This window comes from Sebastes umbrosus, chromosome 8 (genome assembly GCF_015220745.1).
Source record: "Sebastes umbrosus isolate fSebUmb1 chromosome 8, fSebUmb1.pri, whole genome shotgun sequence".
Lineage (NCBI taxonomy): Eukaryota > Metazoa > Chordata > Actinopteri > Perciformes > Sebastidae > Sebastes > Sebastes umbrosus.
Window position 1 is genome coordinate 28361113 of NC_051276.1, and position 216786 is coordinate 28577898.

Here is a 216786-nt window from a genome sequence, read left to right on the forward strand (position 1 = left end):
TCTTTTCATCATTTTGTACCTGCCCTGGCTACTTACTGGAAGTATTTATCCATCACACTTTAGAGGTAATCAGAACCATCCAATGTTTTATACCTATGCAATATCCCACAACAGATAAACTCCAAAGAAGCCCTTATGACGATTCTGCTGGCTGCATGTAAAAAAGCCATAACTCTTGAATGGCTAAAGGACTGGACTGGACTAGTTAATGAAATATATACAATGGAAAAATGTACATATTCCCTCAGAGTACACCAAGATAAATTTACCGATATATGGTCAAGCATTTGTAATTGTGTTCTGGATATCCCCTGGCCAATAAATAAATAAATAAATCCCTTTACAAAACACTACAACCTATAAACCTGTTACAGTTGTAAAGTTGAAGAAGTTGACTTGCTCACCAACACTGGAGTCACCGGCACATGAGGAACTCTTCAGCAACAACAGGAAGGTGAACACCCAGATGGATACCATGCTAAACCCTGAATAAGAACAAGAACAATGTTTTTTATAATTATCGGTGAATTAAAAACATCAAGTGCTGTACATTTGAAAAAAACAAAACAAGAACTCACCTCTCATGGCTCAGCAAAAGCCTTGATGTGTGTGTATAGGTGTGCTATATGTGTGTGTATAGGTGTGCTATACTCCAGTTTAATTTATAGTTTGGAGAACTCTGTGCATGTCATCTGGTTATGCAAAATACAAATTGGGAGGTGCCAAATACTAGTGTTTCAGACATTCAAGGTAGTCTAGCAGCCTCAGAAGCAATAAAAAGCTTACTGCAATACATTAAGTCAAACCTCTTACCTTAAATACCCATAAAGACACAGGAACAATTTTTTTTATAATTATCGGTGAATTAAAAACATCTGCTGTATATTTGAAATAAAAAAAAAAAAAAATGTATAAAAGGAAGAACTCACCTCTCATGGCTTGAATTCTAGTTTGGGATTCAGAGTTGGTCTGTTTGAATCAGGAGAACTCTCTGCATGATATAGCCTTAACACCCCACATGGCATCTGCTTATATAACATAAACATTGGGAGGTGCCAAATTTTGAATCACCTGTCAGTTCATGCAATTTTACTAGTGTTTCCGATAGTCAAAGTAGTCTTGCAGCCTCAGAAACACCAACACGCAGACTGCAGTACAGTGGCATTTAGATCAAAGGTCTCACCTAATATCTTTGGTGATCTCCTGACTAGTCTTCTAGTGCCACTAAGAGGTTGATATTTGTAGTTCTGAGTGAAATGCCTCGACAGCTATTGAATGGATTAGGGCTGCCCTCTTTCAGTTTATTAGTTGACTAATCTGTTGTTTTGGTCTTAGTCAACTAAGATTACTTTAGTGGATTCGTCTTTTTTAATGTTTTTGAATGACCTATTTCCAAGAAACTTATGAGCACATCTTTGGTAAACACTTTGGTGCTTTTGAGTGATTCTTTTTCACGAATCTGTCGTTTAAATAAACTAATCGATTAGTCGACAAAATCGTATGAGTGTTAGTCGACTAAGAATGTCTTTGGATGAGGACAGCCCTAGAATGGATTGCCATGGCAATTGTTGCAGACATCCTCAGGATGAATTGTAATAACGTTGGTGATCTCGTAATTTTTAATTCCATCAGTTGAATATGTCTACTAAAAAAAACAAGCTTATAAAAGGAAGAACTCACCTCTCATGGCTTGAATTCTAGTTTGGGATTCAGAGGTGGTCTGTTTGAATCAGGAGAACTCTCTGCATGATATAGCCTTAACACCCCACATGTTATCTGCTTATATAACATAAACATTGGGAGGTGCCAAATTTTTAATCACCTTTCAGTTATCGCAATTTTACTAGTTCGATATTCAAAGTAGTCTTGCAGCCTCAGAAACACCAACATGCAGACTGCAATACAGCTGCATTTAGATCAAAGTTCATGGCCAAAGGACAGTCCTCGGGTACAGGAGGGATCCTGGGAGAGGAGCCCAGGAGCCAGATTCAAATGTTACGTAGACCTGGATACCACTCAATTCAAATATATTAAAATGTAACTCCTAATTGATGAAATTAGCATTCAGATTCACCCTTAGCATGAATTTCTTGTTGCATAAATTTCTTTTGGAATTTCCATTTCAGTGCTCTTTCATGACAGGTTTTTTCCTACAGGATTGAAAACGTACAGTAATGAAAACTGCTGCATAAGTCAACAATGAGCCTTCAGCTTCAGTATCTGATGAATTTAGACAGACAGTTGATGCCCTGGGAATGAGAACGGGCCGGCTGTCCACATAGACCAATGAGTTATGGTTGTCTTTGAATGGGAACATGAATAGATCTATAGAGGTCTAATTGGTTGATTTTTCAAAACAAAGCCAAAAAACTGTTCAGGAATTAATACCTATATATATGAATGTAATGTCACCAATAAACTCGCATGGTAGTGCATGCTTATAAATAGAAAAAATATATAAAATAAGGTTTATTTCTTGAAAGAGTACATTCTCTACAATATCCAAAAGGTAATATATCCCTCAGATTTGCCACTGTGGGAAATGAATGGTTTTATTTTCAAATCATAACAAATCCTTTCAAAATATTGGTGTATTATTATAACAGTGTACCTCCTGTTTATACAATTTATTAACCCCTTTCCTTACTTTGATTGATCAAGCATTTATTGATCCAAATCTGATTTCTTTTGTAATTCTTTGATAACATAAAAAGATGAAGCACATCCAATTCTAATAATCTTCTAATAATTTTGAAATTTAGCTGTCACTGAATAATTTGAAGGTAAAATTAATTATGTATTTAAACGAATCTTGTAGACAGAAATTTAATTTAAATTAATTAATTATTATTCATTACAAAATAATCAGTTTCAACCAGGAACACTTGCACGGTGTGGTATTAAACTAATATTAGGATATATAAAAACAAAACTGTGAGGTAACACAGTTTTCCATCCTTTTACCAATGCAAATTGAAAATGTTTCAAGCATTCAAAGTATCCACATCTTTTGCCCAGTTTGGGTTCAGGGACAGTTTTCGAGGCCCTAAGTTAAATGTTACTTTGAAGGGCCAAATGCTGATAGTTAATCAGACTATGTATTTCCATTATTTGTCTGTTTGGGTGACATAAAAGCAATTTCTGATTTTGCAGGATGGTTAGTCTAGTCTAGAACTTTCTTTTGGGGAAAGGGTTGCCCAACGTAGCCACAGTTAACAAAAGTTGCATTGAGTTTGGTTCCTGCCCAACTTGGACTTCATGAGATCAATGTTCCTTTATTGTTGGTTGGTTGAAACAAAAAGACTCTTTGTCTCGATAAATTACTAAACTAAGTGGGTAAAATGGGTCACACAGGTCTCCGGTTGAACTAATTAATACCTTTTTTGTTTGGTTTTAAGTGCCATTTAGGCCCATTCAAGTATAATATTGACTAAATTATTAGGAGCTTTAAGACGACCCTGTCACATTATATATTCCCGAGTCACAATCTACCATGTTGCCCTCATATGATCCATGATTCTCAACTGTTATGTTAAGTCAAATCAAACGAAGTTAACTGACACCGTGTGAACCTTTACAGCACAGTGCTGCAAATTTCTGGGCTCCAAGGCAAAGTATATGTTTTTGAGCTGTCCTCTTTTATTCCGTAGAAGGCCTCAGAACTTCCTTGTGTACAGACTTTATTTTTACCCCAGAGTCTAGCAGGTAAATCCAGCCATGACCATGGTTCAAAGTTTATTCCTGACATTGCGAACAGTTGAGAAATATTTTTTAAGTGATATGAGTAAAAGCTCCAGAAAAGCTACTAAAAGGACTTTGTGGGGAGATTGTTCACTCATTTCTTGTTTTCACAATGTTCTTGCTGCACTTTGTTTGAAACGACATGTTTTTTTTAAATTTGTATGCGTTTTGATTATGCATTTTATTGATATTGCTTACAATGTTCACTACACAAAAGCTAACAAACAAAATATCCCAAATAACCCTTTTAAAAATGGAACAAACCTCAGTAAGAGCAAAAGTGTCAGGCCCTCTGCCTCATCCTAGCCAGCAGGCCCTCTCTCTCTCTCTGTCTGTGTGTGTGTGTGTGCGTGTGTGTGTGTGTGTGTGCTGGGCTTGATTGCAGGAGTGGACTCAGGTGTGCAGGGGTTGTGCTGCAGCTGCAAACCATCATCAATCTACTCTTCTACAAATACTGGTCTTCAATTTCACCACGCTGCCAGATCATAGACTCTGTTCCCACAGTCAGTCTAGTTCAAGCCGCTTCTCTGAATATCTCTCGTCTGTTTTTTGTATGATTATCTCATACCTGTTTTCCTCTGCCTACAGCAGCACTCGGCCCAATTCCTGCCTCCATTCCACTCCTGCCTAGCACACCTCTCTGGATCTCTGGACACAGCTCTGGATCTCGGGACTCAGCACACAGTCTCCTTCCCCCCTCCTCTGCCAGCAAACTCACCTGCCTTGCTCTACCCAGTTCTCGCCATCACAAAATTAAGTATTGTAAATAAATTATTTCTTTGCATCCATTACCTGCCTCAGTGTTCTGCATTTGGGTTCACTAAATTAGCCACGCCTAACAAAAAGAGGAGGGATCCCTCTTCCAGGACGGAAAAAGATGTGTGTGTGTGTACAGAAAAATTACAGTTTGACTGTGAACTGAGGCGGGCTGAAGTCTGGCCGGGGGTTACCTTTGGAGGGGGTTGTGAACTTTAAGCAGCTCACTTCAGCTCTATTCAAGTGTAAGCCATTGACAGTGTGACAGTGAACCAGCATGCACAATACCACGACCCTGTAACTGAAGCAGCTACATGAAATTCAGCCATTAATAACTGTATTGTTTATATCTGTGCTTCTCCAACTGTGACATGTCAAAAATGAACGAGGCCTAGAAACACATGCTGAAAATATTGTTTTTGCTGCCATCTAGCAGCTGAAATGTTCATCTTTTTAGTGAACAAGTGCAGCGTTCACACTGATAGACATGGAACAGTTTTAAAAATGTAATCTACAGAGGTCAGTGTAACCATACTTTTCTGCCATTAAAGACATCAGTGTTTCAGTAAATCATACAGTAAAAATTGATCAGTATAGCTTCGGTAACTTCCCAAAATATATATTTAAGTTAGATGTGTCTTTACGAAAATGTACGGACAGTAGTAAATTCTATACTCCTCATATATAGTTATTTTTGCATCCTACTGTTTGAATGAATTCACCTTAAACACATGAATGGTTACTGATGTAGCTTGATTTAATGAATGGTTTTATCTGTTATTCCTTACTGTACCAGAAGTACATACTGTACAATACAGTGTGTTCAGCATGGGTGTCCCCATGACACAGCAGTTTTTGGGTTCACGCATGCTTTACCCAGTGCATGTTACGGACAAGTTGTAACCACTGAATTGACACATGAAACAGAGAAGTAACCCTCTGTAGTGCGGGATCCCTTTTTCTCACACATACAAGGTGATACACCACTCCCTGCATCCTGTGTGTGAGAACTCAAACAGACATTTAGCCATTTAGTATTGATTGTAGGTTTTTCTTAATTCAAATTATGTAGAAACTCATGCAACAACTGCACAGAAATGCAACAGGACTTAGAGTCTGCAGCCATGCTAGCAGCTGTGTGAGGCTGTACTTACTGTAGGCACAAGACTGCTATGAGCTAAATGTTGATGTCAGCATGCTGATGTGCTCACAATGACAATGCTAACATGCTGAAGCAAAGCAGGTGTATAATGTTCACCATCTTAGTTTGGCGTGTTAGCATTAACATAACATTTAACATAACATTTGATAATTAGCACAAATATAATGGAAATCTGTCTGATCCAATACTTGTTGAGACATTTCAGAAAAAATGCAAATGTCACTATAGTCAGTAGGATTAATCCTCGAGGGATCATGAATGTTTGTACAAAAATTAATAGTAATCCATCTAATAGTTGAAAATATTTCAGTTTTCACCAAAGTGGTGGATCGACCGACATTGCCACCCCCAGAGCCACGGCGCTAGCATAGCTAAAAACTGTATATGAATTTAAAAATAATGAAAACCTGTAATTACTGTGTATTACGGAATACTATTTTGTGCCGTTGTTACATATAGATTGATATATGTTGTGACACAAACTCAGATCGAATGTTTAAGTGCATTTACAGGCTTCCATTGATATATTTTGATAAAATAATTTGCAGTACAGAGTCGGACTGGATTAATCTGGCCAATTAACTTTTATTTTTAAATTGCAAGATTTTCTTCCGTACAGATTATAAAGATTCATGTCATTATTTCTTATAATTCATGAACTATTTCTTACTTTTTATTTTTTGGCAATTTAACATACAGTGAATTCACTTTCTTCTTAGAACAGGTAATTTATACAGTAATGTTACGTATTTATTGGTCTTCAAGATATAGTGATATAATACATTCACTCTGAAAAGAAGGGGAAAAACACAAAGGAAAAACAGAGCTAAATTAAAATACATTTCTGAGGTCCAGAGGAATTTTCTTGCTACGGAAACTTTGTTACAATGTTACAATTTACTTTCATGAACTGAAAACACACTGAAAAAAGGTTAAAGTTGTAAGATGAAAAGACGGATAATTCCCAGACCGGAAAACGCCGTGGTAGCGACCTGTCAATCACAAGGTAGCCACGTCCTAAAGCATACCCTGCTTTATTGTCTATTTGACTCTAAATGGGACCATAATTTACTAAATGAACATCATGCTGTATTAAATAAGACTTGAAACTAGCGATTGAGACCATAAACTCATGTTTACAATGTTTACTGAGGTAATAAATCAAGTGAGAAGTAGAGTTATTACTCATAGACTTCTATACAACCACACTTCTTTTTGCAACCAGAGGAGTCGCCCCCTGCTGGCTATTGGAAAGAATGCAAGTTGAAGGCACTTCAGGATTGGCTTCACTTCTCAGACCCCAGGGATTGCCCACTGATTGCAATTAATGAAATATTCTTTAAAGCTCAGTGGACGGTTCCCTTGGTTTTTCCTCCTCTTCATTTTGTGGAACATGGAAGTCCACGTATGGACACCACTTGGTGTTGAGGCACACCAGTTTCTTCAAAGTGGAAGTTTTGACGATATTGAAGCCCGTCTCTCCCCCAAAGGTGCTGGGCTTCCAGTACTCAGGGGAGCAGATGGGGTTTCCCAGCAGGCCCTTCAGGGAGAAGGGAGCACCCATCTCCACCATACTCTCACCAAACAGTCTGTCGGGGCGTGTTTTCTCCAGCAGGATGCCGGGGTAGAACTCCAAAGCATCTATGTCACCATAGAGCTCCTCTAAACCTCTGGCCATTTCTTTGTCATCTATTTAGAAAAGAGAGAACAGCTGTTGATTAACTTACCCTTACTATTATTTTATCATGTTACACCATAGACTGTATGTGTTACACACCGATTTTTTATTATTGGGGTTTTCCTTTACCCACTTCAAAAACATAGTTTGCTAGACTATTCTAAGTCATCTCAAGGATACCTATTGTTTTATGTTTTGATCCATCACAGCTCTAGTGATGACAATATCTGTCAGTCAGCCACTTTGGTCAAGAGTGTCAATAACTACTGAACGGATTGCCATGAAATCTGGTTCAGACATTCATGGTGCCCAGAGGATGAAGCCCTCTAACTTTGGTGATCCCCTGACCTTTCTTCTAGTGCCATTATGAGGTTGATATTTGTAGTTCTGAGTGAAATGTCTTGACAGCTATTGAGGGCTTCCCCCTCTTAGTCGATTAGTAGACTAATCTGTCGTTTCAGTCTTAGTCAACTAAGATTCCTTTAGTGGATTCGTCTAATTTTGTAATGCTTTTTCACGCTGAATGACTTATTTCCAAGAAACTTATGAGCACATCTTTGGTAAACACAAGGTTTAAAGTGGTGCTTTTGTGTGATTCTTTATCACAGATCTGTCGATTAAATAAACTAATCAATTAGTCGACAAAATCGTATGAGAGTTATTCGACTAAGAATTTCTTTGGACGAGGACAGCCCTAGAATGGATTTCCATGGCATTTGGTGCTGACATCCATGTCCCCCTCAGGATGAATTGTAATAACGTTGGTGATCTCTTAATTTTTCATCCCATTAGTTGAATATGTCTACTACATTATGACTAAATACCTGCAAAATTAATGACACTCCCATCAGCCTCTGCCATACTTTGTTTTTAGTACTAATTATCAAAAGTTAGCATGCTAACAAGCTTAACTAAGATGGTAAACATGGTAAACATTATACAGTACATGCTAAACATCAACATGTTAACACACATTGTGAGCATGTGTGCATGTTAGCATTTAGCTCAAACACCCCTGTGTCAAAGTACTTTGCAGAGCCCCTAGCTTGTATTTGAAATAAAAGGAAATAGTTGCTACCTCGGACTGCAAACCACTCTAGTTTGCAGTTTGTAGCAAGTGTCTGAGTAAAAGGACATTTATTCCACTTTGTTTAGCGTGCTGTTACTGTGACCTGCACAGAAAATGGATGTAACGATGAACCAATATGAGAAAAATTCTAAGAAGCAACTTGCTTTTTTTAAGTTCTGGGGAAAAAAATCAGTGCATTAAATTGTTTGACGTGATAACAAAAAGTGATTCTCAGGTCTCCAACGCTGATCATCAGATACAAAATGATATTACAGTTTACTTAATTGTGTATGTTATATCAGTTCAATGCTTTTTTTCCACTGATGTGAAGAAATTCAGTTCAATGCAAAGAAAGTGGAATTTGTGATAGCTGTACCCATATTCTTAAGAAAAAGCAAAATATTGACTTAATCTCTGCAATGAATATGTTATTTTTTCCTGAATTAATTTGGCATTCAACTGTGGTAAAGACATCAAATTGAAGTCAAAAATATATATGCTGTATTACCCTATATACAAATGAAATAGATTAAAATAAAAGTTTCGGAACCAAGTTCTAGATACAACATTATTCCTGCTTACCAGTAAATTCATCAAAAGAGGTGTACGGCTTTAGGTTAAACTTCTTCCTGTATTCATTAAAGGGCTGCACACGTGTTGCTCGAGACTCTTTGATGACCATTTCTGCCACTTTGAGCACTACCACATGAGAGTTGCGACCTCCACCGATCTGAAACACAAACAAAGAGGTTACTGCAATAATGAACTGTTAATAATAAAAATACCTTGAGCCAGATAACAAAACTTGTTGCTTGGCAGTCAACAACACTCAGTGATCAACACTGCATCTTAATTCTCAGCAAACAGAAATAAAGCGTTGCATGCATGTGATGGTGGTGGAAGATAGCTGAGAATATTATCTCTCTCTTGCTTTAAGGAAGTGATTGTGAGGGGAAGTCAGCTTTAATGTGGATGAATTAAGAAACAATGGTTTAGTGCTTTGCATCAGTGTTAAAGATGTCTGCTGCGACAAGTTTCACAATCAATGTGGTCTGCATGAAAGATCCTTAATCTGTTGTTTGATCTTTTGTATATTCCTGAGCAGAAAGTCCTGTGTGTGAGCAGACAAGTCATGCAAAAGTGTTTCCTTGTATAAGTATGCTGTGTCTTTACTTAGAGGTTTATGGTATGTACTCACTAAATGTCTGTAATCTTTAGGATGAGCTACTCTGAAATGTCATCATTTAGCGAGTGAGTGGTATTATACTTGTTCTAGGATACTTCTTTTAATTCACATTAGGAGTCAATTTTTGATTTTTCTAATTTTTTTTTCTAACTCTTTGGGACTTAAACAGTTATTTAAATGAAACCATCTCAGTAGTTTAGAGTTGAAATCTCTCTTTGAACTTGTAAATATCTGAAGTAATAAGGGGCCCAAACTGCTTCTTTTGTAAGGGCTCAAAAGCAAAGAATTTGAAAAGTAACTAATAACTATAGCTGAGGGATAAATGCAGTGGAGTAAAAAGCACAATATTTGCCTCTGAAATGTAGTGAAGTAGAAGTATAAAGTAACATTAAATGTAAATACACAAGTAAAGTACAAGTACCTCAAAAGTGCACTTAATTACAGTACTTGAGTAAATGTACTTAGCTACTTTCCACCACTGTGAACTTCATATCTAAAAATAAAACTGCATCAAAACAGTAGCTGCATTTGTAGACTGGATTCATGTACACAGTCAGCATGTTGATCCTTATCTACCTGTCCTGCAGGCTGACGAGAGAACGCATCCACCATTTTCTCCACCCCGTAGTGCAGGAGGAGGGAGGTGTTGTGAATAAATTGGGAGTACGGAATTTCATCTCCATCGATGAGGAAGCTGTCAGGCATCAGCGGGTGCCAGTGGTAGAGGTGGCTGAACTCCAGAGCGATGCGGTTGCTGTACTGGAAACGTGCGTTGAAGAGCAGACTGGGATCAAACTTCAGGTCCAGCAGGTAACCGCTCAGATGCTGCACGTACTCTTCTATTATGATATTAATGATCTCTCCTGAGGGACAAAAAATAACAATGTCACACACTGAACCAAACTTTATCAAAATAAAAAACATCGAAAGAAACTTGAAGATGGAAAATTGAACTGTTAATTTGTTCAAACAATTAGAGCTGAAACGATTAGTCGATTAATCAATTAGTTGATTGATAGAAAATTGATGGCCAACTATGTTGATAATTGACTAAGCGTGCAAGTCATTTTGCAAGCAAAAATACCAAAAATGATATAGTTGCAGGTTCTCAAATGGGAGAATTTGCTGCTTTTCTTGGTCTTAAATTATAGTAATTGGAATATTATTGGGAGATGGACTGTTGGTCGGACAAACAAGACATGGATGAAGTCACTTTTGGCATTTTTCTAATGTTTTAAACACCAAAATATGAAATGATTAATTGAGAAAATAATCAGCAGATTAATCAATAACGAAAAAATAATTAGATGTAACCCTAAAAAGCATAAACTACTTATTTACTATGTGGATTCTACTGAAAAAAAATCAGTCAGTTCTGCACTGAAGAAAACATCCATTTTTAAACTTGACTTCTTTACAAACCTATTAATGGTCAAAACCAATAAGTTATTTATTATTTGAATAATTTCATATATATTTGTTCCCATCATTACGTCACAGAGAAAGAAGATTTGCAGATACTGACAGAAATTTAAGACTAAAACTGTAAACGTATGCTCCTGAGGTCCTCACCAATGATGATGAGTCTGGCGGTCTGGAAGAGCTGCTCATCGTCCCAGGTGGGATGTTCTGCCTTCAGGATGTCACAGACTCTGTTATGCTCCCTCAACCATATGGTGGCGTACATGGTGAGGCCCGGCAGGAGGCCAAATACCTCCTGACCGATGGCCAGACACTTCTCTGGAGGGAAGTTTTCAGGATAAACCATGTGCACAGGGACTTCAGCTACAGTAGGAGGGTACATCTCACCATTTACTATCTGTGAACAAACAATAACAGTAATCCTAAGAGAAGAATTTTGAAGATTTGATTCTGAGCTATTTAAACTTTTGAATATCCATTTCTTTACTATTTCTCAATAAATATGAATATTTTCCATAATCAGCATTGTTGTGCACAGGTCATGGCAGTGAATATCATGCTGGTTGTAAAAGTAGGCCAACTACAGAACAGACCTCCTCAAGCAGAGTGTCATTTAGCTAAAGATCGTTTGAGGAAGTTCCCTCTCAAAGCCTGATCACAAGCATGTCAAAGGCACGATAGCGTGCCGTCAAAATGAGCGATAGGATTGTCTCTCTTTAATCACTATTTCACTATCACTGATATCTGGAAATTAACATTCTCAGAAGTTAGCGTGACACAGGATGTAAAAGTTGGATAAGGCTGTCTGACATCCTTTATACATACACGGTACAGCTCTTGGTGGTTTGTAAAATACCATAATGCCAAATCTTTAGAAACTATCACAATAACTGATATTTCAAAGATTAATGGAGCTAATAACTTAGTAGGAGAGATAAGTACAATTTGGTACTTTTGGAAGCAAGTGTCTATATAACTTGAAAATCTTAATAGTTTGACATTTTGGGAAATATGCTAATTAGCTTTCTTGTAGAGACTTAGATGAGAAGATTGATACCACTCTCAGTCAGGCAAGCTGTTTCCTCCGTTTCCTGTCTTTATGCTGAGCTAAGATAACCGGCTCCTGGCTCTTGCTACATATATACAGTACAGACATGTGAGTGGTATTAATCTTCTTATCTTACTATCGCCAAAAAAGCCAATAAATAAATAAATCAAATTTAATATTTCTTATAATTTCAAAGCTATTTCTTTATCACCTGATATTTCAGCTTTCCATCTTTCAGAAGCCGAAGTTGAAGCTGTCGCATGAGGTTGTCTCCATAGATATTGCTCGCATCTACCTGGTGAGGGAAAAATACATAAATTGGTCAATAAAACCAAAAGTCATTCACAACCAAGAATGAATTCTTAAAAGGTAACAGGTATGTATTGTTTAATTGTTTAATAATAGTCAGTATGCGTCTCACCCCGTGTCCTAAAGCCTTGGTGAAAGCACCATTAACTTCATGGTTTGTCTTGAAGAACTGGTGGGTGAAGTGTTGGGCCATGAAGGCAAACATCAGATTGGTTCCCTGAGGGTCTGGCCTAAATGTCTCTCTCTTAAAAAACCTCTCAGCCAGCACTTTGGGATCAGGAAGATCAGGTTTACCTGTCGAGAAACAAACATTTAACGACTTCCTTCGGGAGCACAGTCATCGGTGTACTGTTGTGCAGGTCTTACCTTTAGCTCCCATCGGCAGAGGGCAGTCTTCAGGTACAGGAGGAAGGAGACGGGTGTAGTAGGAGATGTTGTAGTAGGACTCCCAGCTGAGGTAGCCATACTTGGTATTGTAGGTCGGAGGGCTTGGAATAAGGTCGCTTCTCGCTTTGGGAGAAGGTGACAATATGTTGTTGACTACAAAATTCTCTTTTGTATATTTTTTCTCTGTTTGCTGGCTCATTGGAATGAATGAACCATGTTTAGACACCTAATTTATTTCCAAATCTATATATGGATTTAAGGGATAAGGCTGGTGATATACTATATATCCCATGAAAAGACCAAAACCAACAATGCATTGATCCTACTAGCATACTACTAGCTGCAAAGCCTGATATAGCTTATTTTGCTGTTCTATAGAGCTCCATTGTTGCCCAAAATCCAATAAAACACATCAATTAGCCACACTTTGGGTACTGTAGTTTATTTTTACTCAGCCCAAATACACTGTCCTGTAGCTGTACTACATACTAGCACAGCAAATGTGTATTAATCCGCAGCTGAAAATAGTCCCTAACAAATGCACTGTTTACTCCTGTTTGAGTGATGTCTGCTAAATCTACAATGTCCAGCTAATTAAGCAAATGATTTAGCTTGTTTTTAATGAAGCTATTTGTGATATGTTGTTAAAGATAAACATCTTCAGTAGGCACCAATGGTTTGACAGACAGGGTAGGAAAGTACTGAGAGATGAACACGTGTACTTTTCATGGGATTAGTTTACAATAAGTAAAGTATAGAATAACACTAGACTTCACCTTGAACTCTGCTCTCAGTTGCTTGCAAAGAATACAAAACCCCAAAGTGAGAGCATGCAGCTTTGGGAATATTAAGCAAAGGAAATCGTAATGCTCATTTTAGTGTAGATATTCAGTTGCTTTTTTTTTGGGTTCAAATAATCTTTTGTAGTCACAAATCTGGTCTTGCAGGCTCTCAAAGTATGTTCTGTATCAAGGGAAACCACTCTAGATGCCCTTTTGATTTTCAGATTAATCACTGTTCAAGTTACTTTTGTTTTGACTCAACAGTTTTTTTGTCTATACACACCAACAGTTTTGTGTCTATAGATGAGGCAACTCAGCAATGTATTTATCCAAATGTGTCTCCACCTTTAAATACATCAAGGCTGATAAAACCAAAACCCCTGCCAATATCGTGTATCCAAATATATACATATGGTGACCATAAATAACTGAGAAGAACTGAAGCAAAAGGTGGGAAAATATTTTCTGCGGTGGTCTGTGTGATTCGGCTTATTGAGAGACATGTTTGGGGGTTGCAGTTTTTTTATCTTGAACCTTTTGGCCTACCTGTCAGCACTAATCTCATGAATGTGTCTCGTAGGAAGGAGCTGTTGACGAGGTCCCAGATCCAGTGGAAGTGGGTGAGGATGTAGTGAACCGACGTAGGGCTCGGCTTCAGCATGAGACGAACTCTGCTCCAGAGCTCCGCTGCACACAAAGATCAAGAATAAATACTCTTTGTATCACATAAAACATCTTTGATAAGTGGTTGTGACTTTGTGTTGTCAGGTTGTGAAACAATCCTTTGGCTGGTGTTTATCCTCCTCCAAAATGACACCTGATATATGTTTTTAGTTCTGTAGTTTACACAGTGGTAAAGGGTTAGGATTAGGTTAGGTCCAATAGACTGTTTGACCTCTGACCTTCTGAAGAAGAGCTGCAGGGCATCTAGAGCATAATGTATTTATTAACTTATAAACATTTACAACTGTAGACTAAAAATGTATTTATGTTTTTTAACTATACATTTTTTAAATAAAATAGAAGGAGCATTATGCACAAGGTTAGGGTTTGCATGCTGTTTAGATTTAGGGTTAATTTGCTCCAATGTCACATTAAAGTAGCACTTGAGCTAACAGGTGCTTGGGAGGTTGATCACACTTTCACTTGGAGGGCACTCGGGCTGTGACTTTTAAATTAACCTCACGTCGACACGCAGATTTATATCCAAAATGCATATCTTTCTATACTTACGAACAGTGCAATTGACTCCGTAGAAGCCGGTGCGAGTGCAGTCACAATCGTAGCGATCTGCACCAAATCTCACACACACTCCTGAGTTCTGACAAGGGTAGTAACAACAGGGATTCACTGCAAACGAGGAAAAACATCATTTTACTTTCTATGAATGAATAAGTGGTCAGTGCTGAACTAAATGATAGATAGTACAGATGGTGTAATAACTCAGAACGACACTGAAGCCAAAGACAAACACAGACAACCTGAAAGTGTTGAATTTATTCACATATAATTGTGTGGGTTAAACAACCTTAAACTTGTATTAACTCACATTACTGCTACCCTAAAAATGTAACCAGCAGTGGCCTAAGGGTTAGAGAAGTCTACTGCTACACCCTCCCTTATTACCACCACCAACAGAGAATACGGTCTCTTCACAGGAACTGCTAACTAAATTAGGACTTCACAGCTTCTGGGTAAAAAAAGCAGCTGCTGTAAATTGCTGCTACGTACCACCGAAACCCAACCACCTCCCCCATATCTTTAACACTCTCTGCCATTGTAACATGGCTTCCTGTCCTCCCTTCACACTTGCAGAAGTTCAACGAGATAATAAGAAACTGCAGCTTTTTCTTCCTCATAAGCTGTGCATGAGAGGACAGATAAGTATGCCCACCCTACATGACCAATGAATACGTTTAGGTTTCCAAAATGAGCATGTTTGGATGCATGCATGTTAATTAAAATAGTACTAATTTATTGATGTTATGTACAGATACAGATACAGATACAGAGAGCTTTATTTATCCCCGAAGGGCAATTAAGTTTCTGCAGTCTACCGAGACATATACACACATTCATACTGCACAATCATCAATGACAGAGGGAACACAGTAGGTGGCATATGGGGAGGTGCAGATCAATAAAAGTACAAAATTAAAAATATTCGCAATAAAAACAATAAATACAAGAATAAAAACAAGACGAGATAAAAGAATAAAGGAATAAATAAATAATTAGAATAGAATAAAGTGCCAAGAATACTTGCACATTGCAAATGTAGGTATACATCTTTACCAGGGAGGCCCAGGAAGCAGATGCATATTTATTATTTATTGCACTATATAACTTTTACTTGTGATACTTTAAGTATATTTTGCTGCTAATGCTTACATTCACTTACAGTAAGTAAAATTATGAATGCTGGACTGTTCTGGATTGCTACATTTACTTAAATGAAAGATCAAAATCCTTCCTCCACCATTGCTGCTAAAGTCTTATGATACGTGTCCACAGGAGCGTTTGTGGACGAGCGAGATCGCCTCATTTCCCAGCATTAGATGCTTGATTGGCTGCCACTAGATACGAGGCACCTGATTGGACGACGGCTTTCCCATGTGGGCTGCTGCTCCCAGCTTTCAAACCAGAACCAACATGGTGGCTTGTTTGGAAACTTTTTTCTCTTATATTACGAAAATAGTTCACCGAAATGTGTTTCTGAAAGAATTTTATGAGAGAAATAAGCCATGCAGTTGCTGAATCTATCATCATTTTGGATCAACTACGGTTATTTTAAAAGTTTCTCAGGAATTTCCAGAGAAACGCGAGTCGTGCGAGTCACCCCTGATTTGCATAAATTAGCCTACTTTATGCAAATTTATTTTTCTACCTGCCAACCTGTCTGTAGCTCATGTGTCTTCACTTCTTCAATAAATTACTGAACTGTTCTTGTTGATCTGTATTGTCTGCATTTTGCTCTTTTCCCTACTAACCCACCCGCCTGACACCAAAAAATGTATCAGCAGTCAACAGAAGCACAGCAGAGTGAAGGTCACAATTCAGGCCATCAGAAATTGTGACCTCACTGGGCCTGGAAATTTCACAAATACTGTATATATCGCATCTATCCGTTTTAAAACTGAAAAACGTTAATAGCACTGACCACTTATACTGACTTACATCCATGCATCAGCGCATGCACGGTCACAGAATACGGTGCAACACCAGCAAATATTTACAATATCTCAGTTTTGTACTAAAAGCTTAATAAGAATGAAATAAAAAAAAGTGTCATCATGAAATACAGTGTTATTATAATTACTATAACCTCAAACCAAATTCTCAAATGATCAGTGTAAACCATGAAGACATGTTATGATAGGGGAAAAAACTGCTTACCAACACTTGAGTCACCAGCACACAATGAGCTCTCCAGCAGCAACAGGTTGATGAACCAGATGGAGAAGATGTTAAACTCTGTAAAATTAAAAACAGGTGAATATTATCTGGGTGTAAAAACATCAAATTCAGTCTGCAAGTATTTAAATTGATTTAATTTAATAATTTGAGGACTCACCTTTCATGATTCCCACACGTAGATCGTTCTCCGAGGGCTCAAAATAAAATTAGAGTTGTTTAAAAATTGTGGTTCACAGTGTTATTCTGTTTCTAGAAGGTAATTTGAGAGACATGGGTTAGCTACTCTCTGCATACAACTCATAGACCTGATAATATGGTCAAACTGGCCTTATATCATCAGCTATGAAACTGGGCGGTGACTGTTTCCTCTACTTCCTCTATTTAGTCTGCATGCAACTGGCACCAAATAATAACGATTTGATCATTTTAACCAGAACTGGTGGTTAAATTGTTCTCAGGATTATATCTAGTGTGTAAAAAGTTCTGTCTTCAAATGATGAACATTATTCATCAATATTGGTTTTAATAATTGTCATTGCAGTGAAAGGAAACAAGAAAGGATGCTTAAGGAAGATTTCAAAGTGCTCTATCTCCACCTGCTGGCAAATTAATATAACATCCAAGGCTTTACTTGTTAGAATAAGCCCATTCAATTTCAACTTTAGTTAATTAAAAGCAAGGGCGTTTTACAAAACTGACCATCAAATATTTCCTTACTAAATATCCCAGTGCCCCTAAATGGTCTCGTGCACTTGACACCCTCATCACAATTTCTGTGTGAGCGCAAGATAATAAATACAATGGATTTTTGGAGTGTCGTCCTGTAAAACTGATCAATGCGTTCTTGGTTTTGAAGACATACAAATCTATTTGCGTCTACTAACTTTTAGTGTGTGAAAGATTGAATATTTGTTGACCTAACAGTATAATTCGATGTAGAAAAAGCAGCACCGATCTAAACACACACAGATGTCAAAAAGAAAATAATCTGATATAGTATTATTTATCACGGTATACTATTCCATGAACAGATATTGAGAATACAATAAGCACCACAAGGTCCATTTAGTAGCTGTTCTGGAGCTTTTGATAATATCAAACAATCTTCTTCTGTTGATGAAGTTTTTCCTAATTGTCATGGTATTATTATTGTAGATGTTCAAGTTTTGATTTTACTGAGCAGTTCAAGGACTTGCTGTCCAAGCTAACTTAACTTAGTTTAGATTGAGAGTTCATTCTTGACCATGGAAACAGTAACTGTTTAAAACACTCGAAGAAGTTGTCACGAATGAACTTGTAAAATCTAAAAAGTACAAATTTTACTCCAGTTCCTTGAATGTTTTTGTATTCGATTGAGGGAGGAGCAATCACTTTCTCTCACTCTTTCACATTACCCAGGCCGATTTATCCTGCTGGTACAGGGAACAAAACCCCAACCTTTCACCAGTGGCGGAAAGTAACATAAAGCATATTTACTCAGATTAGGGCAGTCCTCGACTGCAATTTTGTCAACTAATCCGAGTTGATCATCAGATCTGTGAAACTGAGTTTCTCCACAAAGAATCACACAGAAGCACCACTTTAAATCTTGTGTTTACCAGAGATGTGCTCATAAGTTTCTTGGAAATAAGTCATTCGGCAAGAAAAAAGCATAAAAAATTGCCAATAGACTAAAGAAATCTTAGTCGGCTAAGACCGAAATTTGATTAGTCGACTATTCGACTAAGAGGGGGCAGCCCTACTTGCGTTTGAGTATGATTTGTTGAGAGGATAGCCATGTCATCAGCATAATCAAGATCTTCTAGCTGGGTGAAGAGGACTGAGGTGTTTTTTTTGCATGGTCCAGTCGATAGCAATCATGAAGAGAGTGGGGGAAATGATACATCGCTGGCGTACAACAGATTCCACTTGGACAACGAGGTTGCCATTTACGATGACACTACACTCAAATTGCTGGTAACACATCCTTATCAGTGCAGTCATTTTTGGACAAACTCCATAGGATTGCACGATCTTCCACAGGGTGTCACAATGTAAACTGTCAAAAGCTTTCTGGAAGTCGATGAAGGTCCTCTTTGTTAAATGCACACCTGCTGTGGCCGGCAGTCCATCACAGGAATTATAACACAGAGACGCTGACACATGGAGGACGTCGTCTTCTTTTAAAAATTAACCAAACAATGCGAGTTGAGGTGCCAGGTTCTGATCTTTGATACCTTCCCATGGAGACATTATCTGAGCCAAACCTATGTGAGATTTTTGCCTGTTGAAGTAATTTCCTGCATACTGTAGCAATTTTAGGACTAGCTTGTCCACATGGAGATGAGTCAAATCTTGACCAAAAACATGTTCAGCTAATTCTTTTAAACTTTGCATACCTCACCTCAGCTCTCTCTGAAGACACACCTTACATTACTGAATATGTTTTTTTCCAACAAATTTAGAAAAATAATTCACTTTGTTCACATAGGCTTTCAAAAAACTTCTTCTAGGAATACAGCTCTAATGAAAAGCATACAAATGTCATTCCTGATTAAACGTCAGCAGCTGATCTGTGGTGCTGAAATAAAAGACACAATAGCAGTGAAAACGTCTCCTTTCCACATGCTGTCATCTTGGAGGAGTATGTGTCGTTGTCCACATACAAACTGCATGAGCTCAGCTTCTTGTCACTTTGAGGACGCATTGTATTGTCTGCCAAGTTAGGTCAGTATGTGTTATGTGTATGTGGTCAGTATGTGTTATAGGGTGTGTTTGTGTGCAGCCCCGAGGCTTTAGGACAAAGACACAATCCAGCTGGTCCTATATGCTCCCAAAACTATACTGGACATCTTGTCATTTTTCTCCAAAAGACTCTGTCTAAAACCCATCCATCTTAGAAACTGCATCATAATTGTTATATTTTCACTCTGAATACATTTAGAAACATGACTATCAGTCTGCGGTGATTTATTTCCTTTTCAGCGCTTTGCATTTTTCCTGGTGTTTAGTGTTGAAGTTTCACAGTGGAAAACCTAGTGGACTGACTGTAGAGCATCCATGCATCACTCTTCAACGGACGTTCAGTGTACCAACCAACCTCGGCAGCTTCAAACTGTATTTGAATTATATTCTGTTTCCTAGACATGATTGATATGAAAAAGAATGAGAGGCATCAGGAACTAATTATCAAATCATCATTTCCCGCCTTACAAGTGCCTGAAAAGAACTCGTATCTGCGCGGGGCTCGTCGACGTGCTGCTGGTTGCCATGGTGCCGTTGGCTCGGGCTGCAGACCGAGGCTCACTGCTTCCTATAGCACTCCTGGTAATTGAGATCAGATGCTCCTCTGAGTGGAACCTGGACTGGGAGTAACCTGGAAGCATTTATTTTATGGAGAAGATGTTTAGTTAAGCCGTGCTCCCGCTCTAAATGAGCCTCGGTCCGGCTCTGGTGATGAATACGATTGGTGAAAGCACTGAAGGCTGGTTCCTGACTTCTTGCTTCCCCCCGGATCGGGTTGCAGATTAGCAGACTTCCTGTCCAGTGGTGGAACAAGCCGACCCAACTGACGAGGAGTACGATAGGCGTACAGGCGAGGGCATCATGGGTTATCTCAGATGGGGTTTCTGACAGAGCCACACAGCGGTGGGTCCTTAAACAGCCAACCAGGTTTCATTTGTTAAACTGGTTAGAAGAAGCAGCTGATTGTAGAGGAGGACAGACCTCCTCTGGAGTCAGCTGGTGGTCCACTTATAGGCAGCGGTGGAAAGTAGTCGAGCATTTACTCAACTGTACTTAAAGCTATACACTAGTCAATATTCTGTACATAAACAATGCATTAATAGGGCTGCTCCTAACAATTATTTTTATATCAACTAATCTAACAATTATTTTTTTGACTAGTCGATTAATTTAAGAATTAATTTATTGATAATTCCTTTAGAATTATCAATAAATTAATTCTTAAATTAATCGACTAGTCAAAAAAATAATTGTTAGATTAGTTATTTATTAAATTCCTGATTAAAATAACTTATTTAAATTTACCCAAAATAAATATGAATTTAAGAGATCAATATTTCTATATTTTATTCAATCATCTCTTAAAAACAAACAAATGCAACAAGATATTAAACCCAATTTTTCAGATGCCTGATTAGAAAAATACTGGACCTCAAATTCAAAAAGATTGCTGTGACACAGATTAATTTAATCACTGTTTGTCAGTGCAACCCTTTCCCTGAGCTGGAGAATCAATACTTTTAGTGAAGTACGTAAAATGGTGTAATATGCAGTTAAGATAATCACTGGCAAATGTATTTTGCATAAGTGTGAGGCAAGGGAAACAACTGAAACGACAATTTACAGACTGTTGTAATGTTCGTTAAAGCCAATTTGTCACTCATGCAAGGCCACTAAAGTAAACAGAAATATAAAACGGCTGAATAACAACGTTAGATCACATGACATGGTGTAACATTATGTTACCAAACAGTAGCAGTGCAGAAATTAACATGGGAGCGATGAAGAAACATTTAGAAAATCTATTATAAGTGACTACTATAAACACGTTCCGTGTGTTGATAATTCTAATATATCATGCTTCGGTCGGGACAAAAAGTAGACATAGGATATGGTGCTGTCTTGCTTGACAAATCACTCCAGGATGCTTTTGCTTTCGGCAGTGTTCGTGCATCACAGTTGTATTGCTGTGATAAGCCATTTCCAAATTGCAGAGTTTACAGAGCACCGCATTATTGGGTCTCTGCCTAAAATACTTCCACACTATAGAGGGCTGTGGGTGAGGTTTTTTAGCTGCAGCTTGTTCTCTGGGGGAGTGCATGCTTTCGGGCGCAGCCTTGTGACGCATGTTATGCAAATTGACGTATTTTTGTAAACAACGACGTTGATGACATCGACACATCACCCCAGCCATAATATGTAATGTGAAAGGTGTCTCTCATAGTGACAAACCCACAGACAATTATCTTCTGACTCTACAGTCCCCCTAAGCTGTATGGAGCATGCACATTTAGATCACTGTTTTGCTGTCTGGCATAAAAAACTTCTCTTATCTGCGTGCAGCAGCTTATCATCAGGATGGCTTACTAACAGCACATGTGGTAAAAAAAATATCTCCTTCTTAAAATACCTCCTTAACAGTTAAGAGTCAGTGGTGGAAGAAGTACTCAGACCTTTTGCTTAAGTAAAAGTAGAAATACCACAGTGTAGAAATACTCTGTTACAAGTTAAAGTCCTGCATTCAAAACTTTACTTAAGTAAAAGTACAAAAGTATTAGCATTAAAATATACTTTAAGTATACCAAAAGTAAAAGTACTCATTACGCAGAATGGCCCATTTCAGAGTAATGTATATTATATTATTGGATTATAATTACTGATAAATTAATGGCAAACTGGTAGAGGTGGAGCTACTTTTACCTACTTTATGTACTGCTGGGTGGCTTAATCCATACAAATACATCATAATTAGTTGATTACATTATGTATTAATAATCTGATTTAGGGCTGGGCGATATGGCCAAAATCTTCTATCAAAATATGGGTTATTTTTCATATCTCGATAACGATATATATCACGATAAAGCATGTTTTCTGGTAATTCAATAAAAAATACTTTAGTGCAAAATGAACATAACAGTTTAAAGTGAATTTATAGAGAATGAATAAATAAATACAGGCCTGGTCGATATCTTATCTAAACAAAGGGGACACCAAATGTAATGAATCAAAAACAGCTGATAAATGCATTTTACATGACTGGTGGCAGACCTTAAGGCCCATAATAATTTAAAGCTGTAAAAAGTTCAATATTTGCCTCCAAAATGTAGTGGAGTAGAAGTATAAAGTAATAAAATGGAAATAATCGAGTAAAGTACAAGTCACTGGATCCACATATTGTACTGTGAGCCTGGTTCAGGTGTTCACAGACCTTTATACTAGGCTACATGCTACAAATCTGATCTGAGCTCTGTGGGAGGAGCGGGACTTGGACTCTTTCCATCAGCTGTCAGAGAGCTGGCACAGTTAACCATAGAAAAACACAGAGTCCCCTCACTGTAATGTAGTCACTCTACACACACACCACATCTTAAGTGTTCACGGTTTCAAGCGCGTAGGGTCCGGCCCGCAAAAGTTAAGAGTGCATGACACACAAACAGTCGTAGCTGAGTATCCATCCACGTGTCATTTGATCAGAAACTACCATACGTCTTATGCCACCATGTTCGCTCTCTGCTTTATCACACACACTCCTGCTGAATGACCAGGGTTACTCTTATCAAAACAAACAGTGAGAGAGTCCTGGTTGTACTCCAGGTTATAGATCCTTTCCAGCACTCTTTGCTAAAACACCCCTGTGTTTCCTGTCCCACCTTCCACACTTCCTCCTGGCCGATCAAGAGCGCGAGCGTGCCCGGCACCAGCCACCTCTACTTGACACAGCTCGACTCCGCCGCTCTACACCCGGAGCTGCTAGGATCAACAGGGCGGCAGGATATTGCAGTCGGCATCAAACTAAACACGCGGTGCGTCCTGCACAAGTAATCTCCACGTTTGAGCCTATTTGAAGTGACAGTTTAAACACTTGAACTCAGAGTTGGCCTGTGAGGAGGTTGGGTGGTGCCGTGTGTGGTGTGTGTACTGACCTAAAGGGTTTTCCGTGATTAGGAGCCCCGTTCACCTCTGATTGCTCCGGGTCACTGCAGGTGAGTGCAAGTGGTCGGAAGGAGGTAATTTTCCTTCTGGAGCTGGTTACCTGATTGGGTAAGTAGCTGATCTTTGACATGGACCCGAGTCCTCAAACGTATCTAGAGCTGAGGTAAAGTGCTGGATCCTGATCAGAGGCAAGACCGGGGCTAAATGAAATCACACAATGTGTTCATGAAATTGAACCTTGTGTCTATAATTGTCATATTGTTGCTGTGGAATTATTGTGCCTACAGGAACCTGATTGAACAATATTATAATTACATACTAACTTTCTACATCTCCTTCTGTCATTGCTTATTTAGTTTCACAACTAATTGCCAATGAAAAAAATAAACTTCTCTCTCAACTCCCCTCACACAGATACATGTGCTTGCCATCTCCTACAAACAAATAATGTGCTGCTCAAAGAGATTCTCGTCTAGGAGGTTGAGGGGTCAAATTTGCTTTATTAAAGGAAGTTAAAGGTCAGATTCAGCAACAGATCAGAGATCCTGAAGCTGGGAGAGGTTCAGCATCTTACTATGGATAGTACAACTTTTTTCATTTACAAGATTGACAAAATCAAAGACTTTAAGCCCTGAACTCCACACCCCCAAGACAGGCTTTTCTGTTTGAATTGAAGTCAAAACTGAGATTTCTGTTCTCGCTCCGGGCAGTAGCACCGGTTTACACAATGCAATCAGCTGGTTGTGTGAGTAAACAATGCTCTCAGTCCGCTCTGCGTGACTCTCCATTACAAAGACTGTAGAAAGTAACAGAAGAACCACGAGAAAAGTTGCAAAACAAAACTTGAGCCATTGCCGCTCAGTCACTGAAACAAAAACACACACAAACAAGAAAATAAAGTGACAAATAGACGAAAACGCACAACAAGAGCTGCTACAACAGGCTGCCACCTAACACGGCACCATCTTGCTCTAATAGAAGACATTATACAACTGTTTTCAGAGGCTGAGTAGTGAGTAGCCCTCCTCACGTCATGACGAGTAAACTGAACTCCATGTGTAAAATCAGTGGACTGCCCCTTTAAAGCTTTCAGAAATAGAAACATGAGCTCGAGACCAAGATGGCAAGTAGAAACGAATTAAAAAAACAAACAGCAGAGAGACACAGAGACTAGCGGGTGAACATAGTGAAGCATTTAAATGATTAAAAAGCCAAATATTTCCCTCAGGATTTGGTAAACCAATGAAAGAGAGTGAATATTTGACTTATATTCATCAGGTGACCAGAGACACGACTCCAAATGAATGATAATGTTGCTCTGTGGTGACTTGATGTGTAAATAAGCTATTTGCTTACAAGTTTGCCAATCAACTTACAAGGTTGTTTCCAGTGTCACCAAGTGACCAAAAAAATGCACTTTCATCCCAACTGTTTGGCCCACTTATAGGCTATTACTTACTTTTTATTTTTTTTATTTTGTTTATGTCATGTTTTTTAAACCGATGGCAAAGGAAGCTTTTAAGTGTATGCATGTCTGTGAAGCCAAAGATAAGTTTCCACGAGTGGACAATAAAGATGTCTAATCTAACACATAACACAGTGACTTATCTACATAGGGGAAATAGTACAGATGTGTGGAAACAGGCTATTATGTGAACACATGTGCAAACAAAAACATCAACAAGCATGACTACGCCCCTGTCACTCAACTCGCATGTTTTCATGACAAAAGTCATGTATTTGGAGACCAGCAACCTGTCAATCACAAGGTAGCCACGCCCTAAAGCATACCCTGCTTTAATGTTTTAAATGGGATTATAATTTACTAAATGAACATCATGCTGTATTGAAGAAGACTTGAAACTAGCGATTGAGACCATAAACTCATGTTTAAAATGTTTACCTCGGTAATAAATCAAGTGAGAAGTAGGCTCATTTTCTCATAGACTTCTATACAATCAGACTTCTTTTTACAACCAGAGGAGTCGCCCCCTGCTGGCTATTAGAAAGAATGCAAGTTTAAGGCACTTCAGCATTGGCGATTGTCCACTAGCAAAAACACATAAAAGTCCAACTCACAGTTTGGTGTCAGTCTTGAAGAAACAGTTCGTGGTCCGAAGCCAGGCAGCAGTGGAGGTGAAATTGTGCAGTGTGTTCCAATCCACGTACTTCCGGAAGTACACTTCAATGTAGTGCACTGTGTGCATTCTGTACTTACCTGAGTAGTGCGTAAATTTCAACGGGGTAGGGTCGTCTCAAATCAAATACTCTAAGACGCACTTACTGGAAATGACGATCGCAACATTTGACCGCGGCTCGCTACCCGCCAAAATATCTTCTTCTTCTTCGAGGTTTTACCCGTCCACTACCGCCAAAATATCTGTCTGCTTTGTTGATCAAGAATAGGCTACACAGAAAATGAAAGCAAAGTAGAAATTATGTTTCCAACGTCGTCGCCTACGCCTACGATGTGTCCTCCTGTTGGCTGAAAATGCACCGGTATGTTTACGTATTGTTTTATTCTGTTATCTACGTAGCCCATAGACGTCTATAAGGCACGTTGTTCAGCACCGCAAAAAGCTCCTTCATCATCTGCCACCATTTTCACGTTTAAATAGTTATCGTGGTCCCACCCTTTCCACTACGTAGCCAAGATGGCGACAATTGAGTGTGAAAAGTGTCCAGCGTTCCACACTCAATGATTTGACCGTTTTGAGTACAACATCCCCGGTACTTCGAGTGCACTGCATTTTGCCATACTTCACAGTCTGAACACACTTATGCACTCAAAATAGTAGGTGTAAGTATGTAAGTACGTGGATTGGAACACACTGGTAGTCAGAACGCACACCAACTAATATTCAGGCTAATTAACCGAGATTAAATACAGAAAAGTGAGTGTTTGAGTCATAACCTGCTGCTAGAACTTTCCTCCATTTATGAACTTGACCTTTTTCCTTCGCTCTGCATGTCTATAGTTCTTTCTTACCTGGTGTTGAGTCTCTCCTGTGTATTTTCTTTGTCCCGCCCACTTCCTGTCCTACGACCAATCAGCGCAGGTGACACTGACTGACACCTGCAGTGACCAATCAATCAATTTCAATTCAATACAATTTGCTTTATTGGCATGACTGTCAGGTGAACAATATTGCCAAAGCGTCAATTCAATAATAAATAAAAAGAAAAAAAAGAACAAAATAAAAATAAAAACATATATATATATATATACAATTCATTAAGCAAATTACAATATATAGATATTTAAAAAGAACATGCATGTAAATGGAAGAAAACAATAAAGAAGTAATTAATGTTTGTTGTGTCAATAAAACAAACAAACAAATAAAAAACAATTAATAACAATATATTGCAATATCAAAGGATAAATGTAAAAAAAAAAGAAAAAAAAGAAACATGAAGTAGAGGAGTAAACAAAAGGCAGAGTGTGAGTTACATCTATTATGTGTTGTTGTTGTTGTTGTTGTTGTCTCTTAGGCTGTGACATGCACTGACATATCCTGCAGCTTCTATGGCGACGACACTATTTTCTCCAAGTATATTTTGTTTTATTTTGGTAGAGAGGGAATCAAAATCTTGGAGTTTACATTTAATTTTTGTAAAGAATTTTTTTCCTAATTTCTTCATATGTGCTACATTGTAGCAGGAAATCACCACAGATGGCACTAACTGATACCTACAGTAACCAATCAAACGTAATAGCTGAAACTAAATCAATCTGTGTTTTTATTATTTCCTTTACCACTGTTTGCCTTCAATATTGTTTAGAACTGTTTATTTTAACCACTTATTCAACTATTTACATCCTATCTTGTTTATGACAAAATTATCTTAGTCTCTCAGTTTTTTCCCCCAGGCAATCACTTTTCATTAGATAATTCATACGACACCTTCTCTCACAAAAATATATCTTATACTGTATATGTTCTTAATGTAAATGTTCTTAATATGCCTGTATATGTTATTAATATGCCTTGTACAAAGTATTTCATTTTATAATTGTAATATAACGTATTATTTTTAATGGAGCTTCCCAGCAAAAAGCATTTCACACGATTGTACTTGTTTAACCGGTGTGACAATAAACATCTTGAATCCTGAAATTACTTTCAGTTTAATTGCCTTACTGAATTATTTTCATCCAACTTTATTAGGAAATAACTTGTTTTAACACCTTACTTTATTTGCAAATTCAGTTTCAGCACAAACCAATATCAGTGTGGGTTTTGGGGATTATCGTGAGACATCTGTATTTCTGGATGTTGTGTCTTTTTGGTGTGGTAAAACAAGATGCAATATAGAAGATACACTTAATTTCACAGTGCTCACTGGCCACTTGAGGGGTTTGTACTTTCACCCAGCAGAGGAAAAACATCAGCTCTCTTTCTTCCCCTCCGTTAGTGGAATTGATCAGCTGCTTCCTGGCTGTAAATAAAGAGGCATACTGTAATCCACTTGATAAATATCAAGCAGAATACGGCAATCAGCTGAAAGCAATTTGCGTGTCTGTGCTCAAGCCAGCGGCTCGTGATTTTCTCTCCTGTCATCTATCATAGACCACACGCTCGGGCCAAAATACACAATACCCCCAAATTGCTGTCATATGGAGTGCAAGCCCTGAAAAAAGCCCTTCATTTTTCCTTGTCTGTACTTCAAATAAACTTGTATTTGTTAAATAACTGGAGAGTGGGGTTTTTTTTCTCTCCAATGCAACTTCTTAGAGGAGTGGGATGGTGTAATGTGCCATTTCCTTTGTTTGTTGAAAGCTTGGCTGCAGGACTGTAATCTAGATGGGTTTGATCTCAGAGTAGATGCAGCCTGTTGAATGTTGGACGCTGCTGGATGGGGAGTCTTCAAACGTCAAACTGATTCTGCAACAAGCTCCCATAGGCAAACATCCACTGGCTGTCTCAGTGTTCTTGTATTATTCATGTGCATCTTCACATGCTCAGCAGTTACTCCCTCTGAAAAATCTTTATTTTTCATGCACACATCACAAAGAAGGTTTAACATAAACATTTGGTGGACACATCTATCCAAAGTGCCTTTCCGCAGTGTTTCCCAACCTTTTTTTTGTCTGACATACCCCTACAGCCCTGTCAGATGAGCTCAAATACCCCATTCATCTGTACCATCCATCATCTTACAAATGTGTTCTTATAATAGATTATAAACCAGATGCTATTTAACACTATTTATTATGCAAAAGTGTTTTCACAATATTTTTTTCATAAAACTAAATTGTAATTGTATGTTGCCTCTGTCATGTTTGCATGCGTACGACTACTACCACTTTTGTTTCAACATTTATCACTTTAATGTTGCTAAATTTAAAATTCAGAGCATATCTATGATTGAGGGATCGCCTCCACACGGCTCTCAACATGGCGACGGCTGAACAGTGCAAACAACAGCAACAGTGTTAACCATATACTGTATATAAAGATGGACGACATGATAGCCTCTAAAAGTGAAGCCAAAACATCTTTATCGCCCCCTGGTGGCTGGCTGCAGTATAGGTCATAAATCCCGCCTCCACCATGTTAGCAGATGGGACATGTGCCAAACTAAAAAGACAAAGTACATGTAAAATACATTTTTGTTTCCGTCATTTTAGGTAGTTCTTAACATGCTGATGTATGTTCAAGTGTTCATTTTTCTGATAAGTTTGGTTTTAATTAGTTATTTGATGTTATAAATAGGGGGTGAGACATGATGTCATGATTGACAGCTGCTCTGAGTAAAGCAGTCGCAGCCGGAGGCTCAGGAATTGTACGAGAGAGGAGATGTAACTTTAACTCTCCATAACTGCCACTAATAGAACATGTTTTAATTTGATCATCATGTATTTCTAGAAACATTTATGTTTAATTGTTGTGTCTTTCTAGCCAAACAGCTACAGTGGTGCTAATGTAGCAGCTAGGTGGCTCGCGCTACCAAGCTGCAGCCATACTCAGCTCATGATTGGCTCACGCGGGTGTGTGGGCGGGACCTCGATTCCTGCAGCTCCAGCCCCTGATCACTACTGTGCAAACTCTGGCTCCAAATGACGTCAAAATCTCTAGATGGCAGCTCCCGTATCCGGGATATTTTGGCTTCACTTTTGTACAGTGGGAGGAAGTGGAGACGCGTCGTCCATCTATACTGTATATACAGTCTATGGTGCTGACAGAGCTAACATTGTTAACCTGAGGGGGAAACGGAGGGTTCATGTGTTACAGCTGACTCATGTTGATGAGCAGCTATTCGTAAATTTGGTAATATAGAATTTTAGTTGGGATTTCCATGACCGCCTGGCTACTCCTGGTAGGGAATCAGTTGGGAATTCAGGTTTACAAATGAGGTAAACCACAGTTGCAGCAATGAATATTTTCAAGCCGTGTTCTCACACAGACTGGCCTCAGATCCGACTCTTATCTCCAACATCTAACAATATTCACACGGACTTCAGTGGCAGAAGTTCTACAGAAACAAGATAAGCCCTTGGTGTTGCGTTTGGGGCTCGCTCCACCCTTCTCTAAACATTTTCTTTCAGCCAACATGCAAAGCAGGGCATCAGTCATCCCTGTGCATGAGACCAGCCTTCCCTGTTATGTGGTTTTGTGCCAGCTTTGCGTAACATGCAACCACTGAAAGAAAGAGCTATGAATCATGCGCATTGTATTTTGTCTGCACCTCGTCCAAAAGAATTGGTTGGAGAAAATTATTAATGACAGGGAATCAACCTGAAGAAAAGACATTGTTGTTCATGTTTAAACTCTTATAATGTATGTATTTTTTTTATCTATACACAAGGACAATACAGATATGGATGTAATATAGAGCATCAAGCTGAAGCTAATTTGAAGCCTGTTTAGGCTTTTAAAATGGGGTTAAACAACTAAACAAATGGATAAAAGCAACAGAATAAGACAGACTGTGTGTATATGCATGTGTTTATGTGTATGCATGCATTGACATATAAGAGATTATGTGAGTATTTAGACATACTGTGCATGTATGAGACCAGTGGATCATTCAATGTTCACGTCTTTGATGAAGTTATTGTTTCATTTGTTTTTGTGTGTAGCTGTGACTGCTCACCATTTTGGACATTGCATTATTGACAGAAAGAAAAATTATGTTTGATTTACTGTAATGCATCCAATTTTACTGCATAAAATATATGGAGGATAAAAAAGCATAAATTGGACTAATAGTCAGTTACTGTACAGACATAATGAATGGTCTTGAGAAGAATCATGAATCATATCACGATAACAAAGTCATCAACAAAGTCTTAAAATCCCTGAAAACTTAGTTCCAAATCGTACACATCTCAATAAGCATCAAGCAATGTTAAAGTTCCGGGTTAAAAAACATTACTATGTATTGTTTATTAAGAGTTTAACACTAAAAAACTCTGCTAATCTCACGGTCATCAGTTTGTCAGGGCCTTTACTCATGAGAAAACAGAGTCAGATATTTCAACATAAAAGCTTAATTATTGTGGGATTTCAAGACAAAGGGGTAATTGCCACCACAGCAGCTCTTGGCTGTTGTACTGAAAATGCTGCAGCATAGTAGTGATGATTTATCAACAAACCCAATTGAGAGCATATTTTGAGTAATAGAGTCTTTGTGCACAACCTGACAGACATGCTCACAACTCATTTTTTGCAAGTCCAAGTCAAGTATGAAGTCTCTTCTGGTTGTAACGAGCGTTCTGTCATCTGCTGCATGCTATCCGGTCTGCTTAGAACAATAGCTATATCTAAGGAATTCAAAGCATGTACTGAATCATCACTCCTTTATCCACTAGCATTGATTAGTTGTTTGGTACATGATCACTTCAAACAGGCTATTGTAATGCAATATGAAAAAAAACACCATGAAAGCTTTCCTCTAGAGTAAATAACTGTATAAAAATGGATATAGACTAACGTTACTCAGGGTAATTAGGCATGCAATAATATCCGTAGCCTATTTTACCTATTTTAACAGTTAAGAGTACAACTGTATTGTATAATTACACAGCGTCTCCAACTAATGGCAGTTTATGATCTACTGGGCATGTCCTCTCGTAGCCTCTCAAACCAAGAGATGCTCACAAGTAATTTTTTGCAAGTCCAAGTCAAGTCTCAAGTCACTTTATGTGTGATTTAAGTCCCCATCTCTGCAACCTGATGCTCAAAGACTAATACAATAAGTGCAACAGTGAGGTTACCTGTTTTTTTATTGATTAATTTCTGTATATTTATTAAGATGTCAATCTTGCACAGATTATTGGCTACTGCCCATGAGAAGTAATAACTTTAAACTGTTGAAACTGCTTCAGAAATAGGAGTCAAACCCCAGTGACAAGAGGAGGAGATTGTTGCTTCTGGCAAAAAAGAAATCCTCAGATTATTTAGCTGTCAGATGACGTCTTTTGGCTGCTCAACTTCACAGGATATTCCAAGTCAACGCACTGAAAATTACTTACAGCAGTAGCTTATATTACACTGTATTACCTCCAAGAATTGTATGATTTTAGGCTTTTAGCTCTGAGTGAAGGCCAGTGTGTTACACAAGCATTGTTATTCAGTTATGACCAAAAGGGCCCCACCTTTAATGCTGGTTGTTTCCCAACGTTCAGTAAATAAAGATTTTGCCCTCATCTGAACCCCTCTGCACCGCCACAGCGAGCGGACGACGACACACGTCATACTTTGTTGACATACCAGCCATCAAGCTGTCCACTGGGGCTCATTGGATGAGTCTAATAGCTTTAGCATGCGGCACAGTTTGTTTTTATTGTGCTGGTCGCTTATTGTTTGTGTGGAAAGGGCAGGGGCTGCAGGGCAGAGCAGTCACACACACACACACACACACACACACACACACATACACACGTACAGTACATGTGATATCCACACATCCACAGAGCTGTAGGATACAGGATGCAACAGGTGACCCATCATCACATATTACCATTGTCAGGAGGTCGTTGTGCATTTCACGTTGCCAGATCTTCAAGGAGGAAACTCTGTAAGGGTGAGGTACAGGAAACAGTTAAAACGCCTGTCACATGATGCACAGTTGTTATAGATAACCTTTACAAAAGGTGATGTTCAGTTTCCATGCAGCATCTCATCAATGTTTTATTTATTAAATGAATAAGTTGACTTTCATTATCTCCACTCAAAGTCCACCTTACTTGCTTGTTCTGGAGCTTTTGATCACAACGAATGTAACCAAGTACATTTAAACTGTACTTAAGTACTATATTTCCATTTTATGCTACTAAATATTGCACTTTTTTGCGGTTTAACAACAATACAATTTCAGGTAAAATGCTTCAGAAGGTGAAAATGTATTTGCTACTTGTCTTTTTTGGTCCAAAACAGCTTCTTTCTTAATTTACATCTACCTCAATCATGTTCATACCTCAAAAATCTCCACCTTGTAGGTGTTAATGGAAGTCAACACTAGTCCAAAAAACTCACCAAACTGGTCAAAAACCTTCACTCTTGCACATCATCACTAAAGAGTGATGATAATGGAGGTGAAATAACACTTTAAGTCCTCCTTCATCTTGACCAGCCCACTTCCAGTTGACCTGCTCCATCTGGTAATTACAGTTAATGCACAGAGCTGCGTTACACTGACAATACAACCAGTCTGAGACAATGTGATGCTTTTTGAGTGATCAATAAGAATTAAAGTGTCATTGATTTCATGGAAACCTTTACTTTAAGTCTTTTTATTCTCTCTCTGTAGATGGGGAGTTTACTGATTATCATGACATAAACGTAAAGCTTGTGGCTTCAGTGTATTAGACCTTCAACACAAAAGACAAGAGTGAAATCTCTAAAACGTCAACTTATCAAGAAGACAGATTGCCTTGTTCTCTTTCAGTTCACTTTAACACACAAAGAATTCACAGCTTGTCTGATAATTATCTTGTATATGTGAGTTAGTTATTTGGTTAAATGGACACCAAAAATACAATTTCAGTGGTGAAACATTTGTTAGTTAAGAACATAATGTATCCTCTTTCAGGCTCTATAAAACAAATCTGTCACAACCAGAAGAGCCCAACCTGAAGAAGAATGATTTTTACTAATATACGGCCCTTAATCACCATATAATGACCAATAAAACATAAAAGGGACTTCATCTTCAATATAGCAATCACACAATAAACAATGCTGTCTCTCTTTGTGTATGTGCAGTATGGATAAGTTATTAAAGGGGTGTTGAAATGAAACTTAAGATTAAATTTCAAGTTATTTCATCCATTATGCATCCTTTTTTTAACCCCTTCAATCGCTAAAATCCCTTCAACATTCAAAATTAAATGCTTTATTGCCATTTTGGCGTAAACACAAAACTTCAGGAAATAAATAACTACAATGACACAAAAGTAGGAGACGTCTTCTGTGAAGAATATTTGCATATTCATAGATCCTGGTAATGCAGTAGAATCATTCTAAGAGTTCTTGACAAGCCAATCAAACTTTTTTGTGGAAATACTATATTAGACACACATTTTTACTCCATGCAGAGTATTTTTAAATATATAAATTAAAAAATAATTAAATAATAATCATAATAAAATAATATTTAAATATCTTAAAACATTTCTGGAGGAGATAAAAATATATGACTTTGTTACTGTCAATACATGAGCCAAAAATCTCTTTATCTGTGTAAATGAATGACTCATTTATTGTATTTTGGATGTGAACCACCTCCAGTGGAGCTGCTCAGTGGTCAGCACATCAGACTGTACTAGAGCCACTAATAACCCTCTCAGAGTGCATGTGATTGCTGTTTTAAGACAGACTTTTCCCTTAATTGATCTGAATTTATAATCATCCCTACCGAACAGAAAAGACAAAGAAAAGAGGATAAGACTGCATCCTTTAAAAAAAATAAAAAAAAGATAATTAGCACTATGAAGCTGGCATCATTATCATCTTTAACACCTCTCTTACCCTCCATCACTCTGCAATCAGCGGTGAGACAGTGAAGTGATTTCAATCAATTAACTCTGGCCTCCAATCTGCAACAGAAAAAAAAAAAAAAAAAAAAAAGAAGATAATTAGAGGGTGTTTCCAGACAGATTTTCACCTTTATCTTTTTTTTTATTTTTTTTTTTTTATGAATTCATGCCCTAAATATTCTCATGAGCCCAAAGAAAGGAGGGTAAACTGGTCCAATGTGCTGGTCCAATGGGCAGCATCACATCCTGTCTGACTGTGGCTGAGAGAAGGAACCAAACACAACAGCAGCAGCAGCACTGGGAGTCTGAGGAGCACACTGGTGCAACTGGGGGCTTTTTTCTTTTAAGTTAATTGATCTGAATTCAAAATCATCCACACCAAACAGAAAAGACAAGGAAAAGAGGATAAGACTGCATCCTTTAAAAAAAAAATTGAGCAGTATATAGCTGGCATCATTATCATCTTTAACACCTCTCTTACCCTCCATCACTCTGCAATCAGCTGATGAGACAGTGAAGTGATTTCAATCAATTAACTCTGGCCTCCAATCTGCAAAAAAAAAAAAAAGAAGATAATTAGAGGGTGTTTCCAGACAGATTTTCACCTTTATCTTTTTTTTTATGAATTCATGCCCTAAATATTCTCATGAGCCCACAGAAAGGAGGGTAAACTGGTCCAATGTGCTGGTCCAATGGGCAGCATCACATCCTGTCTGACTGTGGGTGTAAACTTTAGAGTCGAGGCTGAGAGAAGGAACCACATACAGCAGCAGCACTGGGAGTCTGAGGAGCACACTGGTGCAACTGGGGGATTTTTCTGAAGTTAATGAAGTTGGATTATTTTTTTTTGTGTGTTGTTGAAGACAAGAGAAAGAAAGACTTTAAAGAAACAATGTCTGATGGAATTATTTGGATATTTTTCCTGCTGTGATGTTGTGCAGAAACTTTTCCTGGACCATGTTTTCTCTGCTTCTGGGAGGTTTTCCATGTATGAAGTTTATGTTTTTTCTGCTTCCCCATATAGGCCTCCAATATTTATACCCCTAGCTGGTAATTAACATAATCTTGCATTCCTGTTAATTTCGACGAAAATGAAGGACATTGCCACCCCAAACGCACATTTTTTGGCACTTTCATGAATGCAGCTGTAATCACCCAGAGGGAGCCTCAAGTACTTAAATGGGTCCATCACGAGAAACGAGACAATCAAGCTCCTTTTATGCCTCGAGATCAGCTGCAGTTTCTGCACATTGTCTGTTATGAATAGACCGATCTCCAATTGAGCCTCTTCACTTTGGAGATTTTTTCGATTTTCGATTATACAGCTATTGAAAATTAGGATGCGCCTCTTTTTTTTCCTCTCTCTCCCTCTCTCTTAGCTTTGGTGGCTCGGTTTGCCTTTTTTCTTGATTGCCACATGAAATTGACACTCTGGTTGCCACTTATCAAGCAGCAGCATTTCAATCCAGCGCTAATTGCAGATATATAGTGCCATCCTTTTCTTTTCACTGCGGTTTGATTGCATGGGGAGAAAACAGCACAAGAGGAATGATCGATCATATATAGGTGTTTTTTTTTTTCCTTTTTCTAATTGCATCAAAATTGTCTTTTGTTGCCAGGGTTTAAATGCAGGAGAAACTTGTTATTCGTTGTTTTGGACCGGATATAGTGTGGGTTGTTGGTGCAGAGATGCGTAATGTGCAGAGAAAGCTCCATCTTCTCTCCAAATAGGCAACTTCAAGACACGACAAAATGGTGAGTCATAAAAACATCTGGATCAGTTTGCTTTTGTGCAACCTTTTGATTTCTTTGTGTTTCAATCTGTGAAAGGTTATTTTTGATTCCTCTTCTTCTTCCTGAACTGTGTGCATGTGAGGTTAACCTCTGCAGGACTCTGGATTTGGCTCAGGTTCAGCTTTAGTCTGGCTCCAAAAGGCTGTATGCATGTATGAAGAGGGATGTCGTGGAGAGCAAAAGCCACTAAAACTGAGTTTATCCACTTTAAATTTGCAGATTAGAGTTTAAAGAATGCAACATTTTTAAGATGAGACACATTTTTTTGTGTTATTAAATGTAAATTAAACGCAAAAAGTTGAATTATCATAGCACATGCGTGGAAGTTAATAGTAAAATGTAGCCTATAAATATAAAGAATACAAACAGGATAAAAATAAAGCTGGTATGGAAGTAAAATAAAATGTTTTTTATTACACTGTAAACAATTGCTGTTAATTCACAGCAGGATTTCAACAGCATTAACCTGTTATTGCTAAAAACAGTGCTTTACTGTTAATACCAAAGAAAACCTGTTAAATTATGCTCATAGGCTGATTTTTTAACTGAACTATAATGCATTCTTAAAAAACAGCACTTTACTGCTGATCAACTTTCTAAAGCATCATCAGTAACAGTTTCATGCAGTATTTGTTTAATTCTGGGACCTGATCTGCACATGTGAGGCTTGTACATTGTACATGATTGTAAAATCAGTGAATTAGCTTTATTGTTCTTCACTCACATGTTGTTCTGGTTTGCATTCTGTGCTTGTAGCCAGCTATAGACATACATTTTTGGGAAAAGTGTCAACAAGTCTATTATAGCCTTTTTCCTAACAAGTGCCTTTAATTGTATTTAGTGTGACTATTCCTATGTCTGTAACCTGCTAAGTCTATTAATATATAGGCAAAACATAATGCTTATTAAAATGTATGTAAAAAAATACAACCTAAATAGTGCATTAAAACAAATCAGTAAGATAATGTAAAAGAAAGGTGAAAAACAGCTATATAATGTATCTATAAACAGTAAATTAACTGTAAAATACTGTGAAATTCATAAAAAAACCAGTTCAAACAGTATTTTTCATTAACAGTACAAAGCTGTAAATTTCAGCGACAGTATAATAACGTTATAAAATGTAAATTAAACCCAAAAAGTTGAATTTTCATAGCAAGTGCGTGGAAGTTACTAGAGATAATACGCACAGGATAAAAAATAAAGCTTGTATGGAAGTAAAATACAATTATTTTTGTTAGATATTAGTGTTTTTTTTTCACTGGATCTTCATGTTTGGTCTGAAATATCTCACGGATAATATTTTGGAGTGTAATAATAATAATAATGATAATAATAATAAATCAGCAAGAGACGATGAAATATACTTTATCTTATAAATCTTATATTATATATTATATTATTTATTTTTATATATATTTCTTTGACTCAGTCTAAGTCGGAGGTGAAGAAGGAGACCGGTGAGTCCAGTCCTCCGGAGGCCGCCTGCCTCTGCTCTCCTCCGGCGGCCAAGAACCAGAACCAGTGCGCGAGCTGCGGCATGGACATCCACGACCGGTACCTGCTGAAGGTCAGACATGAATGAGAGGATACATATTTACATATTTACACTCTCTGAAAGAAATAAAACATTAAACATTTAAGTCTCTTAATTTGGTTTATTAGCTTTTCTTTTATTCTTTATTTTTGTCTTTATTTTTAGATTGATCTGAACAAAATACGCACAAAAATAGGCGCACAATAGGCAAATGTGGTGATCATTGTACTCAAGCAGTACAATGCTATTTTTCTCCTAAGGCTTCTTTCTTCCTTTTATTACATCTACTCTACCTATTTTACAAGTGCACATTACCTCTGTTTACATTACATCTATTTTTATATTTTATACTTCTAGTGTAACACTTCTGTTTATATTTATTTATTTATTACATCTACTTTACCTGTTTTATTCGCTTTATAACTGTGTGTGTGTTTTACCTGTTATATGTTTTACCTGCCTCGTTTAGTCTCGTCAAGTATTTGTTTTAAAACACTGATCAGAAGTTGCAACTGTGAATCTCGTTGTATTTAATACAATGACAATAAAGCTTTCTATTCTATTCTATTGTAGATTGATCTGAACAAAATACGCACAAAATAGGTGCAAAATAGGCAAATGTGGTGATCATTTTACTAAAGCATTATAATGATAATTTTCTCCTCAGGCTTCTTTCTTCCTTTTGTTTTTAGAAATAATCTCTAAACTAACAGAGCTGCACATAAAATTAGTTTTAATTTAAAAATAAGAGATATGAGTCTCAGTTTATCGATCACACACTCACTCAGATGTGCATCATTAGTCTGTACATTAAGTGTGATTGTGTTTTATTTGTCCTCTCCTGCAGGTCAACAACCTGAATTGGCACTTGGGCTGTTTGGAGTGTTCCGTCTGCAGAGCGTCTCTGCGCCAACACAACAGCTGCTACGTTAAAAACAAAGAGATCTACTGCAAACTGGATTATTTCAGGTAGAAACTTCTGTTTGGTTCTGAGCTGATTATTTTTTATAAAGCCAACATTTTCTGAAAATTACAATATTTCAGGTTTTTATTTTTAGATTATCAGTGAAGTTAATTTCATCAAATAAAAGCCTAAATGAATGTGAAACGATTTACTTTAATGTGTATTACCATTTAATTCAGTTATGGAGTCATTTAAAAAAATTATATAATTTTAAAATAAATGTTTATTTTTCTAATAGGCCTGAACTAATAATTAACATCTTTTTAATATTGGATTCAATTTAAATTGGTCGATTAATGAAATTAAATTGAGGTTATTCAAACTTTTTTTTTTTTTTTTAAATGTTTATTTACTTTGAATTTATTTCGATTCTTTTTTTCCTGATTGCTTTGTTTCGAAGTGTCGATGTAGTTTATCATGAAAAATAAATTGCCTGTGTATATATGATACTGTATATGGTTAATTCGTGTTAAATTAATTTAACTGCAGATGTCTTGAATAGCATTTGTTGAATATTTGAAAAACAAAGAAAATAACGAATATTATCCTCTAAACAGACAAAAAAAAAAAAAAATCAGAGCGTTTTATTCCTGTTCCCAAAATACTGATATATTATATTTTCTTTTCCTTTTTTTAAAATCTCCCATTGAATCCCCAAATTCTTGTAATCGACCCCCAATGAACAAATGATTTTGATACTTGAAGAGCATCCTTCCTGTTGTTTTTCATAGTAATAAAAAGCCATGCAGACAGATCAAATTTGCATATAAATAACATCATTAAGCATTTCTGGAAACCATAATTGTTTCTATACATGCAGGATTTGATTTCAATGCTTCATACCTCGATCCTGATAAAAGTGTTTTCACAAAATATTTCAGACTTTATCTTCAGAGCTAATTTATAAAACACTTGACCTTTACACCTGGATGGAAAAATAAGGAGTTTCTAGTGAAATTATTATTATTTTATCCAGCTGATAAATTATTGGACATAATTTGGTTTATTTTTCTGGATGTTTTTACAGCTAATCAACTGTTGAACTCAAATATAACTGGATTTGGCTTCGTGACTTTCTCAGTGAAAACATGTTCTGCATAATGAGCCATGATGGGCTTTTGGTCTACAATATCTTATATAATATATCACAGCAAACCACGAACAAAACCGTGTTTTTAAAACCAATCCTCAGACTGTAAAATGACAGATTAATGAACACAACCCTCCAGATTACCAACCGGGCACAGTTGACTATACTGCACTAAACCCCCCACTGCATGTCAATGAGATTTCGTAATTTGATTGATTGCAAATTGGCTTGGTTATTAACTGCATTACTTGCTGATTTTGTGGCCCTGTCTTATAGAGGGAAATGTAGTTATACGTTTAGTTTATATTGGGCTCACATGGTGCATAATCCTTAATAAAGTTGTCTTTAATCAAATTACCACAAACTAGCTGCAGAAACCTCATTCTTTAAGAAGTTGCATGAACCATATTAAGCCTTCCCCCACCCTAAAATAGAGGTTATATGTTCTGCTGTTGCTGCTTTATTAGTTTTACTGTATCTAAATGTACTGTATGTAGTCTCAGTGTGCTGTATAGCTGTAATATGAAGGGGAAAATAAACAAATATTGAATAGGGTTTGGTTGGCAGATACTCAATAGGTCATCTTAATGAGCTCTGTGACTTACAGCCGACCTTCACCTGCCCTTTTCCTGCTTCCTCACAGTAGGTTTGGCACTAAGTGTGCCCAGTGTGGCCGGCAGGTGTACGCCAGTGACTGGGTGCGGCGGGCTCGGGGCAGCGTGTACCACCTGGCCTGCTTCGCCTGCTTCTCCTGCAAGAGGCAGCTGTCCACCGGGGAGGAGTTCGGCCTGGTGGAGGGCAGGGTGCTCTGCCGCAGCCACTACGACATCATGCTGGACAACCTCCGCAGGGCTGCAGAAAACGGTAACAGACGTTATCAAACATGTAGGATCCAGTTTGGATTACCAGCAGAGAGTAAACAGATGAAACAAAATAGTCTGGCAACTCATGAGCTCTAAAGTTTCCTCTCATATATCTTTTTTTTCCACTTTGGATGACAACATGTATCCAGCTCTTTGTTGCAGCCACATTACTCTCTTATTGAGGGAAATATTTAAATACTAAAAACCTTTTTTGTCATTATATCAAATGTAAACTTCTAGATTGCCTTGTGACTTATTTCCAACATGAAATACCAATATTTGATCTTTGTTAAAGGCAAGGTTGGTGAAGATTTTAGAAACATTTTTGTTATATTTGTTGAAATTCTCTTTACATTCCAATCAATAAATCAAATGATCTGACAAAAACTAAATAAAATCCAGTATCTGTGGCTGTCGCAGGACTGTAATAAGCCCGTCTAATCATTTAATTCGGCCCAGCCCGACAGCTGTGAGCACTAACAATAGTATGTGCGTTGTTTACGTTCATAATGATAATTTGGGGGAGTGGCTTTGGAGGAAGGCCTGAAGGGACGGACTGTCAGTGTTTTTGGAGGACTTTTGGAGCTAGTGCTGCTACTTTCATTGCAAAAGAGTTGGCAACACAGGGCTCTGTTTTTTAGTTGGATTATTTTTAAAAATCTAGTGTACTCTTGCTCGTTTCTAAAGATCACAACCCTGCCTTTAACGTCTTGAATTCAAGATACAGATCTGAGGGTCTGAACTGAGGTTGTTCACCCATGAGATTAAATGATGGACCTGCTGCAACATCTGTAACTGAATGTTTTGAGGATTTTAAACAAGTTAAGGAGAAAATAAACTAGAGGACGAGAGGAATATTTCACCCTCAGTTCATCATGTTACAGCTTAAAAAAGCATAAGTCTGTAATGTTGCATAATGATCCTAAAATTCATAATAACCTTATTGTTCATACTGATAATAATAACGGCTCTAGTGGACTCTGCTCTCAGTGAGGAGAACTTGGTGCTATAAATACTTTGGACTGTGCGGTTGTTGGGAGGAAAACATTTTAATTGTGTTACATGGGTCGTTTGGACAAATGTTGTTTTGTGTAATTTCATAATACACTGACTGAAATGTAATTTTTGGGTGAAGTGACAGACGTGTTGTTGTGATCGTGCTTTCTCTTAAAGGCACAGGACTGACTCTGGAGGGAGCGTTGCCCTCGGATCAGGACTGCCAACCAAAACCAGCCAAGAGGGCGCGGACGTCCTTCACTGCTGAGCAACTGCAGGTGTGTGTTTGCAGTCAGTGTGTGCGTTCCAATACACATACTACCATAGTATTTAGTATGCCAGAAAAAGCTTTAGTATGTTCAAATATCCTACTATATCCAGTCGCATTTTGCAGTATGCAAGCCAGCATGCTTTTCTGGCTATTCTGACCCACAGTCCTCTGCACAGCGGATATATGAGCAAGAAGGTCAAAGCTCAAGGTGCAATGTCATGACAAAGTAGTATGTCCCAACTGTAGGCATTCTGCATGCCACAGTATGTACTTTGTAAGGGCAGTTGCCGTATGTACTAAAAGTAAAAAGAAAAAGTATGCGATTTAGAACGCACCCGTAGTATTGCCTGTCGTCTGCATATATGTGTATGTGTGTGTGTGTTCATGACTGTGTGTCCTCGCAGGTGATGCAGTCTCAGTTCGCTCAGGACAACAACCCCGACGCTCAGACTCTACAGAAACTGGCAGAAATGACGGGACTGAGCAGACGAGTCATACAGGTAATAAAACCTAAGATTAGAAACAGTATGACGATATTTTTTAAAGTTATATTAGACCGAGTGAGTCCCTCTTGGGGGTTGAAAGACTTTTAAGGGGTCGTGAGATATTTAATGGGGAAAGAAAGAATAAAAATAATGTACTTATTTTGGACTTTACATCATCAGGCCTCTGAAAAATAAAAAAAACACAGGACTTTCACCCAGGAGACCAGCGTTCGTGTCCCGTGTGAAACCGCAAGTCAAAGTTGAATTATTTGTCACGTAACTTCCGTTCTTTAGTTACGCCACTAAACCTAACCAAGTAGTTTTGTTTCTTAAACCTAAACAAGTCGATATATTCCTAAACCTAACTAAGTAGTTTTATTTTGAAAAGACTGGAGCACAAATTAACAAGTGTGTCATGTGTAGCTAGACATTCGTAGGAAAACGCACAAAAAATATGTTGTTGAAAGTCGCGCCAAGTGTCACGAAAAAAGGGAATTTTATATCTATGTACACGAATCAAATAGATTAAATTTCGCGACTATTTCACGAACTGACGTGAGACTGTGTTGCGATGCTACACATTAGCTCTAGAATATGCAGCTCACATAAAGGTTTTTTGAAGGCTGATGAAGATGCCAGCATTTAATTTAATAAACAGAAGTCCACATTCTTTGAATTTGATTCAAAGTGAGACAAGTTTAATTTTAGGTGTTTCACTCCACACCATAAATCTGCTGATCAAAATCCTGCAACACCACACTGGAATGACTCCTCTGGCACAGACAAACCATCAAATAAACAAATGGGGTCTGCTGAGAGGAAGAACACTCAAACCCTTACTGGCTGCATGTTCTCATCATCTGTATTATTTCACCAGGTTTGGTTTCAGAACTGTCGCGCTCGACACAAAAAGCAGCCGCCTCAGCTCGGCTTCTGTCAGAGCGCTCCGATGTCCCGGATGCCTCCGTCGCTGCCAGACGACATCCACTATTCACCGTTCAGCAGCCCCGACCGACCACATCTACTGGCCCTGCACGGATACCTGGACAGTGAGTTTAAAAGTCTCAGTGCCACTTTGTTGGGTTTGTGTTATTGTTGAACAGAAGAAGAAAAGTTTTAAAATGACATTCACTGCTTTAAATGCTTTGATTACAGTATATTTAATCATCTATTTCCCAACATTTTAACTTCATATTCAGCTGTTCTTTGTAGATACTTGTATACTACTACTTTATACTTCTATTGCACAACATTTCAGATAGATATATTGTCCTTTTTTAACTCCACTACATTTATCTGACAGCTGTAGTTACTAGTTGTTTTGCAGATTAAGATTTTACATTAAAAAACATGAGCTGTTTATAAAATATGATGCACTATTATACATTAAACTACCCAACAGTATATAGAATAGTTCAAATCAGCTCCATGTCGACCAACTACAGCAGTAAAATACTACTTACACATTAACACATCAGTGATAAAATCCAATAACATAAGTATTTCATAGTGCAGTGTTGCTACTTTTTACTAAAGTAAAGGATCTGGATACTTCCTCAACCAGCTGACAATAATGTGTAGTGAGATGCAGGGTGATTCGGGCCTAATGTCCACACTCAGACTCTCAGACTTTGAGGCACGTTCCCGCAAAGTCCGTGAGGGTTTAGGGCCGTCCCACTGTCAAATCACCAAGTCCTCGAGGGCTCTCTCGCTGACATTTTGAGCCCTTTATGAACACTTTCCGTAAATCCACATTCCTGGAGACTTTGCCTGAGGGAATTACCCACAATTCATAGTTTTGTGACGTTGAACACGGGGTTACCAGGGGGAGGCCCAGAGGAAAAAAAAAAAAGGTAAACAAAGAGGACGACACATGGGCGTTCAGCCTGGCAGATTACATTTACACAGATTTAAAATGGTACATAAAAAAATCAACCATTTCTTCTAATTTTGCTAAATTATGCTGATGAGTAAATTGCTTATTTGACATGAAGGCTACGTCTCGTCTCATTAGGCCAGAGCCTGGAAGACGTTCAAATCAGGCAGTTAAAAAACGTAAAATAAAAACCCACAATTGGCATCGTCAAGGTAACGTGCACCGCAAAGTGCTGTCCCATGCTTATTTATACCGTTTCAAGCCCTCGCAGCCTCTCACACTCAACCATTTACCAGGTGACGTCAGGTTCAGGGTTTAAGGCTTAGGGGGGGACATTGGGATTGGACCTTATTCTTGAGGTTCATGATGAAAAGGTTATAGTGCAATAAACAATATACAATTAGAGTATAAATACGGATTAGAAGAAATATGAAGGATTAAAATTCATGAATAAAAAAATACAAATGTTTGCAAATAAATATCCACATTTTGGTTTGGTGTACATGTAGATCAGCACTTTTCAGTACAAAAAAAGTAAAATACACATACGACATATTCTACAGTTTGCCACAGCTGGAAGGCAAAATATACAATAACATTTTGTTTGCACTCGAGTGAAAATATGTAAATGTGCAGGGCCGTGCAAAGGATTTTCCTCGGTTTCTCTTCCTGACGTTTCTTCCTTTTCTTTTCCATTAAAGGATATTTTGGGGGGGAGTTTTTTATTATCTGAATCGACGGTTTAAGGGTGGAGGGTGTCGTATGTGTCATAACCCTTTGAGGCAAATGTTTGATTTGTGATTTTGGGGCTATATAAATAAAAATGGCTTGACTTGAAAGGATTTACAAAGGACAATATGATAAAGTGCTGAAGTTTGAAACTCTGTATTGTAGTTTTAGTTTTATATTGTATAAAATACTGTCTCTGTCTCTATGGCTACACTTTGTATCTCTCATCAGCAGCATTTCCTTGAACTGCATTAACATGCTCACGTTGCTCCACAATCTCATGTTGTCTCTCTCTCGTCTTCTTCGTGCAGCTCATCCCTTCTCCGTCCTCGCCGCCCCGGGCCACTTGACCCACCCGTCCATCTCTTTACCACAGCTTCCCATCAGCCGCTGACCTCCTGCGTCTCCTTTTTCTGCGTCGTCACCACCCCGATGTTGATGTGAAAAAAATCCTTTGGGATGTACTGTCAGTAAATCTGCTCTGTTTGGGAGCCTAATCCCCGCCGGGCATGCAGGACTTCGGCGATCTGTTTTCAATCAGTTGGATTCTTCTTTGCTGTGAGACCGCTGAGTTAAACTCGTCTTTTAAAGACGGCAGACTGTGGAGAAACGTCCCGTCTCCACGCCAACGTGGGAGTTGTTTTATTTTGTTTTGATGCAGAGACGAAGACCACTTTTATTTTATTTTTCCTCTTTTTATGATGGGACACAAAACATTGCATCAGGTCAGGATTGTTTTCCTTTTGTTTACCCACTCATACAAGGTATTTTAATTCTATTGCTGCAATATGAAAACAGGGAGTGTTGTAGCAGTGTTACAGGAAAACCTCAGCATTTTGTTTTTTGTATTGGTGATGAGCACATTTGCAGCTTTACTGTTTGTTGTTGTTGTATTGTTGTCGGAAGACTCTTATTTATTCAGAACAAAACTTCACTTTTAAAAAAAAAAAGCACTTTTAAATGTGTCTTGAAATGAAATAATTCAGTGATTGTACATTGTAAATACTGCCACAGTTTAATAAAAATGTATCAGAGCTGTTATGGAAATGTTTGAGGATCAGGTGGATTTACTCGTGCAGAGAGAGCAAGAGTGTGTGTGTGTGTGTGTGTGTGCGTGTGTGTGTGTGTGTGTATGTGTGTGTGTGGCTGAAAATGTCAAACAGAAATGTGAATGCAGCTCGACATTATCTCAGGGAACTATTTTTACACTAAGAGCCACAAAAATCAGCCTGTCAGAGGCCAAGTACCTGCAGTAACCTATTATTAAGAGCAATATCCTGCAACAAACCTGCACATCATCTTCAATTTACATGCTGTACTTAACAGGAAATATAATCAATCCGACTGTGAAAGCGTGGCCATTGATCGGGCAGCCTGTTGGCTTTTATGAGGCCTTTTTAACACAGATTATCTACAGTTGTTATATTGATTGACAGCACTTAAGGAGCTGCGATGTGAAGAATGAATGGGATACTTTGAGTTAAAGGATATCATTAGATCTGGATTTTCCAAACTGGATCAATGTGCCCTTTTATTTAACCACTAAAGTAAATTCATGAGTGTGCCACGCCTATGCACTTCTAGTTTCACAATGCCGAGAGCAACCGGCAGCCCGGCATTGGATTTTTGAGGCTGGACGAGATATTGATATTTGAGAGTTTAAGAAAATCTGATGATGATGTATCGGCCGGTATAGATTTTTTACATAAACACATAACATATACAAAGGATCCTTTAAATTTGTTTTCTTTTAAAGTCCAGATGAAATGAAAAATGCCTTTTTAAAAGGAACAGTGTGTAACATTTCAGGGCTCTATTAGCAGAGATGTAAGATTATATTCATAACTATGTTTTCATTAGTGTATAATAACCTGAAACTAAGAATTGTTGTGTTTTCGTTAGCTTAGAATGAGTCCTTCATATTTACATAGGGAGCGGGTCCTCTTCACGGAGTCCACCATGTTGCTCCGCCGTGTTTCTACAGTAGCTCAGAACGGACAAACCAAACACTGGCTCTAGAGAGTGCCTTTCACGTTACCTGAAGGCCACCGTAGTTTTCCGAGACACTTGTGAAACTGCGGTAACGTGAGCCACAGTGTGCGAAACCGTGGTACCGCCAGCCAGCGTCTGACTTCCATTACTCCTAAAGTAGTGTTATTATGGTAAGGATGGCCTCTGAGCGAGGCGAACGGCGTTACTACAGTTTTGCACTCGGTGGCTCACGTTACCACAGTCTTCGAAAGGAAGGAGTGAGCGACGGAGGTACTCGGTTGGTTGCAATCTGCAACCACACCACTAGATGCTGCCAAATCCTACACACTGTACCTTTAAACAAACAATGTAGATTATCTTGTACTACAACACACATTTTAAAATCTACCCTTTGAAGAAAAACTTTAAGATTAAACACCTCGGTGCCCACCAGCCGTGGGATATTGTTATAAACCAAACGGCTGGTGAAAATAATCAGATTTAACGTGGAGTGGTTCTCCAGAAAAAAATGGCTAACTGCTAGCTTGTCAGAGAAGACACTTTTTTTGTTTGCAACAGGCTTTCAGGATCTCAAGCATCATTCTGAGAGGATTACTAAAAAAGAAAGCAGCAGGACAACACGGTAAAACTGGACAAACATAACGTTAGCAACCCAAACTGACAGCTCATACAAACAGAGGGTTGAGCAGTAGCTATAACAGAAGGTTGAGGAAAACAGGTGTGTGTTCAGTCGGATTATCACCTTTGTTAAACTGTATGGGCAGCCTGGTCGCACTAAATGGCGTATGAATGACAGTCATTTTGCGTGCAATAATAACGCCGTTCTTGCTTTTGGTGTGTCATTTGTAAGCCAATCTGTACTGACTGTAATGTAAATGCATGTAAATATGCTTAGAGCTAATTACGTAGAATAAAAAGTGAAACAAACACAGTACTTTCAACCAGGAGACCGGCGTTCGAGGCGCTGATGAGTTATTTTGAAGTTGCGTTAATGACGTGTTTACCATACTTCTGTTATGTTGTTTCCGTATGTATTCACGTATTATTTTAAGCCCAACCATGACGTTTTCCTAAGCCTAACTAAGTGGTTGTGTTGCCTAAACTTAACTGCGGACGTTACCATTGTTTTGTTGTGTGGTGTAAAAATGACATGCGAAAAGGCTTTCTCGTGACACGCAGAATGCCCTCGTAATGTCGTGCTATTTATATGCCTTCCCATGAAATCAGGTTGGTGTGAGATAACCCCACATGTCAAAGTCTAAAACTGTGTAATTTTCTGGTTTTGAATCTGTGCTAAGTACTTGTTGCCTCACCATTTCGAGAGAGACACACACCGGGCGAGAGTGGCGGTGCATGGGTCCAACAACACAGGGCATTCATCCAGGAGACAGCTGTAGATGTCCCATGTGTTAAGTTTCACTTTCACTTTACAATAAGCTGTTCGTGTCCCGTGTCCACAACGTCAAGTCACATTATTTTAATAGTAAAATCTTAGTTAGGTTAAAGAAAAAACAACATGGTTGGGGTTTAAATTTACTAAGTGGTTTTGTTGTCTAAACCTAAGCAAGTGTTTTTGTTTAATACACAACATTAAGAACGTGTTTACTGCGACTGAAAAGTGACGCTGAGGGGTCTGACAAAGCCTCAGTGTGTGACGAGTTGGGATGAGAATGCATTGGTTATATTGCTTTGGCCGTTGCTGTCGCCGAGATTATGGCTGTAGCTTTGGTTGTTATGATTATGGCTGTGACACATTAGTTTATAACGGGTGTAACACTAACTACATGCAGGGTTTGTGTGCCTAGTTGGGCTGGATGAATGTTGTATTGAAGTTACTGTACTCTCCCTACATAAAGAACTATTTCTTTAAAGGATTTAGGGGGTATGTTCCCTGATTGTTGCTGCTGTATTTAGTCAAATGTCTGATTAGTTTTGAACACATTTTCTCTGAGGATTTAAAATAAGTGAACACACACACATCTAATCGGAGTGAAAATACAGAAAGAGTGCGATCACATCTGTATTAATTCAGTTTCAACTGACAACGGTGTTTCTCCAGTTGCTTGTGGAGGAGCAGGAATGTCAGAAACACGACAGTCTGACCCAGCGGTGCCTTCACACCGACAGCAGAACTACAACAGATAAAACCACACACACAATGGTTCCCTTATACCACCCAGAGATTTAATTAAAGATGCCCAAACTGGACCAGGTGTATGTCTGTGTCTTTGTATGGGAATGTACTGTATATCTGTGTATGAGGAATAGAAGGAGAGCACCACTTGTAACATAAAAGAAGACTGATGGAGTACTCTCATTCTTTCCTAAACTTTACCTTTAAACAAAACTTTTTTCCCCCAATCAATCACTTTTAATCAATTCAATCCAGGAGGAAACCTGTTCAGGAAAACGATGCTCCTCCTTGAGAAATCTGAGAACAAAAGCTGTCTATATGCTGAGCAGAGATGATTATCAGGCTGACACAGTTTGGGCCACCTGCCAGCACTACACTGTAAAAACGCACATTTCTTCCCCATTAAAGTCCCTCTCAGATACGAGCGCTCGAGGCAGCATTTAGGCATGTCTTCTCTCCATGCACAAGCATCCCCGAGCGTTTAAGCCGCCCCGTTTTGTCATCATGTCATGCGTCCGCCTCGGTGATTGGCAGCTTCAAGTGGTTGCAGATGAAAGCGGGCCCCCCATGCTAATGAATAGGCCCCTGATTGCAGAGCTGCTCGCTCTCTGAATTACAGCGTCGCCCACCTAATGAGCAGATACACTGCAGTGCCCCTCGTCTCTGCGTATTCACATTTCTCTCCTTCACGCTGATGAGCTCTCCCCTGCACAACAGTCAACAAAACCTCTGTGGAAGATTGCAACATGAGCCATCTTCATCAGCGCCCTCCTCCTCCTCCTCCTCAAGTTTATTTCAGACGCTGCCATATGCTTCTAGTTTTTTTTTTTTTTCTCCCCCCTGCTTCACTTGAGGATATTATTTGACTGAGCTGATGATGGCATGCAAAGTATCTGAATGGCTGATGAGCATGATAATGTCTCAGTTTCAACTCTTGAATAAAAGAATTTGGATAATACATTTTAATAATATCTCATGAGATTAATCATGATATCCTACTTTATCACTAAACTGACTATGTAGAGGTAAATATAAGCACAGAAAGGTTACTGTATGACTATTTTAAGAGTAAAATAATCAGCAGGAAACACAAATTATCAGTTATCTTGTCTATGTAGATCATACACAACTTTGCATTTCACCATCTCCTGATGAAATGATGCACTTTAGGGACTCTACAAAAATTATCGGAGTTGGGCTGAGCTGTGTGTTTCACTTTAAAAAACAAAACCAAAGCCCTTCCAAAATCTACCAGCGACATGCAGCCAATAAATTGACAGTAGAAGGCTAGAAATGAGAAGACTGCTTTTGTTCACCTCACTCTGAATCAAAGAACCATTGTTTCAAATATTACTATGAATTGAAGAATAAACTCAAGACATTTAAAGGGATAGTTCGAGTGTTTTGATGTGGGTTGTATGAGGTACTTATCCAAAGTCAGTACAGTCAGCAACAGTAGATGACAGTTTGGAGAAGCAGACAGGAGTTACCACACAGAAGAAAAGCATTGTACTGCTGTGGACGAGGCCGGCAGCAAAACATATTTTTGCCCCCCTAAAAGAGAGGCTCACCTGAAAAATGCTTTATCTAGAATATTTTCATCATTTCATCTTGCCGTCAGACAGCCCTTTTCAACGAGGAACTGAGGCCGTTGCATCCATCTATGCTCTCGCCAAAGCAACCAGACTGCACTAAAAAAAACTGTAATTTTACCTCGCAGAACAGCGGGGGGTTGCTTGTCTACCGCTGCCTTGATCGGTTAGTTTGTTTATGCTACTGTGTTATTTTGGTGAATCCGAACTAACCAAAGTCACAAAATAACACAAACAAACAAACAGATCGAGGCAGCGGTAGACCAGCAACTCCTGTGTTCTGTGAGGTAAAATTACTGTTTTCTTCCAATGAGGTCTGGTTGCTTTGGGCGAGAGCACAGATAACGGTTCCAGTTCCCCGTCGGAAACACTGACTGTATAGCAGTCTCACGGGTAAATATTCTAAATATAATTAAAGTGGTATTGATTTTTTTAGGTGTCTTAAATACGTTTTTCTGCCGGCCCCATCCACAGCAGTAAATTACTTTGCTTCCATGCGATAACTCTTGTCTTGGCTTTTCCAAAACTACTCTCCTGGGGGCGTGCTGACCGTCATATCCTGTAGGTAATACACTGACTATGGATAAGCAACTCATACAACCCCTCTTCAAAATACCCAAACTAGCCCTTTAAGGCAATGTTTACTTTAGTTTTTAGTTGTAAACTTGACTTTTGCATCAGAGAGTGGTAACTTTTGTCGTCTTTTCTCTTGTTTTCCGGTTTGTTCTCAACTAAATAAATGTGGCATCCAACTTCGAAATGCATCACTTTGTTGTTTCTCTCCAACAACAGCTGCTTATTTCTGGAAGCACTTAAAGCATCATATAATTGTAATGTCATCCATCAGCTGTTTGGTGACACGAGAGACAAAACCAGCAATTTGAGCTCCTCTCAGACTAAATGGTGACTGACCACCAGAACTGGACTATCTGAGGCTTCGGAGCAGGACCACGTCAACAAACAACAGTGGGAGGGTTGACACTACATGAGTGAACATATTTAGGTGAAACGTCCTTTCTTTAGGCAAACTGGACCACAATGAATTTACTTTGTGGTTCAGGGTGTTTTGTTTAAATGTGGATATTGCACAGGCCTACCATTTAACTCAGGCTATAAAAGCTCCTCACAACATGAATTCAGTATCACGTTTCCAAACAAAGCCAAAACAAAATGAATTTATTCATCTCCGGACTGCGGGTCGGTACATATAGTGTGCTATAGAAAGTCTGAGATATAAACAAAGGAACGTTCTTTCATGTGTAAACTATGACTCTTACAGTAGCACACGAGAGCAGGACGAGAGCAGGACGAGAGCTGACGAAAAGCAAGGAAATTGCTGAAACATATGATTCACTTCACCCAGGCTGACGGCCAACCGTGCACCATGCAAAAATAAACACGGGACTCCACAGCAGGTTCCCAGAATGTGTTTATTTTGGGGGAGACGACAACGGCGTTTGAAATATCGCAGCACTTCAGTTTGATTTATAAGAAGCTGGAGCAGGATCTAAATCACTCTCCTGAGGCAGGCTGGAGGAAGAAATGCCTGTTTTGCTGCATGTTGGGAACAGATGGTGGCGCTACAGCACACTGGAAGGACTGATTCATACTATTAGGCTTACATAATGTACATAATCTATAAGATAAAGGAAGAAACCCTCTGAAAAGAGCTGCTTTTCAATGTTATTTAGCTTAAGAACAAATATGAACAGTGGTGGAATAAGTATCTTTTAAAAGTAGAATTACTACAAGTAGTATTATTTAAATTTTTTTATTAAGTAAATTTTACTATTGGTATTGAAATATACTTAAAGTGGCAGTAGGCAGTATATTTTTGGCATCATAATGGCAAAAATTCCATAATAACCTTTCAGCATATTGTAATTCAAGTGATCTGAGAGATAACTAGACTTCTGCTCCTCCTCATGGCTCTTTTTTCAGGCTTTAGAAAATGTAGCCCGTGACGGGAGACTCTGACCAATCACAGGTCATTTCATTGAGAGAGCGTTCCTATTGGCTGTGCTCCGGTCATGTGACCGAAACTTGGCGTTCCTTCACCATATTTCACAATGGCTGAACTTTCTCATTTTACAGCTAAACCGTACACTACAAGATGTTTCTGAAAACATTTGAGGAGAGAAATAGGCATTACAGTAACAGAATATTGATTCATATTTGATCAGCGGTGCCTAGTTTGACCGTTTGGTCGGAGTTTGCGAGTGATTGACTGCCGGCTCTCATAGATGGCAGATTGACAGCAGACCTCAGATCAGCTCTTACTGCTTGTTTTCCGCCGTTCTGTGAAATCTTGCAGATGCCGTTAGGATCAGCGGAGGACACCGGAGGACACAGAGGCACATGCTTTTTTTCAGGTTACCTGTTTCATGTACTATGGTCATGATATAGCAACCGTTTTATAAAAATACTTTTTATTTATGAACCTACTGTACAGCATCACTGCACAGGTGGATTTATTTCTCTGTCAGCCCTCTTTATTCTGTAATCTAGTTATCTGTAAATCTTTCTATACAGTCTATAGTATAATGTCATGGTGCAAACACAGATTTGTTTTTATAACTTGAATTTTGAAACTAAGAGTTGTTAACAGCATGCAACGACTCATCTGTACATATTGTGTAGTAAGTTTTATTACCCACAAGGTGGCGGTGCATCCATGCTGCATCCTAATATGGTGGATTAGTTGACAATTATGTGGCAATAATCTCTCACAGAAACACACTTGAGAAGCATAACGTCCATGAGTTCTGTGTTTTCTGCATGTATGTATTTGATTGAAAGAGCTGTTTGCATCGCTACAAACACCTACACAATGTTATGCAATCTAGCACAACAGCAGGAGCTTTTAGAAGACAGGAAATGTACATTGTTCCTTTGTTTGGACTTGATTCAACCTCATTGTTGACAACAGCTGAGCTGAGTTAAGGTATTCATGTTATTGTGTCAGAAGCCGGACACGTGATAACTTCTATATTCAGATTACAATCTGCACAAAAGAAACTTTTTTTACACTGAACAGTCCAAGAATGTAATCAACCAGCTTTCAACCCTGAAACTACATCTCCTCCTTTATTTGCTGTTAAAGTCTCGGTTTGATGGTGTGGATTATCTCAACATTGTGTGCGTAGAGGGCCGGGGTAGGGTGGGTGTTGGTTGGGTGGAGCGACAGTCATGTGAGGCACTAAACCAGGTCAGTGTCACTGTGTGATCTGATCCTACACAGAGGGAATAAGGCTCACCACCAGAGGAATTTCACAATACAGTAACGGAGGATTAAATACTGTATAACAGCCAGAGAGGGCTGAGAGATAGTTGACACTGTTCAAATGTCCTAAAAGGTGTGTTTCCGTCTGTGTGGTGTGAATATAAACCAGGTTTCCAGTTCAGCCGGACCTACGCCCTACGCATTTCTCAGGGGTCTTCGCTTTCTTTTCATTCAGTCCATCCATTGTTCCCTCTTCCTCCCGCTAGGCTGTCCTCAGGTGAAGCCGGTGTCTCACATCGCTCTGAGAGCATTGTGTCAACACTCAATGGGATCAGTGTGGAGACAGCAGGGTGCCTGTTTCCAGCCTTGCTAGCAACACCAGCTAGTCCTCTCAGTTTCACCCGTCAGCTCAGATGAAGACATGAGGAAGTCCATGTCACTGTATGAGGCCAAATATAGCTCCAACAGTTTGTGTGCACAATAGGAGAGCAGATAATAGGCTACTGTTTTACAGCATAAAAATGGTGACTCAAGGTCAAACCACTGCTTTTTTTCTAGCTAACTATCCATTTTTCATGATTATTTTGATTTTCATTATTTTAATAGCTCCAATATTCACAGTACTTTTATTTTAATCACTGTTCAAGCATCTTCATCATGTATATTTAGTCAAACTTAAAATGAGCAAGCTTTAAATGCACTGAAAAGCACCTCAGTACAACAAATGACTACAGAGAGATGCAAAATGACTACAGACAGATGCAAAATGACTACGAGGGATGCAAAATGACTACAGAGAGATGCAGAATGACTACAGACAGATGCAAAATGACTACGAGAGATGCAAAATGACTATTAGGGATGTAAGATGGGTACAAAGGATGTAAAATGACTACAGACAGATACAAAATGACTACAGTGAGATGCAAAATAACTACAGAGAGATGCAAAATGACTAGGGATGTAAAATGATTACAGACAGATGCAAAATGACTATGAGGGATGTAAGATGACTACGAGGGATACAAAATGACTACAGACAGATGCAAAATGACTACAGAGAGATGCAAATGACTACAGAGATATGTAAAATGTCTACGAGGGATGCAAAATGACTAGAGAGAGATGCAAAATGACTACAGAGATATGCAAAATGACTACGAGGGATGCAAAATGACTACAGACGGATGCAAAAATGACTGCGAGGGATGAAACATGACTATAGAAAGATGCAAAATAACTGACAGATGCAAAATGACTACGAGGGACGAAAAATGACTACGAGAGATGCAAAATGACTACGAGGGAGGTAAAATGACTATGAGGGATGCAAAATGACTACAGAGAGATGCAAAATGACTACGAGGGATGCAAAATTACTATAACGAGATGCAAAATGACTATGACGGATGCAAAATGACTACGAGGGATGTAAAATGACTATAGAGGGATGCAAAATGACTACAAGGGATGTAAGTCACAATGTTTTTAGTTGTAAACAGAGTGGATTGTAAATATATTACAATCTATAAGAGGGGTATTTTTATTATATTCTTTATTTTCTTTCTTAAAGTTAAATGTGAATTAGGATTTAAAAGATATATTTAGTTTTACTGTTACAGGAAATAAATCAAGTGTCTTAACTTCCAGACACTGTTGCTGTTTGTAAACCTGCAGACAATTAACTGCATTTAAAAATTTGACACCAACTTGTTTACTTTATGAGCACCACAGTTATTTTTTTTTAACTCCTCTATAAAAAGGTGTCAAGTGTCATCCTCCTCCCTGCTGCTGAGGGATTGGACACACCAGCGGTGGCTCCACCCCAACAAAGAGAGTCGTGTCTCTGCAGACAAACTCACCTGTTAAATCTGGTCCAGCAACAAACAACGTTCACCATCAGCCACCATCAGGGTCGAAACCTGACCGAGCAGCACGACAGAAGACCTACTGCAGAACTGAGCTCAATGTGAGTACCATGATGTCCTTTCTCCTGTTTTTACTCATCAAATAACAACTTAATGTCTCTGAATGAGCAACAAAAGTTTTCAACTTCACACAGGAGGAAGCAGATAAAGTTCACAGGTATTAAGACAGATGGAGCGATGCTGTGAAATCCAGCAGATCTTCTATATTGTTCTGTGTACTTTTTAAATAACCTACTAACAAGAACGGAAACATATTGTTTAATATTTAGCACTTGTAGTTAAACTTTAACCATCAGATGGATGGATTACTGAACAAGCCTACCGAGCCTCTGTCTGACATGACTGTTAACATTTCCTGTTGGAAAGTTAATCAAACGCTCGCAAAGAGACACAAAACAACTACCGAGAGATGCAAAATCACTACAGACAGACACAACATGACCACAAAGAGATGCAAAAGATGCAAAATTACTACAGAGATGCAAAACAACTCCAGAGAGAAGCAAAATAACTACAGAGAGAAACAAAATGACTACAGAGGGATGCAAAATGACTACAGACAGAAACAAAACAACTACAGAGATGCAAAATTACTACGAAAGATGCAAAACGACTACATAGAGAGATGCAAAACGACTGCTAGAGATGCAATTTGACCATAGAGATGCGAAACGACTACCGAGAGATGCAAAATGACTACAGACAGATGCAAAATGACAAGAAGAGATGCAAAATGACTACAGACAGATGCAAAAAGACAACAAGAGATGCAAAATGACTACAGACAGATGCACAATGACTACAGAGAGATGCAAAATGACTACAGAGAGATGCAAAATGACTGAGAGATGCAAAATGACTAGAGATGCAAAAGATGCAAAATGACTACAGAGAAATGCAAAATGACTATGAGAGACCGATGCAAAATGACTACAAAGGGACGCAAAATAACTACAAACAGATACAAAAGATGCAAAATAACTACGAGAAATGAAAAATGACTACAGACAGATGCAAAATGACGCAAAACTATAGACAGAAAAAAACAAAACAAAGAGATGCAAAACAATTCAGTGTTTCGTCTCTTTTTCTAGCACTTTGATGTTGTTTTAAAGGTTGACTGCTGTTTCCAAGGTCAAGAATGAAAACTTCATTAATCAATCAAATGCATAATTAAAGGTCTGTGATTTTGTCCTGCTCATCAACACAAAAGTTGTACTTCTGGTCTTTTTCTGTAATGTAGATAAGCAGACATGTAGCTTCATATGATTGAACTTTCATCTTAATCTTCTGTAGTGGACACCATGGCCTCCACCTTCTCCGTGCGCAGCTACTCGGTGCGTCAGCCTTCCTTCTCCAGCATGTCTGTGAGGGACAGCGGACGCAGCATCCGCACCAAGCCTCCCATCTCCGTCAGCACGCTGTCCCGCTCTGTCTCCATGGGCAACGGCCTCAACATGCTGGGCTCCAGCTACTCCTTCAACGGCCTCGGTGCCGCCGCCAGCGAGAAGGAGACCATGCAGTGCCTCAACGACCGGCTGGCCAACTACCTGGATAAGGTGCGCTCGCTGGAGAGGTCCAACGCTGAGCTGGAGGTGAAGATCAAGCAGCTCATGTTGGAGAAGGCGCCAAAAGGGCACGACATTGAGGGGATGATGGCTCAGGCACACGCCATCGGGCAGGAGGTCAGTGTTTGTAGACTCGTTGTAGACTTTCTAGAGAAATTCTTTCAGGGTGTTTTTAGTAAGAGCATGAATGACTCTATAGTACATAAACCAGCACACTAACATTATAAATAGTCCTTGATGCCAGATCTTCATTAACTTCTCACCATGTTCCCTGCTCAGGTGAGAAAGAAGACGCTGGAGAACGCCCGCATCATGCTGGAGATTGATAACGCCAAGCTGGCGGCCGATGACTTCAGGGTCAAGTGAGTGTCACACAGAGGTTCCTTTCTTTTACTTGCCTGCGAGTGTTCACATGAGAGCGTCAGACTGCGAAGCAATGTGAATAAATGACCTTTATGTCAGGCTGCGAAATAAGAGCTGCATTCCCACGGTGCTCAGGCACCCGCAAGAGACGGAGATTGCCATCGGTGAGCGCAGGATGTGATAGATTGATGCAGGTCAGAGAGACATCGTCAGTTTCTGAAGTCCAGAGTTGGCAAAGTGAAGCTGAAGGAAAGCTGGTGGAGTCTGCCACTGCTGGTGTTTTTCACAATGTGTCGTTGGTATGTTCTGTGGCCTGATGTGAAGGAGTGATACATCAATTGGCAGTGATTTATGGTATTTGCAGCACAGTGCATGTGTACCTTACATGCAGATCTTTGCATGGTATTTTTCACACGTGTGCTGCCTCCACTCTGGGATTATATCATGAGTGGTTTCATGCATCCTGTGCTGGTTTGCACGTGTTGCATCACTTCCATTTTGGGCCTCTCATGTCTTATGGTGGACAGTTATTAAGTACAATGTCAAGGAATTTACTTGAGTATTTCCATTTTACTTTCTACATCTACTCCACTACATTTCAGGGAAAATATCTTAATGCATCAATATTTATGATCAAATCAAGTTTTATAGTCAAAATGTACAAATCACAACTTTACCTCAAAGGTCTTTACAATCTGTTCAGCATACAGGTATGACAAACTCTCTCTTTAGACCCTCAATAATCCAATAATATAATAGCTACAGTATAATATAATATATTTTTACTTATATATTTTAAGTGTATTTTGCTGATAATACTCAGCACTTTTTCCACCGTTGATTCTCATTAAATTTGAGCTGCAAAGATAAACATCTGACTTTTGAGAGATAAATCCCTGGAGATCTTTTTAAAAATTATCCAGATGGGCATTTAATAAAACTTTCTGTCGTTTTTTAAAAGGTATCTCCAATGTTCATCAAAAACTCTTTTGCAAATTTGGATCGAAAAATAGTCGGGTCTGTCACACATGTAACATGTGAGTCTATTTTTTAAATAATACAAAATAAAAAAGATTTAAAAAGATGGCAGCAGGAAGTGACATACTGTATATGACATATTTATTTTTCTGTATGACGATATAAAAGGATGAAAAATAATATTCATTATCGAAGTTTGACAAAATAATACTTACCATCTTTTTTCTGAGCATCTCACAACCTTCATCTGCTGATTGAAGCCTTTGACAATTCATTCACAGATGAAGGCTATAAGATGTGATTTAAAGGACTGAAAAAAAGAGTTGAGATTATTTTTCCATACTACAGTTCCCAAGAATGAACTTTCACACATGACATTATAAACTACCTTCTCATTTTAGGAGAGAGAGATAACTTGTTGCTCTGTGCACTCAACCGTAGATCAAAAACATTTTGGGTGCTTTTGGAAAAAGGGGAAAAAACAGGATAGACCTTGACTTTGACCAGTTGGCAACAAGGAAGGAAAAAAGCATTTATTATATAATGGCTAAATCATTAAGAAAGCCAACATGATTTGAGCTGACAAAGATCTACAGTGGTCGAATCATGTTGACTTTTTTAATGATTTAGCCACTATAATAAAAGGCTTTTTTCCTTCCTTGTTGCCAATTGGTCAAAGTTTTTGGAGTGCCTGGATTGCCTGTTTATTTTACTTTTTCATTTTGCTGATGTGTCATACGAATTGAGGAGGAGATTTTACTTCCTGCAGCCATCTTTGTTTGGATCAAGATGAATCGCAACTTGGAAAAAGGGTTAGAAATCGTATAAATGCTGCAGCAGATGGAATAGTTTTTATCCATATGTACAGAAGACTTTTTGAGGATGCTTAAATTCTGGATTAAATGACCTGTTGGGGTTTTATAAAATCTGCAGGAATTTATTTTTATAACTGGGACTCAAATGTAATGAAAGTACACGAGAGGCACAAACTGGGACGAGTGTTGCACATGTCTGCTGATGACCTCCTCTCCTCCTCTTTGAACCCTCCGCTGTGTTTCTCCTGCAGATGGGAGGCGGAGGCCACCTTGTGCCAGTCGGTGGAGAGAGACTGTCAGGCTCTGAAGAGGGCAAAGTCCGACCACGACCAGATGATCGCCACCCTGCGAGGAGACCTGGACAGCCTGAAGGAGGAGCTCTACTTCCTCAAGAAGAATCACGACGAGGTGAGATCGCTGCCAAGCCGGAGGTCACGTCAGACATGATCGACGAGTGTTTACTCATCAAGATAATCACTTTACAAGTTGTCAAGTGTTTAAACGCAGGATGTCTTTGAAGCACGGTGGGTTCTCTGAGCTGCATGAAAACCAGTTTCCTGCATCTCAATATGATTGATATCATCCAACAACCACAGAGTTGTAATACGTTCCAGTTCAGCAACACAGTAGCAGAAGGTTTACAGTATTCAGTATCTGAAACATGATCATGTTAAGTGTACTGACACGCCCTTTTGCTTTGTAGTCATGGTGCTTCAACATAGAGGACATAACACCCGTGTACACAACACACAGGATTATTTGAGCCCATCCAGCAGAAGGGATTATGTGTGTTTAAACACTAAGGTGTGGTATCCAGGATGTGGACTGAAGACAAGAGTTTCTTTATTTGAATATTTACAGAGAGGGTCACAAAATTTAAGAAGAACAAAGAAGGAGTTAATCAGGAACAATTAAATGTCACTGTAGGATGGAAGCCGCATCACAAACTGGTTGTAAATAATTGCTAAAAACAACAACGCACAGAAATATTGTTCTATATTCTCCACTACATTATTATTATTTTGCATACTAAGATTTTACTTTCAAAACATGAACAGTTTATAAAATATGATGCTTTTTTAGATGCTTATTGAGTAATTTCAGTCCTTAACTGAGTACTTTTTATTTTCATAATTCTAGTGCAGCAAACTTCCTTATTATTTCTTATTTCATGCTACATAAATTCATTTCTAGATTATTTTTCAAAACAAGTTGGTTTACATTAAACAAAAATATCCTTACTATCTTTCACTTGTTTTAATAAAATTATGTCTGCAAGATTCAATTACATATTTAATACATAAACTAAAAACACCATCAAATCCTCTTTGTTTTTTGCATAATGAGTACTTTCACTTTTGATTCTTAAAAAACATTTTGCTGGTAATATTTCAGTTATTTTACTTAAGTAGGATTTTGAATGCAGGACCTATAGGTATTTTTTATAGTGTGTTATTACTACTTTTACTAGAATTAAAGGCTTTGAATTCTTCTTCCACCACTGGATAGTAGATAAGTTAGACACTACAGCTTTAGAGCTGTCCAGGAAGTGAGGTAGAAACTAAGATGTTGCATCATTTAATACTGTCTTGCCTTTCCCCTCTCTAAATGATCACAGGAGATGAGTTCGATGAAGTCTCGTCTGGCCAACGAGCAGGTGAGCGTGGAGGTGGACGCGGTTCACGGTCCTGATCTGGGAGCCATCATGGCTGAGCTGAGGGTCCAGTATGAGGGCATCAGTCGCAAGAACAAGGAGGACGCCGAAACCTGGTACCTCAGGAAGGTCCGTCACTGCATGAATCTGCTCTTATTGCTCTGGTATTTATACTTTTTTTTTGTGGCATTGTACACTACATACTGAAGTATTATTTTGATGTGTGTGTCTCCAGTTGGAATCGGTGCAGTCGGAGGTCAAAGAAAGCAACGACGCTTTGCGTTGTTCCCAAAACGAGCTCAGTGAGAGACGACGTTTCCTGCAGGCTCTGGAGGTCGAACTCGACAGTCTTCGGAAGCAGGTAGTGTTGTCTGAACATGTGATCCCTGTACACAATCACCTCTTTCTCCAGGAATAACACCAGTGGGTGAAGTGAAGCTAATGCGGAAGTGCCTTAAACTTGCATTCTTTCTAACAGCCAGCAGGGGGCTACTCCTCTGGTTGCAAAAAGAAGTCTGATTGTATAGAAGTCTATGAGAAAATGAGCCTACTTCTCACTTGATTTATTACCTCAGTAAACATTGTAAACATGAGTTTATGGTCTCAATTGCTAGTTTCAAGTCTTCTTCAATACAGCATGATGTTCATTTAGTAAATTATGGTCCCATTTAGAGTCAAATAGACCATAAAGCAGGGTATGCTTTAGGGCGTGGCTACCTTGTGATATACAGGTCGCTACCACGGCGTTGTCCGGTCTGGGAGTTGTCTGTGTTTCGTCTTAGAGCTTTAACCCTTTCAAACAATGTGTTGAATGTTAATTGTAACATTTTGGTCGCCAAAAAATGTCTTATTCAGCATTCGATTGTACTTAGCTCCACATTCTCGTGTCACTTCTGGTTGCAAAAAAAACAAGATGACGACGGCCAAAATGCCAAAATTGAGGCTTAAAAAACAGCAGTCCACAAACCAATGGGTGACGCCACAGTGACTACATCCGCTTCTTATACACTTAACCTCTCAGTCAATTATCAAATAGTCTGAACAAAGAGTCTTTTACTTGCAGAGATGAATCATGTTAACGACCATTCCTCTACTTCTTAGGAGCTTGGCCCCGTCCCCGTTAAGACATGTTATCTATAGATAGCAGCTGCTTTCTCCTTGTCAACAAAGAGCTTTTAGCGGCACAATGCACACAGCAATTTCATTCTGCTCCAATAATCAATCAGTGTGACAAGACGTCGAGTCAAACGAGCCGATGTTTTGTCTGTTTCTCCGCTACATGTGAACACAGGTCAAACTGGCATATAGAGCCGTTCAGTGGAGGCAAATACAGCTCATGGATGTTTGCCTAATAGTGAGCAAACAGTATTGAATGAGGAGATATTACGGCGCCGACAGTCTCAAGTATCTGTGGTTGAGCGGTGAGGGGGCGTCAATGGATGAGCTCAACGGGTAAACATACAAAGCAATCCTGGGCGGTAAAAATGTACATTGTATGACAGTGATGACACTTTTATGGACCTTATACAGGGACATTATTTATAGTACACTATGCTCTATGTGAACAGTCTGAGTTAAAGGTGCCCTGTTGAATTTTGTAAACAAAAGTAATGCTTTTATTCAGCATTACTCATCAAAACACACTATGTGTTTGTGTGTATTTCTTCCATATACAACATTTGCAAAGCCAATTTTTAAAGTATTTTAAATGCAGCACTGTTTACATGTTTATTAGCTTGCATTCTTCTTATTCCCTGTCTTTGCTTGGTGTGATACAAGACAAACAAAACATAAAAAAACAGCTGCATAGCGCTACTAGAGGTCTAAAACTCCACAGGGAACCTTTAACCTTTCATCCACATCATGCCCTTAAAAATATTTTTATAATAACAATGCATTGGTTCACTTCAGCTCTATGGAGTGTTTTAGCATCTTTGAGCTCATTTGTTTTGGTTTTACAGCCCACAAACTTACTGTTTTGGTCCAGCGCTGTCGTCTGTGTCGTTTCCAGCTGCGGCAGGTAGCTGCTTTCAGCAACAATGGTCCGATAAGCCCGCTGTATGCTTCCTGTAAAACAGCAGACAGACACAGTTAGCGACTAGCTGGTGAACTTATTGGAGCATTTAGCCAAGTATTTTTCTCAGGAGTTGGAGGAGACACATAAAGCGGACAAAAAAATCTGTTAATGCAGCTTTAAAAATTAAAAAAAATATGATTGTAAAATTAATTGTGATTGCTCTGTAATTAACTTAAAGGAAATGTTTCCAGTCTTTATGCTAAGTCAAGCTAAAAAGCTAATAAGTGTTTTTTCCAAAATGTCACACCTTCCCTTTAAGAAATGGCTGAGTTGTTTTGTAACCTCACACACATCAACTGCCCATATTGTTAGTGCTGTTTCTCAACATGAAGACGTCAGTTCTTGATAACATACACTGCATTTGCTAAAGTCAACTTGAAAGTGGAATAAAGTTATCAATATAGCATCACCTACAAATAGAAAAGGTATTTTTAAAAAGAAAACCAGCAGATTAAATGTTAAACGTTTTTGTTGAAGATTTCCATGTATGTGTTTAAGTTATTATCTCATAAATGTTGTGATTTATTGATGTTAAACTGCTCCAGGATGCACCTTTTAATACGTACGAAGGGCTGTGACATTTCTGAATTAATAAAATATCTGCTTTACTGTATGAAACTGTACAGTACGACTTGTTATCTACCGTCACTGATCATTACCTGGATGTTCTGTTGACAGGTGGCAGTGTTGGAAGGAAACCTGGGAGAAACGGGGCACAAGTACTCCGTGGAGATGGAGCGTCTTCAGGCCACGCTGACCCATCTGGAGGACGAGCTGTCTCAGCTGCGTCTGGACATGCAACGCAACAAGACCGACTACGAACAGCTGCTGCGCATCAAACAGAACCTGGAGATGGAGATCGCCACTTACAGGAGGCTGTTGGAGGGAGAGGAAATGTAAGTCAGAGCCGACACACAACATACAGTCATATAACCACATCTTTTTAAACAAGAGTTTCTGTTTAAATGTATTTGTACGTTTTTCTTTGAGTAGTGCCAATATACCACCAAAGATAGTATTTTACACATCTTGATACCTGTTGGTAGTTATTCATAGATAATTAATCTAAAATGGCATTACGTATTAACTAGTGTTGCTTTTACACATGAGTACATGTAGTTATCCTGAACATGCATGTATTGTACGCCCCAAATTATTAGTATAGTTTGACATTTTGGGATTTACAGTACACTTATTCACTTTCTTGCGGAAAGTTGGATAAAAAGATCGACACCACTGTCCACATAGAGAGTGGTATCAATCTTAAATGTCAAATGTTTAGTGGTTTTGTTTCCTGAATGTAAAGAAGTTGCAGTTTGCGTTCATAACGTTTCGTTCAGTTTTACATGTGCTGGTTTTAAGTTTTGCTCTCACTTTTATAATGTAGTAGGTGCAGCAGGCCCCTACTGACCCACATCTATGAGGCGTTAACGACTGATAACACACATTTAAAGAGCTGATAACAGTTGAATCGGGCGCATATTGAGTGAACATGGTATCTGCTTGCTCTCTTGGATGACGTTATATTCTTTTGTCCTGCAGGGTGAAAGTAACACCTCCGCCTCCTAAAAGTAAGTTCAGATTATTTTATTTGTTGAAGGCCATTAAGGACCAAAAGCTATTTGCTACCATAGATATATAGATGTTTTATATCTATGTTTGCTACAAGGATTCTTCTTCACACTTTTTTCTACATGGTCCTGTGTAGGGCTGCAACTAACGATTATTTTCATTGTTGTTTGGTCTATAAATTGTCATAAAATGGTGAAAAATGTGGATCAGTGTTTCCTAAAGTCCAAGATGACATCCTCATACATCTTGTTTTGTACACAACTCAAAGATATTCAGTTTACTGTCATAGAAGAGTAAGGACACCAGAAAATATTCACATTTAAGAAGCTGGAATCAGAGAATTTAGCCTATTTTTTTTTTTTTATTACTCAAACCGATTAATCGATTATTGAAAAACACTTAATTTAATATTTGACAACTAATTGATTAATCGTTGCAGCTCTAGACCTGTGGTAAATCTTGCAGGTTACTTGTAGAAAACCACTTGTTAGTTGGTCAGCATTTGTTTGTTGTAGTAAATACAAAACAGATGTACGGAGCGACCACACTCAAGGATAAAATTCATGTACGCAAAAGGGAGTCTGCAAAACTTAGGAAGGGATCTGATGCTCCTGCAGCAACAGTTTCCTACTTACTCTTTCTGCAAGAGTCTCGTAAAGCTGATCTTGTTCCCATCTTATAATCCTACAGTAGACAACGTGCAGGAGCGCCCGATCCTTACCTGCGTTTTTCAGACCCTCCCTTTAGCCCACATGACATTTTGGCTTTGGGTGTGGTTGCACCTTTGGGTGTGGATCTAATAAGAGATAAAAAAAAACAACAGCGCCAAACAAATGATGATTCACACACAGTGGAAGTTGGACTAACATTCGATCTCTTCTCTTTTTTTATCCCTTTTGTATTTTTTGGCATAAAGTTGGTGCACACCAGCCTGCTGTGTGCAGGTTACTGACATTAGGTTACATATGAGGGTATTGATGGCCGAAGTTATTCAAATATTACATTTCGGTGCAGCCTCATAACCTCAATATGGCAAACTAATACTCATGCAGACACTGTATTGTTATTAGACAACCGTTATTTATCAGTGATCAGAAAGATTAAAGTATTATGGTTTATTTCTGTGTCACAGAAGAACCCGATGTAAGGACCAGGAAGATTGTAAAAGTCGTCACCCAGACTATGATCAACGGCAAGGTGGTGGATGAGTCCAGCGAGGTGGAGCAGATCGAGGAGCGCAAAAAATGAGCCAAAGTGTGTGAAGAGGAGAATCAGTGATGTCTCTTAAACCCAAAGTGCCCGCTGGCTCTGGTTTAAGTCTCACCGCCAAGACCTTGATGTTTTATGTCTTCCTTATTTTGTGTTTTAATGCCTTCAGCTTGCCAAAAAAAAAAATACTAAATGGATTGAAAATAAAAAAATTTAACTAAAATATAACATGATATAATTCTGTACATATGATATCACTAAAATGGAAGAAGAAACTCTTAAATCGCGATATAATGAGAAAAGTTTGAATAGTCTGTTTGATTATAACTGTCCAAAGATTTATCTGTATATGATCTGTAGATTGAGTTTGCTCAGTTGTCATCAAAATGTGAAACATCCAGAAAAAGCTCGTAGGTTGATATTTTTTGGTCAAGCTGCTGTTTTTAAGGTCAAGAATGAGCTTTCACACTTATTTAAATTGAAAGGAATAGTTTGTCTTTTTTGGGGGAATACGCTCCTTCACTTTCTTGCAGAGAGTTTAGGCCTTCGCACACCAAATCTGTATTTTTTTGTTTGAAATTGTCGCACATTTAAAAATAAATACGACCTCACGTTGTTACAATCACGTTAACACAACGACACTGAAACTTTCATCCGTCATTAAAGTTTTCGGAACAGGTTCGATTTTTTTTTTAAAACTATATTTTTATCGGGGTTTTCCCAATTCTAACAAACATTACATATTGACAAAATACAGTATACCATCAAATGATTATGCAAGTAAAACAAGTTTGATATTTGGCGTTTTTTCCGCATCTATTAACAGCCGGAGAGAGGGTTGTTTGACCACTCAGAGCCACCGTCTGTGCAAATGTCATCATCCAAAATGTCATCTGACGTCTCCCAGCACAAAGCACTTTATGAGATGTGTAATTTAAAGATAGATTGTGGTAGGAGATTGCAGAACAGTTGGAATCTGGGATGGTTGCAAAACAAAAGATGTAGGAAAGATTAGACAGTAGTGATTGTGCTCTAGGCAGCTAAACCACAGCTTCTTGCTAATGTCATTCATTCATTAGCCCTGTTAGAGACTAGCGCTATCCATTACACACACGTAATTAATTAAGTTTTTTCTTGTATTGCTAATTTTCGCAACGAAGAGTATAATAAAAAGCATCGGACTCAATGTGCAAGGTTTCTGTGTGTAACATTTTTTTATCGGATGATTTAAAAAAACGTACGAAAAATATGGATTTCTTGGTGTGCAAAGACTTTTAGATGAGAAGATTAATACCACTCATGTCTGTATGGTAAATATGAAGCTTTAGCTTGTAGTCGCTTATCTTAGCTTGGCTTAGCATAAAGACTGGCTAGCCTGGCTCTGTCCACATACCAGCACCTCTAAAGCTCACTAGTTAACATGTTATATCTGCTTTATTACACGGCTTTGTTGAATACTTGATTCTGATTGGTCAATTACTGCGTTCTATGGTCTGTTATTTCTTTATAACAGACCGTTGCTATGTATAACAGACCGTTGCTATGGGCGCAGTTCTGATCTCGGACTCTGGCGGACCGTTTTTGTGTCAAATTATTGATTTCCTAAGTAAGTAGCCGTGTAATAAGCGGGATAATGTACAGCTAGCGGGTCATTGTTGTGAAATAAACCCCTTCAGGGCGATGCATACCCAGACATGAAGTGTAAAAAATCCTTTATACTAATATAAGCTAAACTAACCAGCTGCTGTAGCTTCATATTTAGTGCATAAACATGAGTCTTCTTATCTAACTCTCGGCATGAAAGCAAATAACAGCATCTTCCTAAATGTCAAACTATTTCCTTTAATACTGATTGACGCTTCTAGAAAATGTCTTGATCTTGCAACAGCATCTACTATACATGCATGATAGTTTCACTGTAAAATAGTAATGGGATTATTGTAATGTGCTGTAGTTTTATTATAGAAATAAATCAACCAAAGCGGCTGTACAGTGTCAATAAAACAGTGTTTAAACGTAAGTGTCCTTGTTCATTTCTAGAGCTCAAAACAGAAACTCTGACTGATACTGGAGGAACATAATAGGACGGAGAAACAAAGAAACACATGATTCTGCACCAAGAGGGCAGAAACTACAAAACCTACATACAGTAGTTTCAAGTGACCGGCCTTTGTGTATGCGAGTGTTGTGTTTCAGTGTGTTTCTCTCTGAGTTTTTGTGCACATGAACATACAGCTCAGAGGAATTTAAGTAATGTTGAAACATAAAGTCACTAAATGCTTAAAAATGCATTTCAGATGTTGACAAAGTGAAATAAAACAACCATAAAGGGCCTGTTTACTTTTACCCCTTACTGTTAGTAAAAGCTATTATGCTGTCACTCTGGAGACCAAGTTGTCATGGCAACACGGAGACAATGAGCCCACAGTTAAACAACAAAAGTTAAAGCTCATGTTAAAGGTTTATATTCTCTACTTGAGATTTGGGCAAAAGATTTTTAGGCATCAGCTTTAAGGATTCTGGTGATTTATTTTTTATTTTTGAAAGGACTGTGGATTTTGTGCGTTATGACAGATCAGCTAATGGCCAGCATGGAGAGCAGGAATTATTACTGCTGGAAAAAACGTCTTTCAATGTACATATTGCTTTGAGACAGAATTGAAAACATGTGATCTATCGTTTAAAGCATTCAGCCAGAAATCTAAGAGTTCAATCAGTACATTAAGAGTCTGAATATATACCGTACAAATCAGATATATTCCCAAAATCAAACCTGTGCTGCCCAAAGATTAGGGATGACAGTAAGGCTGATCTATTCAATCAAATTCTATGTTTATATATTATATACATTATATACTGGAATTTGAATTCCTGTTTAAGTTTTGACCAATTTGTTGCTGCATTAAAAAGGTTTACACCTGAATTGTAATTCATGTTAATTTTGAAGATTTTTTACCAAGTTGCTGGTGTACGATTTATTATTTTAATAATAAATATTAACTCAGTAAATTTATATTGATGTATTTATTTGTTTTACAAAGTTAGGAAAGCAATGTTTAAGTCAAGCCTGATGTTGCCTTACACATAAAGAATGATCCCAGTCATGTCCACACAGTGATGCATACAGCTTCTTAATTAAACACTGGTATCAGATCGGTACCCAAAGCCCAGGTATCGCTATCGGGACTGAAAAAGTCAGATCGGCGTATCCCTACCAAAGACTGAGCAACTCATTCACTCCTTCATTTCCTTGTCTTGGCTACTAGAATTAATTATTTACTTATTAACCTCAATGAGTACATCTGTCCTGGCTGAATTACTTCTCTCTTGGTTGATTATTACTGTTGTTTTAATTTGTTTTATGGTACTTTAAACAGTTGTATTATGGGTTGTAGTTTCGTGTTGCTTTTATCCAGGGTATTATTTTATAGGTATTTATTTTCCGTGTTTTTATGGATGATTAAATTGAACCTTGACCCTCCATGGTTTGGCTCTGGTCTATAGTGCTGATCTTGTTTTTTAAACTCCTTATTTTGTACCGAGGCCCTTCAGGTCTGGCAACCAAATGTCATTAAAAAGGAACATATTCAAGTTTTCACTGTTATAGCTCAAGCTGAGTCTCTACCACATTATAAAAACCTACCTGTGTAATTTAGTAATGTTTCATGTTCTTTTTATTTAAATGTCTGTATTTCTCTTCCCTGAAAATACTGTAACTCTGGTTTTGAACGGTGCTATAGAAATAAAGCTATCATACGTACATGGAAAGAGAGAGAACATTCAGCTTACATTAGCACTCATTTACTGTAGTTTCATGTCAGTGCGAATATACGATAGTTTTTCACTCAAGTGTGAAAAGTTTTACTATGACGCAGTAAAAAAACAAACACATTCCCAGAGTCAGAGGTCACCGATAACGTCTGCAGCCTCGTCATCAACAGTGACGGATACTATTTGTCACCTTGATGAGAAACTTGTAAAAAAACAAATATAGATGTTTCTCACAGACGTTTGAGTCTATATTAACTTATTAACTGTCCCATGAGGTCAGACAAGATTTACAGCCACACAGAGGAGACAACAGTTGTTTTGTGAAAACCAGAATGAAGAAATGTGACACACCCAAACCTCTTCTTTCTTTCACTAAAGATCATTTTTCAATTAGAATATAACCAAACTTTTTGTCAAATCTGATGAAGAATTACCTCTCGTGGAACAATTAAGTGACTCTGTGTTTGTGTTAGGGTCTGATTTGATCATATTATCCCTTGTTTATGATAACATTGACAGAGACAGACTGAACTGCACACAGTGTCTGCACTTTAAACTAATCTAGGGAGGATTAGTTCTACGACGAAAACACGGACAACGGGACCATAATTTACAAAATTAACATCATGCTGTATTGAAGAAAACTTGAAACTAGAGATTGAGACCATAAAGTCATGTTTACAATGTTTACTGAGGTAATAAATCAAGTGAGAAGTAGGCTCATTTTCTCATAGACTTCTATACAATCAGAATACTTTTTGCAACCAGAGGAGTCGCCCCCTGCTGGCAAAAGAATGCAAGTTTAAGGCACTTCTACATTGACTTCACATCTCACAACTTGAGGTAGCCCTCTGGCACACAGTCATCCCTCGACAAAGGGAATCTTTTTTATTCTTGGAGAGGCAGACTAAGCTTATAGATCATATGTTCAGATGAAGCAGCGTTAGGGTCTGTGTTACTTCTTTCTAACTAGAAGCTAGAAGTCATTGTGTGCTCAGTTTCTAACTGATATCCTACCCCCTCACTATTGAAGTAGGTTGGTTCATGCCAGAAGAGAGAAAGAGATATATGCAATGTTGTTATGTAAAAGATTTTGTTAATTAATTTCATGTTTTATTGTACATGATATGACAATTTGAGGATTCCCTTGTTTGCAATGCAAAAAGCAAAAAGTTATTTTAGGTAGACGATGGACAGAAGTTGGAGTGGTTATTTAAGGTTGAAGTATTTAGGACTGCTACTTATTATTTCTAAAGCCTGGAGTACAACAGAAGCCAATCTCAACTTTTTATGCAAGATATGTTTCGCTTTGTTCTGTTTATATCTGTCTGGCCCTCTTGGCTTAACTGATAAGTGTGTGTACACATATATAGGCTACTTATGTTATATCATGGATACATTGTTTGTGTTTTAGTGTCTTTTGGCTGTACATGTTTTATCATTGTTTATGAAATTTGAAAAGGAAAAGTGTCTTATAAGCCCATAATCTGAAGCATGACACCAAAATAAAGGAATTAATCATCAAAAATCAATCATATATACAATTCTGGTACAATAGCAAGTGAAAGTATTAACCATGTTACACCAACGATACAGCGACCAAACAATTCACCCTCATACTGTATGATCATCCAGCGCACCGGCTGGAAACTATGTCTGCAAAAATGTCAAAGATAATATGCATATATAATAACATCTACGAGGAAAAGGTGAGCTCTTACCTTTTAGTCTGAAGACTATCAGTAGTCGCTTTTCCACTATCACACCAAATGCACGCAAGTTTGTGCCAAGGCCAATTTTGTTTCCCTGCCACATGCTGGCAGTGTAGGCCACATGGTGGGCGACTTAACCCGGAAGTAAACATGTGTCACCTGTTCTCTGACTAATTACCTAATTACAAGAGCACATGGGAGAAGTTTGCCTTCAGGGTTTTAGGGTTACACTTGTAGTCATGTTCTGACAAATTGAGGTCTGGATTAACCCACTAACTGAGTCAAAACTGAGCTGTAGGCCCCTTAACTAGGCAGACTACTTTAAATGGTCTGTTGCACTTATAGACTGTGCATGTTGAATTTGAACAGGTCATCATTGTTCAAATATTAAAATGTTTCCCTTGTCTGAACAAATGTTCAAATTTCTAATAAAAGTGGCAGTCCTATTGTGTATGTATGTCAATGTAATTTGCTTGATTTATCTAGAAACTGTACTAATGTATCTTAAAACAATGTATACTGAAATTATCAAGGCATTAAAACTAGATTTTAACTAAAGGCCTTTCAACAGGATGGGGTCTCTAGAGCAGATAATAATGGTCACAGTGTTGCCTGTAAATTACTGCAAAAATACAGTAACAGCCTCACAGTGCAGATCAACTAACATCCTCTGAAAGCCTGGTGAATATCGCCTCCCTGTGGTGAAAAGTATGCAATGCCCCCTGCAGAAATAAAGCTAATACACTCATGAGGATTCAGATGCTCTCTATGTCTCTAAACCTTTGTTAAATTCTAAATAATTTATCTAATGTATTTTGTCAATTTATGTGGGGAAATGGTGACATTATCTTATATACAAAGACATTATATCAAATAAAATCAGACTTTATATTCTAATGTATTTGAAGATATTTCCCTTCAAATGTTCAAAACATTAGTTAATAAAACAGATTGTGACACATGCATAGTATTTTTTTTTACTCATTCCTCCTACTCTGCCTCCTTCTTTAGACCTTAAAATAGACATGACAAAAAGGTTTGTTACCTGTTATCTGTTGATAATATCAGGTCAATTTACTACATTTACAAGATGAAATCTGCTACGAAAAATGTACATATATTTACATATTATTCTGTCAAACAAATCTCAAAGTCTATAAAGAAACTTTATCACAACAAACATTATTCAGTTTCAAGCTGATTAAATCTATCAAAATTCTCAAGCTTTTTAAGCCCTCAAGCACCTGTCTTTCTTTATTTTTCACTTTTTTCATTTTCACTCTGTATGTTCTTACTGTTTTTCCCAAGACAACGTTTACAGTGCATTTGCAATATATAAGATTCATAAACATTTCCATTCATGCATGAGCAAATAGATTTTAAAGAAAGGAAAAGCAAAAATACATACATATATACTGTATATACAGTATATATAATGTATATTATATACTATATAATACTATACTATACTATTATTACAATAACATCATTAAATCTTCTGGTGGTTTACTTACTGCCAATAATAATAAACATTCTGTGTTTTTAATTATTATAAATGTATTATTATTATTATTATTTGCATTCATATTATTATAATAATAATAATAATATGAATATATTTATTATTTTAAAGTCCAAAACAAGCAGAGATGCTTTACCTAATAAAACAAAAGGACAGTTAAATACCACCTGTATAGTTCATGCAGTGAATCATCTTCAATAAATGATCTTTGGCTCATCAGCTCCTGATTGATTCTTCTTCTGTAAAAAAACACCAAAATAAACCTCAGTCATTATGTAAGTTTGATGTTTACATACACAGTCTGATTATTCACGTTTTATTTGTTCAATTTGTGATGTTGGAAGTTTTAGTTTCATCAAAAGAGTTGAAGGAAGTAGAAAACAAGCTAACTAGCTATCTAATGCTACATACCGTTAGAGCTCTGCTAACTTTAGCTAAACGAAGCTAACTTTGATTTGTTGTGATAGAAGCACTTTTTTAAGGGATATAGTTAAAGTTACCTGTTTAGGGTGATCTGTTTCATGTTTTCATTAAGATAGTGATGATTATGAATTCATATGTTCCTGAAAATCTGCTTATTTTTGTTTTAATATCTGTTTTTATGTTGTTTACAGGTCTGAAGACGACAGCTGTTTTCCTACTCAAAGCTTCTCTGCTAACAGATTTAAAGCTCTGGACTATGTCTTTGAGGTGAGGGTTTGTGGCTTGTTAATCTGACCTCAGAATATTATTATTATTAAACCTATATGAAAAGATAACTAGTCAATATGATTAAGTTAAGTAATGAATTGGTATTATGATTAAGTTATATTATAAGTAATGAATTGGTATTCTGGATTAATAACAAATGTATAGTTTGATAAGGATAATTATATCAGTAATTAATTTATATTATTACTATTATTATATATTTATAAACATAATGATAGCCCTACATCAACTTAAATATATATACAAATAAAATAGTGTTAGTGGAGAAAATATTAAATTAATATATACAATACAAATAAAGTAAATAAATAAATACACACACATTGATAATAAATAAATATTATTATTAAACCCTATATAAAAAGATAGATAACAACTAGTCAATATGATTAAGTTAAATATGTAAGTAATGAATTGGTATTCTGGATTGATAATATAGTTTGATAAGGATAATTATATCAGTAATTAATTTATATTTCTGTGTGACAGAGATAAAAGATAATAATTATAGTTGTATAGTAGTTATATGCTTTTCATTGTATGTAAATACTACTTCTTTCTGGCTGTCCACTTGTTGGTATGATCATTCTCTTTTTCTTTATTTTTTTTTGTATTCCACATGTTCGAAATAAAATTTTGAAATGAAAAAATGAAATGAAACCTTAAAGCTATGTTGTCCTGCCTCCCTCTTCTGTCTTTTATTTCAGACCACCACCAGTCTGAAAGTAATGATGAACTTACTGGCGCTGCCAGCACCTTACTTCACTGGGACCAGTGAGCTGTACCCGCACAGTGGTAGGCTGCCTGAAGTCACCTACAGGACACCCTGGATCAGAGGTATAGAGGTGGTCTAACCAAGGTCATATAACCACTATGTTGACTGGGTTTGGCATGTTCTTATGCGTTATGAAGAGGGTTTTATTTTTAATTTCTATTTTAACTACATCTTCTTTTTACCTTGTTTTAGGAAAGGTGATCTCCACCTGCAAACTCTTCGTCAGTGGTTCTGTACTCGATGACCTGGGAGGAAAAAGCCAACCAGATAATTCACCAGAAAGGTTCAAACAGTCTCACTGTGCATCATTTTGTGCATCATTATCTTTTATTGTTTTGAGTCATAATTTAAATATTTATATTCCAGATTTAAAATGACACTGAGTAAAGGGAGAGGGGACGTGGAGATGATACCCAGCTCTAATCCCGACTCACTGTCGGATCTAGACCAGGATGAGCATGTTTGCCTTTTAAAAGAGTCACAGATCAATAATCCATGTCAGGAATCATTTGTCAAGTGGACAACTGACCAGATGAAACGTGGAAATAATAAAAAAGGTAACACAATGTTAATATCAGCCCTTAAAGAATATCTGTGAACGTCTTTCTCACTAAAAATATGTTTACATCTGTCAAAGATCTCCTCCTGCCAGAAGAGCTCATGGATGTAGATTACCTGCCATACTTTAAGAGACATTTACCTACGCTCAGAGCCAAGCTGTCCAGGCTGAGGACGCTTCCTGTGGCCGACCCTCTGCTGAGCTCAACGGGAGTTACCATCTCTGAGGACGCCATATTCAGGTGTGTATGTGTGTTCAGTAGTTATGTGATCAAAGTGGTTGTTTTATCCTAAAATCTGTCCATGAAGGACAAGAAAGTTACTTTACTGTCATTTATTGTCCCATTCTTTTCTTGGTTTAATGTGTTAAAGTTTAAACCTGTTGGACTATAAACCTTTCAGCAGCGGCGGAAGAAGTACTCACATCTTTTACTTAAGTATAAATATCACAGTGTAGAAATACTCTGTTACAAGTAAATGTCCTGCATTCAAAATGTAAAAGTACAAAAGTATTAGCATTAAAATATACTTAAAGTACCAAAAGTAAAAGTACTCGTTATGCAGAATGACCCAGAAGCAGTGGTGGAATGTAACTAAGTATATTTACTCAAGTACTTTACTTAAGTACACTTTTGAGGTACTTGTACTTATCTTGAGTATTTCCATTTTATGCTACTTTCTATTTCTACATATAATAATTATAATTCAATAATATAATATATATGATTATTAAATGGGCCATTCTGCATAATGAGTTACTAGTTTTGGTACTTTAAGTATATTTTGTTGCTAATACTTTTACTTAAGTAAGATGTTGAACGCAGGACTTTTACTTGTAAGAGTGTTTTTACACTGTAGTATTGAAACTTTTACTCAAGAAAAAGATCTGAATACTTCTTCCACCCCTGCCCAGAAGAGTTCATTGTACACCAAGTCTCATCTTATCTTAATCTATAATAATGCATAATAATTTATATATTGATTATATTTTGTTTTATTAACCTGAATCTGCAAAGTAACAATTAAATAAATGTAGTGGAGTTAAAAAGTACAATATTTCCCTCTGAAATGTAGTGGAGTTGCAGTATAAAGTACCACAAAATGGAAATACAAGTCAAGTACCTCAAAATTGTGCTTTTCAGGCACTGTGCGTCTTATGAAAAACCTCCTGACGTGAACACCGGGGACATTCAGACAAACATTCACGAGGAGTTTGGTAAAGAGTCGCTGATGAAAGAAGAGGTAACTAAAAAGAAAAAAGCAGAAAGATTTGCTTCTTAAGTATGAAATTACTTTAAAAAGGATACTTTTTTCCCGTGTAGTCTCTGCTGCTGCCAGTTGTAGTGGACACACTGAGTCTGAGCCTAGAAAACTTCACCGCCTTTTCAAACATTTGTGGTCAAACGATTGTTGCTCCTGAGCAGCTGGATGAGCAACTTTCAGTCCTGGATGTGCTTCATGAAGGTAATTAACAATATATAAGTTAAATAAAAATGCACAGAAATGTAAACTGATACACTGGAGTCACATTTCTCTCAGCTTCCCTTCTAGATGTATCGGCATCGGTGGACGTTTCCCAGTATGAAGTACCAGAGGAGACCGGCAGTAAATGCAACATGACAGGAGGCCTGATGGAGCTGGCAGGTAAAAGTTACAGAGAGAAAACACAAAGAGGAACTGGTTAGTGTATCATGTTCGGACAGAAATTGTTTCTACAGCGGCTGGTTTAATAAAATGTACCACTTTATACCCTCCAGCTGTGGTGGAACAAGTATTCAAATCATTCACTTAAGTAAAAGTAGCAATACCACACTATTAAAATACTCCATTAAAAGTAAAAGTCCTGCTTTCAACATTTTATTTAAGTAAAAGTATTAAAGTATTAGCTGCAAACTGTACTTAAATGATCAAAAGTACAGTAAAAGTACTCCCTCCTGTCAGTGTTATATTATTGAATCATAATTAATGATTCATAAATATGTACATAAAGTTTGTAGTTGGTCGAAGTGGAGCTAATTTTATGTTTTACAAGGAATACAGTTACGTATATATACACAAATAATATATACAATTATAAGCAATATCAGTGTAATATGAGTGTTTTAAATTATAGTGTAAATAGAAAACATTAGTTATAGTGGGAATGAGGGTGGTGGTGTTATGATAATGTACAAAACCAGCATAAGAGGAAGTTCCATGTCCTGTGCTTAAACTTAATCTTCCTCTGAGGTCGTGAGATGCTTCCAACTGAGATGGAGCTTGACGTGACTTTGACCCTGAGTCCCAAGACAAGTCGAACCCAAATCTGTCTGTCCACATGTGAACTTCAGGAGGAAGAGGTGTCAGTGCTCTGCAGACGGTGAGCGATGACACCATGTGGTCAAACTGCTCGTACATCCTGATGAGGTTTAGTTTATTTTCACTGAGATGAAGTGCTAAATATGAAGTTAATGAAGAACATTAACTTAAAATGCTCTTAAATACGGCCTTAGTACAAATCAAATACTCCTTTAACACATTCAGGATAAAACCTTATATTTGGAGTGGATATAACTGAAAGTAAAGTCCTTGTGTGATATAATATAAGTGTTAATATCATGTAGAAAAGCTCTTGTAACATTAATGATTGTCATGTAGATCTTTGGTGTCAGCGAGAGCTCAGAGTGAGATGGAGACGGCACTTTGGAAGGCGGAGAAGCATCCAACCTTTGTGGTGGGCTTTCTGTTGGCAGGTAAAGGTTTAGTTTTGTAGTTAAAGTGAAATACAGCGACAGTCATGGGAACGTTTCCACCTGATACCAAGTAAGAAGGTGATAAAACTAATATTTTAATAAACATCAATCACTACATTTATTACAACTCATATGAAATGTCACATAAATATCAAACATTCACCAATAAGACACATGAATATCAGATGAGTCATTGTTCAGGATAATCCTTGGTAGTTTGCTTTACCTTTTTATCAAAAGAAAATAGTGCTCTATTTATTAACAGTATCAGCAAACCTTTTTAAGCACTTTATTGTGAAATTTGTTGGTGACATATATGAATCAAGTCTTTTTTTGTCATATTTAGAGAAGCATAATCTGCTTAGACAATTGTTTAAATCACACAAATATCCCGCTGTATATGTGTTTTGAATTTATTTACTGTATCTACATTGATTGATCAAGACTTCCAGTCTGTCTTTGAGCTCACCTGTTTCACTGCAGGCAGATTCCCGTAACTCACTACAGTGGGCGTGGAAATAAAGTCAGTTAATCAATATATAGGCCACCGTTGGTTTCTTCCCATGGAGCCGACATGAAAACTGTTTTGGTTCAGTAAATGTCTGCTGTCAGTCAGCCTGGTGAAGGCAGGTTAGCGAGCTATGCTACAAATAAATCTACAAAGAATGTTGTTAAAAATCTAATCTGCTGTATTTTCTCACAGAGCCTCAAATGTATGAAGCAGCTGTCGACTTCCAGCCGCTGTCCGAAGCCTGGAAAGTCATAAAGTCAGGGAATCAAAGCTTCATCTGTGCTGGTGACACACTGCAGTCCCAGATGGAGACGGGAGCCCCGCAGGTGTATTTGTGCAGCAGCCGTGAGTTCACAGAGAGCATTAGGCCGGAGTTCCCCTCCACCACAGAGGAAAAGATGGAAGACTTCAAAAAACTGTCACCTGAACATGTGGAGAGTGAGTAGGCTGCTCTTTTCTTTTGTTTTGTCAGAAGATACAAGTGAATGTGGGAGTTTGTTAGAGGGTGAATACTGTGTTGCACTCTTTTTAAAGTATGCCAAAAAATATACAGATTACAGATTCATAAATGTGAATATTTGCTTTTTTTTTTTTTTCCTAGGACAGTAAACTGAATCTATTTGAGTTTTGGACTGCTGGTCAGACAAAAAAAAGCAACTTTAATATGTAAATAATATGGCTTTGGTTAATTGTGATGGACATTTTGCACTATTTTCTTACTATTTTATAGACTCAGCAATTAGTTGATTGTTTTAGGGGATTAAAGTTTGAGATTGTTGCAGCAGATTTCTGACATCATCTCATCTCATCTTGTCTCAGTCACATCCGTCCTGATGAATCCCACAAACAAAACTCAGTTAACTCACCTGAAGAAAGGTAAAACTGCTACTTTTCATGCTGAAGCTGCTGCAGACGACACCCGCCTTCGAAAAGAAACTGTTGCTGATGCGTCACAGAGTTCCTTCCTGATGCAAACTGTCAACACAAACAATAAGGATGTAAAACCTGCTGCTACCACCAACACCAAAGATGAAGTTTCAGACAAGAGACTTTTAGAAGTTGCAGCCATGTTTTGTGCTCGTAAGAACGACATCAACACATTTAGAAGCGACTGTATGACAGAGCAGAGCGCTGTGTCCTCCAGAGATGACCACAGAGGTGTGCTGGTTGCGAGACGTCCACCAGAGAAGGACCTGGACCCGTTGTCCACCTTCATGATATTGAGATCCCAGCAGAGGGCTGCAACACCTCAGAGCTCAACTCCAGGTACACTGTGATACTCATTTGGTTGAACTGACTGAATAGATGATGCATTTATTAAGTGTTCCTCTTATAAAGATGGTTTTCATTATCTCCTTTATGTTCTTGCAGCTGTACTTTTATACATTTTTTCCCCCAATAAATGTTTTTTGCATGTATGCATGCCACAAAAAGTATGAATTATAAGCTAGTGATAGATATGTTGCCTAGGTTTAATATTTTAAAAGAATAAATATTACCTGGACATTTTGATATCAAAATCACATATTAGTGAAATTGATGATCTTCAGCCTTCAGGGAGATTTTCATCAATATTTGCTTTTTTAGGTGAAATCGATTTTTTTTTTTCTTTTAAGGTAAAGTAGAAACATGAACAGAGTACCATTATTGAAGTTACTTTATGTAGGATTTAATTTAGTTTTTAAACTTTGGCTCCATCTAGTGGTCAGATGTATATAGAACTCTCCACATAGTAACTTAAATATATTATTTATGTATTTTTGTGTTGAATTTTCTATTGTTATTACTGTACAGAATGATTAATGATTAATAACACATTTTTCAGACTTTTAATTTTAAATTGAATTAACCAATTAGTCAATCAATTAAGTTGAAATTAATAAAACTATTTTTGTAATTAATTTAGTAATTTTTAAGTTAAAATCTCTGGTTCTAGCTTAATAAATGTTAATATTTTCAGTTTTTTATTCTACAGTAAAACTGAATATATTTGGGTTTTGGACTGTTGGTCAGACAAAACTAGACATTTTAAGACTTCACTGTGGGCTCTGGGAACTACTATGATTAATAGATAAATGGAGGAAATAAACTGTAGATTATTTGATAATGTAAATAGTCGCTAGTTGGATCACAAAACTACTATTGTCCCTTTTACGAGACTTAATTTGGACTTATAAAAATAAAATTCAATGGTCAGCAAGGTAGCTCCCAAATTAAACATTTTTAGTGTTCAAGTTCAAGATACGTAATCTCATCTCGTCCTCTTTTTATCAGCACCAAACATGGACCAACAAAAATCCCCATCGGAGCATCACCAGCCTCCTCCAGAGCAGATGCAAAGATCAGATCAGAGGCCGACGTATATGAGTGGTGCTGTGTTAGGAAACGCTTCCAGAGAGCAGAAAGCAGCTGGTCAGGTGATGGGTCATCCTGTCCGTCAGTCCATCCCTCAGGACAGACAGGACAGCAGAGTAGTACACGTCCAAGCTACCGGTACGATATCAAATACTATACCAAACATTTTTTTTGTTGGAGAAGAGCATGGAGAAGATGGTTCAGAAAGTGTTTGAAGTTTGTAATTTAAACCCCCGTGCTCTCTGTCGCTCCCTCACAGACAGCCAGCAGCGTGCTCACTGTGAGCTGCTGGCCTTCGCTCAGCCTTGTTTGAGCTCTGCCAGACAGCTGGGGCTCAACTTCCCGGTATGGGGAGACTTCAGCTGCCTGGCCCCGGACCAAACGCACTTCCTCCTCAAACAGCAGGAAAAGGCGCTCTGCAGGACACACGCTCAGAGCGCAGAGCTGGTCAGAGGTACAAAATGTCATTTCATAATTTAGAAAACCATTTATACAACCTTATTTTTGGCTTGTGACTGTATAGTGTAGTACTGAGATATTAATTCACAAAACCTATGTTAGAAAAGGTGTTAAACCCCTCTGCTGGCCTTGTGTGTACAGATCAGGAACTGCTTTTCAACCAGGCGGCTCTGATTCATGTGCTGGTGACATTCAAGGAGCTGCTGCTGAAGTGTGACCTCAGTACTGCATATGGTCAGTACAATTGACTATAAAACTTGGTTTTAAGGGTCTTTAAAGTCTATTTCTATAGTTAAGATTTGAATATTCACTACTAAATACAGAACAAACATCCTTGGTTGTCATTTATTTCCGTTTAATACTAAAAATGTACTCTTAAAACTCTTAAATTTGCTTCTTCAACAGGATGCGTGGGTGAGGTTTTATTAGATTTGATTGACAACCTAACACCTGTCATTAGTTTTGATTTAAATGTTGCTGAACTCTTGAAAATGTTGTGGTTGTGACCATGTAGGAGCCCATCGCTCAGAATACGATTTCAGGGCCTTTGACTTTAGAGAATTTTCATATTTGTCATCCATCTATGTTCAAACAATTTCCCAACCCTGACTGTAACATAGTATATATGATATTGTGCACTAAAGAGTACCTAAAGAAGGCAGCTGAGGCGTGTGCAGAGCCGAGTCTGGAGCAGCTGGTGAAGAGGCTGCAGATCATCCTCTACCTCAGTCACACGAACCAGGAGTCCAACCTCAAACTGCTTGAGCTGCAGCGGCTGCTGGCTGCGTGGCTACACGACAGGACAGGACAGAACACAGTGGAGAAAGTCAGTTTTACCCAGCATCCATCATGTTTCAGCGTTTGTTTGTGAAACACTTGCTATGATCCTGGTTGATTTGTCTCTCTGTAGATTCTGGTCATAATATCAGTCGACTCTGACGACATCAGATCTTTAATGATCAACAGTTTGAGCCAAATGACTGGTGAGCAACCCTTGATCTCTTTCACATGTCAGCTACAACAACAACAGCACTACTAATTAACTAAATACCACTGTGGAAACAAACACTTGTGATTCCGGGATACAAACTCACCAATCACAAGCCAAAACAAAAGTTAGTAATACATCAGCATTCGTTGTAACAATAATACAGTTGAGTATGTTTGTTTTGTGTCGTCTCAGGTGCTGCAGTAACGGCAGTTTGTCCTGAGGAGGACAAGAAAAAACTGAACGGTGCCAGTGTGGTCAGCAGGTAAAATTGTATAGTTGTTTATCAGTATTTTTATATTCATTGCATCATTTACACACATATTTCAGCTTTCTCATAAAAAACATCCAGAATTTGTGGCGGTAATTTCACATCTTAGCTCTAAGGGTGCTCCCTTTTTCACGATTTTTGGGGCCGATCGCTGGAAGCATTAATCATGCGATTAAATATTTTAATCAGTTGACAGTCCTACTTAGCACTTATTAAATACAGTATATACAGCAAATGCTTGTTTAAAGTACTCTTTAGTTTGAGTTTTATGAACATTAAGTAAAAACCAACTCATTCCTCGTATCACTCCACACTGTATGAGTAAGTAACAAGTGTTTTGGTGTGTAATGGATTGTTTTGATGTGTTAAAGGAAATATTTTTAGCTGCTATGTTATGCTGAACAAAGTGTTGTTTTCTCACTCCCATCCTGTTCCACCAGCATAAATGACAGTGTGTGTGTGGTGGTGTACGAGCAGCACGTAGGGCCCGACTTCCCCTGGAGCTGTTTCTCTCTGGTGGTGGAGTACGACCATCCAGGCCAGTCACCGTGGGCCACAGTCTGCAGAGAGAGGAGCATCAGTCACCTCACCTTCAACACAATCATCTCTGACACTGGTCAGCTGCCACCACATACATATTATTCACACTTTATTGTACAGTAATGTGTAATATCTTTTCTCTAAAATGAGTGTGTTTTTCCCCAAAAGAGAAACAAAAAGCCGTGTGGTGTCTGGAGGACAATGTGCCATATGTGTTGTTTGTCACAGAGGGGCTTCTCAACTGTCCACTGCTGCTACAGACACTGGAGTCAGGGTAACTGTTCCCATTCATCCAGTCAACTCTAATTAAATCATATCCAGCTAGTAAGAATGACAAATACCTGCATTTCCATTACACTGACATATGTAGACACCCATACGGGGCAATATTACCAAAAATCAATATTATGATAATTTTACAATAAATCAAATGTTTCAGTAATATGTTTTACTAACATCAGGACTCCATGGCATCCATGGCACTTTTACTCAGTCTTGTCTCAGTCTCAGACAAAAAGGACTCAGGATTTTATTCAACACTGGTGAAGACCTCCTGCTTCAAATGCAGCCAATAACTTGACGTTTGATTTTTTATTTGAAATTTTGGCTACCTAAACCACAAAAGAGTTCATCTGCAAAACAGTGTCCAAAAGAAAATAGGTGTTTTTATGGGAATATGGATCTTTCAGATCAATTAGAGGAGTGCCTCTGGTTTGCATGTTCTACATTTTATCGTAAATGTGTTGTGCAGTGTGGGACTGGCACTGGTCTGGTCTTGTCTCGGTCTCGATATACTCTGGTCTTGGCTACAACACTTCCTGTATCATCCAGCTCTGATATGTTTAGATGGTCACAGAAAACTGGTTTGTTTTGTTTTCATTTAGATATTAAAAAAGTAAAATGTTTATCATTCATTTACAGTCTCTCACTCACTTCTTACAGTTATAAGCCTATTTTTGTTTGATTCATCTCGGCCATTTCTGCCTAGTTATCGGCGGTTATTAAGGCTGAAACTAACAATTGTTTTGTGTATTGTAAAGTGAAAAAATTCCCATGTGATGTCTTCAAGTATTGTGTTTTGTCTGACCTACAGTCTGAATCTGGAATTGGTTCAATTGTTCAATTATATAAAATTAAAAATTAAAAAATCCTCACATTTGAGAGGCTGTAACCAGAGTATAAATCATTTATCAACCAAGCAAAAATAAAACAGTTAAAGTAATCACATAATCAATTAATTGTTCCAGATTTACTGGTTATACTAGTGTATCACTCTTAAACTAAGTCTTACCTCACGTCCACACATTTCAAGAATAAATCTCTCCAAAACTATTTTTACAGTCAGGCTTTTAAAAACGGTGTTTCTACCATACTGGCCAGTGATGATAAGCTATCACTTAAACACCATATGGTGAAAGCTGTCTGCATGTGTGTTATGTTAAAGGTTTAATATAACTGTGCTGGAGAGGAGCCACTGTCCGTCCCTGCAGATGCTCGGGGGGACCCATCACTACGCTGTGATCACAGTGGATGAAAGCACCGCAATCATCATTCAGGTACCAGAGACAGATACCTGCTGCATCCTTCAGCACACACACACATACACACACACACACACACGCACACACACACACACACACACACTCACACCCACTCACACCCACTCACACTCACAGAAATCCAGTATGATGCTGAATTTCTTCCATGTTTTTATCTCCCTCTACTGAGCTTCTTGGGTATTGCATGGAAATGTTGAAAAACAAAATTTCCGTCTTGACAGCAACGACTAATACTTAATTCAGTTTCTGCAACTGTGTGTGTGTGTGTGTGTGTGTGTGTGTGTAGGAGGAGGATGAACTGTGTCAGGAGCGAGCCAGTGAGGGACTAGTGATGAGGCTGACCGCTCTCTCTTTGCAATACAACAGCTGTTGGCTCATCCTGCACTGCAGAGACAGCCAGGGAGGAGGGTCAGTGTCTGCACACACACATACACATACGTAAATGCAGTACGCACACATACACACACATTTTCTACACAGACTCACCGTCACTGCTTCTGTCTGTCTGCGTGATGGCAGATTTTCCAACGAAGCCTTCAGCAACATGGTGTTGGTTTATTCGTCCCTGGTGCTGTTCGGCATGAAGACTGAGGATCTAGACGTCAAGGTAGAACACAAACAGGATTTATTTTTCTGCCTTCAACTGTTCTTGTTTTTTTCAACTACTGTCTACAGTATGTATCCTTGCTGTCAAACAATCACAAAGCCAGAAAATAGTGCTGGTAAAAGTTCCCCATATCGTTTAGTTATTCTATTTAGTCATTAAAATGTACACTTGACTCGCTCTCACCCAGTGGTTCCCAAACTTTTCCACATCAACGACCCCTGAACTAAATTAAACCGTAGACCTCCATTTGATAAGATTTTGTCTCAGGGTCCCCCATCTGATAGGAATTTTTGCTTTTAGATGTTTTATTACAGAAAGTGTAAGAAATCATACATTTTGTCATTGTGTTTCTTATGGATGGAATTATAGTGAAAATAAATGATTCACCCTTTTTGCCGGAGACCCCCTGGAATCCCCTCAATGCCCCCTTTGGGTACCCCGAACCCACTTTGAAAACCACTGCTCTGACCACTACATTTCAACAAATAGAATAAGTAGGGATACAAACACATGTATGGTGAAAAAAGAGAGAGAGCTACCTGAAACGAAAAAAAACAAAACAATTTAATAGCCTATCCTGTAATCATGTGACGGAGGCCTGTGCTGTGTAAATTCTATTTAATATACACAAGTAACCCAAATTCGCCAAAAAGCAAGTTGTTTGCATCCCTGATTAGTTGTGAATTTTAATTAGTGGTGGTGGGCAAAATAATAACTTAGTGTTCTATTGTGTTTGTCAGGTGCTGCTTGTGTTTGAGGTGACTGAAATAGCCAAATGGATCAGCCAGATCTGCTTCCACAGCCTGATGGCCAGTGAGAAGGACCCTCTCAACTACCTGCACAGAGACTGGCTGACTGTGATTCCCTCAGAGGTGATTTATCCATTGCAAGTTACATAGAGTGGTTTCATTAACTACTTCAACCCAACTCATGGAGGGTAAAGTACCTGAGGAGAGGCAACTTATAATTTATAGTTCTTATATCACATAACAAATAGGTCTTGCATTTTATTTTATTATTTTTTTACCGCCCACCTGAAGTTTTTCTAACATGAGTTTGTGTGCTACTGTCGTTTTCTTTCCCTCCAGGAGGAAAAGTGTCTGCTGCAGTTTCCGAGTATTAACCCTCTGGTTAGTCTGCTAATGCTGAAGAGAGCACCATCCGTTCGGTGGCTCCTCGGGGCCTCTCTGTCTCAGCTGATGGAGCTGCTCCCTGAGGTGCCACATAAAGTCCTCAAGGTGATCCGAGATATATCGCTACGCTTAAATAGACCACGCGTACACTGTATGTTGCTTTTTCATCCTCTGTAATAATATATCCATGTCAGTTGCTGTTAATATGGGGACTGAAAGCACACCAGAGGTTGAGACACTGCGGTTTATGGGATCAAGACATTTCTAAATTATGAGAGATTCATTTTTTACAGCCGCTAATCTTCTGTTAATACTGTCAGTCTGATTATCAGGCCAGATTCCTGTTACTTTGTCGTGACTTTGAAATTTCTACCCATGAAACATCCACTCTAGTTCAATGAAAGTCAAGTTTTGGATACAATTATTACATTCAACATGAATATGTTTGTGATTTATGATATTTTTTGGTTACTTGACTAAGAATTATGGCTGCAACTAAGATTAGTTTCATCATCGATTAATCTGCCAACAATTTCCTCAATTAATCGTTTAGTCTCTGAGATGTCAAAGTAGTGTAAAAACGCCCAACACAACCCGATCTGTCAAACCAACAGAGGAAAACCCAAAGATATCTCATTTACTATTATATATGACAAACAAAAGCAGCTAATTTTCACATCTGAGAAGCTAGAATCAGCAAAAGTTTGCAATTTTTGCTTGAAAAATGATAAACGATTAACAGATTATCGAAATAGTCAATAGTCACATAGCCAATTATTTTTCTTTTGATCAACTAATTGATTGGACGACTAATCATTGCAGCTCTACTAAGAATGCATTACTGTTGTTCCTAATTATTATCCTATTAGCGTGTCAAAATCGTTATACTTTACCATAAACTTAATTTCTACAGGACAGTTCATACATTAAATAAAATCAATACAAATAAGTGACTCAATAATAAGGATAATTGAATCTTTTCAGTGACATTTTAGCACTAAATAGTTCCCTCTTTTCTTCCTGGTTTCAGCTGTTCAGTGACACCACCTCCCTGTACACACTGACCACAGACCGGCCAGAGTCTCAGACAATCATCACTGAGACACACCAACAAACCAGCCCACCAATCAGCCCCTGGACCACCACTGCTGACCCCGAGCACATGAACTCTGACCCGCAGCCAGAACCCCCCGTCAACCACCATCCAGAACTATTCTGTAGTGACCTCAACACCTGCTTCCTGTTCCCAGCTGATCGCAGCTTCAGTGAACCAAACCCAGACTCAACGGTGCAAGAGGGCAACACAGATTTCAGACTCGACCTGAGTTCTTCCTTTGGCAGCCCAGATGTTCTCCTCCAGAGGAGCTGGACCAGCAGTGATCCATGGAGAGAGGAGGACAGAGGCAAAGAGGAGGTGACGTTTTCTGGCTGGAGACGCAGCGCCGGAGCTGTGGGGAGAGTTGTTGGAAGAGTAAACGATGAGTGGACACAGAAGGCTCCAACAAACCTCAACGTCAACACTCGTGGGGTCCAACTCGACAGTCCTTTGAAGCTGGACTCCGCATTCAGTTACAGCCCCGTCCTGCAGCAGCCAGCCAGCAGTCAGATGTCCACGTACTCGACAATCTACAGTGACCTCCAGCATCCGGGTGAACACTGCATTTCTTACAGTCTGAGCCCTCCTACAGAGGTCACGCTGTGGGGTCGAGGTCAAAGCAGCAACGACTGCCTCGCCAGTAGTCGAGAAACAACGCAGATTTCAGCTAACTACGGCTCCAATTGCTGGATAGGACAAGAGAGGAAGAGGACCGGCGAGGCTGCAGGTTTGGTTGGAACAGGTGAGTGATAGTCGCTATAGGTGTGTTTCTATCCACCTGTTTTTCAATGCGACAGTTCAATGGAAACAGACTTAGGGAATAAATCACAACGTATATGAAACATGTGACTTAAGGCGCTTTCACAAGCCAACATTTAGTCCCTTTTAATCGAACTCTGGTGCGGTTCGTTCGGGCAGTTGTGAACGCAGTAATCGTGCTCTTGGCAGATCAAAACAACCGGTCTGAGACTGTTTGCGAGAGGTGGTCTTAGACCGTTATCAAGCGAACCGAAACGCAGGCTGCCTGTGCGGGCATTTGTTGAGATAGACACACAGGTTAACGACAGGTTAACATGAGTGGGAGAGGCCTGACTTTGACTTCTGCAGAAGTCTGAAGTTTGCTTGACATCTGGGCCGAAGATAACATACAGACTACCGGTATGCTAAATAAAGTCCACAAAAATAGTGATGTTTATAAAGTAATTGGAGATAAACTGGTGGAGAAGGGATTCATGCTCACAGTAGATCAGTGCTGAGTCAAAGTGAAAACACTTCAAAAGCAATATATCAAAGTCTGTGATTCCCTGCATAGAAGTTGCAGCTCTTGAGTCAAAAAAAATGAATTTGCTCCTTTGTAAACGCCCCTCAGCAAATTATTATTTTTTATTTAGTTTCACTCTGATTCAGACTGGCCAAACGGACTACGGCTTGTGAAAGCGTCCTTAAACATCCACTGAAGCTTTTCGCTCCGCAGACGAAACATCAGATCCTCAAATTAATAAATGAAACGGAACATAAATGCCATATTTCCATCACGTTGCCTACATTGTTTTCCACCCTTTGAGGTTTGACGGGTGCCATTAAAACATTACACAGGAAGTGGGTGAAAAACAAGATGACTTAATTAAAAAGAGCACCAGACTGGAGAATTATTGTTCTAATATTCACAAAACGGTAGTGGATGGAAATGCACATTAATTTTTTCTGGAAGACTTAGTTGAAATTTGTGTTACATTTGATGGATGTTTTTTTTTTTTAAGCTTCAGTTTTATTTAACAGATTGAGCTATTTCCTTGTGTTTGTTTTGCAGTGTTGACACCACTGAAGAGGGGAAGGTTAAGCTACGAGAAGGTGCCCGGCAGAAGTGACGGACAGACGAGGCTGAAATTATTTTAGGCATGAGTGCTTTGTTCCTGTGTTTGTAAAGGCATGAAAGTTTTGTTGGATTCAAGTTATTAATTGCATTTCGCTTTCAAGTTTTTATTCAGGTGAAATGACGTTATATGTTTTGGTTTGTTTGCAAAACAGTTTCAGTTGCAAGCTAAGTTTCCCATTTTTGGGGGGATAAAATGTCTATATTTTTGGCATATGTTCTATATTTAACAAGCAACAGTGCTCTTGGTTCCTTCTTTCCAGCAGGAACAGAAATTAAACTGCAGTAAAGCGCAGCAGTTGCTGACAAAATAATTAGAATTAATTATTTTTAGTCTAATAGTTAATTAATATGAAATTTATTTTGCTAATATTTTGTTTTGTAAAGAAAATATAGTGTGATAGTATTTTTTATGACTTGTTTTAAGATTGTTATCCTGGTATTTCACAGCACAAATGGTATTTATTCGTGATTTATTTAATCAAACTTGCAACACTTGTTTATTATTTTACGTATTATTTAAATGTTCTGTACTGTTAGGCATTCAGAACTGGATTCTGGTGTATAAACAGATAATGAATGTCAATATAACACAGTTGTAATTTTATAAAATATGTCCTCATAGGTGGAATTGTAATTGTTGAAAATACTGCATATTAATAAATAGTTAAAATGCCGTATATCTGCTTACAACTACATTATACAGTTATAAACAAATTATTATATGTTTATATACTGCTTGTGAGTAATAAATAAGGACGGTGTTACCAATTTTGTTTTACAAAATAAGATTAAACAACAAGATTACATTTGTTTTGGTTTTCCTCCACACTGAGCATGCTCAGTAGTGAAAAACAAATTGTGATTTATGGTTGGAGGAGTGGGATCGAGGGTCTTTCCCAGCTAAACTGATAAAGCCTCTCATTTTAGCAGCTCCAATGGTGGGGCTATTTCTTTTTTTTTTTCATTTAGTGAAGCAATCCCCTTATCATCGTCTCTCAGCATGTGGAGAGAGTGCTTATCTTCACGAGCCAGCAGAGTGAAGCCAGCTCCCTCAGGAACGATCCCCAGACAAAGACGACCCCGAGGGACATCGACTCCGAGCCTCCCTGCCTCTGGACAGCCATATCCAGCACTGGCTAGCCACCATCAATAACCCGCCAGGTTTTTCTTTTTTTTTTAAAAAACATCTCTCTTTCTCTGTCTCTCTGGCCTCTGCCTTCTAACAAGCAGTGGACAAACAAAGAGACATACTAAATGGTTTGTTTTTTTAATGGCACAGGAACAAAAGCTGTGGGGCAGGATGGTCAAAGGAGTCCCCATATGAAGGCTCGGTAAATAGCAGCAGTAATGGTGCAGTAATTGCCCCGGACTATACTTAAAGCCCTGGACTGAATGGGACAGGGGGACGATGTTGTGGGAATTAACAGGCTGGTTAAACCAAAGCCATCCTTTAGATTTGGATCCTACTCCGACTACAGCTGTAAAGGTCACACAGCTGTTATCTTCAATCACAGGCAGCAGTTAACCGTCACCTGTGTGTTTCCTCTCCTCTGTAAATAAAAACCCACACGGCCCCAGCGGAGGGAAAGGGGGGGGGTCTAAGGTGCAAATGTGTTTGCTTAAACCTGAACTGATTTAAGATAGGTCAAATGACATATCCCTGAAGGAAATCAATATCAGCAGAAGCAGCACAGAATATCCAACATAGCAGCATGTTAATAACATGAGATAATGAAGAAACAAGCCACCGTGCATCATCATTGGAGACAAACACAGCAATTATCATCAATATTGGCCCAATAAGTAGTATTAAAGTGTCCAGTTTATCCCCCCTATATACAAAACGTAGACAGATCCATGCAGAACTTTAGCTCAAATAGACATTACTGTTATGAAGTCAGGGTTTGTTGACCTACTGTAAGTCTTTACAATTAAATCTGCTGGTAGATTGTGTGTTAATTGACTAAATTAATTAACGAGCATTTTCACTGCGGTTTGCAAGCAACTTTTGAGCGATCATTATTGAGAGACTAAAACCACATTTATTTAGTTCATTTAACAAGGTGCCAACTTTAAATTTTTTTAAGAAACAACATTGATACTTGAAGGGAAAACCATGTATGTTTTCACTCTTTTGATCCACTATATCATCTCGGAAGCAAACGTAGTTCACATCAGTCACGCTTGGTCAGCAGTGAATCACATGAAGGTTGTCGACCGACTAATCGATTATTCAACTAACTGTTGTCGCTCTTCTCTAAAGCTGCGGCACCAATTCTGTGTCCAAGAATTGTCTACACATATCAGTCTAATAAACACATTTTGAGAAATTAAAAATACAGCAGTAACTTCTGTTATTAATGCTCCTTTCTGCCAGACCTGACCTCATGACGCTGGCTTTATGAGTCACCTCATTTTGTTTCTCACAGTGCACTTACATATTAAAATACTACACTTAAAGGAACAGTGTGTTGCATTTCTGTGGTTCTATTAGCAGGAATGGAATATAATATTCATAACTATGTTTTTCATTAGTGTATAATCACATTAAACTAAGAATCGTGTTTCCGTTAGCTTAGAATGAGCCCTTCATATCTACATAGGGAGCGGGTCCTCTTCATGGAGTCCGTCATGTTTCTATAGTAGCCAAGAACGGACAAACCAAATACTGGCTCGAGAGGGAGCCTTTCACGCTTTTACGTTACCTTAAGGCCACCGTAGTTCTCCGACACGCTAGTGAAGCTGCGGTAACGTGAGCCGCAGAGTGCAAAACCGTGGTACTGCCAGCCGTCTGATTTCCGTTGCTCCTAAAGTAGTGTTATTATGGTGAGGATGGTCTCTGAGGGAGGTAAACAGTGTTACCACTAGGGGTGTAAGAAAATATCGATACATATGATTATCGCGATATTATGTGTTGTGATATTATATTCATTCTCCAAAACAATGTATCTATTTTGAATTAACCTCTTAAAAATTCAACGGCCCGTATGGACCTGGCCGCTATTCCATCTTTCAGATTTTGTTGGGGTCTCAGTTTTACTGGTACAATACTGGCATCATATGAAACTAGAAAGGAAGGAAGGAAACCATTGGTACCAACCATGTCATACTAGCTTGTCATGAAGGAGGCTAAATATTTTTGCTTATTCTAAAATGGCTCATTTCTGGTGTGTTCTTTATACGATGACAGTTTTACTAAAATTCGTTGTTTTTTTTAAATTGCAACATATCGCCTTGCTTACAGTATCACAGTATATCGCAATATATTGAATTGTTACCCCTGTATCATGATACATATCGTATCGCCAGATTATTGCCAATACACAGCTCTAGTTACCACGGTTTTGCACTCTGCGGCTCATGTTACCGCAGTCTTGGAAAGGGAGGAGTGAGCGGAGGGGAACTCAGTTGGTTGCAATCTGCAACCACACCACTAGATGCCACCACATCCTACACACTGTCCCTTTAATTCAACGTAATTTATTCCACAAGTGGCATCATAGCTTATCATTCTGCTCCAACCAGCATGACAGATAAATTACAACAAATCAGGTATAATCTTCACCTGGCCTTGTAGGTGTGGTGAAAGGTAACTGACATAGCGGCTAGAGTGAGTGTGTCTGCAGACCGTCAGCCTGCAGTGGAGGCTGGATGGAGCCAGAGAGCGGCGGTGGCGCCTGGCCTGCAGGTGCAGCCTCTTGGACGTGCAGCAGGGCCCATGAATGGCCGATTCAGAAAACGGCCCCCATCGGGCCTGTTCTCCAGGCCCGGGGCTAATCCCAGCCCCTAATCGGATTATGTAAATTCCTACTCCACACAGAGACTTTTATGGAAGGCTGCGTCTTTGAAACAACACTTGAAGGGTGTAAAAGGAACAGTGACAATTGGTTAAACTAGACTTGTTTTTTTTATCTGAACGGAGGTTGAAAGTGGGAGGCAGAGTAGGGGGGAGAGAGAGAGAGGAGTGGTTGGAGAGAGGTGAGTCAGGACGCTGTAATTTATGTGTGGCCCCTTGGAATGGCTCAACAAGATTACCATAGTCATAACAAAACCCATATTGTTCAACTGTCAATCTGGATATGGTATTTTTACCTTTTGTGGCCCAATCAGGCTGAATTCAATAGCAGAGCAGGCAGCGATATCAAGGTCTTTTCCACGGTAGCGGGGACGGTGGGCTGTCCATGCCTAATGTCAGAGAAACAGAAAGGAACAAGTGTCCACAGCAGTAAGAGAAGGATCAGAGAGATGAACGTCTCAGTTTCACTTCAATGGGAATGTATTTGTCACCTTTAGTGCCAACCTTCAAGGATTAAATGAGCAATGAATCATAAAAGCAGCAACGAATAGTCACTTAAAAGGCTGTTGAGGGGAAAAAAAAGACCCAGAATCCCTTCAAATGTTGCGCAGAAACACCTATGAAAATCATTTAAAGTGATGATTTGTGGACAATGTAATGATACAGCCACCTCCATTGGTTCTAAATGATAGAAGAGGAGGGGGTGTGTTTTGACAATCACTCCTCAGTTAACACCAACCTCACACACACACACACACACACACACACAATACCACAGAGGCTCCACGACAGCACACGTCACACAATAGGGTTCACCCTGCTATAAAATGTGGGATGCGAGCATGCGGCAGTCTTACCCCATCCCTCCCTCCCTCATACTCTCTCTCTTTCTCTTTCTCTCTTAGTCTCTCCTTCCCTCTCGCTCACAAGGATCTCTCAGCGAGCATGAGAAGACACAACTGAGTGGACATTCACACCGGACTGCTGGACACTCCTGGATGACCTGCAAAGGACAACTCTGCGACTGAGATTTCTGCACATTTCTACACACATACAGGTGAGACATTTGTGGTATATTGAAGCATTTCTTTCTTTTCCCCTTCAGGCCATGTGTTTCCACTCGGGTCAAGTAGATAATTAATCAACAAGGGTGTAATACAAGGAGATGTTGTGCATTTATACCAGATTGGAAGATCAAATTATCTGTTTATAATGATAATTTATAATGATAATTTTGTAGCACAGCCTTTATTTAACCAGAATGTTTCTTAAAAACACATTTGGTAACACGTTTCCCCCTATTTGTCATTTAATAGCACTATGTAAACATTTAATGAATGACATATAATGCACTATAATGTAGTTGTAACTTACATTTTTAAGTAGTTATTAATGTACATTATTTGTCAGCAGTTATAACCTCTCATATTAAAACATGTGTTTTACTATATTGCCATTCTTTATCTGTTAATACACCTGTGGGTGCCCACAAGAGGAGTTTAAAATGTTGACAAATATCTGCGACATTATAGTGTGTTATTAACCATCTATTAAACGTGTACATAGTGCTTGTGAATGCTAAATACTGCAGTGTAGGTTAATGCATTTGCAAAATCTATATTTAAAGTGAAAGCCGGGTACGAGCCAAACAACCTTTTGAATATGACGGAATATCAATTTATAACAAAATTAGGAAAATTATCAGGGTTGTATTTTGCGGAAAGAAGCAGCACATGACAAAATGTATATCTGGTAAATGTTTCTTGTAGGATTTTAGAAATAACTCCTATCAATACCTGTAAATTTTGTGCAAAAAACTACAGTAAGGTGGCCAGTTTCCGTCCTGACGTACAATAACATTACTTTCTCCTTCCAGTCAGTCACCTCAGAACTAGGATTATTTCTATTATTAATTAATCTACAGATTATTTTAGTTGTCTTTTGTATATAAAATGTAAAAAAAAAAGAAATAGTGAAAAATGAGCTTTATAATTTCCCACAGCCAAATGTGACATCCAAAACCCAAAAGATACTCAGTTTACTGTCGTGTATGACAAAGACAAGGATAAAATCTTCCCGTTTGTCATTTTTGCTATAAAAATGATTAAAACGATTATTCAATTATCAAAATAGTTGCTGGATCGTTTTCTGTCAATCGACTAATCAATAAATCGACTAATCGTTGCAGCTCTACTCAGCACCATGACCAGAAAGGTGTTCACCAACACAAGGGAGCGCTGGCGCCAGCACAACGTCAACACCGCCTTCGCCGAGCTTCGCAAGCTCATCCCCACCCATCCTCCAGAGAAGAAGCTGAGCAAGAACGAGATCCTGCGTCTGGCCATGCGCTACATCAACTTCCTGGTGCAGCTGCTGGAGAGCCAGACCGGCCAGCCGGCCAGCCACTCCCCCACCGCTCTGCTCACCTTCCTCAGAGGAAACATGGAGCAACTGATCTCCCCTCCACACCCCTGGGCCCTGACCAGCGACACAGAAGTCCCGTCACCTGGATCCAGCTGCGACAGCTCCGAGGCCTGGTAGAACGACAAAACACACAACAAAAAGAAACTCCTGAGTGGACCCTTTCTCTGGGTTTAAAAAACTGATCTTGTCCTTCCTCAAGACTCATTTTTGTCTCTGCATTTGTCACCCGTGTGTGACTCGTGTTTCAATGCAGACGATGCAATATTGTGTGATATTTGTGGACTCCAAACATGGCTGAAAATGTGGGCACAGCCTCCACGCTGATCAGTGTTGAAATATGGGGTGAAAATTAATTTGTATTCTGCATGGATGTGTAAAAACCTGGATGTACAATATTCCCTTCATGTCTTCGTGTTAATATTCCTTGTTGCCGGCCGGCCTGGAACTAATTTAGTTTTGCAATGACAGGGTGTTTTGCCGATGAGGAAAATGGAGGGGATTAAGGAATTTCTCATTTCAAGCAATAGATTCAGCATTTGAATAGATAATGGCTCAGCCAATTCTCCAGACTGCAATCGTCTCAAAATAGCCAAGGGCACTTTTTTTTTTTTTTCTTTTTTTTATAAATCGACATGCTTTTTTTTCTTGAGAAGACTAAATCTGACCTTTATTTTCATTTAGCAAGGTTATGCGACTTCAGAAGAATCTGTTCTGTGAAAGACTTCTGCTGTTTTTCACTCAACAGTGTTCAGTATTTGTTGATTGTGATTCTTAGGATTGGGCAAATTGAAGAATTTCGGCAAAACTGACAATCCTCTTTCAGTAATTACATGCGTCATCACACAAATATCTTCTCTAATTTAAATGTGTTTTCATTTGAGTTTTTGTAAAATACGCATGTCATATAGCCAAAGATTATGAATTGATTGTGTTAATTATCTTCTGATACCTCTTTTGTAATTTATTTTGGTGTGCTTGTGAATATACAGTATGTTATTTATTTATTTGAACTATTTATTTAATAAATGATTTGTTAATAAAACACTTTCTGAATCTTTTTAATGAAAGAGGTGACTCAAATCATTCGTAATTTTTACAGCAGGAAACACTGAATTACTGAGTAGACTCCAAATTATTTACTAAATCTAAAAAGCCTGTTTTGAACTGTACTGAAAAAATGACACAAGTGTACTCAAAACAATCAGTATGCATACTAAAACAACGGATTTTTTAGTGTTGAAGGACACGATTGTCCAACAATGCAATGCACAATGGAAATGGAAAAAAGACAGCACCAGGAACATCTAATAAAACAAAAAGAAAAACTTAAATCCTTGGAAAAACGTTGACATGCATCAGCACCAATACTGTATCATTTCCTGCTAGTATAAAACGGTTTAGTACGTTGATTTTTTGTACACTAACTGCAGAAATGTACTATACTGAGAATTAGTATATACTGTATACAATTAGTAGGTAGTGTGGAATTGGGACACACTATTAGAAATTATTTCACACTGTGAGAACGACAACTGATGTGAAGTTAAGAGTAGAGCTGCTGCCTCTTTGTTCGTGCTCAATAAGCCCACAAACATTTGTCCACAAGTCCTGTGATGGCCGTGTGGACACAAAGCTGACCTCTGCTCTCTGTCCACTGACCAGTAGTCTGTTAGAAGAGCACCGAAAGTGACAGCTTAACTTGTGACCCCGGGGATCGGAGGTCATTCTGCAGTCAAACGCTGTCCAGTTGACCAACGTGCAGATGGAGTTTTCTTAAGGAAGACGTCACTTTGTTGTTACACGCGGTATTAGACGGCACTGCAGTCATAACTGTTAAGTGTAAAGGCAGGAATTACTTGAAAAGAAACAAGAGAAATGACAGAAAACACAAATTCATTCCCGTTAGATTTGAATCGTCCACGTAAACTCTAAAATCCAAATTTACGAAATGTTACTGTGCAATTAGATAAATGCTTTTTATGGGAAACGCAATCAAACTATTAAAAAAAATAATAGATGAAAATTAACTACAGTTCACATTAGGGCTAAAATGTATGATTATTATTATTATTATTATTATTATTAATCTATCATTTTATCAATTAAGCAATTAATTGGTCTATCAATATTAATCGATTAATTAATTAGTCTGTAAATCAGAAAATAGTGAAAAATCCCCATTATAATTTTTCTTCAAATGACTTGTTTTGTCGGACCAACAGTCCAAAACAAAATGATATTCAGTTTATAATAATATAAAACAGAGAAAAGCAGCTACTACCAGAAAATATTTGTAATTTTTGCTCATTAAATTACATAAGCGCCAAATCGATTATCAAAATAGTTTTCTGTCAATCGACAAACTGATTAACGGACTACGTGTTTCAGCTCTAGTTCCAATATCAGCAGATTTGTTTGCACCCGTCCCGTTGCTTGTCATTTAAACCCGAGGTCAGACATTTACATGTCTAATCGCCTATTGTGACTGTTGAAAATGTGCCCCGTTTTCAGGCAAAAAGGCTGCAACTAACTGAGCTGAAGAGTAAACAGTGAGTTGGTTTCGGGCGCTTTCACTGCGGCTGTTAAACTCTGGCTAATGGTGTGTAAACGGAGCAGAGGGCAGCTGGACATACTGACTGGAGGCCTGTGGGAACTGACAGGTGACTCTTTGTAATCCTGCAAACATAAATCATATTGAACTGGGAGAGTGGAAACAACTGTACAGCGGCAGAGCTGTCTCTCCAAAAACATGAATTTGAGAGCTATTTACCTCTTGTGCAATTTCACAGTGAATTGAGCAATTTCATGGTGAACTGAAATAAAAATACTGTGGTTATTAATAGCTGGACTTCCTGGTAATAGGAGATGCAATATTGTATGTTGCATGTTTTGGTGTATTTCACACTCCCTAATGTTCAATTATTCAGTCATTATTTGAAACTGGATAGGAAGGCATGTGACAGCTTTTGCATCCATGTTGTCAGGCTGTGAAATGCGTTTTGCTGATGCACCTTATTTACAGAAATCGCCCAATCACAGTAGGAGCATTACTCTGACCTTAACTTTCTAGCAGGATTATGAAACCCTGCATTGAAAATAATAACAAATCTGTACGCTTCTCATTCCCTCCACCAAGTATATTTGCCTGATTGACTATTCTCTCCCAAGTATGTGGGTAATCGTCTATTGAGAGCACATTTCCTTATCAGCGTCTAGCACACTGTCTGAATCTGTTATCACAATGGGCCAGATCAGTGCAGGCAGCCCCTCGCTCTCCCGGCTGAGGCGCCCATGAAAAAGAATTTCTGGAGTTGGGTGCCAACCGATAGGCCCTGAGCTCTTTATCCCCTTAAAGCCAATTCACACTCTGCATGTTTAAATATCTCAGCTCAACCCCTGCCCTCCCACTCCCGTCATGCACTTGCACCCCCTCCTTCTTCCCTTTTCCTCTCGCTCTCTCTCTCTCTCTCTTCTCACCCCTCCGCGGCTGCAAGTCCAAGCGTTGACTGCCGCCGCGGCTGCCGACCTGCAGCCCGGATGGGTGGGTGGGATGCAGGTGCAGGCTGGTTGGAGGGTGAGAGAGAGAGGAGGGGAGTCATCCATTGTTGGGCTGGACAGCACCCTCTCTTCTCTGGAGCACCCACTGATGGGGGAGCCCACTGACAATCACGCATCCTAATCTGATTATGCAAATATCTACTTCAAAAAGCAATACGCTGTAACCCTTACCCTGTGGTGGAAAGACAGAGCGAGGAAGGAGGACAGAAGGAGAGGAAGCAGCAGGAATGTAGAGATGGAAGCGTAGGTTGTATTTAATTTTCTCTGGAATTCAACATTTACTCAATAATTATGCAATTGTATGCAACACCCTGATACTCCTATCATTAGTCTCTCTCGCACGTCCTCTGTACCACCAGGGGAGGTCTGAGGACGAAATGGTATACACTTACACACTCTGAATGGCCACTGACTCCCTCAACAGGGCATTGAATTCAATATTCAAATGCTTATTGTTTTTCCAGACGCTCCTGAATCCACCATTAAAAGGAATCTACAATGTTAATGAGGGGGCCAAAGTACCCAGAGTTAAGAATTAGACGCCCAAACAGTCGCAGGTGACATTTCCCAAGAACAGCACAGCCTCAACGCCACTGATTCCTAAAGGCAAGGTCGACAACCCCCACCTCCCGAATATTCACACCGAGCTGACCCCTGTGGCCTCAGCCGGTTTCTGCAATCAGCTGCCTCATTCTCCTGCTAGATGCATCTCTAAAACAAGAGTCACATCAACATGCTAACATGCTTACAATGACACTGTTAACATGCTGATGTTTAGCACGTATAATATTTATGTTTGAAATGTTAGCATGCTAATATTTTCTAATTAGCACGACACAAAGTAAAGCTGAGGCTGATGGGAATGCCATTAGTTCTTCAGGTATTTGGTCACAAACCAGTGATTCTCAGACTTTCCCCCTTTGGAGCAAGAAACATTTTCCAATGATGGTTGTACGCTATATTTTATTCAGTTGGTAGTCCTAGTATGTTAAATAGGTTTGTAGGATGAGGTTTAAACTTTATCAAACCACTTTTTTTACTGATGTGAATGGGATATAATGTTTTTAAATTTCTTCTTAATTTGTTGAGTTTCATAAAGTCAGCTGCCAGAGTTTTCAGACATAAAATATGCACTGGTCTCTCCTCATCCCACCACCTTCATTATTATTTATATTTATATCAATGTAATTTATAGGAAAGGAGGTTAGACGCGCTTCAACCGTTTCACAAGGAAAAGTAGGCCTGCTGAAGCATTATTCTTCTAATAAAGTTGATTGCCTTACATTATATCAGTGTGCTCCAGTGTACTTTGGACCTGGTCTCTGAAGTCTCTCCTGTTACTTTTGAAATGTGCCTTTAAAGCATTCCCCCTCACACAAAAAACGACACATCTTTGGTCACACTTGCACGCCTACACTTGCAGGGAAATTCTTGCACAGGCACCCGCAAGCACACACAACATCCTCTCGGATTACTCCAGTGTGTCCAAGCACACTTGGCTGAAGTCATTATCCGGCTGTGTTATTTCACTCGATCTCCCCACAGAAACAACTAGAATCTGGGATTCTGAAGTCTGTTTTTACTCTCTGTTTTTGGATTTCCAGTACAGGTTAGAGACCACTTTGTTTGTTTAATACTGACTGTTAACTTTACAGTCATTACTTTTTGCCTGTAACCACTTGCTATACGAGGGCGGATCTGTTATATAATATGCCATGCAGCACAAAGAAGGGCGATGAGTCAGAATTCAGCTTTGTTTAGTTAATGATTATGTTTCTACTGTATGAACAGGTTCTAAAAAGGATCTGGCCACAGCAAGCTTTCGTCCGGACAAACAGGCACCATGAAGCCGGGGCAGCGTCTCTCCGTTTGTGTCCTGCTGGTACTTTGTGTGACATGGAGCGTAAATGGAGGGAACATTTTGGTGTGGTACACTGACGGCAGCCACTGGATTAACATGAAGCCTGTGCTGGAGACGCTGATCGACAGGGGACACCGGGTAACGGTTCTGGTCCCGAGCACGTCGTTGTACATGAAAACCAGTGAGCCTTCTCGCTTTGGCTACGAACCCTTCAACGTCTCTGTCTCAATGGAGACCATGGAGGAGTTCCAAAAAGACTTCTTTCATTTCTCCATGTATGAGATGGATCACATGAGCTACTTGCAGATTTACATCAAATTTATGGATATAATGAAAACCAACCAGCAGCATGGTTTGAAATATTTGGACGGCGTGCTGAAATCGGAATCCATCATGAAGAAGCTGAAAGAGGGATATTATGAACTTCTCCTGGCTGACCCCGTCTTCCCCGGCAGTGACTTAGTAGCAGAGATTTTGGGCATCCCCCTGGTCTTCTCCCTGCGCTTCTCCCTAGCCAGTCATTGGGAGAGATATTGTGGTCAGCTACCCGCTCCTCCTTCCTTTGTCCCCGGCGCTATGAGCAAACTGACTGACAAAATGGACTTCTCTGAGAGACTGTGGAACCTCCTCTTCTACGCACTGCAGGATGTTGTGCTGAATCACATTTTTTGGAAAGACCTCGATAAATATTACACTGAAGTCAAAGGTGAGCAACAACTGTGTTTAACAACACATTCTAAGGATCACATAAAGTCCAATGGTGATTGGATTAATTGCAATACTTTTACATCCAGTCACTTTTGTCAACACTTTAATGACTCCGAGGTTGCGGATGTGAGTGGATGGAGACAGAGTGGAGTTGTCGATGGTGAGGCAGAAGTTGAGAGTGGTTTTGGTGAGAGATTTGGGACCTATGATGATCATGTCTGATTTAACACAGTTAAGTTTGAGGAAGTTGATTTGCATCCATGATTTAATTTCAGTGAGGCAGTTGGTCAGAGCGGAGTGTGTAGCAGTGGTGATGGATTTTGTGGAAATGTAGAGATGGATGTCATCGGCATAGCAGTGGAGGTGGAGGCCACAACGGCGTATGATGTTACCAAGGGGTAGCAGGTAGGGGATGAACAGGAGAGGACCAAGCACCGAACCCTGCGGGACACCTTGGGATAGAGTAGGGGAGGAGGTGCAGTTGTCAATGTTGATGAACTGTTGTCTGTTTGTGAGATATGACCTTAGCCAGGAGAGGGCAGTACCGGTGATGATGAAGGAGGATTCATGGCGGGAGAGAAAAACGGTGCGGTCGATGGTGCATATTTAAGAAAATAAGATTAATGAAAAAAGCATCCACACTCAAATCTCTGCAAAAATCTCTTTTTATATTTTTTTCTCTATAAGTAAATAAAACATGAAAAAAGGCTATCTGAAGTATTGGTGATACATATCACCCATTACTTTTGCATTGTGACAGGAACACCCACCAGTGCCTGCGAGATGATGGGTAAAGCAGATATCTGGTTGATGCGAACCTATTGGGATTTTGATTTCCCTCGTCCTTTCCTCCCTAACTTCAAATTTGTTGGTGGGATCCACTGCCGTCCTGCTAAACCTTTACCAGAGGTAGGGCTGTCTCCACTATCACAGGCCTGTTAATCTCTTATTACACCAAATCCACAGTATTACTGACTGAAACAATAAAGCCATTAAAATGTTGAAGAAATAAAAGAAAATGCTGGTTGGTTTGCATTGAGATAATGTTACTCTTCTTGCAGGATATGGAGGAGTTTGTGCAGAGTTCTGGAGACGCTGGCATTGTGGTCTTCAGTTTGGGATCATTGATCAAGAACATCACTACAGAGAAGGGGAATATGATAGCCGCAGCCCTCGCTCAGATCCCACAAAAGGTCAGAGGACAACTTGTATGTGTTAAAGGTTCATTTCTCTGGGCAGATAATATGGCTGGCATCATTTAAAATTTGCAATCAGGGAAACTTTGTTCATCAACTTTGACTGCATTTGAGCACCAAGCATCACCAATACAAACGAGTCTGGAAAATGGCATGGGCAGCGATCAACTCAAGGTCCGCTGAACTTAATCCAATCCCCGCTCTTCCTTCTCCGATGTTGACAAGTGTATCTCTGTTATAGACCATACATGCTCCAGAAACGGACGGATGGACAACCCAAATTCATAATGAAAATTATAGTGATTGAGTGAATGTAGTCAAGATCATGGGAACTGCTGGCCGGTGCATCTTCATGCACTAGCATGACTGTAAATGACAGCATAATGCAGTAAAGACTCTCACACTGAGCTGAAATGAAACAAGTGTTTAGGTAAATTAAATAATTTGTTTCTTTCTTTCAGGGGGGCGGGAATGGTAGGGGAAACACTGGATCCTGTAAGGGCAGCCCACTCTACATAATATTAATGCATGTGTATAGGTCCTGCTTGTGCGTGTGTAATGCTACGCAACTAACAAAACACAGGCAACATAATGAAAACTGTGATGGATTACCCATCTGAAGCAAGTTTAATGTCTCAAATTGATTTTCATACCACGCTGGCATTCAATGAAACCAACGAGTTAATCAGTTTATGATGAGGTATGAGGTCAGCAGCAGCAGCATGTGATTTGAAATAAATGGTAATAAAGTTAGAGTGACATGACATTTTTTTCAGGTTGAATCAAGATAGTAGTAGGATAGGCGTAAGGCAAGGAGAAACAATTAAAAGTGTAAAGAATATACAGTATACCATTTAAAAAGATTGGATGGGAAGGGTCGAGATGGGATTTTCAAAATAAATTATGCTACCAAATCACATTGGATAGATTACCTTAAACCACATTAATCACCAAAGATAGACCATTTTCCTATTAAAAACGTTTGTTATAAAATACAACTACTTTTTTTAACTGACTTTATTTTATCATGTATTATTTAATTATTTATACTTCTATGCAGTATACAGTATTATGAAACAGAATTAGCACTGTTTTATTCTTAATTTAATTTAATTTAAGTGTTTTTACTGTTGTTTATAGGTGTTGTGGAGGTACAGTGGAGAAAAACCAGCGACTCTGGGTGCCAATACCAGAATATACGAATGGATCCCTCAGAATGACCTACTTGGTAAGTCAAGCTTTTATAAAAGCAGGCCTTCGACAGCGATCTTCATGACTTTTACTTGTAAATGAAACATTTTTTTTCACTATTTAGTTTGACAGTACAAAATCCTAAAGGGACATACAGTAGGAGGGAAAATACAGTAAGAATGTTTTGGTGAAGTTTTCATACTCAAAACCTGATTAGCTTTGGTAAGTTGTATGTAGTAACTGGGACACATCTTATGCCTGACTTAATCTCTATAAACAAATATCTGCATATGAATGCAAAATCTGTAAGCAACGGGACAAGATTTTGGTATCGGAAGTGTTCTGGTTTCTGTTTGTAGTCCGAGTGGTATTGACCAATCACGTTTGAGGGGGTTTTGGTTGAATGCAGGTTAACAGTTTATGGGGAGGGTAAAAGAGGCGGAACGCATTGGCCGAAACTCAATCTCGGAACCTACCTGCTATCGTTTGACAACGATTTAGCTTTCTATTAGCTTACCATTAGCTTGTAAACTGGCTGCTTATGAAACAATCCAGTCATAGACATCATCTCTCAACAACATTCTCACGTCTCAAGTTGCTAATGGGACTGTAAACCATGGATGTATTAAAAGAACTGCATCCAGCATTGGAGGCGGGACCCCGGTCATTCCTATGAGAGTTGCTCATTGGCGCATGAAGCCAAATGGCTCGACTTCTGTCTGGAAAAGTACCCAGATCTTGGCGGAGTAGCGTCCGCTCGGTCACATGACTTGGTCACGGGGTCCTAACGTCACGCCGTCGTCACGGCTTGCGCTCCAGCCTCGGTCTGGGTCTCACTCACATGAACGGAGAAAGGGAAATAACTCTGGATCCGGCTATTAGTGCGTTTTACAACTTTAAAAACTTAGTTTTTTTAAATAAGGGCTATTAGAGTGTTCATACTGTGGAGTTGATTCACCTCAAAAAAAATTTGCCTCTGAGTTACAGACATCTCTTTCCCAATGTAAGTCTATGGGAAAAAGTATTTTTGGGTCCAATGCATCACGTGACTGACCAGAAGTTGCAGTACCGCCGTTTAGCCACTACGAAAGTCAGGATCGACGACCGGCGCACTTCCTGGGGGCTTGCTGTAAACACAGTGACCAATGCACTGAAAAGGAAGTCTTAGCACGGATATCCCCTGGCTATACCGGAACCCCCAAAATATTGGCTGTCGCCCCCAGAGGCCGAATTGTCGTCAGACCGATAGCCGATGGGTTCTGAGATTGTGCCTGACTTGGACCAACAATGATGAAGTGTCTAAAAGGTGTACTAAAAGCACAAATCTATGAGATAGGGGCTTGTGTGTATGATTATCACTTTCTGCAGCATTTCCAAAGTCTCTATAGGATCTGATCCAGCCAGCTTCCACTCACAAGCCTTTGCCAATGTTCAGTATATACGTTTATAGTGGTCACATTATACAGAAGTGAAAAGACGTCTGTCTTGATTGGAGAAAGTAAAGTATGTTTCATGATTTTTGGTACCCTATCAGGTCACCCAAAGACCAGAGCTTTCATCACCCATGGTGGCACAAATGGGATTTATGAGGCCATCTACCACGGTGTTCCAATGGTGGGCATCCCCATGTTCGGTGACCAGCCAGACAACATGGTCCATATTACGGCTAAGGGCGCTGCAATTACTCTACACTTGAACTTCATGAAGACTGAAGACCTTAGAGACGCAGTCAATACTGTCATCAATGACAAATCGTAAGTTCTTTTACCTATTTGCACTTGTCTGTTTTAGGGTATTAACATTTATAATAGAGAGGGAAGATTGAGGACATGCCATAAAGGAGCCATGGTGTAATGCAGTATGACAGAGTTCAATGGCCACAATAGAGTTTCAAGGTCACAGAGAAATGACAAAACCACTAGATGGTCTTTTCCCCTCATACATTGGCATTTCTGTTGGATATTTAGGTTTTAAAAAACATGAAAAATCCAACCCTTTTATCCCCACTCTTGGTAAGGCAAATAAACTAAAGTATAAAAATAAAAAATACACAGCAGCACATTGATCCACATTTTCACCCTTGTATGTCCACATTCATAGGTACAAGGAGAAAACCATGTGGCTGTCCAGTATCCATCACGACAGACCAATGAGTCCTCGGGATGAGGCTGTATTCTGGATCGAGTTCACCATGAGAAACAAAGGGGCCAAGCACCTGAGGGTCCAGGCCCATGAGCTCACCTGGTACCAGTATCACAGCCTAGATGTCCTGGCCTTCCTCCTCACCATCGTTCTGCTCCTAGTACTCCTCTTCATCAAGACCTGCAGTTTCTGCTTCCGGAGGTGCTGTGGCAGAAAGGGAAAGACGAAGAGAAAAGCTGAGTAACTGACTGAAATGTAGCTGGTAAAAACTGATGAAAAAACAACCTGGTTGTCTTGCTGGTCTAAATCATGTAATGTAAACACAATGCCCTGGATAAAACATTTAAAAGATAAAAAAAGAAAATCTGATTCCAGTGTCCAGTATTCTTGTGAAACTCCAAACAATATTTCATGTGTTGTATTATTTGTTTATTTTTTACCATAAACTCAGGTTTGGTCAGCCTAGCCTAAAAGACTGAAGTAAAAACATTGTTAGCCTCTACATGGAGAAATATCATCATATAAAGTATCATCATCCAAAACATGCACTCATTCTTCCATTTTGCTCCTTTTTGTATCACCAGTAATTACACCAGTTGCAGACAGGTGTGCTCTAATTTGCATAACTGCACCTGAGGCCAATTGGACATTAATTGCTGAATGTTCATTGGCTGGTTTAGGTTTATAAAAAAAAAAAATGACTGAAATGTAGCTGGTAAAAACTGATGAAAAATTACTTACTTACAGTGTCCAGTATTCTTGTGAAACTCCAAAGGATTTTGTTGTACTATTTGTTTCACTTGTTTTGTCACAATAAACTCAGGTTCAGTCAGGCTAGCCTGAAAAACTGAAGTCAAAACATTGTTAACGTTGATGTACACAAATACCATGTATCAGCCATCTAATATATGTGAACAGTTTTTTTAAAAAAAAAAAAAATCACACACAAGGGATTTTTTTCTTCTAATAAGTTACTATTAATCTTTAAAACCATGTGACTTTTGTGCTACTTAAAATTTCTGTGATCATACATTACCAGTTTTAATTGTGGATTCTAACGAAACTTCCACAAATTAGTTGGAGTTTAGTGTTCAATGTGAGGAAGATTTTAAAAAAGCTGATCACTATTTCACAATCCAAGGAGTAGACCCCAGGACAGCTCGTATCTGAGGGATGTCTGGGGACGGCCGACACGAACCCATCCAGGCTGAGAGCATCGTGGACATGCATCTTGTGAAGACAAGACAAAAAAATATATAATTTTAAGGAGAGAATCAAGTTATGGAATAATCTCTCGCTCTGTCTTTTCCTACCTGAAACACCTGACATCCAGGGGCTCCCATCACTCCGTCACAGCAACTGTAGCAGGTCTCCACTCCACCTGATAACAGTTTACAAATGTACACAATGATCTAATGGTGTACGTTGTATGCTGTAGTAAACACTTTGAATCGTTTAGGATGTTTTTAAAGCATAAAACGATGGTATATACTCATCTTTTTTCGTAACTCCTTACCCATAGTGGTTATTACACTCCTCCAAAAGGATGTTTGCCCATTTGGTTCACAGAGTACGTAGCTCCACATCGACAGCAAATCCTCTTGATGGCTTAAACCAACAAAACAGAAGAGAACATCAGAGTGAAATGTGCTGAGAAAAGAAACCCTCATTGCAGCAGCACAGATTGAGTGTGTCCTCTAGTGATAAAATGTGAGAATAGCATAAAGTTGTCTTTTCTGGAAATATGTTTTCACTTCTGGTCTGGATTGTCTTTCTTATTGTCAGTAAAAATAACAGCACAACCAGCATTATGTTTCTGTTAGCTGTGGAGAGATGAAGTGAAATAACACAAGTAGAATCTGAGGATTTTAAGTCTGTTTTTACTTTCAGATTGTGGATTTCTGGTACAGGTTAAAACCGTTAACTTTACAGCCATTACCTTTTACCTCTAACCACTTTCTTGGGGTGTGTCCGTTATATAATATGCCATGCAGCACAAAGGGCTACGAGCCAGAGTTCAGCTTTATTTAGTTAATGATTATTTTTCTAGGAGCAGGTTTTAAAAAGGATCTGGCCACAGCAAGCTTTCACCCTAACAAACAGGCACCATGAAGCCGGGGCAGCATCTCTCTGTTTGTGTCCTGCTGGTACTTTGTGTGACATGGAGCGTAAACGGAGGGAACATTTTGGTGTGGTACACTGAAGGCAGCCACTGGATTAACATGAAGCCTGTGCTGGATACGCTGATCGACAGGGGACACCGGGTAACGGTTCTGGTCCCGAGCACATCGATGTTCATGAAAACCAGTGAGCCTTCTCGCTTTGGCTATGAACCCTTCAACGTCTCTGTCTCAATGGAGAACATGGAGGAGTTTTTTGAGGAGTTCCTTCACTTCTCCATGTATGAGATGGATCACATGAGCTATTTGCAGATTTACATCAGATACATAGATCTGATGAAAGTCGACCTGCAGTATTCTTTGAAATATTTGGACGGCGTGCTGAAATCAGAATCCATCATGAAGAAGCTGAAGGCAGGAAAATATGACCTTCTCCTGGCTGACCCCATCTACCCCGGCAGTGACTTAGTAGCAGAGATTTTGGGCATCCCGCTGGTCTTCTCCCTGCGCTTCTCCCTAGCCCATAACTGGGAGAGACATTGTGGTCAGCTACCCGCTCCTCCTTCCTTTGTCCCCGGGGCTATGAGCAAACTGACTGACCAGATGGACTTCTCTGAGAGGGTGTGGAACTTCCTCTTCTACGCACTGCAGGACGTCGTGATTGATCACGTTTCTTGGAAAGGACTCGATAAATATTACTCTGAAGTCAAAGGTGAGCAACTCTGACACAAGAACTACAGTGTAACACATTTGTATGGACCACATAAAGTCCAATGATGATTGAATAGCTCTGGATTCATTGCAATGATTTTATATCCAATCACTTTTGTCAACAGTTTGATATTTTAAGTAAATATAATTTGAAAATTAGCCAGTGTGGGTGATACTTTTCAATGGATAGCTGTCACCCATTACTTTTGCATTGTGACAGGAACACCCACCAGTGCCTGCGAGATGATGGGTAGAGCAGATATCTGGTTGATGCGAACCTATTGGGATTTTGATTTCCCTCGTCCTTTCCTTCCCAACTTCAAATTTGTTGGTGGGATCCACTGCAGACCTGCTAAACCTTTACCAGAGGTAGGGCTGTCTCCACTATCACAGGCCTGTTAATCTCTTATTATACCACATCCACAGTATTCCTGACTTAAATAACGAAGCCATTAAAATGCCGAGGAGAGAAAAGAAAATGCTGGTTGGTTTGCATTGAGATAATGTTACTCTTCTTGCAGGATATGGAGGAATTTGTGCAGAGTTCTGGAGACGACGGTATTGTGGTCTTCACTTTGGGATCATTCATCAAGAATATTACTACAGAGAGGGGAAACATGATAGCCTCAGCCCTCGCTCAGATCCCACAAAAGGTCAGGGGACAATCTCTATGTGCCAACTGGAATTCACTTGAAGGCAACAAAATGTTAACTTTGAAGAATTACCCAATTTGAAGCATGATTTATATTGAAAATTGATTTTCATACAACGCTGGCATTCAGTGAAACCTCGCCGCAGGGTTGAAAGTTAATTAGATTAAATAGGAGGTCAACAGTAACGCGTGATTTGCAGTTAATGGTAATAAAGTTACAACGACATGTCATTTTTTTCTGGTGGAATCAGGATATTGGGGCAGGATGTAAGGCAAGAAAAACAGGGGCGATTCCAGGATTTTTTAAATGAGGTGGCACGGCGGGGACCAAGAACCCGTCAAGGGGGGGCCAATCGGAAATCAGAATATTCTATCAGAATTTCAGCGTTGAAAATTGTCTTGGAAAACTTTGGGCATGATTTTCAGGCTCTTGAGCAGTGCCCTGGGCCCTAATACGGGTGGTATTGGGCGTTGCCCAGCAACAACGACCGTGTATGAATTGAGGAAGTGGATCAGCTGATTGATCGCGGAGGCAAAGACGTTAATAGCGGATACACTGTCATGCCTATCCATTTTGAAAAAGCAATGGCCAATGGGGAAACTCCAACTTGACTGACCAATGGTGTAACTTCATCACTCACTTAGTGACAGACTTTTACGTTTAGAGGGCTGGCTTAGATTTTATTGGAAGGGTGGCAATGGAATTTTCAAAAATAAATTATGGTAACAAATCACACTGGATAGATTACCTAAAATCACTAAGTTAACCACTAAAGATCAACCATTTTCCAAATAAAAGTACTGTAGTTTTAATAAAATACAACAGTTTTCCTTTATTGTTTTAGCATGTATTATTAAAGGGACTGTATGTAACTTTTTACACGTGTAAATAATTTTTTAAACAGTGTTTTATACTGTTTACAGGTGCTGTGGAGATACAGTGGAGAAAAACCAGCGACTCTGGGTGCCAACACCAGAATATACGACTGGATCCCTCAGAACGACCTACTGGGTAAGTAAAGCTGTTATAAACAGGCCTTCGACAGTAATCCTCATGACTTTTACTTTTAAAGGGACTATTTGTAACTTTGTACGCGCATAAATGTAGCGGGTCGTCACACATGCGCGCTCACATATGCGCGTTCGCGTGTGGCCGCTGCCTCTCCAACTCTGCCTGCCTGCCTTCGCTCAGAGAGCGCGCGCGTTCTCAGCTCGCTCCACCTCTAGACGTGAACGCGCGCTCACTCCTCACTGCAGAAGAGTTAGTTTAGCTCTGAGAATATCTAGTGAATGCACAGTGGATGTTTGCGCAGAAAAAAAATGCTGCAGCTCCTCCAGACCAACAGAGGTTTCCCGTGTCTTGTGAAGTGACGGAGCTCATTAGCTAGTAACGTTACCCTCTCGTTACCGACCGGGTGCCGGTGTCTCCTCTGCTTTTTCCGGCTGCGGGAGGAGAGAGCAGGGAGACACGCTGCAGAGCCCCGCTGCTTCAGCCTGCACTTAGGCAGGAAAAGCCAACACTAGGATCAGATCTAAATCATGTTCATGGAGAGACCTTCGTCTGGTCAGCTAACATTACTGCCAAGCAGCTGAAATATAGAGTGATATTGTGGTTTTAGCTGACTTGTGTCGCCTCACTGTTTTTAGTGATGCTCGTTCAGGTATATTGAGAGCGAGTAAGCGCGAGCCCGACGCTGACTTTCGTTGATTTCACGGCCACAGGTGTCGCTGTTAAGAAGCATTTCTGAAAGTTACAAATAGACCCTTTAAATAAAATAGGGTATCCCCCGCATTGTGTTTTTTTTCTTTCATTATTTAGTTTGACAGTACAAAATCCTAAACAGACATAGGAGAGAAAACACATTAAATATATGCTTGAACAGCCTGTCTTGACTGGAGAAAGTAATTTATGTTTTATAATTTTTGGTACCCTATCAGGTCACCCCAAGACCAGAGCTTTCATCACCCATGGTGGCACAAATGGGATCTATGAGGCCATCTACCACGGTGTTCCCATGGTGGGCCTCCCCATGTTCGCTGATCAGCCAGACAACATGGTCCATATGAAAGCTAAGGGCGCTGCAATTATCGCGGACTTGAACTTCATGAAGACTGAAGACCTCAGAGACGCATTCAATACTGTCATCAATGACAAATCGTAAGTTACTTTACATTATTGCAGCTACCACACATGGACCTGATGTCCGTGGCAACCAAGCAAATGGTTTTATGAGAGCTAACCGTCCCCTGGGAAGATTGGATAGAGGAGGCGCAGATTTGGTGCCCAAAGTTCAACCAGGTTGAAATTTGGGCGCAGCTCCCAAGCCACGGGACATGGGTTTCAGAGGGCAGTGGTGCCATTGTCACGTTCTGTCTGAAAGTGCCTTTAAGGTGGTTCCGGCATGTGATCAGGATTCCTCCTGGGAGCCTTCCTTTGGAGGGTTTCCAGGCAAATCCACCTGGTAGGAGACCCCGGGGTAGACCCAGAATAGGCAGGAGAGATTATACTGTATATCTGTCTTGGGAATGCCTCTGGTTTTCCCAGGAGGAGCTGGAAAACGTTGCTGGGGTGAGGTACGTCTGGGCTACATTACCTAGTCTGCTGCCAACACAACTCAGCCCCGTATAAGCATCAGAAATTGGATGGTTAGATGGATGAAAATTTTGTTCTTGCCATTTTACCTTTTTGAAGAGCTCACACTAATAATACAGAAGCAAGATTGACAACAGGCCATAAAAGAGCCATGGCCTGATGTAGTATGTAATACGACAGAGTTTGAAGGTCACTAAGAAATTACAAAACCACTGGATGGTCTTTTCCCCTCATATATTGGCTTTCCTGTTGGAGATTTTAGTTTTAAAATACATGAAACTAAAAAAAAATCAACCCCTTTTCAACCACAAATTAATTCACATTTTCACCCCTGTATGTTCACATTCGTAGGTACAAAGAGAACGTCATGTGGCTGTCTAGTATCCACCATGACAGACCAATGAGTCCCCTGGATGAGGCGGTATTCTGGATCGAGTACACCATGAGAAACAAAGGGGCCAAGCACCTGAGGGTCCAAGCCCATGAGCTCACCTGGTACCAGTATCACAGCCTGGATGTCCTGGCCTTCCTCCTCGCCATCGTTCTGCTCCTAGTACTCCTCTTCATCAAGACCTGCAGTTTCTGCTTCCGAAGGTGCTGTGGCAGCAAGGGAAAGAAAAAGAGAAAGGCTGAGTAACTGACTGAAATGTAGCTGGTAAAAACTGATGAAAAAACAACCTGGTTGTCTTGCTGGTCTAAATCATGTAATGTAAACACAATGCCCTGGATAAAACATTTAAAAGATAAAAAAAGAAAATCTGATTCCAGTGTCCAGTATTCTTGTGAAACTCCAAACAATATTTCATGTGTTGTATTATTTGTTTATTTTTTACCATAAACTCAGGTTTGGTCAGCCTAGCCTAAAAGACTGAAGTAAAAACATTGTTAGCCTCTACATGGAGAAATATCATCATATAAAGTATCATCATCCAAAACATGCACTCATTCTTCCATTTTGCTCCTTTTTGTATCACCAGTAATTACACCAGTTGCAGACAGGTGTGCTCTAATTTGCATAACTGCACCTGAGGCCAATTGGACATTAATTGCTGAATGTTCATTGGCTGGTTTAGGTTTATAAAAAAAAAAAAACACACACACACAGATTTCATTATGTGCCTTTATTTGGATAATATGGATGATAACCCACCCCTTCAGGTTTTCACAAATATTTAAACAGGCATGGACACATGGGCTTTAAATCAAAATTTAACATGCAGGAAATATTGTATTAACATAAATTAAGTAATCACACAAAAAAAATAAACAGCCCTCCCATGTCATCAGAACACAAATAGATATTATTTTATATTATTTGCATAACAGCATCTGTTTTTTTTATGTATGACCAGTGTGGGGGTTATCATGTTTTATTTCCATCATTTTTTCAGTTTTCCGTCTTCTTTAACTTTCCACAACATAAGCTCCATGCAGGCAGCGGCGTCTTCTGCAGTGTCATGGCCGCAAACTGGGAGAAACATCAACACGGTGTAAACAAATGTTCACATTGACAAAACATGCATTAGCTATAAATTAATTACACAGTTGTAAATACATACGATTTGGTTTTTACACTCAAAGTTTGTAGTCTGATTATGATCCATTTCTTTATTTGAATTTAGATTTTGTTTCAGATGTATGGTATATGGACATTCAACTAAAACAGACAGTAGTATGGTGGCTGTAGTTATCCATGATGACCCACCACTCTCTTGGATGATCCTCCTGAGGTATTCAGCAGTGAGGTTGTTAAGGGTCAGCTTGTGAGGGGGGCCCAGACGGTGGGGGAAGACCACTGATGTGTCTACCACCGTCCCATGGAGCAACTACAGCAGAGAGGAAGATAACTGAAGCTCTTATTACTGGGGGTAGCCTCTTTGGAAAAGTGAAAATTACACAGGAATCATAGAGAATACTGTAGGTACAGGTGGAAAAACAAAAACTCGGCCAATGGCATGGCATACCAGCAGGCTTGGGGCCCAAAAATGTGACGCTTTCTATTCACACTTTTGATCCACTTAAAAGATGGTTACTCAAAGTCAAACCAGTTGTGCAATGGTTGAGAGAAATACCTGATGAAAAAGTACCTTAGACTTTTAGACCTTTGACCAAAGTGGGTCATATAATGTTGAATGCTATCTAGCATTTGTTAACCCCTTACGTCCATTATATACCTGTTCAACTCATGGCCACACTTCTTCTTGGTCAATGCAGTTATGCATCTGGCATACTGTATGTTGTCATGATTAATGAGACTCTTCCTCTGACATATCATATACTATTGTCATTTTTATAGCTTAGTTTTCTTAAGTTGCTTTAAAAAAATTTAATTGCCCAACTCCTCTAACAGCTGAGAAAAGCTGGTACTTTGCAACCTTCTATGACCCAGAGTTGTTGCTGTGTTTGGAATTGTCACATTAATTCAGAGTTTGTACTGTCTCATGAGGTATTTACATTAGTATGTCAACACCCTGTACATTCAGGTCATCAATAATCCATATTATAAAAAGCCCACCTCAACAAAAATACACATACAAATTAAAAACATGGCATCAAAATGAATAAATGAAAGCATGAACTATGCACAGGGATACTCCTGAAATAATATAAAAAAAAGGTTCTTTGCAGGGAGATCGTTTAGAGCTTGGCTGGTGGCCATGCTGATGTGACTGGCCGCAGGTTAGCCAGGATTGCTATAAGTAGATCTTGTGAAAGAATCTATGCAAACAAGAAGGCCAATAATGTTGCAAAGAAGCTTGTAGTATTCACCTTGAGGGCACAAAGGTCTGTTTCCAGTTCGTGTCCAATCAGAATGGTGTCGGCGCTGATGAATCTCAATAAGGTCTCCTGCACCTCTCTGAGGGAGGTGCGGTTACCTTTCAAATCCTCCTCACTGATGCCGGAAAACCTTGACAAGTATCACACACACAGGCTACTGATAGAGCAGTTGTATGGTGTTAAAACAGTCTCATAAGTATTCACAAACACATGTCAAGTTATGTAACTTGTAAAACACAATGCACAAATAAATGCAGAGTGATTTGTATCTGTAAATCTGTATCTGTGCTTCTGTACAATGTAAAGCACTTTGAATTGCCTTGTTGCTGAAATGTGCAGCAGCAGTTGACATCCAAAAATGTTGCATTATCGCCACCTACTGGAGAGCGCTGGTTCTTCCCTGCACTTGTGATTTTTTTTTCTGACACACACATGCCGGTAAAACAGTCTCAGAAGGATCCACAGGAACCCCACAAATAGATTTCCATTTTAAAATGCTAAGTTAGCTATTCGCAAATGAATATAAAGTTTGTGAATGTTATTAAGCCATGCAAATGTGGAGGTTTTAGTAAAAATATGACTGTATTTTTTAAAACTGTTGTGTTTATCTACAAATGATAATATACAAGTTGTAAATCAGGGGCACAAATACAGATAGATTTACAGGTACAAATCACTCTACAGTTATTTGTGCATTGTGTTTTACGAGACGCGAGTCACATGACATTTTGGATTTTGTGTGTAACGGCAACGGTAAAATAGTCTCAAAAATAAATATACTTATATCACAAATATATTTCCAAAATGCTAGGTTGATATACAAATGATGATACACGAGTTTACAGATACAAAAATAAATTTACAGATCCAAATCACTCTGCATTTATTTGTGGATTGTGTTTTACAAGTTACATAACTTGACATTTGTTTGTGAATACTTATGAGACTGTTTTGACACCATACAGTTGGCCGATTAAAAATGCAGTGATAAATACAGTAGTTGTACCATTTCCATCATCGTATCACCCTGCATTAGTAATGATCATTGGACATTCTATCTGTTGTGTGGTAATGTAAATTTCCAATGCCTTTCAGCTAATGGGCAAGACCATTTGCTTTAACTGTGTATTCCTATATTTGCTCTCTAAATTCTTATTTAAGACAATACAAGTGCTTTAATATCCAATTTGTTGGTTCTTGCCAGTTTCCATATCAGATTTGGGTCGTTACCAGAGGGGGGATAAATTGTAAAGTAGGTGTACACAACATGTTTGGGTTCTGTAGAAAACACAGCCAAGTAGCTAATGACATTACCTGGTGTTATAGTCAGTGGCCTCATTATCAGGTCTGACGAAGGTGTCGTAGATGACTTGCAGACTAGAGTTGACCACCGTCACTCTGGACAGCTCCAGACCATGAATGGTGTAACACTAAGAGGAAAAAAATAAAATAAATTAACAAGACAAAACAGTACTGCATTTAGCATAACAATATATGCTCAAATCATAACATTAATCATAATAACTATGACTTGCCCAAAACTACATGTGATTATCATAAAGTAGGCATATCTGTCAAGAGGAGACTCGTGGGTACCCATAGAACCCATTTTCATTCACATATCTTGGACGTCAGAGGTCAAGGGACCCCTTTGAAAATGGCAATGCCAGTTTTTCCCTGCCAAAATTTAGCCTAAGTTTGGAGCGTTATTTAGCCTCCTTTGTGAAAAGCTAGTATGACATGGTTGGTGCCAATGGATTCCTTCGGTTTTGTAGTCTAGTTTCATATGATGCCAGTATCTTCACTCTAGCTTTAAAACTGAGCCCGCTACAACCTAAAAATTGCAGGTTGCTTTAACTTTGACAGCCCTAGTGTATATACACAGTATATTGGGGAAAGCTGAAGAGATATACAGTAATCCTTTCGGAGCAAATAAAGACGATCTGGTGTTGAAGAATTTTTCATTCTGTCAATTAACCAAAGTTACAGTATATTGTCTTTTTTGAAAAACATTAGTTTTACTTTTGTGAATTTCTGTGGTCGTACTATTCTAATGAAATTTCTACAAATGAATTGGGGTTTAGTGCTCAACATTAGGAAGATTTATAAAAAGCTGATCACCATTTCACAATCCAAGGAGTAGACCCCAGGACAGCTCGTATCTGAGGAATGTCTGGGGGCGGTCGACACAAACCCATCCAGGCTGAGGGAATCATGGACATGCAACTGGTGAAGATGAGGCAAAAAAAATAACGGAAAAATCAAACATTTACCCACCAATTCATTTGAGGGGGTTTTAGAAGAGAATAAAGTTTTGGAATAATCTCTCACTCCGTCTTTTCCTACCTTAAACACCTGACATCCAGGTGCTCCCATGACTCCCTCACAGCAACTGTAGCGGGTCTCCACTCCACCTGGCACTGTTAACGGTTTAAAAATGCACACAATCATCTGATACTGTAAACTGTATGGTACACACTTTGAAACATTTGAGATGTTTTTAAAGCATAAAACTATGGTTTATACTCTCACCTCTTTTCGTAAGTCCTTTCCCATAGTGGTAATTACACTCCTCCTTACGGATGTGTTTGCCCATTTGGTTCACAGAGTACGTTGCTCCACATCGACAGCAGATCCTCTTAAGGGCTTGAACCAACAAAACAGAAGAAGCACATCAGAGTGAAATGTGCAGAGAAAAGAAACCCTCATTGCAGCAGCACAGGTTGAGTGTGCCCTCTAGTTATATAATATGAGAAAAGCATCAAATTGTCCTTTCAGGGAGTATGATGTTTTCACTTACGGTCTGCACTGCCTTTCTTATTGTCAACAAAAAGAACCGCACAACCAGGTTTCTCTGGGTGCTGGACAGGATAGTTGATCTCAGCCAGACTTTCCTCAGTCAAAATATAGTCCTTCAAACTCTCATAAAATGCCATATCATCTGCTGGAAAAAGGAATTCACTGAGAAGCTGTCAAAATATTTGAATGAAATGACAAATGCATTCAAAAGGAAACCAATTCTCACCTTTAAACTTCTTCAGGTTAAGTGAAATGTTGCCTTTGGATCTTTGGCTGATGACTTCATTTTCATCTTCACCAGAAAAACATATAAATGGCTTAAATATAACTCAATTTTATCTTGCATCACATTTCATGAAGAGCAGTTTTTTAGAAATTCTCACCTTTAGCAGCAACAGCGCTTTGGTTCTTCAGCCTCTTCAGTGCATTCACTACAACAGTCTGATATTTGAGTTTGTTCACACTGCGATTAAACACAGACTTCTCTTCAGCAACTGCCTATCAACATAACAGGGACAGAAATTAATATCCACGCTGTAGTTTGTCAGTGAGGATGACATTAAAGGGATAGTTCGGATTTTTTGAAGTGGGGGTGAGGTACTTATCAGTAGTCAGAGTATTACCTACAGTAGATGGCGGTCGGCACGCCCCCCACAGGTTCTTACAGCTTAAGGCCAGTTAGATTTAAGACTTAAAGACCTTTTTAATGCCACTCGGAATGAAATTTAAGACCAAATTTATAAGCAAAATTTAAGGGGAAAAAAAAACATCAATTACTAAGAACAGAATTTGGAATTGCCTGGCGTCTGTTGCCGTTTTGTGTTTCTTAGGCTGAGTGTCTATATAGCGTTCTGTGCTGGCTGAGGACACAGCGCCTTACTGAAAAGTTCTGAGATTTTCAGCTAGAAGCGATCAGAGGGGCTACACAAAAAAGTCGGAGCGCTCTCATAAGACACTGGCCTCAATCTGCATGTGGGATTCGACTGTCTTGATTCTCATTGTGCCGAGTTTGAAATACTTCTTACGCAAAATACACCGTGCCTCGTATACATTGCCTGGTACCGGTTTCAGCCACGCCACAAAATCTTGGTTGAATAGCCAAGTGTCAATGAATTTGCTCTTCCCCATGTCATCACTAGCTAGCAGACAGTGTATCTGCTCGGAGCATCCCGGCCGCAAACAAAACATGAGTGTTAAAAAATGTGATAGGGTAGCACATCCCCGATTTCCAAATCAAAGCGGACAAAATATTAGCATTTCACTTGTTTAACTGGCCAACGTCACATCAGTGTTTCAGCACGGAGCCTTCTTCAGAGCGTTCTGAAGAAGGCTCCGTGCCAAAACAGACAAGCCAGAGTGGTTTTTTCCCCTATACCAGAATGATAATGTGTGGAGCCAGACCTTTCTTTAGTGTTGACACAGCGCTGTGAAGGTAGATCTAGGTAGGAGACTACACTGACTATGGATAAGTACCTCATACAACCTCACTACAAAAAAAAAAACTATCCCTTTAAGTGGCACAAGCTCACCTTTTCAAAGGCATCATTAACATCGGCTGTTGTCTTGAGGAACTCCTCTGTGAACATGTTGACATAACGCTGTCGGATGTCATGGGTCACTTTGTTTTTGGCGGCCTCAGACTGCTGCTTCAATTTACGTTTAGTAGGCACTGGCTAAAAGAATAGATAACTTATTAATATTTAACAGATGAAATGTTTGGTGAAAAGTTTAGTTCAAGTCTTTGAAAATGGCCCAAACAAAGGCTGCATTTTACTTCTCACCTTAACAGGAGTATGGACAGCAGCTTGAGGAGTAGTGGAAGAAGCAGCTGGACTCGAATGCGCCGATGCAAAGGCAGAGGTCAGCGAAGGTTTACGTGCCGGCGCAGGAATGAGCACAGGTGCTGTTGTGCGGTATCTTTGCACAGGGGTAACTGCAATTGGATGGTACATTTGTCTCACAGCGACAGAGCTCGTGTGCACTTGACTGATTGGGGTTAGCACTGAAGTAACTTGGCTGGAACTGGAAGTGACAGGCAGAGGGAACATGCCCTCTGGGAGGATATAGTGCAAGTTGTTGTCCGCTCCGATCACAGCAGTTCTCAAAGATATGTAGTTCAAGCAAACTGTGGAATAAAATAAAAACACACATGCAGACGTAATGCATTCAGGCAAAGCTACTAAAACACACCACAAGAAGAAAGTGTACTTAAAATTTTTGCATACGAAAACAGGAAAGAAATGATGCTTGATCGATCGATTTATCTATCTAAAAACAGAGCAGGTCTCAAAATGTTTTACTGGTAAAATGGCAATGTCTTACATACAGACATGACAGCAAAAATTAATAGCATTTAAATTCAAAACATTTGGGAATTAGACAATGAAGTGTATCAATTTTCCTACATTTTATTTACTTTAATATATTGGGACACTATTTGATATTGACATTTTAATTTTTAATGATAATCTTTCTAAAATAATTAACCTATTAAATCCCATCCTACAGATGCTTACCATTTTGCGCAGGAGCAGGCTGCAGGTTTTCAGGGGTCTGAGTTGAAGGAAAAGGTGCACTCTGGGTCTCTGGCTTCCTCTGACAGGTGGCGGAAACAAAAGCCTGACCACCTTTAACTGAAGCAGTCAGCATGGAGGCTCTCTGCTGTACCTGCTGGATCTTGGAGGTGATGGAGGGCTGGGAGGCAGATACTGACACCGCAGGCCCACGTAGGGGAACCAGCACCTGGGTCTTAGGTCTGCTCTTAGCCGCAGGCTGCTGAACAGAGCAGGTAAATCAAAAAAATAATCTCAAAGTACAAAAAATAATCTCACGGCAATAATGGCCATTCTGAAATACTTATCTAATATTTATATCTATATATATATATTGTACCATATTATCAAATGGATTTAGTTTTACTACATGAGTGCATATTAGAGCTGCAACATTTAGTCGACTAATCGATCGACAGAAAAATAATCACTATTTTGATAATCAATTCATCGTTAAAGTAATTTTTAATTAAAAAATGGCAACCAAAAAAAATGCTCTTTTCAGCCTCTCAAATATCGAGAGTTTCTGCTTTTCTCTATTTTATACCATATTAAACTGAATATCTTTGGGTTTTGGACTGACAAAACATTACATTTTAAGACCTCACCGTGGACTGTGAGAAACTGTGATGGACATTTTTCACTATTTTCTGACAATTTATACCGAACGATTAATCGATTAATCTAGAAAATAATCTGCACTGAAAAAATAAAATTGCTGTGTACAGTATTTTTGAAGTAATATCGTTAGATTCTTACAGTATTTGATACTATTAAAAAGTTATTTTTAATAGGAGTTTTAATTCATATTGTCTTTTGTTTGTTTATTTCTACCTTTTCCTGTTCAGGAGTGCCTCCCCAACATTATCCCTATCATGCGTATGTACCATGTACCTCTGTATGTTTGACTTCATGAGCAACCCTCTTCTTTACTGGCAATGCTTTGGGTTTGACGTTTAACTTCGGCAACTCCACATCCACAGATCCAACCTAAAAATGACAAGGTGAGGGAAAAGATCTTTTTCTTCATCTTTGATCTGGAGTGTCTACAGCATACTTACATACACATCAGGCTGCTCTTCATTTTGCTTATCCTCGTTGTTTGCCTCCATGAAGATCCTGTAGCATTCCTCCATTGGGTCACTGTCCGACAGATCCGCAACTGAATAGTTGACCTCATCTTCATCACTGGAGCTGGAACTAATGATTATAACCTCCTCATTGTCTTCGGTCACGAAAAGCTGTCCAGCTGATGCGGATGATGGTTCAGCTCTGTTTGCCAAACTGGATGCTGACAAGTCGTGCCGAGCCGGACCTTGGCCGCTGTCTGAAGCTGGTTTTGCTGGCTCAAGGTAGCTTTCAGGTGCAGCAGCTTTACCCTGAATCTGTCCTGGCATTTTACTTGGTGTTTTCCCGCTGTGTGGCAGCACTGATGGTACACATTTTGTGGAAGACCACGAATTACTAACCCTGTTCTGCTCTGCTGTCTGGGCTTGCTTGGTTTGTTGTCTGCTTGGCGAGTCTGACTTAGCAACTGGAGCTTTATAAAAAAGTGAATTCTGTGGTAGAAAATGATGTGGCTGCAGTGGATTCATTTTCTTAACACTATGGGGCAGCTCACGCTGAGTCAATTCAATCTGAAACGTGTTCTCTTCCTTTTCCACTTTCACATTGTTCCAGTTGAGATCTCGCTGGTCTGTGGTGGCAGGAGGATTTGCAGGTTCAAGATTTTTCTCCACTACTGTTTCAGCAGCCCGTAAGTGAGTAATTTTCTGACTTTCACTTTGTAGGTCTTCTAAAAAGCCAGTTGACTCCACTACACTCCCATCAACCGGTATATTTTCACATTCTTTGTGTTCAGAAAGATTATTTTCAGCACTGCTACTAACTCTATTTTCTTTTATCATTGACGCAGGTGGAGGGGTTATCTTGCACTCATCAGCGTTTAGAAGTAAAATAGACACTGTTTTGACCTCCTCCAATTCCTCCACTTTATCCTGGAGGGATTTGCCAGCAACAGAATCAACTGGTTTCTGAGCTCTCACTCTCTTTTTGTCAGGCGAGGGAGGAATGTCAATAATAAGGACATCGTCTTCATTAGAGTCATCAAGTGGCTCTGGAGATGGCGATCGAGAAAGCAGAGACACACACGCGACAGGCTTATTTTGGTCACAATGTACAGTGTTTCTTTCTCTTTTCAAACCTTGTCCGCTTTTCACTTTTTGCTCTTTACTTGATGAGCTGTAAGACCGCATGCCAGCAGAGAAGTTGGACAGAGGGTCATACTCCAAATCGGTTCTTGGCTTTGAGTTGTCAACCACGTACTTCCTTGCCCAGGAGTATGTTTTAGTAAAATCTGTGCATGAAGACAGCCCATAAGGACTTCCGTCTACATTTCTACCTGACTTAGATACAGAGAAATTAGTCGCAGTGTTTATGCTGTCTCCCTGTGCAGTCTGGTAGTTTGACAGTCGTCTTTGCTCCTGCTCCACCTCGTGCCTTACAGTTTCAATCTCCTTGTTAATCCGCTCCAGCTCCTGGAGGGAGTCATCTTTGGTCTCATCATTCACTGGATAGCCATTTTGCACTCCTGTACAAAAGGAATATGAAATAGGGACTTATTAGCATTGGTGATATGGTGGAAAATAATACCGGGTGAGATTGGTTTAAATATAAATAAGATGTTGGGAGTCCTGGTGACCTGTAACTGCATCTTTACACTACCATAATTTGTGTTCTTATAACAAAAGCTTCAAGCATCTGAATTTAAAAAAAAACAGCCAAGATGACAATAGACCCACAAGCAGGTTTGGAAATTAACCTTTTTCCTCACCTGCCACTGTGGCAGGTCACTGAATATTTCTACTGGCCACTATTTTTTTTTTTGTCTGCCACTTCTGAAATCTAGGTAGGACTCTATAAAATTGTAAATACTGAGTCAGTGGTACCAGACCGTAAAATTTTGGAATAAAACATGTAACCCTAATCCTTGACTACATTTAATTTAGGCTTTAGAATTGCTTTTTTAAAAATATTATATCTCAATATAAGGAAAACCTGTCTGCCATGATGGCAGGTGACCTGACATTTTTACCTGCCAAAGCCAACATTTACCCTGTATTTGGCAGGAGGCAGGTGCTAATTTCATTCCCTGTCCACAAGTGTGCTACATTTTAAAATTACATCACTTATTATAAAATTACAGGGAAAATAAATGTGATACCATTTATAGCAGTTAGTTTTGGGTACATTTCTAACCCTTATTTGAAAAGAAACCAAAAAAAACATGCAAGGAAGTCAAGAATTTTAGTACAAAAGTGAGTTGCTTCATCTTTAAGCTAACGATATATAGACAGATAGACAGATAGACAGACAGATAGATAGATAGATAGATAGATAGATAGATTAGTAAAAAGGCAGTAAAAAAGTTAGTAGTGCGAAGTACAAAAAGAAATATACCAGATATAAAAATACAAGGAGATGAAGAAAACTGTTAAAACTGAATAAAGTGCAGGGTAACATCTGTGATATATGACTATTAAAAAAATGAATATAGTGCAGAAGAGACTGTTAAAAAGTGAATACAGTGCAGAAGAGACTGTTAAAAATGAATATAGTGCAGAAGAGACTGTTAAAAAGTAATATAGTGCAGAAGAGACTGTTAAAAAGTGAATATAGTGCAGAAAAGACTTAAAAAGTGAATATAGTGCAGAAGAGACTGTTAAAAAGTGAATATAGTGCAGAAGAGACTGTTAAAAAGTGAATATAGTGCAGAAGAGACTGTTAAAAAGTGAATATAGTGCAGAAGAGACTGTTAAAAAGTGAATATAGTGCAGAAGAGACTGTTAAAAAGTGAATATAGTGCAGAAAAGACTGTTAAAAAGTGAATATAGTGCAGAAGAGACTGTTAAAAAGTGAATATAGTGCAGAAAAGACTGTTAAAAAGTGAATATAATGCAGAAGAGACTGTTAAAAAGTGAATATAGTGCAGAAAAGACTGTGAAAAAGTGAATATAGTGCAGAAGAGACTGTTAAAAAGTGAATATAGTGCAGAAAAGACTGTTAAAAAGTGAATATAGTGCAGAAGAGACTGTTAAAAAGTGAATATAGTGCAGAAAAGACTGTTAAAAAGTGAATATAGTGCAGAAGAGACTGTTAAAAAGTGAGTATAGTGCACTGTGTGCATTATTATCTGTCTATATTAAATTATTTGACCCACTTTACTCTTAAATGTTGTTGTAAATCTAATTGAAAACTTTTAACAGGCAAAAAACGACAAAGCTAACGCACAACTGAAATTGTTGCTAGATAACGTTAGCTAAATCTAGCTACCTGAAAACACTGACCTGCAACTATCGTAGATTTAGACGAGGCACCAGACATATCCGTCACTTCTGTGGCATGTTTGTACAAACAGTGCGGCCGCTCACAATGTCCACGTTGGGAAATAGGACAATTTATATCAGCAAAAAGACCAAACGAGGGAAACATTATCACGATACGCAAAAAACAGTTTGGTTTGATTAACCGTCGAGCAACAGGTGTAAACTCCAACTGAAGTTCACCCAACGTCCGCCTCCTTTATATAAGCTCTGTCGTAGATCGCGAGATGACCGTTAGAATTGAAAAAATAACAATAATAATAATACAAATTAAAACAAATTTTGGTCATTGTTTTTTTGTTGATATTTTTTGAATATTTGTATTTTCAGGAAATAAAATAATTTAAATTGAATCCCCGCATTAAAAAAAAAAAATAAATAAATAAATACAAATTCGTGCAAGCTCCAACTGACATTCCCGTCACGTCCGCCCCGCTTATATAAGCTCTGTCATAGATCGCGAGACGACCGTTAGCAATTGAAAAAATACCAATAATTATACAAAATTAATATTTTTTTTGGTTAATGATTATTTATATTTTTGGGAAATAAAATAATTTAAATTTAATCCCCGCATTAAAAAAAAAAAAAAAATTCGTACAAGCTCCAACTGAAATTCCCGTCACGTCTGCCTCCTTTATATAAGCTCTGTTGTAGCTCGCGAGACGACCGTTAGAATTGAAAAAATACCAATGATAATATTACAAATTCATATTTTTTGTTTTGGTCAATGAATATTTATATTTTCAGGAAATAAAACTTGTTAAATGTAATCCCCGCATTAAAAAATAATTAAATAATTAAATAAAAAATAAAGCCATGACAGTTGACTGCAGTTCATTGTTTCGCCGGTATCCCTCCGCGTCGGCAGATGGCGCTGCTGCCTAAAACAGGACTAGGACCTACAACTAAAAAGTAGTTCCACTGTTTTGGTACACTTTCCCTTCCGCAACAACAGTGGTCTCATCTGGGATATTAAAGTCTCCAAAACACATACAATCTGCGTTGTTTGAAATGGATAACAGTGAGGATGAGATGGAAGAGGATGAAACCGAGTGGAAGAACAGTTTCGCGGATGTAGTCCCACTTAGCCCCACTACTGCTGCCTCTGGTAAAGTATGAAGACTGGGAGTCTGAGGCTAACTATACAGTTTATTTTGGCTCTCATCTGGCTTTTTGACAAACAGAGTGACACACTGCTCTGTCTGACACCTATCTATACGTGTCAGATGGTTAATTATTGTATGTTTAATCTCTTGTTTCAGGTCCAAGCCTCAATAAGACATCAGGACCAACAACACCTGCACACAGAGTCATTCTGCATTTTGACCTGGACTGCTTCTATGCTCAGGTGGAGATGATCAGAAACCCTGCACTGAGAGAGGTCCCTTTAGGTAAAGTGATAAAATATCCTCTGTGGCGGAAGAATACAAGTTTAAATAACACTTTTGTGGTTCCATAATAAGATAAGATAAGATATTCATTTATTAGTTCTGCAGTGGGGAAATGTGCAGTGTACAGCAGCAAAGGGGATAGTGCAAAAAACAAGATGCATCAGCTAACACAGTAAAAAAGAGCTAAACAAAGTGTAACAAAATATGAACCATTTAAATAGAAGGAAGTATAAAAATAGGAGCAGTATATACAGTATTGACAATAAACAGACTATTAACAAAATTGCACAACTGGAAAATAATATTGCACAGTGAGAATTAAATGAAATTCCACCTGAAAATATCAAGTTATTGTCAGTTTTTTGGTGTGTAAGTGGTCTACTGGGAGCAGTGCGGGTTGTGGAGTCTGACAGCTGCAGGAAGGAAGGACCTGTGATAGCGCTCCTTCACACACTTTGGGTGGAGCAGCCTGTCGCTGAAGGAGCTCTACAGTGCTGAGATTGTGTCCTGCATGGGGTGGGAGTCATTCGCCATCATGGATGACAGCTTAGCCATCATCCTCCTCTCTCCCACCTAATCTCTAATGTCTCTCATATCATCAGGTATTCAGCAGAAAAACATCATAGTCACCTGTAACTATGTGGCAAGAGATCTGGGTGTCACCAAGCTGATGTCTGTGACCGATGCAAAGGAGAAATGTCCTCAGCTGGTGCTGGTTAAAGGAGAAGACTTGACACACTATAGAGAAATGTCCTATAAACTGACAGGTAGGCAGGATGCTCAGCGAATAAAGCTGTATTCTAATAAAAAAATATATATAGTCGAAAAGGATTTAGTATTTAGAGTAAAATCCACCCAAAACACACTCAATAAACAGATTCATCTCTCATCTGTGGGTCAATTTTCTGTTAGGTAGTAGCAGATAATAACTGAGCTATCTTAAAACATCTACACAAAATATCAGGTTTTTGGTGTCAGTCAGTTTAATTGTAAAAATCTCACACTCCTGCTGTGCTACCACTGTTACTACTGCCTTTGCTTTCCTCATTTACACATACATAGCCCACAGATTACCGCATCACGCTGTTCTCTGATGGTTGTTAAAAGCTATTTTGGGAAATTAAGTGGATGTTTCCTTTAGCTTACATCGTGTGTATTTTGTATTTATTTGCTCCTCTCCCTTTACCTTTACTTGTCCTCCATCCAGAGCTGCTGATGTCCTACTGTCCGCTGGTAGAGAGGCTTGGATTTGATGAAAACTTCATGGACGTCACAAAGATGGTAGAAAGAAGGCTAGCAGAGACACCGGAGTCTAACAACTTTTCATTTAAAGGACACATCTACAACCATTTAAGTGAGTCACATTTTGTGGTGTGTAGCTGTACATCTATGTACATACTGTACATCTGGCTCATGGAAACCAGGAAATGAGTTGTGAAACAAGCCAAGAAGCTAAAACATGTAAAAGAATATTTGCATTGCACTCTCAGTTTCCCACCACATGCAACGTTTACTTTTGGATTCCATTGAAGAGATTGCATTTTCTGTTTTTCTCTTCCTGTTCAGCTGCAGATGTTGAAGCCAGTGATCATCCACGGTTGGCTTTAGGTTCACACATTGCAGCGGAACTGAGAGAAGCCATCCACAGCAAACTGGGTCTGACTGGCTGCGCTGGCATCGCCACGAACAAGCTACTGGCCAAACTGGTGTCAGGCACCTTTAAACCCAATCAGCAAACCACCCTGCTGTCGGAGAACGTCGGCGACATCATGGGCTCCCTGAGCGGCCTCCGCAAAATACCGGGTATACACAATCAGCTTATGTGTAACTTTCGTGTGCTTAAATATTTTTCAATTCAAAGCTCTTTGATATGTTTTTTGCCCCCACTTGTATAATGTAATATATTTGTGTTCCCATCATGTATTCTTAGGGGTGGGTCACCAAACTGCTAAGAGACTTCAGGCCCTGGGATTGGTCAGCGTGAAAGACCTTCAGCTCTTCCCGTTGAATGAGTTGGTGAGAGAGTTTGGAGGTCCCAGCGCTCAGCGCTTAAAGAATCTGTCCCTCGGTGTTGATGACTCACCTGTCACCCCTACTGGAGCCCCTCAGGTAGGCGAGGATGTCCCAGAAATGACGTGTATCTTCTTAGCTCGAAGTAATTATCGACTCAGTGGTACAAGTCTGCACACTCATGAACATTGCAGACCTTATTGTTATTTTGAGTCGTCAGAGTTCTTAATTATAGGCCCCTTTTGATGTGAAAATGTTATATTTTACAATATGTTTTCCTTAATTCATGTTGCAGTCTCTCAGTGACGAAGACTCCTTCAAGAAAATGTCATCAACTAAAGACGTTTTGGAAAAGATTCAAGAGCTCCTGAGCAGTCTGTTGGAGAGGTGAGACACTCATCATCGTGGTCTTTTATGCTCGAGGCACTGAATCTAACCTTTTCATCATCTGTTTGAAAACCAGGATGCACAAAGACGGCAGGCAGCCTCAGACCTTCCGGCTGACCATCCGGAGATACTCTGCGACCAACAAGTGGTTCAGTCGGGAGAGCCGGCAGTGTCCGATCCCCAACCACATCGGACAGAAGATCACCTCTGGTGAGCTCCTGCACCAGGAAGGACACTGTGACATCCCACCTACAAGAGCTCAGGATGGCATATGTACACTGTAGACACTTTATCAGGGTTTCCACTCAGCATGAAAATACTTGAAAGTGTATTTAGCCCTTAACATTAACGGCCATTAATGTACAGGTTAAAGTGCCATAAGTTCAAAGCCTCTGTGATATCTACTAAAGTCAAACTTGAACTCACAAACCATGACAATTTTGAGTCCTTAAATTCTGTCCAAGACATTTTAGAGCTGCTCTGCTTGTCATCTCCATGTCCTGCTGTCATTAAAGCACTGTTTTCTGTATTGTTTCTACAGGCAGCAGTGATGACGCTGTGGTCCAGCTGGTCTCGTTGGCCATGAAGCTCTTCCACAAGATGGTGGACAGCGGCGCCGCCTTCCACCTCACCCTCATTAACGTTTGCTTCAGTAACCTACAGACCAGAGGAGCCGCCGTCAGCGGAAAGGGCTCCATAACATCTTTCTTCACACAGAGCACGTCTCCCAGAAATACACAGATCTTCTCATCACAAAGCCAGGTAGCACAGGGAAGTAATGCAGTATATAATCAGGCTCATTCAGTCAGACCAGTCGGCATGATGATGTTCAGTAGTCTCATTAAGCCACTTGTAGCAACCGACTTTTTTAAGACACGTAAAAGCTTCAAAATTCAGGAGCGAGATATTCACTGACATATTTTATGTCGTAGAACAAAATGTTAAAATCTCTTCAGCTTGTGTTAACCACAGACCTTATTTCAGGCATCTAACTAAAAACCCATTGACTTCCAGACGAGGGAACCGGAAGTGTTAAAATGCTAAGTCATTTCAGGGTTTCAGGACTAATTCCTGCACCGCTATATTTGGTTTACTTTTATATATGATGAAGAGAAGCAGCAGATCCTCACATTTGAGGAGCTAAAACCTGTCAGAGAGTGCTTATCTGGATCCAGGTCACATTGATTTAATTATATCAACAGGAATTATTATTATATTATTGGGAAATGTGGACCCTAAGGTTTTCTCTTCTTAGAAATAGTGTGGTAGTACTTTTAATTTCCTGAACTAATTTGTTCTCCTCCTCTTTTATTCTCCAACAGGATGCTTCCTCTCAGAGTGGGGATAGTCACTGCGTAGATCATCAGGTCAACACACACAGCGTGATTACTCAACAGACCCCTCCTCAAAAGACCACAAAAAGCCCTCGTAGCTCTGAGGCAGCGTTATGTGGGTCTAAAGGAAAACAGAGGCCTGTTGTTGCCGTAGAAGACCCTCCGCTTCAGGGAGTATCCTGCAGCACAGCGAGGTCAGACCCCGAAGAAGCAAATATCACAGTGACACATCGGTTGCCCCCGAATGTTGACCCAGATGTGTTCAAGCTTCTCCCTGAGGAAATCCAGAAGGAGCTGTTATCTCCTGCTTACACAAACTCTCTCCCCGGCCTTCCAGCAAGCTCATCTGCAGTGGTTGACATCCCCCACGTAACACAAGACAAGCCTCCACTGTCATTTACTGACTTACCAAATACTAAAGACATAAACGAGACTATAGAGAAATTGGATCCAAATAACAGGCCGACCACCGTGAATCACCAGAGGCCAAGTTCGTTTCCAGGAGAAGACGTCATGGAAGAAGGGACACCGTCATTCCCTCGGTCTTCTGACTGTAACTTCCCGGGAAATGTGGACCCTAAGGTGTTTTCTGAGCTTCCGCCGGACCTTCAGAGGGAGCTGATGTCAGGATGGAAGCAGCAGAAACCGGTCCTGAAGACGCCGTCGTCCAGGAAACCAGGGAGAAGCTCGACGACCAAAGACGGAAAGGCTGCAGGAAAAGGCAGCCAGGCAAACAATCTGTTAAAGTATTTCAAACCCAGTTAGAGAGGGACTTCTGTTAAAGGTAATTCATGACAGGACAAACTCTTTTTGTATGTTATTTATCTTAAAGAAAATCTTTTCAGTTGTTCTCAGGTGATATATGTAAAGGGGGTGAACAAAATAAAAGAAACACAAGAAACAATTTGGAGATGTTTTTTGGTGACACTACTATCAATCAAAATTAAAAAAGGCAGCTACACAGATATGGAGGATCACAGGTATCATAAAAATGATTTCTGATGCATCACTCACAAATACAGTACAATAATGTAGAGTAACGTTGGGGTAAAAGTCTAAAACATTATGCCAAAAATAAGAAAATTGCTTTGGAAAAAAGATGAAAAGTGGTTACAGTTAGATCCACACCAGCATCAACTAAAAACAATTAATTAATTAATCAATGATTTAGAAAGTTTGAACAAAAAAGACAACATTTTTCTGCAAGTTTCAACTATATATCAGCAGTGGCTGAATGCTTTAGAAGAAACTAATAAGTGAGTCTCTAAAGTCAAGAATTAATGTTTACTCTCCGCTACTGGCAAAGAAAAGTTTGAACTTGACCGAGTTGGTATTTATTTCAAGTATTTTGTAAGGTGTTTCTCTTTTTTTGTCCACCCCTGTATGTCAGTGTTAATATGCAGATTATTTGCTGTTCTGGAAATAAGAATATATTGTTTATAAAACTTAATTTTGATGTCAAAGCATCTACAAACTTGCTTGATTTTTCTGTGTGAAATCTCCTTTTACATGAAGCGACCTTCTTATGTTACTCATAAATATGGATAAAAGTAAATTCCAAACTCTTAAAGGGACCTTTATTAAATCTTTAACTTGGGGGTTTTATTGTTTAAATATTGTTCTGTTTAGAGAGAAGCAGGATTACTTTGCTTAGCCTCTAGAAGTGGGGCCTCGCTCCTTGGTTGGACGATTTCCACTGAAATCCACAGAGGCTCACATTATTTGCTCACATCCAGTTTTTCAAAGAGCTTTTTTTCTTCCCCTCTCATGTGAAATACCAGAAAACACAAGGTCTGTAAGCACAGCCCCGCTTGGTTCTCGCTCCTCCCTGGATCACATGTAAGCAGAAGGGGGGAAAGGTTTAGGATGGGCCATCGCATCATGATAGTGATTATTTTATTCAATCAGGACGAGTTGAGCGACGTATGAATGGGTGTTGGCACTTCCTGCAGATAGACTGGTAAGGTATGTGACTTTTTTTGTCATTTTAAGGGAGCTGTGAAACTGTTTGTGTCAGTTAGTATTTGAGGAAATATGGTTTGATAGTGTTTTGTCAGATAAACAGAGACTGCTGTAGGTCAGAGGGTTGATTATTCAGCCTCTCCTCACACATACAGTATAATACAACACCATTAATGATGCACATGGGAAATAACTAGATTTCATGGTAGTATCCTATGTTCTGTCACTGTTGTGGTGCTGGAATTTCCTTAATGCCCTCAAATACCCTACATTTTTTAATATACTGAAGAAGATAACTGTTATTCTTGAGGATTGTTTGTCTCCTGCGTCACCAAATCTAATTTTCAATGCTGCCTTTATACTGGCCTGTAAGTGTAACCGAAGCATTGCATTGACTTGAGTGGCGTCATTCAGTGTTGAGCTGTCTGTTCAAACAGGCCCGTGTTTTTCACTCAGCAAAGGCTGAGAAAACTGGCGAGACATTTGACTGCTCATGTGGAAGCCAGCTCAAGTCATGTGGCTCGCCCCTCTCTGATCAGAGCCTAATGAGCGAGGGAGTTATGACGTCCTGATAAGCTTGTGTGATGGTCCTGCACCCTCACAGTGAAAACTGCAGCTTAGGTGGAACTATTTCACGTTTTCTTTTCTAGTTTACTCACCCTCAAGGTTTATCTAAACTCCTATATGGTTCATGTGAGTTGAACTCTGTGGCAGGTTGAGCACTCAGCTGCACTATGGCTGACTGGGACTATGACTATCTGATCAAGCTGCTGGCACTCGGGGACTCGGGCGTGGGAAAGACCACCTTCCTCTACAGGTACACCGACAGCAAGTTCAACCGCAAGTTCACAACCACAGTGGGCATCGACTTCAGGGAAAAGAGAGTGGTGAGTCATGCTCGGTGTGTAATGTGTTAATAGGTGCACACTTGCACAAGGAGGATTCTTGACTTAAATAAATTATTATGTAACTAGTTCAGAGGCTTGTTGTGTGGTTTGGTTCAGATGTACACAGGGAAAGGTGCTGATGGGACGACTGAGAGGAACTTCAAAGTCCACCTTCAGCTTTGGGACACAGCGGGTCAAGAGAGGTAAATCTAACCTTGATGTTCACAATATAGTTTCTAGGGCTGTCGATTGATTAAAATATTTAATTGTGATTAATCGCGTGATTGTCCATAGTTAATCGCCATTAATCTCAAATAAATTACACATTTTTATCTGTTCAACATGTACGTTAAAGGGAGATTTGTCAAGTATTTAATACTCATCAATATGGGATATGGGCAAATATGTGTGCTTTATGCAAATGTATGTATATATTTATTACTGAAAATCAGTTAACAACACAAAACAATGACAACTATTGTCCAGAAACCCTCACATGTACTGCATTTAGCATAAAAAAAGTTGCTCAAATCATAACATGGCAAACTGCAGCCCAACAGGCAACAACAGCTGTCAGTGTGTCAGTGTGCTGACTTGACTATGACTTGCCCCAAACTGCATGTGATTATCATAAAGTGGGCATGTCTGTAAAGGGGAGACTTGTGGCTACCCATAGAACCCATTTTCGTTCACATATCTTGAGGTCAGAGGTCAAGGAACCCTTTTGAAAATGGCCATGCCAGTTTTTCCTCACCAAAATTTAGAGTAAATTTTGAAGATTGTCAAATTCATGACCACAAATCTCAACCTCAGTGGGATTCCCCCTCCAACAGTTGCTGAGATATTTCCGTCCTGACCAAATGGTGGCTCAAATCTTCACATGGGAGCTTTGTACTGTGAAACAAATCTGCTTTCAGGTTCCGCAGCCTCACCACAGCTTTCTTCAGAGACGCCATGGGCTTCTTGCTGATGTTCGACTTGACCAATCAGCAAAGTTTCCTCAACGTGAGGAACTGGATGAGTATGTGTCACCTCAGCAGCAGCACTGCTCTGCTTCAGATCAACGCTCTTTTAGATTAATGTGTGGCCACTGAGAGTGAGATGCAAAGTTGAGAGAGAGAGAGAGAGAGAGAGAGAGAGAGAGAGAGTTGCGGAAACTTGAGTTTAAAGTTTGCTCATGCATGTAAATTTGCATTTCATGGGTTTAAATGACTTCCTCTGTGTTGGTTCAGGTCAGCTGCAGGCCAACGCATACTGTGATAGTCCAGACATCGTGCTGGTGGGCACCAAGGCAGACATGCGGGATATCAGGGATGTTCACGCCAGACAGGCCAGAGATCTGGCAGACAGATACGGGTGAGGCATTACATATAGCAGCACTATTGTTTAATTTAGTTAAAGCACATGTTAAGGGCAGTGTGTGAGTGAGACTGTGTGAAGGGGGCCAGTTTACACACAACACCTGATGCCTCACATTCAAAAGAACAATATAGTTATGTCCTCATAAGGGAGGATTTAAGGCTCAAGTCATTACATATTTTATTTACACATTTATTATTATGAATGGTTGGGTTGCGTCAGGAAGGGCATCCGGGGTGAAGCCTATGACAAATCAAATATGTGGATCATAAAATCAGATCTCAGATGATCAGCTGTGGCGACACCTAACGGGAGCGGCCGAAAGACGAACAAACATTTGCACATTTATTATCTTGTAGGTCGAACAGACTGAAACATTGAATATAACTATATCAGCAGTAAGCGAGGGGGCGTGCAGAAGTTTTCACATTTTTATTCATTTATATTCACACAGAACAGTTTGAGTTACTGATGAAAACAGACTTTGACTTTGTTTCTTGACTGAATCAGAATTCAAAATTGTCCAGTTTTACATCAGTATTGTTTACAAATATTATTATAATAAAATCCTTTAACTGTTATTAAATTAAGTAGTAACTAGCATCCTCGTACTAAAACCCTGTCAATCAATATGAGTGTAGAGCTGCAATATTAGCTTAATATTACTCTCATTTATTAAAGTGTATTTTTATTTGTATACCTTGATGACCAAGTAAGTACTAAATAGAGTAGGTTTGCTGAGATGCTGCAATGCCTCCTTCACCAGTACACCACAGGATGGAGCTAGTGAACTGCTTACAACCTTCCTCCACAGTGGTTTCCAAACTGTGGGTTAGGGCCCCACCAAGGAGTCACAAGATAAATGCTGGGGGTCATGAGATTAAAGTGAAGAGAAGAAAATACATATCTGCTTCACAAACTTGTGTTTACCTTTTTAGAGCATTGCTATTTTCAATTTTCCCTGCCAAATACTGAATAGTTTCGCCTCTTCAGGCCTCTAAAATTAAAAAAAATAACTTTTAGTTTGAACTACTCAGGACTAATACATACACAATATATTCACTAAATGTCAGCAAACTCCTCTCTCTGTTCTCGTCAGCATCCCCTACTTTGAGACGAGTGCCATGACGGGCGTCGATGTGGACCAGGCGGTGACCACCCTGCTGGACCTGGTGATGAAGAGGATGGACCAGAGCTCTTCCGGGGGCCCCAGTTCTGAACCCAACGGCAGCCCCGTCGTCAGCCACGAAGAGGAGGAGGCTCCTTCCAGGAGGAGGTGTGCCTGTTGATGTTACCACCAGCAGCCACTCATTTCTTTTTTTTACATTTGCATCTAAATGACACTGCATTTTTAAAACGCTGCTGTTTTCTGGAGCTTGACCAGAGTGCCTGCTAGGTGAGAAGATCATTTGAGATCTTAAAATCAGCTACTGCTGTCTGAAATGTTATTTATTCACAGCTTGTGCATTGTGAGAAAGCGTAGATACAGGAGAACAAGACCTTACAAATTGTATATAGTACAGTAAGTGAATAGGTATTGTAAAAAAAATGTTTTAAAAACACCAAGTGGTTCTGATTCAGCGAAAAAAGAGTCAATTATCGTCTTCAAATGGGTCATATCAGAGAAAAATACTGTTTTTATTTGACACATTGAGGCATTGATGGAAGGAATATGCAGGCACATAACGTATATTTATCATGGAGTATAATCAAAAAACACTTAAGACATGGTTACATTTCTTATATGAATGATCGTTAGAACAACCAAGATAGCAAAGTCACTTACATGATTTATGACTTTTATACGACATGTACATAAGCGGCCAAGCTTTTTTATGCTTTATGGAACAAAGTTGCCATGCAGATCGAACACAAGTACAAGAATGTTAAAGGGTTGTTGGAACAAATCCTGTATTGTGCTGCGTTTGGAATAAAGACGTTTTATGTTTAGGTTATGTGTATGTCACTGTCTTGTCATTTTAAATGTAACGCACAAAACTATACTGTTATTCTGACTGGAAATACAATCCTCACAGACGTTGTTAGCATCATTATTGTTTACACACATTCTACACATTGATTTTGATTTAAATTAAGAGAAAATGTCCTGCATTCATGTCAGTGGATTTTTCCAAACAAATCGAGGACATTCATGGAGTCACAAATAAACTCTACCACATTACTTTGGCTGAAAAGCAAAAAAAGTCTAAAATGATTTTTGTGCCACAAAAAGTGATATTCAACATCAAATTCAACATCAAAAAAAGGGATACTCCATTTCTTATACAATAATACTTGCTGTTAGTTGTCATACATCCTCCAAAATCCCAAATCCATCTGTGTCAAGCTAACATTTCTCTCTCTTTGGTGTACAAAACATTCCTAATGACGGGGACTACAGAAACTATCCTTAAATGTACACATCTATGGCATCAATTAAATGGCCTAAAAGTCAAACTTCTTCATCAGATATGTGTTGTCATGGTGGTGACTGCACTGTGATTTGGAGACAGCACACAAAAATCTGAAATGATCATCTTGTCTAAAGGAGACGGACAAAAAAGAAACGCTTTGTGTGGGACGGGATGTCGAGCAAACGCCTACCACGCTAAATCTGAATGAGCACAAAACCACACACTACTATCTGGTTATGTGTGAATGAGTGCATCGCTCTGTGTATTAAACCTCGGCCTGAGCCATTGAGTTTGTAACGAGGAGCCCATGTCGCAGAGTCATGAGACGGGTCATGTGGCCAGCTTTCAAGTCTGCGGGGTGGACTGTTATCGAGAACCCAAGATTATCTACAGTTACAAAAAATAAAGCTTAAGTTGATCTGTAGAGGTTTGGTCCCATGTGGAATATATTAGGGTTCTTTTAGCCATCAAACGTCTCTCGTACAAAGAAAAGGTGATATTCTTAAGGAATACACCATCAGGAATACAAACAATAGCAAAGAAGTCAATTTTTACCCTCAAAACAATCTTCAAAAAGGTTGTATAAAACTAGCCTAAAAGATTTGTTAGTGCTTCACATGCAATGTCATTTAAATGGATCATGCTCTTTATACGAGATGCACATAACATTCATTCATTTCTGTTTGATGTCACAAATATTGGAATTGATATGATGAATAAATAACTTTCCCCCGTCAACAAAACCTCTATAATAAATAGTGAATTCTCTTCTTTAGTAATCTTTATAATTGAAATAGTGGTAAACCTCAAGATAAGTTGTTGGTATTGAAGAAACTGTCCAAAATGTTGTCCTGATGTTTTTCGCCACGCTAGCGCCATGATTTATGTCACAAAATAGTCCGGTACCTTTTTGTCGAACTTTACATTTTTCCCGGTAAGTATTGTAAACGTGTCTCTCCCTTTTTCACTGATCCAACAGTTGTGTTTTCTGGAGCTGGTTGCAGCTGTTCGTAAATGCAAACTCAGTTTGTTTACTAAATTAAAACAGGTTTCACTACACCAACGAGTTCTTAAATAAATATTAGTCGTTACTAAAATATTTACACTGACTAAACTGCAGGTGAAACTGTTGCAGCACAGCTAACTGAACCAACTGACAAAGCTAATTTCATCTGAACTGTGTAATAATGTAAACGTCAGAGATTTTAAATTGCGCTTCACAAAAATACCCCAAATTACAAAATGATATGCAAGTAACATTAGACTAACATCAGCTAGGTTAGCTAGCATAATTGGATATTTGCCAATCATGCTAAACTGCATGAATACTAGCTTCAGAAAACATTTACATGTATGCATATGAAACAAAGTCACACCTACATTTAAAAAGGATTGGCAGTTATTTGCCCCCCTAAAACCTTAACTTTATTCATGTTAATAAAGTCTTTACTAGCTAAGATATTCAAAGATCGATACCACAGTTATCTTAGCTTAGTATAAAGACTGGAAATTGAGTAAACAGAGCCTGACCAGAAACTCTAAAGCTCTCTAATTAACATGTTATGTCTTGTTTGTTTAATTTATACCAAAAAAAATTTAAAAAGCAACAATTTGTGGTTTTACGGGGGGGTTACTATTTCTTGGCCCGGAGCAATGACTTCCTGAGGTCTCCTCGTCACCACGAGGATGCAACTTGATTTTTAAACTTGCTAGTGTTTAATTAGAACTTAAAAAGTACTTTACACACAAACTTAGGAATGAATTTATGAATAACCGGTGTAACCAGTTTGTGACTCATGTATGTACATTCGACTCATAGATCTAAGCATGTGATTATCCGAAAAATAAATACCCAGGAGTTTGTTTAACCAAACTTAACGCTACATCGAGGTATAGATTTAAAAATCCTCCAAGACTCTCAAGAAATGTCCTTGCTCAAATTTTCAAACAAAATAACATGTCAATATTTTTCCTGTGTTTTGGGATACAGGTTAAAAATCTTTTCTTTTCTTTTCTTTTTTAATCGTGCACCAGACTAAATATTTTTTAATCCAGATGTTTAAAAGAGTCTGAGGATTCTGGAAAGTGTTGTTAAACAACATTTTGGGTATTTTTGTTTTTGGAAAATCAAAGTTCTGTGACTGGAATGTAGTCGCTAGCGTGGCTATAGACTTGTAGTCTTGTTGGAAGATATTTCTAAATGTCTTATAGTCTCAGAACCTAATGTAGGCCGACACCACTTTCTAAAATTCTGTATTTTAATGACAACACACTTTCGTCTGTCTATGAATTTATGGCTTGTTGTTGGAATGTCGATTATTATTCCAAAAATTTGAACAATCTCAACAAAATTTGAAGTGGACAGTCACACTGTCTACAGAGAATAAAAGACATACAAGTATATATACGGTATATATATATATATATATATAGAGTACAGTCTTGTAAACGAATACCATCTTCCAGAGCATTGCAGATTGTCTGACACCTCATTGGGGGGAAAAAAGGCCTGAAAACAGGAACTGCACCTCTCTTGAGGCATTTAATCTGATTACAAAAAAACACTGATCTAACTCCTTCCCTGAGATTAGGCAGTGATTTCAGTGTACAGAATCAGTATACTGTTGTAAAAGGCGATTAATCAATCAGAACTGGAAGATTTGACCTTGTGTTGAATCCCCTCTGCGAAATCCAGGTAAAATAGTTCAGTTCGAGCTGTTCAGCCACAGCCAGCAGCCATGCAAAGGAGAGTAATGGAAGCAACTGAGCAGCGTAAAAAGTCCTAACTGTGTAGTGCTGAGGACAACAATATATACCGAATAAATGAGTAACAACGCTGTGATAAGTCTGTGACATCTTCGAGTGATATACAGCGTGACGTGAGTGTGGGTTTGTCGAATGAGGGTGTCGTAAATTGCCTTAACACTTATCATGCATCGTGGGTCACAACAGAAGTTAGAGCTGAGCGGATGTATCTGGGTCTCTGGAGTCAACCATCCATCGTATGTCTACGAGCAGTGCGTCAGGCTGAGTCTGATCACGCCTTCCCTGTGCAGCTTGTAGAGCAGCTTGAACTCGCTGGGCAGCTGGTGGGTCTCCTGCCACTTGGTGGTGAATTTGGTCCCTTTCTTGTCGTAGTAGTGGTAAGGCAGATCGTTGCCCGTGTTGGGGTCCCAGCCGAAGGGCCAGAATCCGTAGAGGTGGATCTCGTCGCACATGGCGGAGGCCAGCGTGTACATTAGGATCCCGGTGCTGAGACGTTTGGGGGAGAGGTTTTTAGTCTTCCAGTATCTGTGAAGGAAAAATTAAATTAAATACCTCTAGGAGCAGAATACAAAGAGTAATCCTTCATCACCATAATTCAACTTCCCTTATGACTGTATGCAGTGGTGGAATAGTACATTTACTCAAATATTGTACTTCGAGGTAGACCTACATGTACATTACTGGAGTATTTCCATTTTTATGCAACTTTATACGTCTACTCTACAACATCTCAGAGGAAAATATTGTACTGTTTACTCCACTACAGCTTTAGCTTTACTTTTCAGGTTACAATCAGAAACAATCCAAATTTGGTGAGTTTGAATTTGAATGTTGACTGAAGGATGAAACGTTACTTTATGTGTTGATAAAATTCTCCTACTTCTTGAGCTAAATAAACTATTTAAAAAGCCTCTTGGATCAGCTGGAAAATGCATCATCACAAAGCTGAAAACAGGGCTGTTTTTCTGACACCATGAAAAGTTGACTTTTCAGAGACATGTGGTTCTCACAGGACAGCGACGCTACAAACATGTGATGATCTTATAGAAAATGATGATTTCACTTTCACTTTTACAATGTACTAGGCATAGTAGGCCCCTATTGACCCACATCTATGGGGCTTATAGCGACTGATAACGCCTACTTTATGGCGTGATATCAGTCAAATCGGGTGCAGCTAAATAATTAAAGTACATTTAAATTCACCATGTGTAAGTTTTTAATTGTCACCTAATCACACAAAGCTGTGGTCCTGATCATACTGAACTAACAATCAGATCAACTGTCTTACTTGTTGACATCGTGCATTATGTTTCCCGGCCAGGCCAGTTCGACCTTCAGCTGTCCCTTGTGCTCCACAAAGAAGTCCACCAGGGTCCTGGTCACTGTGGCTGAGGTATGAAGGAAGAAGGCAGGGATCCACAGGATGGCTCCCTCCAGCTTCTTCAGGTTCAGGAAGAAGTTGTTCCTGTCTTGGATGGTCAGCAGGTTGTTGTAGTACCTCTCCAGGATGCTGGGGTTAAAGGTGGTCAGGTTGGTCTTCTTGCCCACGTCCTTGGAGTAGACCTCCGTGGGGGCGAAGTTGCAGCGGAAGACGAAGTCGGCCTGGTCGATCTCCGGGCCGCAGTGGCTTCCTGTCAGGATGCCGCTGTTGCCCACCACGGCGCACATGCTGTAATGCTTGTTGTGGATGGGAGAGGTGTCCGGGAGCAGCGACTTCAAGTTATTGCTGATGGAGAAGACGTACTTGTGGCTTGAGTAGTCGAAGTGCATCAGCTGGCCGACGCGCACCCTGTTCTTCGTGAGGGAGAAGTTGGTGGGAATGTCGATGTAGCTGAAGATATCTTTCCTGAAAAGAGAAAAAAACTTTAACACTGTGACAAGTAGTAGTGGAAGAAGTACTTAGATCTTTTATTCAAGTAAAAGTAGCAATACCACAATGTAGAAATACTCCCACCATTGGGCACTATATATATATTTGCCTATATTATCATTACTCATGCATTAATGTAAAAGCGGGATCTTACTTTTGTAGTTGGTTGAGGTGGAGCTAATCTTTAACTATTTTGCATAAGACTGCAACTAATGATTTTAATTATGGATTAATCTGCTGATTATTTTCTCCATTAATCAATTGATTGTTTGGTTTGTAACAAATCTGAAAATAGTGAGAAATGCGTCACATTTACCCAAAGCGACACCTTCACAATCCTTTGTTTTGTCCAACCAACATCAAACCACAAAATGATTTTAAAAAACCCAAATCAAATTATTAAAAGGGAAAACAGCAATTTCTCACCTTTCATAAATTGGGACAATGAAATAGTAAAACTCTGCATGAAAAATAACTGAAACAATCAAAATAGTTGTCAATTCATTTTCATTTGATTTTCTATTGATGATTTATAAGCTTTTTGTATGTTTTGGATGCATAATTCTCATTTTGTAATGTAACTAAAGCTGTCAAATAGTTGTAGTGAAGTAAAAAGTACAATATTTCCCTCTGAAATGTAGCGGAGTAGAAGTAGAAAGTGGCATGAAAAGAAAGGACTCAAAGTACAAGTACCTCAAATTTCAGTACTTGAGTTAGTGTACTTAGTGTTACTTTCCATCACTGCTAGAAACCCAACTTTTTAACAGTTTAACAGTATCCAAGAGGAGACTGTTTGTCCTCTTGTGTCTTTAAAATATTTCCTTTAACAGTGTAAACCCTGCCTGCTGTTTATCCTGCAGGACGACAGATACTAGAGTAGAAGAAGAAGAGTGGATAAATAGTATATAATTAAAATCTCTCACCTCTGCTGATAAAAAGCCGTCTTGTTGAACTTCCATTTGGACGGTTTTCCTTGGAGCTCCTCGTTCAGGGCGTTCGTTAAGGGGATGAAGGACGGGTCCAGAAAATTCAAGGCAAACTGAGACCTGTGAACAAGAATCAGAGGAAATATATTTCTAATTATGCCATGTGTGTACTGCTCTCTCATTTGGTTTTGTTTGGCCTTGTCTTAAAGGGGATTCAATTTATTCAGATGGTTTTCTGAGGTATTTAAACAAGTGTTCCGCACAGATCTGTTCTGGTTATTCTGAGAAGACAAGGAGTTTTTCATAAACTCACCAATAAGCATGGATGTGTGACATTGACACTTATCATCAGATTCTGATTCTCCATGTTTAGAAAAATAGTTAAATTAAATGCTTTTTAGCCTTTGAAATGCAACAGCCATTTCATTGTGAAACATAGAAAAGTGTTTAGTGGAACCCTGTACACATTTTAATATATCTGAACCAATTAATTCATCTCTCATTTATTTAATCTGATCTTTTTGGGTTGCCAGGTTGTGGAAAATTCCTTCGACCAGTTGGGCGGCTTGCACGACTTCTATCTTCTGGAAAATGTCTGCAATGGATCTGCACCAGAATCCATTTATTGACTATTTACTGACATTTAAAACTGCAGATGAGAAGGATTAAAAACCCCTCTCTTAATGACACATGGGTGATGGATTACCAACATTTAGAACTGCATCATTAGCAAATACAAATGATTAACGCCAGCCAATTAGTAGATGATTTATTAACAACTAATAAAGCATATAGTTAAAGCTTATAAACCTTTTGTTCTCTATTTATATGGATTTTTCAGATGGGGAATTCATGTTTTAGCTGGATGAGGTGGAGCTAATGTTCACTACTTATACATTTATAGTAGTTCAGTCTTTGAATGTATCATATTTATAAACTGACAGCGGTGAAAAAATTATTCTGATCTTTTATATATATGTAGAATAGATAATAGAGTAGAATGTAAAATGCAATATGTTACAGATTACTAGTTACACTGTTAAAAATGTAATAAGTAATCTTAATTAATTTAATTAAGTAATTTAAATTAATACATTTGATTACTTTTCTAATAAATACTTTAAACTTGGCAATAAATCTGAAAAGTCCTAAAAACATTAACCTAAACCAGGCAGTGTAGTACTCAACACTGATTACTGTCAACATTTTATTAAACAGAGCAACAGAATGAATGTTATAATGTACATATATGCTTTTAACCGAATATAATATATTCGGATGTAATCACCAACATTTTGATTAGTAACTGTAATTTAGTTACATGTTTCTTTTTCTAAATAACTGTAACTGATTACATTTATTTTGTAATTTAATTACTGTTAAATGTAACTAGTTGCGCCCCAACACTGACATTATACTGCATCTATAGATGACAGATAAATGTAGAGGACTGAAAAGTACAATATTTCCCTCCGAAACACAGCCTAGTGGAGTAGAAGTATAAAGAAACATGGAATGTAAATACTCAAGTAAGTAAGTATCTCAAAATTGTAAATAAGTACAGTACTTGAGTAGCTAAATGTACTTTCCACCACTGTAAGCAGATCATGTTTTAGCCTGTATGTGTAAAAACAAAAAGTATAACTGTAGTGGTGTAAAAAGTACAATATTTCCCTCTGAAATAAGATAAGATAAGATAAGATAAGATATTCCTTTATTAGTCCCGCAGTATGGAAATTTGCAGTGTACAGCAGCAAAGGGGATAGTGCAAAAAACAAGAAGCATCAGCTAACACAGTGTAAACAAAGTGTAACAAAATATGAACCATTTAAATAGAAGGAAGCATAAAAATAGGAGCAGTATATACAGTATTGACAATAAACAGACTATTAAAAAATTGCACAGGTGGAAATGATATTGCACAGTGAGAATGTAGTGATGATTGAAGTACCTCAAATTGTACTTAAGCACAGTACTTGAGTACTACATGTACTTTTGAGTCACATAGATTGGATGTGATGCTGCTGATAATGCAAACGTTTACAGTGCAACTACCTCACTGTACTGTATGTTACGTCACAACACGCATCGCCCATGGCAACAACATCAGCACCACGGACAGCTCTCTGTCTGTTTGATTGACAGGAAGCATCATTTAGCCCAAATTGAAGAGAGAGAGTGATCACATCCAGGTTGAATGGTGCATACACAAGGCCTGACTCCTCTCTCTCTGTGTTTATATTTACAGCAACAATAATCATCTTCATCATCTAAACTACATCATCATCACTCACCTAAATCCTGCGTGGAACATGATCCTCGGGCCTCCCATGTAGTACTTGGAGGAGGTGAAGAGGCTGTCTCTTCGCAAGGATACATAGCTGATGAGCGACAGGATGAGCACGGCGACGCACAGGATAACCAAACCCAGGGCCTTGGCGATGCGGACCATCTTGGGAGCGTTTTCATTCCCTGTATGTAGCTGCTGCTGCTGCTGCTGCTGCTGCTGCGAGGCGTTGGCCTATGATGTTGTCATGGCCGGCTCTGCTCTCTCTCTGCCTGTCTGCAGCATACAGACACACTGGAGGCTCATGGGCTCATATGATGGGAGAAAATGGACGGCTGGTGGTGCTAGTCGGATGCATGGTGAAGATGATGTCGCTCTCATTCCTCCTGACTGTTTCCCTCCTCTTCTTCTTCCTCCTCTTCCTCTGCTGCTGCTGCTGCTCCACACTCTGCTGTGACTCTCCTCCTCCAGGCGGCCGGTTTAATCATGGAGATGGAGCAGAAGAAATGCGTGTCAACACATCCAGCTCGATAAAAGACAACCAGCACCACCAGTAGCATCACCTCCTCCTCCTCCTCCTCCTCCTCCTCCTCTTCCTCCACCCCCTCCCACACACACACACACACACTGAACCAGCAGGCTCCTCTGCAGCATAAAGGAAAGCTTGTCCAATAATAAACTGAATGGGATAGAAATAGAGAGATGGGGGGGAGGAACAAATCACACAGTTACATCCTTTAATGTGCCCTTTAATCTCAAATCTGATCTTTTTACTCAAGTAAATTTCCCACACTTGTAATTTACTTGAGTATTTCCATGTGATACTTTATACTCCACTACATTTCAGAGGCAAATATTGCACTTTTTTACTCCACTATATTTATTTGATAACTTTAGTTACTTCGCAGAATCATTCATTTTCATTCATTTCTAAATTAATTTCGAACATTCAGAATACCAAAAAAAAATAAAAGAAAAAATAAAGAAAAAGAGAAGAAAGTTTAATCAATCATATGTTGAAGGATTGCTTTTACCAACTGTCCTTGCTTGAAGAGAGAACAGGACAATGGTTTTTATAGTTTTAAAGTTGGGGAAATAAAAGTATATAGCTACAAGCAGGAGAAAGACAATAATTTCCAGGTTAAGATTTGGTCACACAAGACTAAACAGTAGCCTACATTATCTAAAATATGAAAACATAATACAAAACAGAGGTGTCAGATATATATAATAAGAAAACGTTGATAAGAGAGATTATATTGAAGTCTGATTTATGTGATAATTTCATGAGAATCATTCATTTAATTTCAAAATTATTTTGAACATGTAGAATACAAAAAAAATAAAATAAAAAATAAATAAAAAGAGAATGATCACACCAACAAGTGGACAGTCAGAAACAAGTAGTATTTACATACAATGAAAAGCATAAAAAAAGAAATTGTCAAACACTTGATGCCTTGATTTACATATTCAAAAAGGAGTGAGAAGTATACATTTATTTAATTCCACCCCTTCTCCATAAGTCATTCATTAATAATTAACCAGCTTCCTTATTGAGCCATACATGTACTCTTTTGTCTAACTATAATTATTATTATTTATAATTATTCTAACTATAATTATTACCTTTAATCTGTGTCATACAGAAATATAAATTAATTACTGATATAATTATCCTTATCAAAATATAATTTTTTTATCACTCCAGAATATCAATTCATTACTTATACAGTAATATAACATAATCACAATACCAATTCATTACTTACATATTTAACTTAATCATATTGAATATTTGTTATATTTTGTTATATGCGAATATTATTATTTATAATATACAATTTATAATATACAATATGCACATGCAATACAACATCTTATAAGACCCAATGATTCCCGGGGAGGAACAGTATATAAAGTTTAAAATAATTAATAATAGGTCCAACTTTACCAGCTGCAACATTAAAGTAATACATGTGTGAATGCATTAATAAGTATAATTCAATAATATAATATATATATATATTATTCTGAAATGGGCTATTCTGCATGGTGAGTACTTTTACTTTTTGTACTGTAAGTAAATTTTGTAGCCAATACTTTTGGACTTTTACTTAAGTAAAATCTTAAATGCAGGTCTTTTACTTAAGTACTTCTACTCTGTGGTATTGCTACTTTTACTAAAGTAGAAGATCTGAGTACTTCTGTCACCACTGATTTCACCACTTTTTACTCCACTACATTTATTTGATAACTTAAGTTATTGGTTACTTTGCAGAATCAGCTTAAACAACAAATATAATAAAAAAAAGAAAAAAGAAAAAAGGATAAGACTTTATCAATAGCTGCAACATTTAAGTAAAGTAAGTAAATAAATTATGTTATTCTGAAATGGGTCATTGTGCACGGTGAGTACTTTTACTTTTGATGCTGATACTTTTGTACTTTTACTTAAATTACATTTTTAATGCTTGTAACAAAGTATTATAATAATATAAAACATGTTATTATTAATATTATATAAGTCAGTGTTTCAGGCTAGTCTCGGTGGGTAACCAATGACACTACTCTTCTTGACCTGTGTTTATCGCTGCTTTGACATTATAATAATAATTATTATCTTTATTTAGAGCACTTTTCAAAACCCCATTACAAAGTGCTTCATGATGGGAGCAAAAAAAAATCAGACATAAAAAAATTAAAACATTATTTAAAAGAAATAAAGGACAGTTCAAAGAAATAAAAACTCAAATAAAATCAGGAAAGGCTCTCCGATAAAGGTATGTTTTAAGAAGGGATTTAAAAGAGTTTACTGACTCAGTTGACCTGATTTCCTCGGGCAGATCGTTCCAGAGCCTCAGGTCCCTGACTGCAAACGCTCAAGTACGTACTGGTGCATATGGAGGGTGAACAATATGATAACTTTAGGCAACGCCCCAGTTCACCACTAGTGTACAATTAAAAATACAAGTGAATTGAAACAGGAAAAAAACAAATGAATAAAAAGCTTTTTTTTTTTATTTGGAAGGATTATTTCTGACCCTTCCAACATATTCCACATTATATCCAAATACAACACATTATGTATCATTCACAAAACATAAAGATTTTTCCGTCATTTTTTACATGTTATATACATTTTTTTAAACATTTTTTAGCTTATTTTGGTAAACATGAACAACATCCATTCATAATCACATATGTCAACATTTCCATGCATATACATATACATACACACACTAAATTGTCCTATATGTCACATTAGGATGGTGTACTAACATACGCTTGCAGAATACTGTATATATGGATGGTATTATTGAGTATAAAAACGGGTTTAAAAAAAGATGGAGGATGTGCTAGTGTGTTAGCTGGTATTCAACCGTGAGTGTATCTCATGACTGACACAAGTTCTCCGTTGTGCTTCACGGGTTTTCCTGGAATGTGCCGAGCTCGGACACAAACAATCACAAAGAGAACATCTTAGGAAAAAAGACATTCAGACGCGTTACCATCAAGCTGCCGAGATATTGCAATTTTCCATTTTGCATTTATACGATATGTATTATTTTTAAACATTAAAAGAAACGGACAGTAAACTGAATCAACACAGGCACTTAATGATTGAAACCTGTCACTTGTCGTACCTAAGGTGGTACGACAAGTGAAATGCAGGTTTGCTCAGAAACATGGGGACCACCTTAAAATCAGTTACAATTCAGATGACAAATACACATCCGTCGCTACTGCACAATGAGGACTCGTCACTTTTTGCGGTTGAGAAAGGCAGATGGGAAGAAGGCTCCTTCGCCGTCGCTTCCTGGCGAGCCGCAGGGGCTGTTTTCTCCACAGCTCATATCCTCACAGGAGTCCTCGCTACAAGACAAGAGGAGGCCATTAATAAATACTCAGTGATTAAAGGGAGAGCTGAATCTATTATCTGATTAATAAATGAGTGAACGGTTGTATAATGTCTGTCTGTAGTTCTGGAGGTGTTTTATGATCCCTGAGAAAATAACCCTCGTGTTTTCTCTGCCTTGGCTTGGAGACACATTATCAAAAACAGAAAGCCTTTGTTACAAACAGGAAGTGTGGAATTTAAAAGATTTGGCTATTGACAGGGAGGCTCTAATGAAAAGATTATATTGAGCTGCATTAAAAGCAGCATTTTTGGAGCTTGACTCAGGGTCAGGGTTTGGGCCCAAAGCCAAAGATGACATCCTCAAATGTCTTGTTTTGTCCACAACTCAAAAATATTCAGTTTACTGTCATAGAGGAGTAAAGAAACCAGAAAATATTCACATTTAAGAAGCTAGAACAAAACAACAAAAAACTACTCAAACAGATGAATCGATAATCAAAATATTTGGCGATTAATGTAATAGTTGACAACTATTCGATATATCATTGCAGTTATAGTCAGGGTGTCTCAGCCTCTGCCGTTTCAATTTGACCATTAAAAAAAAGAAAGTCTATCTCTTGGGGAGTCCCACAACTTTATGGAAGTGCTGGAATGCCCCTTTAATCTGCAACAATTCTGATAATTAATTAACTGTTATTTTAATAGTCATATATCAAGCCAAAACATCAAACATTGACTGGTTCCAGCTTCTGTGACGTGAGAATTGCTGTTTTTTTGGTGTTTTGTATCATTAACTGAATCTGACGTCAACTTGGGTTCTGGGAAACTGTGATGGACAGTCTGCACTGTTTTCTGACATTTTATAGACAAAAATTTGATCGAAAGAATATTAGATTTATCAATGAAGAAAGTAATTGCTAGTTGCAGCCATAGGCTGTATAAAATATGGACATAGTCTCCGTGATGTCGACCATAGGTTTGTGAAGAGCCGTTGTAAAGCTCAAAGACGATTTTAACAGCCTAACTCATGGCTAATCATAAAATGGGAAAAGAGGTGGATCGCCGGTGGAGCTGAGGCGACCTTGTTGAGGCAGCAGAGCAGACAGACCTGTTTTTTGTAAACATGTTTATTTCTGCTGTAAAGTTGGGCATTTTAACATGAGGCTCTATATGGATTGACTCCCTCTTGGACTCTCAAGTGGCCATTCAAAGAACTGCAGTTTTTGGCACTTCAGCATTGGCTTAATTTCTCAGCACCGGAGGTTGCCGCTTGGTTGCAGCCCTAGTTCAGAGTGATATCAATTAAGGTAATAAGGCAACAGTGATATATTACACTGTGGCAAATAAGGCTTTTGGGTTGGCAAGACTGTCTTCTCCAGTACCCATTTCACCATTTATGGGTCCAGTTCAACTTTAAAAGGAAACTTAATTTTTTTAATTACTGTTAGCAGCTGTGATTGTTCTGAGTCATGAATTTGAGGACTTCAAAATTTGTCCGTTGGCATTCAGGAATGACCTTTTCGTCAATATCTCACCATCACAGCACAGTTTATTCAGTCAGAAGAAGGGCAGTATGAAGGAAATAGAAAAAAATGGACTATTAACCTCTCACTCTCGTCCCAGCTCCCCTCAGGAATGGTTGGCAGGCCGGGCACACTGAAGTGATTGGCCTGAAGGTTCTGGGCCGTTCTCCTGGAGACGATCCAAACAAGCTTTTTGTTGTCTGGTTTGTTACATTCACTTGAGCAGTATTCAGTCATGCATTTGGCCACAAGTTCCTTCCAGTGGAGGAGCTCGCTGTCGCTGATCTGTGAAGAAGACAAACAGGAAACATCTGAGAGGCTGCAGACAGAAATAGTCTTAAAATATGCTGTCATCAACAAGTGGTTTTCCACATACTATATGTGCACGTGGTCAGGCAGTGACATTGAAATGTCACATTGTACAATTTCAACACAAGTATTTATAATACAAAGCAGAGAGATGTGAGAAATGATGGAATCTGAGTAAAGATTTTAGCATATTAGCCACATAAGAGACTTGAATGCTGCTCAATATGTGTTAAAACATAAGGTGATGCTAAAATAGTGACACAAAAAATTAATTATGGAATCTCTCATAGTTTCATAGCGGGAGAAAAAGTCCAGAGAAACAAAGAATTAAAAGTCATCAGATACTATAAAGAGCCTCGTGGAAGCACTATAAAAAATTTAATGGTCACAATTTTGATAATAAATTAATTGTTTAAGTCATTTTTTAAACAAATTTAAAGAAAAAAAAACCTCCAAGTTCAAGTTTGTCTTACATGTTTTTTATTATATTATTTAATTTTCTATTCTTGTAGGGCAGTAAACTGTATATATTTCGGTTTTAGATTATCTGTCGGACAAAACGAGCCATTTGGAGACATTACCATGGTCTCTAACAACTTGTGATGGCCATTTTTCAGTATGTGCAGACATTTCATAGAGCAAACAATATTGATTAATTGAGAAACTAATCACTTGTTGCAGCCCTACTATTTGTATACCTTTAGGTGTCTTTGGAATTGCTGTACAATCTTCAACAAGGTGACGGACTGGAGGGCCTCAAACTCCTGAGCAATGAGGGACAGTGCCAGCACTGATGGCTGTGGAGGAGAAAAATAGCATATTAATAAGACTCAAAGTGTGAACGCTGCTATGCTGTGAAATTGCTCGCCTGAGAACAATCCTTACTTTTGCTTTAGAGAAAACAAGCCGGCATAAGCAGGCTTTTAGCTGGGCTTCCAGTCTCCCAATGCTTGGGATCTCCTCCCTTAAAATATAGAGGGAATCCTAATGTGATCCGCCAGAACAAAAGCTCATAAAGCAGAATCTATTTGACCAACTCCATGCAAACTGGAGCAATGCATCAGCATTAAAATGTTTACCTTCCAGCAGACAGGAATGTGAAGGCGGGGTAGTAGAGGTGTAGAAAGGTAAAAGCCGTCACAGCCTCGGGCTCCACACTGAGCTTCTCTGAGATAATCTTCTCCATACGACACAGGTCTGACACAGTGAACTTGCTTTGGCTTATGCGAATGAGTTCATGGGTGGGTGAGACATTGTTCTCTTCCTCGACCATTTTCGCCGCGATGTGAAGACAGCAGACTCCGATACAGGGCAAGTGTTTGGGCTGGACCTGACACCATGACACAACAGTGATAAATGTGAGTCAACATCCCATGATTCAAGGTCAAACAAGGTCACGCCGTGTTTTCTTCTTACTGGTGATAGGAATGTGATATGCAAACTTGAACCAACACTTAAATACTTAAATTCCTACCTTCATGATGGCGAGGAATCTATCAAGCAAATTGACAGCTTGAACAAATGTTTGAGTGCTGTAGCCAAAGAAACTGGTCAGGCCCCACAGTTCTTCCACTCGGGTGTCTCTGCATTTCGCAGATACTCCACTGTGATTCTGAAAATAAACCACTATACATTAGATAGACATCGCTGGGAACAGAATATATTTTTAGCAATCCCATAAGCCTGCACAGACAGCCAAAAATGTCAAAAGTGGGTCAGTGGGTTACCTCTGTGGAAGCTGACTCCATCAGCCTTAAGCCAGTCTCTCTGGGAAGAAAGTTGTACTCTTTTGAACGACATGACTTCAGCTCTTTCAGGAGCAAGCTGTCAATGGCTTGAAGATCCCTCATCCTGTAAAACAACATATTCAACGGTTCTGCATTGCAGTGCAAGAGAAAGTCTACAACAACTGTTTCCCTATTTAGAGTGAGGAGAGGAGGGCATATAAATGTTGTCTCCTAAACCACACCTACTGGGTTTCAGGTGTCAGTGGAAGATCCCCCCACCACCGCCCAAAAACTACTAATTCCTGATCTTATAGACAGTTGTTACAATATTATAAACTAATGCATGGAAATAATGTGTGCAGAATATGCAGAGGCATACTTATTAACACTCACAAAGTTAATATTGACATTAGTTTGAGCGCAATGTAAACATCTGCTGCAGAACAGAAACTAGGTCAACCATAATAACTGGGTCACTGTTACACATCTCAGAAGAGGCTGAATTAATACATTGTTTGGCTCTTGAAATAATAATAAGTTCGTGTACACAACAACACCCATAAATGCACAAAACAGCTGAAGGCGTCACAAACCTATAGTAACATCAATATTAGCTAAATTAGCTACCGTTAGCTTGCTAGCATTAAATCAACAAACCGTCGTCTTTACCTTTTTTCTGCCCAGAAACCTCCGACGTGCAGGATACTAACAGCGCTGCAACTTAACCACACTTCTCAGTTCTTCATGTTTCCATTTTGATAACGAAAATAGGCGGAAAATATAAAAAAAACAAGACCCTTTAGAGTCCAGCTGAAAAGAGAAGAGAGGGTCCGCCCTGAATAAACAAACAACCGTTGACCTGCTCGTAAACTACAATGACCATCATGCACCGCTGCAAAACGCCTTTTTACGTTGCGTGCTTGCGTCATAACAAATAGTGATGGGAATTTCGTCTCTTTTTAGTGAGCCAGATCATTTGGCTCAGCTCACCAAGAAGAGCCGGCTCTTTCGGCTCCAAAACGGTTCTTCATTTTACCACTTCTGCCTTTTATAATTCAGCCAAATTTAGCGCTGTTTTGACCTATGATTAGTATGTGTGCACATATATAACTTAAATTATTCAATATAACTATACTAAACCTTATCATTTCCAGAATACCATAATTTTACATTTACTTCGTTTACGACTGTCACTCATCTTGTCTGCTATTCGCGCACCGCACTCCTGTCTCTCTTTCTCTCCTCCTCTTCCTCCTGCTCTGTACCTGTAGACTGTCAGCGCACCGCCCCTCCCTGCTTGATGGTATTATGATCCTTGTCTGTCATCACCTGATTGGTCGCACAGACGTCATTAACACAACATTCAGTCACAGTCACTGCATGGAATGCCTGTGGCGCGGAGAAGATCGTCCTATCATTCTGCCTTGAATTAATAAAGAAAAAAAAAAAAAAAAAAAAACGTCTCTCGGACAGGAGCCGACTCGTATCGTTCACTTAAAAGAGCCGGCTCTTTGAACCGGCTCGTTCGTGTCCGACACATCTCTATTTACATTGCGTGCTTGCGTCATAAACAAACTGTAAAAGCGGATGTTGACGGATTATTTAAAAGAGTAAGCGCTAACGTTACTTTTTGCTATAATTTCAATATCACATTTGCTTAACAAAATATCCGACTAATTTAGCAAGTCAAACAATGTTAACTAGGTTAACTATCAGCGCCAAGATACACTAAAATGAGTGATAGCATCGCTAGCTAGGAGTTAGCCTCGGATGATGTTTCCATGGTGATGGAACGTTGCGTTCAACGACTGTTTACGTTAGTTTACTGGCTGTTGATGTTCGCTTCGAGGAGGTGAAACCAACGTTAACTTAGCTGTTTAACTAATTAAGTTAACTACACTGATTGCTTGATTAGTAATGAACAGAGATGTCATCGGGGTTTCAGCCCTCCGATCCTCAGATTATTCGGCTTTCTGACAATAATGGCGCTCACAAAACTAACAGGAGCAGGAACAACAGGTAAGTTACAGTTAGTTAGTTAAGGCAGGGTGAATCTCTGTTAGCTAACTTGTTAAGCAGACTCCATTACTGTTATTGAATTGTTCAGTTCTTAAAGTCACTTGTTCAACTTTCTTCACAGAGACACATGACGCCTCTCATCGGCTGAGATTTAACAGCCTGACACTGGATGAATTGAGGTATCTTAAAGTCTTCATGCAATACCAAAATGCCTTCTAGCAATCAGCTCATTTGCTCATCTGATATTTCAGCTCAACTCCCAATTTAGAGCCACTGCTTTAGCTCAATACTTATTTAGATTTGATTTAAAAATGGATCTACAAAACAGGCAATCCAAGGGACAACATAACATAGTCGAAAGTTATAAGAAGACACAAAACAAGTAAGATAAGATAAGATAAGATAAGATAAGATAAGATAAGATAAATATTCCTTTATTAGTCCCACAGTGGGGACATTTGCAGTGTACAGCAGCAAAGGGGATAGTGCAAAAAACAAGCTGCATCAGCTAACACAGTAAAAAAAAAAGAGCTAAACAAAGTGTAACAAAATATGAACCATTTAAATATAATGAAGTATAAAAATAGGAGCAGTATATACAGTATTGACAATAAAAAGACTATTAACAAAATTGCACAAGTGGAAATGATATTGCACAGTGAGAATTAAATGAAATTCCACCTGAAAATATCAGGTAACGGTCAGTTTTTGGTGTGTAAGTGGTCTACTGGGAGCAGTGCTGGTGGTGGAGTCTGACAGCTGTAGGAAGGAAGGACTTGCAATAGCGCTCCTTCACACACTTTGGGTGGAGCAGCCTGTCGCTGAAGGAGCTCTCCAGTAATGAGATGGTGTCCTGCATGGGGTGGGAGTCATTCTCCATCATGGATGACAGCTTAGCCGTCATCCTCCTCTCTCCCACCACCTCCACTGTGTGGAGGGGGCATCCCAGGAATGAGCTATACCAAAATGCCTTGTAACAATCAGCTCATTTGCTCATGTGATATTTCAGCTCAACTCCCAATTTAGAGCCACTGTTTTAGCTCAATACTTATTAAGATTTGATTAAAAAATTGATCCACAAAACAGGCAATCCAAGGGACAACATAACACAGTCCCGAATTATAAAAAAGACAGACAAAACATGTAGTATATAATAAACAATAGTATCACAATAAAAACCAAATTGACATGAGTCCAATCTAACCAACACCAACTGTATAATAATAACACAAAAACAAAGTGATGGGTCAAATAAAATGTCATTAATAACCCGTCACCTTACTCCATTAATACTGTAAGCCCTGACCTGACCTCTAAAAGTCCCGCTTGTTTTTGTCTACTTGACATTTAAAGGAAAGCTGTTCCACAGTGCTATGTCTCTATGAATTATACTCTCCATCCCTCCTAATTTCTTCTCTTTTTTTTAATACAGTGAGGAGCTTGATAGGCGCACCAAGGAAACACAGAGGCTTCAGGAAGAGGTGGAAAATGCAACTAAAATAACCTTGGAGAGGTTTGGCTGCACATATGGCAACCGCAGCTCACCTGGACAAAGCTGCCACAACCACAGATTTAATGTCTGTGAGTACGAGCAGCGTCACGCAACATTTTGTTTGTGTCAATGCAGCCAGACAGATTAAATAAGTATTTCACTTTTCACAACACCCACATTATGACATAATGACTGAAATCCATCCCAAGTGGAAAAACTGAAGGTTAATCTAAAATATGAATCACAGACTTGATATACAGATGGGTAGGGGAAAAACACTGGAAAGCAAAGTATTTTAAAAATAATTCAACATAAGCAAAAGTCCAACATGTATCTGCTGCACAAAGGCATGTTTCACCAACCCTTAACTTTGACAACATATACAGTGTGTATTTTAAACTTCCTTTGCTCTTTTGGCAGATGACTCACCTGAAGATTCCAGTGTTCTTTCAACCCATCGGCAGGCAGTGACTCAGCCCCCGGTCTGTGATCTGGATAGTTTAAACCAAGAGGATATCAGCTCTCCTGGAAAGGAGGTTTTGGAAAATACAATAGATGACTGTCTTCAACAGCTGTCTGACTTGCAGCTCAACAAGGTTCATAATTTTATTTCAGCCATGAATCATGTTAGTTTGATGCTGTCTGAATTACATAATTGGTAATGCTTTCTCTATGTAATGTATTATTTAATCTTCTCAAACACAGAAACATGATCAACCTGAACAAGAGACATCCAGTTTAGACAGAGCCATCGTGAACTTGCAGGCTAAGTTGTATAAAATCCAGAAGGAGAAGGACGGCCTGTCTGACCTCAGGTGAAGACACTGATGAAATTGTACTTCTGTAAATAAGTGTTTTAAATCACTTTGACCCACAGATCTTTTTATTTGTAGATTGAAGGATTCAAGGACACACGTTGGTCAGATGGAAAAGATGCTGTTCATGTTGGAGGAGCTCCAAAACATCAAAAGGGCTGAGGACCAGAAGCTGCTCGAGACGGAGGATGAGGCGTTGGCACTTAACAGGAAAGTAGAGACGTTGGAACGAAATGTAAAGGAGATGTACTCACGATTATCTCAGAGTAGAGACAACGCCATCACCAGTTCTAACGTCGCCACGTCGTCAGACACCCGGCACCGGCTGCTAAGCTGACCGAAGATTTTAAGAAGACGGACGAGCTACAAGAGAGATCTTTTTTGGTAAGTACTAGAAGTCAGTTACGGAACATGTTCAGTGTGACTTTCACTTTTCATCCTCATGTATTTTTCATCTGTTTTATAGCAGTCAGTGAAACATCTGGGGAGTGAGGAAAGCAGTGGCGTAAATAAGCAAAAAGAAAGGTAATTTAATAGAGAGCTGCAGCGATAAGTCATTTATTCAATCAGCAGAAAATAAATCAAAAACTATTTTGATTATAGAATCATTTCAGTCACTTTTCAAACAAAAAAGCCAAATATTCTCAGGTTCCCGCTTCTTAAATGTGAGGATTTGCTTCTTTTCTTTGTTATATATGATAGAAATACAAGCATCGTTGGGTTAAATTCTATCAGTCAGTGTAGTTTTAGTTTGGAAAATAGTCATTGAAAATCCAGAATGCCCCCCTGGAGCTGCAGCTGCTCATCTGCTCCACATCAAATCATGGTGTGTTTTTTTTTTGACTCCATCCCTTCCAACTATTGTATGCTTGTTATCTGCCACGCTCCATTGTATATCGTAAGTATAGTACGTCTACCATAGCAGTGTTTACTCTTCACATTACTCTGTCCTAGAATGGAAGACTTGATTGCAAGTCTTGGCCAGGAGATGGTGCTGTTGACTGATAAACTCAGTTCATCAAAAAACAACAGTGTCAGCCTAAGTGTCAAGTTGGAGCTGCTAAAGTAAGTGTTCTTCCCAAAATCATTTCATGCCAGTTTTATCAGAGTGTTCGCAGTCTAAGGCCTCTTTACTAAATATATATATATAATTTCTATGCCCAGGAAACTTGCAGAGAGACAGACATCACTGCACCAGTGTCAGGTCAATGAACTTGAGTCAACCCTCTGCAGCCATAAAGATAAGGTAAGGAAGAGTGTACAAAAATATTATGAGCAGTATAACGTAAGCAATGAGATACTGAGGCTGCTAAACGTTAATATTAACCAGCCATATTTATCCACCTCACTAGATGTGTAAATTAGTAAGACCACCGTGAAGATTAGACAAATACAATGTGGAGAAGCAACACTGATGGAACTTCTCCTATACTAGAATGACAACTAAAATAACATTTGAATTGTGACATTGTAGGTTTGTAGTCTGGAGCAGCAGCTCATTCAGACTCAGTCCCAGCTGGTGGACGCCCAGAGAGAGAGAGAGCGATCTTTACAACATGCAGAGGAGTTTCTGTCCCAGCTTGGCCAACTTAAGGTGCTGCAACAATGCCATGATTGTGAAAACCAGCATTTTGTCTGTTGTTATCATACCCAAAGTCCTCATATAAAAATGCATGTTTACATTAAAGAACACCCTTTAAAGTGGAAACTGAAGTGTCAGTTTGACTTTACATCATGTAGTTCAGATGTTACTTACAACGTAAAGAAGTGGAGGCGTGTAATCTGCTAGTAAAACAGCTTAAGAGACTGGTGGGAAGAGTCAAAGAGGATTGGGAGGCTCAGGTGGAGGCTCTGGTTAGGGGATGGGCATTACTGGTCGAGGTTTTCCTGACTGAGGCTACACCGTCTGTCCTAATAATGTCCACTATACAGTTATTCTCGATAGGGGACATCTGTATCATATGGCAACAATTTTTACCCAATACATTTTAGCCCTATTTGATCCTATTTGGCTTTTTTTAATTTACAACAGTAGAAATCAAGGTCGTAGATGTAGTCATGTTAAGGTTTGGTTCATCCTTACTGTGAGGCCATACGTACATGTACAAGCCAATGAAGCAGTGTATGTGTACTATGATTAGTCAATAGGGTAATGTCTTTTAAAAAGCCACAGTGGTTAGTTAGTTAACTAGTGAGTTGGTTTGGGCAGTTAGAGGCTATCAATGAATGAATATTACCCATTCCGTTGCAGTTATTGATGCTGCACAAATTGGTCACGAATGGTCCTTTGGTTATAGATTAAGTCGGCAGTTTATATTCCCCAACATTGATTTGCACCTTGCTGGGCAATGTCAAACTTCTTTCACCTCTCATAATGACCAAAAGGCAGAAAATATAGTACCTTGTTGGCACCGTAGGAAAAGAGGGATCCACACAAAAACCCATTGGAATCCGCGAGTAGCTCTAGTCACCTGTTGATCACTCAATCCATGTAGAGTTCAAGTGGTTCATGCCCGTGTTCCAAAGTCCAAGGCAGTTATACATTCATTTTAGTTGTATTTTACCATGTGGCTTAGAACCAGGTGTACATGCTCAGAAGGGTTGGCTTAAACGTAGAGCATGCTTGGTCAGTCAACCATCCAACAATAACACAAGATGAAATGTCAAGCCAGTTTCTCTCCCATCATTGAGATCATATTTCTTCACACTGTCAAAAGATTATTATTTTTTTGTCGTTTTAAATACAATCAGCCCACTGGGCCTCCTGTTTTATCCTCTAGAGGTGCGGTAAGCAGCAGCGGTGTGAGATCCAGGAGGAGGTAAAGGCCCTGAGAGGACAGCTGGAATCGGCCAGGGAGGAGACAACCTGCCTGCAGGCCCTGCTGGAGCAGAGGACCCAGGAGGGGAGGAAATCCCAGGAACTCCTGGAGGAGAAAAACAAGGAACTCCGGCTCAGGCAGCAAGAAGCCCAGCAAGTAATGTTCTAGTGGAGATCATGCATTATGTGGTTTATAATATAACTAATTAGATTATATATAAACCATGATCCAGTAACTATGTGTCCATTTTGATAGGTCATTGAACCTAGCTGATTTTTCTAGCATCTTGCCAGGTTGGATAAGACCAAAAGCTGCTGCCAGACTCTGCATGCAGAAGGAGAGACACTGAGGCTGAAGCTGCATGACAGAGAGAGGATGATAGAGAGCAACATCCAGATGCACAGCCGCACCATCGACGACCTTCACCAGGAGAACAGCCTCCTCAGCAACCAGCTAAACCAGCACAAGCTGGAGTTTCAGCAGCTCAGGGTCAGAAATGTGGCCAAAAACTTTATTGAAGTAGGATTTGAAGTAAAACTTTTCCTTATCAAGCCTTCAATTGATTTTTTTATTCTTATTGACTTTCATACCACTAACCTCCCGCTCTTTATGCTGATTAGGCAGAGTTAGACCGGCACAAGTCAGACCTGGCTGCGGCGGAGCACGAGAGGCGGCAGCTGCAGGCCTCTGTGGCTGAACAAAGTCAGCGTGTCCAGGAGGAAACTCTGGAGAAACAGCAGCTCACCATCCAGCTGGAGGTCCAGCGCATGCAGTTTCTCACCCTCACTAGTGAGTTGAATGTGCATCACCACACAGGAGATCAATATCCATCATATAAACAAAACTGTGGTCATGAAAACAAGCTAAACTGCACTTTCCTCACTATAATAATGAATGAATGAATAAATAGTTATCCTACATTTATTAATAATAACATTCACAATAATCACTCAAAATCAGCAGGGGGAGGCGCGTAGAAACAGCTGTTTATACCGAGTGGGGGGGTCACGAACACCACCCTGATTATTCTGGGGAGTCGCGACTTGAAAAAGACAGTAGAGAATAAAATGAACTACTTTTCCAGCATGTGGAGATCACAATATTCTTTGGTAGTCCTGGATAATACAATACCCATGTGTTTATTAATTACCACACTATATAGTATTCTATGTGGACTTTTACCAAATAGCATGTTACCTCTGGACAGCATACTAGTGCATCCAGGCCTTTCATTCAACAGGAATTACACAGTGCTCTTCCTAGAAAGAGTTCAGCTCTCACAGCTTTCTGCCAAATCAAATGATCTTCTTGTCCCGCTGTGCTGAAAAAAAAAAACAAAGAACCACATTTGGTATGTTTTCATTGTCAACCAAGCCCTTCCATTGTTGTGTGTGTTAAAGTGTGTTTCTCTCTGTGGACATGATGCATGTGTTTATGCGGGCACGATTTCAGAGGAGCACAAGGAGCTGCAGCAGCTCCACAGCTGCAAGAACGAGGAGCACGAGGGTGCGGTGCTGAAGCTTCAGAGTCGGCTGAGAAACGCCCATGACGAGCTGGACCAGGTCGGGAGCACCCTGAGGACCCTGGAGGGAGCTGACGGACACGGTTAGATCCATGAGATAATTTAGACTGAGCCTTAATTAAAAGATCTCATGTTCAAAGAAACATTCTCTGATTTACATCCAGTCTGGGATCAAGTGGACAGATAAGAGTGATTTATTTGGATCGTAGTTAAGTCTAGGAATGCAGACAACTCAAAAAAATATTACTAAATTATAAATTATAAAATTGCAAATATTAATATATCCTCTGTTGTATTTCAGTCTGAGAGATATAATCTGATATGTGTAACCATGAACATATGTCCGTGATATGTTCAAAGCCTGTCCAAGATTAATGCTCTGTGATTTACAAATCACATATATTATGTACATGATGTTCTTTCTCTCTATATCACCTCCTCGCCCCTTTTCTGACTCTTTGTCGCTTTGTCTTGTGGGATTGTTTCCACCTCAGGCCTCCAAGTAGCCATGGACATGCAGGAGGAGATCACTGCCAGGAGAGAGCAGGTCGACTCCCTGCAGGGCAAAATACAACATTTAGAGGAGATTATGGACAAACTGCAGCAGGTAAAAAAAACAACTAATGTACCAGCGTTTCTGTAGATCATCCGGCTTCTCTCCAATGAAGTTGAATTGAGATCTTCAGATATGAACCGTTCATGTTACTCAATTACGGCGAGCAGAGACCCCTCAACAGCAACTTAATTTGAGCAAGTTCAGATGCTTCTGAAGCAGAGTGGCTATTAGACGTAAATCAAGTCTATGAGGACGTTTTGAAGAGTTTTAGTTTTATTCTTTGACACCAAATTTCTGTACTGGGACAACTTTGCCCATTCCCACAAAAAAGCATTTTCACGTCAACACCATTTGTTCCTTGTTTCTGTCGACTCTCCCAATCCTATCCAGGAGAAGCGCTACCAGAGCCTCGAGAACGAGCGTCAGCTCCAGCAGCTTACCTTCGTCAGGGAGGAGAAGAGACAACTTGGTAATGAGCTGGAGGCCGTTCACTCCAAAGATAAACAGCTGAGGGAGCGGATCGGCCAGCTGGAGGCAATCCTTCACAAGGTGGAGCTCATTTACTTTTTATTCTAATCATTATATCGCCACCAAATGTTATCTGGTGTTAAGAGAAGCCTGGATAAAATGATGACAGACTGAAATACGTTTCAAGTCAAAACAGTACACACACATTTTTATGATATTTCTTAACAATGAAGTGTTGGCCTTGAGGTTAAAGTGCCGACCATGTACAGCATCTTCTGTGCTTTGTGTCTGTTTTTTTCATTCTGAGAATAACAATTATTATCTCCCTCTGGAACAAAACAAAAATGTCCTGTTTTATTTCTGTGTCCATCACATTGTTATTGTGTTATGTTCTCTTTATCTTCCCAAAGATGTCAGAGAGTTTTGCAGACTGTCAAGATTTCATCCAGCTGCAGGAGCAGGACTTTTTCCGTCTGAAACTCCAACACGCCCTGGATTTGAAGGTAGAGCTGATTACAGACAAAGCGTCTATCTGTAAGAAGGAATAGGGCTAAAGCTGAGCAAAAATTCTTGAGTTGTAACGAATGTAATCTTTTCTGTAGGAGCTCCAAGGTCCGAATTTGCGCACAGCTCTTAATGCACCTCCACCTGACCTCCTGAACTCCCCGTCCCCATCTGCACTCACCGCTCCACCCTCCTCCCAGCACGCCTCCAACACCCAGATCACAACGGTACAGCCAGGCTCTCCTTATATCTCGCCTAACTCCTACGGTTCCAGCCCATCAAGTGCATGTGGGAATCATTGTTTATTTGGCTGAACAGACACAAGCTCAGCACATCTGCTCGGCCTTTAAATCAAAAACATACACGGCATTACATTCCTGTGGCAAGGAGAGAAACCTGACTGTAAATCACCTCAACAAAGCAGTTTGGTTTGTCTTAAAGGGTAGCTAAACCTTTTTTGTGTCAAGGACCCCTAAATTGAGACACATTAGGTCACAGACCCCCATTTGATAAGATTTTGTTTCATCGACCTCAATCTGAAAAGATTTTGGTTGTTAGATATGACTACAGAATTCTATAGTATCCGCGGAGGAAGTGAAACTATGACTCTTACTCACATAGGGCTCACTTCTATGTAAGGGATAATGTACAGCGAGCCGGTCATTGTTGTGAAATAAACCCTGAAGCGAAGCGGAGGGGTCTTGCATCGCCCTGAAGGGGTTAATTTCACAACCATGACCCACTAGCTTTACATTATCCCGCTTATTACACGGCTACTTACTTAAGAAATCAATAATTTGACACAAAACCGGTCTGAATCTGACATCAGATTGACCAATCAGAATCGAGTATTCAACGAAGCAGTGTAATAAAGTGAATTAAATAGTGAAAATTAACTATTCCCCATTTTTCTGGGGACCCTCTGTAACTCCTTTAAGGACCCCTGGTTGAGAACCACTGGTCTAAGACAGACCAAAAAATATGAAATTGCCAAAACTCAAATTTATGATCCATAGACAATTAATTGGTTAAGACATTATTGATGACACTGAGAGCACCCAGGAGATCGTTCTGAGTATATGGGAACATTTTCTGTTTCACAACTGAGAACGCTACAATAGAATAAAGCTCATTTAGGTATAAAAAAGAAAACAAACCTTATGTAGCTTGAGTTCACAAGTATTGGTTGAACTTTACTAGGCCATATTCTTAATTTAGGTGGTGTTCCACTGTCATAGTGTGTTTTTTACTGACTTATGATTAAAAGATCTTGTTGCTAATTGTCACAGATATTTGTGAGATCTTGTATTCCCTCGTCTCTCGGTTCAAACTAAAGCTAATCAGACCAGCTATTTACTGTATACTAGTGAGACCACCACAGCAGTAGTGCATTGACATTGTCTTTCTCTCCCCTCTCCTCCAGCAGGAGAGCCCCGCCTGGGAGCGCAGGTTTCTCGTCAAAGAGCTGAGAGGAGTGATTTCGGAGAACCGCAGACCACACACAGATAACAGGAGGAGGTCCGCACCGGAGAGAGTGCAAGGAACCACATTGTACGTCGGTCTCCATTCCCACACACTGCAAGGATTAGCTTCGTTCTTAGGCTAGCTTAGGTCACATCTGAAAATCATGTGATGCTGCTAAGTGAGCAGGAAGTCGTTTGGAGTGGAGGATGAGGAGGAGGAGGAGGAGGGGGGCTCCATACATGAGTGGTTTCATTAACCACACTGTGTTTCACTGCTTTTACTGTACTATATCATGAAAAGATAAAGACAGGCTGTTGACCTTGTTTAGTTAAAAAAAACTCTTAAGATATCTGTTATGGACTCATGGAATGTGATATGTGTTTAATGCCTCACTGTATATTTTAATATCCCCCCTGCACCCACAGCAGCACTGACAAGGCAGAAGAAGTAAAAGCTGACTCCAGATTGAGAAGAAAAACCTGCGGCAGGTAGGGAGCGCGCCCAAACCTAACCAACTCTTTTGTTGTTTGAATGTTTTGAGCGTGATTTAGTAGTCTCAAGACTACGAGAGGCTCACACCACCTTCCCACTTGACCTTTTACCCCTCATGCAACATGCAACGGTGCCGCAAAGTGCCACAGGAGGCTGTGTAATGTGATGTCATCATGTGTGTGTCTGTTTCTGCATACATTGTGTACAGCGAGCCACATTTCCCGAAGGCAGCCGAGCTCAACGGAAAAATAAACAACGACAAATCCTTCAATGAGAGTGAGTTTTCTCAACTACTACTAAAAAAAATTTCCAAAATATGTCAGTTTCTCGTTACTCCTTTCATGAAAAATAATCTGCAACTATTTTAATAATTGATTAATCGTTCAAGTCATTTTTGCTAAACAAATCTGGCAGCTATTCTCGTGAGGATTTCCTGCTTTTCTGTGTTTTATGTCATTAGAAATTAATTTTATGTGATTGGGATGTTTAGTTGCGCAAAAGAAGCAATTTGAATATGTCACCTTGGCATTTTTTACTATTTTATCAATAATGAAAATAATTAGATAGGTCGAGTAAATACAACAAATTGTGGATTTTTGTCAACATCAATATTCAATTCTCTAACATATAAATTATGATTTTTCTAGACCGTGTTCTCTCGAGTCCAGCGACTGCAGCGAGGTACATTTCCTCCCCACATCTTTTCTCACTGGGCCGCAGGTCACCCGTCCACACTCTCTTGACCTCTGACCCCAACAGCTGACAGTGACACAACAGACCTGAGGCTGACTCCTCTTATCAGTAAGTCGTTAATGTTGTGCATCATGTATACACACACACCGAGTCATTGAGCACCGCAAGAGATGTCATAGCACACGAGTCTGATGCGTCAGGATGTGATGAGGAAACAAAATCCAGTTCAGCAATAGTAAACTTCCCTGTTATACGTACTCTTCAGCAGCTCACAGATTTCTCATAAAATTGTGTAAACGTTGATCTTAATTTCTGTAATTCCAATAACGTCACATTTTTTTTGTCTCTCAGAAAGCTCATTTTTTATTTTGAAGGCTCCCCAGATGAAGAATGAAATCACCAATCATGTGTATTTTTGTAATTTATTGTTTAAATAAAGTTTAAAAAAATTTGTTTGAATTGTTATTTCATACCAGGAATTGTGCCAAATTTTTAAAAAGTGTGTCATATATTTTCATATTTGGCGGTACACACAGTATAACAAGCTTGATACATGTATGGAGGAACAGTTAATGATGCAGCATCTATATAGGCTGTCCAAGTTAATTTTAGGCACCCATTAAACATAAAACCTCTGCTCACACACAGTGCTTAATTGTCCATGTTTCTTTGTCTAGCGAAACAAACACTTTTCAGACACACTTCTCCTTTTGCTGCTTCTCTAGAGGCTGGTTTTAAAGAACATTTCCTGTATACAAATGCTGCAAAACCCTTACACAGTTCTTTTGAAATCCCTCCTCTAAATGTATAGTCTCGCCTTTTAGCCTTGGCAGTGGTATTCCATTGTGAGATTACATAACTTGTCACATCTAAGGTTTCATACACCTGTTTCAGCTCCTCATTCTGTCAGCAACCCAACTGTCTCACATATAGTCCTCGTCTTATCATGTGTTTGGATCTGGCAAAAGCTCCTAACTGTACGTGTTCTTGGATTTTTCTAATCAGCAGCCATCAAAAGTGATATTTTACCACTCTTTGTGGGTTTAAGATTTTGTGAACTTTACTCTCTTTGTACATTATTTGGCTAAGAGGCTTTTGAAACCATCCTGTTTATGTGTGGCTGTGACAGGATTCTCTTCTTGACCTGATTAATCGTTGGCGTCCTCCACTTGAATGGGGAAAGTTGATGATGAAGAGTCTTGAAGGCCCAGTATTGCAGATTCAGTAACATCGGTCTCTTCGTCCTGCAAACATAAGTCCCCTTGTATCATGGTTCTTGTGTAAGGTCTGACAAACCGTAACATTTATGTTATTTTTTCAGTGTCTTTAGTGTCTCAAACTTACCAGAGAGGCAAACCATCTGCTGAAAAGATAGGCGGCTACTTTCCTATCCTTGTTGGTTGATTCACTTTGACCGTCCGGCCCTTTCTGGTAACATTTCCATTCATGTGTAGTACATAATGGTTGCTGCTGCTTGAAAATGATTGAGAAGTAATAAATTATTACAGACATTCTGTTGTTTATTTTCCAATCCTTGGATCGAAGTAATTTAGATTTTATTAATGCTACTTGCATGTTATCGGTAGAAGTTCTGCCTTTTGCTCTGTTCACTTCTTCTTTACTTGGCTCTGCACAGTTTTCTTCATCAGCCTCCCCCGCATGGTCTCCTGTAGGCGTAGGAAGTGCAGAGGAGCTGTTTACGCTCATGTCTGGGTCCAAAACGGATACCACCTTATCAAATAACTGCAGAGAAATAAAAACACCATGTAAATATGTTTTAAAACAGGATATAATTGTTAATACTGGCTTCATTGTTCTTGCACAATACAGCGTTGGTAGTCCAGATGGCTGTCATCTCCACTCACCTCTGGGGTCATGTGATCCTTATAATGTGGGAACATAGCCAGAGGATGCTGCTTGAGCTTCTCCTCCACAGCAGCCACGTATTCTCTACGAATCTGCTTTTGGATATTCTGCTTTGAAAAGCAAGCGTGTTCTTTAGAGATGGACTTTCTAGGATTTGGAGTGGAGTCATGGTTGTTTGGAGTGTCTTGAAAAATAACCGGTGAGACACCTCTGTGGTCCCTGGATAAGACTGACGTGCAACTGCTGAAGTCATCGAGGTTCACGTTTACAAAACGACAACAACTGCCGACGGAGGAAATCTTGTTTGCTGAAGCTTTAAGATACTTTGTCTGCAACCTCTCCTTGTACCTGAGGATTAACAAAAAAATAACTTTACTAATCTCATAAAGCTGTTTCAGATACTTAAATATCAGTTGAAACAATGTGGATACAACACAAGTCAAGGATAAGGATACTTTATAAGTAAACCTTTCAAAACACTTAAGGTCACCTTACGAGCAGAGTAAAAAAACTGATAACAATGTAACAATAAATAATAAAATTAACAAAACAAAGTTACAGTGTATAAAATCAGTATGTTCAGAGGATTCATGGGACCAGGTGGCACAGTGAGGTGAATGGAAGAAGAAGACCTGAGAGTGCGGATGGGTGTGTTGATATGCAGGAGTTCAGAGAGGTACTGGGGGGGGGGCGAGGTTATGGATGGCCTTAAAGGTGAGGAGAAGAATCTTGAATTCAGTTGCGATATTTAACCGGGAGCCAATGAAGATGCTGAAGGACAGGAGTGATGTGATTAACGGAGGGGGTTCTGTTGATGATGCGAGCGGCAGAGTTCTGGACCAGTTGAAGTTTATGGATGGTTTTGAGAGGGAGACCAAAGAGAAGGGAGTTGCAGTAATCAATGCGGGATGTATATTAATCCGCTTCACCAACAGGAAGAAAAAGTATGCGCTCCTCAGGCAAGGAAGGAAACTAAAGGGGTCTAATGTGTACATCAATGAACACCTCACCAAGAAGAACGCGGACATCGCTAGACGAGCACGCATATTAAGAAAACAAAACAAGATCCAGGCGACTTGGACTACGAATTGCAAAGTATTCATTAAGTTGAATGGATCGACGCCAGAGGCAGCAAAAGTTCTCCTTATAAGAGACAGCAATGAACTGGACAAGTTTGATGAATAAATGACCTGCTGCTGGGACTATCATGGAGGTAGGATTATTCCATGCAGGTTACTATCTCTACTGCATTCTAACATCTTGGAGATAACCACACAGACAATGACTAACAAACGCTCTCATTCCATATTATTTTCTGTGATTCATTTCAAACCACTAAATGCCACCACAGTTTATACAAACCTAAAAAATGTAAGAACATATTTCAAATTATGATTTTCAGCATGTTAACATCTCCTACAAAGGGCCTTATTATGGCTCATTTGAATATCTGCAGTGTCAGAAATAAGGTACATGAACTGAACAATCTCACTCAGAATAACACCATCCACATCTTGGCTGTGTCTGAGACCCACTTGGATGTAACTATCCAGAATGCTGAGGTATCTATTGATGGCTATAACATCTTCAGGAGGGACAGAAATATACATGGAGGTGGAGTAGCGATATATATAAAAAACAATTTTCCTGCAACACTGTGTGCTGAGCTCATGCCAAATAACTTAGAATCCTTATGGGTTAGAGTACATCTTCCTCACCTAAAACCAATCTTGATAGGCTGTTGCTACAGGCCTCCAGGAACTGATACTCATTATCTAAATGACTTATGTGAACTAATTGACAGGGCTGCAGATGTGAATGGTGAAATTTTCATATTAGGGGACATGAATATTGACTGGCTTGCAAGTCAATGCCCGATGAAAAAGAAGATGGTGTCACTAGTCAGTGCTTGTAATCTATCACAGATGATTTCTCAACTGACCAGAGTCTTTACTAACAGTGCTGGTCATACATCTGCCACTTGCATCGACCATATTTACACAAATGCTCCTGAGCGCTGCACTAAACCAGTCTCTCTACCTGTAGGGTTCAGTGACCATAACATTATAGCTATTACCAGGAGAACCAAAATTCCTAAATGTGGTGTCAAAATTATTAATAAGAGAATGTATAAGAAATTCATCTCAGAACGTTTTTTGGAGGATGTCAGGAATGTAAACTGGGCCGATGTGTATGCTACACAGGAGCCTGAGGCTTCTTTACATATTTTTATGAACATCTTTATGAGGATTGTCGACAACCATGCTCCCATGAAGAAGTATACTGCCAAATCCAGACCAGCTCCAAGGTTGAATGAGTCTTTAAAAGACCTTATGAAACAGAGAGACAAAGCCAAATCCACATTAGCAAAGTCAGGATCTGTGGAAGACAGACTAAAATATTGTCAATTGAGAAACCGAGTGACAAAACAGAATAAAAGCATGAAAAAGGAATATTATAAAAATAAAATAAATGCAGTGAAACTAGATGGTAAAGAACTCTGGAGAACCTTAAATGAAATAATGGGGAGAAATAAAACTGGGAGCCCTTCTTTTGTTCAGTCGGATGGCAAGTTTTTGACTAAACCATTTGACATAGCCAATTATTTTAATGATTACTTTGTGAGTAAGGTCGATGCACTAAGGAAGAATATGAGCAGCATGGATTCCAATACTCTCAAACTTATAAGTAACAATATAATGATTAACAAAAGTTGTTCATTTCAGTTTAACAGTGTGGATGAGAGTGAAGTAAGGAAGTTGTTAAAAGCCCTTCCTGATTATGGCTCCATAGGCACTGATATGCTCAGCCGATTACATTTCTGGTCCCATATGTCACATATTAAATAAATGTCTAATGGAAGGTATATATCCTAGTATTTGGAAAGAAGGTAAAATAATTCCCTTACCTAAAGATGGCAGATTAACATTTACTGGGCAGAACAGCAGACCCATCAGTATTCTCCCTGTACTAAGCAAACTGATGGAGAGAATAGTCCATTCACAAATACAAGATTACTTTGACTGTAATGGCCTGTACACTAGATTTCAACATGCTTACAGACATTACTACTCCACTTGTTCTGCACTAACGCAAATGACAGACGACTGGCTAAAAGAGATAGATAATTCTAGGATAACAGGTGCAGTGTTACTGGATTTCAGCGCGGCATTTGATGTCATAGATCATGACCTTTTAATTAATTAACTACAACGTTATGGATTTAGATCAAGTGCAATCACATTTATGAAGAATTATCTTTTATGCAGAACACAAAGGGTGTATTACAATGGCAGCATGTCTAACAGTAAAGGGCTTAACTGTGGCCTGCCGCAGGGCAGCTGTCTTGGACCTCTCCTGTACTCCATCTTCACAAATGACTTGCCATCTGTATTGCATAAAGCCAGTATACAAATGTACGCCGATGATTCCACACTGTATTACGCAGCAAATACAAGCGGCGAACTAGACCAAGTTCTATCTTCAGACCTAAACTTGGTCTACGATTGGATAAAACAAAATAAGTTGGTACTAAATATCTCAAAAACCAAATCCATTATTTTTGGATCTAGTCATAAGCTGTCATCTATGCCCACAATGAATCTCTACTTGGACAGTGAACCTATACAGCAGGTGGATAAGGTCACATTACTGGGACTAACTATAGTTAGTCCCAGTAATGTTATGTAATGTATGCAACTGTCATGGGTCGAGCACATAGAAACAATTGTCAGGAAAATGGGAAATGGTATCTCCATGGCAAAAAAATGCCTTCCGTATGTTCCAGCACACGTTCTGGGACAAGTAGTTAAATCTTTAAGTTTAAGCCACCTGGACTATTGTTCACCTGTATGGTCTTCTGCACCGAAAAGCATACTGCGGAAACTACAAATTGCCCAAAACAGAGCTGCAAGACTTGTGTTACACTGCCCCATGAGAACGAACACAGACAGCATGCATCATAAACTGTCATGGTTACCAGTAGAGAAAAGACTTGCCTTAAGCACAGCGACATTCTTTAGTAACAGCATTTATTCTACTAAACCCGAGATTTTATACAGTCAAATTACCAGATGCAGGGACGTTCACAGTCATTTCACTAGAACAGCAGGTGATGGCCAAATCATGTTACCTCACCCAAAATCTAATGCCTTAAAAAAGACGGTCATTTACCGCGCCATCACTCACTGGAATAGCTGCCCTCTTCACATCCGTCAATCCTCTAACAAATCCACATTCAAATACCATCTACGAATACATTACTTAAACAGCTGATCGATAGTCCAGTGTTGGTCATGTATGGTTTTCTTTGTTCCTTTTTCCCTGATGATGGGCCTTGAGGCTAAACAAAAACAAAAAAAAAAAAAAAAAATTGTGGAAAATTTGTGTATGAATTTGAAATTTGAAATTTATATATGTTTGAAAATTTGAGTGTTATTAGTGTAACACAAATGTGATGTTGTATATAGTATGTATGTGATAAATTAATGTACATGATTTCGGACCCCAGGAAGACTAGCTGGTGCCATTGGTATCAGCTAATGGGGATCCTTTTTAAATAAATAAATAAATGTATCCAGGGTGTGAACGAGAATAGCGGTACTGTTGGGTGTGAGCACGGGTCAGCGACCTTTACTATCAAAAGAGCCATTTAAGGCAAAAAAGAAAAAAGAAACATTTGAGCATTGTGATTAAGGTAACACAGCCTATAGTCTAAGTATATAGTATATACAGTAAGTCTAATGCAGTGAGGGCCAAAGAGCAAATGTACTACGGAGTATTAGGATCACATTGAGGGGAAAAAAATTGAAGATTTCCAGAATAAAGTCATAATATTACGAGAAAAAAGTAGTAATATTAAGAGAATAAAGTCATAACTTAACGAGAAAAAAAGTCGTAATACAATAAGAAAAAAGTCATAACTTTATGGGAATAAAGTCGTAACATTACGAGAATAAAGTCATAACTTTACAAGAAAAAGTCGTAATATTACGAGAAAAATGTCGTAATTTTATGAGAATAAAGTCATGATCAACAAGAAAAAAGGTCGTAATATTACGAGAATAAAGTCATAACTTTACGAGAAAAAGTCGTAATATTACAAGAATAAAGTCATAATTTTACAAGAAAAAAAGTCGTAATATAACGAGAATAAAGTCATAACTTTACGAGAAAAAAAGTTGATATATCATGAAAATAAAGTCATAACTTAACGAGAAAAAAAGAAAATAACACGTAAAATTACTACTTTCTAATATTATGACTTTATTCTCGAAATCTCAGATTTATTTTTTTTCCTCAGTGTGGCCTTAATACTCCGTCGTACTGTCATACCATAGACGTACAACAATGATAAATAAAAATGAAAATGTAAACAAAAAAACTGTTATTCATTTCCACTAATTTCTTTTAAAAATCCACAGGGAGCCTCTGGAGAGGAGCTAAAAAGCTGCATGTGGCTCCAGAGCTGCAGGTTGCAGACACCTGGGTGTGAGGGACGGGCGAAGGCGATTAATGTTATGTAGATGGAAATATGCAGACCAAGTGACATTATTGATGTGAGTTTGGAATGATAGTGTACTGTCGAGCATGACCCCCAGACAGTGTAATAAGGTCATAGTTGCTGCTGAGCACCACAGCTATAGTTTCTGTATGAATAGCGGGTTTCCATCAGTTCCCGTTTCCCTTCCTTTTTCACTTTAAATTTGAGCATAAGCAGATTTTTTTCTGTACTGGAGCATTTTTCCACATTGGAGCAGGAAATGCGTCTCTATTTCAACTGCATGCACGTTGCTCTCCGAGTTGTCTTTTTATATCCTCCTTTATGTTTTGCCAGTTGGACACTCAGCCTGCACTTGACTGGAGATCAGTCACTGTGTCATATCTCTGACGAAAAAAGGAGAAGATAAGACAATTTATATTCTCTCTACAGAGGGCCTGATAATAATTCAGGCTACTTTGATGTTGTTTCATAACTGGGTTTATTCTGGTGGGATCCCATAGCTGGATAGAACATTATAAAAACTGGATTCTTCAAATATATCCTTCTGTATTTGTACAGAGAAGCCTACTGTTGTTCTTAGTGATATTATATTTTGCAGCATCACAGTGCAGTTTGAAAAAGTAGTCCCTTTAACCTGTTTCCAGGTAAAAGGGACTACTTTTTGAGGCTACTTTCCAAATCACACACTTTTTCTTTTTACTTTTAGTACAGCTGCCCTTACAAAGTACGTACTGCTGCATGCAGTATGCATACAATTAGGATATATTACTTTGTCAAAACACTGTGCCTTGAACTTTGACCTCTCCCTCATATATCTGCAGCACAGAGGATTGTGGGTCAGAATAGCCAGTAAAGCATGCTAGCTTGCATACTGCAAAATGCGACCGGATGTAGTAGGACATCCTGGTATTTTTGGCATTCTGTATTAGACATACTATGATATTGGGACATACTAAATAGTATGGTATTATGGGTATTGGTACGCACATCAAGTTCTCTGCTAGTTGTTGAACTTTCACAAAGGTAGTAGTAGTTGCAGGTCTACTGTGTTTGCTGCAAACCATATCCAAGTTTTGTTAAATTTGATTGTTTTGATCATTAATACAGACTTTTTACAGAATATCTGAGATGCTTATGTTCACGACATTTGTAAAATAGTGGCTGAAAGCACAAAATCGTCTTTTCATGCTAACAGTGTATTTTTGTTATCCTAGCCTCTTTGACTCTCTGCTTAGCGACAGGCTGATAACGAGTACCTCAAAGGTATTTAATCTTAAATAAATAGACAGAAATTCATCATCCTGCTGCCCGTTGCCATGAACATACACGGGTCTAAATGAAGCAGCTCAGTGCCTATTTTAAATAGCAGTCTGTCAATGCCTGCAGTGATATTTGCCTTTCTGCCTCTCCCCTTTCCTCCTCCTCCTCTGAATTCTAAGTATTTCTCACCTCCCCTCATCTCCGTCTATTTCTCCGTCCTCTCACTGGTTCAGTTCAGGTGAGCAAACGTATAAATGATGAAAGTAATAATCCATCACATTTACATAAACACAGTAAATCATCAAGTGAAAGACACCGAGATACTTAAGCATCTTTATTACTGCTGGTATGCCAGACAGTGTCCACATCTACAAGTCTACAAATACTTTAATTCTAAGCACAATCTTGAGGTACTTTTATGCTTTTTACTTTACTTTATAGTTCTACTACTGTATTTCAGAGAGAATCTGTGTACTTTACTCTACTATATTAATCTGACAGGTGTAGTTGGTGACTTTTTTCAGATCTTTTTTTTCTGTTTTTTTTTTTCAGACTTATTTCAGATCATTTTTTTCAGACTTTTTTTCGGACATTTTTCAGATCTTTTTTTTCGGAATTTTTTCAGACTTTTTTTTCAGACATTTTTTCAGATCTTTTTTTTCAGACTTTTTTTTCGGACATTTTTTCAGATCTTTTTTTTCAGACTTTTTTTTCGGACATTTTTTCAGATCTTTTTTTCAGACTTTTTTTTCCGACATTTTTCCGATATTTATTTTCAGACTTTTTTTCCAGACTTTTTTTCAGACTTTTTTTGTCCAACTTTTTTTTGTTCAGATATTTGTTTTCAGACTTTTTTTTCGGACATTTTTTCAAAAAGTCTTTCGGACATTTTTTCAGATCTTTTTTTTGAGACTTTTTTTTTGGACATTTTTTCAGATCTTTTTTTTGAGACTTTTTTTCAGATCTTTTTTTTGAGACTTTTTTTCCGACTTTTTTTTCCGACTTTTTTTTCCGACTTTTTTTTCCGACATTTTTCCGCTATTTTTTTTCAGACTTTTTTTTCAGACTTTTTTTCAGACTTTTTTTGTCCAACTTTTTTTTGTTCAGATATTTTTTTTCAGACTTTTTTTTCGGACATTTTTTCAGATGTTTTTTTTCAGACTTTTTTTTCGGACATTTTTTCAGATATTTTTTTCAGACTTTTTTTTCAGACATTTTTCCGATATTTTTGTTCAGACTTTTTTTTCAGACTTTTTTTCAGACTTTTTTTCACTTTTTTTTCAGACTTTTTTTTGTTCAGATATTTGTTTTCAGACTTTTTTTTCGGACATTTTTTCAGACTTTTTTTTCGGACATTTTTCAGATATTTTTTTTCAGACCTTTTTTCCCACATTTTTCAGATATTTTTTTGTCCGACTTTTTTTTCAGACATTTTTTCAGACTTTTTTTGTCCGACTTTTTTTTGTTCAGATATTTTTTTTCAGACTTTTTTTTCGTACATTTTGTCAGATCTTTTTTTTCAGACTTTTTTCATATTTTTTTTCAGACTTTTTTTTTCGGACATTTTTCAGATATTTTTTTTCAGACTTTTTTTTCAGACTTTTTTTTGTTCAGATATTTGTTTTCAGACTTTTTTTTCGGACATTTTTTCAGATCTTTTTTTTGAGACTTTTTTTCAGATTTTTTTTTTCGACATTTTTCCGCTATTTTTTTTCAGACTTTTTTTTCGGACATTTTTTCAGATCTTTTTTTTCAGACTTTTTTTCAGACTTTTTTTTTCGGACATTTTTCAGATCTTTTTTTTCAGACTTTTTTTTCCAACATTTTTCCGATATTTTTTTTTCAGACTTTTTTTTCAGACTTTTTTTCAGACTTTTTTTGTCCAACTTTTTTTTGTTCAGATATTTTTTTTCAGACTTTTCTTTCGGACATTTTTTCAGATATTTTTTTTCAGACTTTATTTTGTTCAGATATTTTTTTTCAGATATTTTTTCGGACATTTTTCAGAAATTGTTTTCAGATTTTTTTTGGACATTTTTTTCAGACTTTTTTTTCAGATATTTTTTTTCAGACTTTTTTTTCAGACTTCTTTTCAGACTTTTTTTCAGACTTTTTTTTCAGACTTTTTTTTGTTCAGATATTTGTTTTCAGACTTTTTTTTCGGACATTTTTTCAGGTCTTTTTTTTAGACTTTTTTTCAGATTTTTTTTTCCGACATTTTTCCGACATTTTTCCGCTATTTTTTTTCAGACTTTTTTTTCAGACTTTTTTTGTCCAACTTTTTTTTGTTCAGATATTTTTTTTCGGACATTTTTTCAGATGTTTTTTTTCAGACTTTTTTTTCGGACATTTTTCAGATATTTTTTTTCAGACTTTTTTTCCCACATTTTTCAGATATTTTTTTTCAGACTTTTTTTTCAGACTTTTTTTCAGACTTTTCTTTCAGACTTTTTTTTGTTCAGATATTTGTTTTCAGACTTTTTTTTCGGACATTTTTTCAGATCTTTTTTTTGAGACTTTTTTTCAGATTTTTTTTTTCGACATTTTTCCGCTATTTTTTTTCAGACTTTTTTTTCGGACATTTTTTCAGATCTTTTTTTTCAGACTTTTTTTCAGACTTTTTTTTTCGGACATTTTTCAGATCTTTTTTTTCAGACTTTTTTTTCCAACATTTTTCCGATATTTTTTTTCAGACTTTTTTTTCAGACTTTTTTTCAGACTTTTTTTGTCCAACTTTTTTTTGTTCAGATATTTTCTTTCAGACTTTTCTTTCGGACATTTTTTCAGATATTTTTTTTCAGACTTTATTTTGTCCAGATATTTTTTTTCAGATATTTTTTCGGACGTTTTTCAGAAATTGTTTTCAGATTTTTTTTGGACATTTTTTTCAGACTTTTTTTTCAGATATTTTTTTTCAGACTTTTTTTTCAGACTTTTTTTCAGACTTTTTTTCAGACTATTTTTTCAGACTTTTTTTTGTTCAGATATTTGTTTTCAGACTTTTTTTCGGACATTTTTTCAGATCTTTTTTTTTAGACTTTTTTTCAGATTTTTTTTTCCGACATTTTTCCGACATTTTTCCGCTATTTTTTTTCAGACTTTTTTTTCAGACTTTTTTTGTCCAACTTTTTTTTGCTCAGATATTTTTTTTCAGACTTTTTTTTTCGGACATTTTTTCAGATGTTTTTTTTCAGACTTTTTTTTCGGACATTTTTCAGATATTTTTTTTCAGACTTTTTTTCCCACATTTTTCAGATATTTTTTTTCAGACTTTTTTTTGGACATTTTTTCAGATCTTTTTTTTCAGACTTTTTTTCAGACTTTTTTTTTCGGACATTTTTCAGATCTTTTTTTTCAGACTTTTTTTTCCAACATTTTTCCGATATTTTTTTTCAGACTTTTTTTCAGACTTTTTTTCAGACTTTTTTTGTCCAACTTTTTTTGTTCAGATATTTTTTTTCAGACTTTTTTTTCGGACATTTTTCAGATATTTTTTTTCAGACTTTTTTTTTGGACATTTTTTCAGATCTTTTTTTTCAGACTTTTTTTCAGACTTTTTTTTTCGGACATTTTTCAGATCTTTTTTTTCAGACTTTTTTTTCCAACATTTTTCCGATATTTTTTTTCAGACTTTTTTTCAGACTTTTTTTCAGACTTTTTTTGTCCAACTTTTTTTTGTTCAGATATTTTTTTTCAGACTTTTCTTTCGGACATTTTTTCAGATATTTTTTTTCAGACTTTATTTTGTTCAGATATTTTTTTTCAGATCTTTTTTCGGACATTTTTCAGAAATTGTTTTCAGAATTTTTTTGGACATTTTTTTCAGACTTTTTTTCAGACATTTTTCAGATATTTTTTTTCAGACTTTTTTTGTCTAACTTTTTTTTGTTCAGATATTTTTTTTCAGACTTTTTTGTCGGACATTTTTTCAGATATTTTTTTTCAGACTTTTTTTCAGATTTTTTTTTTCAGACTTTTTTTTCGGACATTTTTCAGATATTTTTTTTCAGACTTTTTTTCCCCACATTTTTCAGATAATTTTTTTCAGACTTTTTTTTAGACTTTTTTTCAGACTTTTTTTGTCCGACTTTTTTTTGTTCAGATATTTATTTTCAGATATTTATTTTCGGACATTTTTCAGACTTTTTTTGTCCGACTTTTTTTGGACATTTTTTAGATCTTTTTTTTCGGACATTTTGCCCGACATTTTTCAGATCTTTTGTTTTCGGAATTTTTTCAGACTTTTTTTCAGATCTTTTGTTTCAGATATTTTTTCAGACTTTTTTCAGATCTTTATTTTCGGAATTTTTTCAGACTTTTTTTTCAAACATTTTTTCAGATCTTTTGTTTCAGATCTTTTTTCAGACTTTTTTCAGATATTTTTTTTCAGATATTTTTTGTCCGACATTTTTCAGATCTTTTGTTTTCGGAATTTTTTCAGACTTTTTTTCAGACTTTTTTTCAGATCTTTTGTTTCAGATCTTTTTTCAGACTTTTTTCAGATCTTTTTTTTCGGAATTTTTTCAGACTTTTTTTTCAGACATTTTTTCAGATCTTTTGTTTCAGATCTTTTTTTTCAGACTTTTTTTTCGGACATTTTTGATTTCACATATGCACAAAAAACCCCCTGATTTTGGCCAATTTTTTACTGCGGTGTGCACGTAGCCTAAAGAAAAAGTACTAGTATTACTGTACTGCTAGCAGTAACTAGCAGTAAAATTACACCCTAAAGGGGACTCTGAAAAGGAACAGCTCTAACTCCTTTTCGAATATGTAAAACAAGGCATCAAGTGTTTGACAATTTATTTTTCTTATACTTTTAATTGTTTGTAAATACTACTTGTTTCTGACTGTCCACTTGTTGGTATGATCATTCTTTTTCTTTATTTTATATTTAATTTTTTTTGTATTCTACATGTTCGAAATACATTTTGAAATGAAAAAAAAGTACAAATACCTCATAATTGTTCAGTACTTGAGTAGCGTTACTTATTATGTTAGTTACATTCCACCACTGGTAGGCTACTTTAACAACAAATCACCCAAGAAATTAACTTCTTTAGCAAAAATGGAGACATAAAGACGTTAAATGTCACTTACCATGGGAAAATGGGCCTCGTGGTTTTTGTCTCCATCCCTCGTTATTAATATAATTTATTTAATAATGAATAATAATAACAACAAAAAAGCTTCTTTAACGTCACATTTGCAACGGTTGAGAATCAAAGTCTGGCTCACGACCTGCACAGCTATGTTTGTTACTTGGTAACCAGTTTGTTTCTTGGAACCCATGGTAACCAGCAGTGGAGACTCTTGTGGAGGAGGGTGTTGGATTTTATGAGAAAAGGGGACGTTAACTAACCGGTTTACATTAAATTAAACGCATAAACATCTACATTTACAGTCAACCAGTACTAGCGGAGCAGTAACACGTCTTGTTTAAGGAATATACATCCACTTAAAATAGATGTTTCCGTTTAAATCAGTGTTATTCTTCCGGTATGCTCTCAGGCTATGTGTGGACTTTAAATGGAGGAGTATAGATAGCCAAAGTGTATGTATGAGTGGTGGTATATGATTACCTATGAAGTTAAGTGTATTTATAGTGTTCAACTATGTGGTTACAGCTGTTGTGTGTTGTTTGAGTGGCAGTATTGCATTACAGCAGTAGGCATTGTAGTTTTAGGCAAGCTTTACCTCATCTTATACAGATTGTATAAAGGTTATTGTGATTAAATTAATCAAATGTCCTCTATATGGGCCGTATTATATGAGCACTAGGGGGCTCTCCTTGTTAGCACATTTGCAGTTTAGTTTATGCCAGCCTGAACCACAGCACTATGCTATACCATCATCTGTAATGCTGAAATATACTACTTAAATATAACTTAGATGTATTTAAGCCCTTTGCTTGAGTAGTAATACCACAATGTAAAATACTCCACAGGTAAAACCCTGCATTCGTTATTTAACTTAAGTAAAAGTGCACAAGTATTATCAGACAAATGTACTTAAAGTATCACAAGTAAAAGTACTAATGTGTTACATTCACATATTACGAGAAGAATATTAATGTTGCTGCTGGTCAAAGTGGAGCTAATTTTAACTGATTCATTTACTTTGATCTATTTCAGAGCATAATATTTTATAAAAATATGTTTTGCAAACTGTAGCTATCAAAAAAGTAGTGAAGTAAAAAAATACAATATTTTCTTTTTATCAAGTACAATAAAATGGAAACGTAAATAAATACATACATTATACTATTAATTATGCTAAACTATCTGCCTCTGCTTTTGCAGTTCTTTTACTGATGTTTACATCTAACATAGCAGATAGTTTACTGTAATTGAGAGATTCTGCAGAACTTCTCATGCGTAGAAAAGTGATTGTTGTTGACTGGATTTAATCACATGTCCTTCCCTTCAGGGCCGATGAATTAACTAATTAGCCCGAGTTCAGGTCCCCGGATTCTCCTGCTGTTTAAACACCGGGGAAAACACTGCTGGGACAGAGAGACTACTGTTTCCTCTCTTTCAGCTCTGATGATCCCTATTTATAGCAACAAACTAACTCCGTAAACAGTTTCAATGCAGTCAGTGAACTGTCTAAAACGCGCCGTTTCAGCTTGTTTGTTTGCCAGCGACACAGAGTGCAGCTATTAAACAGTGACATTTGAATGCACACTTGAGATTAGACAGCTTCAATTCTTTGTATATTACATTTTGCACAATTAGCCTTCAAGATCCTGTTATGGATGGAGTTGTTAAAGCACCTGTTGAGTTCTTACTGAATGAAAAACAGTGTTAAAAGAACTCATAACTTCTAATAATAAGAGTTGTTATGCTTTGGAAAAGCCCCAGATAACAAAACATCAGCTGATGGAAAGAGCAAACAACTGTGTGTCTTTTGTAGCTTGTCACAAAGCAAGCATTAAAAATCGAATACAGCGTTCTGGTATCGATGCAATCAGTTTCCAGTTAAATCTATGAGCTTCTGTAGGCTGTGAATAGTTTTGCCTTTTCCTCTCGCCTGTAGGTTCCTCGTGCTGTCACAGGACCGATCTGAGCCGCTGACATGATAGCAGCAGCAACACAGACCTACATATTGTAGCCATGACAATGCTAAGTCAGTGTGGTGGTCATTTCTCGGAGGAATTTCCAACTTTATATTGAGGATGGATGCTTCAACTCATGTAACTCCCAGCAAAGTGTTTTAACAGCTTTCTCCCACATACCTACGTCAGAATGGGTGACAGACAGTGACCTGTAAAGGTCAAGTCTCAGGTCAGGCGTTTTGCTTCTCCTTTTGTTGTCTGCTGATGTCTTGAAGTTCTACTTCTGTTTGTAAAACTCTAGCACGTGTCAAAACTAGCACCCATATTGACGTCAGCAGTATTTATTCACATTTGAACCTCGTCTTCACGTGTGAAACTTCCCATTTAAACCAAATGCTCTTAAAACATACAGGTTAGTTTAATGTTTTTTACCTAACATTAAAAGCTACTTTAATGGGAAGATCCTGCCATACTTGGGCCAATAAAAGTGATTTATTCCTGCCTGAATACACATGCAGTTGTAGGTCCTGCGTGCCCACGAGGAGCCTCTAGATAAGTTGATAGATAGGGTTTTATTCTTTGCCACGGTCTTATCCATCTGTTTAATGGCACAGAGGAAACGCCTGACACTTTGTGTACTCCCGTTTTACTTGCCGTGCCTTTCTTTCCTTTCGAGAAGGATTTCCTTCTCATGCATCCTGATTATAAATATTGAAATACGACACTCGTGTGATTAGTCATTGTCTACAAACAGCTCTCTAAATGGTTGCACGAGTATGGCCTGACTTGGGAAAGCTCAGCCCCTTTGGAAAAAAAAAGTAGATATTAGGATGTGAACGGAATCTGTTTATACATGCAAACTGCTGATAATATGATCAGGGCAGAAGTACAGAATTGGTACAATTTGAAAACCCACTTTTATAAATTAATCCATAAACAAATGCAATGTTTTTATAAGTTAGATTCATTATTTAAGCACTTTATTTACATTTCTCTTTTCCAGAGATGTCACAGGGAATTTTGTTTATTTGTTTGATGACGCGCGTTCATTGTTTTTGTTTATTTATTCCACACATGCACATTAAAATAAATAAAAAAGCAACAGGATCACATTAATTTCCCTCCAGAGACTTTCTACTTGTCATCGTCAGAATAAGTACAATTGGGGGAAACTGGTGGAATACACAGGAAATGTTTTTGTTTATGGTAAAATCAGAGGGTTTGGCAGCATGCTGGTTTTCCAGTAACTTTACTGCCATTTTTAAAGGCTTTTATTGTCTTTAGGATGTTGAGCAACTGGAGAAAACAATACGGTAGAGAGGATGTACAAACCTCCCAACTCCCCCGATCTGTACAGGATGCCATACAGGTGGGGCACGACAGCTTTCCTCCCTTCTTCGATGTCCCATAGTCAAGGTCCTGTCAACTTTGGGTGAAATCTAATTTATTTGTCTGACCCTTATTCAGAGTAGGAGTCACAACTAGCTACATGTGCCACATATTTTGATTGATTGAATTAAAAACGACTTCCTTAAGTTTTGGCCTTGAATGGAAACGGTAGGAAAGGTAACTTAGTACGTAAATAATCAAGACCCCACTTGACCACAAGCTATTTTTGTACATTTTTATATAGTTATTCTGCTATTTTTGTCAATTTGTCTTTTTTTGTATGACTCTAAACTCTGGTTATGTAACAAAATTCACAACAAACACTCATTTTTATTATTGATTGTCCATCACAATTTCCCAGAGTCCAAAACAACATCTTTAAATTGATTATTTTGGCCCACCAGCAGCCAAAAAGCCAAAAATATTCAGTTTACAAAGATGTAAAACAGAGAGAAGCTGCAAATTCTTACTTTTGAGAAGCTGAAACCAGATGTTTCCCACTTTTGCTTGATAAACAACTAATCAAAATTGCTTCCATTTATTTTTCTGTCAATAAAATGATTGATTAATTGACTAATATGTTCAGCGCTGCAGCCAAGTCTTCCATGTAGTTCCATGTGTGTTCTTGTTTAAAGCTTTTTACTGTCATATTACCTCCACATGACTTTATTCATACCATCATTGTTTACTGTGATCTCCAGCCAGATCAGGCTACATCTTGCAACCTCACTTTTATACGAGTGAGGCAAAATAGTGGGCAGGCTGTGTCAGACTATGCCTATAATGCTGCACAATGCACACATTGTTGCATAACTCTCCTCTAGGCATGGGGAGAGCGGGGCTAAACAGGGTCACAGTGAAACAATTTAAATCACGACGCACATGTTTTCAGAATATCTTGTCCTGGAGACGGTTGTTTCTCTAACATTTGCAATGTGGTGTGATAGCGTTGCCTCCTGGAATTCTTAAATTAACACTTTGTGGCTCCTTGCGGGAACAATGAGTCGCTGTCTCCTGGTACAAAACACATTAGTTGAATGGTGGGAAATGAACCACACCTACACGGACAAAGGACTTCTAGGGTCAGTCCATCACTTAACCGCTGTTGAGTAAATAAACTAGAAAGTCATGCCATGAGAAAGCATGTATACAATAACAAACAAACACCTCGATTGTGCTTTAGTGTAGAGTATGTAATGTTTAAGTTACAGGGTTGTGTTATACTGTAGCAGTGGTGGGAAGTAGTACTTAGATCATGTACTTCAGTAAAAGTATCAAAATGTAAAAATACTCCATTACAAGATTCCAAACAAATTTAGCACAAATTTTAACCAAATTTCCAGAAAATCAGCAAAACGAATTTGTGCATCCACTACCATCATGTGAATATTAGATAGATAGATAGATAGATAGATAGATAGATAGTAACCATTGATCCCGAGGGAAATTCAAGAGTGAGGAGTTGAGATAAACAGTATAGGTAGACCTAATTCTACAGTCAGGTGCTGTTAAACCATCGCAGAGAAGAGGGCGCTACGAGATGACTTAATTAAAAGAGCATCAGTCAATCAAATGGAAATCAAAGCATTGTGAACATATGACATTTATGTTTGTTTTTTTGCTTTTCAGTGGAGCAAAAACTTTAGTGGATGATTAAGCCACATGCGTCATGTCATTATTTATTCACTAAGTCTGTTTCCATTGCACTTTGTTCCATTTTGGTTTTGTTGGTACACCGACTTTTCCACATCAGCCAAGCTTTAAAACTTTCTGGGCGTTTCCACTCAGATTTTTTAACATGTAAAATCTTGATCTGAGAGGTAACTAGTAGCTGCCAGGCAAACAAAGTGGAAAGTATAATATTTTGCTCTAAAATTGGTAAAGTAGAAGAATAAAGTAGCAGAAAATGTAATAAAGTACAAGTACAGTGCTTGAGTAAGTGTATTTAGTTACTGTACTTTCCACCACTGCAGTTTGATTAAAGTACTGGACATTGGATCTTGTATTTCTCATATTACCTAACGTTGCTTTTGTCTGCCTGCAACACAGCAAGTTCTTTCGGCCACTGTGATCCTCTCCAAGGAGAGCGAGGACTGCTTCAACCCAGAAATAAATTCAGTGTAGTGTACTCTTCCCATAGCACTTAATGGCTCCGTTTGCATTAATCACCTCCAGTGAAAAGGTCTGCCACTCCTCACAAGTCTCCCCTCCCACAACTATGCCTGTATATCAGTCTGTGGCCTTACAAAGACTGCCTCAGCCTCCAAAGTACCGTGACTTAATGTTCAGTACCAGGCTCCAGGGTGGTGCAGCCGTATGGGGTGGAGGACAGAGCTCTCCATGTCAAGCCGTATTTAGAGAAAGAGTTAATGCTTTTTCTGTTGTGTTGATATAAGGAGGGAGCTGCCGATAGGGAGGACAGATGATGGAATGTGACTGGTGAATGGTGTGACTGGTTTTCTCATCTTACAGACAGGAGATTGTTGTTATCAAGCAAAAATACCACTCCTCCAAAATCTTATGTTTAAGGAAAACTGCCTTGATTTGTGCTTAATTACCATGCAGTTTTGAGATGGTTTAAACCCTAGACTGTATACTCGATGGTTTAAACACAGGGGTTGGAAGGCGTGTCTATAACAAAGTTGGTTGAATTTAAGTTAAGACTGCAACATTTAAAGCTGATACAGATGTGGTAAGGTAAACTGCAGTTTAGGAGCTTTGTAGTGATAATAAATTCAGTATATCTTCTAATATCTAAAAAATGTCTAACTCAAGGTCCACTTATAGATTTTTTTGGAGGTTGATCGGTCCATCGTTTTGGTCCAGACTGAAATATGTCCACAACTATTGGATGTACAGACATTGATGATACCAACCATAGACTGTATATGAATATGGACGACGCACCTCCACTTCCTCCCACTGTACAAAAGTGAAGCCAAAATATCCCGGATAGAGGAGCTCCCATCTTGAGATTTTGACGTCATTTGGACCCGGAGTCTGCACAGCAGTGATCTAACGGTGCAGCCGCGGTATCAAGGTCACCCGCCCGAACCAATCACGAGGCGAGCACGGCCGCAGCTTGTCAGCAAGAGACTCACAGCTGCCAATCATGACGTCTCACCTCCTTTTTATAGCATCAAATAAATAATTAAAACCAAACTTATCAGTAAATAAACACTTGAACATACATCAGCGTCATGAGAACTGCCTAAAATGACAGAAACCATCTTTGGGAAAAATGTATTTGACGTGTACTTTGACTTTGTAGTTTGGCCCATCCGCTTACATGGAGGACATATACTGCAGCCAGCCACCAGGGGGCAACCCAGATGTTTTGGCTTCACTTTTGGGGAGCTGTCATGTCGTGCATCTTTATATACAGTCTATGGTACCAGCAGAATGAATCACCTGACTTTTCCTCTAGTGCCACCATGAAGTATGCAAAACTAATGACATTCCCATCAGACTCAGCTGTAACTTTGTGTTTCGCAAATTAGCAAATGTTAGCATGCTAACACGCTATGGTGAACATGGTAACCATTATACCTGCTACATCACTATCACTGTAAGCGTGTTAGCATGCTGATGTTAGCATTTAGCTCAAGTACAGCCTCACAAAGCCGCTAGCATGGCTGTAGACTCTTCTTATTAGTAATTAACTCAATTCAAACACGTGTTTATCATTGTTGCCTCAATTGTTGACACAAATTCATAACCACAGACAGCTTTGTGAGCCGTGCAGGGCGTTGGCAGTCTTATTTGTATAGTGCTGCAGATGAAAGCAGTGTAACAAATTGTAGTTTGAATGATATGTTTGCATACTGTGTGTGTTATTGAGCAGGTTAAAGGTGTTTGCATATCGCCTCTGCAAAGTTTACACTGAATCCACCCATCAAACCTCAAACAGGATTTACTGTCGACTTGTCGCCATGTCTGCAGACAAACTGTGTTAACAATTTAATGTCCACCAGGTGCATTACTAACCCTCAATTGAACTCTTATTATAATTGTTGGGTGTATGAGGATGGTGACCTTAAATTACTCCTGAACACAAGGTGAAGTGAAGCCCCACATGCGTGAACATATAACACATTTTGCACTGTTATCACGGACGACTCCGAAAAAGCTGACTGTGCAGAATGTGCGACACATTCAGAGAATATTTTCTTTCCCAAACTCATGAATGGACATTTGTGTCCAAATAAATGTCCTCGCTGTTGAGCCACATTTGCACTTTAGCCGTGTCTTCAAAGAGCAAACCAAAAGCTATTGGTGCAATTTTATTATGTTGGGGGTCAAAATGTGTCGGGAACACAATGAACGATTTGTGGGGACAACAAACACCAGTTTGAAGAAAATTATTTACCCTCGTCTGGATAAAAGTCTCCTTGTCGTGGTGCGCATGAATGCTCGCCTTATCCTCACCATGAACCCCTTTCATGATGCTGTACATGGAGATATCCACATAAAAAACAGTCATCAAATAGCTTTGTGTGGGCCTTCAAAGCTGGGTGTCTTCAGCTTCCAACAAGTCCAACAACAAAAAAAAAATCTGTGTCGCTCTGCTGACCAAACATAAAAAGAGACGATTACAAAGGTTGAACTGTTTTACCCCTCTTCACCCTCCCGCCCTTTCTTTTGGCAGAAACAATGTTGCTGCATTACTTGACTGTTATCCTTCCCCCCTGATGATTTTCTTTAGCATTTTTTACTCGTCTTGTTTGAACAGATGCCGTCCCCCCCTCCTGCAGCCCCCGTCCTCTGGGATTGCTATAAGGCTTCGCACAATGAGGTAAAACTCAATTACATTAATGCTGAGAGTCCAGCCCAAGCAGTTCCTTCCAGTTAGCGACATCAAACAACATGATGTATACCACTTCCCGAGGAAAATTTGTAGAGCTTTGTTCTGCTTTTATTTATGAATGGATTATGAAAGCGGTCGCTGCCTGACCTCACTCACCTTTCAGTTCGCCTATTACTGCACAGTGTTTTATAACAGATTGCATCCTAACCTGTTGGCCACCAACCAAACCCCAAATAAACCCCAGTCAATGAGTTGGTTGAATCTGTGAATGACAGATTTAGCCAGCCTTCTGTCCTCCTCCTAATCCTAACTGCCATTGCGTCCGCTAGGATTCTGGGTAAAAGCTCTTGAGATAAGCAGCTGGTGTTGTCTGTAAATAAGGAGGGCGTTGGATCTCAATTCCCAGTGTCCTGTTTCAGCCTCACACCAGTTACATGCTTCGAACGCCACAGAATCCAAAAGGCACCAAAGAATCCCAGAAAAAAATGTCACCTTTGACCTTTGGTGACATTTAAACTTGGTTGCATTTCGACCTGATTCTGGTAGCACATTGACAACTGATGGTGTTTAGAGGTGTGAAACATCTTTAACTAACTTCAGCATGCATTGAGGTTAATTTTCCACTGCTTTTTCAGCAGCAACAAACCCATTGGTGCAACACTATATTTTGATGCTATGTTTTGCCATTCAAAGAATTGCATTTAATGCTTAATGCCATCACCATTGTGAACAAAGTAGCCAGTACTAGTGTTACTACTGCTGCTGGAACCAAATCATAAATAAAAAATGAACACAGAAAAAATTGCTTTGATCAAAAATCAATAATCACTGGACCAAAGCTCTGAGAAAGCTGTCAGCCAAACGTATGTACTAGCATGTACTAGCTTTTTATTGTGAATTCAAAACCTGCTGCCATCACAGTTGTGCTTGACATGGTGGCTGCACATGGACGGATTACCGGACCCCTGGACACAGACGTGGAAGGAGGAGCGGTTTGTGGTTGTTTTGCGTCTCTTTCAGTGACATTTTGCAGGTGAAACCATAACAAAAGCATAAAGATGCAGGTTCTAGGGCCATTCGACACTGTTAAATTGCTTATTCTACTGTATTTTAAATGCTAAGTGGTGCACAGAAATTACATGACATCCCCTTTTTCCACCTGAGCCCTGCCCACTCCAAACCAGTGAGAAGAGCTCAAATGAAACACAAAATACAGAAAATCTATCTTGTAAAATAATTAGGGCTGTCAAAGTTAACGCAAATTCATTTTAACGCCACTAATTTCTTTAACGCATTAATGCAACTTGCGATTTTTAAGTTGTAGCGGAGTTTTAAAGCTAGAGTGAAGATACTGGTATGAAATAAAACTTAAGGAATCCATTGGTGCCAACCATGTCGTACTAACTTGTCACGAAGGAGGCTAAATATCGCTCCAAACTTAGGAAAAACCTGTCATGGCCATATTCAAAGGGGTCCCTTGACCTCTGACCTCAAGATATGTGAATGAAAATGGATTCTGTTGGTACCCACGAGTCTCCCCTTTACAGACATGCACACTTTATGATGATCACATGCAGTTTGGGACAAGTTATAGTCAAGTCAGCACACTGACACACTGACAGCTGTTGTTGTCTGTTGGGCTGCAGTTTGCCATGTTATGATTTGAGCACATTTTTTATGCTAAATGCAGTACCTGTGAGGGTTTCTGGACAATATTTGTCATTGTTTTGTGTTGTTAATTGATTTCCAATAATAAATATGTACAAACATTTGCATAAATCAAGCACATTCACCCACTCCCATGTTGATGAGAGTATTAGATACTTGACAAATCTCCCTTTTAAGGTTGAACAGATAAAGAATTTGCGATGAATTCGTGATTAATCGTGATTAACTATTGTAATCTTTTGACAGCCCTAAAAATAACAAAAATGTTGTGTTGAGTGGGACTTTATCACTCAGAAGAAGAGAAAATAGGTTTTCAAGGCCTTTAATGAAATGTACTTTAGCGTCAGTCCAGCTGCAATATGAAGGAAAATATGTGCAAATATTGGATTGGATTTTGTTGGAAGATTGTCAAAATTAAAAATACTCGATCAGGCATTTCTGCTTTTCACTTTCCAATAGCAAATTTTACTTCATACCAAAGAATTCAAGTTGCTGCAACATCCTGTTTGTACAGACATTGCATGAGCTAATGCGTTTTTGGGCTGAAAACATATTCCTGTTGTTGCCTGTTGGGCTTGAGTTTGCCATGTTATGATATGATCATATTTTTTATGCTAAATGCAGTACCTGTGAGGGTTTCTGGACAGTATTTGTCATTGTTTTGTGTCATTATTTGATTTCCAATAATAAATATGTACAAACATTTACATAAATCAAGCATATTTGCCCACTCCCATGTTGATGAGAGTTTTAAATACTTGACAAATCTCGATTTAAGGTACATTTTGAACAGATGTGTGGTTAATTTGCAATTAATCATGATTAACTATGGACAATCATGTAAGATTAAATATTTGAATCGATTGACAGCCCTAAAAATAACCAAAATGTTGTGTTTATAGGGCCGTTATCGCTCAGAAAAACAAGCTGACTGAGAAAATAGGTTTTCAGGGCCTTTAATGAAATGTTACTGTCCAGCTGCAATATGAATGAAAAAATTAAACAAATATCGGACTGGTTTTGGTTGGAAGATTCTCAATATTAAAATACTCAATCATCAAGAAATGTCAGTTTATACCAATAAATTCAAGTTGCTGCAACATCCTGTTTAAAGAATTGCTATGAGCTAATGTTTTTTTTTTTTTGACTGGAAACATATTCCTGTGTGATAAGAGTATTAAATACTTGACAAATCTCCCTTTAAGGTACATTTTGAACAGATGTAACAATTGACAATCATGTAAGATTAATCACGATTAAATATTTTAATAGATTTACAGCCCTCAAAATAACCAAAAGCGATAACGGCCCTTCTGAAGATTCTCAATATTAAAATACTCGATACCAATAAGAAATGTCACTTTAATACCAATCAATTCAAGTTGCTGCAATATCCTGTGTAAAGAATTGCATGAGCTAATGTGTTTTTTTTTGGCTGGAAACATATTCCTGTGTGATAAGAGTATTAAATACTTGACAGATCTCCCTTTAAGGTACATTTTGAACAGATGTAACAATTGACAATCATGTAAGATTAATCACGATTAAATATTTTAATAGATTTACAGCCCTCAAAATAACCAAAAGCGATAACGGCCCTTCTGAAGATTCTCAATATTAAAATACCAATAAGAAATGTCACTTTAATACCAATCAATTCAAGTTGCTGCAACATCCTGTGTAAAGAATTGCATGAGCTAATGTGTGGGGTTTTTTTGGGCTGGAAAACATATTCTTGTGTAATCTGCTCTGCAAAGCAAATAAGTGTTTTTTGTGTTTGTCTGTTCATTTAATCTGTTCAACTGTCCTGCAGCTCTGCAAGTCACATTTCCCTCCATGCTCTTGTGTGCATGTGATTTATGTTTGTCGATATTTAGTGGTATATAGTCGCCTCATGATGACCATAATGCATGGCATTCATCACGTACATGTTTTCTCTGTTATTCCTCCACAGCATCATGTGTGTGGTTGCAGCTGAACATCCTCTCTCTGTCTCTCTCTCTGTTGGTGGAGAGCATCAGTTCCCCCTTTAATAGGAGCCCCGCCTCAAAATCAGTCGATCAAATTCAGCATCGCACTCACCAGCGTCTGACCAATCAGCGTGCAGAGGGGGTGGTCTCCAGACGGTGGTCCGTGAGGCCAGCAGCCAGTCAGAGGCCGAGCTGCTCGGACAAAGAGGCTCCACGTCTCCGGTCATTGGCTGCCTGGATGGCACATCATTCATTATTCATGTGCTCGCTGATCTTATTTAAGGAGACGCGATGAGGCGAGATAGCGGAGCAGCTTATAAAAGGTAACGGAACCTCCTCAAAAGATGCACTTTTTTTTTTTTTTCCTCCTCTGAGTTTAGAGACTGTTTTTAGTTTAAAAAGTGGTATTTTACATAATTTCCCCTCAACATGAGCTCATTAATAGTGTGCAAGATGAAAAACTATCATGTAATAAGAAAAAAGCATGCTTATTCATTCATAAATCATCTTGCATGCTCATACTAACTTAAAATGTGATCACACCAAACAATAAAACCAAACAATGAATGAATGAAAGACTTTATTTCCAACATAAAAATAAATAAAACAGATACAAAATAATAACAAACAAAACAAGAGTTATAGTGTCCAAAAAAGGAGTATAGGTAGAAGTAAAACTTTCCCTATACCCCTTTCTCACTTCTCCTCTAATAACTCATATATCATAGAATGATAATATAATATAATATAATATATAAACTATCCCAGGTTTATTTACATCCCAAATTCAATATATGAACAGCATCCCCAAGTTTATTTACAACCCACATATCCATCCGGAGTTAAAAAAGTAGATATAAACCAACCCTTAACACAACCCTTATCACAACTCTTCCTCAACCATATACCTCCCAAAAATATATTTTTTTTTGTATAGACACAATCAAAATGAAACTAAGTGTTAGGAATATTGGGGTTTTTCTTTTTTTTAAATGGTGACATCAGTCATGTAAGTAAAAGCACCATCACTATTGCCTTTTCTGAGAAATTGAATTATATCTGTCAACAATTTCTTCCTCACAAAACTAAAAAAGCAAGGAAAACAATGAATGTATCAGAATCAGAATCAGATTCTGATTCTGATTCTGATTCTGATTCTGATTCTGATTCTGATACATTCATTGTCAAAATCAGAATGTATGCAATATCTTTAATGTTTTTAGGGGAAATTGTTGTCGTTTTTATTATTATTATCTACCTACTTATTTATTTTTATTGTGTTTTTTTTTTTATGTTGGTTTTGTTTCATTTCTGTTTCTGTCCTTTGTATGTTTGTCACATCTCTTTGTTTATGTTTTGCTTTTGTATGTAAATGTTTTTAATGTTTTTTCTGCTGTTACTATGTATACTGTTATTTTGAAATAACAAAACAAAAAAAAAACTACTGCTTTTTCTGTCTGTGTTTTTAAACACACACACCCACCGCCCATGCAGCCTCCCCAAAACGACGCTTTTCGCCTGAGTGAGTTCATTAATGCGTAGAGAGGAAGAGGAAGAGGAGGAGGAGGACTAGCTCTTCTTCTACGATGTGCTGAGAGCAGCTGTTTCATTTCAACGCCGCCTCCGAGCAGCACAGTCCTCTCGCTCTCTCTCTGCCTCTTTATCTTTAGGTTTATCTGGGATTTTTTGGATGAAAAGTGCCAACATTTATTCTTTGTTTGTACCCTCCTCCAGCCTCCACTGGGCGGTGAAGAGAGAAGTTTGAACCACCCAGCTGCTGCTGCTGCTGCTGCTGCTCAGGAGACGGCGGATCTTGAAATCTCACCATCCTACACTATAGTTTTTTATCTTTTTTTGTGGGGTGGAAGTTCTCATCGACTTCAGTGAAGTTTTAAATCTGCCCCGAGAGAAGACAGCATCATGACTCGGAGATCCTGTGCCATTTACGCCACCGGGATCGTGTGCGCTCACCTCCTGATAGTGGGGATCGCCCTGGTCGTGGCTCAAGTCTTCCAAACATTGATCCACAGCCGGTTAAAAAAGGTGAGTTGTGCAGCTTTCTCTCTTTAAAAAACAATTTCCAATGTTGTCCCCTCCTTTCTTTCTTCCACACATTGATTAGGATGCCACTGTTTTGTAACACAGCATGCATAAACCCATCAATTACTACAAAAGATAACCATCAAGTGTGTTAAAGAACAGTACTGCATTGAAAACTACAACCTGTGCAAAATCACTCTGATGATAATCACCAGTCCATATGACTGAAACAAAAAACATGAATGACATTCAAGTATTTCTGACAAAGTCATCATGCTGAATCTATTGATATATAACAGAGATGTTTTATTCTATTAACACGCCCTGAGTTAACACTTCAAGGGGTTTAAATGTTAAAGCATTTCTCCTCTGCAGTGGTCAATCATGCAGCATCATTCAGCATGTCACTGTGTGGTTGGTAGTGGGCTATATACATGCATGCAGGGTCACAAGATCACCCCAGTGTGTAAAATGTCTTAATTTGAGCTGTATTGCATGAGTAGTAATGTATGTTTTTGCTGCATTCTGCAGCTCAGCCCCCTTTCATGAATCCGCATGATCCGAGGCTGTGCAGCGTTTAAGTCCCATTACATGCTTGTGCAGCTTTTTTTATTCCAACATTGCATTATGATGATTAATCAGCATTTATATTTTGTTACCATACATAAATCAACGCAGGTAGAAATCCCCTATAACTCCCCACAAGGGGAACTATGGTTGTGTGACTCTCAGAGGTGAGTTCATCATGACCTTACCCTCATTTTATAGCTTTTTTTGTTCCAACATTGCATTAAGACATGATGGTTAATCAGCATTTATATTTTGTTACCTTAAATAAATAAATAAATGCCTTGCCTCAGGTAGAAATCCCCTATAACTCCCCACAAGGGGAACTGTAATTGTGTGACTCTCAGAGGTGAGTTTATCATGACCTTACCCTCATTTTATAGCATTTTTCTTTTTATATCTCCTTCCACATTCCTTTGCGGCTCTTCAGTGTTAATATGATCTGACAAGTCATCACAGGATTCAGTCAGCTTGTTATTGAATGAATGGGAGTCTGGAGAAATATGAGGCACGATGTGTTCATTCTGCTGGCTGATCCTGAAGCTGCCCGGTGCCGTCTGTGCGCATGACCCGGTGACACATTTCTGTTGATACTGGCTTGATATACTGACTTCATGATGGTTGATTATTCTGAAGAGGGTTACCGGTAGTAGTAGTAGTAGTAGTAGTAGTAGTAGTAGTAGTAGTAGAAATCTCAACCGGCGGGGACGCACGGTGGGTAGGGGGGAGGTGTGCTGGTGTGAAGGAATGGGGGAAGGGAGTCTTGGTGAGCGGACAGGAGAGTCAGGAGGGAGTCCCTGACTTCCACTGGTGGATCTGTAGCTGAAGTTATACATGCATCTTGTATTAAACCAGACAAATATGTCTTTATCTTTAAACACAGATAAATGGTGATTTAAAAGCTGTTTAAAAAGGCAAAATTAGTGAGAATATAAGGGGTTTGTCCTTCAAATTATGTATTTGCATGTACAGGAATTCCCACTACAACCCCGCTGATTCATATAAAAGTGATTCACAAAATCAATGAAAGCTTGAGCAGCTCTTTCCCTATCTCCAGTTGAACTCTGTTAGTCAGTTAACTAAAGCAAACACAGGATTCATTTTAGGGAGCAAGTTGACATTTTTTTGTAATGATTTAACCATCATGTTGGCATTTTGGAGTACAGTAGGTCAAATCATTTATTTCTGACTTGAGCTGGGTTTAAATTTACATGTCTACATTTCTGGGGACTGGTGCTCTAGTTCAGGGCATGTAGGGGTGATGGAGGGGGCGGGAGGTGTTGGCAGCTGACACCATATCCCACCCACTGCTGCCCTCTTCCCTTTAAAATACCTCACATTCCTCTTGCTGACATGCATCACGCTGTCCATAATCTGTGCTTTAAAAAATCTCTCTGCTTCTTCTCAAAGTCGCTCCCCTCCTACTTAAGAAGAAGAAAACAGCTTCCTCCCTGACACGGTTTCCCCCTCCTGTAGTTAAATTTAGGTCGGGGGGCTCATTTGTGCCTCATTCTGAATCACGGCACCGACCCAGGGGACCCAAATTAAAAGAGTTAGTCAAAGTTCATCAACCGGGGGAACGTAATTCTGATGTGGCTGGCGATTACACGAAATGACAGCATAGCTAATCCTCTTCAGCCACAGTCTTTCCCATTGAATCAGTCGGGCCCCGGACATACTGAACTGACTCCAAAAATCCACCTAATCTGGTGTTCGAGTGTGTGTCTCTGTAATAATGATGTAGCCTAGTTGTTTGGGACCTCCAGGATACAGAATATATGTCTGAGCTGGGTGTGGAGGGAGTTCAGTGTTTAAAGCCATGCAAGGAATGTCACAGACTTCTTGGCCTCGGGGACATGATTTCTGCCTGTGAGCAACCTCGTTCTTGTGGTTCCAGTCCCGGCCTATCCCGAGTCGTCCTGCTCAGACAAGGAAACTAAAAAAGAAAACCACCCCACTCATGCCACTCCCTCTCAGCCCTGTTTGGGAGAGGAGACTTTCTCTCAAGGTAGTATGACTGATTGAGCTCTGAAGCGTTCAAGAACAAGGTCACACCGGCAAAACACAGTGTGTTTTAGCTCAAAATGTGCCACCGCTTCAATGCAGAGTCCTCAACACGGGGGGGCACTTATGAAAAGGATTTTCATGTTTTTAATTGTGTTTTTCCTTTTTAACTTTTCTCCCCACATGCTGTTCAAAGCAGGATCTTGTCACACCGCTCCTAAGCTGCGCCTGAGGGTGTTTGGCAAAGAGCCGGTTCACTTTGTTTAGTTAGAGTCCCTAGTCTAACTCATTCAGCCTTTCCACCGGCGAATGACTGTATTTTGATTACACTGACAAACCTCTCCACTTTGTCCCTCACTTGTTTTTCTGTTTGTGATAGATCAAGGTTGGTTTTCTGAGAGATAAATGATGTCCGTATAACTCTGATGAAGGCCATTTGAAAGACCTTTGTTCAAGGTGGGCAAACAACATGCAGGCTGCAGTCGAATGTAACGCTGTGGGGGAAAAGCCAAATGAGACAGAAAGCCTGTTTCAAAAATGACGGGTTGCATTTTGTTTTCAAAAGGGAACATATTATGTCACTCCTGCTGGTTTGGCATAATGTGTCATACAATTCCTGCTCATGACAGTCATGCACTTCTGTTGCATTACCTGGTTTCACTACAGCTCTTAATTAAGAGGCAGAATAAATGACCCTGAAGACTCAGGAGAATCCCACTTCTTAAATAACTCAAGTTCCTCGTTTTGGAAGAAGTTACGCAGCTGTGACGTCAACCTATCTGGTAATTCAGTGCTTTAATATGACTGTAATGGTCTCCTGGGTTGAATCTGAGATTGTGCAATGCAACATCTGTAATTCTCTGTTATTATGAATCAAAAACAGACATGCAAAGGACACTACAAGTGCTGAACACAATAGCAAACCCCTCTGGAGCTGCAACGAATAGTCAGTTAATGAATTCATTATCCACTTCAATGTGACGATTTGCGTTTTTTCTGTTTTATATCATTGTAAGATGAATATCTTTGGGGTTTGGCCTGTTGATTGGAACAGTTAAACCACTCAATTTGGGTATGTAATCACATACCCAAATCAGCCAAATTTGCCTTTCTTTCCCAGCTGCAGTGTGTTTGAATACTTCGTTTCTCCTCAGACTATCAAAGTAGATATTTTGGTTAAACTATTCTGAGATCTAACACAAGTTTTTATAAAGCAGCAAAGGAGAGATGATGACACAAAACGCAGCAAACAATTTCTATAGAGCAAAACATGTTTGAACGTCGGAAGTTGAAACCCAAACAGGAAGTGCTGGCCACACCTAAAAACTGCATTTTCTCAACGGCAGCTGATTGCAGAAGACAATGTATAGCCTCCCTCAAGTGCGCCTCGCTGTACTCTGGAGACAGAAGGGTTTTCAGGAACTCCTTATGAAAAAGACACGAGAGGAAGTGGCTCATTTATCCTTTACCAAGTTTAGAAATACACCCTTTTTAAAACAATAGGAAAAGCTTTTTTATTTCCTTCGGTAACAAACATATTCAGTCAACATACTGGAAGCTTTTAGAGCTGAATGATGTAGCTAACGGTTTCTGTTGCTCATGTTCAGACATGTGGCAGCAAGGTTTATGTCATACAAGGTTACTTATTACCGACTTGGTTGTGTTTCTCCACACGATCAGTCAAAACATCTGTGAGACCACTCAGAGTGAAACCATGTTCTACTTTTTGTGGTTGCTTTTGGCAGGCGTAGCTTGAATACAAAAACTCACCTGACATCCAGCGTGTAGTGTGACGTCTAACGCTGCTGAGAAGTCATGATGTTTTATTATTGCAACACGTAGCTGTGTTGTGTTGGCTGAAGAGTAGCCCACACAGTCAGATCCATGCCCAGGCTTGCTGAGGTCAGAGACTGGGTGCAGTTTTTGCTGAAATTTTCTGCCTGTCCTGATGGTTTTTTTTTTTGCAGCGATGAAGGACTTTTCACTGCTTCCCTCTGGGTTTCGAGGGAGGTGGAGGGAGGGGGGTTGACCCGGCATCAGCTCCTTGCAGAAAAAGTGCCATGTGTGCTCTCAGATGGCACTCATTCAGAACAGTGAAGAGCTTTGAAAGTGCCCAAATGTGAACAAAACATTGTTCCACCAAAAGTGTAGAATTTGAGTACCAAAGCTGTTTCTTAATCTGAATCTTTTTTTCTTTTATTTTGTTGACAGGAAATAACTTTGACAGAGAAGAGCCAAATGTTTGAAGCGTGGAAGAATCCCCCTCCACCTGTGTATATGGAGTATTACTTCTTCAATGTGACCAATCCGGAGGTGTTCTTGGCAGGCGGGAAGGCAGCTGTTAAACAGATCGGACCCTACACTTACAGGTAAGCGCTGCAGCTGTAAATGTGTGTAATATATAGGGATGGAAACTGGTTATCATTTTAGCCAAAGTCCTGTTTAAGGAAAGACCTCTTGCATCTCGTTCATCTCATTGTGTCAAAACAAAAGACATCTGGACTAACTGACCTTTCCACACCAGGGAGTACAGGCCGCGGGAGAACGTAACCTTCCTGGAGAACGGCACCAAGCTCTACGCCCTCAACCCCAAAACTTTTGTGTTTGTGCCCGAGAAGTCGGCCGGTAACCCCGAGGTCGACATCATCAGGACCGTGAACATCCCGTTTGTGGTAAGACATCGTGTCTGGACAGGATAATGTGTGTTATTATGACCCGCTGCAGCCAGTAATCATGTCCCTGAGATTTGAGTTTAAGTCACTTGATTGGCATGTGTGTTTTTGTTTTCTCACGTTATTCCCCTAACACACTCCAAGCCATTGTCCTCTGAGTTTTATTGTGACATTTTGAGATGTTGAACATACAAACCCAAGTCGCATCAGGCGAAGACGAACCATGAGATTTTCCACAAAAAAGACATCAAGTATTGCAAACAATCGGAGCCAATCTTTCCGTTCCCTGACTGTTTATTTCGTCCTCAGGCGATCATGAGCGAGCTGAACTCCTACTCCTTCTTCCTGCGAACTTTGGTTTCCATGTACATGAACAGCTTGGGCGTCGAGGTGTTCATGGCCCGCACCGTCCACGAGGTTCTGTGGGGCTTCAAAGACCCTCTTCTCACTAAGGTCCACTCCTTGAAGCCCGAAGTGGACGAATATTTTGGTCTCATGTGGAAGGTGAGTTTCACTTTGCTGAGTGTATTTTAAGAGGCACGCTTGACGTTATTGTAGTTCAAAAACCTTAAGTAAGCGTGTTTGCGTGCTGGTTGTTAGGGGTTACTAAAGCAACAGACGAGCCTTCGGCAGCGTCTCCTATACGAGAAGTGAGATTGGCCACATGCTGATGGAAGATGCTTGTACTTCCTGTTTATAGAGCAACGTCTGCATCTTGGACCCCAGGCCGTGACAACGGCAGCCTTGTGATCCTGAGTGCAGCATTTTTTTAATTGAGCTATTAGTCGTTTAAGTTATCAGTTGGTCAGCGGAAAATAAACTATTTTTATAATTGTTTCAGTGATTTTTTTTTCACAGCTTCCAGCCTCTCAGATGTGAGAGTTGGATGCTCTTCTTTGTCATATATGATATTAAACTGAGTATCTGTTGGATTAGGGCTGTTGGTTGGACAAAACAAGCAATTTGAAGACATTAAATTGTAGAAAGTATAAGTAGTTTTTCACTATTTAATGGCATTTAAAAGACAAAATGATTTATCGATTATTGTAGACAATAATTTGCAGATTAATCAACTAAAATATCGGTGTAGTTTTCTCTCAAGTCAAAAGAGTTTATGTGCAAATGCCCAACATTGTTTTTGTTTTTGTGCTCCTTAATCGGTTACTAATGCCGTACTGTGTAAGAGAATACGCTAAGGGGCGAATGCTAATGGTAACCGATACAAAGCAGTATTTCTTTCACAATTCCCATCGTCCTTTGTCAACAGACAGAAACACTGTTTCTGACTCTTCACTCACAGCAGCTCTCTCTGAACCTCGTCTTGTCTTCCGCAGAAAAATGGCACCCATGAAGGAGAGTTTGTGTTCCACACCGGCGAGGAGGACTACATGGATTATGGCAAGATCGACACGTGGAACGGCATGAGGTAAAGACTCATATCACACAGATGTTTTTCCCTTTTTCCTGCTTTCCTCAATGATAGGAAACTCTCTCTTGTCAGCACATGGCCTCCACTTCCTCCCAGTCATGATATTCAACTACAATAGTTACACAACCTGTATTGGAAAGTCCAAAGGAGAAAGCCTTTGCTCTCCTAGCTTCAGGTAGGACACTATTGCAAAATGAATATTTGGAAATCCAAAGTGACTTTGTACTTTGAATGCAATCAGCATGTGGAGGTAGATTTCAGATCCTATTCAACAGTGTAAGAAATACTGCTAGTAAAAAGTAAAACACAGAGGTATTGGCAACAAAATGTACTTTTAAGAATCAAGTAAAAGTACTCACTCTGCAGAAAAGTGGCTTCTGTGAGTCAAAAGACAAATCTGAGATGTTGTGAGTTGATTCATTTGGTGTGAAAGAAGGGAAAAACAAATGTTCTGCTACACATATTGTCTTAATTTTTGGGGGATTTTGTTCAAAATCTTTGCATTTTTGTGAAATATTGGATAAATGTACATCACATTTCAGCCTCAAGCAGTTAAGTAAAAGAGAAATCACTCCATGGAACTGCAAACCAGAGCGATTAGTAAATCCACAGAAAATGAATCGGCAACTATTTTGACAATCAATTATTTGTTTTAGTCCTTTTTTTACGCAAAAATGCCAAACGTTTACTGATTTCAGCTCCTCAAATGTGAGGATTTTAAGCTTTTCTTTGTCATACATCATATTAAACTCAGTCTTTTTGGGTGTTGGTCAGACAAAACATGATATTTGTGGACGTCACCTTGGACTCTGGGGAAACTGTAGTGGTCATGTTTCACTAATTTACAGACAAATTGATTAAATTGAGAAAATAATCGGTAATGGGAATTATCATTCGTTGCAGCCCTAATGCAATTATTTAATGTAAACTAAATGAAGTGGAGTAAAAAAGTACAATATTTCCTCTGAATTGTGGTGATGTAGAACTATAAAAGGAACATAGTCAAGTCGAAGTACCTCAAAATTGTACTTAAGTACAGTACTTGAGTTACTTGCAGCTACACCCCACACTAATATCATCATATTTGTTCTTAATCGACAGGGAGATGTCGTGGTGGTCTTCCAATCAGAGCAACATGATCAACGGTACGGACGGCGCGGTCTTCCACCCTCTGATAAACCGTAACGAGCTGCTCTACATCTTTGCTGCTGATCTCTGCAGGTATGCACGTGTTGGTTATAAATTTGTTTACAGTCGAAGCATCACGACGGGGCGAGGAGGACCAGAACTCCCAGGAAATTGCGGCTGAGTCATACACAATATGCTTACAGACCCACTGATAAGGACCTGAGCTGTGGTTTATTACAACTTCTGATAAGGCTGTCAATTAACTCAAAACACACATGGGAACATCGAGAGCATGACATGGGAGGCTTTAAGGAATGAATACACAGGAAGTGATCGTCTTGTACATGACACTTATTTACTTTTATAGTCCTAACGGCCCGGAAGATTAAAAAAATAAGAACACGATAACGGCTATTTTCTTCTTCTTGATGGCTCTTTAGTGCGTAGTTCTTACTTTATGATTCCCTAAATTAGTCACTCAGCTTGTTTTCTTTCCATAGGTCTATCCATCTAGCCTATGTGGAAGACGTGGAGGTGAAAGGCATCCAGGCGTTCCGCTTCGCACCCCCTAACGACGTCCTCATGAACCCCAAAGAGAACCCCACCAACGCAGGCTTCTGTGTGCCGGCTGGAGAATGTCTCGGCACCGGGGTGCTTAAAGTCAGCGTTTGTCGAGAAGGTAAGGGACTGCCCTGTTTCTCCCCCGCTGCTGCCAGAGAGTCTGACCCAGTTACCCAGTTCCCCCTCCCTATTTCTACCCCCCAAAAAAATGTCCTTTCAGCCAGCAGCCACGTCCCCTGCCTGGTATCTGACATGCCCGCTGTTTGAGCCAGATTTTTACTCAATACACGGTTCAATGATTAACTGTGCTGTCTGTGTGTGGAGGCCATTGAAGTATTTTATGGTGGTCATTGAGTGGAGTGTGATTGCTCCTGATAAGGTTTGACACATGAGCACGGACAGAGTGTGGTATCAGCCGAGATATGCTACTGTAACCACAGTTTGTATAATTTATTTTTTGTGATTTTGCTCTACAATACAGTCCTAGTGGGAGAAAACACTCAAGTATATGCATTGATGTATGTGCTGAAACCTGATTGGCTGTCTGCATCAGCTTGTCTGATTCATATGAGGCAAAGGCGTCTGATTGGAAGGACTTTTGTGATGCTTCTATGAGAGCCAATCACAGCCCAGCCCTGTTGTCATGTCATGTGCAAAGTGATGTCATTGTGAAACTGCCCCTGTGGTTAAAGGATAAAACCATCAGTGTCTTTTCTATATGATTGATCATAGCTTGTACATAAATGGAACAATTTTTAAATTTCTGCTTAAATTTGTGTAAAAACATCCGCTGCAGCGGTTTAGAGCAAAATAGAAAATATAATGTTGCTTATAACCTCAATTTTTTTTTTAATTGTCAGTTTTAGCAACAGCAGCAGTATTCTTAAGGCTGACTCCAGTATTTTTTAGATTCAAAATGTTTAAATTTGACTACTTTTAGGCCACAACATGTTAAATTAATAAAGGTTTCAGCATTTCTCCCCCTGAATTTGTATTCCCTGCAGTGTGGAGAAAACTTTAAAACAGTATTTAGACCTTTTTGTATTTGGGAATATAACTTTAAAGAAAGTACAATTGAACGGTTAAGTGAATAAATAAAATATGTGTTTAGTGCTGCAGGAGCACTCTTGTTTTTACTGTGTCAGTTAATCATTATTTAGGTTCACACACACGCTCCAACTATCTGCTGCACATTATCACTATATCTGTACCTCTATAAAAATACCATCTTTTATCTTATCTCACGTTTCTTTAATCTTTTTTTAGCCCTTGTTGTTTAGAGTCATGTCAGGATACGAACACTCACTGACATGTTTGTCTCTCTTTGTTTCCATCAAGGTGCTCCCATCGTGGTGTCGTTCCCCCACTTTTATCAAGCGGACCCGAAGTACATCAATGCTGTTGAAGGGCTCAGCCCCAACAAGGAAGAACACGAGACGTACCTCGACCTGCAACCGGTACGACTATTACTTAATATCCCAACAGTTTAGAGCCATGCGGAGGCGTCTGTGTTGAACCTTGAGCTGCTGGTTAATGACTGTCTTTATCTAAATGACAAAAGCTGTTTTGATTCATACCGTTGTGACCCGGCTCGAGTGGCCACAACAACGAAAACAAGACAAGGAAAAGACATGTTATTAGATTAAATTAAACCAAACAGAGTGCTCCAGGGATAATGTATTTTTGTTGGCCAACCAGTAAGTTAGCATCGCCCTGGTTCCTTCGACAAAAAGCCAATGAGATTCTTCCATTGGGTTTTAGATTATTGCAGAAAATAAGCTCTGTGGCAAACAGAAGTTTATGATACTTACACATTTTGTTCAGCAAGATAATCTTCAGAAATGAACACCACTTTTATGATTTTTTTAAGTGTGAATGCAATCGGCAGAAGTAAAAAGCTAACGTGAAGCTATAAACAAACTACACCACGGTCACATGAGCGCGTGTATACACCACAAGGCTGTAAAGGAGGATGTGTCGGCGTGATGGCGTTTAGTTGTCTCATTTAGCCACTTGTTAGCAACCGCCTTTTTTAAGACACATTTACTGATACATTTTATATCGTAGAACAAAACATTAAACTATCTTCAGCTTATGTTAACCACAGACCTTATTTCAGGCATCTAACTAAAAACCCACTGACTTCCAGAGAACCGGATGTGCTAAAATGCTAACTCATTTCCTGGTTTTAGGACTCGTTCCTGCAGCACTCTATTGAACCAAATCAAGTAATTTAAAGTGGTCAAGTAAGGATAATTAAGATGTGGAGCCCAGGTGTTCCCACTTGGCAGTAACGACCCCCTGCCACCAGGAACCTGGGAAGCATGGCAAACAGATTGACAGGGAAAGGCAGCGGTCGTCACAATAGTAATACCTCTGCTTGTATATCAATATGTGACTATACATACATACATACTGTAATAAAGTACACAACAATAAAAGACCAAAGAAATAATTGAAGAAAGTGACCTAAAAACATAAAATATAATATGAAAGTCAGTCAGTTTTTTTGTTCAAAGTGATTTTTATTGGGCAGTTTGGTTCATACAGATGACATGCATCAGTTGTTGATCAGTTTAACAATTATAAAGCCAAAGGATGTGTAATACAGGTAGATAGAAAACAGTACAGTAATAACAGCAATAACAACAAAATAAATGAACTGCGGAGAGAAATGAAGGAAAGAGGCAACAACTAGTTAATAGTTAATTAAATCATTCAGCCACATTGTAAAAGTTGGGACAGTAGTTTTCTTTCAATATGTGAGAAAGGAAAAAAATGTTTTTCTAAAAATAACGTCTTTTTATCTCTTTGTTTTAGACCACAGGGGTTCCCATTCGTGCCTGCAAGAGAGCTCAGCTCAACATCATCCTGAAAAGAGTCCAAGGCTTCCCGTAAGTCGAACTTTGTCAAACTCTGACCCATTTCGCTGTTGACACACTTGTGTCCTCATTTTGGGCCGCATGTTGAGCCAGATGTCCTGTCTGACCTCCGTGTCTCTCTCTTTCTCTCTTTCTGCTCTTTCAGCAAAACCAAGTTCATCAACGAGACCATTTTCCCCATCATGTTCGTCAATGAGGTGAGGATTTCATTCAGCACAGTCTGAGACGTTCTCATAACCTGGAAGTGAATCACAAATCAATAATCCTCTCTCTCTGGAATCTAGACGGCGACTATAGACGATGACTCTGCATCCCAGATGAGAACGATGCTCCTAATCGTGACTCTGGTGTCAAACTTCCCGTTGCTCATCGTGGGTTTGGGCATCATCTTGCTGCTGGTGCTCGTCGTCTTGTTCTGCCGAAACCGCCAGAAGGAGGTAGGAGCTTTGCCCCTTGCGTTGCTGTGGACTGAACTGTAGTATTAATCCATACAGTTGCCCTGGTGTGAAACGCGTGTGCTACCCACTGACATTAGCTCACAGTGTACTGATACTAGATAGTGGGAATATGACACAGTAAATGCTGTAGTTTTTTGAGTGGGTTTTTTGCATGGTTAACAGTTTCCTCAATGAGCTGCTGCAGGTTTAACCCAAAACTACCTGCATGTTAACTAACACATTCCTGCACAGCAAAGCCAGCATGAGCACTTTTTTTCCACAATTTTGGATCAAATGTTTTTTTTTCTTGCTGAATGTTTTCTAACAGTCGATGCATCTTTGTATTCAGGATCTTAGTTCTCTTTTGGTCAGTGTAGCTATGAGCTAGCTAAGCGGTATAGAGTAGCAGAGAGCATTGAACTGGAATAGCCCAGAGAATAATGTTCAGCACATGATCACCTCTCTTATCTCTCGTAGTGCAGGATTATAGTTCAGGTTATTGACTGTCCAGAGAGTCGCCTGCAGCCTGTGAAAGGAACAGTTTGATATTTTGTTGGAGTTTGGAAAATGTTCACAATTTTTTATTGTGAGTTGGATGAGAACATCGACAAAGAGTATAGAAGCCAAGAGAGGAAATTTCTGCTGCCGCTATTTTGGACTGAAAATGCATATTATATTTATAATATTTTATTGTTCAACACAGGCCATTTCGGTAGAATATGACAATGGAATAGAAATAATTTTGTTTTACTTTTGTACGGCACTTTTTTTAGTGGCGTCCGGTACTCGCTTTCAGTTCAAAATGGCAGAAGCGTAGCTCTGCTGCTGGGCGTTGCAATGGGACGAACAATTTACTTTCACATCTTGGCAATATACAGTCTTTGACATCGATACCACTCTCATGCCTGTATGCTAAATACTCGCCAGGAGACGGTAAACTTAGCTTAGTTTAAAGACTGGAAACGGGGGGAAACAGCTAGCCTGGCTTTATCCAGAATATTTCCAAAAAAAGTCAAACTGTTCCTTCAGCATGCACACATGCATTACAGTTTAGACCGTTAGCTCAGCATTGTGTTAAAAACATGCTTAATTGCAATGTGAAGAAGTGTTGTATTAACCATGTTCTAATTTTAATTTCCTGTAACCCCCCCCCTTTTTTCCTTTTCTGTTTTAGAATGAAGTAAAACGTATTGATTTTACTGAAGCTTTTCATTCTTTTACTGTAAGTCTTCATTTTTGCCTTGTTTGTTATTCTCCTTTTTTAATTTGTTATCCATCATCTCTGATTATTATAATTTTTTAATTAACTTTTTATGGGACATGATATACCTTTTTGAGTTCTCACCTCACAGTGTAATTAGTTTACGTTTGAAGTTATATTTTCTGTGGTGGTGGTGGTTGTTGTTGTTGTGAATATATACAGTATAGTGACGTGGTTTACTGTGAACATTTCACTCACAGCATTTATTCACATTTTAATAAATATAAAGAGTATTTAGACGTGTTGCCACTGCGATGGTTCGTACTAACACTTTCTGTCCTCCCGTTCAGACGGTGAAAGACGACACGGCCTACACTCAGGTCAGCGACAAACCCGAGGAGCCGTCAGAAACGCCAGCCAACCAGCCGATGAGAAACGGCTCCTACATTGCCATGTCTCCAGTGGAGGCCCAGAAGTGTTGATCGAGGATCCCCTCCCCAAGTGTGGAGCTCAGGAAGGGGGCTGAGGGAGCAGCACAGGGGCGTTACATTACCACGGGTGGGGGGTTTGCTTACACAGCGGGCTAATTTTCACTTATATTAGGGGTGGGGGGTGGGGAGGATAGGGGTGGGACACAAGCCCCAGTACATGTTTAGTCAACAAAGACATTGCTCCTCTCGCTGAGCCCTCTTATGACTGTCTGTCCTCCTCTACTCGACCTGCTGAGCATGGCCCTCAACTGCCTGCCGTACTGCAACAACAAACTCCCATACTCTTTAGTCCTCGTTTCCGTCCTGGTCGACCTTAAAGGTGAAGGGACTCTCGGCGGGTTCGGCCAGGACAAGCCTTTTTTTCCGTAATTCTTCTGAGGGAACACGGTAGCATAGGTGCCGCTGTCGCACACGGATGCATGATCTACCGAGCAGACTCTGCCGACTGACAACTGCTCAAAGAGGGTTTTAGTATTCACCCGAACAACAGTGGGTGTCATCGCCGTCGCATTCTTGTCCTCTCCATCAGAGGAGAAAACAAAAATAATCCCCCGTAAACTGAATCCTTAGGACAAAACTCTGAGCTCCTGCGCTCAGAGGATAACATCTTGCTAATACAAACTGAACTTAGCATATCTTAGCAAGCTTTTTGTAAAAAAAAAAAAGATAGAAGAAAAAACACTGAGCCAAACTATTTATAGCAATTTTTGCCTTTTTTTTTCCTAAGACGAATTAGTGCACCCACACACACACACACACACACCGCACTTCCAGTATCAGTTAGTGAAAGTGTGTGTGCACTTTTATCTTACACTGTCCTGTTTTGATGGGCGACTATTTTTCTTGATGCAGGCACAGTGTAAAGACATCTGGAAAACTTGTGATTTTGATCCCTCCTCCTCCTCCTCCTCTCCAGAACACTAGTTAAACAAAATATTCATCTATATTTCCAAGTTGATGACTAGTTAGCTGTGAAATTATTACCACCAGTAGCTTGATAAAGTTGCACCTTTTTAGGCTTCATCAATACATTCAAAACAAAAAGGAGAAAAAACAAACACCCACAGAACTTACAAGGGAGACTTGAACCTGCTTTCTGCCTTATAATGGTTCAGTGTGTTCTTTTATGTTCATACGGTGTTCAAATAAGCTGGAAATCTCTTCTGTCGTTATTGTACATATGTAAAAGGGGAAATGTTGAGATACCTCTGACCAAATCCAGCAAGCAGTCCTTCTAGGTGTGCTGAAAAAGACACTAACGTTGCTCTGGTGTCGACCGCTCCTGCACGTCTACACTGTTACTTATTAGAGAAAGCACAATTTGGATTGCTAAAACCAGTCCTCACACAAGGCTACCAGGTTTTTTTTGTCCTATTGCGACGTATATTTACAGCTGATCTGTCAAAGACACTGTCAAAGTGCCGTGACTATTAAAAAAAAAAAAAAAACGTGGAACCATTGGGGGTTTTGAGGGAGCCCTGAGCACCACTCGCCGCTGTGCAGTCATTCAGTTTGCCAGGGAGCTGTAGGCATTCAGGCAAAAACGCAGCACACAGCACTTGAATCACTGTTTGTCTTATGTTTCAATGTGTTTTAATTTTTCTGTCCGCCACACCTGTCTCGTCACGTCAGCGGTAGTCGCTAGTGGGAAGTGAATTTAAGGCCATAATACTGTCAACGTGGGAAACTCCCTGCACTTTGCCTGGAAATGTGCCCTGTGTATTTTCATTGTTTTTTTTCTTTTGTCCTGTTCATTTCAATGCAGGTGGTCCACTTGTTCAATACATTTCAAAGGTTTATCCTCGTTAGTATTGGTTATGAAGGATGTGAATGAACACACATCCATGCCTCTGTGTTACTTGCTTTTTCAGCACATGGAGTGTCTTCTTTTGATATACTTTTGTATTTGTTATTGCTGCTAAAAAACAAAATGCCATAACCTATGGACTTGTATTTGTACATACGTTGTACATAACGTGTTCTCTTTCAGGTTGAACCACAGATGCTTTCTGTGTTGCCAACCACCTTTTGACACCTGAGCACAAGATACAAAGCCCAGAGCTTGCTGCCATTTATTGGAATTTAGCAGTTACAGTTATCACTAGCAACACTTTTTTGTAAACACTTAACACACTCATTCCTCTTATTAGCAGATGACCATATCACATGTATATCGTTGGGGTTTATTATAGACGTAGTGAACTTAACTGGAGGTGCCCAAATAGGGTGAGCCGCTTCGTTTAATAAGATCGGTGTCGGGAGTCTGAGTCTGGGATTAATAACACTGTGGTGGAGAGTATTCCTTTAAGGTTAAATCAATTCACTAAAAGGCCTTTTTATTCCACCTACATGCAAAATCACAGTCCATCCACCTTTTGAAAAAAACTTGAACCTTAGAGACCTTAATCCCGAGAGTCGTGTGTGTTGCTTGTACAGCATCTGTTCAAACACACACCTGAGCCATTGCTCCTCCACTGTCTGACTTCTACTACACCGACCTTTGAGTCCAATCCTTCAAACCTATCTGCTCGTCCCTGCTTGACCAAAGATAACCTACATAGATCTGCCCCAGCGCCGTGTTTACTCTCCTCTGTGATAACGGTTGTGCCACAAAACCACCGCCTACCCTTTTTTTTTTTTTGTGAAGTATTTGCAGCAGTGCTGTGTGAGCGTGAACATGTGTGTATGTGCCTTTCTTTACATCAAGGCAAGAAAAAGTTGTTTCACAAGTTGGTTTGATGAGTATTGCTTTTTTTGTCACCCGGCGCAAGAGCAAACAAAAGTAATCAATGCTCTTTGTGAGCAGATCTCAGTATTATGTAAGACAAAGCAATACAGAGTTGTGTAAAATACATTGTTTTGTAAGGGGCCACACAATATTTATGTATCTTTTGTTTTTTTTCCCTGAATTTGTGATTTTTGTTAGTTGTATAGAGGTATTTCCTTTTGCGGTAGCTTGATTTTAGTTTTTTTTGTAATATTCAGCATTTCATTTTTTGATCATTTCAATTTATTTTCACACTGAAAATACAAAACAAAGTGTAAAAAGATGGACCAGTATGTCACGCTGGGAGCTGTCAGAGACCTGTAAAATGTCTGTAAGAGTGTTCATGAATGGTTTAAGATTCGGGTGTTTGAGAACTCGTGTGAGTAAATTTGTGTTTGTGGAGCAGATGCACCATTTCTGTCAAACTGGAGTGATTTTTTTTTTTTTTTTTTTTTGTACTGGAAGGCTGATTATCTTGACGACTGAGTAAAGTAAAGCGTTGTTGCTGTGTAACCTATCTAGATGAATGAAGCCCTCCTTCAGGGATGAGCACTAGTGCCATACCATCCTTTTATTATTATTTTCCTTAATTTGGTGTAACAGCCGCATCTCCCCCGTTTCGATGTTCTGAAGTCACTAACAGACGTTTCCTCTTGAGATATATACTAATTTGTTTTGCTGCTGAAAATGACAATCCTTCTTGTCATGTGAGGTGCAAAATGAGTTCAAAGTAATATCCAATTTTTAGTTTTGATAATTTACACTGCACAGATGTTTCTACAGTGCTTTTGTAAACATTTCTAGTGTATTTGCAAAAAAATAAAAGTTGCAGTCAAGTGCAAAGTTCACACGGTCTTCTGCTGTCTTTTGTATAACTGTCACAGAGAGAAAAATATAAATGAGTTTGTGGTAATAAAACTGTTAATCCAGAGGAGCCTTGTGAATGTATTTATAAATGTCAATTATAAGCAAGTAAACTCCTTATTGTTGAGTTTAATCTCTATACTGAATACTTCTTGTTGAAGTTTAAATACTACTGAATTTATAGGATTGAAATATTTAACTTTGACAACCATCTGAGTCTATGTGGTTTAAATTCTCCACTTTGGAACTTAAAGAATATTATTTCTAGTTGTATGATTTTAAAAATAGAACTTGAGTGTTTTTTAACTTCACAAGTCAAGATTTAAAAAAAAAAATCAAACTGCAATATTCAAAAACCTTTCAATTATGTGATATAAGAAAGAGAAGTTCAGATGAGCAACCCGGAAATGTGAATATGTACCTGGAAAAAAGGTTTATGAAGTTGCAAAACTTGAAAGAAACTACTGAAAATTAAAATAAAATCCAACACACATAAATTCAGATAGTTGATTTTCAAAGTAAAATATTCAATTGCTATAAATCCAGTGTTTTTTAAAGGAATATTTTGATATTTGGGGAAAGATTGATACCACTCTCATGTTTGTACAATCAATATGACACTACAGCTGCTTAGCTTAGTTTAGCATAGCATAAAGACCAGGGAACAAACCAAGAAATAGTCTGTCTGGCGGCACATTAACCTGCCATTAAACCACAACATGATATATTTACACTTCAGTTTTTATATGGTTTAAAAAAGAACTAGATATAACTTGTTAATTAGTGAGTTTTAGAAGTTAGATTTTAGCTGTTTCCTCTAGTTTCCAGTCTTTATGCTAAACTAAGCTTACCTTGAGAGTGGCGACTAACTCTCTGACTGCAAGCAAATAAGCATATTTTCCCAAAATATTGAGCTTTAAATGTCAACATTATGCATTAAGTAGTGGTTAAATGTCACAATTACTTATTCAGTTGCATATCAAATTCAGGTTATGATGTCCTTTGACGTATCTGTTCTTTTAAGAGTCTGATTAAATGCTCTCGACATGTTTTCGTAGAAGAAACTCCCTTTATAACTATGACTAAGCATTCAGGCCAAAGTTGTTAGATAAAGTTTATTATTCTTGTGAGTAACAGGACGAATTGCACAAAGATTAAAGAGCAAGGCCTTTTTTCTAGACTCACTTTTATGCATAAACATTAAATAAATTCCGGTAAAACCCTCCTTTTACGCACAGTAACGAGATATCTTTGTGACAAACCCGTCAGAGTTCTGACTCTCCCACATGTGAAACCTCCCGCTGAACTTCAACAAGCGCAGGTTTTTAAGAGAGAGCAGGAGGTTGCACGCTTCTGTCATTCATCACAAGCTGTAACACATAAATCCTCATATCCACACGGGTGTAAAATGTGTGCTTAGTTGGTGCTGTACCTTGGGCCCTCGGGGGGTGAAGGTTATACGTTGTCCTCGTCTGAACTCTTCTTAGAGCTCACATCGTATGTTTCCAGCCTTCAGATTATCGTTTCAGGGTCTGCAGGCATCAGCATGTATGCACTCTCTCCTACAGTCGTTTCATTAGATGTAGCCTACAGCATTCACTTTTTTTGGGACTTGATCGACCTTCAATAGCGTCGACGCTCACGCTTGCTGACACTGCAGCTCTCTGCTCATTGCTTAATTCATTCATTCTCGTACAAGTGCTTTCTTGTACTCTCTGAGGTGCATTTTTGTCTTTGTTTAGCACCTTTTGAACTGTCCTTATCCCACATGAATGGTATCTTTTCTTTTCAGAACAAACTCAGCTACAAGTTTGACTTATTATTTTGTCAATTTAACAAAGTATAAAGCTGCCAGGAACCCAAAAGACAAGAAGAAATGAAACATTTTTAGTCATAATCACTCAAAAGAACATTTTAATGCACATAAACAACAGAAAAAATGTAAGAAACCAAACTATAATAGTCTATTTTTATGTAAAGTGTTTTTTTTATCTCAACTTGTTTTTGTGCCTTTTTCATTGAAAGTGACTGAAAACATTAATAATTCAAAAGGTTATAAACCATGACGCATCAACGACGTTATCATCCCCATTACAAACAGTAACTAACAACACAAATGCTGTGTGGACAAGCAGCGTTCATAGCCGCTAAAGTCTGATGCAATAGTGCAGTTAAGTGTTGAGTCTTGTATTTTTGACTCAATGTTTGAGTTTGGTGTGGTTTAAAAAAAAAAATGTAAAGTAAGCAGATTCTGAATAGGTTTCATCCCTTTCCTACGCAATACATGTGTCAACAAGTTGCACGTAGTTAAATCAATGATGTTCCCTTTTCAGACCATTTCTTTGAAATAGCTTTTAGAGGCCTGAAGAGGTAAAACAATCCAATATTTCACCATGAAAAGCAAAACTCAGTGAAACATAATGTGTGTAGCAGAAACATGTTTTTTTTTCTTCTCCCCCATCTTGTTAATCATCTAATGAGCCCTTAGATTTATCTCCTGACCCCGTGGTTATGGTTTATGGTCTATGAAATGTAATAAAATAGTGGAAAAAATGCCTAAGAGACATCTTCAAATGTCTTCTTTTGTTTGACCAAAAGTCCAAAACCCACAATTTTTCAGTTTAAAATGATTTATGATGAAGAAAAATAGCACATCCTCTCATTTCAGAAGCTAAAACCAGATATTTTGGGGCATTTTTTCCACTGTTTCTGCTTGAAAAATCAATTAATTATCAAAATTGATTATTTTCCCGTTGATCGACAGAATAGTTTCCGCTCTACAGTGTGTATGTGATTCTGTCTAACAGTGGGAACAGATGATTTGTCAAACCTTGAAGGTTCACCCCTGAAGGCCTTTTAGCTTCACACAAATAGCGGTGGAGGTCATGTAAGGCCCTTTCTCCTGACTGATGGTTGGATAATGATTTGTTTTTGCAGTTTAAGCAATTTGTCAATCATTTCCTAGAGTATTTCCCGGAGAGAGTTATTTGGGTTAAATTACAGTAAAAGAAAAACTATAGACAGTGGAATTATTTCCAAATAAATGATGAAAACGGTCACTTTTAGCAATTGTTTTTCAGTCTTTGTCACATATTGAATATGAAATAATTTATTATTTGTCAGTTCACAAGCTAACTGAGGAGAAATTTATAGGAAATATTGGGTTAAAATGATGAACGCAAATGCTCTATACGCCCTCAAAACTGACAAAATCTCACTGAGCTCCACAAATTCATAATATCTAACGGCATCTATTAGACTAATTACTCCCTTTAAGGCCCGTGGTGCACTTTTAATGTTACTAAAATCGCAGTTAGGCCTTCAGCAGAGTGCCTAATTTATCACAGCAAGTGCTTTGAGACGCTCCAGTTACTGAAAATCTTTCATTCAAATGTCTCCATTAAGGCAAAGCTCCAGCAGCTTTACAACTGTAATACCACCTGCAGACAATCAACAATAGATGTCCCCCCCTCCTCCAATATAGGCGACTGGAAAATACGTCTAACTGCCTTCTTCTTTTGTTCCACTTGTCACCACCGTGTGAGTCTCTATGTTGGGGGGTGGCGGTGGTAGTGGTGACTGGATGTGAAAAGCAGCAGGGTTCCTGTGGTTGAACCCAAATGCAGATAAACACGTAGGTGAAAAGGTTTTGTTTTTTTATTATAGGAGATTTTGGTTATGCAGGTTGGCTGGAAGGAAGCGTGGCACATTAACAAACCATGTAGGCCTAATGAAGAGAAGCTGGCTTGATTGGTAGACAGGTGTGCTGATTGCAGGTGACAGGCAGGTGGGCTGATTGCAGATTATGTCCAGGTGTGAGAAGGAGAGAGAGGACGAGAAGGGGGGGAGGAGGGAAACGACCAAACAGACAGGCAAAACCAAAACACATCAAGCACACATCATTCATATATTAAAAGGCAGAAATAGCCTAATAAATATATACACACTCACTACAGGCGGGTGTCACAGAGGAAAGACCGTGACAAGCAGTGGGAAGGCAATTCCTGTTTTATGCTGTTTTATAATTTTATTCCACTACATTTGAGAGGGAAATATTGTACTTTTTACTCTACTACATTTATCTGACAACTGTAGTTAAAGGTCCTATATTTAAAAAAGTAAGATTTTAATGTCTCTTATATTATAAAGCAGGTTTAAGTGCTTTATAAATACTGTGAAAGTATCAAAGCGCTCAATATACAGAGAAATACACACAGGCCGTATTCAGAAATTGTCCGTTTGAAACAAGTCGTTAGGATTTCTGTCCATTTGTGATGTCACAAATATACAATATTTAGACCATTACACGGTTTTAAACGTAAACATTCTGAATGTGTCCCAGCTTATTCCTGGTTGCAGTGTATGTGAATGACATCAGCTGACAGGAAGTAAACATGGACCCAAACTGTTGCTTAGCAACGCAATTCCATTGAAATGCACTAAAACGGAGTGTTTAAGACAGAGGGTGAATACAGGTATAATCAAGCAGACAGTATGAGGAAAATAACGTTTTTTTGAACATTACAGCATGTAAACATGTTCTAGTAGAAACACACAATACAAGTATGAACCTGGAAATGACTGTAAAGTCATAACTTTACAAGAAAAAAGAAAATAACACGTAAAATTACGTTAATTACTTTATACGCGTAATATTATGACTTTATTCTTGAAATCTCAGATTTATTCTTTTTCCTCAATGTGGCCCTAATACTCCGTTGTACCATAGACCTACAACAATGATAAATAAAAATGAAAACGTAAACAAAAAACAGCTATTAATTTCCATTTTTTTAAAATCCACTGGGAGCCACTGAAGAGGGGCTAAAGAGCCCCTTTTGGCCCCGGAGCCACAGGTTGCAGACCCCTGGACTAAGCAAAACAAAGCTAATCTAAGCGGCTGCTGGCTATAACGTTAGCTTCATCTTTACTGTAAATTAGAAACAAGCCGCATCATCTTCTCGTATAGTTAATTCTTGGCAAGAAAGTCCAAAACTGTCGACATATTGCTTTTTATTAATAACATTCATACACATTATGTGCTAACTGTCTCCTTAAATCTACAGGAAACGTGGCTAATCTCAGGTGACCTTCTGACCCAGGCGTTGCCCCAAAAACAAGTCGATTCTTAGGACAAACTCTCCTCTCCAGGTGAACGACGACTGTGTGTTTAAATGCTTTTTAATCCAACGTTGTTTAAACTGCAGGCAGCTCCGGGCATGTTTTAATATCCACCCACTTGAAAGATTATCATTTGAAAGGAAAACCACAGAGGCTTAAAGGGAGATAATGCCGTTAAAACCCCAAGAATTTCCATTAACTGTTGCTGCAGCTCAAAGTCATGGAGTTGGTGCCTTCAGGAATCCCAGTCAGCCTGGTTTAGTCTTTGCTAATTTTTTTTGGTTCATTATGTTTTAAATTAAAGTGTGGACTTACTATTCTACCAGTCTCAGTTCAGATAAACTGGTCTTTAACATCAAGTTGTACTAAATGGTCTGTTGTGCCCCCTGCTGGTGTTTCTGAAAACTAATCTGACTGAGGAAGGATAAATAATTAAAGCCTCTGTAAACCCACACAGGTGTTGTCAATTATTCTGGTTGATTAGACCTCTCTCTACTCAGGTGAGCTCTAATCAACCAGATTAACTGAAAACACCTGTGTGGGTGTTCAGAGGCTTTTATAATTTGATATGAGTTGAGATGTTTAAAGGGGACATATCGTGCTCATTTTCAGGTTCATGTTTGTATTTGGGGTTTCTACTAGAACATGTTTACATGCTTTAACGTTCGAAAAACACATTCTTTTTCTCATACTGTCTGTCTGAATATACCTGTATTCACACTCTGTCTGAAACGCTCCGTTTCTGAATGCGGGCTGTGTGTATTTCTCCATGGATTGAGTGTTTTGATACTTTCACAGTATTTATATATCACTTAAAGCTGCTTTATAATATAAAAGACATGAAAATCTCACTTTTTACAATATGAGACCTTTAAAGCAAACAAAAAAGAATAATTAATGCCTGAAAATTTGCAGGACTTTGTTCATGATAAGGTAAGGTGATTTAAATTGAATTAAATGTGTTAAAGCATTTGTGTTTTTCAGTATGTGGCCTAAATTCTGAGGGAAAATAATTGAAATGTTGCTCAACTATCACAGATTAAAGAAAAAGAAAAGACAATTGTCTCCATTTTTATCCTTTAACATTTTGTTATATATTACAGCTTTTATCGTAGAGCTGATTCAATTTACATTGATTGATTAGTTGATGAAAAGAAAATTAATTTGTAACTGTTTTTATAACCAGTTAATTATTTATTTTTTTAATTTATCAAGAACAAATGTCAAACACTTACTTGTTCCAGCTTCTCAAATAAGAGGATTTCATGCTTTTCTTTGTCATTAAAGATAAAAAATAATATAATAAAGTTGATTGAATATTTTCGTCATACAAAACAAACTCTAGCAAACTATAAAAGATATTTTATAAACAAAATGATTAATCGATTAAAGAATTAGCAGATTGATCAATAACGAAAATACTTATCTGCATCCCTACAGTATATTATTGTGTGAAATGTTGTTTGATGTGTACATTTAAATCACTTAGGGAATAGAAACATAAATAATGAATAATAGTTATATTAAACTACAGTTACATTTTTCAAGAAAAAATGTAAGTATGTAAATAATACAGTATAAATATAAATAATAAATTACCTACTGAATAACTTAGGAAATATAGAGTAACAAATATTAGTGTTTGACGATAAATTCAGTGTTCCCATTATTGGAAATTTTCCTTCTGGTACATTATATCTATATAATAAGTAATATTTACTCCAATATGCCACTTTTGGATCAGTTATGGTTCTTTAAATTATAATTCATAAACACCATTTACCTCGAACACAGACACACACACAAATAAATGCTACGAATTTGACTGCGAGATGTATTTACAGTAAACGTTTTACATGGTCATCATTCAAAAAAAAGAAAAACTCAATAACATTTACATTTTACATTCAACAAAACTTTACACTGTATGTACACTGATTTCCTCGTGTCTCTTTTGGTTGAGTTATAATAATATTAAACAATGTGGGAACTTTATCTAACAATGGAAACAGAAGACAAAAAAAAAGAAAACGCTAAAATACCATGTTGTATCCATATCTTAGTTCAATAATTTGGTTATTATTTGCATTCTTGCTGAAAGTTGGATGAGAACATTGATACCAGATTGCATATGATAATACAGCCCTGTCTCTGTTCAAAGTGGGGAAAAAAATCTGCCTACGACCATCTCTAAAATCACAGTTTTTTTACGGATTAAATAAATAGTAAAATAAAATGTCAGATTTTGTTTCCTTCAGACGGAGCCAGGCTAGCAGTTTCCCCCT

General features: G+C 38.7%; 14 protein-coding genes and 5 long non-coding RNA genes across 32 annotated transcripts; 10 read left to right on the forward strand and 9 right to left on the reverse strand.

The window, feature by feature from the left end:
• Positions 1 to 4028: 4028 nt before the first annotated feature.
• On the forward strand, positions 4029 to 4530 carry LOC119492251. The gene is made up of 2 exons (XR_005207746.1): positions 4029 to 4244; positions 4330 to 4530. It is a non-coding gene; the product is annotated as an uncharacterized LOC119492251 (long non-coding RNA).
• Positions 4531 to 6841: 2311 nt separating this feature from the next.
• LOC119492250 (prostaglandin G/H synthase 1-like) lies at positions 6842 to 17258 on the reverse strand. Its single transcript, XM_037776566.1, has 11 exons — positions 17115 to 17258; positions 16937 to 17014; positions 14774 to 14890; positions 14087 to 14227; positions 12738 to 12881; positions 12484 to 12665; positions 12274 to 12357; positions 11165 to 11411; positions 10169 to 10455; positions 8989 to 9136; positions 6842 to 7348 (listed from the first exon to the last, which is right to left on the reverse strand). Exons 1-11 carry the CDS (start codon positions 17119 to 17121, stop codon positions 6999 to 7001), a joined length of 1785 nt encoding a protein of 594 aa, XP_037632494.1. The 5' UTR covers positions 17122 to 17258; the 3' UTR covers positions 6842 to 6998.
• A 17260-nt stretch (positions 17259 to 34518) lies between these two features.
• Positions 34519 to 46250, forward strand: si:ch211-236k19.2 (LIM/homeobox protein Lhx6). Of its 3 annotated transcripts, none has more exons than XM_037779078.1 (9): positions 34519 to 35592; positions 36224 to 36359; positions 37831 to 37968; positions 38783 to 38904; positions 40636 to 40853; positions 42026 to 42126; positions 42524 to 42619; positions 43482 to 43653; positions 45521 to 46250. In XM_037779078.1, the coding sequence occupies exons 2-9, from the start codon at positions 36357 to 36359 to the stop codon at positions 45601 to 45603; spliced, it is 933 nt and encodes a 310-aa protein (XP_037635006.1). In that variant the 5' UTR covers positions 34519 to 35592; positions 36224 to 36356; the 3' UTR covers positions 45604 to 46250. The 3 variants fall into 3 exon arrangements, with proteins under 3 accessions (XP_037635006.1, XP_037635003.1, XP_037635004.1); XM_037779075.1 differs by having other exon boundaries at positions 34522 to 35592; positions 40633 to 40853; XM_037779076.1 differs by having other exon boundaries at positions 34522 to 36359; positions 40633 to 40853.
• A 9707-nt stretch (positions 46251 to 55957) lies between these two features.
• On the forward strand, positions 55958 to 67538 carry krt1-c5 (keratin, type 1, gene c5). Its single transcript, XM_037779074.1, has 9 exons — positions 55958 to 56119; positions 57375 to 57763; positions 57926 to 58008; positions 60054 to 60210; positions 61421 to 61585; positions 61692 to 61817; positions 64212 to 64429; positions 65076 to 65104; positions 66238 to 67538. The coding sequence occupies exons 2-9, from the start codon at positions 57383 to 57385 to the stop codon at positions 66351 to 66353; spliced, it is 1275 nt and encodes a 424-aa protein (XP_037635002.1). The 5' UTR covers positions 55958 to 56119; positions 57375 to 57382; the 3' UTR covers positions 66354 to 67538.
• Positions 67539 to 73447: 5909 nt separating this feature from the next.
• Positions 73448 to 75616, reverse strand: LOC119492328. The gene is made up of 3 exons (XR_005207757.1): positions 75506 to 75616; positions 74988 to 75050; positions 73448 to 73542 (listed from the first exon to the last, which is right to left on the reverse strand). It is a non-coding gene; the product is annotated as an uncharacterized LOC119492328 (long non-coding RNA).
• Positions 73484 to 89633, forward strand: LOC119492317 (protein shortage in chiasmata 1 ortholog). 3 transcript variants are annotated; one of them, XM_037776675.1, is made up of 28 exons: positions 73484 to 73594; positions 73934 to 74009; positions 74738 to 74867; positions 74998 to 75088; positions 75172 to 75362; positions 75443 to 75605; positions 76506 to 76605; positions 76686 to 76827; positions 76903 to 77007; positions 77593 to 77722; positions 78001 to 78095; positions 78799 to 79044; positions 79426 to 79872; positions 80881 to 81099; positions 81221 to 81415; positions 81562 to 81654; positions 82065 to 82246; positions 82331 to 82403; positions 82604 to 82673; positions 83120 to 83295; positions 83388 to 83493; positions 84664 to 84775; positions 85065 to 85186; positions 85298 to 85385; positions 86126 to 86257; positions 86474 to 86623; positions 87549 to 88356; positions 89425 to 89633. In XM_037776675.1, coding segments are annotated over exons 1-28 (4530 nt in total). In that variant the 5' UTR covers positions 73484 to 73592; the 3' UTR covers positions 89511 to 89633. The 3 variants fall into 3 exon arrangements, with proteins under 3 accessions (XP_037632603.1, XP_037632604.1, XP_037632605.1); XM_037776676.1 differs by having other exon boundaries at positions 85071 to 85186; XM_037776677.1 differs by having other exon boundaries at positions 76915 to 77007.
• LOC119492327 lies at positions 82834 to 107233 on the reverse strand. Its single transcript, XR_005207756.1, has 6 exons — positions 107112 to 107233; positions 106466 to 106570; positions 93583 to 93675; positions 87840 to 87966; positions 85265 to 85373; positions 82834 to 83239 (listed from the first exon to the last, which is right to left on the reverse strand). It is a non-coding gene; the product is annotated as an uncharacterized LOC119492327 (long non-coding RNA).
• tal2 (T-cell acute lymphocytic leukemia 2) lies at positions 94128 to 95827 on the forward strand. Its single transcript, XM_037776692.1, has 2 exons — positions 94128 to 94343; positions 95475 to 95827. Exon 2 carries the CDS (start codon positions 95489 to 95491, stop codon positions 95825 to 95827), a length of 339 nt encoding a protein of 112 aa, XP_037632620.1. The 5' UTR covers positions 94128 to 94343; positions 95475 to 95488.
• On the forward strand, positions 100736 to 113720 carry LOC119492321 (UDP-glucuronosyltransferase 2A1-like). 3 transcript variants are annotated; one of them, XM_037776688.1, is made up of 9 exons: positions 100738 to 100877; positions 101060 to 101835; positions 106147 to 106149; positions 108572 to 109198; positions 109418 to 109566; positions 109719 to 109850; positions 110774 to 110861; positions 111788 to 112007; positions 112794 to 113720. In XM_037776688.1, exons 2-9 carry the CDS (start codon positions 101112 to 101114, stop codon positions 113077 to 113079), a joined length of 2229 nt encoding a protein of 742 aa, XP_037632616.1. In that variant the 5' UTR covers positions 100738 to 100877; positions 101060 to 101111; the 3' UTR covers positions 113080 to 113720. The 3 variants fall into 3 exon arrangements, with proteins under 3 accessions (XP_037632614.1, XP_037632616.1, XP_037632615.1); XM_037776686.1 differs by lacking the exons at positions 106147 to 106149; positions 108572 to 109198; positions 109418 to 109566; ... (2 more) ...; positions 111788 to 112007; positions 112794 to 113720 and adding exons at positions 102598 to 102746; positions 102899 to 103030; positions 104174 to 104261; ... (1 more) ...; positions 106325 to 106628; positions 107079 to 107213 and having other exon boundaries at positions 100736 to 100877; XM_037776687.1 differs by lacking the exons at positions 106147 to 106149; positions 108572 to 109198; positions 109418 to 109566; ... (2 more) ...; positions 111788 to 112007; positions 112794 to 113720 and adding exons at positions 102598 to 102746; positions 102899 to 103030; positions 104174 to 104261; ... (1 more) ...; positions 106325 to 106628; positions 107079 to 107213 and having other exon boundaries at positions 100741 to 101835.
• LOC119492326 lies at positions 107272 to 113062 on the reverse strand. The gene is made up of 4 exons (XR_005207755.1): positions 112935 to 113062; positions 107883 to 107974; positions 107680 to 107747; positions 107272 to 107596 (listed from the first exon to the last, which is right to left on the reverse strand). It is a non-coding gene; the product is annotated as an uncharacterized LOC119492326 (long non-coding RNA).
• zgc:152968 (uncharacterized protein LOC564848 homolog) lies at positions 113549 to 125300 on the reverse strand. 5 transcript variants are annotated; one of them, XM_037776680.1, is made up of 16 exons: positions 124918 to 125290; positions 121633 to 123161; positions 121466 to 121561; positions 120536 to 120791; positions 119801 to 120144; positions 119549 to 119692; positions 118403 to 118517; positions 118246 to 118311; positions 118021 to 118164; positions 117753 to 117866; positions 117567 to 117640; positions 117342 to 117446; positions 116535 to 116650; positions 115212 to 115350; positions 114148 to 114268; positions 113549 to 113910 (listed from the first exon to the last, which is right to left on the reverse strand). In XM_037776680.1, the coding sequence occupies exons 1-16, from the start codon at positions 125060 to 125062 to the stop codon at positions 113822 to 113824; spliced, it is 3597 nt and encodes a 1198-aa protein (XP_037632608.1). In that variant the 5' UTR covers positions 125063 to 125290; the 3' UTR covers positions 113549 to 113821. The 5 variants fall into 5 exon arrangements, with proteins under 5 accessions (XP_037632608.1, XP_037632606.1, XP_037632607.1 ...); XM_037776678.1 differs by having other exon boundaries at positions 120536 to 120794; XM_037776679.1 differs by having other exon boundaries at positions 118021 to 118161; positions 120536 to 120794; positions 124918 to 125288.
• Positions 125301 to 125792: 492 nt separating this feature from the next.
• Positions 125793 to 130982, forward strand: poli (polymerase (DNA directed) iota). 2 transcript variants are annotated; one of them, XM_037776683.1, is made up of 10 exons: positions 125793 to 126064; positions 126219 to 126347; positions 126950 to 127114; positions 127555 to 127701; positions 127914 to 128150; positions 128278 to 128456; positions 128653 to 128744; positions 128821 to 128954; positions 129286 to 129506; positions 130067 to 130982. In XM_037776683.1, exons 1-10 carry the CDS (start codon positions 125968 to 125970, stop codon positions 130841 to 130843), a joined length of 2178 nt encoding a protein of 725 aa, XP_037632611.1. In that variant the 5' UTR covers positions 125793 to 125967; the 3' UTR covers positions 130844 to 130982. The 2 variants fall into 2 exon arrangements, with proteins under 2 accessions (XP_037632611.1, XP_037632613.1); XM_037776685.1 differs by lacking the exon at positions 125793 to 126064 and having other exon boundaries at positions 126288 to 126412; positions 126929 to 127114.
• A 686-nt stretch (positions 130983 to 131668) lies between these two features.
• Positions 131669 to 136378, forward strand: LOC119492323 (ras-related protein Rab-27B-like). Of its 2 annotated transcripts, none has more exons than XM_037776690.1 (6): positions 131669 to 132043; positions 132755 to 132927; positions 133045 to 133130; positions 133845 to 133948; positions 134160 to 134283; positions 135386 to 136378. In XM_037776690.1, the coding sequence occupies exons 2-6, from the start codon at positions 132775 to 132777 to the stop codon at positions 135573 to 135575; spliced, it is 657 nt and encodes a 218-aa protein (XP_037632618.1). In that variant the 5' UTR covers positions 131669 to 132043; positions 132755 to 132774; the 3' UTR covers positions 135576 to 136378. The 2 variants fall into 2 exon arrangements, with proteins under 2 accessions (XP_037632618.1, XP_037632619.1); XM_037776691.1 differs by having other exon boundaries at positions 131669 to 132038.
• On the reverse strand, positions 135906 to 145178 carry LOC119492322 (sia-alpha-2,3-Gal-beta-1,4-GlcNAc-R:alpha 2,8-sialyltransferase-like). Its single transcript, XM_037776689.1, has 4 exons — positions 144560 to 145178; positions 142263 to 142385; positions 140758 to 141315; positions 135906 to 139991 (listed from the first exon to the last, which is right to left on the reverse strand). Exons 1-4 carry the CDS (start codon positions 144715 to 144717, stop codon positions 139709 to 139711), a joined length of 1122 nt encoding a protein of 373 aa, XP_037632617.1. The 5' UTR covers positions 144718 to 145178; the 3' UTR covers positions 135906 to 139708.
• A 2377-nt stretch (positions 145179 to 147555) lies between these two features.
• Positions 147556 to 152884, reverse strand: LOC119493510 (cyclin-G2-like). Its single transcript, XM_037778872.1, has 8 exons — positions 152643 to 152884; positions 151974 to 152097; positions 151721 to 151858; positions 151326 to 151576; positions 151132 to 151210; positions 150945 to 151043; positions 150020 to 150222; positions 147556 to 148428 (listed from the first exon to the last, which is right to left on the reverse strand). The coding sequence occupies exons 2-8, from the start codon at positions 152094 to 152096 to the stop codon at positions 148317 to 148319; spliced, it is 1005 nt and encodes a 334-aa protein (XP_037634800.1). The 5' UTR covers position 152097; positions 152643 to 152884; the 3' UTR covers positions 147556 to 148316.
• A 634-nt stretch (positions 152885 to 153518) lies between these two features.
• Positions 153519 to 165268, forward strand: LOC119493489 (coiled-coil domain-containing protein 158-like). Its single transcript, XM_037778838.1, is given in 24 exon segments — positions 153519 to 153992; positions 154114 to 154171; positions 155425 to 155573; positions 155905 to 156080; positions 156190 to 156299; positions 156378 to 156604; positions 156607 to 156683; positions 156769 to 156824; positions 157254 to 157364; positions 157464 to 157545; positions 157774 to 157893; positions 159080 to 159274; positions 159401 to 159607; positions 159739 to 159907; positions 160571 to 160723; positions 161135 to 161247; positions 161587 to 161745; positions 162075 to 162167; positions 162267 to 162395; positions 163592 to 163719; positions 164061 to 164120; positions 164333 to 164400; positions 164772 to 164925; positions 165169 to 165268. Coding segments are annotated over 23 exon segments (2793 nt in total). The 5' UTR covers positions 153519 to 153955; the 3' UTR covers positions 164888 to 164925; positions 165169 to 165268.
• A 144-nt stretch (positions 165269 to 165412) lies between these two features.
• On the reverse strand, positions 165413 to 178701 carry zgc:158260 (uncharacterized protein LOC571389 homolog). The gene is made up of 5 exons (XM_037778840.1): positions 178547 to 178701; positions 166683 to 167031; positions 166370 to 166560; positions 166162 to 166294; positions 165413 to 166061 (listed from the first exon to the last, which is right to left on the reverse strand). The coding sequence occupies exons 1-5, from the start codon at positions 178579 to 178581 to the stop codon at positions 165966 to 165968; spliced, it is 804 nt and encodes a 267-aa protein (XP_037634768.1). The 5' UTR covers positions 178582 to 178701; the 3' UTR covers positions 165413 to 165965.
• Positions 178702 to 191882: 13181 nt separating this feature from the next.
• scarb2a (scavenger receptor class B, member 2a) lies at positions 191883 to 209369 on the forward strand. 2 transcript variants are annotated; one of them, XM_037777195.1, is made up of 13 exons: positions 191884 to 192380; positions 197160 to 197317; positions 197473 to 197620; positions 197930 to 198124; positions 198955 to 199046; positions 200151 to 200270; positions 200678 to 200856; positions 202077 to 202195; positions 203559 to 203632; positions 203766 to 203817; positions 203905 to 204057; positions 205232 to 205279; positions 205609 to 209369. In XM_037777195.1, the coding sequence occupies exons 1-13, from the start codon at positions 192258 to 192260 to the stop codon at positions 205738 to 205740; spliced, it is 1593 nt and encodes a 530-aa protein (XP_037633123.1). In that variant the 5' UTR covers positions 191884 to 192257; the 3' UTR covers positions 205741 to 209369. The 2 variants fall into 2 exon arrangements, with proteins under 2 accessions (XP_037633124.1, XP_037633123.1); XM_037777196.1 differs by lacking the exon at positions 205232 to 205279 and having other exon boundaries at positions 191883 to 192380; positions 205609 to 205746.
• A 3646-nt stretch (positions 209370 to 213015) lies between these two features.
• LOC119492525 lies at positions 213016 to 213500 on the reverse strand. Its single transcript, XR_005207800.1, has 2 exons — positions 213454 to 213500; positions 213016 to 213415 (listed from the first exon to the last, which is right to left on the reverse strand). It is a non-coding gene; the product is annotated as an uncharacterized LOC119492525 (long non-coding RNA).
• Positions 213501 to 216786: the final 3286 nt, after the last annotated feature.

What these genes read in the sequence shown, in the direction of transcription:
- LOC119492322 (XM_037776689.1), bottom strand. Translation starts at nt 144,717, where the DNA reads ATGGTCCGCATCGCCAAGGCCCTGGGTTTGGTTATCCTGTGCGTCGCC. An exon ending in ATGTTCCACGCAGGATTTAG is followed by an intron (nt 142,386 to 144,559) that starts GTGAGTGATGAT and finishes TCTTGTTCACAG; the next exon opens with GTCTCAGTTTGCCTTGAATT. An exon ending in ACGGCTTTTTATCAGCAGAG is followed by an intron (nt 141,316 to 142,262) that starts GTGAGAGATTTT and finishes TTCTCTTTTCAG; the next exon opens with GAAAGATATCTTCAGCTACA.
- LOC119492321 (XM_037776688.1), top strand. Translation starts at nt 101,112, where the DNA reads ATGAAGCCGGGGCAGCGTCTCTCCGTTTGTGTCCTGCTGGTACTTTGT. An exon ending in ATATTACTCTGAAGTCAAAG is followed by an intron (nt 109,199 to 109,417) that starts GTGAGCAACTCT and finishes GCATTGTGACAG; the next exon opens with GAACACCCACCAGTGCCTGC. An exon ending in TCGCTCAGATCCCACAAAAG is followed by an intron (nt 109,851 to 110,773) that starts GTCAGGGGACAA and finishes TACTGTTTACAG; the next exon opens with GTGCTGTGGAGATACAGTGG.
- zgc:158260 (XM_037778840.1), bottom strand. Translation starts at nt 178,581, where the DNA reads ATGGAGACAAAAACCACGAGGCCCATTTTCCCATG. An exon ending in CAAGTAGCATTAATAAAATC is followed by an intron (nt 166,295 to 166,369) that starts TAAATTACTTCG and finishes CTCAATCATTTT; the next exon opens with CAAGCAGCAGCAACCATTAT. An exon ending in GCAGATGGTTTGCCTCTCTG is followed by an intron (nt 166,062 to 166,161) that starts GTAAGTTTGAGA and finishes TTATGTTTGCAG; the next exon opens with GACGAAGAGACCGATGTTAC.
- LOC119492323 (XM_037776690.1), top strand. Translation starts at nt 132,775, where the DNA reads ATGGCTGACTGGGACTATGACTATCTGATCAAGCTGCTGGCACTCGGG. An exon ending in GACACAGCGGGTCAAGAGAG is followed by an intron (nt 133,131 to 133,844) that starts GTAAATCTAACC and finishes ATCTGCTTTCAG; the next exon opens with GTTCCGCAGCCTCACCACAG. An exon ending in GATCTGGCAGACAGATACGG is followed by an intron (nt 134,284 to 135,385) that starts GTGAGGCATTAC and finishes TGTTCTCGTCAG; the next exon opens with CATCCCCTACTTTGAGACGA.
- LOC119492317 (XM_037776675.1), top strand. An exon ending in AGTACACGTCCAAGCTACCG is followed by an intron (nt 81,100 to 81,220) that starts GTACGATATCAA and finishes GCTCCCTCACAG; the next exon opens with ACAGCCAGCAGCGTGCTCAC. An exon ending in TGCAGGTTTGGTTGGAACAG is followed by an intron (nt 88,357 to 89,424) that starts GTGAGTGATAGT and finishes TTTGTTTTGCAG; the next exon opens with TGTTGACACCACTGAAGAGG.
- poli (XM_037776683.1), top strand. Translation starts at nt 125,968, where the DNA reads ATGGATAACAGTGAGGATGAGATGGAAGAGGATGAAACCGAGTGGAAG. An exon ending in CGGACAGAAGATCACCTCTG is followed by an intron (nt 128,955 to 129,285) that starts GTGAGCTCCTGC and finishes TTGTTTCTACAG; the next exon opens with GCAGCAGTGATGACGCTGTG. An exon ending in TCTTCTCATCACAAAGCCAG is followed by an intron (nt 129,507 to 130,066) that starts GTAGCACAGGGA and finishes ATTCTCCAACAG; the next exon opens with GATGCTTCCTCTCAGAGTGG.
- scarb2a (XM_037777195.1), top strand. Translation starts at nt 192,258, where the DNA reads ATGACTCGGAGATCCTGTGCCATTTACGCCACCGGGATCGTGTGCGCT. An exon ending in AAAAGAGTCCAAGGCTTCCC is followed by an intron (nt 203,633 to 203,765) that starts GTAAGTCGAACT and finishes CTGCTCTTTCAG; the next exon opens with CAAAACCAAGTTCATCAACG. An exon ending in CCATCATGTTCGTCAATGAG is followed by an intron (nt 203,818 to 203,904) that starts GTGAGGATTTCA and finishes TCTGGAATCTAG; the next exon opens with ACGGCGACTATAGACGATGA.
- LOC119492250 (XM_037776566.1), bottom strand. An exon ending in CATGAGATTAGTGCTGACAG is followed by an intron (nt 12,882 to 14,086) that starts GTAGGCCAAAAG and finishes CTTCTCCCAAAG; the next exon opens with CGAGAAGCGACCTTATTCCA. An exon ending in CTCTTTTGATGAATTTACTG is followed by an intron (nt 7,349 to 8,988) that starts GTAAGCAGGAAT and finishes TTTTCTAAATAG; the next exon opens with ATGACAAAGAAATGGCCAGA.
- zgc:152968 (XM_037776678.1), bottom strand. Translation starts at nt 125,062, where the DNA reads ATGTTTCCCTCGTTTGGTCTTTTTGCTGATATAAATTGTCCTATTTCC. An exon ending in ATGAAGTCAAACATACAGAG is followed by an intron (nt 120,795 to 121,465) that starts GTACATGGTACA and finishes TGCTCTGTTCAG; the next exon opens with CAGCCTGCGGCTAAGAGCAG. An exon ending in CTGTCCATACTCCTGTTAAG is followed by an intron (nt 119,693 to 119,800) that starts GTGAGAAGTAAA and finishes CTATTCTTTTAG; the next exon opens with CCAGTGCCTACTAAACGTAA.
- LOC119493510 (XM_037778872.1), bottom strand. Translation starts at nt 152,096, where the DNA reads ATGAGGGATCTTCAAGCCATTGACAGCTTGCTCCTGAAAGAGCTGAAG. An exon ending in TGGAGTCAGCTTCCACAGAG is followed by an intron (nt 151,859 to 151,973) that starts GTAACCCACTGA and finishes GTTTATTTTCAG; the next exon opens with AATCACAGTGGAGTATCTGC. An exon ending in AGCTGGGACGAGAGTGAGAG is followed by an intron (nt 148,429 to 150,019) that starts GTTAATAGTCCA and finishes CTTGTCTTGTAG; the next exon opens with CGAGGACTCCTGTGAGGATA.
- krt1-c5 (XM_037779074.1), top strand. Translation starts at nt 57,383, where the DNA reads ATGGCCTCCACCTTCTCCGTGCGCAGCTACTCGGTGCGTCAGCCTTCC. An exon ending in CACACGCCATCGGGCAGGAG is followed by an intron (nt 57,764 to 57,925) that starts GTCAGTGTTTGT and finishes TTCCCTGCTCAG; the next exon opens with GTGAGAAAGAAGACGCTGGA. An exon ending in GCCGATGACTTCAGGGTCAA is followed by an intron (nt 58,009 to 60,053) that starts GTGAGTGTCACA and finishes TTTCTCCTGCAG; the next exon opens with ATGGGAGGCGGAGGCCACCT.
- tal2 (XM_037776692.1), top strand. Translation starts at nt 95,489, where the DNA reads ATGACCAGAAAGGTGTTCACCAACACAAGGGAGCGCTGGCGCCAGCAC.
- si:ch211-236k19.2 (XM_037779076.1), top strand. An exon ending in ACGACCGGTACCTGCTGAAG is followed by an intron (nt 37,969 to 38,782) that starts GTCAGACATGAA and finishes CCTCTCCTGCAG; the next exon opens with GTCAACAACCTGAATTGGCA. An exon ending in TCACTGCTGAGCAACTGCAG is followed by an intron (nt 42,127 to 42,523) that starts GTGTGTGTTTGC and finishes GTGTCCTCGCAG; the next exon opens with GTGATGCAGTCTCAGTTCGC.